Source organism: Lampetra fluviatilis, chromosome 14 (genome assembly GCF_964198595.1).
Source record: "Lampetra fluviatilis chromosome 14, kcLamFluv1.1, whole genome shotgun sequence".
Lineage (NCBI taxonomy): Eukaryota > Metazoa > Chordata > Hyperoartia > Petromyzontiformes > Petromyzontidae > Lampetra > Lampetra fluviatilis.
Genome location: NC_136288.1, coordinates 274,863 through 563,220, shown reverse-complemented (window position 1 = coordinate 563,220; position 288,358 = coordinate 274,863). Strand labels below are relative to the sequence as shown.

The 288,358-nt window shown below is 46.8% G+C and overlaps 2 protein-coding genes across 7 annotated transcripts; both read right to left on the bottom strand.

Moving 5' to 3' along the window:
- Nucleotides 1-88,079: 88,079 nt before the first annotated feature.
- LOC144935785 (uncharacterized) lies at nucleotides 88,080-217,903 on the bottom strand. 3 transcript variants are annotated; one of them, XM_078862531.1, is made up of 60 exons: nucleotides 217,158-217,903; nucleotides 212,853-212,946; nucleotides 194,939-195,093; nucleotides 190,592-191,216; nucleotides 189,602-189,730; nucleotides 187,760-187,837; nucleotides 186,068-186,229; nucleotides 183,527-183,631; nucleotides 181,972-182,067; nucleotides 181,067-181,192; nucleotides 179,263-179,415; nucleotides 178,664-178,818; nucleotides 177,680-177,806; nucleotides 177,115-177,201; nucleotides 175,399-175,600; nucleotides 171,710-171,858; nucleotides 168,573-168,715; nucleotides 167,380-167,518; nucleotides 166,140-166,333; nucleotides 159,856-160,018; nucleotides 158,605-158,688; nucleotides 154,748-154,855; nucleotides 153,697-153,795; nucleotides 152,880-153,005; nucleotides 152,276-152,367; nucleotides 150,471-150,597; nucleotides 149,527-149,710; nucleotides 147,992-148,149; nucleotides 145,948-146,126; nucleotides 145,355-145,493; nucleotides 144,468-144,661; nucleotides 143,377-143,539; nucleotides 140,209-140,292; nucleotides 139,802-139,915; nucleotides 138,996-139,094; nucleotides 138,662-138,787; nucleotides 129,653-129,744; nucleotides 128,943-129,069; nucleotides 127,112-127,295; nucleotides 125,406-125,563; nucleotides 124,703-124,869; nucleotides 122,514-122,652; nucleotides 120,713-120,906; nucleotides 119,993-120,155; nucleotides 112,088-112,171; nucleotides 108,400-108,507; nucleotides 107,765-107,863; nucleotides 106,768-106,893; nucleotides 106,015-106,106; nucleotides 105,153-105,279; nucleotides 103,768-103,954; nucleotides 101,894-102,051; nucleotides 100,326-100,486; nucleotides 99,180-99,318; nucleotides 98,328-98,521; nucleotides 97,344-97,506; nucleotides 96,204-96,287; nucleotides 95,846-95,947; nucleotides 91,875-91,907; nucleotides 88,080-89,792 (listed from the first exon to the last, which is right to left on the bottom strand). In XM_078862531.1, the coding sequence occupies exons 1-60, from the start codon at nucleotides 217,301-217,303 to the stop codon at nucleotides 89,523-89,525; spliced, it is 8,655 nt and encodes a 2,884-aa protein (XP_078718657.1). In that variant the 5' UTR covers nucleotides 217,304-217,903; the 3' UTR covers nucleotides 88,080-89,522. The 3 variants fall into 3 exon arrangements, with proteins under 3 accessions (XP_078718657.1, XP_078718658.1, XP_078718659.1); XM_078862532.1 differs by lacking the exon at nucleotides 91,875-91,907; XM_078862533.1 differs by lacking the exons at nucleotides 88,080-89,792; nucleotides 91,875-91,907; nucleotides 95,846-95,947; ... (2 more) ...; nucleotides 98,328-98,521; nucleotides 99,180-99,318 and adding an exon at nucleotides 99,383-99,741.
- A 30,541-nt stretch (nucleotides 217,904-248,444) lies between these two features.
- LOC144935784 (plectin-like) lies at nucleotides 248,445-287,425 on the bottom strand. 4 transcript variants are annotated; one of them, XM_078862529.1, is made up of 23 exons: nucleotides 287,301-287,425; nucleotides 286,854-287,064; nucleotides 285,893-285,998; nucleotides 283,275-283,426; nucleotides 281,153-281,519; nucleotides 279,591-279,719; nucleotides 277,991-278,068; nucleotides 275,533-275,694; nucleotides 274,647-274,748; nucleotides 274,130-274,225; nucleotides 273,422-273,547; nucleotides 272,094-272,246; nucleotides 271,334-271,488; nucleotides 269,623-269,749; nucleotides 263,280-263,532; nucleotides 261,489-261,649; nucleotides 257,373-257,476; nucleotides 256,721-256,859; nucleotides 255,626-255,819; nucleotides 253,954-254,116; nucleotides 253,036-253,119; nucleotides 252,720-252,824; nucleotides 248,446-251,107 (listed from the first exon to the last, which is right to left on the bottom strand). In XM_078862529.1, the coding sequence occupies exons 2-23, from the start codon at nucleotides 286,991-286,993 to the stop codon at nucleotides 250,898-250,900; spliced, it is 3,306 nt and encodes a 1,101-aa protein (XP_078718655.1). In that variant the 5' UTR covers nucleotides 286,994-287,064; nucleotides 287,301-287,425; the 3' UTR covers nucleotides 248,446-250,897. The 4 variants fall into 4 exon arrangements, with proteins under 4 accessions (XP_078718656.1, XP_078718655.1, XP_078718654.1 ...); XM_078862528.1 differs by having other exon boundaries at nucleotides 287,197-287,418; XM_078862527.1 differs by having other exon boundaries at nucleotides 286,854-287,418.
- Between the last annotated feature and the right edge of the window lie 933 nt (nucleotides 287,426-288,358).

Sequence of the window (288,358 nt, the reverse complement as noted above, 5' to 3'; positions counted from 1 at the left end):
AAAGACAAAATACAAAGGTCCCCCGAATAACCTGAACAGACTGTCGGGGGCAAGTGCTGTTAGCGAGCACCTATGACGGCAGGCACGGGACACGAGGGGGCGGGTGGCCAACACCACGCCCGACCGCCTTTAACTCCCTAGTGGCGATGTTTACACACCGCACCAGGTACTCATTTGAGGCTGAGTTGACCTAGGGGAGGCCCATGACCGGTTAAAATAAATATAATCGTCACTGGCGTTGGCCGTGAATGTGAATCGAACTCGGGTCGCCGGGTTCGTAGCGCAGCGCGCTAACCGCGACAACTACCGCTCCCATACATACATATGCATTCCTTTAATTACTTCTCTCCCTTGTTGCATCGGATGCTTTAACTGTCTAGAAGTCACGCGTAACAAAAAAAAGGCCTTCGTCAAATAAATAAATAAATCTCTGCACCTGAATTTCCCCCCCCCCCCCACCTTGAGAGATTTTGCGCGAGAAGAAGAGAAACCGACACATCTCTCAACTTGGGCCGTCGCGCACGCACCCGACCACGCACCCAGTCCACGCACCCGCGTGTCACGTGACGATCTCGTCGTCGTTGTCATGTGTCACGTGATGACGACGATCTCGTCGACGTCGTCCTGTGTCACGTGACAACGACGATAGTTGTCGCTGCTGCTGCTACTGCAGCGCGAGCCGGCATGGCGCGCATGCGGTCATTCTCCAGCGACAGAGGGCCACTTTTCTTCCCTCCCATTGGAAGCGTTTCCTACTTTGCTCCGTGACAGATTGGCTTAACGCCACCCACGGCCACAAAAGCAAAAAAACGAGCGCGGCGGAAAGCTAATCGTGCCCCACGCGAGGCGGCCTGCAAAGAAAAAAACCCTCCGCCAAAGTTTGAGCCAACAGAAGTGTGTCAAGATTTTTTTTGTGTTTTGTTGTCGTTTGTTACAAAGCTAATTCGCCTGGGCCTACCGCTGACCCTAAGCGTGCTGGAGACCTCTCGGGCCTGACCGCCAGACGACGGGGCCGAGTGGGCAACAAAGAGACGGGCAGACGCGTCCCACACAATGGCCTCCCGTTTACCCGGCCGGCCTTGGCCTCGGCACCTGGGTAGGATTACAGGCCTTTCATTTCAGGCGACGCGTTAAGCGTTAATCAGAGAGCTGGGGGGGGGGGAGCCAGATTGGCCACTCCTTCCCTCATTATTTTTTTTGTTTTAATCTGCACTGTCTCCTAAATTGACCGTGACAAGCCCCATTGAAATACCGTCCAGGGGCTCAGACTCACGTTCAAGTGTGAAGCCCGTGGAAATCTGACAAATCTCTGATGTGACCAGATCTGCTAAGCCGCTACATTTTAATCCCATTATTTCGCCTACTGCTGCAGGAGAGAGCTCCCATTCACTCTGCCCGCTCCTTCACTTTCTTCCGTTCGGCTTCTCCCGAGCCGCATTTATATGCGCATTCACGAGAGTGGACTTCAATAAAAAAAAAACCTGCGGTGTTCGCGGCCATCGCCGGCCAGACTGCGCGGGCGGTTTATGGCCAGCTTGTGGTGGAGTACAAAAGGTGTTTTATGTTCCACGGCCGCAAATCCCATTTTTTTTTTAAAGTTTATCACATTACAGCGCTGAGCAATGGCCAGAAGCGTTGGCGAATGACGTTACTTTCCACGGGTGCGTGTTATCCAGGCACTGGGTTTCGTACCAGCATGGGTTCGAGCGAACGGACCTGTTTATGTCACCTATATATATGGGCATGTGAATGAGTGCCAACTGAACAATGTTTGTGGAAGATCATTATTTTGGAAGCGAATAATATATTCTGCAGAGGCCCAGTTATGGATATATTATTTGGTTCTTTCGGTAAAGTCACGTACATGTAGATAGCATTTTTTTTAATTAAGTTAATAAAAAACACAATAAAATAAAATAAATATTAAAAACACTGTAGACTACAGCCTGGTTCTTAATCGGAGTGGGTGCACTGGCAATCTCTCATGTGGACTGTAGCCTGGTTATTAAGTTTGGTGAGTGTACTGGCAGTCTATAATGTAGACTGTAGCCTGTTTTTTAAGCTGGTGAGCGTATTGTCAGTCTATAATGTCGACTGTAGCCTGGTTCTTAACCTGAGTGAGCGCACTGGAAGTCTATAATGTAGACCTATTCTGGTTCTTTCAGTAATAAAAAGAAGAATAAAAGTAAGAAAAACCACGACGTTTCGATCGCAACACAAGCGGTCGTCATCAGGAAAAAGGGGGTTAGCCTCTAAAGGCAAACTGTTTATGAAGGTTTAGGGATGGGCGTAGCCTAAGTGTGTCAGCAGCATGGGCTTTATTATTAAATCCTTTATATTAAGTTCACTTGCTTGCTTGCTTGCACGCTTACGACCGTGCAAATCTTTCAGTCGTTTTTTAACCCACTTCCCGTGATCCAATCGAGCTGACATTTTGCACACAGACTCGTTGTGCGTGACAATTTCTTTTCGTGAAAAAAGAATTTCCAAAATTTTCAACATTTTAGGAAAAAATTTTTCTATTTAATTACCAATTGCTTAATGGTGGCAGGCAATCATCTGACCCATAGGTGGCAGCCATCTCAAGCCAGAGGACTAGAGGACTCTAGCCGCCCGTTTCAAAGACCAATGTGGGCTGGGTTGTGGCCCATTGAACACGTACTGTAATTTATTAAATCCTTTATATTAAGTTAACTTGCTTGCGCGCTTACGACCGTGCAAATCTTTCGGTCGTTTTTTAACCCACTTCCCGTGATCCAATCGAGCTGGCATTTTGCACACAGACTCGTTGTGCGTGGCAATTTATTTTCGTGAAAAAAAATTCCACTTTTAGGGAAAACGTTTTTTCATATTTAATTTAAAATACCAATGTGATAAAAATGAAACTCTTACTCAAGAAAAACAGAAGTGAATAATAAAATAAAACCGATGCACGCATATAAAGGATTTATAGTGAAAAACTTAGTTTTTACGGGTTAATTTTTTACAGTTTAAACCATAAAAGTGAGTTTCAACAAGCAGCTGGTTTAAGTTATTCATTCCTTGTGTATCTCAATTACAATATTACCATATCATATTATGCACTTTTTTATTATTATTCAGCCAAGTCAAATTGTATTTTTCGCTGTAAGCTTTAATTTCGTTACAAAAACGAAATGCAAAACATCGTCATCATCCACCATTGTTTATCCACTGCTAGATGTAAGTCTCCCTACACAATTGCCACCCCTCATGATCCTGTAATGCCATACTCCATCTCACTCCTCACATCCACCAATCTAATCTCTCCATCTCTGCAGCAGTCAAGATTTTGGACACATTCTTACCCCTTTCCCAAAGTTCAGATATTTATAATAATACGCCTTAAAAACATGAAACCGAAGTGAAATGTTTGTCAAATGCTATATAAAACAAGCAGGTGAACTATAGTGGTTCAGGCCCTACATACATGCAGTGGTGGCACAATGGTAAGTGCGCTGCACCTGTCAACTTGATTGTGGTGGCGTGGATTAAACTCCAGTGTTTTCCTACACATTTAAAAACACGCATTTAGAGTCTTTGGCTGCTAAAAATTTCCCCATGATAAACCACTTCGATGAGCTATCATTTGTGGCCATGTCGCTTCTGAAAATGAGCTACATAGCTCAGTGGGCCTTACCTATTAAATAAAAAAAACTTGAGTTTAATATCAGTCACGGCTAACATCAATGGTGGGTGATTTCTAAACCGGTCCTGGCTCCCAACTTAACATATGTGGTGCCACAGCGACGGGGCCGCTCTGCCGAGCCAGGGAGCCGCCCGGCTTCCACCACCGCACTGCCCCCCATCACCCCCTCCACATAAGCACGCACCCGCACCCACGTAGGGCCTCGTGGTCGGGTCACCTACCCTGAGTTTTCACCCGAGGGCCCCCTCGGGGGGTTACCCCACGGTTTCTCAGGGCCAGGGAATTGGACAGGACCCTTCCCAGGCCAAGTAACACTGCGGCGCCGTGGGCGGATTTGAGATCGCACGACCACGGCGAGCTCAGAGAGCCCCGCAGTTAGAAACGCATACAAACACAAACACGGGTCAGCAGGGCAGATAGCTGGGATCAGGACCCGGGGCGACTGATTGGTCGAAAGGTCAAAGGCCGGCGGGATCGCAAAAGAGCGGGAAATCCTAGGCTCAGGATTGGTCGAGAGACCAAGGCGGTCGGGACAGGGGCGCCTAGCCTTTGATGTGAATAGTTTAAAAGAAAACGCAGGGGCAGTAGGGAACTCTCTTCTTCTGGAGTTTTGACACAGAGTCAGCGACGAAGGAGTCATCGGGCGAGCCGCTAGATTGTCTGCAGGACGATCTGAGCGCCGCAAGGTCACCAAGGTCTACAGACGGTATCGTATTACGCGCCTTACAACACCTCAGAGCGGAGAGTAGGATCCGTAGGAGAGGGTTAGTTCGGGGTAAGGACGAGAGGAAAGCGGTTTAACAGAGAGCGCAGCATAGAATAGGGCTGCACGCCACCAGAGTGTGGGTTAGAAGCGCCTTCCTGGCCCGCACACACACACGGGTGGCTCGGTTGGTTAACAAGGGCTAATACAATCTCGAGCGTAGTAATAAAACCGTGTTGTTGGGTATTTTTGCACGTGGTATTAGCGTGCACTGCATTCGCGGGTGTGTGGTCGTTGTATGCGTAAAGGCCGTGGTCTCTGTACGATGGTGCGGGTACGGAGGTGTGTGTGTTAACGCCCGGGGAGCGCACAGTGTATTTGTATAAACGCGCGGCCGCGCAAGAGGGGGGTTTTACGTGCTCTCGCTCGAGCGTGGGCGTCGCTCGCGTGTGTGCACGCCGCGCTCGGTAAAACCCGCAAGCCGCACACGGTGAACCCGCGAGCCGCGGCGCCGGAGCACGCTGTGATCGCACGGCCGGGGGGAGCGAGAAGAGGAGGAGGGAGAGTACTTTTGTGTGTTTGCGTGCCTACGCAGCCGTGTGAGAGGAGAATCGTCCTTGTACGATACTTGTGTTGACGTACACGCGCGAGTGCGGGAGGGGACGAGTCGTTGTGTCGGCGTGTGCCCCGCTCGCGTGTGCGAAACCGCTGTGCGCATTGAAGCTGTTAGCTTTGTGCGATCGTGCGCGTGCTCGTTACCTGCGTAAAGTGCGGCGCGGTGGTGGGCCCCTGACCCCCAACCCCGCGGCTCGAGCGCGTAATCGGCTGCGCATTGTTGTACGGTATATCTCGCGCGCACGGCGGCGGCAACTTGAGTCGTTGTGTCGGCGTGTGCCCCGCTTGCGTGTGCTCGTTACTTGCGTAAGTGCGGCGCGGTGGTGAGCCCCTGACCCCCAACCCCGCGGCTCGAGCGCGTAATCGGCTGCGCATTGCTGTACTGTTTATCTCGCGCGCACGGCGGCGGCAACTTGCGCTCCGCGGCCAACCTCAGCGCAGGGGGAGCATGCACACACGATCCGCAGCACTCACGGGGGTACAGGATAGGGAGCAGATGGGGGACGAAAGTCCGGACCCCACCAGACAGCCAGGGGGTAATGATACGGAGGGGACGATGGAGACAGAGGCGAGCAGCCTCCACACATACACTGATCAATATGGTGAAGTATAGTCAACCCCCCCTCCTTCCTTCATGCCAGACATGGTGTGAGATGGCCTCCATTCAGATTGGCATGAATGTCCGACTCGAAGAATAGAGTAATATCTGTCGATATCCAGTGAACCTAGGTAACATTCTCAGCTATTCTCATGAATAAGATAAATCAACTTAAATAATTTTTGTGTTGCTCGTAAACTTCATGGTCAAGGTGTGGGAAAAATCATTCACAGAATGATCACGAAATATGGTGGGGGTATGCTCCCCGCCTCCTCCCCCAACACATTTCCAAGATTTCCCAAACTTAGTTGAAGTTCACGATATCCGTGACTACAGTGACCTCTGTGCCAAATTGGCAGCCTTACTCGAGAACAATATTTCGTGTTTTTTCCCCATAGGTTCCCTACGAGTACCCTTCCTGTGTTTTAGCACAGATTTAAACTCATGTATTTAGAACTGCGTTTTTATGCTTAGTTTGTTGTCCTTCTCTCGCCCCTCCGATTAGCATGGTTGGCTACGTACGGTGCGAAAGAAGTTCAGCATACATACAGTACACACAAGAAAGCCACTGCCGGCTATAGATACCCAGATAATTTCAAAGTGGCCCTCTTGTGAAATAATGTTATAACAGCGTCTGCCCCACAGTTCGCAGAGGAGAGTGTTTGAAGATTTTAGCACGCATATTGACATTAGTAGGAGACATTATTTTAGTGGGCTAGCCAGGGTTCGATTTCTCTGGTGGTGGTGGGTATGCACATGGCCTGTAATCCAGCACTGCGTAGAGGAGGCGGTGAGGCTTTGGTGGATCATCGCAGAAATGTTGTGAAGCTACCTTCCCATAGGCGTGGAGGAGGTGGTGCCATACCCTGGCTCGCCCAGCAGAAGGCAGTACAGCAAGTGGCCAAATCGCCTTCTTGTTTCCATCCGTACTGGAATAGAGTGTTGTTGCCCTCTTTGCGCAAGGCGTGGGTTTTTTCCCCACTTGCTCCGGTTTCCTCCCACTTGAATAATGAACACAACTCATCACTGATTGGCTGAAAACATCTCTCAAACATAAAACAAACACAACAAACGTAACAGGACCCTCCTCAAAAACTGCCAGCGTGGCTCTTCTGGATAAACAATAAAAAGTGAAGATCTCACTCGATATTTTCCGTAACGCCACTAGGCTGGCTTGGAGTAGAGATTATCAGTGTAAGGCACTTCCACGAAAGTACATGGTATGCCTATTCAATAATACGTTTACCCAATATTCCCATAAACCGATGGAACATGTTTTTTAAAATATATATTTAAAAGGACAAACTCGATGGATTGTCGCGTTCACTGAGTAAATGGATATACTGTAAATGTATATCAACTGTTCTCATGCCAGCAAGAGTTTCCCAATAGCTCTATAGTACTTCATTAAACATAAGCCATGCCTTTAAGTGCATTCACTTTGTCCTTTCTTTGAAGCGCTCAAAAGAGCAGCACACAAGTGCTTGAAAAAAGCAGGTGGTTTTTCATGTGCAACTCGTGCATTTTGCAACTGGGCGAAAACAAATGCACAAGTTGTGTGGTGCGTTATCCTGCGTACATAGTGGCTCATTGCCTTGTGGGCTTAAAAAAACATTCAAACTCGTTCAAAGTGGTTTCTGGTTCAACTGATCATGAAATAATGTTCCTCTCCACATTCCTACGACACGAATGAATCTAATATTAATAATAATCATCATCAGCCATCATCGGTCCACTGCTACGGATGAAGGCCTCCCCAAGCCACCGCCATCTGTCACGTACCCTGCGGTGTAACACTCCACCCGGCACCATCATATAGGCCAGGGGTCGGCAACCTGCGGCTCCGGAGCCGCATGCGGCTCTTTTGAACCTTGACCGCGGCTCCGGGGCGGATGCTAGCGAGGGGAGGAGGCGCACTGTGACACCTGCTCTGGCGTTGCCGCTGCTGACAGGTCGCCGCTCCGCTCCACACTGCCCGCCCGGTGACAGGCAATAACGTTGCCGTTGCTTTGTCACATGTTTGGAAGAAGTAAAAACCTTCCTGGGCAGCAAAGAGCTCACCTTTGCTGAGCTGGAACAGCCAGAGTGGCTGGGAAAATTACATTTTATGGTAGACATGACAGCACATCTAAACACGCTAAATACAACCCTTCAGGGGAAAGGAGGCACAGCCCTGCACATGCTGGAGGAGGTTTTGGCATTCGAGCGCAAGTTGACAGTGTTTGTCAAAGATTTACAGAGAGGTACACTGTCTCACTTTCCCTCTTTGAGAGAGTTCAAACAAAGTCATGATACGATAAATTTGGAATATTTCAAGTCTGCAATCACCACAATGCAAAGTTCGTTTGGGAAACGATTCTGTGAGTTCAGAGAGGAAAAAACGACATTATCCTTCCCTGTCACTCCCCTGGCGATCGATCCATCCCTATTGAATATGACTGCATTTGCAGGTGTAAGTCAACCTGATCTTGAGATGGAACTGGCCGATATAGCCGACAAAGATATATGGGTGTCCAAGTTCAAATGCTTGACCGCTACTCTTGAGGATGTTGCCCGTCAGAAGGCCATTCTGGCTCAGAATCATAAATGGAGTGATATTGAAAACCTTCCCAAACAGGACAAACTTGTATTCGAAACATGGAATGCCACCCCCAACACTTATATAAACATGAAAAAGTATGCATTTGGAGTCCTGTCGATCTTCGGCTCCACATATGTATGTGAGCAGGTCTTCTCCAACATGAACTATATTAAAAACAAACATCGATCACGCCTCACAGATGACAGCTTGCAAGCCTGTGTGAAAATGAAGGTGAAGTCTTACAGCCCTGATGTGCAGACACTGTGCACTGAGGTTCAGGAGCAAAAATCCCATTAACCAGGTAATTTAGCTATTAATTTGCAAAAATATATTTTACATTGTTAAGTGAAAAAGTCCTTTTTTTATTCAGATTGGCAGCTGACTGCACGATCCTGTATATAGCAATAAGGTAAGAAACAATATATGCAGTGTTATATTTGTTTTAAATGTTGCAATGGTTTTGCGGCTCCCAGTTTATTTTTTCCTTCGGAAACGGGTCCAAGTGGCTCTTTATGTCTTAAAGGTTGCAGACCCCTGATATAGGCTGATGGTGTGGCTCCATTTCCGCGGCAGTCACTCCTTTCAGGCGCGTTACCTCCCTCAGCTGCCACTTCCGTCATTAAGAGTCAGAATCTTTATTTAGGCTGTAAGAGGAATCCGATGAGATATGAATCTCTTTTTCACAGATGCCCAGTAGGGGCTGGTCAGTCTTGATCATCAGCCATTTAATTATCGTAGACCTTTCTATTGCTGTTAACACCATAACAATCATAATAATGTTGGATTTATAACCGACAGAAAATGTATGCAGCGAATCACTAACACAACTCAGAATCAAAAAGCAGTCACTCCATCCTTCGTGAGCTTCTCTGTGACTGTGTAGTCGTCTCCGACACAGTTTTTCTCTCATCCAGTTGCTTCCACATTGTCATACTAGGACTGTTGAACTTATTTCGCACTGTACGTAGTCAACCGCGCTAATCGGAGGTGCGGGGGAAGGACAACAAACTAAACACAAAAAATACTTCTAAAGAAACGAGTTTTCAATATAGATTTAAAAGTCATCCAGTGGCTTCCTAATATCGAAAGGAAGAGCCTTCCAGACGGCCACAGAAGCGCATCTGAAAGCGTGCGGTGACCGTCTTTGTTCGATGGCCAGCCGAAAACCGCTGCTAAAAAGATGACCGGAGTCGCCATCAGCTCAGAAACCCCTATGCTATGGTGTCATGCAAGACTTCATCATTACCCCCCCCCTTCCTGCTCTTCTCAACATATCTTCTCCTGGCAAGATAATTTGCAGTTTGAACGCCGAATCTCAGTTATATGTTGTTGATTGACATACCATCGACTCCAAGAACCCAACGTCACTGTCCACTCTCACATCCTGCCTTGATCTGGTCTCTTCTTACACTGGTTATGCCTTCCTCCGGCGAAATGTTGACAAAAACGGAAGTCCTCGTCAGCAAAAAAAAACCCTTACAGCATCCATAAAGCTCCAGTGCTTGTTTGCACCTCCTGAATGTTTGACATTGCGCTGGCAAAGAAAGGCATCTGTGCTGTCGACTACCTGCCCCTGCTCAGGTCCACGGCCAGAACCTTCCTCTTCTCCTCTGCCTGGTTTTTTTTATCAAATAAATATTCCAATTGTTTCGCATCAGCGTCTTAACGTGTTTACATTTAGACGCCTCATTAATCTAAATTACATTCTATTCTGATACGTTATTGTGTTTTACATAAATTAAAGCAGTTAATAAGGGATTATGCAATTCCCATGCTTATTTTTATTTCAAGATTTCTCCAAATTTGTACAGCATCGGAGCGTGAAGTCCTCTTGTTTTTATTTTATATTTTTCTTTTATATGTTTATACCAATCGGTACGACCAAGTTCATTTTCAAATTAGGCCTGGGAAGGCCATCACCTTGGGTTTTTATACATTCCCACGCCCAAAAAAGGGCCGTAATTTAATAAAAGTGGATTTTGACGAATACTTATTATTATTAACTAAAAAAAACAAAGGTCCACAAATGAAAACATGTACTCTCAAAACATATAAATGTGCGTACATTACCATCATTTAGCATTTTAATCGGAGTTGTCACACATATCCACAACAAACCAAATTCAGATGTTGTTGCCCCGAGGGTTTGAGCCAATTCATTGCCACTGCATGATGGGGGGGCCGGGGAGTCGACGCCAGGCCGCGCACGTCCCGTCGCAGCCACACGGGGGCACCCTAACCCGCTTTTACAGGAGCACACAGAGGCTGGCCGAACATCGTATCAAATAATGATCGCGTTTAAACGTGTTTTTTTGCCACGGGAGAAACTTCACATATTATATGCATCATGTCATCGTTTTATTCAGCAATGATACGCTGTAGCTGGAGGTTCTGGTGAAACAAAGGATGCTTGTCTCATTGGGCTAACACTAAAGTCTGTAAAAGGGTCAGTGATTGATCGGCTCATTGACTTGACACCAAGCCTTGCCTCCAGCGTGAATGTAGAGTTACAATGCGAAGGCTCTATGAGCTTGACGAACCTGAGTGTGATTTCCCGGCCACAGTTAACATCAGCGGTGAGTAGGCGGGTATCTGGATGAACCCGGGATTGAGCTCTCCTTCGCTCATCAACCTATACTGACCAGCCGGGTGAAGTATGGTCAAACGACATGGTGTCAGAAGGCTATCACCCAGCAGTGGATTGATAGAGGGCTCACAATGACAATGTCAATTATTACTGTGCACGATTCACTCGCTGCTGTTGCCAGGTTTCCCTAACATCACGATGCACAGAATTAAGGGTACCAACGAAATATGCAAGCAGTGGGAACGTGTCCAAGATTACGTCCGTGGAGGACATAGAGTAAATATATAATTCAGTGTGCAGGTGCAGGGTGCATTATTATTACATCGCAGAATCGTGAGAGGCGGTGACGGCTTGCGGAGGCCTTGATCCACCAGTGGATTGACCACGTCTGCTGCTTTTGCTGACTATGATGGTGTTCAAAAGACTAATCATAGGACCTCCTTTGCCAGTACCAAAATATGAGAATAGGTTTTCCCCTTTTTTCTGGCAACAAAACAGGTGTTAAGATGTTAAAACACTAAACTGAAATCTTTTACAAGGAATCATGTCTGCATTAACCACAATACTTGTGGTCAAAATGCAAAAAAACATACTCTGATAGCGTTTTAACATCTTAACACCTGTTTTGTTGCCAGAAAAGAGGGGGAAACCTATTCTCAAGTGGACTAATCGTCATCTGTTTCCCTCTGTATGGGTGGGGTTTATCCGGCTGTTCAGCTTTCCTCTCATGTGGTGTAAATGCTCATTAATTGGCTGAGAACATTTTAAAATATTTAAAAAAAATCGAATACATGACCCTGCTGGGCTCGGCGTGGCTATCCTGGATAAAGAAGTACTAAGTAAAGTTCTCGCTCGATATGTCCCGGAACGCGACTAAGTCAGCTTGGAGTATGGATTGTCAGCGTAAGGCACTGCCACCAGAGTACAAAGGTACGCCTACCAGTAATAATCAACACTATACAGTCTTACAACCCCATGAACATGTTTTAAACCGCAATGCAAGAGGAACCTGATGAAAAAGAGTCCGACAACTCAGTGTGTCTCCCTGCATAAATAAGTACACATTATTTGTTCAAAACGTATTGTTCCAAGTAAACACAGTGTTTGTGGTGACCGTTCATCAATGTCGCGGGCGCTGTGACGTCGCGGCAATGCGCCCGCAACCCGCGGGCTTCGCTAAGTAACCGTTGACAAGTGACGGGCAGTGTGAACGCAAGGAGGTTTCTTGGAAAAGCAACCCCGTACGTACCCAGAGGGGGGGGAGGACTGAGATCCTGTTTTAGCCGCCCTGCGTGACACGCAGCACACTAAATTAAATATCCCACACATGCGCCGCCGTGTGCTGCTTTATGCAGGCGGGTTGTTGCCAGTCTGCCACTTTCCACCGCTGGGCAAACGCCTCCCTAATTTTTTTCGGCTTCCTTCCTTCGCTGTAGTTTGCTCTCGGCCAGTGCTGCGCTGACCTCCGTTGATTTTTGTCTGTCGGAGTTAATTCCTTCTCTCATCTCTTTGTCAGTTGTTCTCGCGACGCGTCCTGCCCAGTCCCACTTAATTTATTTTGCTTTAACCACAGCATCGGTGACCCCTGTTCTCTGCCTTATTTCTGCAGGCGGGTAGGTACCGGTTATTTAATTTGCAGCGTCTCATATTGTACAGGATGACACGGAGAGCAGGACGATCCCTCTGGGCATCAGCTGCAAACGAACACCTTAGCACTGTGGCTTTTGTAGAATAAAAACCCAGCATTTAATCCCAGTTGGCATATGCACAGTTCTTCTCTGAATCAATATGTGTGTGTGGGGGGAGGGTATCTTTGCATATATTTTTTTGTTGAAATTGTCAATCAAAATCCAGCCGACCTACATAAAATAACCTGCACATTGTCAGAATAATGGTGTGAATTCGGCAGGTTTTGGGGGAATTAAGTGTGTGCAGATATCTGGCACATCTTTTGGGAAATCTCAAATTAGTTTGACCTTGCTCTTCACACTCGTGGAGAATGTCATCAGTTCAGGGCAGTCCCACGTGGCACATCGTAACGGTGGTGATCTTGTGGCTCTCCAGACAATGGGTACTGAGCCACCACGACCAAGATCTTGGGCCCTCGGTCTCAGGGTGGACAAGATAACAATACATGCTATTTTCCAAATCACTGCAGGGTTGAGACGATCTCATATTGTCTGTGACAAAAGGAAAGGCGTATGCTATGTCAGTTATTTATAATATGGAAATATGTACTCAGAAAACGTAACTTTTGTCTCAATACACTGAGGTCTGAGACCTCCAAGAAGCCACAATCAGGATACAGCCTATGGGTACTCTGCAGGACACCCCATCACTATCACTATTGGATGGCATCTCAAACAACGCAAAGACGATGATGTATTAATCACAATAATGGTGTATTATTGGGTCTTTCAGTAAATTCACGTAGATAGGTTCAAACAAAATAACAAAAAACTATGACGTTTCGATCACAGCACAAGCGGTCGTCATCAGAAAAAGGGGGGGTTAGTTTCTAAAGACAACTGCTTATAAATGTTTGAAATGGGCGTAGCCCAAATGTCAACAGCCAATGCCAATGCAAGTGGTGGGCAGCGACAGCAGCGGTGGTGGGCTTTCCACCAATCAAAGGGCTGGCAGGCAAAAAATAGCATATCAATGCAAGATCGCCGCGCAGAGTGCGCCAACGTGGCTATGTTAATGTGACAGATTAGCATGTTAATGGCAGATCGCCGACCATCCTCCGGGGCGAGCATGCCAAGGTGGCTATGTTAATGTAAGAGATCAGCATGTTAATGGGAGATCGTGAAACAGCAGCCTCGAGAATGGCGCGCGAGGTAGCTGTGTTAGTGAGAAATTTAATCTGTTAATGTAAAAAAATCAGAGAGCCGAAAATAACAACTAACATAGAAAGGTGTTAGGCTGGGAACATCACAGCCAGTTATGACTTAAACTGGTTAATAACATCCTTCCAATGATTGCTCAGTTTGTACCCATCTTCTCGGTTGAAATTGTGTCTGTGTCTATATATATGGATGGCTTCATGAACGAATATTTGTTGACAGCCAGTGGGTTTGCAAAGTACCTTCGTCATAGAGAAATCTATTTCGTGTGAGCGCACCGCATTGAAACAATGATCAGCCATGGCCGAGGTATTGGTCCTACCGTGTTTCAGATGTGCCTTATTTTCATGAACACGGTCCGAGACATGTAACTTCATTTTCCTGATGTAACTACTGCCACAGACACAGCTTAGTTTGTAGACGCCGGGGTATTGCATGTCAGGGATCACATCCTTCACAGATGGGATCAGATCACGAATGTTATGTACTGTATTAAATCGAACCTGGATCTTGTGCTTGTTCATGATTTTGGAAATCTTTTGGTGACCCCTGTTATGTATGGCAAGGTGATGGTTTTGATTGGGTCCTCAGATGGTTCTTTCTCACTGGTTGGGGTGATAGCTTTATGGAATGTGTAGTCTCAATATCCATTCATCTTGAGAGCTTGGCGTACGTGTTCCAGTTCACGGGCTAGGTGATGATGGTCAGACATAAATCGAGCTCTATATTGTAGAGTTTTGATGAAGGAATTCTTCTGGGATGGATGGTGGTGGGAGTCAGGTTTTAGGTAGACATCTGTATGGGTGGCTTTCCTGTAGACAGAGTGTCCCATTGTGCCATCTAGTCTCTTTTAGATTAAAACATCCAAGAATGGTAACTTGCCATCCTTTTCCACCTCCATGGTGAATTTGATGACTAGGTGTATGGAATTGATGTGGTTGAGGAATTGGTTCAGAGCTGGTCGGCCATGTGGCCAGATGACGAACGTGTCATCTACGTACCTCTTCCACAAGGAGGGACGTAGAGTGGATGCCTGGATGGCATCTGTCTAAAACATTTCCATGAAAACATTGGCTCCAACTGGAGATAAGGGAGAACCCATTGGGGTACCTTCAACTTGTTTGTAGAATGTTCCATTCCAGGTGAAGTAAGTGTTGGGGAGGCAGTGTCTCACCAGGGCCGGTACATTAGCATTCAGTCCTTGATTCTAGATTTGAAGTTTTCGTGACTGCAAGGATCCATACTCGTTGGTTCTTTTGGTAAAGTCATTTAGAAAGAAAATAAATGAAATAGAATACGACGTTTCGATTGCAACACAAGCAGTCGTCATCAGGTGTAACTAAATTTGAGAGAGAGACAAAACACAGACACACATACAGACACACAAGCAGAGAGAGACAACACAGAGACACACAGGGGGAGACACACAACATTGACACACAGAGATTTAATCTTTACCCTCGGGGCTCCTCCAGAAACAACAAAAAGCCACTGCGGATGGCCACATGGAATGTTCGAACGCTCACTGTGGATGAGAGGCTGCCACTCCTCTGTCAGGAGTTGGACCGGTACCGCCTGGATCTCTGTGGCATTCAGGAGGTCCGGTAGACCGGCTCTGGCTCCTGCCACCATGAGGAGTGGACAGTCCTCTACTCAGGGCAGGAGACTGCCAAACAACAGGGTGTGGCTCTTTTTCTGAACAAAAGAATGAAGGGGACGTGGAAGCATGGCGGTGAGGTGTGGTAAGCTGTAAGCCCCAGGCTACTTTGGGCTCGCCTTCCCATCAACCGGAGGCGAGGAGTAGTGGTCATGGTTACTTATGCCCCCACTGAAGACGAACATCTGTGGAAGGATGCAGGCAAGGCCGATGAGTCAGATGGATTCTATGACCTCCTGTCACAGGTGCTGGCTAAAGTGGCCCCTTGGAATCATGTCATCTTGTTGGGTGACTTCAATGCCCGAGTTGGTCATGATGCTGGCACCTGGTCTGGAGTGATTGGAAGGCATGGGCCAGATCAGCTAAATAACAACGGTAGGAGGCTGCTAGATTTTTGTGCAGCCCATGGGCTTGTAATTACCAACATGCTGTTCCGGCATCGGCACATTCACACAACATCATGGATGCATGCCGGGTCCAAGCAAGAACATCTACTGGACTACATAGTGACGGACCAGCGGATGCGAGCCAATGTCTTTGACACCAGGACCTACCGTGGAGCTGATCTGCCCTCTGACCATCGTCTTGTCATCTGTAAGATGCGCCTGCCATTCTTCCACTCCGGTGGTGGGTGTACACCCAGGACCCCATTCCAACCTCCGGTGGCCTGGTCTCAGCTAGCTGATGGAAGTTGCAAGTGAGAATTTCATCATCGCTTGCGGCTGGGATTGGCATCGTCCCCCACTCCTCCTGATGTCGAGTGTAAATGGGCGAGGTTTAGGACTGTGACTCATGCAGCTGCAATGGCTGCTTTGGGTACGCGGCCCAGACCTCACCAGAGACCCTGGCTGACAGAGGAGGTGTTCAGGATGGTTGAGAAAAGCGACAGGCCCACTCTAATCGTCTACAGCATCCCACATCAAAGAATGAGGAAGCTTACCGCAGCCTTCGCTCAGAGGTTTGGAGAGCTGTGAGGCGCTGCCAGGATGGGTGGTGGTAGCGGGTTGCTGAGGAGATGGAGTCTGCCTCAATGGCCCATGATCACAAATCCCTATTTAACTCCATCAAAAAAGTAACCTGCAGCGCCACACCTATTACCATCATTAGGGGAAAAAACGGTGATCCAATCTCCGACCCCCAGGAACAGGTTTACGGATTTACTGAGCATTTTTGTGAGGTCCTGGGGGAGGGGAAATCCCTCAGCCTGGAAAACATCATGGGACAAAGTGGGGATGACCCTGCTGGGGCTGCGGTGGCTCAAATATTGGAGGAGGAAGTCGCCCCCTGTGAGTGGCTGGCTGAGGTGCCATCTGTTGAGGAAGTACTGAAGGTGATCCAGAGTCTGAGACCAGGAAAGGCACAGCGCAGAGATGATCTCCCAAACAAAATGCTGAGGGTGGGTGGAGTTTGTGTGCAGACTGCCCTACATGACATCATAGCACCAGTCTGGGCCACTGGACGGGTTCCGCAGGATTGGAAGGATGCCCTGGTGGTCCCCCTCTTTAGGAAGGGGGACCGCACAAACTGTAACAACTACAAGGGCATCTCACTCCTCAGTGTGCTGGGAAAGGTCCTGGCAAGTATTATTCAACATCGCCTTGATAGGCACGCTGAGGAGAGGCTTGCGGAGCCCCAATGCGGTTTCAGGAAAGGGCGGTCCTGCACAGATGCCATATTTTCTATCCGTCTGCTACAGCACAGCTGTAGGGAATTCCAACAAGACCTACATCTCTGCTTTATTGACCTGGTCAAGGCCTATGATACCATCAGTAGGCCTGGGCTCTGGGTTGTTCTTCGTGCTTTCGGAGTCCCTGAACCTCTGCTCATGCTCTATAAGTACCTTCATGATGGTGAGCGAGCCCGGGTAAAACTACTTGGCCTGGAGTCAGAACCATTCCCTGTACACCTTGGGGTGCGACAGGGATGTCCTCTGGCTCCCACATTATTTAACATCTATTTTGACCACGTAGTTAGTGAAGCCTTCAATAGCTGTACTGGAGGAATTTCCATTTGGTACAGATATAATGGGAGGCTAATCGATGCCTGGATGTGGGCAAGGGATCGCTCCCTATTGCCCAACCACGTTATGTATGCCGATGATCTGGTAATCACTGCTCACACAGAGGAGAAGTTGGAGGCGCTGCTGCTGAACATGGAGCTTGCCACCAAGAGGTGGGGCCTTACCATCAGCCTCACCAAAACTAAGCACCAGCCTGGGTATTTTGCACCATCGGACACTCCACCCCCACAACTCCCAATTGGTGATAGGGCAGTTGTGGAGAGAATGGAGAGTTTCCCATACCTTGAAAGTGTGCTCATGACCAGCTCCGGTTTAACAGCAGAGGTCTCACTCCGAATCAGTCGAGCGGCATTATCTTTTCATCGGTTGCGTAACACTGTGTGGAAGCTACCTGGTCTGTCGCTCCGCACGAAGCTTCGGTTCTTCTCAGCCACAGTAATTCCCTCCCTTTTCTATGCTTGCGAAACGTGAACCCCCCTAATGGAACATCTTCGTCGGTTAGAAACATTTAGGCTGGCCTGCCTACAATGAATCCTGGGTTTAACCAGGCTGGATTGTGTGAAGAGCTCACAAATACTCGAAAGATCTAGACAAAGTCCCATCGGTGAGCTCCTCCAGCAGACAAGGCTGCGTTGGCTGGGCCATGTAGCTCGCATGCCCAATCACAGCATGCCCAAACAGCTTTTGTTTGGCCGGATCGAGGGGGCTAAACGGGCGCGGCATGGGCTAGAAAAGAGATGGAGTGATGTGGTACAGGAGGATGTGGAGCTGAGTGGACTTGCTGATGACTGGTGCCAGCGGTGTCAAAATCGGCCTCTGTGGAGGAGGCTTGTGAAGGATGCTACTGGGCAGTTGGAGGCAGTCGCCCTCAACCAACAACGGAGGGCGGAGGAGCGATGCTCACAACAACGATCAGAGCGCCGGGTGGCTAAAGCACAGCAAGTTGGCACAATAGGGGGCACAGGTGGTGCATCAGCCAGTCATCTCAGTCAGTCGACCCGTGGCATCTGGGTCTGTCCCGTGACCTCCTGCCAGCGGGCGTTCAACCCTTCACGTGGCCTCAAGGTGCGCATAGCCTGGCACAAGCGTCATGGTGACGTCACCGCCACTTAGTGGCGAATGACAGTTGTTGTTGTTGTGTCTCCGTGTCTGTGTTTTGTCTCTCTCTAAAATGTATTTCTATCTGATGACGACTGCTTGTGTTGCAATCGAAATGTCGTATCCTACTATTTAATTTATTTTCTTTCTACGTGACTTTAACGAAAGAACGAAAGAGTAATTCCTGCAGTTACGAAAGCTTCAAATCACTTGGTATCGTTAATTAAGGACATCTCACTATCTCCAGGTGATTTTCTCGTTAGTTTCGATGTGGTCTCTTTGTTTACCAAAGTTCCTGTGCCTGACACCATTGCAATTATTGAAGATTTGATCCAACAAGGACTGAATGCTGATGCACATACTTAACCTAGAATGCAACATTCTACAAAGAAGTTGAAGGTACCCCAATGGGTTCTCCCTTATCTCCAGTTGTAGTCAATGTTTAAATGGAAAATTTTGAGACAGATGCCATCCAGTCATCCACTCTACGTTCGTCCTTGTAGAAGAGGTACGTAGATGACACGTTCGTCATCTGGCCACATGGCCGACCAGCTCTGAACCAATTTCTCAACCACATTAATTCCATACACCCAGCAATCAAGTTCAACATGGAGGTGGAAAACGATGGCATGTTACCATTCTTGGATGTTTAATAGAAAAGAGACCAGATGGCTCAATGGGATACTGTCTACAGGAAAGCCACCCATACGGATGCCTACCTAAAATCTGACTCCCTCCACCATCCATCCCAGAACAATTCTCTCATCAATACTCTACACTATAGAGCTCAATGTATTTCTGACCATCATCACCTAGCCAGTGAATTGGAACGCATACACCAAGCTCTCAAGATGAATAGATATTCAGAATACACAATCCGTAAAGCTATCACCCCAACCAGTGGGAAAGAACCATCTGAGGACCCAATCAAAACCATCACCTTTCCATACATAGCTGGGGTCACCAAAATATTTCCAAAACCATGAATAAGCACAAGATCCAGGTTCGATTTAACACAGTACATAAAATTTGTGATCTGATTCCATCTGTGAAGGATGTGATCCCTGACATGCAATACCCCGGCGTCTACAAACTAAGCTGTGTCTGTGGCAGTCGTTACATTGGGGAAATGAAGTGACATGTCTCGGACCGTGTTTGTGAATATAAGGCACATCTGAAACACGGTAGGACCAATACCTCGGCCATGGCTGATCATTGTTTTAATGCGGTGGGCTCATACGAAATAAAAAAAAATTAAGACGAAGGTACTTTGCAAACCCACTGGCTATCAACAAAGATTCGTTCATGAAGCCATACATATATATAGACACAGACATAATTTCAACCGATAAGATGGGTACAAACTGAGCAATCATTGGAATGACATTATTAACCAGTTTAAATCATAACTGGCTGTGATGTTCCCAGCCTAACACATTCCGATGTTAGTTGTTATTTTTGGCTCTCTGATTTTTTACATTTACAGATTAAATTTCTCACTAACACAGCTACCTTGCACGCCATCCTCGAGGCTGCTACTTCACAATCTTGCATTAACATGCTAATCTCTTACATTAATATAGCCACCTTGGCACGCTCGCCATGAAGGATGCTCGGCGATCTTGCATTGACATGTTAATTGTTGCCTGGCAGCCCTTTGATTGGTGGAAAGCCCACCACCACTGCGGTCGCTGCCCACCACTTGCATTGGAATTGGCTACTAACATTTGGGCTAAGCCCATTTCAAACCTTTATAAGCAGTTGTCTTTAGAAGCTAACCCTCCCTTTTCCTGATGACGACCACTTGTGTTGCCATTGAAACGTCGTTGTTTTTTGTTATTTTCTTTCAACCTATCTACGTAACCGTTAATTTAAGCAAGCAACGAATACCGGCCTCCATATGTTATGTGAGTCACAGGGGATATTTGACCATATTTAACCACGCTGCTAGGTTGGGGGGGGGTAAATGTCTTACGAATTGCAGTCAATTAGCATAATTATGACTCTGTTTACATGGAGGTGCGTGTTGGGGCAGGGAAGTTGTCATGGAATGTAGAAAAACAGAGTTGGAGTCGTTCTCCAACGTTGTAGTGTATTTTTTCGAGCATCAGTAACAAAATGTATTCATATTTTTTCACGATTCCTTGTGTTCTCTGAATCTGCAATTCCTCTTTGAAGTTGTTTCTGCTTGGGGTTTACAGGTGCGCTGAGCATTAAACTTTAACCTGAGATTTTTTTTGTATCATTGGTGAAAGTTTTTATTTTGTTTTCGCTATGCATTTTCCAGACTTACATTTTGAAAGGGATATTGCACTGGTGATTATAATCGCACCCCGGCATTTATTCTTTTCCTTTCCAAGTGTAATAACAGCCACAGAGGGTTCACGTGGGGATTGGCTTGCCGGTCCTGCTTGTAGCCAATAAGGGTTGAGATAGGGACCATGGCCCATGCGTCATCATGACAGGCCGTCAGGGGGATGGGCTTAGCCATTCGGGGCCCCAGCTAATGGGGAGCCGGATGAGGGGCGTGGTCCCGGGATTGACAGGGAACCATCGAGAATGGTCGGAGCTGTCCATGGATGATTGGCTGGGGGAACCACGTGACGAAGGTGTTAAGAGCGAGGGGAGGAGAACGATCGGGAGCAGACTGGAGCAGGAGGAGAGCAGGGTCACGCGCGGACGGGGCCGGGGGTTGCCACGTGCGCGGCGGGGACTTAGTGGGTGGTCTGTCCTCTCTCCGTTGTCTGCCAGCAACGGAGAGTGAGTGAGCAAGGTGTATCGTGAAGTGAAAATAAAAAGGACCGATTCCAAAGCCGTCTCCTGAAGGATTATTACATTGGTGTCAGAAGTGATTCTGTGACTGTTTGGACGATCGTCAAGATGTCTAAACACCTCAGAAAAAAGAACCTGCCCGTGCCTCTGTCGGAGGAAGAGGCGGAGACGGACGAAGATGAGCTGTTGGGAGCTACAGCCCTGGTGCCGCCGGCCGACGATGCTCGCCTCGACGCCTCTCAGCGCCGACTGGGAGAAGATGCGGCTACTGCGGGATCGAGAGACGAATGGCGGCTGATGGCGGAGCAGATTGAGTCGCTGTGCGCAATTCTGCTCAGTTTGGTGACCGCGGTGGCGTCCTCACCAGCCGTTGGTCGCCAGATCGCCGATCAACTGGACGCCGCGGGAAAGGGTCCTACTAAGGAATCGGGCCCCGCCATTGCTCCTGCCACGCGGGAGGACACCGTCGTCTTGGGTGGGGCGGCTGCGTCGGAGTCGTCAGCCGCCATTTTAGGCGCGCCTGCTACCACGCGGCCGCCGGACGCCATTTTGCCTGCACCGAGCGGAGAGCGGGAACGGCGGCCGGAGACACCCGCGGCGCGCGCCTGCCACCGTGGACATCGCCTTCCACACATAAAAGAATTCACCGCCGGAGGTGATTGGAGGGCTTTTACGTGGTGCTTCGAGTCGGCATTTAGATCTGTCAACTGGACGGAGGAAGAAGCGCTGGCAGCGCTACCTACGCTGCTCGATGATGTGTCTCTGGGGGTCTTCCGCGCTATCCCGGCGTCCAAGAAGAAGACACTGCGGGATGCGTTCACAGAGATGGCAGAATTTTACGACCCGCCGACATCGGCCACCAGGAAATTCATGTCGCGTCGCCGGGCACCGGAGGAATCGCCGTTGGCCTATCGGGGGGCGTTGATGGCGATGGCCATGGCTGCCTACCCCGACGCAATGGCCGAGCATTTGGATCCACTCATTCTTTCCCGCATGCTGGAGTTGTCTCAGGAGCTCAACATCTCGCTACCAGTGTGCGGCCACGAACCGCTTTCATCGCGGTGGGTGGCGCGCTGCCTGGACGCTAAGTTTAATATCAAGCGATGGGACCAGATGGCGGCGTGGACGGGGAAACCCGAGATCGACGGGCCGCCGCTGGGGTGGTCTCCGCGACTGGTGGTCCACTGCTCCGACGACTCGGGCGACGACGACATGTTGGCAGCGGCTGTTCCGCGTAGGATTCCAGGCCGCCGGCTGCGCGACCAGCGGGGCGACTACACGGGCCGACCGCGTGCGAGGGCCGGGTCGTCCGCCGGCCGACGTCGGCCGCGTGTTTCAAGTGCGGTAGACGGGGCCACTTCGCCCGTGATTGCCGCTGCCGACCTCTGCTATCGCCTCCTCTGCCAAGGGGACCTCCATCTCCTCTACCTGCCGCGGAGCTGCAACAACCTCGGGCGAGTCGGCACAATACGGGCACCCGGCAGGTCGTGTCACATCATTCATCCACTTGCACTCATTCGTACACTCCTAGAGCCAATTTTACTTCTGCTCCATTGACACGCTCCACGACACAGTGGAAGAAATTGGCTCGCAGGATTGTGGCTGCGGCGTCGGGCTCGTCGACGGTACGTGGTACCATCGACGGCGTTGACGTCCGTATCTTGGTGGACACTGGCGCGTCGGCTACCATCATTTCGGATGTGATTTTCCATTTGTTGTCCATTCCTGCGTCGAGGATACGCAAGGTTAATGATGCGTGTGTTGCCGCCAATGGTGGGAGTATGGGTATCTGCGGACAGGTGGATGTGAGCATAGCTATTGGAAATATCACCGCCGCAGGACCTGTATTGATTTCTCGCTCGCTAGCTGTTCCATGCTTGTTGGGGACAGATTTCCTGCGCCGGATGCCGTTGCGAATACGGGTCGACCAGGACTGTTTGGAAATGCCGGGGGGTCGTAGGATGGCGTTCCTGCCTTCCCTGCTGGCCAAGGCGCCTACAGGTAACGCAGTTACTGCTGTAGTTGCGGCTACCGTGGAAGTTCCATCGGGAGCGCAAATGCTCATTCCGCTACGTTACCGAAAACCGCTTCAAATGGGAAGGGGTGCGAAAGGCGTGCTGCTATCCCCATCGAATTCCGTATCGAAATCTTTTTCTTTGGCGGCGGCACAAACGATTGTGCGCCTGGGTCAGGCACCTTTCATGCAAGTCTTGAATGGGGGACCTGATCGCGTTGTTTTTCCCGAGGGATCGGTGCTGGCTCACGCCACTACCGATTTCGCCTCTTGTGAGAAACCGCCGCGCATGCAGATGCCTGCTCATGGATCTTCGCATGATCGTTCACAAGAACGCTGGATCGCGGATTTATGCGGAGAGAATTCGTCCTTGTCTAATGAACAGAGGAACACCTTGCGTTCGCTGTTACTGCAGTACGCTGATGTGTTCAGCAGGAATGATTTGGACCTCGGACGCACATCGCTTTTGTCGCACCATATTGAAACCGGTGCATCGCCACCTGTCTGTATGCACCCTCACCGCATGAGCCCCGCGGAAAGGGAACACGTGCGTGGGGCGGTAGATGAATTACTGGCGGCGGATATTATCTCGCCATCCAATAGCCCTTGGGGCGCGCCTGTCGTCTTGGTTAAGAAGAAAGATGGTAGTACGAGGTTTTGCGTTGATTTCCGCCGGTTGAATAAAATCTCGGTGGCAGACGCATACCCCTTACCGAGGATGGATGACTCATTGGATGCGTTATCGGGTGCTAAATTCTTTTCCACCCTTGACCTGTCCTCGGGCTTTTGGCAGCTTCCCCTCGATGACGAGTCAAAACCCAAAACGGCATTCCGCACACCGCAAGGCCTCTTTGAATTTAATCGGCTGCCGATGGGCCTGAACGCGGCCCCGGCCACGTTTCAGCGGCTAATGGAACTGGTGTTGGCGGGACTGCAGTGGGAAACGTGCCTCATATATCTGGACGATATAATTGTCTTTAGCCGCACGTTCGAGGAACATCTCCAAAGACTTGAGACAGTTTTTCAAAGAATGCGTGCGGCTGACCTTAAGTTTAAACCGAGGAAGTGCCACCTCTTGCAACACTCCGTCCGTTACCTGGGTCATATTGTCAGCTCGGACGGTGTATCTACTGACCCTCTGAAAACAAAGTGTGTACGTGAGTGGCCCACACCCACTTCAGTGGGTGATGTTCGGCGGTTTATTGGATTCGCTTCCTATTATCGCCGCTTCGTTAAGAACTTTGCGACGTTGGCAAAACCATTACACGTTCTGACTGGTAAAAATCAAAGGTTTAAATGGGGGGCGGAGGAAGAAAATTCCTTTAAGGCACTTCGGGAACACCTCGCCACGGCACCTACGTTAGATTACCCTGATTTTTCACAGCCGTTCATCCTTGATACGGATGCTAGTGATATCGGCATAGGGGCCGTTTTGTCGCAGCGCAAAGACGGGGTTGAGAGGGTGGTGGCGTATGGCAGCAGGGTTCTGTCCCCTGCGGAAACGCGATATTGCGTGACAAGGCGGGAACTTTTGGCAATTGTTCATTTTGTTCGATTGTACCGACCGTACCTGTATGGACGGAAATTCTTAGTCCGCACTGATCATGCGGCTTTGCAATATTCCCTCAAATTGGATCAGCCGTCAGGCCAATTGGCCCGGTGGTTGGAATCGTTACAGGAATTCTCCTTCGATATAACGTACCGAAAGGGAGCCCGTCATGCGAATGCTGATGCGCTCTCAAGGCTGCCACCGGCTCCTCCTTGCACTTGCCTGACGGGCACGCACCGCTGCGCCATACCGCCCACATCGCCCTGCCCGGTTATGGGGGCGATAGCGAATGAGGACGACGCAGGGGCGAAAGCGAAAGAGAAGGACCAGCAGGTGTCGGTGGACACCGATGACACCTTACGGTTGCCGCACGCGGTCTGGTTGCGCGAGCAGGAGGCCGACGCCTCGCTGTCTCCACTACGTAAATTGGTTGGGAAACAGAAATCGCGATTGGGAGGCTGGAAGTGGCAGATGTTTCGGGGTAAGTCGGGATTGCTAATGTGCACCGACGGGGTGTCTGACCGACCACGCTTGGTGGTGCCTACTTCGCTTCGCTACGACCTGCTCCGTGCTCTGCACGCTGACAAATTGATGCACCTCGGTGTCCAAAAGACTGTGGCCGCGATGCAAAAGGATTTTTTCTGGGCCGGTATGACAGCGGACATCAATGATTTTGTCCGCTCGTGCCATGACTGTGCGAAAAGGAAACCGCCTCGGAACCACTATGTACCACCGTTGCGTTCCATTGAAGTGTCCCGTATTAACGAATTAGTGGCTCTCGACATTCTGGGGCCGTTTCCCCCGTCGGCTAGGGGCAATAAGTACCTTCTGGTCGGGGTGGAATATTTTTCTTGATGGCCGATGGCCTGGCCTCTGCCCGACCAAACGGCGGCGTCCATCACCGACGCTTTCTTGAACGGGTATGTCATGGACAAGGGGGCACCTGAAAGGCTGCTCACAGATCAAGGCCGGAACTTCTCCTCTAAATTGCTTAGGGAAGTTTGTGACGCGCTGGGTACAAAGAAGGTTCGCACTTCCCCATACCATCCACAAACAGATGGTATGGTGGAACGATTCAACCGTACCCTTTCCGCTATGCTTTGTCACACGGTCAGTGAAAAGCAAACTGATTGGGACTTGCACATACCAGGCGTCTTGGCGGCATACCGCATGGTTCTGCACACGTCCACGGGATACTCACCGTTTTTTTTGATGTATGGCCGTGAAAATGTTCCACCCATCGATGTGCAACTGGGTACGCCGGCTAAACAATCGTCCCGCTCCCTGCCTGACCACATGCGTGACTCGCTTGAACGAGTAACGGCGGCGCGAGAGGCCGCCCGGTGTGCGACGGGCCGTGCTCAGGCAAGGAACGAATGGTACGTGCGTCGATCGCACACTCGCATGCCTTGGTCGGTGGGAGACCTGGCGTGGCTCCACTGCCCCCAAGTACCGGCGGGCACGTCCCCTAAACTGCACAGGCCATGGCGGGGGCCTGTGACGCTCGTAGATATTCGGAACTCGCAAAGTATCCGTGTTCAATACGGCAAACGTCGGTGATACGTTCATTCCTCGCGACTTAAACCCTATGTTGATGCGCGCGTCGGTCCTTCATCCCCAATAGCTGACCTGCCGGGTTCTGCTGGGCCGACTACGCCGCGTGATACGCCCGTTGATCCCAGGGGGGATTGTGTTGTGCCTCCTGCAGATGAACAGGTTCTGAGGGCTGAGGAAGCCCCGCTGCCCCCCCTCCAACGGGGCCCGCCCTGGACGCGACCGAGCACCAACAACCGACTTCTTCTTTGAGCCTGCCACCTCCTGTCCATCCGGAGGCAAAGCGACCTTGCGCTGGGAGCGGAGAGGGTCCCGCGTCGCGTACGCGGTCGAGATCTCTTCCGTTTCGTTAACGTCTGATCGTTTTGCTAATTCCCTGTCGTTACCGCGCTGCAGGGGCGCCCTAATGTATGTTGTGATTTTTTTTTATTATTATGGGTGACTGTTGAATGTTGTTAGGCGCGGAAACGCTGGTTCACCCTCAAATTGTTAAATGCACCTTGGTGCCCTAATAAGATTTTACGGAATTGGTTCTTCACCCCTTTTCCAGCCGAGACGGCTAAATTTTTTTCACCGGGGGGAGGGTGATGTAATAACAGCCACAGAGGGTTCACGTGGGGATTGGCTTGCCGGTCCTGCTTGTAGCCAATAAGGGTTGAGATAGGGACCATGGCCCATGCGTCATCATGACAGGCCGTCAGGTGTATGGGCTTAGCCATTCGGGGCCCCAGCTAATGGGGAGCCGGATGAGGGGCGTGGTCCCGGGATTGACAGGGAACCATCGAGAATGGTCGGAGCTGTCCATGGATGATTGGCTGGGGGAACCACGTGACGAAGGTGTTAAGAGCGAGGGGAGGAGAACGATCGGGAGCAGACTGGAGCAGGAGGAGAGCAGGGTGACGCGCGGACGGGGCCGGGGGTTGCCACGTGCGCGGCGGGGACTTAGTGGGTGGTCTGTCCTCTCTCCGTTGTCTGCCAGCAACGGAGAGTGAGTGAGCAAGGTGTATCGTGAAGTGAAAATAAAAAGGACCGATTCCGAAGCCGTCTCCTGAAGGATTATTACACAAGCATGAAATGGCTATTCAAAATAATCATTAGAGGTTATAACCTTTTGCCAGGCCATCTGCGTCTTCGAGCAACGCTAAAATAAATAATAGGCAAATCTAACTATTAAAAAAATAAATTGCCTTCAAAGAGCCTTTCAAATGGGTTTTTGTTATCGTTGTTGAATATTTATCTTCACGTTGTAACATTTAGTTTAATTTTAAACGTATACATTTGTCTAATAAACACAGTTGTAGTACTGCATGCATACGTTTTTTAATCAATGTTCGATGGAACTCTCTCACTGATAACTGTTAGAGCGTGTCTACCTTGACTGTGGATGTGCGGTATAATCAGCAGCATATGTAAATGGTAAGCTACTTCCCGCTGTGTTATTTCTAAGTTCAAATATCAATCTTGCATGCCCATGGGAACATGGCAACAGCGTTACATTTCATCAAAACACACCTGCAGAACATGGGTTCCATGTTTATGTTTTGATGTATTGTATGTGTATGTTTTTTGTTTGTTTTATCCAAGTGGCTCAATGTTCGAGTGGTTAGTAGGTTGGAAGTTGAAATCCTCGCTGGCGGTTGACTAAGCCCCATCATTCCTGCAGGATTGACATAATGAATCACCACTTTTGTCGGCACGAGTGAACGGTAGTTTACGCATATATGGCTGGACTCGTCCTCAGCATAGTGATGTGGAATTTCCACCGAACGTCTCGGCGCTGCAAACAGATGAGCACCGCCCCCGATGCTCTGGCCACGATGCCGGACGAACAGCCACTGTGCACGACACGTCGCCGGCGACCGTTAAGCCCGGTTATCAGATTTACTATTTACGATCACTGTCATCCGCACGGCTCAAATGAGTCCCAATGAGTGTTCACGTTGGCCTCAAGTCATATAGCGATGAACAGCACAAGTCCTCTTGGCTGTCGTCTCTCTCTCTATCTGCCTACCATCTCGCACGCGCTCCTTCTCCTCCCACGCGCCAGAGCCTGCGCCGTTACCGCGAAACGTCGCCTCTCAACTTTTACAATTGCGGCCCGTTTCGCCGAGCGTGTGCGCAACATCTGGCTGTGAAAAAGAAGCAGGAGCCGGCTTTGAGGGGGGGGGTAGGGGGGCCTAAAACGCGTTGGGTAGGGACCAATAAGCCTTTGAAATCAATCCTCAAAATGACTGAGCGGAGATGCCGCGGCACCCCCGGCCCGCCGAGCCGGTGACAGCAAGACGTGACAGCACCCCCCTCCCCCCTCTCTCTTTCTCCATCCTTTCATGCCTCTCGTACCCTCCCCTGGCGTTGTCACATCCCATTTTCGGCGGCGTGGGCCGAACACAGGCCGGCAGGGTAGCTCGGCGCCTCGGGCTGTTTGCCTCCAGTATAAAAGCCTTGGCTCAGTTCAAGTAAATCCATTGGAGGCCCTATCGGTTGTGAAGGCTTGCCAAGGGGAAGGGCGCGGGGCTTTGCGGGTGGCGGTGAAGGATGCGAGCTGGCAAGGGCGGCCTGGGTTTGGAGGTACAGGCAGAGAAGGGCGTCCGACGCTCGGACCTGGTGGAGTTACCCAGAGAGTCGTGCACCATGGGCCCCAGTACCCACTGCTCGGATTCACTCAACTGAACTATTTTTTTCGTATTATTATTATTATTATTTGACGAGGTATAAGGCCCACTGAGCTATGCAAGAATTTGTTTTGTTTTGTTTAGAAGCGACCTGGCCACAGCCCAACGAAGTGGATTATCGTGTGGACATTTATAGCAGCCATATTTTCTAACCGCCTGATGTTGATTCTGAATGTGTAGGGAATAACAACTGGAGGATCCGGAGAAAAAAAATCTCACGCGACCACGGAGAGAGAGAGAACATGCAAACTCCAAATATACAGGCGTCGTCAGGGTCGGGGTCGGACCCACGACCTCCTGTATACCAGGCGAAGTAGTTAACATCTCGCCACCGCAGCGCCATTCACAGTCGATGAGCATGACCGCAGACGTTGACCAGCACAACAACAGCAAACTAAACACAGGAGAAAATAATGCTTACATGTTTTGGTATTTCCTTCATCCCAACCGAATGTGGATGTGATGCAGTTTGTTGTCCTTCCCCCGCACCTCCGATTAGCATGGTTGACTGCGTACGGTGCGAAAGAAGTTCAACATACATATATAAATGTACTTGTACCCACACATTTACGTAGGCGCGGGTACATTAGCCTGAGTAGGCTGTTGGGAAAAGTTCTGCTGCTGAGCAAAAAGTATATTATATATACCCCCCCCCCCCGTTGATTATGATTATTTATGAAGACATTGTATAATAAAAGTATGCACAAGCAAATAAATATTTAATATGCCCATAGTTAATATTGTGTAATTGGGTACGCACACCGGGACGAAAGACAAAGCCATGAGATTGGCGAGGACATGGGGGACTTTCATCATCACCACCTCCGATTAGCACGGTTGGTTACGTACGGTGCAAAGGAAGTTCAACATACATACATACTGCATTCATTTATATGCAACACGATGCATATGTAGTGAGTCCAACTGAGTCGCAGACGTTTTTCTTTAGAGGCAACACTTTTATTGTAACACGTATATACAAAGGGGTAACTGCCCCTTTACCAGATACAGCCTGGGATGGTGACCACCCAGCTAACTACACTATAGGTAGGAGTTACAGCTACGAAGGGTCGGACCCTCACTCGGGTCCCCAGCCACGTGTTGATGCCTCGTAGGACGTAGAGCTTCCAGCTTGTAGAACGAAGCAACACTGGTCCCTCTCAGGGATCCACTTTATATTCTCCCGGGTTGGGGCCGGCTCCGCCTTCGGCCCCACCCGCTTTCTCGAGCATTCTAGCTCCCTCTCGATCCCTCTCGAGAGCTCTCCCTGGACACGTGATCACCCCCTAGCCCCCCCACCTGGGGCCTTCTCTGTGGACACTCCAGATTACGTGTCTACGGGGTCAACCAGAGTGCCATGGCCCGGGGCAACCCTGTCCCCGTTCTGACACTTTCCCGCTCCCCCTTGTGGGAGCCTGCACTACACGCTATGCGTGGTACCCGTGCTATCCCAGCGCTCACCAAGCCCCGCTAGGGCTGGTACTACACCCCCCTATGGGGTGTACGCGATGACGGTGCATCGCACACCGTGCTGTGCCTCACACAGCAACCCACACGGTGCTCTCCGCGATGTAAGTACATTGCACGCCACGGCCCTCTCGGGCCGGCACCATACAGTGACATCCCCGATGTCACTACATCATCCCCCCCACCTCCTTTGTAGCATTCAGCCGTACTGGCTGTCAACTCCCCCTCCAAACGAACAAATTATTGAAATGCAAGAAAAAAACAGTGTGCCTCAACTATAACAAGAACAGCAATAAATACCCTAACCCACCTGTACAAAATTAACACTATCCACAAATGTAAAAAACCTCGATTTAAAGCTTTCGTGACTGCAGGGATTCATCTTCTTGGTTCTTTCGGTAAAGTCACGTATAAGGGAAATAATAAAATAAAAAAAATAAAACATAATACATTTATTCTCACGACGTTTCGGCCACAACGCAAGCAGGCGTCTTCAGGTGAAAAACAGGTCTGTCGGAAAGACAGCGTCTGAATGAACACCACCACGCTTGGCAGCATATATTTAAGCTGGGTTGGAGGGCAAAGAGCGCCTTGACAAAGGAATTTGCATATCAAGAGGAATTTAGCATATTTATGGGAAATGCAGATATGGGATTAGTCACTACTTGTGGAATGCGTAGGAGGTGGGCGGGGGGTTTCAAAGTCATATAATGCCCGTGCATTATGCAGTATGCAGGATTAGCAGAAACAAAGGGAGAGAGTAGGGTTAGCATTAATAAAGGGAAGGAATGTTAATAGTATGGAGCTGCAGCAGCTAAACCACCACGTAAAAAACTAAAATATAAACTACATCAGTATCATCAATATACTAAATATACTCTCCAATAAGCTGAGCTACTTACTGTTAGTAGCTATAGATATACATCATCTGGTCGAAAGCCTGCGTGAGGGTGGACCTCTCCAGCGGCGGGATAGTGAGGAACGCCACAAGGGTGTCGTCGTCGAGGGCGGCAGGCAACGCCCACAGTGCCTCCGCCTCAGTCCATCCAGCCAAGTCGGCATTCATGAAGAATCGCCGCTTGAAGGCAACCCCCCAGTCGCCACTGGTAGCCGCGAACTCTTTAATAAAGGAAGCCGACGTCACGTCTTTAAGTTTGGCCGGCTGCGCGCTCCATGCCAGCGACAAAATGGCGGCCGAATAAGAGGGCTGCGCCACCGAATTTCCATCCTGCTGCGAAGCAGCTGCAGAGTCGTCGTCCAGGAGCGGCATCGCCGCTCCCTCCTTCACTGGTGAAAGTGTGGGACTGAGGAGTGAAGCTGCAGCATGGAGGAACTCCACGAGGTGACCGTGTGCCTCCCGGAGGGTCGCCTCCACCGATGGCGAAGCGTCACACACCCAGATGGCGCCCTGCTCTGCTGGCAGCTGTAGGCGGCACGAGGTCCTCGTCCTCACTGTCCGACGTCCTGGTACGTGGTCTGCGACATGTAGACATAGTCTACTGCTAGCTGTATAGACTAGCGTGTTGGCCACTTCCGACACCAGTTGTAGTGAGTCCAACTGAGTCGCAGACATTATTCTTTAGAGGCCACACATTTATTGTAACACGTGTAGTGGCATGGTTGGCCACGATCGCCACTACTCATAGCCGGCAGTACTAGCTCAGGCCAGTAAAGGGCAGGAGGGAGGCCGGACCTGCTCAAGATTAATGATGGGCGGTTGGCCCTAGGCAATCCCTGGGAGGAGCATCGGGACCAACAGTTGGGACCCCAGGCCCCCAGAAAGGGGCTGGGGGATTAGGTCATTTTCCAGGGCCTTTCTCCCTTCTGTATATAAGCCAGGGCCCTGAACGGCTCAGCTCAGTATCGTCCGGCTGAAGACTGAAGATCAACCTAGAGTTTTAGATTTCAAGCTTTCGTGACTGCAAGGATTCATACTCTTAGGTTTTTTCGGTAAAGTCACGTAGGTAAAAAAATAAAATTAAAATTAATAAAAGTAAAATAAAAAATCACGACGTTTAGGAGGCAACACAAGTTTCCGTCTTCAGGTGGAACCGTCACAGCACGATTGCTGTATTTACTTGATACCGTCTTCAGGTGGAATCGTCACAGCACGATTGCTATATTTACTTGATACAGAAATCGTGCTGTGACGGTTCCACCTGAAGACGGAAGCTTGTGTTGCCTCCGAAACGTCGTGATTTTTTTTATTTTACTTTTATTAATTTTAATTTTATTTTTTAACTACGTGACTTTACCGAAAAAACCCAAGAGTATCAACCTAGAGCCCTGAAGATAGAAGAGCCCTTTGGGCAAAGCCGAACCCCTGGCTAGGATGAGGCTTGAGCTGTACCAGTGAAGCTCCGAGCTTATAACCAGTGAAGACTTCAGAAAAGACTCAAGCAGTGTAGGCATAGTGATAGCCGAAAGAGGCGAGCTCGCCGGCTACGTAGGACATCGGGTGGAAGGGGCTGTTACCCTTTTGTATTGTAGTTTGATAAGTTGTAATGAACGTGTTGCCTCAAGCAAGCTTCCTCCAGTTTATTACCCACTACACACGTATATACAAAGGGGTAACTATCTCTTTAACAGATACAGCCTGGGGTGGTGACCACCCAGCTAACTACACTATACGTAGGAGTTACAGCTACGAAAGGTCAGACCCTCACTCGAATTCCCAGCCACGTGTTGATGCCTCGTAGGACGTAGAGCTTCCAGCTTGTAGAACGAAGCGACCCCGGTCCCTCTCAGGGACCCACTTTATATCCTCCCGGGTCGGGGCCGGCTCCACCCTCGGCCCCGCCCGCCTTCTCGAGCATTCTAGCTCCCTCTCGATCCCTCTCGAGAGCTCTCCCTGGACACGTGATCACTCCCTAGCCCCCCCCCCCCACCTGAGGCCTTCTTTGTGAACACTCCAGATCACGTGTCTACGGGGTCAACCAGAGTGCCATGGCCTGGGGCAACCCTGTCCCTGGGCGGACACTCTCCCGCTCCCCCTTGTGGGAGCCCGCACTACACGCTATGCGTGGTGCCCATGCTATCCCAGCGCTCACCAAGCCCCGCTAGGGCTGGTACTACACCCCCCTAGGAGGTGTATGCGATGACGGTGCATCGCACGCCATGCTGTGCTGGAGCCGGCCTCACACAGGAACACACACGGTGCTGTCCGCGACGTAAGTACATCGCACGCCACGGCCCTCCCGGGCCGGCACCATACAGTGACATCCCTGATGTCACTACACATACATAGGTCACTATGTGTACACACGTACCACGTGCATGAGAGACCCATTATGAACCTAGCCCAGAAGATATATAGAACCAACTGCGTCCTCGTAACGAGCGTACTTGATTTTCTAATTTCTAACGGGTATAAACAATACACATAAATGTCGGAGAAAAAAGTACTCTCGGGAGGTGGAGCAATAGAATCAGCTGGCGTGAAGGTGCTGGGTGGAATAATTAATCGCAGGATCGCAATAAATTATGGTGGTGGCTTCTGGGAGGCCTTCACGCAGCAGTGGATTGATCATGGCTTATGATGATACTGGACGAATGCTGTGAATTTTTTCAAAATATGAATATTTATTTATACTGGAGGAATCCGACGAGCTATAAAGCTCTTTTTCACGTGTAATCTTTTTTAAACAATCATTCTATAGATACATGAAACATATAATGAATTTTCATCGTAAGTATAATATGAAGTTATAATACTAAATAAGGGTTATATTACGTTTGCTTTAAGTTATAAAATGTGTAGTGAGTCCAACTAAGTCGCAGACATTGTCTTGGGAGCAACACGTTTTATTAAACTCTTAGCACAACATACTCCAAGCTATTAACACAACATATTCTCGGGTGGTGACCACCCAACTAACCACGCTACGGCGGAACTAGACACGGTTCCGCTATCCCGGTCCGGACCACAACCTGGGTTCCCGGACCACATGGCTGGAGGCTTCTCTCAAGCTTGACGTGGATCTCCTGCCTCTCCAACAGTAAGAACCCCGAGCCCCTCTCAGGGCCCCCCTTTTTCGGGCCAGGCTGGGGCTGGCTCCACCTCTCACCCCGCCCACCTTCTCGATCTCTCTCGTCCTTGCCCAAAGACTCTCGAGAGTTATTCTTGGACCATGTGACCACCCATTGGCCCCCTCCACTGGTGGTCCCCCTCCAGTATCATTCGGTCACATGTCCATAGGTCAGCCAGATTATCATGCCCCCAACATAACCCTAGCTGGCTGACACTCTCTGGCTCTCTCAACGAGAGCTGTGCGTGGTGCCATCGCGCTTAACCAGTGCTCACCCAAGCCCCCACTAGGGCTGGTACTACACCCCATGTCCGGGGTGTACACACAGCAGTATACATCCCGCCGTGGCCTCGCAGGCCCGGCACCACACAGTGACATTCCCAGTCACTACAAATGTAATATTGTTGAAAGTAGATATCATGCAGACATATGTAGTAAGATAAAATAAGATAGGTCTGAGCCGATAGTAGCATTGTATGTAATGGTACATGAGGGGTCATTGTGTCCAGTACCACATCCAACTGCCTTTGTCTTCGCAATGTTTACACATCGTACCAGGCACTCATTGAAGGCTGAGTCAATCTACGCAAGGCCCTACTGATGTTAGTCATGGTCTGTAATCACGCACCTAGGGGGAGGGGCAGTAATTTGTGACGATGTGTGACGAGGGGGGCGGTTTGAGAAATGTGACGTCACATCAAAATGCGCAACTTTAAATAAATATAGACAACACGTTCTACTTAATTAAATATACTTTTTAATAAATGTTTCTCCTACAACATCAGAGTGCAGCGGCACATTACATGACAATAGTTTAAAGCGATTAGAAGCATATTTTATTTGGGGGGGGGGGGGGCAGAACTTTGTGACGTCATATTTGAGGGGGGGGGTCTGACTTCGTGACGCCGTGTGACGAGGGGGGGTCAAAAATCTTCCAAAATCGCGTGACGTCATTTATGGACGGCCCCTTAGTAGGACAAGTACGCTAAATAGTAAGTCACCGCTACACACACACACGTGCGCACTGCGCAAAGATCCCCCGTATGCCTTAAACAGAGTGTTGGGGCAAGTGCTGTGAGCGAGTAGCACCTGTGAAGGCCGGCACGGCACGCGAGGGGGTAGGTGACTAGTGCCACGCCCGGCCGCCTTTGTGTTCCGAGTCGCGATTTTATACACACCGTACCAGTGACTCATTTGAGGCTGAGTCGACCTTGGGGAGGCTCGTGACCGGTTCAGTTAATCGTCACTGCTGTTGGCCGTGAGCGGGAATCGAACTCGGGTCTGTAGCGCAGCGTAGCGCTTACCGCTACACCACCGCTCCCCACCACACACGCACGCACACACACAGACACACACACGTACACACACACAGACACACACGCAGACACATCAACAACACCTTGAATCATATTTGTGAAATCCCCGCACTCCCCTGCCCCCACCACCCCCCCATCAGAATCAACCAAGCACAGACCTATTAAATAATGGATTACACATTGCTGCAATTCATTTGTGTATATACTGTTAAATAAGCAAATAATCTGCAACACTATAGATATATTTGTGATTGTGTTGCTCTACAACGTCTCTCCCCTACTCTCCAAGCGCACACTTTCATCCCCGGATTCCGCGTGCCCAGCCCCAGTCCCGGGTCCCCCGATCCAAGTGCCCGCCGCAGCAACTGCCGCGGGTCTCATCCCGTGGCTTTAGGTGGTTGTGACCGCGGTGGCATCCTCCACGAGAGTGATGGGGGGGAGCTCATTGTCCCACCGGCCCTTCTCTCACCCAGCCCCCACAACTTCCACGGCTGTCTCAGCAGCGCGCTTCTTCTGACTGGCGCTGCGCTACGAACCCTAGCGACCCAGGTTCGATTCCCGCTCACGGCCAATAACAGTGACGATTATCTGAACCGGTCCAGGGCCTCCCCTAGGTCGACTCAGCCTCAAATTAGTACCTGGTGCGGTGTGTAAACATCGTCACTAGGGAGACAAAGGCGGCCGGCCGTGGTGTTGGCCACTTGTGTGCCATGTCGGCCTTTATATAGGTGCTCGCTAACAGCACTTTCCCCAACAGTCTGTTAAGGCTACACGGGGGATTTTTGTCTTTTTTGTAAAAAAATAAAATAAATTCTGATCATCTGTGGAACTCATGAAATTCTTATGGCCCCCACAGTCGTGCGGCGCCCTCTTAACATCCACGGTGCTGCAGCCCGAGCCACCTCCCCTCACACGCGGCTCCCTCATCCCCCAAACCATCCCTCCCCTACCCATGCACCCCCCGGCCCCTCGGGGTTTTGAGCTTAAGAAGGAGGGGGGGGGGGTATCTGCTGGGAGAAAGAGAGGGAGGGAGAGAGAGAGGAGATGAACCCTGAATTTATATTGCGAGAGTACCCTTTGTCTGCGCAGTGAAAGCAGCCTTCAGGAGCAATGCTTTGCAAATGATTTAACCCTTTATTCTTTTGCAAAATGAGAGCTTATCCGGGTCCCGCGAAGCTTGTTCAACTCTTGAGTGGCAAATTAACAGGTTTAGCGGAAGCCTTTGGGTGGCGGACGCTATACGAAGTGCTCACGAGGAGATATTCGAGAAGCCCTGTTTTGGGAGTCAAGGTGGCATTTAATTCAGTGCATACAGCGAAGCATTATTATAATTCAATGGGTGCAGCACATTATAGCGTAAATAAAGATAAAGTTTGAGATACGTCCAAACGTAAATTTGGCGTCTACATAAGCATGTATTTCACGACGCCGCTTCTCAATTTGGCATTGTATTAATAATTTGTACTTTCGTGCCCGCGAAAGATACAGACGCAACTACGGCTAGCGACTTGAATCACTCACTGCCCACGTTGTTATTATTGTTATGCAGCTCTCCCAGCATGTTGCCCACTGTTTAATAATGCACCACGAGAAACACACTGTTGGTGCTAATGCAGATAGAAAACAAGGAACGGTTTAGCGCCAGATGGGCAGGAATTGGTTAAAATCCCCTACTGCTCCCAGGCAGTATTTAGCTATGCAGCCAAGTCTCTCCCTCCCTCCCTCTCTGCACCCGCCCGGACGTGTGTGTGCAACTAACGAGAAAACAGTGTTTGGAATGCAAAATATGAGGATTCGCAGCAACAATGATATATTACCATCCCCGTAGACACCATGAAGCCAATACCATATGGCAGTATACCATTTCATAAGAGTAGTAGTAGTACTGATGTAGGTGTACAGGACAGTTGTATATCTACTGCTGAGTGAGGAACACCATTCCGTGCAGGTCTTGACGCTTAATTGACCAATCTTCACCACACCGGACAGTGTGAGTTTGGTATAGGCGTGGGAGCATAGAGTACAGGAAGCCACTGGAGCTGTATACTGTACTTATAAATCATCTATATTGCACACTAATTTCTAAAGAACAGCTTTTTGTGTTTAGTTGGTTCTCCTTCCCCCGCACTTCCAATTAGCACGGTTAGCTACGTACAGTGCGAAAGAAGTTCAACATACATATGCACGGCACAAAGATAGAGTACAGTTCACCTGCGGTGGATGGATTTCACCCATCCAAGAACTATCAATGAATGCAATTCGTATTTATTTATTCTTAGTGACTTACCTTTTCCTTATTTTCCACACCTACATTGAAGGAAAAAGTATTTGATCCCCTGCTGATTGTGTACGTTTGCCCACTGACAAAAAAATGATCAGTCTATAATTTTAATGGTAGGTTTATTTGAACAGTGAGAGACAGAATAGCAACAACAAAAAATCCAGAAAAACGCATGTCAAAAATGTTATAAGTTGATTTGCATTTTAATGAGGGAAATAAGTATTTGACCCGTCTGCAAAACATGACTTAGTATTTGGTGGCAAACCCCTTGTTGGCAATAACAGAGGTCAGACGTTTCTTGTAGTTGGCCACCAGGTTTGCACACATCTCAGGAGGAATTTTGTCCCACTCCTCTTTGCAGATCTTCTCTACGTCATTAAGGTTTCGAGGCTGACGTTTGGCAACTCGAACCTTCAGCTCCCTCCACAGATTTTCTATGGGATTAAGGTCTGGAGACTGGCTAGGCCACTCCAGGACCTTAATGTGATTCTTCTTGAGCCACTCCTCTGTTGCCTTGGCCGTGTGTTTTGGGTCATTGTCATGCTGGAATACCCATCCACGACCCATTTTCAATGCCCTGGCTGAGGGAAGGAGGTTCTCACCCAAGATTTGGCGGTACATCGCCCCGTCCATCGTCCCTTTGATGCGGTGAAGTTGTCCTGTCCCCTTAGCAGAAAAACACCCCCAAAGCATAATGTTTCCACCTCCATGTTTGACGGTGGGGATGGTGTTCTTGGGGTCATAGGCAGCATTCTTCCTCCTCCAAACACGGCGAGTTGAGTTGATGCCAAAGAGCTCCATTTTGGTCTCATCTGACCACAACACTTTCACCCAGTTGTCCTCTGAATCATTCAGATGTTCATTGGAAAACTTCAGACGGGCATGTATATGTGCTTTCTTGAGCAGTGGAACCTTGCGGGCGCTGCAGGATTTCAGTCCTTCACGGCGTAGTGTGTTACCAACTGTTTTCTTGGAGACTATGGTCCCAGCTGCCTTGAGATCATTGACAAGATCCTCCCGTGTAGTTCTGGGCTGATTCCTCACCGTTCTCATGATCATTGCAACTCTACGAGGTGAGATCTTGCATGGAGCCCCAGGCCGAGGGTGATTGACAGTTCTTTTGTGTTTCTTTCATTTTCGAATAATCGCACCAACTGTTGTCACCTTCTCACCAAGCTGCTTGGCGATGGTCTTGTAGCCCATTCAAGCCTTGTGAAGGTCTACAATCTTGTCTCTGACATCCTTGGAGAGCTCTTTGGTCTTGGCCATGGTGGAGAGTTTGTAATCTGATTGATTGATAGATTGCTTCTGTGAACAGGTGTCTTTTATACAGGTAGCAAGCTGAGATTAGGAACACTCCCTTTAAGAGGGTGCTCCTAATCTCAGCTCGTTACCTGTATAAAAGACACCTGGGAGCCAGAAATATTTCTGATTGAGTGGGGGTCAAATACTTATGTCCCTCATTAAAATGCAAATCAATTTTTTACATTTTTTACATGCGTTTTTCTGGATTTTGTTGTTGTTATTCTGTCTCTCACTGTTCAAATAAACCTACCATTAAAATTATAGACTGATAATTTTTTTGTCAGTGGGCAAACGTACAAAATCAGTAGGGGATCAAACACTTTTTTCCCTCACTGTATCGTTTGTTGTATTGTTGGTTGTTGTAACTTGCTGACCCACCCCTACTGGACATCTGTGCAAAAGAGCTTCAGATCTCATCGGATTCCTCCAGGCTAATTCAAGATTCTGATATCTGTGTAAACGTGATAATCCTGTCGGGTGGTGGAGGGTGCATGACATAAACGTTGGCATAAAACTACCACCACGTGGCCCAACGCAGAAACAAACACGGATTATTCCATTGGCCACGAATACCTCTATTTTAAATTAATATACAATATAACCTTTTAACTATTCATGGCCACCGTACTCTATATTAAATGTCCTAAATGTGTGACGTGCAGCTGCTAGACAATGGCTTATACCCTGACTAAACAGCAATGGGAATTGCCACTGAGACGCAACTAGGCTAATATCCACAAATTAAATCTTTAATGCTCTAAAATAAAAACAGTGGTTATTTTCTACAATGCATTTAAATCATGCACGATTAACATTTTGGAAAGCATCCGCAATAAATTTCACGTAAATTAAATGTGCGTCTTTTTTATTTATATTACACTGTTGCTGCTAATGGAGAAATGTATTTAAAAGACAACAGAAGTAGATTTAAGGATAAAACAAATTTAAATGTCAGGCCTTGCAGAAAATCATAATGCTCCGTAAACGGAACGGATTATGACGATTACGTAAGTAAAACCACGGCATGTAAATAAATAACCAAATGTGTATATGCTGGTTGTTGTGGTTTTGGAATAAAATCCATCGCATTTGTCTTCGGTTGGCTGATATCGATGTAGATCAACAACTATAATTTAACATTGAGGTGGTTGAGCCAGGTAATTGCGTCAGGAGTAGCGGGAGTGGTGCATCATCGCCGTGATGACGTCCCTACTACCTTCGTATTTGTGAATCGGGCATCGAGTCGCTCCATATTATATCCCATGGTTCTATTCTGGGTGATCACAGTCACCGCGACTCCGGCACGTTTTCTTTTGTTCCATTTGTGCACCCGGCCACGATTTGTGCAAGACGCGCTTCAAGGTTTGCACCATGGCATTAGTGTTGTGCCACATGCTCGACACCAAAAACACAAACGCATCGGTATTGAAGAACATGCCTCGGCATCCGTGCTGAATATAAACTACCAGGCCATCGGTGAGAAATAATTGAGGGCCTATGAGACCGCTCCGCTAAAACTGCATGCAGATGCAACAGAAGGAGTATCGCACAAAAATGAAATTCAGAGCAAACAAAAGCATCGTCAGAGCACGGCGAGAGAAGACACCTTCATTTTAATTGGCGCGTGTTTCTAACGTTAATGCGTCCGTCTTTGTTTTGTTGTTATTGTTGCTGCTCTTCGCACACTTTTCGGGGAGGGTCAGGATCTTGATATATTTTTTTTGTTAAAACCTCACGCAAAGACCACGCAATTAGAGCATTCAAATGCACACGGTGCCCGAGGCACGACACAAAGCTAACGTATAAGCCCCTCCATTTTGCCGAACGCCACACTTCACTTCAAAGATATTTATACCTGAAGTCGTAATTGTGCCCCCTGGTCAAATCTGATAATAAGAAAAAGGAATCGTTTTGCATGTTTCGGAGATTTTTTTAAGCGTTGCTGCACAAAGAACGTTGCAGCAAATGGTCGGGGTGGGGGTGGGTCAATGGGGGGGGGGGTTATTCAAGGTGTGCAGACGAGTGCAGTTGTTTAATTTAGACCGGCGCTCTCCTGGCAGGGCTGTCAAATTAGTGACAGGCGGCTTGATACTTGGGAATTAACGAGCATACGATGGAAGGCAAGAGGGATGGACATGGTTTGTTCGTCTGGTAGGGCAGTGTGAGCAATTGAATGGGGTTCTCCAGAGCGTCTGTCATTGAATTGCAAGCCACAGTTATGAGGATGACACTGGATAGATGAAGTGCTGAAAAAAAGAATAACTTTCGATTTAAAGCTTTCGTGACTGCAGGGATTAATCTTCTTGAAAATATTTATTTTATTATTATGTTGTATTTTTATAATTTTTTTATTTCCCTTCTATGTGACTTTATCGAAAGAACCAAGAAAAAGAATAACGTTATTTAATTCCGAGCTTCTGGGAATCTCTCACATGCATGTTTTTTTATACAAATGACGGTTTTAAAAAAGATTACAAGTCTGTTCACCCAACCTAATTTACCAAATCGACGAATCAATCTTGAATTTATAATGGTAGAAAACCCCGTTGGTGTACAATATTATAGCGATTTTGCATTGTTTGCATGAAAGCTTTAGTAATATGCGAGTTTTTTCAGCATTTTTACCCCCTCAATTAAGCCTCCGAGCGAGAAAAAATATTTGCATCAATGCAATAATCGATCAAAATATCCCTGACAAGTGGCAAACAATTCCCGATTTAATTGTGAAGTACAAATCAGGCTGGGATAATTCATAGATAATATTCCACTTGGGGCATTATCACCATCATCAGCCATGGTCAATGCACTGCTGGATTAAAGCATTTCCCCAAGCTGCTGTCATCTCTCACAATCCTGCAATGCTAATCGGTTGTCGGTTGGAGGACATTAAGCTTATATATAATCCATATATGTTGATCACTAAGTACACATTATTTTTGTCGAAACAATCAGATATTAATCAAATTTGCACAAATGTTGTCTGTCATATCCAGCCAATGTGGATTTTTTTTCCCGAAGAAAATAATGGTTACTTAAAACAAAATATCTTCTTAGCAGGCAGCAGGGGAATAGTCAAGTGCGTATGATATTACCACTGCCTTAAGCCAACGTACTGAAACCATGACATTATTTCAGAATTTTCAAGTAAAGCTCCCCATTAAATATTATCTCCCACTTTGGCCTCTCACTCTCTCTTTAACAAAGCAAAGCGACTGTTATCTTAATAGTGAACGCAGATTAATGGGTACATTTCCATCTTCCCGTGTGGCAGTGGAAACATTTTCTTGAGTCTCCTGTATCTCTTGTCCACCCAGCAGTATGCGTGGGTACGCCTGAGTTATTCCATCGGCAGTTTAGATTATTTAGATTATTTTGTTGCTATACATTTCCACGTAGTTGAGCGATAATTTGTGATAGCCAGGTCGCTTTTGGAAAAAGAAGCAGATAACTCAGTGGGTTTTAGCTGGTAAGATAAAACATCATTTAGTTCCATTTGTATATTTTTAAGTGATTTGTTTACCTTTGCTATACTTTCCACTCCTGTCGTGTTTTCTATTGTTTGCTGTTGTAACGTTCTGACTTTCCTCTGCTAGACATCTGTGAAAACAAGCTTATAAGATAATCGGATTTCTCCAGTATGAATACAATTTCTGATTCTGAAGTGTGATATCCTGCCAGCATGGAAGAGTAGGCCAAATTCCCCTCTGCAGGAGCCTCTCTTGAGATTCCTTGAGTGGAAACCATTCCTCCGGTAATGGAAACGCTTTTTTATTGCCAAATAAGATTTTGCACCAATATTTTATACCAATCTTAGTAATTGCCAGAGTAAAAAAACTGCCGTTCTCACACTTACTGTGAGCCGTTGCAGGTGTTTTATATTTTTCATCGTGTCTGTATAAAAATGAAAAGCATGTCCTATCTCTCACTTATGCATCTCGGCTATAGATTCTATGAAAATTAATTATTTAGCGACACAAATTACGAAGCAGGCATATGCGAATATTTATAAACATAAACAACTGGGTCGATTTCCTCGGCATTCTTAAACCGGATAAAATAAAGCACATAATGAAGGGTGTTAAAGGGTATTCTTGATGTGCTTTGTATACCATCGTTTTGGAAAATTAATGTCTATTTTAAGAAAAAAGAGGGATTTTCAACCCATGGGAGCAGTGCATGGGAGTGTAGGTTGCAGCCTTCCAGGTACAGGCTTTTTCTCTTCTCTCTTTCAAGGGAATTTCTTTGAAGCCAAATGTGTTTGATCATTCGCTTCATTATTCAGAGGATTCTGCAGAGTATACAATTCTAAATTTATGTTGCAGAAGCCGTTGTGTGTTATTATTGTCGCCGTAAATGTAACGGTTCCATGTGCCTTTCCTCGCTGCAAACGTTTGCAATTTAATGTGTTGCTTCTGCGTAATATAAACTCACAAGCAAACAACAGGACCAAAAAGCCAAAAAACCCTGCTTATATTATGGCTTCACAGCAGACTCAGGGTCAATGAAACCTCCAGACCTTCCACACAGTGGTTAAGAGGCCTGAAGGCTATGGCTCGGAACACCATCTCGCTCGTCTAAACTTTAAAAGCCGTAATGATAGCCTTAATTTTTTTAAAGAAGCAGCTTAAGTGGTAGACCATGGATAGTCAGCATGCGGAAGGATCAGCCTTGCCTTTTGCTCTATGGGGCTCCCAAAAGATGGAGGTACATTTAAAAAATCATCACATCTAAGCGGTTTGGCTAGAATGCCAGAGGCAGCCTGATGGGTAAAGCAATAATCGCTCACATCAAGACATTAACCTGCTTCTCTGGCAGAGGTACACGGGAAAACACTCCTCTTATCCAGTGCGAGTGGTGCCTCCCTGCGGCACTGGTCACCGGTTTTTCAGGGTTTCGCCAGTCACATCGCACGCACCCCATTTGGCCGAGCAATAGCCACAGACGCAGGTCAGACTCCAAAGTGGACATGAGCTCAAGTTGTGGGAGCACTAGCAGTCGATGTCTCTCTCCCTCGTCCAGCCACATCACGGAGGTTGCCGGGGTCCATTAACTTCTGTCAGCAGCAGCAGTAGTTATTCAATATCTACATGCTAAGCAGGGCACTTCGTTGAGCTATCATTAGTGGCCAGGTCGCGTCTGCAAAAACAATAAGCTAATAGCTCAGTGGACTTTACCTGGTAAGATAAAACATAGTTTAGGTGTATTTGTATATATATTTTAAGCGATTGGTTTACCTTTCCTATACTTTGCACTCCTATTGTGTTTTTTGGTACTGTTTGTTGTTGTAACTTGCTGACCTGTCCCTACTGGACATCTGTGGAAAAAAAGCTGTTTTGCTCATCGGATTCCTCCAGAATTGATACATATTCTGATCCTGATTAACTGTTGGAGGTCTTCACCATCATAATCCATCTGTTGCTGATGTTTCCATCGTCATTCCTCTCTGCTCCGGTGCCTCCTCCTAACGCAATCAAGTCTATCTTTTCCTCAGAATCAGAATCAGTATGAGAAACGGTTTTAATCGCCATGTAAGTTTGCACAAACAAGGAATTCACTATGGCGGGACGGTGCATACATTGAACAAGTAGGAATCTTAACTTATATAAAAGGTATACACTCTAACTATACTAACGTTACAAAGTATAAGTAATACTAAAGGGCTAAAATCTTTAAAATTATGAATAAGTAGACCTTATAAAATGCGAAATGTAAAATGTTAATTAGCCGTATTAAACAATCTTAAAATACAAAAATACAAATAAGATTACACGTTGTAAGTAGGGAAAGGTGTAATTATGTAGATAAAATGTTATAGTAAGTGTAACAGTCATTTTAAGTGTAAAAGTCATTTTAAGCCCTTGGCCTTGTTGAGGAGGCCAACAGCGGATGGGAAAAACTGTTTTTATGACGTGAGGTTTTGGTTTTGATGGACCGCAGCCTTCTGCCGGAGGGGAGTAGCTGGAACAGAGAGTATCCAGGGTGCGAGGAATCGTCCGCAATCTTCCTCGCTCGCCTCAGGGTCCTCAACGTGTGCAGGTCCATGTCCTCAAGGGTTGGTAGATTACAGCCAATCACCTTCTCAGCAGTGCGGATGATACGCTGCAGTCTGCTCTTGTCCTTGGCAGTGGCAGCAGCGTACCAGACGGTGATGGAGGAGGTGAGGATGGACTCAATGATGGCTGTATAGAAGCACACCATCATTGTCTTTGGCAGATTAAATTTCTTCAGCTGCCGTAGGAAGTACATTCTCTGTTGAGCTCTCTTGATAAGGGAGCTGATGTTCAGTTCCCACTTGAGGTCCTGGGAAAGAATAGTGCCCAGGAAGCGGAAGGACTCAACATTGGTGACTGGGGAGTCGCACAGGGTGATGGGGGTGAGTGAGGCTGTATTCTTCCTGAAGTCCACAACCATCTCCACGGTCTTAAGAGCATTAAGCTCCAGGTTGTTCTGGCTACACCAGGTCACCAGGCTGTCAGCTTCCCTCCTATAGTCAGACTCATCCCCATCAGAGATTAGCCCGATGAGGGTGGTGTCGTCCACAAACTTCAAGAGTTTGACGGACTGGTGACTGGAGGTGCAGCTGTTGGTGTACAGGGTGAATAGCAGGGGTGAAAGGACGCAGCCCTGAGGAGATCCGATGCTGATTGACCTGGCGGCAGAAACTTGTGATCCCAGTTTGACACACTGCTTCCTGTCAGACAGGAAGTCTGTGATCCATCTGCAGGTGGAGTCTGGCACGTTCAGCAGGGAGAGCTTGTCCTGAAGCAGGCTAGGAATGATGGTGTTAAAAGCCGAACTAAAGTCCACAAACAGGATCCTGGCGTAGGATGCTGTGGAGTCCAGATGCTGTAGGGTGAAGTGGAGGGCCATGTTAACTGCGTCATCCACAGACCTGTTGGCTCTGTAGGCAAACTGAAGGGGGTCCAGTAGAGGGTCTGTGATGGCTTTGAGGTGTGCCAGGACCAGGCGCTCAAAAGACTTCATTACCACAGAGGTAAGGGCGATGGGTCTGTAATCATTTAATCCTGTTGGCCTTCGCTTTTTGGGCACTGGAATGATGATGGAGGACTTGAGACAGGCTGGTACATGACATGTCTCCATGGAGGTGGTAAAGATGTTGGTGAACACTGGAGACAGCTGGTCCGCGCAGTGCCTGAGGGTGGCTGGAGAGACAGAGTCCGGCCCAGCTGCTTTGTGTGGGTTCTGCCTCTTGAAAAGTTTTTTAACTTCTCCCTCCTGAATGGAGATAGTTGTCTCTGTAGTGTGGGGTGGGATAGGGGCCTCTTGGGTGGGAAGGGGTAGTTCAGGACAGTCCAATTGTCTTTCAAATCTGCAGTAGAACTCGTTCAGGTCGTTGGCTAGGCGGGAGTCGTTAGTGGTGTGGGGGGCTCTGGGCTTGTAGTTGGTGATCTGCCTGAGCCCTCTCCAGACAGAAGCAGTCGTTAGCAGAGAACTGGTGTTTTAGTCTCTCTGAGTACAATCGTTTAGCCTCTCTCACCGCCTTGCTAAACCTGTTCTTCAACTCATTGAATCTGTCTTATCCCCACTCCTAAACGCTTCCTCATTTTCCAGCCTCAACCTTCTGAGTCGCCCTTTGCCTCTGTTTCCTTCCGCTTGCGTCGTGGTTGCAGTGGATGTACGTTGAGTTTTCCTCGTCCTACAATGGCATTATCGTAGGCCCCTGCATGCGTTTTGCAATAGGTTTCAAATCAGCGACTCGGAAGGTTGAAATTGGTGGATCACACAGAGATAGAGCTGGCGTCATACAAACTGGCCTGCCTGAATGGGCAATGAGATAACGGTGTCGGACGCATGAAAGTAGAGAGGTTTGTGACAGGTTGCCGGAATGTTTAGTATTTTTCTTTTGTTTCGGGGGGTGTGATTTCGTGTTGTGCCGTGAGTGACGTCTTGCCAAACAACACGCGGTGCAACCTGAAAATACATCAACGAGTTATCTGGCACTTCCACAAAACCTACAAAGTTGAACTCATAAAGCATTCCTGAGCAGGCCTCTGCTTAAAAATAAGTTCTCAGCAAAGGATGAGAAAAAAACATTATTCAGAGCGAGAAGAAAAAACCCCACAGATAGTAATACAGTATATGCAAGTGTTTGCATTATTTAGAAACAGCTTTTTATATTACTACTATAATGAGCCAAGAATTTATGTTTGTGTGTCCCGCGCGTGACGTCACTCCACATGCCGCACCGCCCCCCCGTCATTAATATTCATAAGCGGATGGATTTTTACGCTCACGCAGAAGGTCGAGCGGAAATATTTTTTTTCGCAAATTCGCTTTAAGTTTGACGTTTCTTTATTGAAAGTGAATCTAATACATAATTATACGCAGCAAAAAAGTGGATTTGGTGTCGTTATTTATTTCTTCAGCACTTGAGACAAAAGGTAAGTCTAATTTATGCTTCTACATTATGGTAAAATAGACATTTCTCGGTTCGATTTCCAATTTATTTCAACCCCAGCGACCGAAAGCAGAAGAGAAGAAAGTATCAAAGCAGTGAATTTGAACAAATTGAAGGTCAGTTATATAAAGTGCTACAGTGAACTGCAGTGAAGTGTTTTGTCACGTAGTTTTGTGCAAGAATCACTGCCATTAATGCAGTGCTACAGTCAACTGCAGTAAAGTGTTTAATGAATTAGTTTCGTGGAAGATTCACTGCCATGAATACAGTGCTACAGTGAACTGCAGTGAAGTGTTTGTTGACATACTTTCGTGCAAGATTCACTGCCATTAAATTTACACAAGATACAGTGACACTCTGCTCAGTTTTTTCGTAAATATTACAGCTTCCGTCCTAGGACGGGCAAAGAAGATAGTTTTAATATAATGATGTTTTGCATGACATTACTAAGCCCCAGACAACACATTTTTACTTTATTAAACATGCCTAAATTTCAATGCACACAATGCTTCTCCCAATAATGGATAAACCCTGACTTCCAGCTCACTGGAGGATGCGAGGGGGGGCGAAGAGTACCCTGGAGAATCTCGCAGCCGTCGTTCGTCTTTCAGATTGTCTCACCTATTGCGTTGGCCTGCAAATGTCTCAGCACTCTACCGCTCGCTCGGCACACTAATACCGCGTTTCCACTTGCCACAACCAAGTCGTGCCAGCACGGGGTCAAGTGGCACGGATGGTTTTTTTTTATTTCCAGAGCTGAGCCATAACCGAAACCACGTTACGCGAGCCTCACAGGATACCTGAATCTGGCTAATCATACGTGTAACAGAATCATCGGTATTATAGTGAAACAATCCTTTGAGCTCTAAAGTTATTTTTCACCGATGTCCAGTAGGGGCGGGTCATAAAGTTACAACTAACAAATAATACAAAACACGATATGAGAGCAACTTATAGGAAAGGTAAGAAAATAACGAACAAAATTAAACTAAACTATATTTTATTTCACCTGGTAGAGCCCACAGATTATGTTTCAGAAGCTACCCATTTGAGGATGTTCAATAGTTAAAATATTCGCCACTGGTATTGGTTCGCGAGCGAGGGATCGAACTCGGGTCGCCGGGTTCGAAGCGCAGTGCACTAACCGCCACACTACCTCTCCCCCACAATCGTGCATTCGATATGTAGACACAGACACACATTGTTTTGCATGGTAAAGCTGGACTACTCTGTAACACCAGAGCGTAACTTCTGTCCTGAGGGTAAATTGTCAGCGTCAGCGCACAGCAGCGTGCAGCAACGACGACTTTAAAGCCCCGGCCGTTTCAGTCGTGGCCCACGTAAAAAAAATTGGAACCGCCACCGCCGCGTATTCCGCTTGTCCCACATTGTAACCATGCGCTCGACAAAACACACACGTGACTTTTTGTGTGTGTCCCCCACCCCCCTTTGCCATCCTCCTACCCCTCAACCAACTCCAGCCCCCTTTCCATACCCGAACCCAAAAAGACAAAGATCCCCCGTATAGCCTTAACCCTTAACATACTGTTTGGGCAAGTGCTGTTAGCGAATATGACCTATGAAGGTCGGCACGGCACACGAGGCGGTGGGTGAGCAGTCAGTGCCACGCCCGCCTTTGTCTCTCCAGTGGCGATGTTTTTATTTTATTTTACACACTGCACCAATTATTCATTCGAGCCTGAGACGTCCGAGGGGAGGCGCCGGACCGGTTCAGATAATCGTCACTGGTGTTGGCCATGAGCGGGAATCGAATTCGGGTCGCCGGGGTTCGTAGCGCAGCGTAGCGCTAACCGCGACTACACTACCGCTCCCCCACACCCCTTTACCCGAACCCACACATCCACACACACACACCGGCTCACCCCACCGCCACCCTACTACTCTCAACTCGCGCTGCGCGTGCAGCATGAGTAACGGGGCGGAAAGTGGCAGGGGCTGACGCGGGATTGCGGGCGTGGGGCAGCGCCCGCAGATACGATGTGGCAGGCGTGCGCTGGTGACGGCGAGCCGAGCTGACACGGACGGGCCCTTACACTCCCAGCACCGCTCGCTCGCCCGCTCGCTCGTCCGCCCGCTCGCTCGTCCACCTTCCCGCTCGCCCGCTCACTCGCCCGCTGGCTCGTCTATCCACTCACCCGCTTGCTCATCCACCCACCCGCTTGCTCATCCAACCACCCGCTTGCTCATCCACGCACCCACTCGCCCACTCGTCCATCCGCCCGCTTTAACCCGGCGCGTGGCCCGCATCGTGGACGGCCACTTACGCGCATCCACGGCCCTAAGCGGTTTCCTCGAATAACCTTGCGCTATTGTTGTATCGTCATTTTTTCGTGTTCATTCTTGGCGTTTGCCAAACACAACGACGACACCAACTGCCGGTGCTGACTAGAGGAAGTTTAACGCGGAGGCTTTCGCGACCAGTATTATTCATAATAAAGGTTTTTCAGTTAGAACGCGATCTAACCAAAGCAACCTTTATTATGAATGACTGGAGACAGACCGCGCGTGCTCATTTTGGTACGTTTGTGAATGTTATATCAGAGAGTGGTTAGTTACATCTGAATCTTTATTTATACAGGAGGAATCCGATGAGCTATAAAGCTCTTTCCCCCCCACAGATGTCTGGGAGACGTTTCTTAGCGAACGGCGGCGCAGATACCTCTTTAAGCAGCACGCCACTCGCACCGCTCGAGGCAGAGCACATCCACAGAAGGGTTAAAGAGTATCTTTCACCAATATGTTTTTAATTGTAATTGGCAACAGAGCTTGTGCCTCTTTTTTTCGGTTACAATCTTTTTAGTTTTCCCCCTTCCCAGACGTAGAATTTGCCCGAAGGACGGCGAGCACGTGTTAGTCCATTAGACAGAGGAGAAACCCTGTGCACTGCAACAGCAGCTTCCACATCCCTCAGGCAAAGCCCCCCCCTCCTCCTTGCTCCCCTCTCATTCCACCGCCAAGCTGGTCAATAAGCATTTACTCGGGCCAATACGGCAATGGGTTAGGTGCGGGCCGATCCAAATTAAAACCAGCGTGAAGCAAGCTCCATTTGCCCAAACACAAAGAGAGAGAGTGGGAGAAATGAGCGCTTGAGGCAACGAGTGTGGGCTCTGCAATCGATGGCATTTGATAACGACTTTTTTCTGAGCGTGCAGTCTATTACGAGGAATGCAGACGACTTCGAATGTTGTCCACCGCTTTCTTTTTTGCTCGCCCTAACTGCGTACTTAACAAATTGACGGCGCTCATCCTGCCACGGCTTGGTGGCTTCATCAATGCTTTGTGCGAAACACGAGGGGGGTGGGGGGGTTTGCAGCTTTGTCTCACGCTCAAGTGAGCCATCTTATCTTAGCGGAATGTAGGTAGCGCCTGAACTAAGGCACGCTTTCCAAAGCATTAACGGTACAACGTATGCATGTAATGTGGGGAGATGAGGTGAATTAAATAGATGAGAGGAAGCAATGGGGACAAATGTGTGATGTGTGAATTCGGTGAATACGAAATTGATGACAATAAATGATGATTGGAATGAATTAATGAATGGGGAAGGAAGTGGGAACATCTAAGCTGTACCTTTCATTCGCAGTTCGCCACGCATCTCAACATTTCCCCTTCTCCATGAATTGATAGGATGCCTCTTTTGTCATTCCATTATTTTTAATATGTATAATTCTTCTTCTTTCGTATGGCGAAATGTGATGCAGAGAAACAACCACGATTTCACATTCAGGTGGTCAAGCCAGATCACCGTGTCAGGAGCAGCGGAGTGTATCATCGCTGTGATGTCTCCTTTGTATTTGTGGATCGGGAATTGCGTGGTTATATGTTGGTACGCTCTGTTCTGGATGAGCACAGTCGCACAATGGAGAGTTTTCCATTTTCCATGTGTACATCAGGTATTAAGCATCTACTGCCATGGTTTGTGCGGATGCGGCTTAGGATGGACCAGGCTCAGATCAGCTTAGCTTTTGACATCTGATGAGACGGGGAGGGGGGGCATTCCGGGTAATCTGATCATGGGCCTCTTTATGAAGGGTAACAAACCTAATCTTGACTTACTAGGTCAGCTGTTAGTAAAAAGCCATAATCACTGTTTAATAAACATAACCGTGTAAAATGCGTCTTGTTATGTATGTTACAGTACATGTAAAATAATGCGTTTAGTATTCAAGAGTTATGCATTTCATATTTGTGTAGCTAATGCAATGCCACGTCTGATGTAAGGAATTAAATACTGTGCACACGTGTTCCTGATGGACAAGTTGATCTAGAGGTCGCCGCCGGTTCGTTTCGACCTCGTGGCGTAGCAGTTGAAAAAATAGTGCAAGTTTAATCAATTCCGGCCCGCCTCCGTCCACCCAACAGTAAGTGGACACCACAGTTAGTCGATTGCCAGCTGGGCAGTCGGCCAGCCAGCCAGCCAACCTAACTTCAAAATGGTGTGAAGTTGTACGTATGTATGTTGAACTTCCTTCACAACGTACGTCGCTAACCACGCTAATCGGTGGTGCGGTGGAAGGACAAACTAAACATAGAGAGATATTCATATCTATTCAGAAAGTTTCGTTTTAATTTCAAAAGTCTCACTAACGTGCTCTAGTCCGTGTATTATGTCTGTGATATTACTTTCGTTGACCGAAATTAGATGAAATCCACAGCTTCATTTCCAGTAGCCAGCTATGTCCATCGCGCGATTGAGATGATGGCAACAATGATAATCATATCAGAGAAAACAGCAACGGCGACTATTTAATCACACGGTGCTCACACAGTTAAAACATTTTTTTTATGAAAATGGATGGTACGGAACAAGGTGGCAATAAAAATAACAATGTGCTGCTGAAGGGTTTTTAAAAGGAATAAAAAAAAACCTCCCATCTTTTTCAGGCTTCTCGATTAATGAGAGGAAAGCGAATTTGGGAAACTCCCATCTCTTATGGCAGAGGCTTATGCAAGAATATTGCCTGGAGCATGGCCCTGAAACTTCTGACAATAGCTGTCTAGCCGGCTTGCCTGCGCCTTAGATACACTTGCCCGGGGCTGTAATTAGAATAGAATTAACTAAATTAGTAAGAAGTCAAAAACCTAAAACGCTTGAAACAAGGGTAGGAAGGAGTTGGAACAGCGTTAGATGTATCGGCAGCCCCTGTGAACCTCTCTTCAGATGGACGTTTTCTATAACTGCAACTGCTCACTCTGGGAAGGAGACATGTTAACAGCTGAAGGAAGGGGAGGGAAACTAGAATGGATGCAAGCCTTGTAAGTAAATTTTGAATAGTTTTACATATTTCGAATTAAACAACGCGCGCGTGCGCGCGTGTCTGTGTGTGTGCTCGCGCGCGCGCAAAACCCTTCTTGACTATGCAGCTAATGCAGTGAAGCTACATTTTAATTGGTAGCGCAGTGGTTAGCATCCCGCGCGACGAACGTGTAGGCCTGAGTTCGTTTTTAAATATGGTTGATGATTGCATGGAATGCTGCTGTTTTGCTTTTATTGGAGTAAGATGATCTTCTTATGTCTTATAGTGAATTTAAATGTCAATTTACCCCCCCCCCACGCCCGTGGCCCTCTCAAAATATATATTACTCTGCAAAAGGCTTACGATGCCTGCATTCTCTCAAATAAAATAAATGAAAACATTTAATTGATTTGATTTTTTCACCTACGTGACTTTACCGAAAAAAACAAAGAGTATGAATCCTTGCAGTCACGAAAGCTTCAAATCTAGAATTGATGCCTGCATTGCCAATCAATCGCCCTTCTGCGGCGGTGATCAGACGTAGCGGCGGCGCCGCTTTCGCCGCTGGTGTTGCAGAGGCTCACGCTTCGAATCCAGCGGCCGCCCTGATTGTTAACCATGGCAAAGGTACGGTGCAAACACTACAAGTACAACATACGTACACAATGTGCAATGCCACGCTTCGCATTACGCGTTAAAGATCGCCTGGCGTCATTCGCAAGAGTTAGGCCATTGGGTGCCGGAGTCAGGTTCCACATTTTACAAATTCGAAAATGTCCCGCCAAGTTACTCAAGTGAGATCATGCACAGCGAGGCATCGCCCCCTACTCACAGAGGACTAATAATACCCCAGCCCTCTTTCGAATATGAGATTCATCCGGGCCTCTTGATGTCTCACCCGGTTACACAAATGACACTTTAAACCTGGTGACCTCGGTAATTTTTGTGTGGTGTTATTATAATATTCTTCTCATCCTCATTCATTGCCCAATCGTTTTACAGAGTTCTTTGTTCAGGATTATTCATGGCTGATTATAATTCACTATGTAACACGATTTTTGTTCTTGGGTAGTGTTATTTTCTCATTGCTTTTGCCTCAAAAGTATAGAAAATGGCTATTATTCCCAACAAACGTTGCTTTTATGACCAGGACTTTACGTGAAGGAATGACACAAATGCACACGTTTTTTCTCATTGAAATTAGGTAAATTTCAAAATATCACTGTCCTGGTCACAAAAGCAAAGTTTGTGAGGAATAATAGCCATGTTCTGTACTTTTGAGGCATAAGCAATTAGGAAATAACACTTACTAACCCAGAAACAAAGCATTTTTTTGTTACACAGTGTAACGTAACGGAATTTAAGTGTCGTCATTAGCTTCGGTAAGATTGGACAGTTGCAGTGTTGTTTTCGCAGACAGTTATCCAACAACAACTATGGCAATTTTAAATAGACTTGTCGTTTGAATTTGAATATCAGGATATATTGAGAGGAATCAAACTTTGATACATGAATCATACTCTTTGGTTATTTCGGTAAAGTCACGTAGGTGATAATTATAAAATAAAAATGAAAACAACTAAATTAAATCACAACGTTTTGGACACAACACAAGCGTCCTTCATCAGGTGGGGACCACCACAGCGAAAACAATCGCTGAAGTATGTCAAAGAGATGGCTGTAACAAGAGATTATATAGCTGAGGGGGCGGGGGGGAGCCAGGGTGAGTGTGGGAGCGGGGAGAGCGGCAAGGATGTTCGAACTAAAGCTGTGCTAGTACGTTGGGTGGGGGGGGGGGCGGCAAATCTGCACGATCGAAACACTGCACGTCAAATTTCCTATTGATGGTAGTGTGCAAGACTGGGAGAAAAAGACTGGAGATGTGGGGATGAATATAAACTATAAGGCAGCTAAGGTTGAACTTGTTTAATAACATGCTTCCAATGATTGCTCAATTTGAATCCATCTTCTCGGTTGAGGTTACGTCTATGTTTGTATATCTGGATGGCTTCATGGACAAATCTTTGGTGGTATCCAGACGGCTTGCAGAGCACTTTGGTATCGGAGAAAACAATATCATGAGAGCCCACCGCGTTGTAGCGGTGGTCAGCCACGGCAGAGGAGTTCGTCCTGCCGTGTTTCATATCTGACTTGTGCTCGCGAATGCGGTCAGATACATGTCGTTTCGTTTCCCCAATGTAACAATCACCACAAATGCAACTCAGTTTGTAGACTCCAGGGTACTGAAAGTCAGGAATGACATCCTTTACGGATGGGATCAGATCACGGATTTTGTGTACTGTACTGAATCGGACAAGGATCTTGTGTTTGATTAGGATTTTGGAAATCTTTTTGGTAACGCCTGCTATGTATGGTAACGTGATGGTTTTGATCGGAATCTCAAGGGTTTGTTTCTCCATGGTTGGAGAAACAGCAAAATCCTCGTCGAGGAGGCCACTCTACTTCTCCTTCTTTTCTACAGTTACATGCTTATTTCTCACTTTAACATCATGCTAATCCCTCACATTAACATATCCACTTTCGTGCCCTCGTTTAGGAGGCCGCTCTTCTTTCTTACAGTTACATGCTAATTTCTCACATTAACATCACTAGCCCCAGCCACTTCTTTATAACCCTTCAGCTACACCCATTTCATACCTTTTAAAACAGTCTGCCTCAGCACCAGACTATGCTTTCCCACCTGATGACGGACGCTTGTGTTGCACCCGAAACGTCGTAATTTATTTTATTTCATTTTATACCTACGTGACTTTACCGAAAGAACCAAAGAATATGGATTCCTACAGTCACGAAAGCTTCAAATAAAAAAATACATGTGTAGTAGTGTAGTGGTTCACACAAGGGAGACGAAGGCTTCTTTGGAGGCAGCACAAGTTTATTTAACAATTCCGCCCTAAACACAAAGAGGTATCTCCCCTTTAACAGATATGCTAGGGAGGTAGTCCCTCTGGGATAGCCAAACCCTAACACACACTGGGGAGGCTATATTAGACCGGACCCCGGTCCAGGTCTTGTAGTTAGGGCTCTTCTCCCGGGTGACGACTTGGAGTCTTCATTCGTACAACAGCAGGGCTCCGGCTTACATTGTCAGTGGCGGACTCGTTCTGCCACTAGCCACGCCCACCTTCTGGAAGCTCCCAGAAGGATCTCCCTCTTTGGAGGCCCCCCCAGTCGGTACCTCCGGTCACGTGTGCCGCGGGTTCACTCAGAGTGCCATGGCCCCTTGTGAACCCCGCACCGCCCCCTAACCTCTGTGAGCTGGCACTGCACGTGCAGTGCAGTGCCATCCATCCCTGACAGTTGATCTCAGCTGGGCCCCGCTAGGGCCGGTACTGCATCCACAGTGCAGGGCTGACGGTACTGTGCACGCTGTATATCTCGTACCTCACACAGGCCGGCTCACACCACATGCAGTGGCATCCCACGATGCCACTACAGTAGTTCTAATCAGGCGCACACCAAGACTGGGAGGCAACACATTTTATTCTTTAATACAACCAACACTATTCAACGTTTCAAGGTTAACTATGTACATTCCGAGCGAATATGTACATTACAGGTTAACTATGTAAGGTGGTGGCCACCGTTCCTAATCACTTGAACGAAATCCCGAAATGGTTGAGTTACAACAGCCGACACGCCGTCGTGTCGTCGTGTACGGAGACTGAAGAGCGAAGATCGAAGAAGATGACTTCTTACCCGGGTTGAACAGCCACACTCCCTCTCAGAGCTCGGCTTATATTTCCCTTCTCGATCCTTCGCGAAGAGTCTGGGTCCACATCACCTGGCCCGCTCACCCCCTTCTGGGGGTCCCCGTGCGTGCCCCCTCATCCGGTCACGTGATCTCACGGGTTCACCCAGATTGTCATATCCTGACCCGACCTCCATGACATCCGAAATCTGCCCTCTAGTGAGCCCTTGTGTATAGTACACCCACTGTCGCCATAGAAGGGCCCATTTATGCTGTTACCCATGTGTAGTTAGTCCAACTGAGTCGCAGACGTTATCTTGGGAGCAACACTATTTATGACATCAACTCAGCACAACATAACGTAACCTACACTCGGGTGTTGAACGCCCATCTAACCACGCTACAGCAAAACTAGACACGGTTCGCTATCCGGGTCCTGAGTCCTGGACCGCATGGCTAGAGGCTTCTTCAATCCGACGTGGATCTTCTTCAGCAACAACCCGAAGAACCATGAGCCCCCTCATGGGGCCCCCGTTATGACGGCCTGGGCTGGGACTGGCTCCGCCCCTCGCCCCGCCCACCTTCTAGATCTCTCGAGCTTTTTCCCGAAGGCTCCCGAGAGCTCCTCTATACCACGTGACCACCCAGTGGCCCCGGTCCACCGGTGACCCCCTTCCAATATCATCCAATCACGTGTCGGCAGGTCAACCAGTGTATCATGCTCCAACGTAACCCTGGCTTGCTGACACTCTCTCGCTCCTTCACCGGGAGCCCGCACCGCACACTATACGTGGTGCCTCTGCGCTAACCAGCGCTCACCCAAGCCCCGCTAGGGCTGGTACTACGGCCCAGTAACCCGGCTGCACACAATGACAACATATTATCTGCCGTGGCCTCGCAAGCCCGGTACCACACAGTGACATTCACAGTCACTACACATGTATCAATCCATCTAATGCTCACTTCTAAATTACTGCATGGACTTTGACGAGGAAAACTCACGTCAAACATTGCAACCCCATACGAAATAATATATGACACTTTTCACATACACTGAATATAAAAATAAAATGCTATTCAGATATCACTACAGACAAACATCATCCTCTGCCCTGATTATAATAATTATTAGACACGCTCTATGTGAGGTATATGGATGAACCAGACCCGTCCTTCACACGCCTCATCTCATCTAATTAGTACTGCGATTATTTTTGTTTGCAAATATCCTGGTCAGCTAGTAATTGACTATGTGTGTGCGGTGCGGTAGTGTCGCGGTTAGCGCGCTGCGCTATGAACCTGGCGAGCCGAGTTAGATTCCTGCTCACGGACGACACCATTGACAATTATCTGAACCGGTCCTGGGCCTCCCCTAAGTCGACTCAGCCTAAAATGAGTACCTAGTATGGTGTGTAAATATCGCCACTAGGGAGACAAAGGCGACTGCGCGTGGTGTCGGCCACTCACCCCCTCGTGTGTCGTGCCGGCCTTCATAGGTGCTCACGAACAGCAATTGCCCCAACATTCTTTCCAGGCTATACGGGGATCTTTCTATTTGATGTGCACGCACAAGTATGGTTTCCAGTGTGTACGTGGAGGGCGGTTGTGGATGTTCTGCCAATGTCTCCTGACATTGCTTGCACGTTAGAAAACATAAACCAACGGTGGGGTTTTGCCATTGTTAAACAGACAAAATTGTGCACTTAGTGCAAGGTCGTACTTCCCTGCTGACCTACGTGTAGTCTGGAATTCCCTTTCCCTTGCTACCCACTCACTGCCTCTGTTAGAGTCCCATACCTGTCCACCCATACGGTTTGCCTGTACAGTATTCTTGTACAGGGGAATTGAGTTTTCAGGTCTATACGGCGTACAGCCGTTTCAATACGGGCAAAACATTTTTTTTGTATATTTGTTTGTGTTTCTTCCTTGTGATGGGCCCATTGTGATGGTGGTTAATTTCAGACGCCTATTGAAATCCAACGTCGTTGTTGCGTTGCAAAGTGGATTCTGCCTCCGTTTAAGCATTTCTAGCCATTTGCTTTGCACTGTAATTAATTAGTTGCTTTGCCTCTAATATGTACGCAAATTTCAAGAGGCGCATTGTGTTGGTGTACCCAGTGGACTTGATGCCTAAAGTCAAATGGAGAGAATGTGGAAAGCCGACAGAGCTGATGCCTGACAAAGCCGAGGAGCAAAAGTGAATTTTTCCACATTATCGCCTGCACTTGCTAAGCTTCAAGCCGTGCCACTGGGCTCACGGAGTGATGCCCCCTTTTAGCTAAAGTCAGTCCGGGTGCCTTTATTTAACCAGAAGATGAGACGCGCGTAAACACGTGAAGCGTTTCACCCCCTTGTTGCAAGGGCGACCCCTGAGGTCACATCAAGACCTTATGAGTACAAGGGACATATTAACATGTGTGATTAATCTCGACTTACGTTTAACAATTATTGAATGCAAAGTTCGAGGAAGGCTAAGTGACAGAGGTAAATTTGCACCTTTGAGTGTTTAAATATACAATAAATATATACAACGTAATTTCTGGTAAGGGAATTGACTTAAGATGAGGCGAGTAGGAGGATGGAGAAAATTTGTACAAAATGGCTTTAGGCAACTGGAAAACAAAGTGTGGACATTCATGCGGTTTAAACCAGAAATTATTTCCAGGTTTCCCTTGCTCGCTCTATGTGGTGGTAGTAGTAGTAGATGTGGTAGTAGATGTGGTGATAGTAGTAGTAGATGTGGTAGTAGATGCGGTGGTAGTAGTAGATGCGGAAGTAGTAGTAGATGTAGGAGTAGATGTGTTACAAATAAATGGCACGTAAAGTGAAACCGAACGAATATCGCATACAGTACACACACGATGCATTCAGTATATACAGTGCATACAGTACACATAGTGCATACAGTACAAACAGTGCATATTGCATACTGCACACACGAAGTGCGTACAGTACACGCAGTGCACACGACGTATACAGTACACAGTGCGTATACAGTACACGCAATGTTATTCCACGTCCGACTGCATAGGGGCATGTAGAGTGAATTCAAACCGCGTAATATAGGGGGGGGGGGGTGTTTAGGAAGAGCTTAGCCGGGTAATACAGCACAAAATCGCACGAACGGAACCCGCATAGGCCGAGGGAAACTTCTACTAGGTTTTCGTCGATTGATTAAATTTACCTCAAAACTTTGCCGTGGACATACAAGATGCAAAGTAGTAGGCACGTAGCAATGAATCCATCGATTAAACTCGATTTGTATGTCCATGACAGTTGCATCAAATTGTGCATCAGTTATGCGAGTTGTGTGTAAATGCTGTTATAAACTAAGCTAAGCTATATACTGAGCTATATAGTTAATTTTCAGAAGAGACCTGGCCACAAATGATGGCTCAATGAAGCGGCTTATGGTGTTGAAATTTATAGCAACCAAATACTCCAAACGCATGTTTCTAAATGTGGAGGTAAAACACAATGGAGGACCCGGAGAAAGGTCCACGCGACCACGGGTAGAGAGACATACAAACTACAAATATACATCAGGTGTAAGGTGTCGTGATCAAAGCCACGACCACCTGTATACCCGGCGAGGCAGTTAACATCTCGCCACCGTGGCACTTAATATCACACATGGGCCAATAGAGCTAATGACGCTAAACAAATAAGACAAAAACAAACAAAAACAGCCCAAGAGGTAACAATACAAACGAGATGGAAAGGAAAAGCACACAAAAGAAATACTTATTGAATAGAATAACGGTTGTGAATGTGACAATTCATTGAATCGCTGGAGGGGAGAGGCATCGCATGTGTTCTAATTACTCTGTGACGCATATTAGCCATTAGGTTTTGTAAAGAGGTTCATTTCTGTGCGTTGCCCCCACTCTCTGCAGAATGAGTAAGCACCAAGTAAGCACAAACATAAATGACATTTCCATCGGAAAAGCTGTTCGCAAGAAAAAATCACATGTCCCACTGAGATGCATTAGGTCCATGCTTAAATCCAACAGCAACACTTAAAGACGGGTGTTTTCCATATATTTAGCTTTGGGCAAATATTATAAGTTTTCCGACAAACAAATCCCATTACGGTTCATTTCACTCCATCACAAATGGTAAGACAATTGTGCAACGTTCATTTGTCATCGGTTAAAGTTCTGCCTCGATTTAAATAAAACAAATTTGCAATAAAAACACCCCCATAATCCCTCCGTCTTGTGCTAAAGTTCGATGAAAGTTTTAGGCAATAAATGTATTCCGAACTATTTGATCCGTTTTTAAACTCCTTCCGAAAGGTCAGTAAACTATCCCAGACTTACCCCTTCTTTATTTATTTTTGTAAGATAATCCGACTCAGCCATTCCGCTTGGGATCTGACCTAGATTTTGAAATCTATTTCTATCTCTTTTGAGTGACAGCAGGAGAGTCATTATGAAGCAATTCTCAGGTAACTTATAATGCAGGTACCATGCCCAAGCTATCACTGACTGACAGCTTCATACCTTTATGAAAAAGACAATATATAAAATTAAAAACATCCCAATATATATTTTAAGATGACATAGGAAATGTAGTATTTATGTATATGGATGACCTATTGTACTCATAATGACAACAACGTGAAAATATTGTAAATATGTAAAAACTTTTACAATTAATAATTGCTTTTAATTCAATGGTTTTGTTTTACTAAAGCATGCATGATTACTTTCCGGATTTGCATGTTGGGTCATATATATTTATTGAAATTAAATATTCAATGAATCGTATTAAAAGTCTATTTGTATATTTAAATGTTTCAAATTCCGACTCTTTCCTATGTACCGTCTCTGGAGACACTGGATGTGACCTATAAACCCTGACCAAGACTGTGTATTAAGCAAGTGCCTGTAGCTTACTTTTTTTCCAAAGCAGCGTCAACCGAGCGATATTAGCTTGCAGCTACCGAGATAGAATAATGGGCGCCACTGTGGCGATATGTTAACTACCTCGCCTGGTATACAGGAGAGCGAGGGTTGGATACCGACTCCTGACGCCTCTTTATATTTTGAGTTTTTGCATGTTCTCCTCGTGGTCGCGTGGATATTTCTCCGGGACGTCCGGTTTTCCCTCCACATTTAGAAACCTACATTGAAAGTATTTGGCTGTTGGAAATTCCACGTGATAAACCACTTCGTTGAGCTATCATTTGTGGTCAGGTCGCTTCTGGAAAAGAGCTACATAGCTCAGTGGGCCTTACCTGGTAAAAAAAATAATAGTTACATTTTATTGTACTGCATGCACTTTAATACAGAAAAAGCACGTATGCTAAATCGTGAGCCCCGAGTGATTTTAATGCCGAATCTTGTAGGGTTTAACCACAGCACCGCTCAGAAACCAAACTGCTGCCTGGCACGCTTTTTACAGTGGCTTGGGCTTGGCGTTTCAACGCGAGTCACCAACTGTGTGCCTGTCTCTTCCTCTCGGGGTATTTTTTTTTTAAAGACGCACTAAGTGTTCACGCAGATCAGCTGTCATCAATGGGAAGCGGACTCCATGCAGCCCGAGGCAAAGGGAAACCAATACTTTCAACAGATCGGAACTGATGTAGCAGAAACGGCGGTGCGTTTTCATTGTGCTCGCCGCCTCGCAATTTGCCAATGTCTCTCTGCTGCCTTGCCTCGCTTTGCCACATACTTAAGGCATATCCATGAAGAAGAAGAAAACCCCAACCCATTCCGATGGCAGGAAGCGTTGCAATTAATGCTACACGACACACATTTTACCCGACTAAAAATGCAGTTATTCCCATTTCGTCTTCATGCAAACAAATAAATATAAGGCATGGTCACACAGCGTATCAGACGATCTCACATCGGACGCCTTTTTACAATTGCAAACGGTTACTTTGAATTGTAAGCAAGTCTGTGAACTTGTCTACGTACATATTTACGTCGGCCAGAAACCCAAGGGAAACGCTGGATAGGAAATCAGCTCGTGTCCAAGCGCTGGGTGGCTTTCTTCATCGCAACACCGTAAGAGACAGTGACGGCTTGGAGAGGCCTTCATCCAACGACGATGATGATGATGCAAGAATGAGGATGTATTGTGAAGGGAAGCTTGAGTACACTTTTATTTTTCTGAAATCTTAATCTTGCACAGAGGGTGGATAATTAAACAGCACGTTGCATTTCCAATTTCAAGAATGCATTCCAAGCGCTTCGGGGAAGAGAAATTGGACCGCTCTTAATCACGTACGTGTACTCGAACTGAGCCAGAAGCAATGTTGACTGGTAGGGGGGTAGTGGGAGCCAACGCAAGCAGTAATAACAAACGACTCCTGTGGAACACGGTCACATGGTTCCAATGGTTTGCCATATAGCTTTGCCTCTGAAGGACTGTCAACAACTTAGTTCGAATGCAATATTAATCAGACATTTTCTCCCGTTGTTTATCTTGCACACAATGCCGATATCGCGTTCGCCGGTATAACATTTCAAAAGCGATGTATGTTATTGTTGTTGCTTCACGTGAATAACATTGCCATCGCAATGTATATTTGTGATTCTGAATGTCAGTTGCTCAGCTCATGGATTGCTGACTGTTGAAAATTAAATAGTAACGTGTACGATTATCTTAACGAAATGCAGATGTATTTACAGTGTATGCATATTGAAGGATTATGCATGTATGTTGAACTTGATAATAGTTTTTTTACCCTTTTATCTGGCAACAAAACTGACACCTTTTTACAAGGAGTCATGTTTGCATAGACCACAATACCTGCAGTCATAATGCAAACAAAAAACATAACTCTGATAATGTATGCACTGTCCTTGAAGTTGATTGGTCCACACCCGAGACAGCTTTCCTTAGAGCCTAGTCTCACATGGTGTTGGACCAGATGACGCCAAAAGGCGCCCAACTCAAAGACAATGCACCATCACAGTATGAGAGCTCGGGGTAAGCATTTACACCATTGGAACCTAAAAAAAAATAAGGTGTCAGTTTTGTTGCCAGATAAAAGGGTACAAAACCAATTATCATGTTTTTTACTGGCAAATGAGGTTCCAATGGTATGTTGAACTTATTTTGCACCGTACTAATCAGAATGCGGGGAAGGACAGTGGTTGGGGCTTGGCGTTTTGCCATCGGAATGGAGAGTTTATTTATTCATTTTTCTTTTCTGGAGAGATCTTAATTTATAACTCGTTGTTTTGCCACTGGTGAAATAAGTACTCCCTATTCCGTATCAGTCGTGGGGGTTGTATTGTTTGACCATACTTCACAAGACTCGCCACCAAAGTTAGGAATCAAGACTCAGGTTGTCACATTCATCGCGCCGTGTGCTCATTCGTGAGTGAATTTAAATGCAAGATAATGAGGCTCGAAGAGTGACCAACGTAAGTAGTAAGAAAAACGGTTGTATATAGAAGACAATATGCAAAGCAGTGACCAGAAGGGAGGAACTGCCACTATTTGGACACAGGAATTTAAAAAGTGTGTTGTTCGGAAAAATGTAAGAAAGCGGAATGTAAAGATGACCAAACAGACAATGACTTGACGACATGAACTATTAGTGCCAGAATGGTGTGCATTACTTGAGCATATTAGCACAAGACACAGCAGATTGAAAACAAATGACGAAATGTGTAGTGGGCACCTACCGGTGATCTGCCCATGGATCGTGGTGATGATGATGATGAGGCTCTGTGGAGTTTGTGGGCATTGGACACGTTCTATTGTAATACAGTGCTGACAATAGTCACAATGGCGAAGATTTTAGATGTTAACTGAGATTTCATTCTGCTAAAATGTTGGGATGCATAAAGTCATATCTCATTGGGCTCTAATTAATCATTCGTTTCTCTCAGGTTAGATTGTGGAGATACGATTTAAATGTTGGAACTATCACCCTCCACCACCTGACGGAGCCAATCAAATGGAGTTCACGCAAACACTGCATCGTGCGCTTTCAGATGCGCTTCTGAAGGCCGTCTGGAACGCACTTCCTATTAGGAAGCTACTCGAGCTATGTACTTTTAAGTCTAGATTGGAAACTCATTCCTTTAAAACTGCTTTTTGTGTTTATTGTCCTTCCCCTGCACCTCCGATTAGCACGGTTGGCTACGTACAGCGTCTTTCCGACGGACCTGTTCTTCACCTGAAGACGGCTGTTTGCGTTGTGGCCGAAACGTCGTGAGAATTATTTTATTAGTTTTTATTTTTATTATTTTATTATTTCTCTTCTACGTGACTTTACCGAAAGAACCAAGAAGAGTTGGTGCGATTATTCGCAAATGGAAGAAACACAAAAGAACTGTCAATCGTCCTCGGCCTGGAACTCAATGCAAGATCTCACCTCGTGGAGTTGCAGTGATCATGAGAACGGTGAGGAATGAGCCCAGAACTACACGGGAGGATCTTGTCAATGATCTCAAAGCAGCTGGGACCATAGTCACCAAGAAAACAGTTGGTAACACACTACACCGTGAAGGATTGAAATCCTGCAGCGCCCGCAAGGTTCCCCTGCTCAATAAAGCACATATGCATGCCCGTCTGAAGTTTGCCAATGAACATCTGAATGATTCAAAGGACAACTGGGTGAAAGTTTTGTGGTCAGATGAGACCAAAATGGAGCTCTTTGGCATCAACTCAACTCGCCGTGTTTGGAGGAGGAGGAATGCTGCCTATGATCCCAAGAACACCATCCCCACCGTCAAACATGGAGGTGGAAAAATTATGCTTTGGGGGTGTTTTTTTGCTAAGGGGACAGGACAACTTCATCGCATCAAAGGGACGATGGACGGGGCCATGTACCGTCAAATTTTGGGTGAGAACCTCCTTCCTTCAGCCAGGGCATTGAAAATGGGTCGTGGATGGGTATTCCAGCATGACAATGACCCAAAACACACGGCCAAGGCAACAAAGGAGTGGCTCAAGAAGAAGCACATTAAGGTCCTGGAGTGGCCTATCCAGTCTCCAGACCTTAATCCCATAGAACATCTGTGGAGGGAGCTGAAGGTTCGAGTTGCCAAATGTCAGCCTCGAAACCTTAATGACTTTGAGAAGATCTGCTAAGAGGAGTGGGACAAAATCCCTCCTGAGATGTGTGCAAACCTGGTGGCCAACTACAAGAAACGTCTGACCTCTGTGATTGCCAACAAGGGTTTTGCCACCAAGTACTAAGTCATGTTTTGCAGAGGCGTCAAATACTTATTTCCCTCATTAAATGCAAATAAATTTATAACATTTTTGACATGCATTTTTCTAGATTTTTTTGTTGTTATTCTGTCTCTCACTGTTCAAATAAACCTACCATTAAAATTATAGACTGATCATTTCTTTGTCAGTGGGCAAACGTACAAAATCAGCAGGGGATCAAATACGTTTTTCCCTCTGTACGTGCGTACGAGATGCAAACAAAATTTTAACGATTTTATACGACTTTTTGCAGTAAATTACATGCCACCTCATGAGGTATGGACAAATACTCAGCTGTCTCCGAAGGTTCTCCTGCGCATAAAGCTCAGTCAATAAATGTTGCTGAAAAAATATATATATCATCCAATGTAATTGTATGTGCCATTTTGAATTGAACACGCAAAGGATGGCTCGCGACCAATTCAATTAAAACTAATTCTGTGCCATTCAAATCACACACTGACACATTTTATACCTATCATTGGTTATAATTAAAACAGTGGGGAAAAAATAAACAGAAATGCAGAAAAAATATATCCTTAAGGGTTGTTCCACATGATTGCAATTTGTTAATGTGCATTCTAAGGCCAAAATAAAATAAATAAAATAATGGGCCTCGATACAATGTCACAAATGATTATGCTAATTAATAGTAAATTATTCTCGTAATCTTGCTATGCCATTATGCATAATTAACTAATTAAGTCTCACATCGAAAAATAACAACTTGCTAAGTTTGCGATGTACCTGTGTCTGGCTGTACGAATAGAAAGGCAAAAAGGATTACGCTCGAACATGCAAATATATCGTGGGTGTTCTTTCTGCATGATTTTGCATCGAAAACTGAAAATGCAGTGTATTCTTTTGAGGATGAATTGTAGTTTGCAATAATGAACTGTACTCATATACGTAATATACAGGGCGCCGCGGTGGCGAGATGTTAACTACCTCGCCTGGTATACAGGAGGTCGTGGGTTTGATCCGACACCTGACACCTGTATATTTGGAGTTTGCGTGTCTCTCTCCCCGTGCTCACGTAGATTTTTCTCCGGGTCCTCCGGTTTTTCTTTTCACATTTAGAAACTTGCGTTTAGAGTATTTGGCTGCTATAAATGTACACATGATAAGCCACTTTGTTGAGCTATCATTTGTGGCCAAGTCTCTTCTGAAAAAAGTTATATAGCTCAGTGGACCTTACCTGGTCAAATCAAACGAAAAGTTGAGTTTTTAGTTTAGTAATCCTCATCCGTCTTTGCCAACCTGCACTGCCCACTGTGGTGAAGTATTGTCAGGTAATCCCCATGACCTGCACGGCATGGGGAGGCCAGCATCCAGCAGCGCATTGACACAAGGGCTGTGTGTTGCCAATTGGTGGTGGCTACGCACGGCTGTGATCCAGCAATTGGCACACCTTCTCACGCTTTGTACGTATGTAGGTTGAACTTCTTTCACACCGTAAGTAGCCAACCGAGCTAATCGGAGGTGCGGATGGAAGGACATGTAAGCACTCATTAATTGGCCGATAATATCTTAACATAAAGCGGTTCACAAAGCTTGGAGGGGAATTGGGTGGCAGCTCATCGCGTGGCTGCCTTCCTGCTCGTCTGTCGCTCCTTGTGCCTCTGAGTTGTGAGCGAATACTCTGTGGCATGTTATATTATAACGATTTAATTGTAACATTACATGCGGTATGAATGTATTTTCAAGGTCAAGAGGTCACCAGAGCCAGTGCCGCTGATTTCGCCAAACCACATCATCACTTCTTTCCTTCTGCTAGATCCTGAAGGTTGTTGTGTAGGTAACACCCATCCTTCAAGGTATGTAAACATGTTTTCCTTTACGTATTTTTTGTTCTAAGCAAAATTTTATTAACAGCCATTACAAGAGCTTTTGGGTAGCTGTTGTGTAAATACATTACATTTATTATTTCTTTGTACACAAATGAACATTCAAAAATCCAACCGAGAGGAAATGGAACAATGACATTAGCTGACACGCAGGTTCTAGATGGGAAGTTGTGTCGTAGGATCGTGGCTGACGACCACGATCATTGACACAGCATGTTGTGTACCAGCAAATGTTACATGTCGCAGAAAGTGTCCATGCTCGGGGTCAGTATGTGGCGTGCCAACCACTGAAGTGTTCGTAAATGAATAACACAATCTCGCGTGTAAATTCCTTGGTGCCATTAGCATATCGGAAAGGCACGCAGGTTTCAAATCCCCGATGTGCGCTCACACGCACACACCTCCCTGGCCTCGGCAGTGGGGCTCAGTTAAATGTCACATTCTGGCAGATGCTGCGAGCTGGCCAACCCTCCGACACATCACCCAAGTTCATTAGCTGTCAAGCCAAGCGGTGCGCGGTATTAGCCAAACTTGAGCAATTACTCTGGAGAGGCAACCTTTTTCCTTGGCCTTGCCTGGGTAATGTGGCGGCTTGGCTGTATGCTAATTAACCAACCGAGCCTTTTTGCATCAAAATCCCTTTGCCTTTTGATCGTCATCAGCGCAACACCGTTCCGGCATCACAGTGATGTACTCCACATGCGCTACGTGCTTCATCATCGTCCATCTGTCGATCCACTGCTGGATGACTGCCTCCCGAATGCGCCACCGTCGGCTCATTATCCTGTGATGTAATAATTATCCATATGGTTCACCTGCCCACTTGATTATTCCATCGCTGTATCTCCTTGGCCAATGACCCTCGGAAGCGTTCCGCGAAATTAATACGAACGGCACTTGACGGTGCTGCGCACTGAAACTATGGGATGCAGGGATGTCCAGTCGGTGGTCAAGAATGACGATGGAGTGGCAGCCGAGGGAAGCCCGGCAGCGCGTCCACCACAGAGACAGAGCGGTGAACTTACACCACAAACCACAGGATCGTGAGAGATGACGAGAGATTTGGGAGGCTTTCATCCAGCAGTGAATTTATCGTGGTTACTGATCGTGATGACGACGACGGCGACGGTGGTGCTTGTTTACTGCAATAAAAAATAATACTTTGTTATCATTCAATATTAAGCCCCGTAATATTTGTCTTATTGAATGTGTAAACCCGCAGGGGGGCGACAGAATTCGTTGTTAACGAGTGAATGGAGCAGTAAACTAGCTTTAGAAGTAGATGCGTAAAAGGTTGTACAAACCCATCATCCGATGGCTCAGTAGGCCAACTAACGGTACAAACTAATAATGCGTGCGCCTCCGTTAAAGTAGAATGATATCACACCACTCATGCCTGCGTGATGCAATTTAAATAAGACATCTCTGCTTTCGGGATAATCATGAGTATCCATCATGCACATCTCCAAGTGAGTGTCCATGCTGGCGTGTAGCTTGCACGTGGCGTTGCGCGATGTGTTCACGCTATGCCCGTGCCAGCTAAGCGCATGTGGATCCTCCCTGGCTGTCTTCTCTTCGTGTGTATTTGCATAATGACACGGCACATTGGCAGGCTCTTGAGAAGGAATGCTCACCATGCCATGTGTTCTTTCCGCAAATGCTGCTGCACTTGATTGGGCTAATCTGTAGCTCTGAGAGTTCAATGTTGGTTTCACTGTCGTGCGACAAGCATTGCTTCTCCTGCGGCAGAGCGGGTGAGAAAGAAAGCGCCAGCCTCGTATGCGTTGACTCGAGATCACTCGAAGCGATCTCAGAGGTAGCTCTGTGATATCCACTTCAGTGGGCCGCTGTCTAACAGGAAGGGTTTCAGTGCTCTGTGAGAGATCCGTGTGGACACTTTTTATCATGACACCATGCCAACAGCACAATCCAGATAAAATTGTGGGAAAATAACAGCAACATTTGATGTAAAAAGTGTTTATGGGATCAACTTATGTCGTGCTATAATAATAACAACAAGATTAAATCTGTATGCTAAACATGCATTATGAAAATCAATTAACAATTAATTAACACAGGCTGCACATAAATACTAATGTTTGAATTGTCAAGCTCACCATCACCGAACAGTGTGATACAATAGTATAATTGGAGTCATACTGAGAGATCGTAGCGTGTGTTTGCCAAAGTATATATTTATTTTACTCCCGCAATATATCAAGAATATATTAGAATAGTATTGGCTAAAACACTTTCAATACTTCTGACCAACTTAATATAATTTTTTTGGTGGGGGGGGGTGGTTTGTGCCGTGGTTGTCAGAAAAACACTAATCATGTTTATGAAAATATTCACATTCTTAAGAATTTGGATATTCTTGAATATTTAGAGCAATTAATTACAGCAGTACACAACATGTCGTGGGATTTTCAACTATGGTTAGGTTCATTTAAATGCCCTCTCTCAACTAATTTTGAAAGCAATCCATTAACAACCACCTACACAAATTAAAAACGATTGGTGCACAACCCAGTTTCAATCTACTGATGGATGAAGGCGTTCACTTAACAGGCTGGGCTTGTGGTGACCACACATCACCGTGCTGGTCAGTGCAAGTTGGTGAAGGGTGAGCGGGTGGATGAGCGGTTAATTGCAGATATCATTCCTCACTGATGTTAGCCGTCGGCAGGAATCAAACTCAGGTCGCCGGATGCAGAGTGCGTTGTGCTAAACGCTGCGACATCACTCAGCACATGTACAATGACACGCGAATTCAAAACGACTCCTAAATAAGTAATGAGGTTTACATGAAGGCTACAATCTGTACACATCATTGCACGCTCCTTTGAATGCCACAATCTCACAGATATAGTTTCTAACTTCAAACAATTAGCTTCCCCCACTGTATGGTCTCATTAGTATTCACAATAAGATGAGCTGCGAGATCTGATGTTTATAAATAGTCTTTTTAGGAAGCGTGCAGAAATATCCCGACTCCACAGCAATTAGTGCCCCCACCCCCAACACACGCACAAAAAGGCTCAGTTCAGTTTTTTTTGGTCTGTTGTTGACACAAACCTTAAATATTAACATTTATAAACGTATCAATATTTGAGATGCAATCAAAGCAATTTTCTCAAAGGAGGAGTAAAAAAAGTCAAGTTTCACAAACAACAACAACAAAAAGTTGCTGAATGTAAATAATATAAAAACCAACGTTTGTTTTCAATAATTATGATTTTTGGACAGATGGCTGGAGTAGAAATGGATGGGGAGGGGAGGTGCGCACAGCAACTCGCACTGTGCACACGTCTCAGGCAGCGAGAGTTGAAGACAACAGTCGCCCCCCCCCTTGCAAACCTAACGAGCGTCGCCTCTTACTCACCAGACATCGTAATTGGCGGTGCACAGCACCACAACACGCCCGATGAATGGATGCACGAACACGCATAGCACCACGCTATCTCCAGATTACAAGAAGCACTTTCCCCCATCCCACACAGTGTTATAAAGCAAGAGTTAATGGGGGGGGGGCTATAGAACTTGTATAACATCTGGCCAGACGGCCCCGGCGGTAGAGCGAGCGGTTCGCAAGAGGCAGGCTGCAAGTTGAAATCCTGGTTGGGGCTTCATTGAGCCCGTCATCCTCGTGGGGTCGCTAAAGTGGATACCACTTTGTGGGGAAGTCTACAGTGATTGTGCCGTGGATAGGCATTTCCACCGCTATCTCAGGGACTGTGAAGTGGAAATGAGCCGCGCTCATTTTGACGTTCAGGTGCCAGATTTATGTTTGCTTAGTAGGGTGAGAACTCAGCATTTCGGGGTAGAGTTGTCACCCACGAGATTGACATGGGTCACCAAAATCTCAAAACGCATCACAAATAAACAAAGTTACAGCAGCGATGCACGTACGTATGTTGAACTTATTACGCACCGTACGGACCCAACCGCGCTCATCGAGGTAAATAACAATCAGACTTGACTTGAATTCATTAACACCGGGCAAAGGTTTGGGGGCGCGGCGGGTGGGGGGTCTTACTTTTCCGAACATCATACAACCTTAGAGAATGCGGTGATGCATAATCCACATTTTCTCACTGAACCCGGTTCTTCTCACCTTGCCGTTATTGCAGCAGCAACACTTTATACAACAGGAGCACGCGACTCCCCGTATTACCTCCCCCTATCAATACCTCTTCTCCAACCACCAACACTCAACAGGGGTAAAAAAAAGTAGCGGGGGGGGGGGGCTGGAGAAGCCGATCGGCAGGCTGGCTTTTGGGACTCATTAATGGGGCCCGTGCAGGCAGGCGCAAGCAATGCCACTGGCAATGCGCCGCAGTGAGGCGTGCGCGTGTGTCTGCGGTGTGTCGGTGTGTGTATGTGCAGGGTCAGGAAAACATCAATAGGAGGGGTGCGGGTTGTGAAATGACTCGGAGGAGCTGGGACGGGGCTGTGTGTTGCTATAACAAGAGCTCAATCCCCACCGAGTGCTCTGCGGCCGGGGCTGCCGGTCCCGTCTGCTTGCTCAGCTGCGGGCGAACACTCTTCTGAAGGCTTTAATGGGATTTTGCCTCGGGCAATTTTATAAAGACGTCGGTTTCCACTCTCCGAGCAGCTGAAACCATCCCCATCAGCTGGGTCCCGACAATGAACTGAATTACATGCTTCAATTAGCAAGGAGCCCGGGCCGCACCGCCTCGCTGAGTTTAATGCCGCAGAAAGAGAGAGAGCGAGAAAAAACCCCAACCCCACCCCGGCCACATGCAAGGGAGGTAAAGTCGGGCACACGCGATATTGCACACGCTGCGGTACACGCTGCGCGCGCGCACGCAGCGCAAGGCACACAACGTGGACGCGCGCATGGGGTGCATGGGTAATACGTGAGCGTTGAGCTGTGTGAGTTCAAGGAGGCACGCCGAGTGAGAGAGCGAGTGAGTGTGTGTGTATGCTGGGGGGTGTGTGTCTGTGCTGGGGGTGTGTGTGTACAACTGCGCTGGCACCCACATACAAACAAACACGCCGCACTTTTAATGCGCACGGGGTTAAGCGTGTCTTTTAAGTCTTCACCGTCAGCAGTGCGTGATGCAGTAATGTGTGATGCAGTAATGTGTGATGCAGTAATGTGTGATGATCATGATAGTGGTGGTCGCGGGGGTTAATGATACTCTTTGGTTATTTCGATAAAGTCACGTAAGTAGAAAAATAAAAAATAAATTACGACGTTTCGATCGCAACACAAGCGGTCGTCCTCACCTGATGACGATTGCTTGCGATCGAAACGTCGTGATTTATTATTTATGTTTCTAACTACGTGACTTTACCGAAAGAACCAAAGAGTATGGATATCTGCAGTCACGAAAGCTTCAAATCAAGATTGGGATTAATGATGAAATATGATGTTGACAATAGTCATGAAAATGTATAATAATGAAAATTCTTGATGATAATTGACGATGTGATAAAGCATGATGATCAATAATTCAGGATAATAGTGATTTGTCGTAATGGTGATAATCGTTCGTGATGATAGTTGCGAAGAATGATTTCAGGGCAATGATAATACTTTGAAATTCATGATCATGATTTAGGTGGTTCATGATGATGATAATAATAGGTCATGATAATAATCATAATAGTAATTCATGACGATGCTACATGATGATGATTTTTCATGATTATCGCTCCTATATAATAATCCATGATGATAAAAAAACCACCGTGGCTATCAAAACAGAAACGCAGAGAAAAACGCTATAACAATAACAATTTCTTTGTTAAGGGCTTAAAATTAAACAGGAACTGCAAACAACAGCTGGTAAATCCAATTTAATCCATTAATTATTGATAGAGCGCCTTGCCTGCCTTGTGAATTACGAAGCCTCTTCTCATTACGACCGTGCCGTTAACTAGTGCGCTTGCAGACGCTGTTCTGATCTTCTCGATAAGGTATGAGGGAATTCTCATCCCCAACACTCGCCAGCCTAGGTGCACGCGTGGACGATTTACAGAGCAAAGTTGATCTTTGCGGCTTCGCGCTGGCGTTAAAGGTTTTCGGTCGACGGTCGGGGCCTGGACCGAGGGCTGCTTGCGACCGCTCTTTTTTCTCTCCCGCGCTTTGGAGCATTGCCAGCTGTCATTAGGCTCTTAGCAGTAATTAGCTTTGGATGGAGGGAAGCCACTACGTTCATAAGAGGCTAGCTTCCCAGTGCGTCCCGTGTTGGTGTGTTCGATGGCCCGTGAGCTGGTCCACCCCGGTTCGATTCACAGTCACACACGTGTGTGTGTCTATGTGTCTGTATGTATGTCGAGGTTGACTCAGCCTCAAATGAGTATATGATATATGTGGCGCGGTGTGTAAACATCGCCACTGGGGAGACAAAGGCGGCCGGGCGTGGTGTTGGCCACCCACCCCCTCGTGTGCCGTGCCGGCCTTTATAGGTGCTCGCTAACAGCACTTGCCCCAACAATCTGTGGTGGTTATACGGGGGATCTTTGTTTTGTCTGTATATGTATATATGCCTGCGTGTATCCCGAACCTTGTAAAGGTCTTACCCGGCAAAATAAAATAAGAGTTTAGTTTAAAACAGTCCTCCTCCATGTGCACTCATCCTTAAATGACTGCTGCGCCTGTTATACTGGCAGCCAGGAAGACAAAGACGGTCGTGCGCGGGTGTTGCGCTTCACGCGCCGCACTGAACTTAATAGGTCGTCGCTAGCAGCACTTGCCATACCAAATGTACAGAATATAAAGCAGGAGGATCATCACCAGTGGCGAGTGGTATTTGAACTTTGAACCTGTCCTGACCACCACTGCCCCCCCACCCCCGCATTGAAAAGCGTTGTGAAATATAACGCAAAAATAAATCATTTATCAATACATTATTTGCCCTACCTTCCCAGATATCCACAATCCATCACAAGTCGAAGCTGCGATGACGTATAGGACGTGTTCACGTGTGTGGGTGTGGAGAGCGGTAGCGCACCGGTTAGCGCTACGCTGCGCTACGAACCTCGGAGACCCGAGCTTGATTCCCGCTCACGGCCAACACCGGTGACGATTATCTGAGCCGGTCCTGGGCATCCCCTAGGTCGACTCAGCCTCGAAATGAGTACCTGGTGCGGTGTGTAGAATCATCGCCACAAGGGAGACAAAGGCGGTCGGCTGTGGTGCTGGCCACCCACCCCCTCGTACAGAGATGCTCGCTAACAGCACTTGTCCCAACAGTCTGTTAGGGCTATAGGGGAGACATTTGTTTTCCTGAGGTTGTGCAGTGGTTTGCAACTTCTTAAATTCACGGCCACCATCAGCGGCGAGTGCATAACTGAATTCCTCCTGGGTTTCCTATAGGTTGACTGAGCCTTAAATTATACCTCGTGCGATGTGTAAACAGCGGGAATTGGGAAGACAAAGGCGGCCGGGCGTGTGTCTGACCACCACATCATCACTCTCTTCCTACGCGTCGACATTAATAGCTGCTCAAAGCATTTGCCCTCACGGTCTGATAAATGCTCTGAAGGAAAACGTTGTATTTTTGAATGTGTGTGTGTGATATCTACCACTTTCTTCGAAAACAATATCACCTTTGATGATATAAACAAGCATTGTAATTTAGTTATGATCATGATATACAGTACTATTTCACCTTGCTATAGAGGAATATCGGGGCCGTGAGAGATGGCGATGGCTTGGGGAGGCCTACATCAAGCAGTGGATCGATCATGGCTCATGATGATTGTCGTGGTTAGTGATGATAAAGGATTCATCATCACGCGCCGCGTCGGACTTCGATAGGTGCTTGCGAACAGCACTTGCCCCAACAGTCTATAATGACTACATGTGAACAACAAGCCCATTCAATGGACCCTTTCTTCAATGTTTGAGTAAAAGGGCCGTTGTCCGAAACGTCGCCCTTATATGTTGTCCTTTTAAGGCAGCGATATTGAGGAACGCGTTGAGTTTCTGTGACTTGTCCATAATACAGATTTTTTTTGGGTTAGATCACGTAAATATAAATATGTCGTTAAACCCGCCACCACCCGATGCAGCCAATTAGCAAAGTTTGTCAGGCAAACAGAACATGACAATTCGTTACGATTATAGATTTGAAGCTTTCGTGATTGCAAAGATTTCTATTCTTAGGTTTTTTCGGTAAAGTCACGTAGGTAAAAAATTAAAATTAAAATTAATAAAAGTAAAATAAAATAAAAATCACGACGTTTCGGAGGCAACACAAGCTTCCGTCTTCAGGTGGAACCGTCACAGCCCGTAAGCTGTATCAAGTAAATGAGAGATTACAAGAGATACCACTCCGTATATATAATGGTTGAGGGGGGGGGGAAGGGCCAGGAACGGCACACTTTTTATTATTATGGTAAGGTGCGGCTTGAGACTATGAATAGACTGCATAACAAATGACTGAGCCTTTATTATGGAGAGGTGCGGTTTGTGACTACGCCTAGCCTACATAACAAAATGCTGCAAATGAGAACGAGCCTCTGCCATGTAGATGGTAATAGACTGCATAACAAATGACTGAGTCTTTATTATGGAGAGGTTCGGTTTGTGACTACGCTTAGCCTACATAACAAAAGTGTGAAAAAAGAAGCTAAACCTGGTAAAACAAAACTGTCTGTCTATCAGTAACCTGTAATAATTGTCTGTCAAATAAGATGGTCCAAATAAGTGTAGTTAAATCTTTTTTGCATGGTTAATCACATCTTTCCAATGATTACTCAGTTTGTAACCATCATCACGGTTGAAATTATGTCAACCGTGATGATGGTTACAAATTATGTGTGTGTTGTCTCCGAAACGTCGTGATTTTTATTTTATTTTACTTTTATTAATTTAAATTTTTTACCTACGTGACTTTAGCGAAAAAAACCTAAGAATATAATTCGTTACGAGTACAGCACACCGGTGTGTTGGAGAGTAAATCCACAACATTTACAATATCATGGATGATATTGGTCGCAATAACCTCCTACGCGTTCAACTAACTTATGTTGCTTGTGCATCAGCGTGCCAACGCGGCTATCACAGACACGTGCTGTTGTCGTATGCATCTCGAGATCGTTGTCTTTGTGACGTTGCTTGCTCAAACGATCGCTTAAATGGCGTGACCCCCCCCCCCATACCTAAAAGTAAGACGGTGTATTTGACTTGTTCGGGCGATGATACGCCCTAACAATCACCAACTGCTCGAAGCGTCTCTCAAGCCCCCTTAGCTTCATTCAATTCTGTGAGTGTGCTCATTTAACGTAAGAGGGTGTTTACCCACCGCCTCCTTCCCCCCTCCCCCCCAAAAAATGTAGAAAGCATAGCCTTGTACAAACCATGACCTGCAGGGAAAGGACCCTTTGGTATTTACGGTACCGTAAGGCCTCTTTGCATGAGGCTGTATCAATGTGAGGTTTTATACATATATGAAATATTTAACCTTGGGGCTTTAGCACATAGTCGACTACCGTTTGCATTGTTCCCCGCAGAGATGTATGCAGGTAAAACGATATCAATTATAATTTTTATAATGGGTCACATGGGCGCTGAGAGTGTGCGCTATTCGAATTTCGGTCCTCTTGCGATAAATGAAGCTGATCACAGCGAGTTATATTCTGGTGCAGACCCCGCAATTTCCTGCTCTTGCCACTGCTGTCAGAAGGGCCTCCACCAGGGAAAGGTCTGAAGAACCCCTCTAGAAGAGAGGATTTTTTTTTTATCCTAATCGTCAACTCTTGTGAGACATCTTGCAAGCGGTTGGTGGTAACCACTCTTTGACCCAATCACACGTGACTTGCCGATCGACTAACTCTGGCGTGTTCCCATTTAGTTCGGGACATTTAGTACGGGACATTTATTACGGGATATTTAGTACGGGACATTCAGTTCGGGACATTCAGTACGGGAAATTTAGTACGGGACATTTAGTTCGGGACATTTAGTACGGGACATTTAGTTCGGGACATTTAGTACGGGACATTTAGTACGGGACATTTAGTATGGGACATTTAGTACGGAACATTTAGTACGGGACATTTAGTATGGGACATTTAGTATGGGACATTCAGTACGGGACATTTAGTACGGGACATTTAGTATGGGACATTTAGTATGGGACATTCAGTACGGGATATTTAGTACGGGACATTTAGTATGGGACATTTAGTACGGGACATTTAGTACGGGACATTCAGTACGGGACATTTAGTATGGGACATTTAGTACAGGACATTTAGTACGGGACATTTATTACGGGATATTTAGTACGGGACATTCAGTTCGGGACATTCAGTACGGGAAATTTAGTACGGGACATTTAGTTCGGGACATTTAGTACGGGACATTTAGTTCGGGACATTTAGTACGGGACATTTAGTATGGGACATTTAGTATGGGACATTTAGTACGGGACATTTAGTACGGGACACTTAGTATGGGACATTTAGTATGGGACATTCAGTATGGGACATTTAGTACGGGACATTTAGTATGGGACATTTAGTATGGGACATTCAGTACGGGACATTTAGTACGGAACATTTAGTATGAGACATTTAGTACGGGACATTTAGTACGGGACATTCAGTACGGGACATTTAGTACGGGACATTTAGTACAGGACATTTAGTACGGGACATTTATTACGGGATATTTAGTACGGGACATTCAGTTCGGGACATTCAGTACGGGAAATTTAGTACGGGACATTTAGTTCGGGACATTTAGTACGGGACATTTAGTTCGGGACATTTAGTACGGGACATTTAGTATGGGACATTTAGTATGGGACATTTAGTACGGGACATTTAGTTCGGGACATTTAGTACGGGACATTTAGTATGGGACATTTAGTATGGGACATTTAGTACGGGACATTTAGTACGGGACACTTAGTATGGGACATTTAGTATGGGACATTCAGTACGGGACATTTAGTACGGGACATTTAGTATGGGACATTTAGTATGGGACATTCAGTACGGGACATTTAGTACGGAACATTTAGTATGAGACATTTAGTACGGGACATTTAGTACGGGACATTCAGTACGGGACATTTAGTACGGGACATTTAGTACGGGACATTTAGTATGGGACATTTAGTTCGGGACATTTAGTACGGGACATTTAGTACGGGACATTTAGTATGGGACATTTAGTACGGGGCATTTAGTATGGGACATTTAGTATGGGACATTTAGTATGGGACATTTAGTATGGGACATTCAGTTCGGGACATTTAGTATGGGACATTCAGTACGGGACATTCAGTTCGGGACATTTAGTATGGGACATTCAGTACGGGACATTTAGTACGGGACATTCAGTACGGGACATTTAGTATGGGACATTCAGTACGGGACATTCAGTTCGGGACATTTAGTATGGGACATTCAGTACGGGACATTTAGTACGGGACATTTAGTACGGGACATTTAGTACGGGACATTTAGTATGGGACATTTAGTATGGGATATTTAGTTCGGGACATTTAGTAAGGGACATTTAGTACGGGACATTTAGTATGGGACATTTAGTACGGGACATTTAGTTCGGGACATTTAGTACGGGACATTTAGTACGGGACATTTAGTACGGGACATTTAGTACGGGACATTTAGTATGGGACATTTAGTTCGGGACATTTAGTACGGGACATTTAGTACGGGACATTTAGTACGGGACATTTAGTTCGGGACATTTAGTATGGGACATTTAGTACGGGACATTTAGTACGGGACATTTAGTACGGGACATTTAGTACGGGACATTTAGTATGGGACATTTAGCTCGGGACATTTAGTACGGGACATTTAGTATGGGACATTTAGTACGGGACATTTAGTTCGGGACATTTAGTACGGGACATTTATTACAGGACTGCCGGGTGGACGGAGGTGGTGGGATCGATTTAAGAAACTTGTACCAATTGTTCCAACTGCCGTGCTGGGCAGAACTGACGGATGGATGGTGTTCATTTCAGCGGTAAGGGCCCAATGAGCTGCTATTGCTCTCTTTCATGAGCATCCTGCGACAGTACACAGTGGAGAGATGTTAACGAACTCGCCTGGTATGCAGGAGGTCCTGGGTTCGATCCCAACCCAGACGCCTGCTGTGATGTGGATTTTTCTTTGGGTCCTCCGGTTTTTCCCTATACTTTTAAGAAACAACACGCGTTTCGAATATTTGGATGCGATACCTTTCCACGCAATAAGCCTCTTTGTTGAGCTCTCATTTGGGCCAGGCCGCTCCTGAAAAAGAGATATATAGCTCAGTGGACCTCACCTGGTAAAATAACAATATATAGTTTAGTAGAGATGTTATACACAGTGCAGATATGTATCTTACCTATATATGCTAACTATTATACCGCGGCAGCATCCCGATAGTAATGACCAACCAACATTTTCTTAAAATACCAGACCAGCGCAAATTGGGTCTTCACACATAGCTACGGACGGCAGTTGTGGTGGTCACGTGTAAACACCAGGGATAGGAGGCAACATTACTCAGCTTTTAAATGAACACGATTCATTGTTGTTGTAATTGAATTTCAAACAGGCTTGATAATGGTTATGTGTGGACGTTTTTACAAGGCGAGCGAGATTAAACGAATTACCACATGGCTATCCACGGATACCAGTTTGTAGCGGATGCCTTGCGGGGTTTAAATACATGTTGAACACACTGTGTGCCCATCCCGTCACGGTTCTTATAACTTACACAAATACGTACCTTATTTATACATATGTGAGCAATGCTTTGAACTGGCGTTGTGACGATATGTGCAGTAGCTTGTCATACAGCGCATTATTGTATTGTAAAATATGGTGGGGAGTGGTGGTGCAGTGGTTAGGCGGAGGCACGAAGTTTGATGCCGTGAACCAGGCATCTTGAGTTTCATTCCCAGCAATGGCTCTGTCAGAGTGGACTGGTCGGCCCTCCCCCCACCTCGCAACTTAATCAACCCACGCTGATTGGCGTGGTGAAGTATGGTGAAGCAAACCCCCCACGAACTATCCACGTCTTGGGGAAGCATTCACATCCTGCAGTGGATGAACAAGGTCATTTGATATTCTTTGGGTCTTTCGCTAAAGTCACGTAGATAGGTTCAAATAAAATAACAAAAAACTACGACGTTTCGATCGCAACACAAGCGTTCGTCGTCCTCTTCCTGATGACGAACGTTTGTTTTGCGATCGAAACGTAGTTTTTTGTTATTTTCTTTGAACCTATCGACGTGACTTTACCGAAAGACCCATAGAATATGAATTACTGCAGTCCTGCAGTCAAGATTTAAGGACATTTGAATGACAGCATTCACGTCGTATGAATGTGTACACGTACACATATAGCCCTGTGTTAATTCACTTCTGCCCAAGGGTATCCCTACGCCTTGCGACAGTTGTTTTGTATCACACTTCACCAGTCTGGTCAGTGCACAATATGACATATAGTTTTTCAATACGCGGGTGTTCATTAATTTAATAGATTCGCCTACAGACTAGTTTCGCTTGCACTTCAAAAGTCGCCTTTTAATTCGACATCGGTTTGAGAGTGATGACGTGCAGTGGCATCGCCGTGATTGTGGATAATTACCCTTAATTCCCGTGTGGATTAGGCGAATCAATACGGCGGAGCTCCCCGAGCCAATCTCGTCTCCTTACGCTCATCAGGCCAGCCAAGGTCAGCGCAGCCCGGCAGGGTTCAATACCAGCTACAGCCCATGCCACCTAATCGCTTTTTCAGTCTCCTGCACGAACTCGCCTCTCCACTACAACGTGTAACAGATAAATGGACAGGCAGACAATGTCTCCTTCACATATATATATTTGTCCACGTAAAAACATAAAAGTATTTCTTACACAGCCCATCTTGTGTGTACAATCCATTTAACACTCCGGTTATTGTTTTAAGGCTGCTGAACAACAGCTATGATGATACAGAATCATATGTAGCTTTTTGTTAATCCATTGTTGTATTAAGGGCTTCCTACACACACCGTGTTGGTCATGGGCGTTGTTTGACCATACTTCACCGCTCTGGTTAGCGTGAGCTGATGAAGCGGAGGAGTGCGGGTGGTCAGATATCACGCGCACTGTTGCAGATATCACTTGCTCCTATGCTATTCTTGGATATGGCAATCTTTTCAAGAGCTAAATCCTTAAACTTGTTACAGACACTTTCCGTGGCCAGAAATCGAACTCGACGTCGCTGGGTTCATATGCTGTTTTAAGAAGAAGAATAAAAAGATAGCCCTTGTCAATTCGCCGCTGTATGTCTTGGTCATGGGGGTTGTGCGACCGTACTTTGGTGCACTCGACAGCATGGGGCGGTGAAGAAGGGGGGGCCTTATATTCAGATATGATGTTCGCCGCGGCCGAGAGTCAATCCCATGTGACTGGACTCATAGGACAGTGCCCGAAACCACTGTGCCACTGCTTATCGTAATACATAATATCGTCATGCTACGATATATAATAATAATCCATATCAGGGTGCATTTTAGCCGATATAATGTGTAATCCGCTAGCACAGCGGGGTCTATGCCTGCTGCATTATACTTGTTATAAAGCAGAAATATGTCTTGTAGGTCTATACATTGTAATAATTATCGACATCATCATCAAGCCATGATTTATCCACTGTTGGATGCAAGAGGCCTCCAAACGCTGTTACCATCCATCAGGGTCCTAGAATGCCATAATATATCTGACTCCTGCAGTGAGCTCACCATAGGTGTAAGTATACACGGGGGAAATATTAACGAAAAAATCCCCTTAACAATCAGAATGTACAAATCCAAATGCAATATTGAGGAAAGACTGCCGCTCAGAATTTGTTTTCGAGCCCACACTGCCGGTGAGAATCGAATAAAAAATTGTCAACATTTTTCTTGCTTTTCAAAATCCCAGTTTGCTGAAAAAAAACAAGTAAATGTAGCATATTTACCCACGTGACAACTTGATTTAATCGGCTCTGTCGGGTGGTGGAGGGTTATATATAGATTTTTAAAAAATTCCAGTCGATCGGCTAGTTGTTTGTGGTGGTTTGAAGTGTGGGTACTCCCACTCTTCCTCGAAGGCGTCAAAGAGTGGGCCACCAATACCCTACAGACGTGCTCTCTAGTCTATAGCACCCTCTAGTTGAGATCTTTCCACCAGCAATGGACAGAGCAAGCAATTTCAGGGCTGCACCTTCGCCTTTACTAAAGGAATGTGTGAAATAATGCAGGACATCAATTTGCTCATCATAACCGCAATTAAACATACTAAACACTATTTATAAGTTATTTATTACCAGGTAAGGCCCGCTGAACTATATAGCTTTTTTCAGAAGCAACCTTGCCACAAATGATAGCTCAACGAAGTGGCTTATCACGTGGACATTTATAGCAGTCAAATACCTTAAACGCATGTTGATTCTAAATGTGGAGGGAAAAGCCGGATGATCCGGAGAAAAATCCACGCGCGGAGAACACCCAAACTCCAAATATACTGGCATCGTCAGGGTGGAGATCAAACCCACAACCTCTTGTATACCAGGCGAGGTAGTCACCATCTCGTGCCACCATTAATAAAATTCATGGTGGCACATGCTGTCGCCGAGAGCTGACGCTCCAGATACAATCTGCGAAGCTTAATAGCCCCGCTCATTAGCTAAGAGTGATATTGTTCTTCTTGGGTTTTTCGGTAAAGTCACGTAGAAGGGAAGTAATAAAATAATACAAATAAAACATAAAACATGAGAATTATTTTATTATGTTTTATTTTTATTATTTTATTACGTTCCTTCTACGTGGCTTTACCGAAAAAACCAAGAAGATGAATCCCTGCAGTCACGAAAGCTTTAAAGTGATATTGTTCTCAGCCAGCTACAATGATGGGCTAAGATACTGCATTTGAAATACAATTTCTTGCAAGTGTATTGAATATATTGATTGGAATTCAGATTCTACGTGCTATTCATTTTTTCGCGTACATATTTGTGCGTATGTTAGAGCACAATGGAAACTCCCGATGATGCTTGGACAACCAAATGGAGTCCACAGGAAGTTACAAACTCCTCGCAAAAGACCCGACGGAGAAGATCTCTCCCGGACCTTGACGCAGTTTACTCACAGCATCCACACAAACCATGGCAGCAGATACGGATACTCTATGGTCAGTGTGGCGGAGTCTGTGGTCACCCAAAACAGACCATGGAAAGTATGTACTGTATGCTGAACTTCTTTCGCACCACTCGTAGCAAACCGTGCTAATGGGAGGTGCGAAATGAACGACTTTAACGACGCAATTATCTGGCTCAACCACCGCAACGTCAAAATCAGCAGCCATGCAAAGAAAAAGACGATGGAAACTCCTACGGAGGTGAAGAATTCTAGTAAACAGCTGTCGCAAAGCACCAAGAGCAGTCCTAGCAAGTAATAGCGTCTGTGGAATGAAAATGGTGGCTCGAATGACAACTCCACGGGTGTGCACACTCTGCCAGTGCAATGCCAGGATCTATTTTTTCTCTCCAATACTCGTATATATATATTTTTACGAATGATAGAAACCGCCAATAGTTTTAATAATTGAGATTGTAACTCTATAAAGTTCAGGAAGGCGTGCAATGCACACTAAATTCGATATTTGAAAACAATATTCCGAAGCGGTGATTTTTTTTTCTGATGCATTATATGGCTGAAGAATCAGTTCTTATCCATAGATATTACGTTAGCTTGATATGTAGATGGTTTAAACGAAACACCACGCGTAAAATGCGTACGATAAACAGTCCAAACTAGACAAATAATAATGTTATTTTCTGAGACGGGTGAGTGTTTTATCACGAGGTAGTATTTTGGAGTATCTGTCATAAACACCGTCATGTCTGTGACACGTAAACCATGGCCCCCAGTTCCCAGCAGCTTTCCCTTCGTCTGTGTTCAACTCCACGGGAGGCAAACGAAATTACTCACTGATCGTGCGACGCGTCTGCTGTATTCGCAAGTGTTTAGCATTGCATGGGGACTGAAGGCAGTTTGAAACTTTAGGTTTACCTTGAAACTAAATATTCCCATTGGCTGTAATTTTGGGAAAGCCGAATTTGAAATTGTTGATTTTTTTTATTTTTCTCGACGTTAGTGCACGGAGGCTATATTTGTCCCAAATGTTTACTTTCAAAGCCTTTCCAGTCGAATGTGAATGTTAATATAATTGCAACACATAGACCTCGTCCGTGTCATTAAAATCAGCTCTGAGATTATTAAGCCAATGCTGCCACCTTCTGCTAAATGTGGGTGCACAGGCTGGAAACGAATGCACACAATTATGGCCTTATTCCGTGTGCAATTCTAATGAATAAAGATCGGCATCAGCCACACTCAATCCACTGCCGAATGAACGATCGCCTTTGTGGCCGGCTGGAACGCTCTTCATTCCAATATTAGGAAGCCACTGGAGCTATGCACGTTTAAATCCAGATTGAAAACGAATTTCTTTAGCGCTGCTTTTTATGTTTAGTTTGTCTCCTCCCGCACCTCCGATTAGCACGGTTGGCTACGGACGGTGCGAACAAAGTTCAACATACATCTCCCATGGTTCTGCGATTTAACAATCACATATTGATACACTGCACTACAAATCTCATATTTTCTAAGCACCAGATTGAAGTGGTTTATTAACAAGTAAACAATGATTTTTTTTATAGCAAAGGAACGATATGCACAGCAGTATGGCTGGGTATCTATACTACATTTACGTTGGGAGTAAAATAATGTTTTATCGAACTGGTAGAATTGGTACATAACCACACTTTAGCTATATATGTCGGTTGCTATTGACATTAACAATTTTACAGACGCTACAGGCCTCCTTTTCTCAATCCACTGCTGGATGGTCTCCAGAGCCACTCCGTGTCGTGAATGGTGTATTTGACCATACTTCACCCTAGTGGTCAGTGCAGGTTGGTTAAGGGTATGTTGGCTCTGGACTGGTCCAGACATATCAATCGCCACTGGTGATAGCCGTGGTTGGGAATTGAACTCGCGTAACAGGAGCTTGTTGCGCAGTGTGTGAATCAGTCCACTACGCCACCCAACATCAACAATGCAGAGCAATAAACGTGATGGGGCTTACTTCGGGTCTCACCTAATGCGCCTATTCATTGCATATATTGTACAATTGGACCTGTATGTACATATTCTGGCTGTCAAAGGAAACCCTCAAATGAAATGGAGTGCTAAGCTTTTATCGAACTGGCAGAATAGGGAGATGTTTTTTTAGTTTTAAGGATTTACGTAAAACTACTTTTAGACGTCACCGCGACTCTCTCCGTTGAATACGGTGAACTCTTTATATATTCAAAAAACGCTGCCATCCGCGTCACAAATTACACCGCAACAACGTTACAGGGCACACAAAATTATACACAACGGATAGTTGTTATAATGACAGTGTCATCGGTAAATCTGAGATGGTTCCTCCACTCGTGTGTATGCTTTTTGTTTTACCAATGCAAAGTTCACAAATGGTCATCTCACGTCGCTGTGAATAACCTTGGCGACATGAGTCTCCTAGTCTCACTTGTCTTCTGATGCACTTCTCACTTACTCCTCTTCATCCCGCATGGGATTCATAATCGTCTTGTTTTTGTGCGTGTCGTAAACCCTCCACCACCCGACGCGGCAAATAAATAAAAGTGTCACGTGAATAAAACGTGGCCAATTGCATAACTGCTTGAGCAGCACACCACTGGTGTTGTTGTTGGAGAGGAATCTTAAAATACTTAAATGCGTAACGAAATTTCGCTGGAGATTACATCCAGCATCACCACGTTGCTAACAGGAGCTCAGACGCAGAGTAAAATAATTTCCCAGATCCGGGCCTTTAAGTAGTAGACATGACGTCATCGGTAGTCATGCGCGTGATCTAATTTAATAATTCGTCGATTCCGGGTTAATTGGCTGTGACTTGGCAGGTTCGGTTACATGGCCTGACCCAAAATAAACCAATTATGAGTCATAGTGGCCGTGAAAGCCCACGTATAGATTAACTTTTCAATGTATTAATGCAATTCCATTTTAGATATTCTATTTTTTGTTTTTCTTTTGTATATGCATGTGGTTCATCAAAGACGCGGCACAAGTTGGCACACTCTTAGCAAACCTACTTTCTAAGGTTTACACAGAGATGAAGTAATGTACCTCAATAACTGCTCAACGCGAAAGAGGTGATGCAACGGCATTGACGATTGACAGACCTCTTAATTGCACACATCTGGGAGCAGAATAAGGGGGCATTTACGGGGCCAACCAACGACATAAGCAAGCCAGTCGTCACACACAATAAGATTCTGATAGAAAAAAAAACCTCGTGAATATCAAATGCAATTGTGGCTAAGGTTTGCAAACTATGGAAGAGCAATTGACTTCAGACATTGATGCCGTCATCCCAAGTACGCGCAAACCAAAGTCTACATAAAATATATTGCCATTTATACTTTTGTGCTTTTAAAAAATGATCAGTCTGCAATGTTTAAATATTTTGTTCTTCTACCGTTTGCGAGATCTCGGTGGTTTTCTTCCGTCGCATAGACAAGGGTTCAAATGAAATGGCAAGAGGGGAGAGACATGGGGAAGAAATAAGTGGATTTATGAACGTGGATTGTATTATTCTTTTCTCACATGTCTCCCCCAAAAGCTCAGGAATCAAGAATACTGGAACAATGCTGTGATGGGTATGCCTTTCATTTCATTCTAAGCTGTAGCCTATACAAGCCCATGGGATTATATTCTACATTTGTACAAATTAAGCCGAGGGGAACTGCTGGTTAAAATGGTTACTGATCGAGTTAATTACTCTTTCCTGCATTGCAAATGTAATGGCTTACATATTAGCTTTTATATAAGAAAATCAGCATTCAAATAAAAATTTAGCTTTCTAATGCATTTTTTGGGAACAATCATTTTCGGAAGAATCTCCCAGCATACTCGGACATTGCGCCAGGATACCGGGGTACAACCTCAAACACATCAGAGACCTATACAACACAACTGCAAACGTCTACACAGTGGCTAAAATAAATATTATTATTCGCACTGAACGATCAGGCGACTGCTGTTGCGGACAGAGCCAACATGGGTCGGAGAGGCGAACAGCATAGATGCGACCGATATTTCTCAGAGCTACGATGTGGAATTTTCATTCGGTGCACAAAGTGGATTGAACAATCGTCCCTCTCAAGGATTGAAGTGCTCTTCGTTTCACCGACTTGTGCAAATGACACACTCGCTTGGAAAACTAGAATTCGCATAGAGAAATCGACAAACGAAAACCGACAGTAATTATCTGTTTATTTTGTTTAAGCATGCAGGAACACACCGCACTAACAAGAATGCAACATCAACTTTGGACGAGTTATTCAATTGCTTTTCGTACACTTACAGGCCTTTCAGTTCATGATATAAGATGTCGAACACGTGTGCTTTTACAAACCAAGGCAATGAGGCCAGTTCAGTAAGCTAAAATAACATCTAGTGCTGGATATCCAAAGTTGCTTGTGCTATGTCATTGTTAAGGGGAAGGAGATTATATGATTTAGTCTATAACACCTCTGCCAAGCCTTCCTAAAATCCCCTCTACCGTAAAAAGGCATCTATAAAAGCAGGCACATCTACTGATAAGGCACACACTACCATAATCCATGGAAAGTTCTCCCAAACAACTGTCATACGGTAACATTTTCATCATCATCATCATAATCTTCTTAATAACATACAAAGCCAATGCTGGTTGTGCATATACTTATCATAAGTACATTGGACATCGAATAAAATTAAAGGAATACAATAAATTTTATTGTGGCCAATGTAGAAGAATAAAAATGTTTCCATTGTCGATCACAAATGTTTTAAGATCGCCAAACGACATGCAATTATTAATCCTGGCAAAGTAAGCCTGAAAGGAATCGATGAGAATTTAACCCATTACACAGTTAATAGTTAGTAGATACAAATGGTAAAAAAATCCACACACACCCCTTTGTTTGAAATTGATATATGATTATCTCGGGACATCACAGATACCACGCATATGATGGTGATGTCAAATAAAAAAACGTGTGTATAGAAAACTGGGGCCAATCCTGATGAATGTTGTTATTATTTCTCGAACGTGACTGAGAAAAAAATGATGGATATTTAAATGATTTAAACTGTTGTTTACGGAGGAACTCTCATTCACTATAGTCAATATACCCCCCCCCCCCACACTTATAACAGTTAAACGGTTGAATGTATTATTTTACTTTACACACCGTCAATCCAAATTGTGCTGTCGAAATCTTGAAACTAATATGGCCATTCATACTCGCATTCGGCACAGCCTCATATCACGTCGGGGAAAGAATAAGAAAAAAAAATATCGGAAATTTTTAAATCGTGCCAGTGGAACGGTGGTTATTAAACTACAGTAAGTATGCAGAGGCCAATCTCCTCCCCCCCCACCTCTTAGCTGAGGAGTGCAGCGTTTGGGGACTTTTGTCCAGGGAGTATCTGTGTGACCCCCCCCCGCCACTACTTCGCGGTTGGTCATCTGTCCTGTACCGGGCTATTATAATAAAGACTTTTAAGAAAAGAAAACAATAGGGTATGCAACCGTCGCCCCATTTTCATAACGATCCTGGCTTCGCGAAAGCGCAGGCAGTCCTCCCGACGTGAGCAGCCACTTTCATTAATCTCAGCACCCCCCCCCCACCCCGCGGCCAATCCGTTAGGGACAAGCTAGTACGTCTCCTTCTCGCGCACCACCTGCTCGCGCTCGCCCTGCCAGTTGGCGAGCTCCACGAACTTCTCCTCGGAGATGAGGCCGTTCTTGAACGCGTCGACGAGCCCCATCTCCTCGCCATCGACCATGATGCGAACCTGCCGCTTGATCTTCTGCAGGCGGATCGTCTCGCGCTCGCGTAGACGGTTCTGCAGCTCAGCCACGAGCGTCACCTGCTGCGCCAGCATGGAGCTCAGCCCCGACATGCGGTTCTGGAGCTCCAGGAACTGGTGTGTGTGTGTAGAGGCGGAAGCAGAGATGGCGGGGGGGGGGGGGAGTTAAATACGAAGCAATAATAGAGAACTCGTTGGTGGGAGCATACCAACTGATTCATTATCGTTATAAATTAATGCTTTTGTTTGCATGGAACAGCGTCCCCTGTTATTCAGATGGAGTGCTCTCACCAATAATATATGGTTACGCAGCAGTATATATTTTTTTAATAAGCCTGACTTGGCTGATGAGACCCAAATGGTTGAAGCTGCCACAGATTAATGCAGCTGGACAAGATTGGGATGGACTGATATAATTTTTTAGTTTTTTCATAATATGTGCAGACACATAATTAAGTTCTGCTTACGTCTGCTTTATTATTGTGGTAAAAAGGGCAATTCCACACGTTAGCCAAAGGTTTGGCTGTATACAATACATGGATAATTTCTTTGACGAAATAAATATTCACGGACTTAATTTTGCTTGGGATTTTTTTTTATCAAACCCGTAAATAGTGTTGAAACAAGTTAGAAGTGGAGTGGGCCAGAATAAAAATAATCATATTTACAGTCTGATAAAATAAAATATATGATTCAAATAAAAATGGATAGCAATTGTATTTGTTTCTGAGATGTTTCCTTTGATAAAAATCAAATTTAGTTCACTGAAGTAAGCCATACTAGATGAGAAAATGTCATGCCTAAAACCGATCATCACCTGTGGGAAACATGTCTCCACTGAATAACATGTTACTAATAATTTTACTTGTATTTTGTGATGTCTATTTAATGAAATATATGCTCTAAAAAAATCAAGTTCCTGGTAAAGTTAATTGATGGTAAAAAATAAATAACAAATAAACAAATCAGTTGCAATCTATTGTCAATTATAAATACAACTGTTGCCAAGATAAAAAAAAAACACATTAATCAACAGAAAGGTACAAAAAGCAACATGTTAAATTACTTGCACTCTTGTTATTCGCAGTGCAGCTGCATTTAGTCACTATATGACCCAAAATGTGTTCTTGAATTATAATGCATTATATGAGTTTGTATATTTAAATTGCAAAATTTCTCAGTACGCGTAAATTTAATGTTATGAGTCCCTTGCAAAAAAATCTTACAGAAACGGTCACGTTAATCACGATATTCCATTGAAATAAAAAACAATACTAAAATATGAAAGAGAAGAGAATAAAAAAAATGGTCTTATCTCTCGGGAGATAATCAAAACCTTTAAAGGAACTTGTTGAATATTAGACATTCTGTAGGATTTCCTTGCAAAGGCTCAGAGAGTGTATAACTTATATTGTTATATTGACATGAAGTAGAAGAGACAATAAGTTTGGTTATTTATGAATGCATACACACACAGCCAAAGAAAATGTTAAGCCAATTATCAACAAATTAAAATATGAATTGTGATAACGCTTAACCTTGCTTTCTGTCAAGTAAATAACACAACCTATTTCACAAATCGCATATGACAAAGATGTGAATTTATCATGCAATATAAACAGCACACACATTATTGCATTGGTGTTGCTGTTGTTTGTAAATACACAACAGAAAGCAGGGTTAGAAACACAGGGGTTAAACTTGAATTGTAAGGGTGCGGCAGATGTGGAACCAGGATTTCAACGTGGGGGAAACAACTGTATATCTTACTTCGTATATGTTAGTCATAACAACACTTGAATATACATATTCTTTGGGTCTTTCGGTAAAGTCACGTAGATAGGTTCAAAGAAAATAACAAAAAACAAAAACTACGACGTTTTGATCGCAACACAAGCTGTCGTCTTTATAAAAAAAAAGACGACCTCTTGTCTTGCGATCGAAACGTCGTAGTTTTTGCTTTTTGCTATTTTCTTTGAACCTATCTACGTGACTTTACCGAAAGACCCAAAGAATATGAATTCCTGCAGTCTCGAAAGCTTTAAGTCAAGATTTGAATAGACATGTTATAGACTAACAATTATATCACGCATGGGTTTCCACTGGAGGCCACTGAGATAATCCTGGATCCACAACTGCCCTTTTACCGTGAGTAAAACATCACACGTTAATAAAATGTAATGAATAAATGCCCACCTGACACGACAAGGTTTGTCTCAATTGCTCTTGCTAATGAAGAATAAAACAAAACCAGAACATTCAGCATTCTGCCGCCAACTCGCGTTGCATCACCACTGTCAAGTCGAGCACTAAAAACAGGTCACGGCTCTCGTTGAAATTGATGCTGGGTGGATCAATCGGAATTTTACAACGGGGCCACACCTGCCTTCTGACTGACAACAGCGTTCAGTGTGGCCTGTTGTTGTTACCGGGGTTTCCATTTGCCGTTGCATCGAATAAGTGCTGTTTATTCGAATCAAAGTTTCTTTGGAAAAACATTTTTTATAAAGATGAATGAAAATGCATCTAAGTATCCTACCATAACACTTATCCAGAATATAAAAGAATATATATTGTGGAATAATTGGCATATTTTGGGGTGGTTGATGAGTTTTACATAGAAATAAGCTACCTGTGATGCTTTATAATCAGGACACATAATTCAATTGTATGGATGTATGTTTAACTTCCTTCACACCGTACACAGCCAACTGTGCTAATCGGAGGTGCGGGGAAGGGACAATAAACTAAACACAAAAAGTAGTTTTAAAGAAATTAGTTCATGTAGCGCTTGGGTCATTTGTTTATTTTTAATGAGGGCCTTTCTTGTGAGTTTTAAGTCAAAATGAGCAATGTGTTATGTTTTATAATCAGGGCACAGCTCTAAGTAAATGACTGAAAATGAGAGAGACAACTGCATGTAGGCAAATTTAAACAGATAATTTAGTGGTATTCCGTTGTGCACAAGCATGAATAACAAAAACTCACATTCATGAGTAATGCTGCTGGCTTAAAAGGAAAATAATATATAATAAGAAATATTCGTGCTTTGGGTTATTTATTTAATTTCAACACTGGCATTAAAACATTTAAATTGTTTATTCTTTATATAGAATGCTATTTTTAAATCCTTTATATTAAGTTCGCGTGCTTGCTTGCTTGCGTGCTTGCTTGCTTGCTTAGGACCGTGCAAATCTTTCGGTCGTTTTTTAACCCACTTCCCGTGATCCAATCGAGCTGACATTTTCCACACAGACTCGTTGTGCCAGACAATTATTGTTCGTGAAAAAAAATTCCCAAAATTTTACACTTTTTAGGCAAAAAAATTATTTTACATATATTCAAATAGAACGCATTCATGGCTTTGGCTGAACGTCAGAGTGTAAGAGCCCAGAGCGTAACCCCTCCACAGGCCGTGGCGGAGTAGCGCAGTTGGTAGCGCCCTCGCTTCCCATGCCAAAGGTCGCGGGATCGATCCCCGCGTCCTCCACAGGCGAATATATTTTAAAATCCTTTATATTAAGTTTGCTTGCTTGCTTAGGACCGTGCAAATCTTTTGGTCGTTTTTTAACCCACTTCCCGTGATCCAATCGAGCTGACATTTTCCACACAGACTCGTTGTGTGTGACAATTAATTTTCCTGAAAAAAAATCCAAAATTTTACACTGTTTATGGAAAACAAATTAAATATTTAATTACCAATTGCTTAATGGTGGCAGACAATCATCTGACCCATAAGTGGCAGCCATCTCAAGCCAGAGGACGAGAGGACTCTAGCCGCCACGCATATAAAGGATTTATAGTGAAAAACTTTGTTTTTACGGGTTTACTTGTTCATCTTCTTTTTTAGATGCCATTTAAAAATGGAATGAAAATTGACAAAAGACGAACAAATTCAATTCGTTTCTATGTACGCTAAACAAGGCAACTGTAATATTTAAAAAAAGTGCTAAATAAGTTTCAAAGGATAATTCGCGCATGCATTAATGTTAACGGACGTCAGTTTAGACATTTGGTAAAATAAATAAAATAACCATGTGTGATTTGTTAAATTAAACATAATAACCCTGTGCGCCCTGACTTTTGGGCCACTCTGTATATAGTTTCCATTTGAAGGTAGTTAATTTATTTTTGAGAAAAAAAACAACAGTGGGCTTTACCTGGTAAGATACAAATAGTTTAGTTTTCTCTGTTTATTTTTTTAAGTGACTTGTTTACCTTTCCTATACTTTTAACTCCTACCGTGTTTTTGTACTGTTTGTTGTTGTAACATTCTGACCCGCCCTCACTTGACGTCTGTGAAAAAGAGCTTTATAGCTCATCGGATTCCTCCAGTAAAAATAAAGATTCTGATTCTGTCTTGCACGAATATATTTTTAATAAAACAAGCCGAGCTAATACTCCAACATTGCATGGGAGATGTTTGACCACCCTTTACCGACTGTAACGAGAGCAACAGTTATCGCCACTGAGTTTCAATTTCAAAGCGGTGGAGACATGAAATAGCCAATGGAGAACCACTTGCATTTCAAACCGGGTACGCACGCTCGACAGCAAATGATTTACAACCGACCGTTAATGCATTGCGGACGGAAAAAAAATCATCGCACTTCACATTCTGTTCGTATATCATTTCATCATAACAAATAATACACATCATATATCACAAGTTCGATATGAGCACATCCCTTAGGAGCAGGTGCAGCTGTACTTATATCCGAAGTCGTGTGCTTATATCAGAAGTTGTCATTTGCTTCCCACACAACCAGTGTGTTTCTTATATCAGAGCTGTTCCTACATTAGGAGTGCTTATAAGCAGATTCTACTGTATATACCAGCAGGTAACAAAAACACGTGCTCTGATCTAGTACCATTTTAAAAGTGTGTGTTTTTGTGCAGTATATGGACGGAAAATATCAAATGAAATCTATGAACCTGTAATTCATGCAGTTCTATTCTTCTGTTGATTGATTACAAAAATGGAAATCATTACGTTTGATTTCAATAACAAAATGTCTAAGAAAGTTACCCCCTTTCACGAAAATTCACCTTTAGATTGTGCAAGCCGCAACGGAACCGAAAGCGGCCCTGCCCTGCGTCTGAAGAGCGAGCGCCTTGCCAAATCCTTCCTGGCAGCTTTAGCCAAATAAGGCGAAGGTGCAGCCCTGAAATGTCTTTGCTCACGCCACTGCTGGTGGAAAAGGCCTCGCACCGGAGCAGGGGTCTGCAACCTGCGACTCCGGAGCCCCTCACACGCGGCTCTATAAGGACCGCGTCTCGTGACGTTATTTATTAAGGACCACCGTCTCGTGCTCACACTCCACTGCGGCTCTTGAAATGTTGCGTTTTGTACAGACTTCGAAAAAAATGGCCCTCCTCGTTATTTTGGTTGCCGACCCCGTGCACTAGGGGGAGGACTAGAGGGTATTTGGCCTACTCTTCCATGCTGACCAGATGTGTTGGAAGTGGTGGGAGCACCTAAACTTTACCCCACCATACCACGACCTGCCATTCAACTTAACTGCGGTGTACTCATTTACACTGCTGGGCAGGCAGTCGCACGCATGCACGTATGCATGTTGAACTTCTTTCGCACCGTACGTAGCCAACTGTGCTAATCAGTCAACTGCTGGGACAACACGTGGAACGAAACTGGGGAACAGAACCTTGACCTCTGAAATTGCAAGGCCAATGCGCTGACCATTACTCCATGGCAGCTCCCCCACTCCATCTCCCCAGCGGACGAAGTCCTCTCGGACACGTCCCACTCCTTTGCTGCCACTCTTGACCATCGTCCATCATTGTTTTGATCAACGTGTCCTGCCCAAGCCCCACTCACTTTCCTCAATCGTTCGGATGATGACATTCACCTGGGACAAATTCTCCAATGCGTGCGTGTTTCTCTTTCTGTCCCTTGGTGTATATCCAAGCGTGTGTGTGTATGCTTTGTTGAACTTCTTTCGCACCGTACATAGCCAACCGTGCTAAGCCCATGTGCATCTCTCCGCGTTTCTCTGAACACGTTTCAGTGTTTGTTCACAACAGACACTTAGCTTTCAAATACAGCTGCACGGACGTGCGTCCACAATATAAATAGGTGCCTTCACTAACGCGGCATAATTCGCAGGGTGATTTGAATGTAGTTCAGTGTCGGAGGTATCACTCACGTCCTGTTTGAAGCTTTCCATGGATGCTGTTTGCTGAGGAGGGAGGTATGTATAGCTGGTCTCAATCTGGCTTCTGTACTTAAGCAGCAGTGAATCATAGTTCTGTGTTTTTACAAAAGGGACAAAAACACATCTTAAATTTCAAAACAACAAGACAATGTAAAACTATACAACAGACGTTTTCTTGCACATGCACATCGTTAGCAAACGTAACATTCAACCGCAACTGACGTAATACATAAATGATTGCATTTTAACCAGAGCTGAAATTCCATATTTAATGTTGTGTATTTTTAGCACAAAGGTGAGGTCACATTTATAAATAATTTCCACGTTTTTTTAATTATAAAGAATTTACCTTCATTGCCCCCGTCAACTCTTCTGAGTTCCTCTGGTAATCGCCGAGCTTCTGGGCGTTATTGGTTATTTCCATCCGGATTTTCTGTATCAATCACAATCACAAAAAAACAGTTTTCAATCGTCATGTGTGTATGCTTCGTAACGTATGTTTGTATGTATGTACGTTGATCTTCTTTCAGACCGCACTTAGCCACCCGTATTAATCGGAGGTGTTAGAACAAAAGCAATGTCAAGTTGTCACAGTACACAGACACAGATGCATTCCATTCACGTGGAAGGTGTGAGCAGTGTTTGGGTCACGCATTGGGGACATTCGGCCAATTCCTTATCAACGTGCGAACCATTGTGCGGCTGCGGATGAAGGCCTCCCCGTAGCATGTCGCTCATTCAGGGTGCGTGACCAAACTTCACAAGGAGGGGTCAGTGCCGGTTGGTGAAACAAGCACCCACGACCGGTTTGGGGTGCCACGGTGGCAAGATGTTCACTCCCTCGCCTGGTATGCAGGAGGACATGGGTTCGATCCCGATCCCGATCCTGAAGCCTATATTATTGGAGTTTGCGTGTCTCTCTCTCCCCGTGGTCGCGTGGATTTTTCTCCGGGTCCTCCGGTCTTTCCCTCCACATTTAGATTCAACGTGCGTTTAAGAGCATTTTCCTGCTATAAAATTCCAAGTGATAACCCACTTTGTTGAGCTACCAATTGTGGCCAGGTTGCTTCTGAAAATAACTATATAGCTCAGAGGGCCTTCTCCGGTAAAAAAAAATAGTTTAGTTTGTAGTTGAGTTCAGATATCACTCGCCACTGATATCTGCCGTGTTCAGGAATACAATTCAGGTTGCTCTTTTATAAGTCCAGTAAAGGCTAAAATCTGAGTAACGTGACTTTTTTGTATTGTTGGTCATTACTTCGTTCAACATTCTCCACTAATGGGTCACACCAGTTTGGGTCCTCAAGAAGCTCATCGACACATGGAGCAAAGCGCGTGTCGGACATCACGCCAGACAGCTCACGGTGCAATCCGCGAAAAAAAACACATTGGAGAGTTCTCCTGGACATCTGTGAAAAGAGCTTTATAGCTCATCAGATTCCTCCAGTGTAAATAAAAGAAATATTACTTTGATGTGGATTGCACCCACCTCCAGCTGGCTGAGCAGCAGAGCGATTTCCTCATTGCTCTCCCCCTTGGCCTCTTGCAGCTTCTGCAGTTGTGAGGTGGCCTGGTCGAACCAGCTCATGAAGAATGTGCGCAGGTCAAAGTACTGCTGCATCAGCTGCCGTAGATTCTCCAGTTGCTGGACCCTTCGTCGGCAACACAAATCGTCGGGAAAATACAGAAACATCAATGCGCATCGAATAGACTCAGCCGTATCGTGCCACTCATTGGTGTGGCAGAGGGGCAGTACAATGAACTGCATTGTTGAACTGTGCTATGACACGCCCTCGTCTATGCTGCTCACCTTCACCAAAGCGCATGTCCAGCCTGGTTGAAGTATGGCCAAATAATGCCCCCCACGATCTGATATCCGAGTTTATTCCCGTAAATTTCCCCTGTTATCCGTCCGTGGAAAAATGGATAATAGGATTAATTTTCAGCCACTTCTGGGCGACTGATCTTGTCTATGAGCAAGCGCTGATAATGAGATGAATTATAGCGCCTCCGGGAGACTGTTTCCATGGTGACTCATTTACAGATAAAGTGCGGATAACAGGAAGAATCGACACGCGGATGATAACACTTTACGTGGATCAATTCAGATAACAGGGACGCAGATAAGAGGAATGTTACTGAATATGGATAAACAGGGTGGGTTCCTACTTCGCAGGTTTTCACGGTTGTTTGTACAGCTCTCTGCGACATATTGCGTGCATGCACGTATGTTGAACTTCTTTTGCACCGTACGTAGCCAACCATGCTAATCGGGTCCGTACCGTACATAGATTGTTACACGTATGTCCGACGTTTCACTCCAGCGGTTCCAAACAAACTCCCGGCCACTTTGGGGGTAAAAACGTCAGACACCGCGCCGAACAACCACGCGGCAACGACCCGAAATCGCAATCGGGCGAGGGCGGCTTCGCGTGCGTCGACATTTTGGACCCGGGCGACACCAAAGTTTTACCGCATCTTGCTGTGACTGCCCACTCTGCCCCAGCGATCCAGCAGCTGCTGCACCCGCGCCTGGTGGGCGTCCAGGTTGGCGTCGCGCTCCCGGTGGGCGCTCGCCAGCCGATCGTTGGCGGCGCGCGTCGCCTGCAGCTGCTGTTCCAGCGCGGAAAACGCATGCTTCTTCTGCTGCAACTCGGCCTGCCAGCGCTGGTGGGTGAGGCAAGAGGAGAGCCATAAATGTATGCGACGTTACGCTCTTTGTCCGGCTATGGCTCAAGGTGGGGGGGGGGGGGCGGTTTAAATACAGCATAAAGCACAGAACCTGATAATTACCTAAATGTTCTTCTGCAGCAGGCTGATGCAATATACAGAAGTGTAAATTTCATCAATGCCTCCTATATTCCTGCATTGCCCTTGTAATTCTATTGCAATGGAATTACCCAGTTATTTTTTAAATATATGTCCTGAATTTTTTCCTACAAAAACACATTCAGGGAGTATGAAATAGGACGAACGAAAAATCTTAAATTTTGTACCTTTCTTTTTTCACATGACGTATTTTTCCCTACTCATAATCATAAATGCAGTTGGTGAGTGAGCAAGTGTGGGGTGTCAAACAAAGATGATCACTACATTGCGCGCAAGTGCGCTTATGCAGCCGTGTGGAGCTATGCACTTTTAAATCTAGATGGAAAACAAATTTATTTTGAACTGCATTTTGTATTTAGTTTGTTGTCCTTCCCACGCACGTCCGATTAGCACGGTTGGCTATGTGCGGTGCGAAATAAGTTCAACATACTTACAAAAACATAGACCGCTAGTGGCAGTTAGATTAGGATGAGTGCAGCTTTGCCCGGGATGTTACCTTGAGGTTGCTTATGAGGTTATCGATGCCCTTGATGTCCCCAGGCACAGAGGCTCCATCGCACAGCTTCGTCTCATACTCCCGCACAATGTCTTCGGCTTGCTTGGCACTCCTCACCAGCCCGTCCATGCTCTTCAGCCTAATCCACAGCAAGAGGCACAGGATCCACACCACAGGGTCAAAGCGACGTACAGAAAACCTCTGTTATCCGTCATCCGTGGGGAACGGAGGTTGCAGCTTAATCAGATGTGCCGGTTATCCGAGAGTCATATTTATGGTTCACCAATTTTTTTTCAAGTACATAAAACTTTACAAGAAGGAAACTAAGCCCACATTTTCACGATGATGGAAGAAATAATATACTCCTTTACAGAGGTGCCCACCGGTCAGTTGTAGAGCATTCTAAGAAGCCGTGGGGCTGTTTAGAGTACAGTATACAAAAGTACAGTACTGCATACAGTAGTACAGTGATGTACACAGTAGTACAGTGATGTATACAGTAGTACAGTATTGTTTGTACGGACTTCCCTGAGCGCCACCACTCGGCAGCATCCAGAAGCTCCTGTAAACAAAGATCTATGATAAGTGCACGGTAAGAAGGAAGATTTGTATTGCAATCTAGGACAGATACCGGTGAATAGAGCAATCGGGATGGTAAAGTGATGAACAAACAGAGCTCTTTGTTATAATATTATTTAGTAAAGGTGATGTTAACAAGTACAGCCCTGCCATCGTTTGCTGATGCCACTTCTGGCAGAGAGGCCTCGGCTCAAGGAAGCTCAAAGAAAACCCCTCTGGAGGGTACGGGAAATACTCTTCCACACCGGTCAGATGTCTTAAAATAGGTGGGAGTACCCACACTTTACCCAACCACACACGACCTGCCTATTGGTGATAACTTTGGTGCAGCGAGTCGGCAGCACGGACAGCCGTGGGAAGGAAATTACAGACATTTAGCACAACGGCAGAGAATAAGCGACTTCCCACTGAATAGATAGAGGTTGATCGGGGCATTCACCAGAAGGCCTTTGTTGAACGTGCACGCTTAATACAACACGACCTTCTGATTTGTATCGTTGCTTGCTTGTCCATGCGGCGGATATTCGCCTACCGTGCGTGCTGCGCATATGCAGGTGTGTATCATACTCATCCAATGCCATGGAGGAGTAGTTGTTGAGGAGTCCCATCCTCTGGTTGGCTCCCTGGAAGCCGGCTTGGAGGGTCGGTTGGGAGGCCACGATGCTGGCGCTCTGCTGGTTGATGCGGCCCAGGTCACCCTGCAGCTTCACCACCTCTCCGTGCAATTTCTGTGTGGACAACACATGTGGCCGAAGGGACATTGAGTGGGGCCTACTTATCATCAACAACAACACCCGCCAATCGCCACTAAGTGGCGGTGACGTCGCCACGGGGCCTGTGCCAGGACAAGTGCATTTTGAGGCCACGTGAAGTGTAGCAGTGACGGGACAGACCCAGGAGCCATGGGTTGACTGCCAGAGATGACTGGCAGTTGCACTACCTGTGCACCCTACTGTGCCAACCTGCTGTATTTTAGCTGCCCGGTGCTCCGCCCGTTGCTGTGCCCAGTAGCTTCCTTCACGAGCCTTCTCTATATCATCAAGCAGGGCCATACCTGCTTTCTTCTAGGTATCAATCAATGGATTTAACATTTGGTGTTATCCTTATGTGACCTGTGTCACACTGTGCGTTTACAAATCCAATTGTTTACAATTTGCATGTGTGCACGTGCACAAATTTGTCAATCCACTGATGGACAATGGCCTCACGAAGCACAGTGAGTCGTGGGGGATAAATAATTCGACAAGATTTCACTGCTCCGAGCGAGTAGGTGTTGGGTGTCGTGGTAATTGGTTCATGTCACGACTGCAGCCCACTGGAAATGCTACATTCTCTATAGTATGAACAAAAGTGTTTTTTTGTATCGACTCATGATATTGAATTTTGGCGATTTGTTGAATCGTGAGTGCAACGCAGCTCTGCGTGAGAATTCTGCTATCGGGCAAATTAACCCATTCCCATTCCGAGACATCTAAAGGTTGCAGGGTGTGGGGTCCCGGTCACTGCTGAATCGCGGAACGCTTAAGCGGTTCACGTTAATTATATTTAGAGAGGCATAGCGCCGTTGTTTGTACTCAATGCAGAGAACTGTAGTGACTTGACCGCACTCAATAATAGCTGGCGCCAAACTGTGCCACACGTCCTCCTGCATGGCTTTGTGGGAGCCTTTGTACCAAATATGTTATTTTATTTTAGTTTTTCTTCCGATTCCGTATATGTACGTCATCGGAATGTAATCAGAAGAAAAAACTATGACGTACGAGTACATCATTGGACGTGCATCATCCTACAAGTACGTCATCGGAATGGGAAAGGTTTAAGGATATACATTTCTAAGGGCTGAAAAGTTAGATGAGGATCTACCACGCATCGCCCGATTGATCGTCGCATCGCTCCAGCGTGAGAGATAACGGCAGCTTTGGGGAGACCTTCATCCAGCAGGCGGATGTTTCATTGCTGATGACGGCCACAGTCATAATCATCATGATGATGACGACAATTTATCTAATTCCAAATAGAAATTAATTCAGGCCTTCTTCTCTCACGTACAAAAATAAAGCTGTGACCATCGGAGGGACGGTCGACGGACACCGAGATTGTGCATCGTGCAGGGGAGGGGTTGGTGGAGGGGTGACCTGCTGCTGTCCAATGCGTTTGCTGTTGTCCTGCACGTGGTCACGCTCCAGCAGCGTGCGCAGAATGAGGGTGATCTCCCGCTCCAGATCTTCGACGCGCGGAGTGAACGTCTGCAGCTGGGAATGCAGTCCGGCCATCGCGTTCTCCTGCTGGCTCTCTGAAGTGCGGGGGTGGGTGGGTAGGTTGGGTGGGGATCGGGCAGCATAGAAAGAGATGCACGGAAAATGTTACGGAGTAGCACTGCATATTCTGGCTCGTGCCACTTCTGGCAGAAGGACCTCCACTAAGGGCGCTCTAGAGGGTAATGCTAGGAATGGAATATATATATAGGGTGGGAAGGGGGCGCTACTACAGTTAACAAACCATCTCAGCTGTAACAGCTATGAATCTCAAGGCTTTTATAAAAGTAACCTCATGAAACCCTCTGTTATCCAGAATGTTAATGTTTCTTGATCATTCGTTTGATATTTTGGAGCATTTTGCATGCACCGCTGATGCTTTCGCACCTCTGATTAGTGCGGTATGCACGGTGTGAAATAAGTTGAATATACGTACATACGCACGTACAGAGCCATAATATGACTGAAAATAAATATTATAGGATTTCACAACCCTCCCGCGTGGTCGCATGAACCGCACGGTCATCCCCACACACGCAACCACCCCAGCTACACATGCAATGTCTCGCTTCCATCTCTGTTCGCGGCGGAGAGCTCGTCATGTTTAACACCGTTGGCCCTCTCCGTGTCTATTCATCACAAAAACAATCCCCCCCCCACCATCATCCCCCCCCCCCCCGCTGCCCCCCGTCTCTCTGTCAGAGGCGCTCGTAATGCCGCCCGGCGTGACTCTTGGCGAATACATTTCCACACTCGGCGCGTCTCAACGAGGCGCGGAGAAGCTCCAACGTGAGAGAAGCCTTTGTTCTTCCATCCATCGATTTCCCATCACACCAAGCACCCATGCAGTCCAGTGGCAGCAGGGCTCACCTCTAACACTAAAAGTTCACCGGTTTAAGCAAGAATCCCTCCCTCCCTCCTTAGGTGCAAAAGTGCATTATTAAAAGGCTCACGGCCCTTCAGGAGATGATGGCGTCCAGCGCATGACGTTCTGAGTTCTTGCTCACGGGGACGCAAAGGGGCTACGTGACACCCTTCAAGATAAAGGGCGAATAAAGCGTCGGAATTCCACAAGCGGGGCGGAACGAACGCTCACCCTAGCCGAGCGAGTCGTGTACATTATCCCCATTCGGGTCAATCGCTCGGAGGCTAATATGGCTTTCTCGAGAAAAAAAATTCACCAGCGAGAACTCGGTCCGGGCCAGCGATTGGTCCGTCATCACAGTGACAAAATAGGAGATGTGAACGTTAACAGGCGAGTCGTCCCAAGATACTTGACACACGTCCCTAAGTCCACAACAGCAGCCGAGGAGTCGTGGTGGAACACTTGGCGGGCACAGTCGGCAGCCCAGACAGTGCCAACAATGAAAGCCAACAACCGACAGAAACGAAACTAAAAACTCAACTATTTTTTATTTTACTAGGTAAGGCCCACTGAGCTATATAGCTGTTTTTCAGAAGCGACCTGGGCCACAAATGATAACTCAACAAAGTGGCTTATCGTCACGTGGGAATTTATTGCAGCCAAATATTCTAAACGCATGCCGATTATAAATGTGGAGGGAAAAACCGAAGGACCCAGAGAAAAATCCACACGCCCATAGGGAGAACATGCAAACTCCAATTATACAGCAGGCGTCAGGGCCGTGATCAAACTCACACCCTCCTGTGTACCAGACGAGGTAATTAACATCTCGCCCCCGTGGCGCCGAACACTCGCGAGCACACGGCGCTTCATGATACCCCCCCGGTACCTTTGGAGATTCTCTCCAGCAGCTCCTTGTAATACTTGCGGCAGGCCATGACGTCTCTCTCGCTCTGCGCGTGGTCGGCCGCGTTGATGGAAGACCCGGCCTGTGCCTTGAAGCGGGTCAGCTCCCTGTAATGAGTCTCCATGCGCTCCAGGCCACATTCCGTCTCCGTGCGTGGCGCCAATTTCACCTTACAGAGGGCACGCATCGCACACGCGTTGGCGAGGTCGGCCGTGAGCGAGTGGCAGAAGGATGACTGCCCAGTCAATAGAACCTGTCGGTGTGAAGATTCGTGGCCTACAGCTCTCCGATGTGTTTTCCACTTGGACCGCGTTGTTGTTCAGGCTTTCGCAATCAATATTATCCGTAATAGTTTTTTTTTAAGTTAGATTACGTATGTATAAATGTGTCGTTAAACCCGCCGCCACCCGACACAGCCAATAAGTAAGATTTGTCGCGTAAACAAAAGGTGCCAATTAATTACTGCTTCAGCACACCGGTGTGTTGGAGAGTAAACCCACAACTGATTGGCTGTGTCTTGTGGTGGCGGGTTTAACGGCACGTTGATATTTATGCGACCTAAACAAAAAAACACATTATTCTGGTTGTTCAGAATGCCTGACATTTGGCTCAAATTGCCGGGAGCTTCAGCTCGAGCTGACGAAAGTTTCAGCTCAGTTCCTAAAGGATTCACCCATCAAGTGAAGCGAAGCAACGGACATCGTGCCGAACAGCCTGGAAACACAACGGAGAGCTAAACAGCACTAAACAGCAAGCCCGCGAACACCTAGGCAGTGGCAATCTCTTTCTAATTCCACTGGGGTTCGCATAGCTGGAGGTCACTCATTCTCCTATGCTGGCCCCAAAGTCTAGAACTCCCCCCAGTCATGCATGCTGTCGACTCCCTTTCCCTCTTCAAGTCCTGTATTCTTTTGCCTATGAACGGCTACTATATATACATGAGAGTGCACAGTGAGCAAGACGTGTAATATTGGCATGAATCCATCAAGGAAAGCCTCGCTGAGATGGTCTTACACAGGTATGTTTGCCAAATTATGTTGTATGTATGTACGTTGAACTTCTTTCGCACCGTACATAGCCAACCAACCGTGCTAATCAGAGGTGCGAAGAACTGCCTTTAAGGATTGCCTTTAGGAAAGGCAAATAAATTAAATTGAGAGCTCTTATTCGGTCGTAATATTTGAGGTTCACATGGCCAAACTTCGGTACCTGTAGGATTTTTATGGTTAAGAATGTATGCACGAGGGCGTATGGAGCCAGATTAAGACTCCATTAGGCAAATTTTCCAAGTTTTACTTTTTTCACTTTTACATAAAGCAGTAGTTGCGAACGAGAGCATAGAAACAGAGCGTGACATTGAGCCTCACCGAATCCGCCGTCCAAGACTTGATGGTGTCCGTGTCTTGGCGCAGGCGCTGCCAGGCCGTCACGCTCTGCAGGTTGCCTTGCAGCGAGTTCCACAGTGTCCACACCTCCGCATAGAGCTGCTCCAGCCTGCGCGCACGGCCATGCAAAAACCGGGTGCCAGCAAACACGCACAAGCCAAAATGGGGGGGGGGGGGGGGGCGGGGGGTTAAATGCAAAGCCCTTCCCCACGGCCTGTCACTCAGTCGTCGAAAGCCAACTTTTTAAAAACCGGCGCAAAGAAATCCCGTGGGGAGTTTACCGCTGGGTATTTACGTTTCGGTCAAATCACCCTGCAAGGCACCCGGTCTCGTCAGATCTCGTGAAGCTAAGCAGCGTTGAGCCGGGACAGTGTTCTGATGGGTGATCGCCGTTTACGACAGATTGCTATAGGCTGCTGCGGGATAATATGGTCGGTAGCAAAAGCCAGTGCAGCAAAGTTAATTGTTTATGTGTATGTATACGCTCCCATGCCTATGCTCAATGCTTCTGCCAACCCACACTCATCAGCGTGGTGAGGTATGGTCACATAACCCAGCAAGATCCGCATAATGTGTGTGGTCCATACATATTTATTTTTTATTTAGTGTGCATTGTGAAGAAAACATTTCGGTTTTAAACATAGACAATAATTGATTAACATCAGTATGCATGAATAACCGATTACTACAATGTTAACATGACGCTGATCAATGTTTGTTTGACGAATTACTCCCAGTGCCAATCAGGTACAAGGAACCATAACTTCACTGGAGGGTCTCCGTTCTAACACACATTTTCATTACAGCGCTTTGCAATGTAGAGGAGAGAAAGCAACATCCTTGCCTCTTAGCAGTTTCAGCATCAGATTGAGTTTTAGCCTTTCCAGACAGGTTGGAGACTTTCGCCTTGTACTCCGTAAACTTTGCCTTCTCCGACTGAGAAACAACAAGATTCAGAGTGAGGTTAATGCAGCACACAGGTAACAAGAATACAAGTTAAAGACTACACATCAAAGAACATTCAGCACTGGTGAGACACAAGTTACCAAAGTTGATGTTGCACGTAGTCTTGGCCATCATAGTTTGTTACTAACAGCACACAACCTGGAAGCCTATACGGCTTTGCATCTCTATCCGTGTGCATGTTAATGTGAGCGATGCATATTAGTGGTGGCTATGGATGTGGCCTGTAATCCAGGACCGTAGTAGCGAGGGTTGGAGGATCGTACTGTGTTATGCAACTCCCTACCGCTGGGAATCGAGGTGCAATACCCTGGCTCGCCAGGAGACGGCGGTACAGCAAAAAGGTGGATTCCACCTTTTCCGTCTGTATGGGATAGAGTATTCCCCCTTCGCACGTGTGGATTTTCTCTGGGTAATCTAGTTCCATCCCACATTAATTGACCAATAACACCTTAATACACGGAGGAGCGCAGAACTTGGGTAATTGTTGACACCAGCTCATCATGTGGCTGCCTTCCCCACTCGTCTGAGGTTCCTTGCTCCTCTTGGGGGTTCTCTCTCTGCGAGTTTGAACTGTGTGGAACGCTACAGGTTTAAATAATAATACTAATTGTTATCATTCATGCTAGGATACCTCAGCATCCTCAGTGATAGTCTCTACGCGAGAGAAACTGGTCGACTTGTCCACGGAATACTTCTCCTTGATGGACTCCTGCAGGATCTTCAAAGTAATCTCAAGCTTGCCAGCCTCCTTAGCGAACTGAAATGACAATGGAACACACCCCCAACCAGCATACTCGTACAGTGACCAACCGATTCACACGATATCCGGCATTTAAAGCACAGGCAAGAGGCCACTGAGCTAACACGTGTGTCTTTTTCAAGTCTACATTGGGGGAAAATACAGGCAAAGAAGGTGGCGCTTAGAAAATAAAACCCATAAAATAGATTCATCGTGTTTAGCACCAACAACATCCAACTTACTGAACGTGGAAAGCAGTGATATGTAGCTTAAAATACAGTACGGTTAGAATGGCAAACTTTAAAAGGTATCTGTTCAAAATTGTGGATCGTATTTAGAAACAAAGGTAATTAATGTAAAGCGTCTAACCCAACCCCCCCCCCCCTATAGAGACACGGAGAGAGACAGTCGACCATAGGCAGAGAAGAAGAGGAGGATCTTGAGAATAATGGACTTGAGTAGCAGTTGAAGGGGAGGGGCGTGAGAATAATCTCATTTAAGGAAAAATACACTGAGAGACTCATACCCGTTAACCCCTTATCAGTGCCTACCTTATTACAGACCAATTTAGACCTCATTGATCACCGCGTGCCCTTATACATCTCAACGTTCATCCTATAAAGTCCCATCACAAGGGAGAAACACAAACAAAGAGACAAAACAATGTTTGCCCGTATTGAAACGGCTGTACACCGTATGGACTTGAAAACTCAATTTCCCCTGTACAAGAATACGGGGTAAACCGTGCGGGTTGACGGGCATTGAGGATCGAATTTCCCCTCTAGAGCTCCGTGGTTTGTGAGATCGCGTCGCTCAAGAGGCAGCGGCGCGCCCGCGTACGGAACGGCGGCACGGCTGTGGCACAGCCACCGCCGCTCGCCACGCTCACCTCGTCGTCCTTCTGGCGGCTCATGTTGGTGGTGATGAAGCGCAGGAAGTGACGCATCATGGTGAGCAGCGTGGAGTAGCGCGTGCGCAGATCCACGTACTACGCGCCCAATGGGGTTGACAACGTCGACGGGGGGGAGTGGGGGGGGTGTGGGGGGTGGGGAGGGTCACGTGATAAGCCACTTCGTTAAGCTATCGTTTGTGGCCAGGCTGCTTCTGATAAGGAACTAATAGCTCAGTGGGCCTTACTTGGTGATTACAACCAGCTTCATCAGGCGATTTTCCATAATTGTGCAAAAGTCTTCCTGTTTCGGTCTTATAAATACAAACGTCATACTCAAATTGTAAATGTTGTGGATTTACTCTCCAACACACCGGTGTGCTGAAATAGTAATTGGCATGTATTGTTTACTTGACAAACCTTACTAATTGGCTGTTTCGGGTGGTGGCGAATTTAACGACATAATTATTGTTACGCGATCTAACCCTTGAAAAAACCTTCATTATGACTATACTCAGGTTGCCACCTCTGAGGTATTTAATGAGAAAAAACGGGGATCTTCATGGGAAGATAAACATGTCACAGCTCCAGAGGAGGGGTAAAACTCTTCATGTAAATGCACGGGACCAGCTCACCTCGTTGGTGACGATGTCCGACGCAGAGTGGTGAATGCCCTTTCTCTGCGGAAGCCTGTGGTACTTCTCCACCTGACCTCGGAAAGTCATGAGCAGCACCTCGTAGTCCTGCAGAGAAACGAATGTGTTCGCGCCGCTCGGTCATGATACGTTGAGGGACGTTATTTTGAACATGTGCGCGTACGGCTGTTTCATCAATCTACTGCTGGATGAGGGACTCCGTGACGTTGTGCGGGTCATAGGGGTAACTTGAGTTCATCACACTGGTCGGTGTGAGTTAGTGAAGGCTGAGGGCACAGACATGTGAGCATAAAAATTGCGGGACCATGAATCTTGCTGTGCCCCCTCTGTTGATGACAATGGAGCCTGCCTAGCTGCAGCCTATAACACCTGTGTTAATAATACTACTGTACTTTCATTTAATATAGCGCCATTCGTGCTAAAAGTTTATTTGAACAGTGAAAGACAGATTGACAACAACAAAATCCAGAAAAACACATGTCAAAAATGTTATATATTGCTTTGCATTTTAATGAGGGAAATAAATATTTGAACCCCTCTCAATCAGAAAGATTTCTGGCTCCCAGGTGTCTTTTATACAGGTAACGAGCTGAGATGAGGAGCACACTATTAAAGGAAGTTCTCCTAATCTCAGTTTGTTACCTGTATAAAAGACACCTGTTCATAGAAGAAATCAATCAGATTCCAAACTCTCCACCATGGCCAAGACCAAAGAGCTCTCCAAGGATGTCAGGGACAAGATTGTAGACCTACACAAGGCTGGAATGGGCTACAAGACCATCGCTAAGCAGCTTGGTGAGAAGGTGACAACAGTTGGTGCGATTATTCGCAAATGGAAGAAACACAAAAGAACTGTCAATCTCCCTTGGCCTGGGGCTCCATGCAAGATCTCACCTCGTGGAGTTGCAATGATCATGAGAACGGTGAGGAATCAGCCCAGAACTACACGGGAGGATCTTGTCAATGATCTCAAGACAGCTGGGACCATAGTCACCAAGAAAACAGTTGGTAACACACTACGCCGTGAAGGACTGAAATCCTGCAGCGCCCGCAAGGTCCCCCTGCTCAAGAAAGCACATATACATGCCCGTCTGAAGTTTGCCAATGACCATCTGAATGATTCAGAGGACAACTGGGTGAACGTGTTGTGGTCAGATGAGACCAAAATGGAGCTCTTTGGCATCAACTCAACTCGCCGTGTTTGGAGGAGAAGGAATGCTGCCTATGACCCCAAGAACACCATCCCCACCGTAAAACATGGAGGTGGAAACATTATGCTTTGAGGGTGTTTATATGCTAAGGGGACAGGACAACTTCACCGCATCAAAGGGACAATGGACGGGGCCATGTACCGTCAAATCTTCGGTGAGAACCTCCTTCCCTCAGCCAGGGCATTGAAAATGGGTCGTGGAAGGGTATTCCAGCATGACAATGACTCAAAACACACAGCCAAGGCAACACAGGAGTGGCTCAAGTAGAAGCACATTAAGGTCCTGGAGTGGCCTAGCCATTCTCCAGACCTTAATCCCATAGCAAATCTGTGGATGGAGCTGAAGGTTCGAGTTGCCAAACGTCAGCCTCGAAACCTTAATGACTTGGAGAAAATCTGCAAAAAAGAGTGGGACAAAATCCCTCCTGAGATGTGTGCAAACCTGGTGGCCAACTACAAGAAACGTCTGACCTCTGTGATTGCCAACAAGGGTTTTGCCACCAAGAACTAAGTCATGTTTTGCAGAGGGGTCAAATACTTATCTCCCTCATTCAAATGCAAATCAATTTATAACATTTTTGACATGCGTTTTTCTGGATTTTGTTGTTGTTATTCTGTCTCTCACTGTTCAAATAAACCTACCATTAAAATTATAGACTGATAATTTCTTTGTCAGTGGGCAAACGTACAAAATCAGCAGGGGATCAAATACTTTTTTCCCTCACTACATATAAGGGACCAAATCCCATATACAGCCACTACAAGCAAAATCTAAAATGAATAAACAAATGAAGAATTGGCACCAAAACAAAAAAGTGCATTCTTTACACAGACAAATTCACAGCTGAACTACATTTTGCATTAAATACTTTAAATTGTGTTTCGAGTTTTGACGGCAAGTCCGACTTTTTTAGGGTTATGAATGTAAACGCTGTTGAACTATGCCTTGTACTTGCATTTTAAAATGAATACAACCTGTATTTTAGTCAAATCTAAAGGACTCTTTAAAAGTGTATTTCTTTTCAATGCTTAACATTCTCATATCATACAGGATTATGTATTATTGATCCTTTATCACGTTTGATATATCGCTATGTGGTCCTCTCTTGAAAATTATGTGGCTACTCTCAATGGGCTCTCGTATGGTTATAAATCATTTATACGAATAAAATGAATCACACATTATGGACTGAATATTTGTACAGCTCAGTGTAAGTCATACATTCAAATTGCCCAGTAACATGTGCTTCTGCTAAATTGAATGTCAGTCCACACTTCATACTGTCTGTGTGTATTACCTGAATAAAAAAAAACTAAATCGCATTGCGTATTAATAAACAGGTCATTAAAATTGTGAATTGTAAAATTGCACACGTCATAAAGTGAGCAACATTTCCAATTGCAAAGTTGTTTAATGATCTATTCCAGCAATTACGGAACTTTTGCACGTTAACTCTGCATGAATATTTCACGATGTAATTTCATTTCAGTTCCTCTCCACGTGTGTCCTGGGGGAAACGTTAGTCAACAAAGGCAGCCGGACATCACATATTTTTATTCTAAAGTTAGATTTAGGATTCTTTTTTTCTTCCCCAGACTAAACAAATAATCTCTCGCACTGCGACAAAAGCAGAATGACCCAAGTGTGAGATGTGTAAATGTTTAGATAAAACAAAACAATTGTCTTAATCGTTCAACTTAATTGCTTTACATTGGTATGCATGACAATGACCCACGCCTCATTAGGTATGTAAAGGAAGTGCTGAGTCCCAGTGCTGTAAATGGTGCAGCCCTGCAATTGCTTGCTTACGCCACTGCTGGCAAAAGGGCCTCTGCCAGATAGAGCTCGAGAGAGTTCCCACAGAGATATTGTTTAGCCGGCTCTTCCACACCGGCCAGACGTATTGGAAAAAGAGGTGGCAGCACTCACACTTTAGCCCCGCCGTACACGACATGCCGGTCGCCACAGTGTGGCGCAACACTAGCGAGATGTTAACTACTTCATCTGGTATACAGGAGGTCATCGGTTCTATCCCGACCCTGGCGCTTGTATATTTGGAGTTTGCATGTTCTCTCTGTGGTCGCGTGGATTTGTATCCGAGCCCTCTGGTTTCCCCTCCATATTTAGAAATATGCACTATTTGCCTGCTACCAATTCCAAGTCGTAAGCCACCTCGTTGAAATATCATTTGTAGCCAGGTCGCTTCGGAAAAAATAACTAATAGCTCAGTGGGCCTTACCTGATGAAATAAAAAAAATTGGTTGTAATAAGTTTTAACAGTGTGGTATACTTCTGGGTGGACAGAGGTGGAGGGTATTTAAGAAACGTACACCACTGTTTGAACAGACGCACCAGGAGATGGGAACCGGTTGACCTCGGCCTCGCAAGTCGAGGGTGCTGACCATTACTCCAAGGACGGCATCCGTCCCCAGTGCTGCACTTGTTAATGTGTTTACCTTTACTCCGGATGCGAACTCTTCCGAGTACCTCTGGCACTCGTTGACTTTGCAGTCGTTCAGCTCAACCTCCTCCGCAAGTTTCTGCCGACATAAATGGAATAAGACAGGGAGAAAAATGGCATCATATTCCCGTTAAAATACAGATATGTTAAGGGCAGAAATCCGAGAATGATTCTGAGAGAGCGAGCGCTGCTTGGTGCACGTGATTCGCTGCAGTGAGGTTTGCTATACTGTGACCCGTGACGGAAGATCATGAGGTGGTTTCCACCACCAACAAGGAAAGTTGACCGCAAAAGGCATTGTGGAGAGGGGGGTGGTGTGGGGGGTAAGAAAGTGGGGAGGGGGTGGTGTGGGGGGATGAATTTGGGGAGAGGGTGGTGTGGGGGGATGAATGTGGGGAGAGGGGTAGTGTGGGGGGTACGAATGTGGGGAGGAGGTGGTGTGGAGGGTAAGAAAGTGGGGAGGGGGTGGTGTGGGGGGATGAATGTGGGGAGAGGGTGGTGTGGGGGGGTATGAATTTGGGGAGGGGGGTGGTGTGGGGGGGGTACGAATGTGGGGAGGGGGTGGTGTGGGGGGTAAGAATGTGGGGAGGGGGTGGGGGGTAAGAATGTGGGGAGGGGGTGGTGTGGGGGGTAAGAATGTGGGGAGGGGGGTGGTGTGGGGGTTACGAATGTGGGGAGGGGGTGGTGTGGGGGGTAAGAATGTGGGGAGGGGGTGGTGTGGGGGGTAAGAATGTGGGGAGGGGGTGGTGTGGGGGGTAAGAATGTGGGGAGGGGGTGGTGTGGGGGGTAAGAAAGTGGAAAGGGGGTGGTGTGGGGGGTACGAATGTGGGGAGGGGGTGGTGTGGGGGATAAGAAAGTGGGGAGGGGGTGGTGTGGGGGGTAAGAAAGTGGGGAGGGGGTGGTGTGGGGGGTAATAAAGTGGGGAGAGGGTGGTGTGGGGGGATGAATTTGGGGAGAGGGTGGTGTGGGGGGATGAATGTGGGGAGGGGGGTGGTGTGCAGGGTACGAATGTGGGGAGGGGGTGGTGTGGGGGGTAAGAATGTGGGGAGGGGGTGGTGTGGGGGGTAAGAATGTGGGGAGAGGGTGGTGTGGTGGGATGAATGTGGGGAGGGGGTGGTGTGGAGGGTACGAATGTGGGGAGGGGGTGGTGTGGGGGGTAATAAAGTGGGGAGAGGGTGGTGTGGGGGGATGAATGTGGGGAGGGGGTGGTGTGGAGGGTACGAATGTGGGGAGGGGGTGGTGTGGGGGGTAAGAAAGTGGGGAGGGGGTGGTGTGGGGGGTACGAAAGTGGGGAGGGGGTGGTGTGGGGGGTAAGAATGTGGGGAGGGGGTGGTGTGGGGGGTAAGAATGTGGGGAGGGGGTGGTGTGGAGGGTACGAATGTAGGGAGGGGGTGGTGTGGAGGGTACGAATGTGGGGAGGGGGTGGTGTGGGGGGTAAGAAAGTGGGGAGGGGGTGGTGTGGAGGGTACGAATGTGGGGAGGGGGTGGTGTGGGGGGTAAGAATGTGGGGAGGGGGTGGTGTGGGGGGTACGAATGTGGGGAGGGGGTGGTGTGCAGGGTACGAATGTGGGGAGGGGGTGGTGTGGGGTGTAAGAATGTGGGGAGGGGGTGGTGTGGGGGGTAAGAATGTGGGGAGAGGGTGGTGTGGGGGGATGAATGTGGGGAGGGGGTGGTGTGCAGGGTACGAATGTGGGGAGGGGGTGGTGTGGGGGGTAAGAATGTAGGGAGGGGGTGGTGTGCAGGGTACGAATGTGGGGAGGGGGTGGTGTGGGGGGTAAGAATGTGGGGAGGGGGTGGTGTGTAGGGTACGAATGTGGGGAGGGGGTGGTGTGGGGGGTAAGAATGTGGGGAGGGGGTGGTGTGTAGGGTACGAAAGTGAAGAGGGGGTGGTGTGCAGGGTACGAATGTGGGGAGGGGGTGGTGTGGAGGGTACGAATGTGGGGAGGGGGTGGTGTGGGGGGTACGAATGTGGGGAGGGGGTGGTGTGGAGGGTACGAATGTGGGGAGGGGGTGGTGTGGAGGGTACGAATGTGGGGAGGGGGTGGTGTGGGGGGTAATAATGTGGGGAGGGGGTGGTGTGGGAGGTACGAATGTGGGGAGGGGGTGGTGTGGAGGGTACGAATGTGGGGAGGGGGTGGTGTGGGGGGTAAGAATGTGGGGAGGGGGTGGTGTGGGGGGTACGAATGTGGGGAGGGGGTGGTGTGGGGGGTACGAATGTGGGGAGGGGGTGGTGTGCAGGGTACGAATGTGGGGAGGGGGTGGTGTGGGGGGTACGAATGTGGGGAGGGGGTGGTGTGGGGGGTACGAATGTGGGGAGGGGGTGGTGTGCAGGGTACGAATGTGGGGAGGGGGTGGTGTGGGGGGTAAGAATGTGGGGAGAGGGTGGTGTGGGGGGATGAATGTGGGGAGGGGGTGTTGTGCTGGGTACGAATGTGGGGAGGGGGTGGTGTGGAGGGTACGAATGTGGGGAGGGGGTGGTGTGGGGGGTACGAATGTGGGGAGGGGGTGGTGTGGAGGGTACGAATGTGGGGAGGGGGTGGTGTGGAGGGTACGAATGTGGGGAGGGGGTGGTGTGGGGGGTAATAATGTGGGGAGGGGGTGGTGTGGGAGGTACGAATGTGGGGAGGGGGTGGTGTGGAGGGTACGAATGTGGGGAGGGGGTGGTGTGGGGGGTAAGAATGTGGGGAGGGGGTGGTGTGGGGGGTACGAATGTGGGGAGGGGGTGGTGTGGGGGGTACGAATGTGGGGAGGGGGTGGTGTGCAGGGTACGAATGTGGGGAGGGGGTGGTGTGGGGGGTAAGAATGTGGGGAGAGGGTGGTGTGGGGGGATGAATGTGGGGAGGGGGTGTTGTGCTGGGTACGAATGTGGGGAGGGGGTGGTGTGGGGGGTAAGAATGTGGGGAGGGGGTGGTGTGGGGGGTAAGAATGTGGGGAGAGGGTGGTGTGGGGGGATGAATGTGGGGAGGGGGTGGTGTGGGGGGTAAGAATGTGGGGAGGGGGTGGTGTGGGGGGTACGAATGTGGGGAGGGGGTGGTGTGGGGGGTAAGAAAGTGGGGAGGGGGTGGTGTGGAGGGTACGAATGTGGGGAGGGGGTGGTGTGGGGGGTAAGAATGTGGGGAGGGGGTGGTGTGGGGGGTACGAATGTGGGGAGGGGGTGGTGTGCAGGGTACGAATGTGGGGAGGGGGTGGTGTGGGGGGTAAGAATGTGGGGAGGGGGTGGTGTGCAGGGTACGAATGTGGGGAGGGGGTGGTGTGGGGGGTAAGAAAGTGGGGAGGGGGTGGTGTGGGGGGTAAGAATGTGGGGAGAGGGTGGTGTGGGGGGATGAATGTGGGGAGGGGGTGGTGTGGAGGGTACGAATGTGGGGAGGGGGTGGTGAGGGGGGTAAGAAAGTGGGGAGGGGGTGGTGTGGGGGGTACGAAAGTGGGGAGGGGGTGGTGTGGGGGTTAAGAATGTGGGGAGGGGGTGGTGTGGGGGGTAAGAATGTGGGGAGGGGGTGGTGTGGAGGGTACGAATGTGGGGAGGGGGTGGTGTGGAGGGTACGAATGTGGGGAGGGGGTGGTGTGGGGGGTAAGAAAGTGGGGAGGGGGTGGTGTGGAGGGTACGAATGTGGGGAGGGGGTGGTGTGGGGGGTAAGAATGTGGGGAGGGGGTGGTGTGGGGGGTACGAATGTGGGGAGGGGGTGGTGTGCAGGGTACGAATGTGGGGAGGGGGTGGTGTGGGGTGTAAGAATGTGGGGAGGGGGTGGTGTGGGGGGTAAGAATGTGGGGAGAGGGTGGTGTGGAGGGTACGAATGTGGGGAGGGGGTGGTGTGGGGGGTAAGAATGTGGGGAGGGGGTGGTGTGGGGGGTACGAATGTGGGGAGGGGGTGGTGTGGGGGGTAAGAATGTGGGGAGGGGATGGTGTGGAGGGTACGAATGTGGGGAGGGGGTGGTGTGGGGGGTACGAATGTGGGGAGGGGGTGGTGTGGAGGGTACGAATGTGGGGAGGGGGTGGTGTGGAGGGTACGAATGTGGGGAGGGGGTGGTGTGGGGGGTAAGAATGTGGGGAGGGGGTGGTGTGGGAGGTACGAATGTGGGGAGGGGGTGGTGTGCAGGGTACGAATGTGGGGAGGGGGTGGTGTGGGGGGTAAGAATGTGGGGAGGGGGTGGTGTGGGGGGTACGAATGTGGGGAGGGGGTGGTGTGGGGGGTACGAATGTGGGGAGGGGGTGGTGTGCAGGGTACGAATGTGGGGAGGGGGTGGTGTGGGGGGTAAGAATGTAGGGAGAGGGTGGTGTGGGGGGATGAATGTGGGGAGGGGGTGGTGTGCAGGGTACGAATGTGGGGAGGGGGTGGTGTGGGGGGTAAGAATGTGGGGAGGGGGTGGTGTGGGGGGTAAGAATGTGGGGAGAGGGTGGTGTGGGGGGATGAATGTGGGGAGGGGGTGGTGTGGAGGGTACGAATGTGGGGAGGGGGTGGTGTGGGGGGTAAGAAAGTGGGGAGGGGGTGGTGTGGGGGGTACGAAAGTGGGGAGGGGGTGGTGTGGGAGGTAAGAATGTGGGGAGGGGGTGGTGTGGGGGGTAAGAATGTGGGGAGAGGGTGGTGTGGGGGGATGAATGTGGGGAGGGGGTGGTGTGGAGGGTACGAATGTGGGGAGGGGGTGGTGTGGGGGGTACGAAAGTGGGGAGGGGGTGGTGTGGGGGGTAAGAATGTGGGGAGGGGGTGGTGTGGAGGGTACGAATGTGGGGAGGGGGTGGTGTGGGGGGTAAGAATGTGGGGAGGGGGTGGTGTGGGGGGTACGAATGTGGGGAGGGGGTGGTGTGGGGGGTAAGAAAGTGGGGAGGGGGTGGTGTGGAGGGTACGAATGTGGGGAGGGGGTGGTGTGGGGGGTAAGAATGTGGGGAGGGGGTGGTGTGGGGGGTACGAATGTGGGGAGGGGGTGGTGTGCAGGGTACGAATGTGGGGAGGGGGTGGTGTGGGGGGTAAGAATGTGGGGAGAGGGTGGTGTGGGGGGATAAATGTGGAGAGGGGGTGGTGTGGAGGGTACGAATGTGGGGAGGGGGTGGTGTGGGGGGTAAGAAAGTGGGGAGGGGGTGGTGTGGGGGGTACGAAAGTGGGGAGGGGGTGGTGTGGGGGGTAAGAATGTGGGGAGGGGGTGGTGTGGGGGGTAAGAATGTGGAGAGGGGGTGGTGTGGAGGGTACGAATGTGGGGAGGGGGTGGTGTGGGGGGTACGAATGTGGGGAGGGGGTGGTGTGGGGGGTAAGAATGTGGGGAGGGGGTGGTGTGGGGGGTACGAATGTGGGGAGGGGGTGGTGTGCAGGGTACGAATGTGGGGAGGGGGTGGTGTGGGGTGTAAGAATGTGGGGAGGGGGTGGTTTGGGGGGTCAGAATGTGGGGAGAGGGTGGTGTGGGGGGATGAATGTGGGGAGGGGGTGGTGTGCAGGGTACGAATGTGGGGAGGGGGTGGTGTGGGGGGTAAGAATGTGGGGAGGGGGTGGTGTGCAGGGTACGAATGTGGGGAGGGGGTGGTGTGGGGGGTAAGAATGTGGGGAGGGGGTGGTGTGCAGGGTACGAATGTGGGGAGGGGGTGGTGTGGGGGGTAAGAATGTGGGGAGGGGGTGGTGTGGGGGGTACGAAAGTGGGGAGGGGGTGGTGTGCAGGGTACGAATGTGGGGAGGGGGTGGAGTGGAGGGTACGAATGTGGGGAGGGGGTGGTGTGCAGGGTACGAATGTGGGGAGGGGGTGGTGTGCAGGGTACGAATGTGAGGAGGGGGTGGTGTGGGGGGTACGAAAGTGGGGAGGGGGTGGTTTGCAGGGTACGAATGTGGGGAGGGGGTGGTGTGGAGGGTACGAATGTGGGGAGGGGGTGGTGTGGAGGGTAGGAATGTGGGTTGGGGGTGGTGTGGGGGGTAAGAATGTGGGGAGGGGGTGGTGTGGGGGGTACGAATGTGGGGAGGGGGTGGTGTGGAGGGTACGAATGTGGGGAGGGGGTGGTGTGGGGGGTAAGAATGTGGGGAGGGGGTGGTGTGGGGTGTATGAATGTGGGGAGGGGGTGGTGTGGGGGGTACGAATGTGGGGAGGGGGTGGTGTGGGGGGTAAGAATGTGGGGAGGGGGTGGTGTGCAGGGTACGAATGTGGGGAGGGGGTGGTGTGGGGGGTAAGAATGTGGGGAGGGGGTGGTGTGCAGGGTACGAATGTGGGGAGGGGGTGGTGTGGGGGGTAAGAATGTGGGGAGGGGGTGGTGTGGGGGGTACGAAAGTGGGGAGGGGGTGGTGTGCAGGGTACGAATGTGGGGAGGGGGTGGTGTGGAGGGTACGAATGTGGGGAGGGGGTGGTGTGCAGGGTACGAATGTGGGGAGGGGGTGGTGTGCAGGGTACGAATGTGGGGAGGGGGTGGTGTGGGGGGTACGAAAGTGGGGAGGGGGTGGTGTGCAGGGTACGAATGTGGGGAGGGGGTGGTGTGGAGGGTACGAATGTGGGGAGGGGGTGGTGTGGAGGGTACGAATGTGGGTTGGGGGTGGTGTGGAGGGTAAGAATGTGGGGAGGGGGTGGTGTGGGGGGTACGAATGTGGGGAGGGGGTGGTGTGGAGGGTACGAATGTGGGGAGGGGGTGGTGTGGGGGGTAAGAATGTGGGGAGGGGGTGGTGTGGGGGGTATGAATGTGGGGAGGGGGTGGTGTGGGGGGTACGAATGTGGGGAGGGGGTGGTGTGCAGGGTACGAATGTGGGGAGGGGGTGGTGTGGGGGGTAAGAATGTGTTTAGAGGGTGGTGTGGGGGGATGAATGTGGGGAGGGGGTGGTGTGCAGGGTACGAATGTGGGGAGGGGGTGTGTGGGGGGTAAGAATGTGGGGAGGGGGTGGTGTGGGGGGTAAGAATGTGGGGAGAGGGTGGTGTGGGGGGATGAATGTGGGGAGAGGGTGGTGTGGGGGGATGAATGTGGGGAGAGGGTGGTGTGCAGGGTACGAATGTGGGGAGGGGGTGGTGTGGGGGGTAAGAATGTGGGGAGGGGGTGGTGTGCAGGGTACGAATGTGGGGAGGGGGTGGTGTGGGGGGTAAGAATGTGGGGAGGGGGTGGTGTGGGGGGTACGAAAGTGGGGAGGGGGTGGTGTGCAGGGTACGAATGTGGGGAGGGGGTGGTGTGGAGGGTACGAATGTGGGGAGGGGGTGGTGTGGGGGGTACGAATGTGGGGAGGGGGTGGTGTGGAGGGTACGAATGTGGGGAGGGGGTGGTGTGGAGGGTACGAATGTGGGTTGGGGGTGGTGTGGGGGGCAAGAATGTGGGGAGGGGGTGGTGTGGGGGGTACGAATGTGGGGAGGGGGTGGTGTGGAGGGTTCGAATGTGGGGAGGGGGTGGTGTGGGGGGTAAGAATGTGGGGAGGGGGTGGTGTGGGGGGTACGAATGTGGGGAGGGGGTGGTGTGGGGGGTACGAATGTGGGGAGGGGGTGGTGTGCAGGGTACGAATGTGGGGAGGGGGTGGTGTGGGGGGTAAGAATGTGTTTAGAGGGTGGTGTGGGGGGATGAATGTGGGGAGGGGGTGGTGTGCAGGGTACGAATGTGGGGAGGGGGTGTGTGGGGGGTAAGAATGTGGGGAGGGGGTGGTGTGGGGGGTAAGAATGTGGGGAGAGGGTGGTGTGGGGGGATGAATGTGGGGAGGGGGTGGTGTGGGGGGTAAGAAAGTGGGGAGGGGGTGGTGTGGGGGGTACGAAAGTGAGGAGGGGGTGGTGTGGGGGGTAAGAATGTGGGGAGGGGGTGGTGTGGAGGGTACGAATGTGGGGAGGGGGTGGTGTGGGGGGTAAGAAAGTGGGGAGGGGGTGGTGTGGAGGGTACGAATGTGGGGAGGGGGTGGTGTGGGGGGAGTATGAATTTGGGGAGGGGGTTGGTGTGGGTGATACAAATTTGCTGCTTCGAGCTCTCACTCACCCTCTGCAGGCCGATCTGCTCGGTGATGGCACGCGCGTCCTGCTGGGGCATGCTCTCTATCTGCTCCTGCCTCTCCATCGCCTGCCCCAGCCATGGGTTGAGCGCCGCGTGGGAGTCCTTGTAGGACTTCAGCATCCGGCCGAGGCTGTCAAGGTTCTGGTTCCTGTGAGAGCGCACGAGTACAGCGCACAGTGCCGAGCGGATCAGACGCGGTACTTGTAGCGCCACGATTGCCATGTGCTGTTGGGCATGGTGATGCCCGACGTTTCATCCCAAGCGTTGGCAGCTTCTTCAGGAAGTGAACTGAACTACATTTAAAACAAGGAGGCTGTCACGACTAATTTTACGATTATTAATTGAAAAAAAAACATATCTATTGTGAAATATACGTAAGTATGTTGAACTTCTTTCGCACTGTACGTAGCTAACCGTGCTAATCGAAGGTGTATGGGGGGGGGACAACAAACTAAACATAATAAATTAGTTCAATAGAAATTAGTCCCACCAAGTTTTCACAGTGATCATTGCTCCGATGGCCACACACAGTGGCCTGCTCTTGCAAATGCCACCAGGGGCTTTTTTTATACACCCACTTTGTGCAGCAGATGGCAGCCCTCCCCCGTGGATCCCCCGGATTTGAACCATGACCCTCTGTGAAAAAAATAAATTATCCAGCGCGGGAGAAATGTGCTGACGGGGCATGCGGTCGGGGAATGTCACCTGGCGTCGATCTGCTCGCGGACGGCGCGCCAACGCTCGGCCAGGTCCGAGGCCCGCGAGCGCCAGCCCTCCAGGTTGGGGTCCCTGCGACTGTGCGTCTTGGTCAGCTGATCGTTGGCTGCCCGGGCCTGGACCAGCTGCCTGTCAAGGTCAGAGAACACCTCCTGCTTCTGGTTGACCTCAGCTCGCAGTTTCTGCCCAGTGGGGGAAACAACAAAAAAAGGCAACCTCAGGCACCGGTGTGACCGCGTTTTGAAAATATTCACAATTCGTCGGCTAGAGATGTTGTCCTTCCCCCGCACCTCCGTTTAGCACGGTTGGCTATGTACATTGTCAAAGAAGTTAAACATACAGTGATACCTCGGTTCACGAACTTAATTCGTGAACTGACTCTGGTCGCGAACCGAATTGGTCGTGAACCGAGGCACATTTTACCATAGGGTTCAATGTAAATCCGGTTAATCCGTTCTGACCTTTTTTTTTGGTTTTTGAAGCACAAAAATATTAAACAAATTACAATACACATTAGTACTGTACAGTATAGTAATGTATAAAGAGAGAACACTAACCTTGCTTGAGATGACTTCAGTAAGCACTCAAACGGGTGAACTGTACAATACAGTAAGTACAGTATTGTACAGTACAGTAGTACAGTACAGTACTGTATGTGCTAAAAAGCACACCAAAAAGCAAAAAGTCACTGAAAGTGTCTTCACAGTACTCACAGTACTTCTTTCTGTCTCTTCTTCTCCACGATCTTCCTACAGGAAGTCACGACCATGTGACAGCCTGGAAATAGCATTAAAATGGCCGCGGCTCCTGTTCATGAACCGAAGCGAAGTTCGTGAACCGGAGCATATTTTTATGAACTTTTCTGTTCGTGAACCGAGTTGTTCGTGAACAGAAGCGTTCGTATCACTGTACATGCGTATCTATGAGCGACAACGACCATTTGTGTGGCCAGCCGCGATCAGCCCGTCCCTGTGGACAAAGGTTCATCTTTATAAACTAGTCTACAATAAAAAGGCAAAGCACAGGTGGCTCGAAGCCTCGTTAGGATTCGTCACCTTTATGTTTGTATATATCTCCATCATTGTACGTTAATGGCACGTTCAATGGCAAGGTGCCTTTATTTGTACAATTGAAATCCCATCATTTAACACGAGACGAAAAAAAGTATTTGATGGAATTAGCTAAGATATACTCTTAGGTTTTTTAGGTAAAGTCACGTAGGTAAAAAATAAATAATAATAATAATAGAAATAATAATAGAAATTAAATAATACATCACGACGTTTCGGAGGCAACACCGTCACAGCTAGATTTACTGTGACTTTACCGAAAAAACCTAAGAGTATGAATCCTTGCAGTCACGAAAGCTTCAAATCTAGCTAAGATACAACATCTGTGAACTACTGGACTAGATCTTCTGGACATATGTGAAAAAAATAGCTGCATAGCTCATCGGATTCCTCAACTACAAATATAGATGTTGCTTCAGATTCTGGTAACATGTCATAAAATATAACACTTGGGTGGCATTAGCCAAAATATAAGTGGACCTATCAACAAGTGGTGTCTAGCGATTGAGCGTGCAGGTAGTGCAACTACACCATGGCCCACTGGACCAGAGGTGGAAAGGCCCCCCGGGCTACGAAGAGTGGGAGTGGGAGGTGGTGGGGGGGAAGGTGGACAGGAGTTCCCATTTCATCCCTTGTACTCGGGGGTGGGGGGCCCGGAACAACCGTCCCGCGACACTAATTAACGCGCACAAAGTTGACGCAAATGCCCAGCGCCTCACCTTGAGCATATTCCTGTAATCTTCAATGCCGCGCACGTCCGCCGGAGAGGTTTCTTCCTCCACCAACTTGGCCTCGATTCCACGCACCACTGGCTCGGCCGCGATGGCGCTCTGCACCAGGCCATCCATGGCCTTCAGTCTAAGTGGACAAGACCAGAGGCAATGTGAGTCCCCAAAGAAGCCACTTTCGTTCAACACTCCACGCAAAAATTGTAAACGATGACGTCAATTCTCTTTCACGCTTTCCATTTGTTTAACACGTAGGTTTTCGCGACCAATATCATCCATAATATAGGTATTTTTGGGTTAGATCGCGCAAATATAAATGTGTCTTTATATTTACACGAGCTTTCCATGAGCTTTTAACAAAGTGTTGACGAATTAGCCTCGTCCATCCATCTATAAATATGATATTCCATATGACGTTTGGGAATCACCCGACTGGGAAATGGCCAAATTGATTTGGATTGTGAAAAGAGCTTCATAGCCCCATGGGATTCCTCCAGTATAAATACAGATTCTGATTATGGTCGAAGAGTTGCCCAAAAATTTAAGACAAAATAGCAGAGCAGAAAGTACTGTTAACATATGTGTAAAGTTTTTGCCCTGACAGCTTCCCATCAATATCTATACTGGTAAAGAAATACTTCTTAGGACAAACTAATGTTGGAAAATGTCAGTCAAACCATGTACATGTAATGTGAGGATATATCCGGGTGGTTGATGGATCACACCTCGTTATGATGATTAGCTCTACCGGTCCTGGCCCACAGCCAATGGGGGGAAGTCTAGGGGCGTGGCCCTGACGTAATGGCAAGGTGACATCTGTAGGTAGAGGATTGGATCTGCTGGCTTTTGCCACAGCCAATGGGGGGACGAGTCAGGGGCGCGGTCCTGGGATCGTACGATGGAGTCTAGAAGATTCCATGGAGGTTAACCAGGATTAGTGGAAAGGTATCACGTGACCCGGATATTAAAAAGGGTGGAGATGGCCAACACGTGGTCAGATCTGGAACGAACGGAGGGTGAGGCCACGCTGGAGCGGGGTCCAGGCTGCCATGTGGCCGCGCGTGTCTCTCTCTCTCTCCCTTTCACGCTGTCTGTTAGCAGCGTGAAGGAGTAAGACAGGAGTGTTGTGAACGAAAGACAAATAAAGACCGGATTCCAGAAGTCGCTTCCACGACCTTTATTACATACACGTAAAATGTTTTATCATCAACTGTATCTCAGTTTTGTGGTTGGGAGTCATATGGCTAAGAAAGATCCTCATGGGAAATGTCTTCAATCATCAGTGAGTCACAAAGAAAATGCCATTGTAGATGGCTGCTCTTCTTCATTCTCTGTACAGGGCAAGCAAATTCTCAGATCTATTTTAATGTTTATCCATCACAGACGCACCGGGCCAAAAAAAAGGAACAAATGGAAGAAATTTGCATCGTGTTTTTCTTTTGTGCCGTTCTCGGTGGCTGGGCTGGGATCGTGAAATTGCTACACTTCGCAAGAGATTTAACCCATTGTGAAATATAAATTACAACCAAAGCACCATCTTAAAAAAGATTGTAAGAAAAAAAAAACGGTGGAATCATGGCCGAGAGAGGAGCTCGAAGCGGACCGCTCCTCCTACCACACATGTTAAGTAAACGACGCCTTTCACAACAAAATGTTGGTTAACTTACTTCTTCCCCGTCCCCTCTAACCACCCCCTGATATACAGGGTGCTTCAAAATGTTTTAACAATACCACAAGAAATGTGCCTCCGGGCTCTGGAGACCTCCTGGAGAAGATTCCAGGCATGCGTTGGCAATGATGGCGAACAAATGGAGACTGACTTTTTAAAGCTAATAATATACATTTCTTATCATGTTACAGTGTATTATCCGTTCTTTTTCCATTAAAACGATAGTCCCATATAAGTGTTAACATTTTTTTGAAGCACCCTGTATATAAAAGCCCTCACCCCCATCCAGCAGAAGATCCCCACAAGTTAGGGTGTCGAGCCTTCCACCCCGCCACCTACATATGATTCTGAAGCGCCGTAAGTCCTCCCCACCCTGCGTTTTTTTGTCTCTCTCCCTACCCTGAAACCACCGGCGCACGGTACCGGGCTTGCGCGCTTACCAAACACACACACAAAAAAACGTAAGCAAAGGGAAAGTGCCGCGCTGGCTCGCATTACCACAATTACTCACTCTTGTATGGCCATGGTGGAGAGGCTGTAGACTTGGTCCAGACGCTGGCCCGTGCGCTGCAAGTGAGCGGTGATCGCCGGCGGGGCCGATGGAATCAGCATGAGGGTGACCTTCTCCTTCACCCTCTGGAAGTCATCGCGAGCGCCGTCCACCTCCTGGTGCACTTTCTGGACACAGCCCCACCAACGCACCCAGGTCAGTGTCGTCGTGATCGCCTCTGCTGGCAGTACATGTCCATGCTCCCCGCCTTCACCAACCGGTGCTGACCAGCGTGGTGAAGTGGGACAGGCAAACCAATCCCTACCCCCCCGCCCCTTACTGTGACCTGCATGGCATGAGCAGGCCCTCATTCAGCAATGGATTAACAAAGGACTGTACGTGTGGCGAGCTGTTAACTACCTCGCCTGGTATACAGGAGGTCGTGGGTTCGATCCTGATCCTGGTGCCTCTCTATTTGGAGTTTACATGTTCTCCTCGTGATCACGTGGATTTTTCTCCAGGTTGTGTGCTTTAATATGACAACATAGCCTACGTGTGTTTAGAGTATTTGGCAGCAATACATTTCCACACAATGAGCCATTTCGTTGAGCTATCATTTGTGGCCAGGCCGCTACTGGAAAAAGAACTACGAGGCTCGGTGGGCCTCACGAGGAAATAGTTCAGTTCATAAGTTGTGTTTGGTTCCACCTCTGAAATTGCTCACCTGCAGTTCGGAAATGCGCTTGGCACTCTCCTGCGGGGGGTTCTGCTCCAGCATGGTGTTCACCTTCTCCACGATGCGCTCCTCATAGCTGTCGAGGCGCTGCGAGACGCTCTGGCACTCGTTGATGCACGTCTGGCTCAGGGTCTCCATCTGGGAGGCTGCAGCCGCAGGGCGATGGAGACACAGAGGACAGGATGGGTCAAAGTGTCGTTTTGCTTTCCTTCCTCCTCCAACGCACGCGGGTTAGGACGACGGGAGGTATGTATTTATGTATGTTGAACTTCTTTCGCACCATAAGTAGCCAACCGTGATAATTGGAGGTGTGGGGAAATGACAACAAACTAAACACAAAAAGCAGTTTAAAAGAAATTCGTGTTCAATATAGATTTAAAAGTTCCAAGGCTCGAGTGGCTTGCTAATATCGATGGGTAATAGTGTAATTTTGCTACTCTTCCTCGTCCACCGCGCGGGGTTAAGGTAATGGGAGTTGGCGGCCGGGGGGAGAGGTGGGCAGGGGGGAGGGAGGGCAGTGCAGTCCCAGTGGCAGAGTTTCAACGGGAGGAGGGGGAGGAGGGGGAGGAGGAGCGCGACGACGCTTCGATGACTCGTCGGTTGAAATCGATCCTCGACAGTCACGACAGGCGCGTCGCCGCGAGTCAGAATGAATGACAATTCGCGCAACTTATGCGACGCTTAGCATTGCTCCTCGCCCTCGACCGACCCATACTGACCAACGCGGTGACGGGTGGACAACCCCCTCACGATTTGCCTCGGTAAGGAGAGGCTCTAATCCGGCTGGGCATTGACAAAAGGCTGTTGTAACAGGTGCAATTCTAATGGGGATTTATTTCCGAGTTGGTGCATGGCTCACGGTGTCGCTGCCGCTCGTGATTAAGGCAACATGATAAAACGCTCGAACAAAATGAATAAAGCTTTATTGAAATGACAGTGGAATGTTGGCTGTGAGAAAAATCTGCAGGTGTCTAAAAGCACCGAATCCACCTGTAGATTACAACCCATAAGCGCGGAGAGCACCCCCTTGTGCAGTGCTTTACCCGTGAAGTATCGACAGTTCAATGTTAATGTGCGGTTTTATTGAGGGACTGTGTGTTACCTTGGTGTGGTCTGGGACTAATTTTGTTGTTGTTATTTTTGCTGCCACGCTTGCGTTTAGTGTTGAACAATCGGCAGGAATTAATGTACTCATATGCATTATTTTTTTTGGTGACTTGGTTACGTTGCACTGCTATCGTTTTTTTTCTTCCTATTGTTTGTTGTAACTTGCTGACCCGCCCCTACTGGACATCTGTATAAAGAAAGAGTTTCACAGCTCATTGGATTCCTCCTCCTGCAGTCTAAATACGGATCCTGAGCTCAGCGCTGTCGAGTGCCATTCGTATGGACAAGAGCAGAGCGGATTGGAGCGGCGCATGTGGAGGGGGGGCTTGTGGGGGGGGGGGCTTGTGGGGGGGGGCTTGTGGGGGGGTGGAGCTTGTGGAGGGGGGCTTGTGGGGGGGGCTTGTGGGGGGGGGGGGCTTGTGGGGAGGTGGGACTTGTGGAGAGGGGAGTGGGGGGCATGTGGGGGGGCATATGGAGGGGGGCATATGGGGGGGGGGGGCTTGTGGGGGGTGGGGCTTGTGAAGAGGGGCGGAGGGCTTGTGGAGAAGGCGGGACGAGGGAGGGGCGAGGGGGGAGGGGACGCCCACCCTTGTCGACGCTCTCCAGCAGGCTGCGGTAGTGCTTGCGGCACTCCTCCACCTCGGACTCGGCGCGGCCTCGCTCGGTGCGGCCCAGTGCCGGGCAGCCCTGCGCCACCTTGAGGAAGTCGCGGTAGTGCTCCTCAAGGCCCTCGACCGTCGCCTTGCTCTCCGCTCGCGGAATCGCTTTGAACTGCACGCGGGTGAACGCGACGCACACGGCGGTCGGCATGCTTCCACCTCCTCCTTACCCTTCCCCATCACGTTCTTGCTCTCTCTCCTCGCCCCCATTCACCGGAACAAGCTTCCCCCTCCGCCATTAGCTCACTAGTTTCCGCTTCTCTCTCAAAACTCACTTTTTCTCCCTTCTAAACACGCCCACTTCTAACCACTACTAACCACTTCTAACCACTCATCTCTGGCCAAACATCCATTGAGATTATTTAGATTATTCTGGTGCTGTAAATGTCCAAATGATGGGCTGCTTTGTTGAGCTATTATTTGTGGCCCAGTCGCTTCTGAAAAAAGAAGTTAATACCTCAGTGGCCTTTGCCTGGTAGGATGAGGGATGGTTTTGTTGTATTTGTGTGTGCTTGGGTGATTTGTTTACCTTTCTTGTACTTTGCACTACTGTCATTTTTTTGTACTGTTTGTTGTTGTAACGTTCTTACCTGCTCCTGCTTTGTAGCTAATCAGACTCCTCCAGTATTCATAAATATTCTCATTCTGATCTCCCCCTTCCGACCACGACCGTTCCTGCTCCCTCTTCATAATATCTCCCCCCATGGCTACCACTCATTTCCCATCCACCCATTTCATTCATCATCATCATTTACTCTTGCCAATGTTTCTTTTACATAATTCACGCATCACATGTTCTTCTCGTCTATTTGATTCACCTCATCTTCACCGTTACATTAATCTGTACCGTTGTTAATTCTCTGTAAAGCGCCTTGGTCAGGGCATCGGCCAAGGCGCGATATAAATTACAATAAGATCAGATACTGGACACGGTGAAGGTGCAGCCCTGAATTGTCTTGTTCATGCCAATGCTGGTGGAAGGGCCTCCACTAGATGGGAGGCTTTAGAGAGAGCCCTTTTCAGACAGTATTTGGCCTACTCTTCCAAGCTGGCCAAACATCTCGGAAGCACCCACATTATATGCCACCATGAGTGGCCCGCCAATTGACTAATCGCGGTGAACCCAATCGTACTGCCGGTTGACACAATTTGTCAGAATTACAAAACTTGCCCATTGTTTCAACTGCGGCGCTGGGAGATTCAACCTGCAACCTCTGGGTTGCGAGTCCAGTGTGCCAACCATCACACCACACAAGCAGAGTCCCATTGACAGACTCCGTCGTGACGTTGCACAATGCCACACTTGCAGCAGCGCGTTATGAGCGCCGGGGCAGGGGGTGCCTTGCCCCCCCCTGGTGGCCAAAGCTACGGGCTGGGTGCCCCCTTGACAACCACCGTGAGATTTGTTTTCAACAACAGTGTCAAAAAAGGAAAGAAAAATTTAAATTGGAGCATCCCGACAGTGTTAAATCTTGGAGGTCGTGAGCGTAACGATGTGATTAGGCAAGAGGAGGCACAATATATAATAGCCGAGGTGCGACCGTGCGAGACCAATCAACTATTGGGGCCCCACCTGACCGATTGCCGCACCCCTTGAGCCGACAATGAAGTTACTAAGTCACTACGCCACGAGACCACTGCGCCCATTTGTACTCGTAATTGCTTTCCGACGGAACCGGCTCAGTCTGGGACCATTCACAGCGTTGCCTCTTCCCTCCCCCCACCCCCCGGCACCTGGCTCCAAGCTCGCTCGACGTACCGACTCGGTGGTCCACGAGCGAATGTTCTTGGTGTTTGCCAAGAGCTGGTGCCAGGCGAGGAGGCCCTGCAGTGCTGCCAAGCGCTTCTCGTAAGCCGCCGCAACTCTGTCGTACAGCTGCTGAATCCTGCAGCCAACGGGGGCAAAATTAGGGAAGGGGGGGGGACATGAGATCGGTGGATGCCTTAGCTGCGATCTTATCTGATCGCCGCCACAACTGCCTCGCAAATATCACAGGCACGGGAGATTCCACGGTTACGGAGTTACGGAACCAACATAGGCGTACGATACGTGCAGTCCTTTTCTCAATAGACTTCAGGATGAAGACTTGGTTGATCAAGGGGGTTGTTTAGCTATGCATCATTCTGCTGGTTAGTGTGGGTTGGTGTCGAGGAACAGGCTGGTACCGGTTCAATTTTTTGTGTTTAATTTGTTGTCCTTCCTCCGCACCTCCGATTACATACAGTGCGAAAGAAGTTCAACGTACATACGTGCAGATATTACTTGTTACCGCTGTCAGCCATGACTGTGAATCGAACTCAGGTAGCCACATTGATAGTGCAGTGCGTGAACCACTGAAACGGTAGTTAACATCTCGCCACCATGGCACAAGAGCAATCGACCGTGGAGGCAATGCTTACGCAACCGCCAGCGGGATTGCGCATGTGTGCGTGCGCGTGTGTGTGTGCGCGTGCGTTCTATGCACTCACCCCCGTGCCATCTCAGACTGCTCCGGTGTCTTGGTGCGTGCGCTCAGCTGTCCGATGCGGATATTGTATTCCATCATCTTATGCTGTACGTCCTGCGATCACACATTTCAAACTGACGCCTTCAGTAGATGCCGAGCGCAGCCGGCGCGGGCGCCCACGCGTTTGTTTTCATATATCACCCATGGGCGAGTGGCGGATCGAGTGGACGCCCATCAATCACGGCCCCGATCAGGCGTCGTTGATTGGCGGGTGGACCGATCCCTGATGTCCTGCTGCTGGACAAGAGTTTCTAATCTTTAATGCATGTTTTTAGTTTATTTTTTTATTTTTCCTCAAAAACCACATATATATATTCTAGTCGGTGGTCTTTTTTATTTTTTAAAGATGATACGTGTATCCCTTGTAGCCCCAAAAGAGAAGAAAAAACAGAAGAGCTACGCGCTATTGGGCACAATATGTAACTTTGTCAAGAAATAAATTGAAATATACATTTCCTAAAATCCTAAAAGAAAACAAAGCTGCGAACCAATGTATTTCAAGATAAGCCCGGATTTTTTGTGAATTGCATGGAAAATTGTCCATAGCTCGTAATAAAATTGTATTTTATTAAATTATTTGGAAACAGCCAAAATCTGTCCCATAACAAGCAGCGATTTGTAGCGCAGAACACCGTAGGGTTGCCATCTGTCCCGGTGCTCCCAGAATCATTCTCTCTCTTGGTGGAAGCTCTTCTGATAAAGCAGTACGTCTTCACGTTGTTTTGTCAGTTGCGTCATAATGCGCCACTCAAGACAGTTACAAGCAGTTCTGCTCTCCTCCGATGCTGCTATATATTCTTCTTCCCATGATATTTCCCGTTTTATACATATGTAGTGGTGATACGCGCTGGGTGTATATGTCGTGTGCCAGCGCGTATGTACGGGTGTGTGTGCGGTGACGCGCGCTGACGGGGAGGAGCAGGCGTCAGTGCGCGGGTGGGGGTAGTGCTGCTGATTGGCTGTGTGCCGGTGACGCGCCCAGAGGGAGTGATCGGGTAGCAGCGCGGTGTGATTGGTCGGAGAGTGGAAACACGCGCTGAGCGGAACCGGATCGTGGGGATAGCGCGTGGGGATTGGGTAACGGAGGAGCGGTGCCGACGTTGAGGTCCGCATCCGCTCCGTCTCCCGGGAAGAAGGGGTATATAAGGTGATGCACAGAGGAGCAAGGGCAGAAGTGGAACCATCTAAGAATGAAGACGAAGGTGTAGAGATAGAGCCCGGAGAGGAGAGAAATGGAGAGTAGAAGTGAGTAAGGTATAGTGTGTAGCCAGCGAGATAGAAAGGTCTACACGAGCTGAGTAATGTATAGTGTGTAGCCAGCGAGATAGAAAGGTCTACACGAGCTGAGTAATGTATAGTGTGTAGCCAGCGAGATAGAACGGTCTGCACGAGCCGAGTATGCATACGGTGTAGCCAGCGAGAGAGAACGGTCTGCACGAGCCGAGTATGCATACGGTGTAGCCAGCGAGAGAGAACGGTCTGCACGAGCCGAGTATGCATACGGTGTAGCCAGCGAGAGAGAACGGTCTGCACGAGCCGAGTATGCCTACGGTGTAGCCAGCGAGAGAGAGCGGTCTGCACGAGCCGAGTATGCATACGGTGTAGCCAGCGAGAGAGAACGGTCTGCACGAGCCGAGTATGCATACGGTGTAGCCAGCGAGAGAGAGAGGAGAGTGTAGCAGAGGCGCAGAGTCTACACGAGGCGAGAGAGGAGTGTAGCCGAGGCGCGGAGTCTACACGAGGCACAGAGAGCCGGCAGCACAGAATCCTGAGTCAAGAGAAGTGCGGTGTGAAGAAGAGAGGCCACGCGTTGTATTGTTACAAGTCAAGATTTAATAAAAGAAGTGTGTTCCCGTCAAGGAGTTTCCTGCCGTCATTTTCCAATACTTCATCTGGCGTCAGAAGTGAAACGGGCTTCCAAGTATGGAGACGAGGAAGACCCGTAGGACCCACGGGATTGACCGCGAGGAAGACCTGGACGACTCGGAGCCGCTGGTGGCGGGGGGTGAGGAAGAGGACTTGCCCACGCTGCAGGGTCCGTCGACGGCGCCGGCCGAGCGACCGGGGACAGACGCCGGGCTTCGTGAGGCGCACTCCCGACTGGCGGAGCTGCTGCTCGCCGCCGCGTCCATCTTGGCGGAGATCAGCTCGTCGGGAGGAGCGGGGACGGTGGGGGACATTTTACAAGGTCGCCCCGCAGATTCCCGCCAAAACGAATGGGGGATTCCCGCCATTGCGCCTGGGCCTACTTTTGGCGGGAACGGCGAGCGCCACGTGGTGGTGGGTTCCCAAGCGCGCGCATCGACTTCATCAGCGCGCGAGGGGGTCCGCCATCTTACGTCTGCTGCGGGAGCCGCCATCTTAGACACCGACGGACAGGCGGAGAGGAACCACGAGGCGGATGACTTCATTTTTCAGCAGCGCCTGCCCACGTTGTCAGCCTTCAAGGCGGAAGGCGGAGACTGGGGCCAATTTCAGCGAAGGTTTTTGGCGCATCAAGAGATGTCAGCGTGGTCCGATGCTACGGCGCTGCGGGCATTGCCCGCCATGCTGGACGACGATGCGCTCGCGGCCTTCAGGGCTGCACGGAAGTCGGACCGCTCCACGCTGAAGGATGCGCTGGGTTTGTTGGCCAGGGTCTACGGGCCTCCCTCTACATGCCGCCATCAGTTCTACGCAAGACGGAAAGCGGCCACGGAGACCGCGCTGGCCTATCGCACGGCGTTGCTGGCTCTTGCTGATGCTGCGTTCCCTCGGATGGACGAGGAGGGCCAAGACGCGATGGTTTTGGAGCAGCTGCTCAAGTTGGCGCAGGACCTGGGGGTCCCTATCAACACAGCTGACGACATTGATATTTCTTCTTTGAGAGTCGCCACGAGTATTCAAGCGCACGAGGCCCTACAACGGAAGCAAGGCGTTGGTTGCAACGCTGCTGTCGTCGCAGCCCCGGGGTTGGTGGTCGCCGAACCCCAAGTCGTCAGCCCACGAGAGGAGGCGTTCGCCACGGGACGACCAGGGGACTGGAGGCCGGGGGCCCGGTCGCCTCTGCGATCGGGCCGAAAGTCGGAGCAACCAAGATCTACTCCGACCCTCGTCACGTGCTATAACTGCGGCCTCCGGGGCCACGTGGCGTCCGGGTGCCGCGCTCCGCGGCAGCGCGCCATGGGAGCTCGGCTGGACGACGACCGAGAGCCCAAGTCATCTCTACAATCCCCGGCAAGTCGCGGCACCTCACACGCTCGGCCTGTTTATTCGGCACACATGGGACGCCGCGTTGCGGCGGAGGAGGGCCGGTTAAGGTTCGGGGATTCGGTTCGGCGAGGGGGGTTCGGCCGGGACCAGGGAGACATTGAATGGGCGGAATTGGGGCATAGAATTGTGGCTGCTTCGGCGGGTTCGTCCGTTGTTACGGGATCTATTGATGGGGTTGAGATTAGGGTGTTAGTGGACACGGGGGCATCGGCAACTATTATATCGGACCTCATTTATAATATTCTTCCAGTCCAATGTCGTCCGCTGCTTCCAGTGGATGTGCCATTTTACGCCGCTAATGGGGGATCGTTGGGCATTATCGGTCAGGTTAGGGCGTCCATTTGCATTGGAGATATCAAATTATCGGGACCCGTTTTCGTTTCGTCTTCCTTGGCAGTTCCGTGTCTTTTGGGCACTGACTTTTTGGCTAAAATGCCCATTAAAATTCTTATCGATCAACGATGCATTGAACTGCCATCGGGTCGCCGGATTTCATTTTTGACGGGCCCTACTGACATTCGGACGGCGTGCGCTACGATACAAGCGGTGGCGACGCAGACAGTGCAAGTGCCCCCGGGTTCACAGATGTTGATTCCCCTCCGGTTGCGAAAACCATGGGTGAGGGAGGCTTCGGGACAGAGTATGCTTTTGGGTCCTTCTAACAAGGCTGTCGGGGGTCTTGATTTATCGGTGGCTCACACTTTGGTGCGGGCTGACAGGGATCCGTTTGTGATGGTTTTGAACGCGGGGTCGCGACCAGCTGTCATCCCGCAGGGCACCGTGCTGGCTCACGCGGCGCAGGTTCCTGGGGATGATGGGTTGGTTGCGCAGGTGGGCTCGAGCCCCGCGCGGAACGTTGAGCCAAGGGAAGACCTTGAGTGGGTCCATTCGTTATGTGCCGCCTCGGACGATTTGTCGGCGGCGCAGTTGGGTGCGCTGCGCGAGTTGCTCATTGAATTCTCTGATGTATTCAGTAAACATAAGTATGACATTGGGTGCACGGATTTGTTGCACCATCACATTGAAACGGGCGATGCGGCGCCGGTCAGGCTAAATCCCTTCCGACTGAGTCCCGTGGAGAAGGAACATGTTCAGTCGGCTGTTAACGATATGCTAGAAGCCGATATTATTTCACCCTCCTCTAGCCCGTGGGGAGCGCCTATTGTGCTGGTTAAGAAGCAGGACGGGTCCCTGCGATTCTGCGTTGATTTCCGTCGCCTGAATAAGATCTCTGTGGCTGACGCGTATCCGCTCCCCAGGAGCGCGATATTTTTCGACTCTTGATTTGTTATCGGGGTTTTGGCAGTTGCCGCTCGACGAAGAGTCGAAACCTAAGACAGCATTTCGGACTCCAGGGGGGCTGTTCCAGTTTAACCGGTTACCCATGGGACTTCACTCCTCTCCAGCGACGTTTCAGCGACTTATGGAGCTGGTTTTGTCGGGCTTGCAATGGGATACATGCTTGATTTATATGGACGATGTCATTGTTTTCAGTAAAACGTTTGAGGAACACCTCCGGCGATTGAGAGGGGTGTTCTTGCGAATGCGATCGGCTAAGTTGAAATTTAAACCGGCCAAATGTCACCTCCTTCGTAGGTCCGTTAGATACTTGGGTCACATTGTCGATTCTTCGGGGATCTCCACCGATCCCGCGAAGACGGATTGTGTCGGTTCGTGGCCGACACCTACGTCCGTTTCCGACGTGCGTAGTTTCATCGGGTTTGCTTCTTATTATCGGCGGTTCGTTGAGCACTTCGCCACTATTGCAAAACCCTTGCACGCTCTAACGGCGAAGGGAGTGAAGTTCAAATGGGGACCGGAGGAGGAGGCCGCGTTTCGCTCCCTCCGGGACGCCTTGGTGGGTGCCCCACCCTTGTGTTATCCCGATTTTGCCAGTCCCTTTTTGCTGGACACGGATGCTAGCAACACGGGCATTGGGGGGGTGCTATCCCAAGTCGTTGGGGGTGTCGAAAGAGTTGTCGCCTACGGTAGTAGGGTGTTGTCTCCGGCGGAGCAGCGCTACTGTGTCACCCGGCGCGAGCTGCTTGCCATTGTTTTTTTTGTGCAGCAGTTTAGGCCATATCTGTATGGTCGTCACTTTACAGTCCGAACGGACCACGCGGCGCTACAGTATTCATTGAGGGTCGCCCAGCCCTCGGGCCAGTTGTCGCGTTGGTTGGAAGTCCTCCAGGACTATCAGTTTACGACTACGTACCGTAAGGGGTTGCGACACACGAATGCCGATTGCTTGTCGCGGTTGTTGCCTTGTGATGAATGCGCGTGTTTGTCGGGATCGGCGCGCTGTAAACCGACGCTTGCGGGGGAGATGGGGGCACTGGCTGCGACAGCGGGCGCACCGAGTGGGGATGATTCCACTGCCTCTCAGGGTCGGGACTCGCTGCTCTCGCTGTCGCTCAGCGAATGGGGCCGCCTCCAGATGGCGGACAGCTCGCTGCTAGCATTGCGCCGCAAGGTTGGGGGTCCCGAGGGGGACCAGGAGCGTACCGGCTCCTATGTACTTGAGCGGGGCGTGTTATTGAAATGGGACAGTTTGTCCCGGCGGAACGCACTCGTGGTGCCTTCCGCTGTGAGGGGGAGGGTTGTCTTGGCGGCACACGAACGCCTCTTGCACTTGGGAGTTAACAAGACGCTTGCCCTGCTTCAGCGTGACTATTACTGGCCGGGAATGGGACGTGATGTGGTGCATATTCTGAAGGGGTGCGTTGAGTGCGCCAGGCGTAAACCACCGGCCGTGGCAGCTAATCCACCGCTGCAATCTATTCAGGTCTCGCGTACCAACGAGCTCGTTGCACTCGATATTTTGGGGCCCTTCCCAGTCACGCCGAGAGGGAATAAATATTTGTTAGTGGGGGTCGAATACTTTACCCGATGGCCTATGGCGTGGCCTCTCGCTAACCAGTCGGCAGCGGCTGTGACGGATGCCTTCGTCCAGGGCTATGTCCTGGACAAGGGGGCTCCCGAACGCCTGCTGACCGACCAAGGTAAAAATTTTTCGAGTAAATTGTTGCAAGAGGTGTGCGATCTGTTGGGTACCAAGAAGGTGCGTACCTCCCCGTACCACCCGCAGACTGACGGGATGGTGGAGAGACTCCACAAAACCTTGACTTCCATGCTGTGCCAGCAGGTGTGCGAGGCACATGTAGATTGGGACCTGCAGGTCCCGGGAGTCCTTGCCGCGTATAGAATGGCCCCCCATGCAGCTACGGGGTTTTCCCCATTCTATTTGATGTACGGTCGGGAAGCTGACCCGCCAATAGAAACGCAACTTGGCCTGTCCGCTCCACGAACTAATTCTAATTTGGCAAAACATATTAAGTTTAATATTCATAAGCTGACAGAGGCGAGGGAGGCCGCACGGCTTAATTCGCGGGCTCGCCAAATTGCTAATGAACGGTTGCGGGCACGGAAGGTGTCCATGCACGAATGGAAACCAGGTGACAGGGCCTGGCTGCATTGCCCTCAGGCACCCTTGGCTACGTCGCCTAAATTGTTGAGACCGTGGAGGGGACCCGTGGAGGTCGTGCGCGTTGCACGGCCCCAGTGCGTTCAGATAAAGTGGGGAAAGCGCCGGTGGTACGTTCACCCCTCCCGACTGAAACCGTTCTCGCCTCCATATGGCCTCCCCTTGTGTCGTGATGGCCGGGCGTGTGACGTGACCGGCGACCCAGAGGGGGAAATGTCTCTGCCTGATCCACACGTATTGTCGCCTGATCTGCTCCCAGGTGTCTCGGAACTGACAGCTGCCGATCACCGGCGGCCGGATCTCCGCGGCGGGGCCGGCCCTTTCAGGCCCGTTCCGCGCCGTCTGGAGCGGCCGGAACCGCCGGACGGTCGTCAGTGTCCCGCCCCATACGATGGACCAGCCAGACGGACTCGCGCCAGGTCGTGCTACTTTGCATGACCTGCCTCGTGAGGAGTCGGGGCAGCTGGAGCGCCTCGTCACTGCGTGTAGTCGCAGGGACGTGGGGCGCGTTCGTTTCGTATTTGCTCGTATCGTGTTATTGTTGACTTTTCGCGTTCATTGTCAATCTGTACATAGTTATTCTTGTTGTTGTTGTTGTTGTGTTATGTTACGGGGCACACTCGGGGGGTTATGGGGTTTTTTTTGTTGGTTGTCGTTTTATCGTCGTGGTTGGTTGTTGTTAGCAGCCGGGCCGGCTGCGAGCTATGTGGGAGGGGGTGATGTAGTGGTGATACGCGCTGGGTGTATATGTCGTGTGCCAGCGCGTATGTACGGGTGTGTGTGCGGTGACGCGCGCTGACGGGGAGGAGCAGGCGTCAGTGCGCGGGTGGGGGTAGTGCTGCTGATTGGCTGTGTGCCGGTGACGCGCCCAGAGGGAGTGATCGGGTAGCAGCGCGGTGTGATTGGTCGGAGAGTGGAAACACGCGCTGAGCGGAACCGGATCGTGGGGATAGCGCGTGGGGATTGGGTAACGGAGGAGCGGTGCCGACGTTGAGGTCCGCATCCGCTCCGTCTCCCGGGAAGAAGGGGTATATAAGGTGATGCACAGAGGAGCAAGGGCAGAAGTGGAACCATCTAAGAATGAAGACGAAGGTGTAGAGATAGAGCCCGGAGAGGAGAGAAATGGAGAGTAGAAGTGAGTAAGGTATAGTGTGTAGCCAGCGAGATAGAAAGGTCTACACGAGCTGAGTAATGTATAGTGTGTAGCCAGCGAGATAGAAAGGTCTACACGAGCTGAGTAATGTATAGTGTGTAGCCAGCGAGATAGAACGGTCTGCACGAGCCGAGTATGCATACGGTGTAGCCAGCGAGAGAGAACGGTCTGCACGAGCCGAGTATGCATACGGTGTAGCCAGCGAGAGAGAACGGTCTGCACGAGCCGAGTATGCATACGGTGTAGCCAGCGAGAGAGAACGGTCTGCACGAGCCGAGTATGCCTACGGTGTAGCCAGCGAGAGAGAGCGGTCTGCACGAGCCGAGTATGCATACGGTGTAGCCAGCGAGAGAGAACGGTCTGCACGAGCCGAGTATGCATACGGTGTAGCCAGCGAGAGAGAGAGGAGAGTGTAGCAGAGGCGCAGAGTCTACACGAGGCGAGAGAGGAGTGTAGCCGAGGCGCGGAGTCTACACGAGGCACAGAGAGCCGGCAGCACAGAATCCTGAGTCAAGAGAAGTGCGGTGTGAAGAAGAGAGGCCACGCGTTGTATTGTTACAAGTCAAGATTTAATAAAAGAAGTGTGTTCCCGTCAAGGAGTTTCCTGCCGTCATTTTCCAATACTTCACATATATACAGTACCACTGACATAGCAACGATCGTATGAGCATTAATACGGACTTGCTTGCCCACTTCCAGCGAGCGAAGGAGAGCAATAACAGCACGCAAAGGTGTGCTCACAGGCAACAGGAAGGCACGACTACCACTGTGCCTCGGACGCACGTCATGTGACCACCACATTGCATGTGCAGAGCTTTTTGCAGTTGCATAACAGCTGGCAGCAGCAGCAGCACCCTCAATAGCCATAGCCGTTTGCTTGTGGAACTCCTTTTGCATCACACGTGGCTAACTTTGCGAATTGGAGGTGCGGTGATTGCGAGCACACACGTGCGTGCCGTTATTCTTTACCGGTTTCCAATACGCATGCATTTCCCCCGCTTTTGATGGGCTTTTCCCCATCGTTTGCAAGGAGCGTCGGATGGATTCATCGCCATGGGGGGGGGGGGGGTGGTGGCCCTTACGTCCAGGCCTTGCAGGAGGGCCTCCACGCGGTTCTGGCCGGCGGAGGAGTCGCTGCCGTACTTGCGGGTGAGCGTCTCATCGGTGGACTGCAGGGCCTGCTCGATCTCCCTTGCCTCTCGCACGAACTGCACGTCACGGCAGACAACGCGGACGCAGGCGGCTCGGCGTTAGCGGATGATCGATGGGCTTCGCCGAACCCACCACCGCTTGCCGCCTGCCCACAACAACGCGATGGTGATCGCGCGGGGAAGGTGTTTCGCGAGTCGCAGTGAATGCGTTTCAAATCGACACCGTCGACAGATGCCTCCCGTGCGTTGGTGGGGAGGTCCTCACCTCGTCGCCCTTGCTCCTCTTCTGAGAGTCGGTGAGGAGCCGCAGAAGCTGGTTCCCGGTGGCGGTCAGGGCGTTGTATCGTGACCGCAGGTCCATGTACTGCAGACAGCATTGAAACATCGCCGGTGTGTTCTTACGGACAGAAATAAGTGCTGCAGACCTGCGGTACGTTTTGACGCGATACGGACAGGCCGTCGACTGACCATAGCAGTGAGGTTATGCGAATATGTATACATTGCTTAATAAACAGACGTTTCTTACAAGTCAACAATCTCAACGAGCATATTTGCGAAGAGATGTATGGAATGCATGTGAAAAGGTGGTATTTTGATATACATGGTGAAACGTAATGGGCAATTTCCAATATCACTTTAGAAGAAAAGTACAACACTTGTAAACCATTCATGAATCGTAAACCATTCATAAATTATTTATAAGATTTAAAAAAATGTGATGCTGCATTTCCAGTGATGAAATAACACAAATAGCACATTCAAACGTTCGCCAATAACACTACCCGACAAGGAAAACACATTATTGCCAACATTTTGGTGCAACGGCTCTTCTCCATAAGCAATAGAGAACTCCTTTCACCTCTCAGAATATCTCTCTTATACAGAAGGGCCATTGCCTGAAACATATATTTTCCTTTTGGGCATTTTGTTGTTACTTTTATTTTAAATTCACGTGTAGTGAAACTTGGCACCATGCCCCTTCAAGATACGCCACTGTCAGGAGATGAGGGAGGATGAGGGAGGATGAGGGAGGATGCTTCAAGTCACGCTTGAACGACCGTGGAGAAGTACCTCCTGCAAGATGGCATCGGACTTCTGGGCACTGTGAGGTGGCACCTTCTTCATCCCAGCTGGGTGATGTTGCCCAACCAAGGCTTTGTAGGTCTTCAGTGCAACCTCAAAATCCTGTAGTTACAGCGGACATTTGAAGGTTATTCATCTCTCTCCGATGCGACTGCAGGGTCGGTACCGCGTGCCGTTCGGCACGGTGTCCGACGTTTCGCTCCGCATGCTGGGAGCTTCTTCTTAGCAATGAATCGACATTCCAGAGGTCAGTTCATTGTGCCGAACAACACGCGACACGATCCGAAAGCACATCAGAGAGCTGTAACAGCATGGGCACAAAAAAACCAACGCAGCGGAGCTTTAAATAACGACGTAGTCACATGGAGACGGTGGAGACAGGAGTGCAGTCTCACTTTGACCGACGAGCAGCACTGATCGCAGTACTTCTGGCACTCATCCATCGACGCTTGTTTACGCTGAACTTCATTGGCCAGACTCTGCAACCCACACAAATCACGTACACACGTCACACGTATATGTCAAAAAGAAATTCCCTTAATTTTTGCATCTGTGCACAAGTTATATATTAGCTGTGTTTTACAAGTGATACAGACCTCCGTGCTGGATATAGACGTAAAAATAATTTTGTTTTAGTCAATCAGCTTATTGCCATTATATTCTTCTTTTTTTGTAAAGCATTTAAAAAAAAACAACAGGCAAAATGTTATTTTAAAATGTGCGAGACATTCCATGACATCAGGGATAGCTGAGTGGATTCCGTGTGTTCTACCAGAATACATTGGAGTTGTAGTTTTAGATGACCCTGCAGTATTGCTGTAAGCAAGCCTCATCAGCAGTCAAGCTTGCTAAATTGATTGTTTATCAGATGTAATTGGTAAGAGCTCTCTCACTAGATGATGGGGGATGTTGTCACTGGCAAAACAGTATTGTATAAAAACGAATGTATTATATTTGCAGTGTCGCACATTTTAACTTTATGAAGCCTCTATAAAACAGTACCAAACTAAACATAAATGCATAACTGTGTAGAGCTAGACAAACCGCATCACTGTTAGGTTCATATACAGTATGGTGTACCCCTTATAGGAACACATTTGTTTACAGAACACGTGATGTCTCCGTAGCATTAGACAACAGTGGGTAATAGAGCAAGGTTAAAATAACTTGGGGAAAAGCGACGATGATGGGAGGACATTTTAAAGTGGAGCAGTGCGAGGAAAGAAGCAGAGACAGAAGCGAGGTGACCTGCAGTGTGGTGGGTGAGTGGGTGAGTAGGTGACTGAGTGTGTGGGTGAGTGAGTGTGTTGGTGACTGAGTGTGTGGGTGATTGGGTGAGTGGGTGTGTTTGGTGACTGAGCGACAGAGTGGGTGATTGCGTGAGTTTTTGTGTTGGTGACTGAGTGTGTGGGTGAGTGACAGAGTGAGTGGGTTGATTGGGTGAGTAGGTGTGTTGGTGAGTGTGTGGGTGAGTGACGGAGTGAGTGGGTTGATTGGGTGATTGGGTGTGTTGGTGACTGAGTGTGTGGGTGAGTGACGGAGTGAGTGCGTGATTGGGTGAGTGGGTGTGTTGGTGAGTGAGTGTGTGGGTGAGTGACGGAGTGAGTGCATGATTGGGTGAGTGGGTGTTTTGGTGACTGAGTGTGTGGGTGAGTGACGGAGTGAGTGCGTGATTGGGTGAGTGGGTGTTTTGGTGACTGAGTGTGTGAGTGATTGGGTGTGTTGGTGAGTGAGTGTGTGGGTGAGTGATGGAGTGAGTGTGTGATTGGGTGAGTGGGTGTGTTGGTGAGTGAGTGTGTGGGTGAGTGACGGAGTGAGTGCGTGATTGGGTGAGTGGGTGTTTTGGTGACTGAGTGTGTGGGTGAGTGACGGAGTGAGTGGGTGTGTTGGTGAGTGAGTGTGTGGGTGAGTGATGGAGTGAGTGGGTGTGTTGGTGAGTGAGTGTGTGGGTGAGTGATGGAGTGAGTGCGTGATTGGGTGAGTGGGTGTGTTGGTGACTGAGTGTGTGGGTGAGTGATGGAGTGAGTGGGTGTGTTGGTGAGTGAGTGTGTGGGTGAGTGACGGAGTGAGTGCGTGATTGAGTGAATAGGTGTGTTGGTGACTGAGTGTGTGGGTGAGTGCCGGAGTGAGTGCGTGTGTTGGTGAGTGAGTGTGTGGGTGAGTGACGGAGTGAGTGGGTGTGTTGGTGAGTGAGTGTGTGGGTGAGTGACGGAGTGAGTGGGTGTGTTGGTGAGTGAGTGTGTGGGTGAGTGACGGAGTGAGTGCGTGATTGGGTGAGTGGGTGTGTTGGTGACTGAGTGTGTGGGTGAGTGCCGGAGTGAGTGCGTGTGTAATGGGTTCGAATTAGGTGCACACACACGCAGCTTGGAGGCAACACTATTTATTAAACGGTAAGTAATATAACACTGTATATAAGGTGGTGACCACCTTCCTCAACTCACTAACACTCTGGAACACGACACAGACTGGACCAGGCAGGCAACGGCCTGCCTGGCCCAGGACGACGACTTGGGACTTGACGACCGATGATATCTTCTCTTTGGAGTACAGTACAACAGCCTTGCTCTGCGTTCACACCACGCTTATATCTGCTTTGGCGTGGCCGGCTCCGCCCAGGCGTGGCTGGCTCTCTCCAGGCCACGCCTCCCTTCCCAGGACACGCCTCACTTCCCCCACCTCTGGGAAGGTCCGGATCCCTCCAGCACGTGACCCCCCAGGCACCCCCTTGGGGCCCCCAGCCCTCGTACGGGCCAACACAGTAGTGACCGTTCTATGTCACTACACGTGTGTTGGTGAGTGAGTGTGTGGGTGAGTGACGAAGTGAGTGGGTGTGTTGGTGACTGAGTGTGTGGGTGAGTGGGTGTGTTGGTGATCGAGTGTGTGGGTGAGTGACGGAGTGAGTGGGTGTGTTGGTGAGTGAGTGTGTGGGTGAGTGAGTGATGGAGTGAGTGGGTGTGTTGGTGAGTGAGTGTGTGGGTGAGTAACGGAGTGAGTAGGTGTGTTGGTGAGTGAGTGTGTGGATCAGCAACCATGACCCCCTGCCCCCCCCCCCCCCACTACAAAAACTTGGCAGCACCCTCCTGAAAAGTAGTAATGGGACTCAAGACAGAGATACCCGGGCAAATCAGCAGAATGGTAATAAAAACATGAAAATAATAACGTGCGTCTCTGCTTGGTGCAAGGGGCGCAATTGGGATCAACAGATAAAATGTGCCTTACACAACTACAACGAATGATGAAATTGCCGCTAGGGAGACGGTAGCAAAACGTTACCTGCCTCACCTGGATATCAGGAGGCAGTGGGTTTGATCCCGACCCTGACGCCTGTATATTTGTAGCTTGCATGTTCTCCCCGTGAGTGCGTGGATTTTTATCCGGGTTTTCACATTTAGAATCAACAAGCGTTCATAGTATTTGGCTACGATAGAGTTCCACACTATAAGCCACTTTTGTAGAGCTATCACCTGGGGCCTGGTTGCTTCTGCAAAATATCTATATAGCTTAGTGGCCCTTAGCTGGACAAAACCAAAATTATTTCTGTTTAAAATATAATTCACAATTACCTTGATTTGGGAGATCTGCTCACTGAGCCCGGCCTCCCCGTCGGGCTGCATGGACTGCACCTTCTCGTGCCGCTGCGTGGCCTCCTCCACCCACGGCTGCAGTGTCCCGTACGACTGCTTGTAGTTCTTCAAGGAGCGGCCAAGGTTCTCCAGCTCCAGCAGCCTGCGCAGCAGCGGCCACCATAAGACACGTATCCGTAAAAAGGTGGGGGGGAGAACCTAAACGGCACGCAGCCGTGCGGCGATTTCCCACCCACGCACCACCGCTGGTGGGAGGGCCTCCAATTGGGAGGGAGCTCTTTTAGGGACGCCTTCTGAAAAAGAAGGTACTTTGGCCTACTCTTTTACGCTCACCAGACGTGACGGGCACCCGCGCTTTACCCTACTGCCGGTAGCGACCTGCCAGTGGACCAACTGTGGTGCAACCGTCAATACCACTGGCTGGACAGAAGTGGGGCGGGGGTTTGGGGGGGGTATTTAATAAATCTGCTGATTGTTTTAATTGCCATGCCAGGAGACTGAACCGGCGACCTCTCTGGACCGTGCCAACCGTTACGCCACGGCAGCGGCCCTTTTTCTCGTGATGTAAAGCAGCATCATTGTTGAACGAGGTGACGTGGTAATTGGCGCTGAATAAGAACAACGGTATCGTCATCGGTCCAAGGACACGCAGGCACCTCAACAGCACACGTGTGCGATCCCCACGAGGTCTGCTTACGTCTGTATTAAATCGACCAAAAAAAGAATCGTACTTATCCATGAAAGTGCCTCCTCTCACCAATTAATCGAGCGTCTAGTGCGCCATTAATATCAGCCGAGGGATGTGGCGGTGAGGCGGTGACGAGGCAAAACGGCGAGACGGTGAGGCGGTGAGGCAGCGAGTTGGTGAGATAGTGACAAGGTGAGATGGTGAGGCGGTGAGGCAGTGAAATGGTGAGGCAGTGAGATGGTGAGATGGTGAGGCGGGGCGGCAGCGAGTTGGCGAGGCGGTGAGCCAGCAAGGCGGTCAGGCAGAGAGGCAGAGAGTTCGTGAGTCGGTGAGTCGGTGAGACAGTGAAGCGGTGAGACGGCGAGGCGTCGGCAGCGCTCACCGGTTGTCGATCTGGTTCTGGACGTTGTCCCAGCGCGTGGCCGCGTCCTCCACGCGCTCGCGGTAGAGCTCAACGTTGATGTCGCGCTCGCTGTGGCCGCGCTGCAGACGCTCGCTGGCCAGCTTCGCGCGCTGCACCTGTCCCTCAAGCGCCGTCTGCGTGGCCTTCTGCTGGGACATCTCGCTCTGCCATTGCTGCGGGGGGCACAGTGGGAGGGTGGTTGGTTGGTTAGCCATGGCAAGTCACACCGTCGTCGATGTTGACATGACATCACAAACTTTGGTTGACGCTTCTTCGCAAGTAGAATGCCATTGAAATGTGACAGCTTAAGTCCTCCCCCGCCGAAGGCTCAAGGTGTGTTTGCACCACCATGGTTGGCTACGTACGGTGCGAAAGATGTACAAAATACATACATACGTACGTGTCCCGTATGTTAACTAGAGATTTCTTTTTGTACGTGTGCATTTATGTAAGTTGGAATTTCTTTTGCACCGTATGTAGTCAACCGTGTTAATCGGAGGAGTGGGAACGTTACAAAAATATTCCCAACTCAGAAAATATGAAGATTTGCCGTAATATTAGAAGTTGTGTATATTGATATAACCCACCCCCATAAGATTATCTGCAACATTATTTGACTTATATTTTCATATAAATATATAAAACAAATGACGTATCGACCTCCTGAGCTGGTTGTTTTTTTTTGTTCTGTATTAAAATAAGATTCACGTCCTGACATGTTTCTTACATATTTGCCATACATCTCCTCTGGCCGGAACGATCAACAATTCACAGTACCTCAATGAGACGTATCAAAAAAAGTGTGACAAAACGCAAGAGGGCAAAAAACCTCACAGCTGAACGGGTGATTATTTTCTGACGGATACCTTGAGGAGCTTTGTGAAGGACTCCACCTCATCCACGCTGTTGGGGACATTGTCTGCCTCGAGAAGGCGAGTTTCCATAGCCCCCACCATGGTCTCGGCCTTCTTGCAATTCTGCACCACTGGCTGTAGAGCTTTGAGACTGACAAACACATCACAAGGTAAAGCTTTGAGACTTGACTAAAGGCTCACAGAGTGCTTACCACAAATGAACCGAAATAACTTTGCTGATCTCATCGAGGAGCACAAACCATCAACGCGCCAACTCTTGTCATTCTCGCGGCGGCGGCTTTTGGCTGGCCATCTGGAATGCTCTTCCCTCCAATAATTAGGAAGCCACCGTAGCTATGCACTTTCAAATCTAGATTGAAAACTAATTTATTTTAGAACTGCATTTGCGTTTAGTTTGTTGTCCTTTTCCTGCACCTCCGATGAGCACAGTTGGCTACATGCGGTGCGAAAGAAGTTCAACATTCTTACAAAATGACAGACTGCAGAGGCAGTAACATTAGAACACGATGGCCAGGTGGCTCAGCGGTCAGAGCACCGAACTGGGTGGGTACGTGATACGTGTCTCATCGCTTTTCGCCACTCACTCTTCAAGGCAGGTAGTGGAGAGGTCACCCACAGAGTCCAGCCTCTGCTTGACGTTGGTGAGGGTGGTTCGAAGTTCCGCCTGTTTAGGGCCCAAGTTGGCCTGGTTCAGAATGGGGCCACAGTTCTGGCCAATTCGTTCCAACTCATCCTTCAGGTTCTTGATCTCGAGTTGGATTCTCTGCAGGATGGAACAAAAATCCCTTTTCAAACAAAACAAAGGTTCATAACACGATTATGACCAAAAATTGCCTCTACATGTTAAAATAAAGATGTATGCATATATATTTTTTTCACTGTTCACTCAGCCTGCAGCTTAGCCTTAGGGCTTTATGTAAACCCAAAGTGCCAGTAGGCTGACCCCAGCTCAGCCTACGGGCACTTTGCCTTCAGCTTCGATGAAGAGTAAGAACCACCTCGGAGTGGGCCCAGGGTGGTTCAGAGGTCAGAGTGCAGAGCTGGCACCGTTCATCGAACTGGGTTCTTAAGCGTTGTGAGGCGATGGCCTCAGCCCGGTCACCGAGAACAGCACAAATAAAGTCCATCACATTGAATTTGGTTTTGCATTTAATTTGGTTTGAGCACAGATTTGAGAATTTTAATAAATATATGTTTAACTGTCATGCAATACATTTTCATATTTAAAGGAGGGCAGGTGGAAAGGTGCTTCCTCACTCCTTTGTGGACCAGAGGTCGCTTGAAGCTATGTTAGAAGTAGTTCTTTGATATCGACTTCCATGGGGCAATACTCTGACATGGAGGACTGCATTGCTCTGCGAAAGATCTGAATTAATTTTTTATCACATGACAGAAATAGCAGAATTGGGTTTAATTTGGGGGAAAAGACAAAAAAGACAAAAAACCACCCAGCTCAACAGCTACCAAATTAATTATCCGGGTTGTGAGACACTCCGGAAAGAGGGACGCTCCCTAAACTTATGCCAAATGTCAATAAAGTTATACAAATATGGTCACACACGAACACATAAACACCTAACAAATTATAATACGAAATAATGATTTACAACCCACCACACAAAAAATAAAAGTATATTATACATCCCATCAGCCACATGGATTTCGGAAGTGCGTATATTCAGCAACATCGGTTCAACACGAGCACACTCTGGACCACTCTCAACATTCGCAGTCTCATCAGCAGATTCAGGCTTGTTTGAACCAATGCTGGTGAACTGCCAGATGTTTCGATTATAAAGAGCCACAACCAATTTTTGTTTCTTATTATCCAGAGAATACGGGATTGCTGCACGTGCAAATTCAAGTTAAGGCATTTAACCAAGGCGAGAACTCAGGAAACCAGGATGAGTCTCATAAGCGAGATTAACCTAGCTCACCAAATATTACCAAAAAGCAAAAATACTAATAAAAAGTTACAGCAATGAAGCAAAAAAATTAAAATCAGAGCAAACAAACCCAACTGCGTGTCATATGAGAAATCACAAAAATATCCCGTAAACACCAATCAACATTCCGTAACAAATTCCCTGAAGCACAAGTCGGCTGGGGCAAATTATTTTTCGACTGATCGTGGTACAATTGCAATTGATTTCCAAAAAACATGAAACAGAAAGAGGGCGACTCTTGTGCCAATGCGGAAACAGATGCGGATATACGTATATATATACGCTCAAGAGCTTAGTTCGAGGGAGACAGCCGTCACTCTGTGGACACGTCGCCCGTCTTGACGTGCAAACTCCAGTAAATTACGCAATTCAGTTGGCGATCGACGTTCAAAGCGGACAACGACGCACAGAGGGATGGCGCCACCCCCGTGGTCGCCCTCCGTGATCCGTGGATCAAACAAATCGCTCGCTACACCGGTGTACGGCAGCGAGAACAGTTTACGCGAACACCGTCGCAAGAGGTCACGCCTTCGGCGCGACGGCCCTCCGCCGACTGAGCGCGATGAACGAGTGGCGTAGACACGTCCGGACTGCGACCGCGAGGGAGTCGCCGGCGAAGAATCGACAGCCGGGCGTTGCGCTGCGATCGGTGTGGGAGTGCGAGGGGGTGCCCCTCCCCTACCTCCTGGTCTCCGGTGCGCTGGCGGAGGTCTCCCTCTGGGTCGTGACCGAGCGGCGTGCGGACCTTGGGCAGCGTCTGCTCCGCGTAATTCTCCAGCAGCTGCAGAATACGCTGCAGGCTGCCCATATTGCCCTGGCAGGCCGAGTCGTCTTGTTTCCCTTGGGTAGAAAATGAGGTCGGTAGCAGGATTGTTTAACATGCTATAACAAGCATTTCACGACCAGTATTATTCACAGTAAAGGTTTTTCTTTTGTTGGTTTTTTCTTTTATTTTCCATAGCAAGAGTTGTTTTGGGGTTAAATCACGTAAATGTTAATGTGCCGTTAAACCCGCCACCACCTGACACAGCCAGTTAGTAAAGTTGGTCACACCAGTGTGCTGAACTAGTGACGAATTGGCATATTTTGTTGACATAATTGGCTGTCGGGTGGTTGCGGGTTTCACGACACATTAATATATGTGGGACCTAACCTAAAACACCTCGATAATGTATAAATGTGTCGTTAACCCACGGTCCGCCAACGCAACCAATGAGTAAAGTATTGTCGCGTAAACAGAACGTGCAATCAGTTACTGCTTCAGCATACAATTTGAGTCCGACGTTTTCCCTCATTGTGATGAAGCTGGCCGTTGTAATCAGAGGTGAAACGACGTGCTCAAATTGTAAACGTTGTGGGTTTACTCTCCAATGCACAACAGGTGTAGGAGAGTAAACCCTCTGTCCGGCTTGCGTTGTTAATGGGTACTGTGCATTGTTGCCTTGCTGTCTTCTAGGACTGTTGTTGCTTTTGTTCTTTTTGCTGCCTTGCCCAAGCTTCCACTTACTGTTTGATTTACCAAATTGGCCGGAATTGATATACTTTTGCAATTTGCACTTATATCCTTTATTTATTTTCTTTGTGTGTAACTTGTTTACCCTTCCTATACTCTGCACTCCTATCGGTCTTTGTATTGTTGCAACTTTCTGACCCGCCCCTACTGGACATCTGTGAAGAAGAGCTTGATAGCTCATCAGATTCTTCCAGTATAAATAAAAGATTCTGAATTATTCTGAAAACAAATGTGGAAGAGTAGGCCAAATACCCTCCATAGAAGGGGCTCTCTAGAGCCTCTCTCCTGTGGAGGTCGTTCCGCCATCAGTGGCATGAGAAAAGCAAGCAATTGCAGGGCTGCACGATTACTCGTAACCTTCCCCGCTTTAATCTCCCGACCGGCGATCCGGAGGTTGCCGGTTCAATCTCCCTGCGCAGCAGTTGAAAGTTTCCCAAATTTCCATGCCTCTGTTTAGCTTGCAGTGTTAATGGGTACACCTCGGTCAGTCTATGAACTAGTCTATCGACTAACTGTGGAACTGTGTGTTGTCTTACTGTGGTCTAGGACTGTTGTTGTTGTTGTTGTCATTTTTGCTGCCTTTCCCAATCTTGCGTTTGAATGTAAAAAAATCGTCAGGAATCGATATATACCCATACACTTTATTCATTTGCATCCGTTTATTATATTTTTTGCGTGCGCACACGGAGGGGGAGGAGTGGCACCTTTTTCGATCTGGCCCAGCAGCATCTGGTAGTGCTGCTTGCAGGAGCGCATGTCGCTATCGGCCCTCGAGCGGTCGTCGGCTCCCAGCACCTTGGAGCCATGCAGGTGTTTCTGGAAGCCCTCGTGATGCACGTCCAGGTTGCGCATGGTGCCCCGGTGCTCCTCTAGGCCGAGCTGTTCGAACTGGCGGCACGACAGCGTCGCGGCCCGTGAATACGCGCAAAAAAAAAGGCGAAAGAATTAAGATCTTTCGGGGCGATTGCCATTCGCGTGCACCTATGAAGGCCAGCACTTGGGACACGGGGTGGTGGTGTGGTCAAGCACCACGCCTAGCCGCCTTAATCTCGCCAGTGGTGATGTTTACACATCGTACCCGGTTCTCATTTGAGGCTGAGTCCACCTAGGGAAGGCCCCAGGACCGGTGCAGATATCCTTCACTGGTGTTGGTGGCCATGAGCAGGAATCAAACTTATGTTGTCGGGTTTGTAGTGAAGCACGCTAACCGCTGCATTATCGCTCCTCACACGCATGCATAAATGTTGCAAGTGACATGGCCCAGCAGTAGCGCATTGACCGCAGCTGCCGGCAGTCCAGAAATATACATTGTTGTACTGTACTGCACTCTCAAGTCTAAGTATTTCACCTTAATCAACCGGTGCTGGCAGCTGATTGGTGAATTATGGCCCTCCTCCAGCAGAGGATTGACAAAGAGGGCAATACATGTTAAGATCCAAGTCAATTGAACAAACTATAATCCGAGATGAAAAAAGGATTTCATTCCTGAATCGAATAACGACCGCAAATCGAGTCGATTCACCGCACTTCCTGTGAGTGTGAAACCCGAATACATGCCTCGTGCATGCAAGCAAATGCGACCACACGCGAGACAGGCTGACCACTCGATGAACGGACACGGGCAAAGTGCCACCCAGCGTTCGCTCACCGAGGATGGGTTCCAGGCTTGAACGGTTTTGATGTCCTCCTGCAGTCGGAGCCAGCCCAGCAGGCTCTGCATGTCGATCTGCTGCTGGTGCCACAGGTTGAGCAGGGTCTGGTAGAGCTGCTCAGTTCTGAACAAAAAGGAAACGGCGATTGGGGAGACAAAACCGGAAAACAGAACAGCGTGGTGGTGAGATGTAAACTCCCTCGCCTGGCATGCAGGAAGTGGGTTCAATCCAAACCCTGATGCCTGTATATTTGGAGTTTGCGTGTTCTCCCCGTGGTCACGTATATTTTTCTCCGGGTCCTCCAGTTTGTCCCCTCCACATTTAGGAACATGTGTTGAGAGTATTTGGCTGCTATAAATGTCTACATAATAAGCCACTGGGCAGGTCGCTTCTGAATAAGCAATATTTAAAAATACTTTTTTTTAAACACGCTTTAATGAAATGTACCGTACGAGTAATGGCAGAACTCCACGACTCCAGGAAGTGGCCCCGAAGCTTGCCATAATGGGACCGTGGTGATTTACAGCCAACGTGAGTTGAGCGTGGACAATTAGACCCAAGCCGAAACATAAGATATAAAAAAGATTGCTTAAAATATATATATATTATTTTTAATGATAGAATATAGTACTGTCATCAGTATGACATACGTATACCAAGTTTGCAGTTGATACGACATTGGGAAGTGGGTTAAAATTGAGTTACAAGATTTGAGGATACGACAACAGACAGAGTTGAGGATACAACAGACATAGCTCAGTAGGCCTAACCTGGTAATATAAAAACAATAGTTTATAGTTTAAATATCTAAATGACTATGAAAACGGTAATGTTCTTCTTCTCGGTTCTTTCGGTAAAGTCACGTAGAAGGGAAGTAATAAAATAATAAAAATAAAACACAATAAAATTATATAATAATATAATATTTTTATTTTTATTATTTTATTACTTCCCTTCTACGTGACTTTACCGAAAGAACCAAGAAGATGAATCCCTGCAGTCAAGAAAGCTTTAAATCGAAAGGTAATGTTCTTCTTTGTATGGTTGCTGATGACTCAAATTTTACATTGAGTCGTTCAATGTTCCATGTTTTGTTCTGGGTGACCACAGTCACCGAACAACAGAGGATTTAACATTTTCTATTTGGCATCAAGTATCTGCATCTGCCATGGTTTGCATGACAATAGTGTCAGTGCATAATAATAGCATCAGGCAGGAGAACCATATACGTTTCAATCATCAGCACTTCCTGAAGAAGTGCAATGCAATATTTTCAATTCATCAGGAAATGTAGATGTTTTTTTTGGATAGCGCACAAAAGGCTGTGTGTGCATTCTTCACATATTCCTGTGTGTTGTTTGAAACACCAGTGTATGCACATCTAAGACAATTATTGAAAGCAGACCGGGATCACATTGATGAAAGAGGCGAGCGAGAACACAATTGAGTATTTTTGGAAGACTAAAAAAATGCTTGCAATGTTTTTTTTTGTTTTAGTAATAATTACAGTATTTGAATGTGTTGAGTTAAAACACTGACATGATATTTAAGCTCACACCCAATATGATTTTGACAGTGTGGCTATGTTGCCTGACAGAACCTGTGGCGATGACAAGCATTATAATTTCACAACTGAACACTAAAAAAAAAACGAAAATTACAGTTGGCATTAAAATGCACACACACACACAAGCTCCCTTAAAGTCCACAAATCCTCAGGTATTTGTATTTACATTTTCTTACGTAGCGGTGAATATTTTTTTGCAAATATTGTAAAAAATCAATGCACGTGTTTTTTTACCTGTCTGCAGAATCCTTCTGATCTGCAGTGGTGGCCTTGGATGATATGTCGTACACAGGCTGCTTATACTTTGCAATCTCTTCCTTTACGATCTACAACAAGGAGCGCGCAAACACACATGCAATGCTCTCATCGGGCACAGAGAGGGCTAAAACCTAATTATAAAAAGTCACAAGTGACGAAGCTAATAACAACAATCACCAGCAGAATCAGAATTTGTATTTCGACTGGATGAATCCCATGAGCTATGAAGCTCTTTCTCACAGATGTCAAGTATGGACGGATCAGCAAGTTACAACAGAATTTTCTTTTTTTAACTATCGGAGTACAAACATAGAGAAAATGGTAAGCGAGATATGAAATATGATTAAATAGTACATTCATTATTTATCAAGATTGGGCAAGGCAGCAAAACCAACAATTAATCAGTTCCAGACCACACAAAGATAACACAGTCCCTCAATAAAAGCATCAGCCAGCAATGCTGTGTAATCGACGGAAAGAATGAGTTGCTCCAGTCAGTTGCTGAAGAAGCTCCCAGGTATTGGGAGTGAAACGTCGGGCATTGTGCCAAACACCCACACACTCTTGAGAAAACGCTCACCACTGAATCCTGAATGAGAGCTTCAAGCCGGGGAATGGTGGTGAATTTGTCCACAGAGTACTTCTGCCTCAACGAGTCCAGCAGCCTCTTGAGAGCCATCTCCAGGTCACTGGCTCCCCGAGAAAACTGACAAACACAGCACAGTCAAGTTTTGCTGATCGAGAGGGAGCCTACCTAGCCCGCAATCATCTTGCGCAAGCGAATTATACGAGGTTGTCAATTGGGATGCCGCCACGGTGTAATCGTGAGCGCGCCGCCTCACAGCGTTCGGTCTCCCGGCGCGACAGCTGAAACGATGGTTTTGAGTTCCTTAAACCCTGCCGCCTCTTTCCACCCTGCAGTATAAAATTGGTACATCGCAGATATTCGATCGGCAGGTCACGTATGGTGGGGTAAAGTGTGGGTATACTTACACCCTATTTCCAAGACGTCTGCTCAAATTGGCAGTGTAGCCCCAAACACTCTTTAAACGGTCTCTCTGGAGCTCTCTTTGGTGGAGGCCCCACTGCCAGTAGTGGCATAAGCATGATATTGCAGGGCTGCACCCATACCTTTTGGAGCATGCGGTTGCTATAAATTTCCACGTGATAAGGCCAGGTCGCTTCTGAAAAACAGCTATATAGCTTGGTGGGCCTTACCTGGTAAAATAAAAAAAAGTTTATAGTTTAGTTTAGTAACACAGTTTCTAAACTCCCATTGTCACTTGTCTTCCTCTTTTTGCATGCATGTCGAACTTCCTTTGCACCGTAACATAGCCAAGCGTGCTAATCGGAGGTGAGAATGGAACGTGCGTGTGTTTGTGTGACGTCAGCGTTACCTCTTTGTCCTTGAACTGGCCAGACTTGCTGTTGATGAGGCGGATGTAGTTGCTCGTCTTGTTGAGAAGCTCCGTGTAGCGCGTGTAAATGTCCATGTACTGGGTACGCGGAGGTGACGGCAAACGGATTTAGAGTCACAACACAGCTCTCGAGAGGGAGCAAAAGTTACGTGAGCGCCTCTTGGAAAAAGAACATTTGAATGACATCCAAATTAGTAATTGCGTAATACAAAATTCCTTTTAAAAACTTTGCAATTTAAGTGGATAACGTTGATATAGTTTTGTTTTGTTTTTGACACATTAACTTTTCATCGAGTCACCACACGTCCCTTCCGATTTCAAAATACATTTTCAAAAAGTATCACCCGAACACGCCTGCTATCATCAAACCTTGGAAACTAGGCATACGTGAGCCTGGATATTGCTTGTAATGGAAATAACCATGCATAAAACAGGTACTATATAGGCTGCTGTGGGACTAAAGTGTATGGAGTGCATAACAATATAACGTTGTACTGTACCATGCTCTCACATCTATGCTCCCCACCTTCATCAACCCACACTGACCAGCAAACCCTAAAGCCTGCAACATCTGGCATTTCCAATCATGATCCTATTGATGTGTTAACCAGGCTCAGACCTGCTTAGAAATCGAGCAGGTGAATTCACTGTGATTTGGCCCTCAGTACCATCGAGGTGCATGTGTGCAAAGACAGAGATCCCCTGTACAGCCTCTAACACTGTTGGGGCAAGTGGCCTTAGTGAGCACCCGTGAAGGCCGGCACGGCACACGAGGGGGTGGTGTGGCAATCACCACGCCCGGCTTCCTTTGTCTCCCCAGCGCTAATGTTTTACACACTGCACCAGGAACTCATTTGAATGCTGAATCGACCTCAACTGAATGCCCAGGGATCGATTCAGACAACCGTCACCGATGTTGGCCGTGAGCGAATGCCGTTTCGCTGGGTAGCGCAGCGCAGAGCGCGAACCAGCCGCATTGGCGCCCCCACCACCACGTGTGCACGGTTTGCGCACGCGCGCACGCACGCACCTCCTTGGTGACGGTGTCGGAGAGGGAGGTCTGTTCTCGGGGCGTAATGGTAGAAGAGTGGAACTTCTCCACCCACAGTCGGTAGTTCTGAAGGTGGTCTTCGTAATCCTGCATGCAATGCGGGGCAACGGGGGAAGGGACTCGCCTGAGCACTTGAGAGTGACAAAAATCCATTTGACGATTCACACCGGCGCACGAAACTAACTGGGGATAAGACACGCAGCAACATTAGCACCATCCTGTAGCACTACAAATACAGGCAGCAACATTAGCACCATCCTGTAGCACTACAAATACAGGCAGCAACATTAACACCATCCTGTAGCACTACAAATACAGGCAGCAACATTAGCACCATCCTGTAACACTAAAGAGACCCAGCAACATTACCACCATCCTGTAACACTAATGCCCATCTGTGGTCATCCTTACAGCAGCGGCTTTTGGCTAGCCATCAAACAAAACGGTCCCTGCATCGTGCGCTTTCAGATGCGCTTCTGCGGCCGTCTGGAACGCTCTTCCTTCCGATATTAGGAAGCCACTGAAGCTTCTTCTTCTTTAGTGCTGCCTAACGGCGTGTGCGACTTCACGATGATATTGGTCCCGGTCTAGCACGGCGTGTAGAGTTTGTGCTGTTGTTAATTGTAGCCATGTTTTGATGTTACTGAGCCATGTCGTTTTTGGCTGTCCTGGTCGTTTTTTCCCTTCGATTTTTCCTTCCAGGATTTGCTTTAATAGCTGGTATTTGTGGTCGTTTCGGGCAATGTGGCCTAGGTAGTAACACTTCCTGCTAATGATGGTCTTCAGCAGTTGCCTGTCAGTGCCCATATCTTGCAGAACTTGTGTATTGGTGGTTTTGGCTGTCCATGGGATTTTCAGCATTCTTCGATACAGCCACATTTCGAAAAAGCTTCGAGCCTTTTTGTTGCTGTTGATGTCAGTGTCCACGTCTCTACTCCGTACAGCAAAATTGACCAGATGTAGCATTTCAGTGTGCGAAGTTTCAGTGATGTACTCAAGTTGTGGTCTGCAAGGAGTGTTTTCCATTTAATAAATGCTTGCCTTGCTTGTTCGATTCTGCTCTTGATTTCGACTTCATGGTTCAACTGATCGTCAATGATTACACCAAGATATTTAAATCGGTGTACTTGTTCCAACTTTTTTGCTGCCCAGCTTGATTGTTATTTCGCTTGTAGTTCGGTTGACCTTCATAACCTTTGTTTTCTTTTTGTTAATTCGTAAGCCCCATATTTGACTCTCTGCGGCAACCACGTCCAAGATTTGTTGTAGATCTTGTTCCGAATCGGCCAGCAGTGCAGTGTCGTCGGCATACCTGATGTTGTTGATGTATTGTCCATTGACTTTAATACCAATGTTTTTATCTGCTAGTGTTCGATCAAAAATCTGCTCCGAGTAGATGTTGAAAAGACTCGGTGACAGTGGGCAGCCTTGTCGTACACCTTTTTGTATTGGTGTTGGGTCTGTCAATTCGTTGTCATATCGGAGTTGGGCCGTTTGCTTACAATAAATAGCAATGATGAAGTTGATGTCGTTTTTATCTACAGTAATCCCTCGCCACTTCGCGGTTCAAGTTTCGCAGCCTCAGTGCATCGCGGATTTTTCAAACTGATTTAAAGGCCTCATTATACCTGTGCAGTAACACTATCATCATCATTCATCATCACATTCATCGAACTGCACAGGTCTGTCATCGTCGTCATTGTCATCGTCGTCGTCGTCATTACTGGAGTCAAGTCTCAAGATACTACTGTCATTGGTGAGTGTAGAACACCATAATACGTATCGTATGAGAGAGAGAGAGAGAGTAAATGTATAATATTAAGGTTTTATAATTAAATATATTTAAGTAAAATATATATATAAAGTATAAATATACATATTTTAAACATTTTGGTACCCACACACATATACGGAAATTCCTAGGGGGCCAATCCTACTTCGCGGATTTTCACCTATCGCAAGGGGTTCCGGTCCCCATTAACCGCGATAAACGAGGGATCACTGTAGTCCCAGTTGTTTTAATAGAGCTGTTAGTCGGTCGTGGTCTACTGAGTCAAAGGCTTTCTCGTAATCTATGAAGCAGATGTACACTTCTTTCTGATGTTCGTAGAATCGCTGTAGTAGTATCTGTAGACAGAAGATTGCTTCTCTTGTGCCTAGTCCTTTGCAGAAGCCAAACTGTGTGTTCTTCAATGCATTTTCGCATGTGGAGCATATGCGCTGTTGGATCACCTTCAGGAAGACTTTCAGCATGTGGCTCATCAAGCTTATCAGTCTGTAGTCTTCGCATTTCCGGCTTGTTGCTTTCTTTGGTATGGCCACAAAGATGGATTGTAGCCAGTCGGATGGAATTTCATTGCCATTGTATATTTGATTGTACCAATTAGTCAGTTGTCGTATGTTGTTGCTGTCTAATAGTTTGAGCAATTCTACATGGATTGTGTCGGGCCCACACGCTTTGCCTGGCTTAGCTGTTTTGATTGCATGTTCTACTTCTGATGTTAAAATGTGTAGAGCGTCTTTCGACATCTGTTGGTCTTTTTCTGCAGGTGTTCTCACTGAAGCTATGCAAGTTTAAATATAGATTGAAAACTCGTTTCTTTAGAACAAATTGTTGTGTTTTGTTTGTTGTCCTTGCTCCGCACCTCCGATTATCAAGGTTGGCTGCGTACAATATGAAAGAAGTTCAACATACATACACCTGCAGACTCGTTCTGCAATCGCCTTGCATGACACAGGGACAGCTGCCACCCGGGGTCCCCCTTGGTTGGACTACAGCCAGGGCATAGGAATTGTTGAAATGAGAAGTGACGTAATGCACGTTGACTTCGTGAGCTATTTAGGCAGCCTATACATTCCCGATCCTTAGATTTCACTGCTCCGAGACAACCTCATACTGACACACACACTGCCAACCAGTACAGACATGATAAAGCAAACCCACGTAATCCAAGACTCCAAAGTTAACATCGCAAATGATCATATTGCATGACTGAATGGGATGATGCCGTTAAGTAGCAAGTAGTAATGTGACCGATGTGTTCCCAATTAAAGATAAAGCATGCTTCTAACGTTCATGCCCTATATTACAGGCCACAGGTCTACAATTGTTTGTTCTTTAAGACATGTGAACGCACTTGAGTATGGAACGTTTGATGTGAAAACTACATTCCGAGCTGGTGACAGTTATACAATTTTTTTTACTTTTAAACAATACGTTTTATTTTATTTTACCAGGTATGGCCTACTGAGCTATATACTATTTTTCAGAAGCGACCTGGCCACAAATTATAGCTCAACAAAGTGGCTTATCACGTGGAAACTTATCGCAGACAAGTAATATAAACGCATGCTGATTCTAAATGGAGGAAAAAACCGGAAAACCCAAAGCAAAATCCACACAACCACGGGGAGAGAGAGAGAGACAAGCAAGCTCCAAATATCCATAGTAGAGGTTTTTTTAGGGTTAGATCATGTAAATATAGATGTGTCGTTAAACCCGCCACCACCCGACACAGCCAATTAGTTAAGTTTGTCACGTAAACAAAACATGCCAATTCGTTACTAGCACAGCACTCACCGGTGTGTTCGAGAGTAAACCCACAACATTTACAATTTTAGTACTACGTTTCACCCGTAATTACAACCAGCATCATCAAGCGACAGCCAGATTAATGGAGAAATCCTCCTGTTTCATTCTTAAATAATATACAGCCGTCAGGGTCGGGATCGAACCCATGACCTCCTGCATACCAGGCGAGGTAGTTAACATCTCGACACCGCGGCGCCCCAGACACAAGCAATAGCCTTGACAGACAAGGTCGTGGCAGACATACCTTCACCATGTCCACGCAGCGCTCTGAGAATTCACGACAATCGTCGACTTTGGGCTTGTTGACTTCAATTTCACTCACCAATATCTGCATCGATGCCATAACAAAAAACAGCCATGTGAAAATCCTTCAAAGAATAAGCGGGGACATTTTACATCACTGCAGTGTTATTGTGATGATTCAATAATATATATAGGGATCTATAGATAAAATACTTATCATTGTTGCAGATAGTTCATTGGAACTTATACTTAAATTCTTGTGAATATTTTTTATCTAAGTGATATAGGATTTATATCATGAGCAGGACAACCAGTATTTTCCAGGTAATCCAATCCTAGATTTGAGAATAGTACAAAAAATAATATCTGTCCCTACACATAAAACATAATCTGTAGAGGGACATATGTGAAGAAGGAATATTGTCTGCTTATGTATTGCATGACTCATATCCTCCACCACAATGCTAACAATTAATTTGTGTAATGTATTATGTCGAACTAGGACACATGTTGTAGTAGTAAAAGTGTTTGCCAATAATGTATCTGGCAGTTCACCAGCACTGGATCAAGAAGGCCAAAGTCTGCTAATGAGACAACGAATGTCAAAACCAGTGCTGAGTTTTGTCACTGCTGAGGTTAGGCAGGTAAACATTATAATTTGTCCACCTTTTTCTTGATGTGGGAGAAATGCTAATAACATGCCATGGTTTCGGTTACACTCAGACATACTAACTTTTTCATCCACGCTGGGATGATGAAGGTAAATGATTCAGTTGCATTCACGTGTCATACGGCCAGTTAATTCCATGAATGAGCTCTATAGAATTATTGTACCTTCAAAATTACACGCAAGATGTATAATTTAGATGATTTTGACATTTTAACTTGGAGGTTAATTTGTGATTGCTACTGGGCGGGACTGGGACGACATCTACTGCCGCCGAGGTATTTAACTTTCAGAATGAGAACATTGCACTTGTACGGGAGGAATCCGATGAGCTACAATGCTCTTTTTCCACAGATGTCCAGTCGGGGCACGGGGTAAGAACGTGACGACAACAAAACAACACAACGACATTTAGCAATGCGAAGACCGCCGTCTCTTCCGCTCGGAAAGTTGCCGAGCACACGGAGAGAACCGTCGGACGTCGTGGCAAACGCACCGGCCCGGCGTAACCCGAGAACGCTTCGGGCAGCCCGTAGAGGCCATTCGCGCGGGGGGGGGGGAACCCCCACATGCGGCCGCTCACACCTTCTGCTGCGTGAGCTGCTCCGTGAGCTCTTGGCTGTTGGACGGCTGAAAGGCCTCCAGCTGCTGCTGCTTGACCAACGCGCCGTCCAGCCAGCCGTCCAGCCAGTTTCTGCTGTCGCGGTACGGCCGAATGAGGACGGTCAACTTCTCCATCTCCTTCAGCCTGTCAAGAGAGCAAGGGTTGTGCGGGCGCACAGCACGCAAGCCAGGGTTCGGTTTGTCTCCCAGAATACTGCCGGACTGGCGTGGAGTATGGGTTATGGGTTTAAGGCATTGCCGATCCATAGTAATCCTACACTATTGCGCCCTAAATATTCCTAGAATTCAAAGAACAGGTTCATATTACCCTTTGGTTCTTTCGGTAAAATCACGTAGGTATAAAATAAAAGAAATCACGACGTTTCGATTGCAACACAAGCAACCATCATCAGGTGGGAAAACCACAGCAATAATTTTTTTTGCTGAAGTTGGAGAGAGTTGCCGTGGTAAGAGGTTATATAGGTAAAAAAGGGGGAGGGGCAAGGGGTTCATATTAATTTGACGCATGAGCTCGCACATTCTTGTCAGTGTGATTTTCGTTTGAATAAGGAAAGAGGGATCTTATTTTTATGATTACTATTTTTGTGATTTTTTATCCAGGAACACATCACTGAGCATCAAGTCCTGTTATGTGTTCGGTGTAGGTCGTGACGATTGCTATGTAGATTCCAATTGAGTAATTTGTGGTTTAATTTGCTCAAGTGTGGCAAATGTAGAAAATAACACTGGCACACAATGGACTATTCTTGCGAATTAAATCAGACGATCTTTAACATTCACTGTGAAGCTGACATCGTGCATTTTAGGGTGAATACGCACGCTGCAGCATTAATCGTGTCGGCCACTGAATTTGAACCGCACGAACCTCTGCAATGAGTGAGCCGTGTCGCGATGTGATGGTGCCAAAATAACTCCTGCAACAGCCTCCGTGGACAATGTTGTGGCGTGAAATTAAGCACTCGACTCCAGTTACGCGAGTGTACAAACGACACCGCACGAAGTCTTTACTTAAGATTTTGTTGTTGTTGTAAACCGCTTTGCTTTTGACCCACAGCATATGACACAAACATCCAGGCACTATTGAAGCAGGTTATGAAAGCCAGCTAGGCTGCATTTCTTTTTTAAAGATTAACTGTTTTTGAAATACGCAATGCATCTGTGGCACGTGACCGTACTGTTTCATGGATAACATAGGTGACCCAGCCGTCTACACCATTTACACCGTCTGCTGCAGTCACACATTGTTGGCTGTTGCACAAGTTGAATAATAAAAACTATGCACATTTATTGGTGGGCATGTCTATGCGTAACTTATAATCAGATACAATTATAAGCACCAGGTGTGTGTGGAGATTTAAAGATTATAACTTATTGTTGATGCACAGTTTTGTAATGTACCTACTAAAGTGAGCTATATAGCAGAAGGGACCTAGCCACAGATGATCGCCCAACAAAGAGGGTTATCGCGTGGAAATTTATAGCAGCCAATTACTCGAAACACATGTTTCTAAATGTGGAGGGAAAAATCGGAGGACCCGGAGAAAAATCCACACGGCCATGGGGAGAGAGACACGCAAACTCCAAATATACAGCAGCAGGCGTCAGGATGGGGATCGAACTCTTAACCTCCTGTATACCAGGCAAATTATGTATGTATGTTGAACTTTTTTCCCACCGTACGCAGCCAAGTGTGCTAATCGGAGGTGCGGGGGAAGGAGGTAGTTACATCTTACACCCTAAACTATGCCCCTTAGATCATTCTGTTCACCCCGCCCACATAAATGAACATTCCCTATTAGTCATCAGTGGTTGGTTTGTATGTGTGCGTTTACTTAATAAAATTTTCTCCAAATAATTTTAATCCAATTGCGTAATGAGTTAGATTCGCCCTGCATGGCAGAAAATATCACGCAGAAGGAAATGGCAGAGAAATGTCCGCCACATGGCAGTAAAATCAATGGTTTTTAGCTGTAATTTACCCAAGTTAAATTCAAACTTAATGTCCAGGGCTTCACCTAGGTCGATTCATCCTCAAAATAAGATACCCGGTGTAATGTGTAAACATTGCCACTGGGGGGAGACAAAGGCGGCCGAGTGCGGTGCTGGCCACCCACCCCCTCGTGTGCCGTGCCAGCCTTCATAGGTGCTATTCGCGAATAGCACTTGCCCCAACAGTCTGTTAAGGCTATACGGAGGAATCTTTGTCTTTTCTTGCAGTCATTGGTGATTGGGCTGTGACCATGCATGCACTGGACTCGAGTGCTGGGATAAATCAGAATGGACGACTGCAACCCAGAGTCAAAGCCAAGTTCTCAACGAGCCTTGTGGACAGGGCTTGTGTGCACTGCTAAATGAACAAAGATTTACATCATGGGACCTCCTTGCCAGTACCAAAATATGAGAAGAGGTTTTCCCCTTTTTTCTGGCAACAAAACAGGTGTTAAGATGTTCAAACACCAAAATAAAACCTTTTACAAGGAATCATGTCTGCATTAACCACAATACTTGTGGTCAGAATGAAAACAAAAAATATACTCTGCTAACATATGGATTGTCTTTGAAACTGATTGGTCCACACCAGAGACAGCTTTCTTTCGAGCCTCGTCTCAAACGGTGTTTGACCAGAGGACGCCAAATGAGCCTAGTCTAACACCGTTTGAGATGAGGCTCGAAAGAAAGCTGTCTCTAGTGTGGACCAATCAGTTTCAAAGACAATGCATATATTATCAGAGTATGATGAACCCAGCGAGTTTAATTACCGGAACACGGCCAACATCAGTGGCAACTCACATCCGAACAAAATCTGTAAATGATGATAAAACCATCACGACAGAAACACGCTCAAGCGGTTGACATCTGTGACCAGCCTTGGGGTAGACCACCCTTCGCAGATCCACACCGCCCACGTGTGGTGAAGTATGGTCAAACAACCCCCCCTCCCCACGAGCAAAAGGCACGGTGAAGCCTTCGCCCAGCAGTTTATTGACAAAGAGCTATAAATGATTATTGTTATTGTGTATATATTTAAATGTCTGAATATTTTATCCATGTACACGTGTATAAACTATGTAACTCTACAATAATGTTACTGCACAACATTCAAAAAATAAATTTCTAACACAGGTCGAACAATGCACCCACATTTTGCAATGAAAATGTTATCAGTGTATACGTTAACTCCACAAGCACTACGATGCTTGTGTTAACTCTATACTTCAAATAAACTCTGCAGGGATGCTACTGTTCACCTTCGAACGCGGATCTCCACTGCAAAACACATTATGCAATTAAAACAGGCAGGCATTTGAAGCAGCGTGCTAATTTGACTTAACCCGACAGAGTGCGCACATAGGAACCGGAGCTCTGAATGCCCCCCCTCACCTCCACACCCCCCCCCAACCCCCTACCCACCCCCCTCCCTCAACTGTCTGACACATATGCCAACGTATTCATTTGGAAAGGAAAAGCGCTCTGGGACACTGAGTACACAGCATTAAACATGTCAGGAGGAGCAGTCGCATGTTCATCGTTGAAGCGTCAAGCCAAACGACCGCACACTCACTCACAGGTTGCACTCCCAGCCCCCTGGCAAGGGAACAAGCGCAGACAAGACAGACCATCTCGCTCAACCGCTACCCTTTCAAAATTAAAAATATTTTACTCTTCTTATAACATTGGAGTCGCGTTTGGTGAAGGTGCCATTCAATACTTGGGCGCCACGGTGGAGAGATGGAAACTACCTCGCCTGATATACAGGACGTCGTGGGTTCGATCCCGACCCTGACACCTGTAAATTTGGAGATGGCATGTTCTCTCTCCCCGTGGTCGTGTGGATTTCTCTCCGGGTCCTCCGGTTTTTCCCTCCACATTTAGAAACATGCGTTTAGAGTATTTGGCTGTTATAAATGTCCACGTGATAAGCCACTTCGTTGAGCGATAATTTGTGGCCAGGTCACTTCTGAAAAATAGCCACATTGCTCAGTGGGCCTTACCTGGTAAAATATAAATAATGTTCATGGGTTATAGGGTTTTATTCAAGACGGGAGAATAAACGTCATCAGGTAAAATTGTAACACGAAGGTAAAAATGGCATCATTTGATTTGAATGAAGATCGGTCTCGTTTGAAATGCTCCCGGCAGACGTGTTAATTCAGAAGGTCCTTAAGAACATTTGCTGGGTTAACAATTGCATAGATTTTTTTTGGAATTGAACGGAAGACAATTAATTAAGTGAATTATTAAATTTACTAAATCAGTCAATAAATCTTTTAACCGTGAGCATTGTATACACACGCTGTATGTACACACTGTACAAAGAAAAAAATGCACCTGTTGGTCGGTTAATTACGAAGTCGTATCTTTAAATGCAAAAAAATACAAAAAATAACAGAACATGTCCGTTGAGTTATTCGTGAAATATAAAAACAGCAACCTATTATGAGATTAATTGCAAGAGCAAGTTACAGTCACGTCAGAACGAGTCAAGTCTAGTCCAGCAAGAAGAAGATACTCGTGCTAAAACAAGCACAAATTCAGCAATGGCATCACAGCCTTTCCCCCCAAAAAGACAAAGATCCCCCGTATAGCCTGAACAGACTGTTGGGGCAAGTGCTATTAAATACCACCCATGAAGGCCAGAACGGCACACGAGGGGGTGGGTGGCCAGTACCATGCCCAGCCGCCTTTGTCTCCCCAGTAGCGATGTTTACACACCACACCAGGCACTAATTTCAGGCTGAGTCGACCTAGGGGAGGCCCAGGACTGGTTTAGACAATCGTCACTGATTATGGCCGTGAATCGAACATGAGTCGCCAGGTTCGTAGCACAGCGCGCTAACCGCTCCACTACCACTCTCCACAGCTTTACCCCACACACACACACTCGGGAGTGTGGGAACTCGAGGAGAATGCACGACAGACAAAAAGCGCGTCCTATTACTCATTTTCTTTTAGCGTTTCGGACTTGCTTCAAATTAATCTAACATTCCTTATGTCAGTGTGCCCCCCCCTACTCTGAGCTTTCCAAGACCCCACTCCCCCCCTCCCTTTAAACAAGGTCACGAAACAGGCCTGGTTTACGTCTCTTCATCTCCGTCTCTTCCCAATCTGCGTCAGAGCCGCCACGGCGACAACCGCCGAGCGGTGCCACAATTGTGCCGCTCGTTGCGGACGTTTGCAAATTCGAGCCACCCCCACCCTGGACCACCCTGGTTAATACTGCGGGTGCTTGCATCGCAAATACATTGCCTTCCGTATCGCAGCGAGACAATGAAGATCCCAAGCGGCGTAATTCGCGCGAAGCAGTAGGCCCCCACGTGCCGGCGTCACGGTCAAAAGATTTGGCAAATTACTCACAAATTACTTGATTGGAAAATATCCAATACAAATATCACCCGCCCCCTTGCTGACTGACTAATTGCCCACTCGCAGACTGGTGCTGTGTTAGCTTGTGCCACACAGGGACAGCTGCCATAAGGGGGGTCCTCCCCATCAAACTACAATTAAAATAATCTGTGCCTTAAGTTTCATGGTTGACTCCTGGCTGGGTTCCTCTCCACCCCAACAATAACTCTGCTGCTGTTCGTGGCCGTGGGGCCGGGTAACTGGCTACACGGGATTTTCCATGTAAAAAAAATTTATCATTGAATCGAATTGAAATGACGGAATAAGTTCAGAAGACGAACAATAGATAGCGACACCGAAGAGGAGGGGGTGTAAACACAGTTCACTTAAAATTGTTCGAACGTTTTAATTAGTGCTCCTATTGATGTAATTATTTCGCCAGAATATTAGTTAAATCCTAAAAGAATATGAAAAAAAACACGTTACCTTTAGCGCTCCGAGTCCAGCATTGTGAGACAAGTATGAAAATGGCAACAGTCTCTTATTTTACGTCGCAGAGCAACGGTTCTCTGCGAGTACGTGTGGAGGAGAGGGGAGTGAAGAACGAAAACCACCTAAAGCTGGGCACTGGAACGATTCAGACAAGGGGCGACGACCGGCGCTTTGCGAGGCTGGGGCATTTAATCGCCGAGCACAGGGGCTGGCAACCAAAATAACCATAAGAGCAAAATTTTTTCGAATTCGGTACAAAACTCAAACTATACCGCAATGCACGTGAATACATAAATACATGCGTACAGAAAGTCACGAAGCAGTCCGTAAAGAGCCCACATGCCGCTCCGGAGCCGCGGATTGGCGACCCCCTGGCCCAATGGGACACAAAAAAGCTCCAACCCATTTACCTGAGGCCAATCTGAGCTTGCAGGCGCTGGCCGCGCTCGTGCAGGGAGTGGGCGCGCTCCCCATACGGGCTCACATCTGGGTACTGCAGACTGTGCTGCTGGTTCAGCTTTACGTTCACGGCCTCGGCACGTGGGAGCTCCTCCTGCATGCGGCGAAACAGCCGCTGCTTCTGCTCCAGCTCCGACTGCCATTGCTGTGGTAAAGAGACGAGGGGGGGGGCGATTACAAATGCCAGAGTCGAGAATTCTGGACGAATTTGCCCGGACTGTCCCCTATGCGCGTGTGTGTGTAGCTGTCGAGGCGCTGCGACACGCTTTGGGGCTCAGTCTCCACCTGGGAGGCTGCAGCCGCAGGGCGACGGACGCATAGAGAGGGACGTTAGAGATTGTGAGCGTAGAGGGTGGGATGGGTCACAGTGTAGTTTTGCTCCTCTTCCTCCTCCACCACCCTGGGTTAAGATGACGGGAGGTATGTGCGCATGTTGAATTTATTTCGCAAGTACGTAGCCTACTGTGCTAATCGGAGGTGCGGCCTACAGCACTGGGCGGAGGCCACATTAAAGAATGAGCGGTGAATAAGAGATGAAATGGATGTCGTAGGTGTCCGGATACCCCAATACACGTTTAGACATGGCGAAGAGACACCAAGTTGTTTAATTTTAATTTACCAAAAATTATGGTAATGTGGAGTGTGTTTTTATTTCATCAACAAGGTGACTTAAACACTCATTATGCTAACAACGGGACATTTAAATACACAGCTCAGTGTTGAGTAAGCAGCCATTAGTTGCTTAAATGTAATTTAAATATAGTGAAACACCTCTTATCTGTGACAAAGTTGGTGGTGGGGGGAGGGGGAACTTCACGGATTCTATCTGCAATCATACGCAGTTACCCAGTTACCGCCACGAACCCCTCCGCTAGGAGGTGACCCTCCTCCCCGCCCCCTCCCCCTCGACTGTAAGGTGACAGGAGCCACCGTGGCATTTAGATTTTGTTTATTTTGCTGCTATAAATGTCCACATGCTAAACCACTTTGTTGAGCTATTATTTGTGGCCAGGTCGCTTCTGTAAAAGAAGTTGATAGCACGGTGGGCTTTACCTGGTAAGATAAAAAAAAAAGTTTTATTTGTATAGACTTTTTTCTTGAAGTGACTTGTCTACCTCTCCTATACTTTGCACTCTTGTCGTGCTTTTGCATCGTTTACCTGCCCTATTACTAGCGAGCGCGCGCCCCCACCTTGAGGAGCACGATGTAGGCCTGGATGCCCTGAGGGCTGCTCGCGGCCATGTCCTCCTCCGCCAGCTTCACCTCGTACAGCTTCACGACGCTCTCCACGTCCTCCACACTGCGCACGGTCGAGTCCACCACCTTGAGGCTAGGGGTCACAGGGCAACGGACAAGTGGGCATTAAGCAGCTGCCACTCTACCGTGGTTCGCCAAGAGCTGTCTGTATCGTTTATCACTTCCGAATAAGAGATATATAGCTCAGTGGGCCTTACATGGTAAAATAAAAAGTTTAGTTTAATGTTTTGTTGGCCCATGTGTGCTTAACCACGACGGTCAGTTCAGTTGGTGAAGGCGGGCCGCATAGATATGGTTTAAAAATGGACAATAGAACAATGGACATTTCTGCACCACCTTCTGCTACCCATAACATAGCTCTGCAGCCTGTGGCATCTATTATGTATGAATGTATGTCGGTGCTTCTTTCGCACCATACGTAGCCAAGCACGCGCTGAGAGGCAACGGTTCGTGGCCTGCTCCTCGTAAGTGACGCTGACCCGCATTACAGTTAGGCTCCGTAAACAATGCAACGATTCATTGACGCGTCGTCAGGCACGTAACGACGCGTTCGTCCGTCAATCGAACGTATCCCTGTGCTCACGATGCGTGCATCCAACTGTGCCGATAAAAATATTTTAGAATTTTAATTTGTATCCAACTGAAGTGATCAGTGGGGCGAATGGATTGAATAGAACTGCACAAACAAGACAGTAGAAATGTGTTTCGCTTTGTCCGACACAACTCAACAGGGCCCGCACACAAAGAGCAGTGGAAAAAGTGACGCCAAACAACCAGGTCTTTGGCCTGCTGTATAATGACCGGTGTTAGACTATCATGAACAGTGGCAGTCCTATGAACAGACTTGTCCCCACCAAAATCTGATTTCAGTTGCAAAGAAAAAAAATCGTTTGAACATCAATACACTCTGATGGGAGCAGTAAAGAGTATTAATATTTTTTGCTTGCTAAAGAATATCAACATACGCGTACACAGGCATCATTACATGGCTATTAAAAGTATTTGCACATGGTCTTCTTGACGGCACGTGAAGTACTTGTGTCATCATCCTGTAGAAATGCATCAGCTTGGCTGTGTGAGCACTGGAATCACGCGCATGTGCGTGCGTGACAACAAGACATCCTTACTCCTCCATGCATTGAGCTGACAGCTCATGCAGCGGCTTGTACTTCTGCACCAGGTTGATGAAGTCATTGTGCTGAGCGATTGCCGGATTCTGGTTCAGAGCCTCCAGCTGTCCTCCCATGCCATCCAGGGACTGCATCAGGGCCTGTATAAAAAGTTTGTGGGCATCGGACATTCAATGTAAAAAAAAATATTTGCTGGTAATGAACTAAAATTAAAAAAATTAAAAAATACAAAAAATTTCACCAGGTAAGGCCCACTGAGCTATATAGCTTTCTTTCAGTAGTGACCTAACCACAAAAGATAGCTCAAAAAAGTTGCTTATCACATGCAAATTTAAAGCAGCCAATCAAAAAGAGACCAGATGACTCAATTAGCCACTCTGTCTGCAGGAAAGTAACCCATACCTACGCCTATCTAAAACCTGATTCCCACCACCATCCATCCCAGAAGAATTCCCTCATCAAAACGCTACACCATAGAGCTTAATGTATCTCCGTCCATGAACACCTAACCAGTGAACTCAAACATGCACACCAGGCTCTCAAGGCAAATGGATATTCTGACTACACAATCCGCAAAGCCATCATTCCAACCGTGAGGAAGGAGCCATCTGAAGATCCAATCAAAACCATCACCTTACCTTACATAGCAGGGATAACCAAAAAGATTTCCAAAATCTTGAATAAAAACAAGATCCAGGTCCGATTTAACACAGTGCATAACATTCGTGACCTGATCCCATCTGTAAAGGACAAGATTCCTGACTTGCAATATCCCAGCGTCTACATCTAAGCTGTATCTGCGGCAGCAGTTACATTGGGGAAACCAAACAACATGTCTCGGACCGTGTTCGTGAACATAAGGCAGATCTGAAACACGGCAGGACCAATACTTCTGCCGTGGCTGATCATTACTTTAATGCGGCTGGCTCACATGAAATTTATTTCTCTAAGACGATGGTACTTTGCAAGCCAACTGGCTATCAACAAAGATTTGTTCCCGAAGCCATCCATATATACAGACACAGACACAATTTCAACCGAGACGACGTTTTGTAACTCAACAATCATTGGAAAGATTTCATCAACCACTTTGGGTCATGACTTGATTTGTGTTTTCTTGTCCACCTCCACCGTCAGCAGTGTGGGTGTGTGGAGCGAGGTGCATGCTTTGATTGGTGTAGACCTACTGGCGGTGTCGGAGCCTTCTCCTATATTAACATTAGCTGCCCCGCCCATATCTAAACCTTTATAAACAGCTTGCCCTCAGAGGCTAACTTCCCTGTTCCTGATGACGACTGCTTGTGATGCGATCGAAACGTCGTGATATTTTTATTATTTTTATTCACTTTATTTTATTTTTGATTTTTATTATTGTATTGTTATTTTTTTTTCTATTTATGCAAGTTTACCCAAATAACCATAGAATACAGCCAAATACTCCTAACGCATGTTTCTAAATGCGGAGGGCAAAACCAGAGGATCCGGAGAAAATCCACACGACCACGGAGATAACATGCAAACTCCAAATAAACAGGCGTCAGGGTAGGGATTGAACCCACAACCTCCTGTATACCAGGCGAGTCTTTAACATCTCGACACCATGGTGCTACTTGACTCGCGTGCCATGCTTCTTTAAAATAACAATAAGTACATTTGGTATCCATGCCATCCTTATAGCATGCAGGCAATCGTGAAGCTGGTACGTTTAGCAGACAGATATAGTCTGAGCTGTCGCGGTTTCACGGTTACATCGCTCAATATGCATTCCAGAGTTCACCGGTCGAATTCGATCTCCTGGCACGGGAATTGAAACAACGAGGCAAGCGTTTTGTTAATCTTTGTAATGCATTATAATGTATTTATTAACGAAAGTAATAACTGCGTATAATTAAATGCATGCTCACGAGATCTGGCAATGGGAAGCAGTTTGGTTGCCGGCTCCAGACTGAGGCGGGGCTTCACATCAAGCATGAAACCACAAGACTCTGCCCATGAATACCCAAATGCCACTGCCAGCTCTGAGTAATGGTGTCCAAAGTAACGTAAATCACAGTCTGTCACCACGTCTTTCATGGTTAATAATTAATAGCATTCGTTATAAATTAAAATGAAATCTTGTGGGATTAATAAATGTCTCTCGTACAAAGATGAAGTCGTGAAAGAGAACGAAGCTCACACATATTGAGGGCATCATTGTATATCGGTTTCATCTCAAGTTACGTACAGGGACTCCTCTACTTACAAACGAGTTAAGTTCCAGAGATCATTTTTGTAAGACAATTTGTCCCTAAGTCCAACTTTACCCCTGTCGATTCCAAAAATGTTGTACTGCATTTACATTAAACATGGAGAATTGTTTAAGAAGTTGTATAATCGCCTGTAGATGTAGATGCCACTTTTTTAATGTCCTGCAAATGTAGATGCCACCACCGCCACTTATTGCGTAGCGGTTGAACTTACAACTCTCGGTCCAAACAGGCAACTGGACATATTAACCAGGTTTGTTTGTATCTCTGAAAGTTTGTACGTCGAATGTTCATAAGTAAAGGAGTCCCTGTACTCAAATGGGACGCTGCCTCGGTGTAAGGGTTCACACACTGGACTTACGATCCAGAGGTCACCGGTTCGATTCCATCTCCTGGCGTGGCGGTTAAAACAAATGGGCGAGGTCCTTAATTGTCCCCCTCAACCACTGTCCACCGACCAGTCGGTAGATTGTGTGTGGTTGGGTAAAGTGTGGGTACTCCCAACTCTTCCGACACGTCTGGCCAGCGTGGAAGAGCAGCCTATTTATTTTTGTTTTAGTTTGTTGTCCTTCCCCGCACCTCCGATTAGCAAGGTTGGCTACGTAGGGCGCGAAAGAAGTTGAACATGCATACAAAATATCCTTCAGAGAAGCACGCTGGAGCTCCCATTCGTGAAAACACTTCCACCAACAGTGGTACGTGCGAAGCAATTCCCACGCTTCACCTGTGCCCATGTATTCCTTTTTCATTTGTACCCTTTAAACAACTGTGAATTACCTGGTTCATACAGGACTCAAAAGAGTTGCTGATACATCGCCTTCAGCAATCGAGGCGTTGGCAAAAGGTAACGAGCAGCTTTTGTTTTTTGCGCGCGAAATTACGTCTCACCTGCAGGCTATTCAGCCGATCCTCGCTGTCGTGGATCGGGTTCTGAACCTTGAGCGGTGTCTGTATGATGTTCCACAGGGAGTCCTCCCAGTTGCCAATGAGCAGCACCAACTTGCGCAGTCTGGCCTCATCCGCCTCACTGCTCCCGTCTTAACAAGAACACAAACGACAGTTGGATGCCACTGGAGCTATGCACTTTTAAATCTAGATTGAAAACTAATTTCTTTAGAACTGCTTTTTGTGTTTAGTTTGTCCTTTCTGGCACCTCCGAGTAGCACGGTTGGCTACGCATGGTGCAAAAGAAGTTCAACATACAACCAACCAACCATGCACCAATGCAATTGATTGTTTTTATTTTACTCTATGAAATGTTTTTTTTACAACTAAGGATGAGAATGTGTGTTCATATGGCGCTTACATTACTCCAAAAAAATCAAAGCACCTTACATAACACAACATATCAATAATTTCAATGCCCAAATGTAGATTTTAAGCCTAGGGGAATCTGTGATGACAGCTAACCCTGAATGACACAATGTTAATGAAGCACTGACCCTGCATAATTGAGTTTTAAGCTAATTTTTTTCCCTAGGATCTGGTTGATAAGCATGAATGTGGGGGCATTGGTATAATAACCATTCCAGATCCTATAAAAAGACAAAGTAGTATCAAATACAATTACTCCTGGCTTAAATTGACCGGAATAATCTATTTGATTGGGTGGGAAATGAAATCATCCGAGCTCTAACAAGCAAAAGGTCTTCATATAAATATATAGAAATTATAAAAAGCATTTACAAAAAAGGAACCACAACATTGCCAATCCATGAAGTGAGAAGCAACATCCTAATCAGAACAAGAATTAAGCAAGGAGAACTACTCTAATCACGACTATTCAAAGCAACGTTAACATATATTTCCTGAAAACTGGATTGGAGACATGAATGTACAAATGTAGTGTCGTTGGTATGAGTACCGTTGTGTAGAGACAGTATCATGTGGGTGGCTACTGTAGGGGCGGAGCCTCTCCCCGGACACCGGATGGGCATACCAGGGGAGGCTGGGTAAACAGGGAGAGGCACGTGACTGGAGGTGGTGTGGGCAGGGGGGTGCCAGGGTTGAGGAACACGTGAGGTGGACCCTGAACTCTCACGAAGGATCGGAAAAAGAGGCATGGCCAAAGGCGGGGCCTGGCCATGACGTAAGGATAAAAGCCAAACCCCGGGGGGGAAGCGGGGTCGATGCTGCTGGAAGAAACCTTCGTCGTCGGCGGGTCTTCGGGTCTCCGGGCGTCGCGCACGTGAACCAGGCAGCACGTTGGCTAACCTGGTCTGGTTTGTAGTTGCCCATCCAGAATGTAAATAGCCATCTACTCCAAGTGTATATAGCTAAGTGTAGGAACGGTGGGTTACCACCTTATGTTGTTATTCCGTTAAGGGTTATGTGATGTTAGTTAATAAACTGTGTTTCCTCCAAGTTCTAGTGTGCGCCTAATTGGACCCACTACACAAATATAAATATCGATCACTAGCCTTTTGCCCATCCAAGGACGGATGTATTGCAGTAAATCTGAAACTTGCAACCGAAAAGCAGACTGCGACGTGATATTCATTGCATCAATTCACGTGCAATATGTAAGGCCGCGGTGAGACAGACTTACTTAATTTAAAGGTTATAATCCCTTGTTCATCATGACGTACTTTTTACTTCGATGTCTCAATAGCGTTACGGAGATCACGTGACGTGAGGGTTCTACCTTTGTAGTGAGGGTTGTGAGTTGACACTGAGGAGGGGGGAGGAGGCGCCTCGCCACCCATGTGGAGTGACGTCACCCGCTAATTATTATTTATGGGGGGGGGTGTCCATTTGGAGGACATCACATGTTCATGAGTATTAATGAGGGGGACTGTTCGATGTGGAGTGACGTCACCCACTCATGATTATTAATGAGGGGGGGGTTCCATGCAGAGGACATCATCTGTTCATGATTATTAATGAGGGGGGCTGGCCGACGTGGAGTGACGTCACGTGCAGGACACAGACATTCTTGGCTCATATATATAGATAATAACAGCCATATTCATATTTGCTTATGGCTGTCGTTATAACCAATGAAAATGAAACCTTTTAAGGACTTTGCAGAGCGGTGGGCACGCTCCACTATTTAATGCTGCAACGTGAGTTCAATTCCTGGCCGTGGATGACATCAGCAGCAATCGCTATCCAAACCGGTCCTGCGCAGCCACACCCTTCCCACCCACTTGCGCCAACCTGCTCTCACCAGCGTCGTTAAAGCATAGTCGAACAACACCGTGACTGACATGGGAGAGGGAGGCCTTCATCCAGCAATGCATTTACAAATAGCTGCAAATTATTATTAAATTGATGATGAAAATGACAACGACAGTGTGTCAAACTGGGATCACAAGTTTCTGCCTCCAGGTCAATCAGCACCGGATCTCCTCAGGGCTGCGTCCTTTCCCCTCTGCTATTCACCCTGTACACCAACAGCTGCACCTCCAGTCACCAGTCCGTCAAACTCTTGAAGTTTGCGGACGACACCACCCTCATTGGGCTAATCTCTGATGGGGATGAGTCTGACTATAGGAGGGAAGCTGACAACCTGGTGACCAGGTGTAACCAGAACAACCTGGAGCTTAATGCTCTTAAGACCGTGGAGATGGTTGTGGACTTCAGGAAGAATTCAGCCCCACTCACCCCCATCACCCTGTGCGACTCCCCAGTCACCAATGTTGAGTCCTTCTGCTTCCTGGGCACTATTCTTTCCCAGGACCTCAAGTGGGAACTGAACATCAGCTCCCTTATCAAGAGAGCTCAACAGAGAATGTACTTCCTACGGCAGCTGAAGAAATTTAATCTGCCAAAGACAATGATGGTGTGCTTCTATACAGCCATCATTGAGTCCATCCTCACCTCCTCCATCACCGTCTGGTACGCTGCTGCCACTGCCAAGGACTAGAGCAGACTGCAGCGTATCATCCGCACTGATGAGAAGGTGATTGGCTGTAATCTACCAACCCTTGAGGACCTGCACACTTTGAGGACCCTGAGGCGAGCGAGGAAGATTGCGGACGATTCCTCGCACCCTGGATACTCTCTGTTCCAGCTACTCCCCTCCGGCAGAAGGCTGCGGTCCATCAAGACCAAAACCTCACGTCATAAAAATAGTTTTTTCCCATCCGCTGGTGGCCTCCTCAACAAGGCCAAGGGCTTAAAATGACTTTTACACTTAAAATGACTGTTACGCTTACTATAACATTTTATCTACATAATTACACCTTTCCATACTTACAACGTGTAATCTTATTTGTATTTTTGTATTTTAAGATTGTTTAATACGGCTAATTAACATTTTACATTTCGCATTTTATAAGGTCTACTTATTCATAATTTTAAAGATTTTAGCCCTTTAGTATTACTTATACTTTGTAACGTTAGTATAGTTAGAGTGTATACCTTTTATATAAGTTAAGATTCCTACTTGTTCAATGTATGCACCGTCCCGCCATAGTGAATTCCTTGTCTGTGCAAACTTACATGGCGATTAAAACCGTTTCTGTTTCTGATTTCTGATTCTGATTCTGATGATATCACAGAGAGATATCGCGAAAGACGCGGGCAAGTAAGCAATGAACAATCAATACGGGGGGGGGGGGGTCCTCTCTCACCAAATTCCATGGAGGTGTGGAGGGATATGTTGTGATCCACCACCACCTCGCAATCCACATTTCTGCCCCCCATGTCCGGCAGCTGCGTTTGTGTCATCGGCGCCTTGCCGGCTCCCTCCCAGAGCTCCACGACGTCGTTGAAGTACTGCACGGTGCTTGTGTAGTCGCGGCGCAGCTGCGTCAAGTCGTTGGGACCGAACAGCTGTAAGGGATAGAGTGAAAGTGTCGCTCAAAAGTGCAAGTGTGTACATTTGTAACACGCGCACGGTTTTTCCGTCGGCTCTCGGACAGGCGAGACGATTCTGAGGCGCGGTTAACCGCAGGCAAGCGGGGAAGGTAGCTAAAGAACCGGTGCCAACAATTGTCCAAGCTCTGTGGCCCTATATGGGGATATTTAACCAATTCCATTCACGAGCAGCAGGACACAGGAGCACCCAAAGAAAAAATGCTCATGTGAGGGGGCTACACTCAATCGCCCGTACCGATGGAATAACCGATGGAGATTAAATCCCCTTGCTGTACTGCCGTACCCAGGCAAGCCAGGAGATGGCGACCCTGATGCCCCAGCGGGTTTGGGAGTTTCACAAATCTGCGTGATCCACTAACCCTCACTGCCTCCACAGCACTGGAGTAGAGGTGTGCGCCACAAGTGCGCACGCACACACACACACGTCCTGAGCCAGCACATTTCTGGCAATATTGAAACCATGACGATCGTGGGATATGACAAACATTCCAACACAGGCTCCTGAAAAATGTCTTAAGACTCGTAATGGATTTCATGGAATCCAGACATCTGTTATATTTACCGTAAGGAAACGTCTCCCAGAATACATTAAAAATTATTTCAATAATTTCACGTCACCTTGGTTTCTCGTTCACATTCACGTTTAACAAGTGAACTGTGTAAAAGATGACCCTTAAAGAAAGGGACCTTGCCTATTACATGTAGCAGTTCACCAGGGTTAATACAAGCAAGGCTGACTGCTGATGACACTGAATCACGGCTGATGACGTTATGCACTCCCAGAAGGACATGGGGGCAGAAAGGCAGTGTACAAAACACCTTTATTTTTTACGTGTACACAGATGTGTGAAGGAAAGATAACTGTCCATTTATCCATTTTGCTATTTATTCCATATAAGATGCTACAGATGAAAATATACTCTTGATTACACCGCATATGTCAATAATCGACAATTCGGGCATTCACAGTGACGGTGATTTCACCGTCGCACTTGAGCCAGCCGAGGTGGAATCTGAGGCCACGTTAAGCGCGTAAGGCTCACTGGCAGGTCACGGAACAGACCCACATGTTACGAGTTAAATGAATGAAACGACTGGCAGATGCTACACCTGTGCTCCCCACCATGTCAACAAAGATAACGACAAACATCTCCCGTGTAGCCTTAACAGACTGTTGGGGCAAGTGATGTTAGCGAACACTGATGAAGGCCGGGAGGGCACACAAGGGGGTGGGTGGCCAGCACCACGCCCGGCCACCTTTGTCTCCCCAGTGGAAATGTTTACACACCGCACCAGGTACTCATTTGAGACCGAGTCGACCTAGGGGAGGCCCAGGACCGGTTCAGATAATCGTCACTAGTGTTAGCCGTGAGTGGGAATCAAACTCTGGTCGCCGGGTTCATAGCGCAGCGTGCTAACCGCCACACTACCGCTCGCCTCACTATGTCATCACACACACATACACACACCTGTGAATCCTGGCTCATTCGAAGGAACTCTTCATAGTTAGACTCCAAGTCTTGCATGACCCGCGTGTACTCTTCAGGAGAAGGCTTCTGTAAAGCACAAGAGATGCATTTGAAGAATTTGCTTTTATAGTGTGAAGTTTATGGGACTGCATGTGATATTATAGCCACACTCTGAAAATGTTCCTCACTCTGGCAGTGAGCAGTGTTTCCGAGAACGGCCCAGAAAGATGCCACCTTAAAACTACTTCCAAAGCCATTTCAACTGGCCTCTCTTTCTCAATACCTGATTTTGGCAATTCGTTTTAACGTTATAATCCAGTGAATAAAACTGCAGATCTCCAGGTATAGATGCTAAAACCGGGGCTTAATTTAAGCCAGGTCTGACCAGGTGAGCAACTGGGAATATATTTCCAGAACCTGGCACACCACATCCAGTATACCTCTTGTTAGCCACTATTAATCGCGTGCCTCTTCCAGTCGAGCTGGAAAATATTCAGTGAGAAAAGAAATCCCTGGACACCCGTGATGGCGCGTCAAGATGAGAGGCGGTGTTTTGTTCACACACGTGTTCGAGGCTCCACGAACGGACGGTCTCCATATCCCGCAGCAGGTACTTCCAGAAGATGAGGCACCGGAGATTGATGGTCACCTGCTGCCACATGGTCATGTTCCCTTGGTTGAGGTTGTCAATTCTGCACACAGCGGTTCCCAATGAAGTAAAGATGAGCAGAAACACGAAGGGGACAGCTCCAGGATTAATCACCCACGCAATAATACAATTTTTTTTTACAGCCGCTTGAGCACAGTGCCAAAAAAAGGCCAACGAACACATCAAGAGCACAACCCAAAGATACGACAGATAAAAAGTGAAAACGTTGCTGGAATTCAGCGAGGTTATTATTGTGTGAGCTTGGGGAAAAGAGACGACTGGAAGGGAATTCCATAGTAAGGCAGCTCGAGGGAAGCAGTGGTAAGAGCAGTGTTGTGACCTCCAGTGTGGTGGTTGAACCCAGTGTGGTGGATGAGACGGACCGGTTAGTCTGGTAGACCGAGTCCTCAACATCGGTGCAGGAATCATAAAGTGAGCTCACAGGAGTGGTAACTTTGGCAGTAACTCACAATTTTTATTTTACCAGGTAAGGCCCACTGAGCTATATAAATATTTTTCAGAAGCGAACTGGCCACAAATGGCAGCTCAACGAAGTGGCTTATCACGTGGACATTTATAGCAGCCAAATACTCTAAATGCATGTTTGTAAATGTGGAGGGAAAAATCGGAGGACCCAGAGAGAAATCCACACGACCACGGGGAGAGAGACATGCAAACTCCAAATATACAGACATCAGGGTCGGAATCGAACCCATGACCTCCTCCATACTAGGTGACAGAGTTAACATCTCGCCAACCACAGCGCCCTATAATGATGAAGAGGCGACGGACAGCCGGTGAGCAAGCGAGCGACCAGAGCAAATCAGCATGCGGATCAGCTAATGCGCAATCTGGGAATCACTTTGGTGACGCTAAGCAAACACTAAAAACACGGCTCACCGATTGGCGACCTCCATTGCGTCCTGGTTGGGAGGGGGCACTTGGAAGCAGAGAGAGAGCAGATCGATGTCGCGACCTCCAGGCCCGATTCCCCTCCACTTGATGCGGTTGGAGTTGTTCCTCAGGATGCACTGATCGTTGGGTTTTATCAACACCTGCACGCGTGAAGGAGCGTGGACAACGATCACAACCCGCTCGACTCTAAAGGCATAGGCCTTTGTTCAATCCAATGCTGCATGATGGAACTCCCCGCGACGTGCGGGTCGTCGGGGTTATTGGACCATACTTCACTGTGCTCATCAGTGTGGGTTAGTGAAGGTGGGGAGCATAGACATGGAGGCATAGAAAATTCGGAACAGTTCAAATATTTTTCCCACAAAGCCCTCTGCTGTTCGAACCCACAACCTCCTCCACACCAGGCGAGAGAGTTAACATCTCGGCACCGTGGCGCCATTCTGTACGCATATATGTCCGTCGACGCTTCTTTCTCCAAGTACATAGCCGACCGCGCTGATCTGGGAGTTTGGCGATCCACTGGGATAAGAGTTCGGTGGCAAGAAACGAGGCCCTGCGCGGCCAAGTTGGGGAGTCGAGCTCACCTCCTCCGTCTTGTACTCGCACAGCGCCTTGAGGGGGATCTGGTTTTGCACGGGGTTGGCGGGGTTCCTGGGCTTCAGCTGCACGACGGCCTTGGCGCGGCCGGCAAGGTTGGCAACCGTCCGGTTGTAGTTGAACAACGATTCCTTCTCGGCCTGTCATCGTTGTTGTTTCGTTTGAATGCGTGTAATGAGAGACAACAGGAGACAAGAGACGGCTTAAGTGTCACTTAAGTGTGATAAACCAGTCAATTGATGATGAAGAGAACTGTGGGTAGAGAATTTAGTTTAAATCGTCTATTGAATATTTTTTTTTACTTACCAGGTAAGGCCCACTGAGCTATATAGCTATTTTTCAGAAGCGACCTGGCCACAAATGATAGCTCAATTAAGTGGCTTATCACGTGGAAACTTACAACAGCCAAATAATCTCAACGCATGTCTAAATGTGGAGGCAAAAACAGGAGAACCCGGATAAAAATCCACACGACCCCTGGGAGAACATGCAAACTCCAAATATACAGGTGTCATGGCTGGGATCGAACCCACGGACCTTCTGTACACCAGGCGAGGTAGTTCACATCTCGCCACATGTTTCATTAAATCTTCGTCGTAGCAACGCACAGCAGGTGCGGGATATCTTCTCGAGCGACGGATAGTTTCTGGAATAGCCCAGAAGTGCAACTGTGGTCGCCAATCTCAAACCATGGGCCGCATAATGAGCTATTACCCGATTCAATCATTCACCGATAGCATTTTAGATATTCAGCTTGACTCACCAAACTAAATGTGATCCTATCTTATCAACTCCCCACCCACTCGACATGAGTTTGAAATATATTTTTTTTTACCTTTCTTAAGTTTGTATTAAACAAATTATCCTTGCGTTATACAAGTTGTTTTAATTTACAGACATATTTTTACTGAAACATTAAAATGATGCTCTGTATAAAGAATATCCTGGAAATTCAGTACACAGCTCAACAAACGAATCCCTTAAAACGGAGGTTTCTGTCAGATAATAATTTTCTTGGCGAGGACACGCAATCATCTGGCCAAATGTGTCTTTAAGACCCTCCACCACCCGACAAAAACTAAATTGTCACGTGTTCAAGCGTTTAACATTCTCATTTGATTCCGACTTCCGAGACTTTCATTCACACTTCCTGAACATTATCCTGAAGATGCTTGGCGTAGCTTGAATACAAACCGTTGCATCCAATTGCTGAATTTGGTTGTAAGGAATTGTTCTTCAACTTACCGGCGAGCTGAAACAATAATAATTAGCGTGTTCAACGGCTTGCACGCAGAGTGACAATTTAACCAGTATGGTTGTGTCAAGTGGCGGAGGATCTTAACCCTTTCCGTTATGATAACGTACAAGTACGTGTGCGTCATTGGAACATAACCGGAAGAAAAACTAAAATAAAATAATTTTATCAATACTGAGGCTCCCACAAGGCCATGCAGGAGGGCGTATGGCACAGTTTTGTGCCAGCTATCATAGAGAGCGGTCGCTACGCTTCTCTGCCGTGAGTACGATGTCTTTAAAAACGGTGCTACGCCGCTCTAAATAAAATTAACGCTCAGCCGCTTCCATGCTCCGCCATTCAGCGGTGAAGGGGACACCCACCCTGAAACTTGCAGTCGCCTCAGAACGGGAATGGGCGAATGACACCAATGTGGCAAGATAATTTAGTGGCCTAGCCCCATTAACTTACAAAACCAACCCCAACGAAGCGTGTGTATTTGTGCAGAGGCAATGATACTGTGTGGGGGCGCGTCGGTGTGGGGGGGAGGAACGAACCATGATGCCGTCTAGCAGCTCCTCCAGGTGAGCCACACTGCTCGTCTTGTCGGCCGTGTACTTGCTCCTCATTTTCTCCTGCCGCGCCTTCAGCGTCTGCTCCGTCTGCTTGGCGTCCTCGAAAAACTAGGCGCATTGGAAAACGGATACGGGACGCTCAAGCTCTCAGCAGACCGTACGTGGCCTTCTATTGGAAACACAATGCTTTGTATAGAGAGTGTGCGTTGGGTAGACGCTAGAAAAATGTTTTGAGCTTGCAACGTGCACTTCGTATCGCTCGCTCTCAAGGAGCGTGCATAACAGGTGATTTGGTCACAATGTCTCTTTAACAAATGTAGGAAGAACACTTAATAAGATTTCCGTTAAAATAAAATGTATACAATAGGCGACATTTGGATAGACTCACCTCCACCATGAGGATGGAGTTGAGCGCAACAAAAATATTAATTTGAGTAGGAAATTACTTTTAATTTGTTGTAACAGGCAATATCAAACAACCTTTAAAAAATGGAAATAAATACGTGTACACATTTATCAAGTGAAGTTTGTTTTTCCATTCGTGCACAAACAATATAAATCAACACATGTGTATGTACGGTAACAACTCCACCGTGGGAAGAACAAATTATTGGTCACATTGGTCATTATACCTAACAGAAAATGGCTTAAAAACATAAAAGATTGGTGCCAAAAAGATGTGCATATTGGCACAAGACAGAGGAAAGTGGATACAAATTATGAAATGTGCACTGTGACACCTACGACTGCCCATGGATTGTGATGATGATAGCAATTTTGAATGAGCCGTTTTCCAGATGAAGACATATGTGAGTGTAGATAATGAGCATGTGAAGCCTCAACGAACTCCTGAGACATTACAGCATTGGCAGATAGGTGAGACCTACCTGAAAATATGCCATGTTGTTTTGCAGGTGAGAGTCGATGCTCTGGGTGAGTTGCAGCATCCAGCTCCACTGAGTCTGAAGGACATCCATGAAGGCCTGGCCAAAGCAGAGGTTCAGGAAGAAGGGCAGGAAGATCATTAGAGTAATTACTATTGAACGTGAATGAGCCATGAGGCAACAGCAAACAAATGGGACTTGAATAGTAGACAATTTAAATAACAAAGATCTTATTAGCTTGTGAAATTTACTTTTGTACCGTACTTTCCCTTCAACTTAAAATGTCATTGTAGTCCATCAGTCCACTTATTGACTTTCAAAAGATCATTATCTGGTAGCATTTATTGAAACAAGCAACATCTCGACCAGTTTCTCAACTTTTTTGGGTTAGTCAGCAGAGGCAGGTTTGCTAAACAAATACCAATGTCGTTTCCAGTTGTTATCGGCCAGAGCACTTCCATCTATATAAGGGGGTTCTGGTCAATGCAAACAAATCAATAATCCCATCATGATTTACATCAGTACATAATGAGTTTAACGCAGAGGCTTTCGCGACCAATATCCATAATACAAGTTTTTTTGGGTTAGATCGCATAAATATAAATGTGTCATTAAACCCGCCACCACCCAACACATCCAGTTAGTAAGGTTTGTCACGTAAACAGAACGTGCCAATTCGTTACGAGTACAGCACACCGGTTGTGTGTTGGAGAGCAAATCCACAACATTTACAATCTGAGTATGACGTTTTGCCATACTCAGATGTAGGCTGCCACCTGATGATGCCAGTTGTAATTACTGCCGAAACATCATACTCAGATTGTAAATATACGAGTAACGAATTGGCATGTTCTGTTTTTGTGACAAACCTTACGAATTGTATGTGGTTGTGGATTTAACGACACATTAATACTTACGCGATCAAACCCAAAAAAAACTGTATTATAGAGTACATAACGATAATAGGTTTTTCCCCTTTTTTCTGGCAACAAAACAGGTCTAACAACATACTCTTTGGTTCTTTCGGTAAAGTCACGTAGGTAGAAAAAATAATAGATCACGACGTTTCGATCGCAACACAAGCAACCGTCTTCAGGTGAAAAGAACCAAAGAGTATGGATTCCTGCAGTCACGAAAGCTTCAAATCAAGATAGGTCTCCACCGTTTGAGACGATGCTCAAAAGAAAGCTGTCTCTGGTGTGGACCAATCAGTTTCAAGGACAATGCATATATTATCAGAGTATGTTTTTTGTTTGCATTCTGACCACAAGCATTGTGGTTAATGCAGACATGATTCTTTGTAAAAGGTTTCAGTTTGGTGTTTTAACATCTTAACACCTGTTTTGTTGCCAGAAAAAAGTGGAAAAACCTATTATCATATTTTGGTACTGGTAAAGGAGATCCCATGAAGTACATAAGGAGTTGATCTCATTAGATTAATATTTTATGTTTGAAAAAAAACTTGTCTGTTGTTTCTAATTGCTAAACTGCTTATACCACTTACCAGCACGATGCACCGCTAACTGCAATGTAATACAAACAAAAGTTAAATTGGCACCTCAATTGTGTCTTGTCCAGGGTGGTCATCATTCACTAGGTTTTCTCCAAATTTCTGTACACGGTTTATCTCAGTCTCCCTCTTCTCCAGGTCCTTCAAAAACTCCTGCAAAAAAAACCCAACATAACAGTTCCAGATGTACCTTTGCTTCTTAAGCGGAGAGAGCGAGGGAGGACTGGGGTGGGGTGATAGTTAATAGGAAAGCAACATAATAGCGCTCGGGTACATTTTCATTATCCGTGGAAAGAAAAATACGGTACATTCATGTCAATATTATGGCCAAAATAATTAATATTCCCTATTTTATCTCATTCCAAAGTCAACACAGGACCAATGCTTTCGTATGCCTTTCATGAGTCTGCCAGCATCTGGACAGCATTTTCATCCAGGCCAGGGATCTGCAGGTGGCTAGATGCAGCTGCTGCTGAATATTTTGTGTTTACAAAAGCATGTGTAGCAGCTTTCTTGATTTTATTCCACACCAGTGTGGGCACCCGTGTAGCCTTTTAGCTCAAACAATGTTATCAAATTCCTCCTGGTACCACACGCTGATCTGGAGAGGGGTGAGAGACCCACCAAATCCACAGACGCTCTCACTCCTCTGAATTTGAGGAACCCTCCTCTTAGCCATGACAATTTTCCCCCGCAGCCCTTATTAAAATTTTAGAGAGTAATGTCATTAGATGTATTACTGCAGTGACGTTAATTAAAATCCATGTTAGAATTTCCATAAGAATACACAATTCACAGGAATTGACAATTTTTGCACACAAATTTGCTTGTTAAAGTGCATGGTGCAGTGCTCATGTAACATGGGATAATCCCAATATCATGTTTACAAAGCAGTTCATCTACAAGCCTATTTTAAGACACTGGATCTATTCCTGGTGAGACAAATGTGGTTAGGTACTTTTTATTATAACATTTCATTACCCTGGGAACTATTTCTGCGTGCCAAGCTGTTCTATGGCTTTGACATTTGCTTTCTTTGTTAAGTCAGTGGGTAGCCAATGATTGTGACAATCACTCAAGACAATGACATTCAATACCAGCCCACAGGCCCTAATATACAGTGAAGGGTTGAGACGGCTTAAGAAATGCTGAAGACCACTCTGGAGAATAAGCAGAAATGCGCCACTATCACTCATATTTGAGAGGAGTAGCCAAACATAGTCCCAGACAGTGGTTAATAACAGCTGCAACACTTCTCTGCAAGCCATCTGGCTATCATGAGAGATTCGTACATGAGGCGATCCACATTTACAAACACAGAGACAATTTTAACCGAGAAGATGGATTCTGGCTTAGCAATCACTGGAAGGACGTAATAAACCATTTTGATACACATTAGGGTGGGTAGAATAATACATAGTGTTATATTAAAAATGTATAAGGTATAGGGTGGTTTATAGCAATACAGTATGTAATTTAATGTTGGTTTTGCCTATGGAAGTATATAGTACGGTATAGACGCGTGTGATGTAAGAGAATAAAGTTTAGATGGAAGCATATTATATAATTTTTTACAACGTAGAATTTTTCATGTATTACTTACTGTTAGTAACTCAGCTTATTGTAGAGTATAGTAAGTTTACTGATGATGCTATGTAGTTTATACTTTAGTTTGTCATGCAGTTTATACTGTAGTTTTTTACGTGGTTGTTTAGTAACTACAGCTACATACTATTAACATTCCTTTCCTTTGTTAATGCTCCCCCCCTTCCCCCCCCCTTTGATGCTGCTAATCCTGCATAATGCACGGGCATAGTATTGATTTGGAACCCCCCCCGCCCACCTCCTACGCATTTTCCATATGCTGAATTCCTCTTGATATGCAAATTATTTTGTTTAGGCGTTCTTCTTCCCACCTCCCCCCCCTCTAACCCAGCTTAAATATACGCTCCAAGCTTGGGGTGTTTCATTCTTCGCCTGAGGATGGCTGCTTGCGTTGTGGCCGAAACGTCGTGAGAATTGTTTTATTATGTTTTATTTTTATTATTTTATTACTTCCCTTCTACGTGACTTTACCGAAAGAACCAAGAAGCTGCAACACTGTTCAAAGAATTATTTCGGCATAACCACACAACCATCTCGCCTTATTTGATCCGACACTCATTCAAAGAAGAATCGGAATATAGGGCATAAACATGGAAGTATTATTATGGATAAGTGTACTTTGTAGTCTAGTGGTAGTGCCTTACACCAATAATCTCTGCTCAAAGTCAGGCCTATCTGTATTCCAGAAAATATTGAGTGAGAAATTAAGCTCTGATCCCAGCAGTAGAAATAAAAATATGGCTGATGCTCGTGAAAAGCTGCAACGTTCAGAGTATTTGTTGCCTGCTATAAATTTCCACGCAATAAGCCACCTCGTTGAGCTATCATTTGTGATGGCCAGGCCGCTTCTGAAAAAGAGCTGTACATAGCTCAGTGGGGGCCTTACCTGATAAAATAATAATAATAAAACAGTTTAAAGCTTAAGGAGAATGAGCACTGAAAAATAACTTCCGGTATGGAGAGCGACGGTGGAGACGGACGTACGGAGTGAGAATCCTTCTTGGAAGAGAGGTCGGTGTTCTGGTCGCTCCAGTCAAAGGCGAGCTCCTCCTCCTCTCGCTGGTTGAGCCACACAAGCTGCTCGGTGGCATTGCCAATGAAGCGCTGCAAGTCCTCCAGGTTCTGGATGTAGCTCTGTGACTCCGACTGTAAAGCACACAATTGCGTTGGCGCTTTCCGACCGAGGATGGGAAATGTACATGCACGAACACCCTGGAAACTATTGTTTAAGGGCGCTTTATGAATTTAAATTATTATTATTATTGGCTCTCTCTGTCGATTCGTCCATCATGGACAGAGGGTGGTGCGGGGGGTTGAGGGGACGCTATAACAATAAGAACAAAACTGTGGTAAGTTGCTATCCGGGACTTATCCGATTGAGAAGTGGCAAAATTCATCAAACGGGTGCCCAAACCTGGGAGACATGAAGCAGAGCAGAGAACAATTGTTTGGTAATGTGCAAACGCATTTAATCTAAACAGTTTCCATCCTTTACACCATTGGAACCTCATTTGCCAGTAGCAAAATATGATAATTGTTTTTTTACCCTTTTATCTGGCAACAAAACTGACACCTTTTTTTACAAGGAGTCATGTTTGCATTGTAGTCGGAATTCAAACAAAAAACATAACTCTGATAATGTATGCACTGTCCTTGAAGTTGATTGGTCCACACCCGAGACAGCTCGGGTGTGGACCTACTGGCAAATGAGGTTCCAATGGTGTAAATGCTTACCCCGAGCTCTCATACTCTGATGGTGCACTGTCTTTGAGTTGTGCGCCTTTTGGCGTCATCTAGCCCAACACTATGTGAGACTGGGCTCTAAGGAAAGCTGTCTCGGGTGTGGACCAATCAACTTCAAGGACAGTGCATACATTATCAGAGTTCTGTTTTTTGTTTGCATTCCGACTGCAGATATTGTGGTCAATGCAAACATGACTCCTTGTAAAAAAGGTGTCAGTTTTGTTGCCAGATAAAAGGGTAAAAAAAACAATTATCATATTTTGCTACTGACAAATGAGGTTCCAATGGTGTAAATATTTACCCCGAGCTCTCATACTCTGATGGTGCACTGTCTTCGAGTTGTGCGCCTTTTGGCGTCATCTGGTCATACACTATGTGAGACTAGGCTCTAAGGAAAGCTGTCTCGGGTGTGGACCAATCAACTTCAAGGACAGTGCATACATTATCAGAGTTATGTTTTTTGTTTGCATTCCGACTGCAGGTATTGTGGTCAATGCAAACATGACTCCTTGTAAAAAAAGGTGTCAGTTTTGTTGCCAGATAAAAGGGTAAAAAAACAATTATCAGTTTCCATCCTGATGAATAAATACAGGAAAACTGCATGTTGGAGAGTGTTACTTAATCCATTAACTTTTATCCATTATCCTCACTTGTTTTCAATAGAAATTGGATGGAGATACAAATTGAGGGAATGTCAGTACCATATCTTGGATCACGGTTCAGAAATTTGTATCACTTAACTTTACGAGCCACGGTTAAGTCTTGTAGACTTTACTCGAGTTGAATAGATTAGCGGACATGAGGGTCCTGCAATATGCCTGTGTTTTAGACCGTCATTGCTACGTGCATGGAGCGGATTAAAATGTGCGACCACAAGCATATGTTCTTTTGTTACGATTCACATACTACATGACTGCATGATGAAAGTCTCACCAGCAGGTCGCCATACTTGGTGTTCAGCTTGTCCAGAGCATCCGCATACTTCTCCTTCATTTGGGGCGGGATGTTGCTCTGGGGCGAAGGCAACAGCAAAGGCATTCTTTAAATTCCACAACGACATCTTGAAGTTATTGTAAAAACAAAACAAACCTCACATTTGTCAATAAGACTGTGGCCTTAAAATGAAAAAATATATCTATAATGTGTGGCATTTGAGGGCAATTGCCCCTTCTTCATAGCATGTAACATATCACTTATGTGCTATGCAGAAGGGCCATTGCCTGAAACGTTGCCGATGATTTCCTTTTCCTTTTGAGGCTACGTAATTATTGACGGATCCATCGAGGTTTTTGTCAGTGTTCGTGCACCGCAGTCAATGCAGCACCGCCAATTAATATGTTGAACTTATTTCGCACTCTCCACATTGCCAAGCCTTTGGGGCTCACACCGAGCTCGAGCGAAGTGCGGACACAGCGCAGTTAAACCTTTCCAGCACACCCAACGCATTCATTGTCCACACTGTCAGTAGGAAAAATATGTGAAATGAAAAATTGCTTCATTGGTTTTGAACATGTTTTCCTTCTGTATCTTTAACGCCTACTTGCTCGATTTAACTCCTCCGCACATGACACAATGACTCGCGCATGCGCCACGAGCTTGCTAATCTCTGTGTTATATCAAGAATTTGCTTTAGTGGCTGTGCAGAGCAGCATTGTTGCACTGCTGTTAAAGGTTCTTCGGCAGTGTTAGTGCTATTAATAAATGCGGGTAGGATTGAACCACACTATATTTTGTCTTTAGGATAACAATATATTTGAGGACACTTTGAGAAGAACGTTCACATTCACACGTAGAAACAAACATAACGCAAGCGCATTTTCTAGCTGTTGACACCAAACGTATAACTTGGGGCGCCGCAGTGGCGAGATGTTAACTCCCTTGCCTAGTATACACAAGCTCGAGGGTTCGATCCCGACCCAGCTAAACTGTCTAAGGTATAGGGTGGTGTATAGTAATACAGTATATAATTTAATGTTGGGTTTGTCTATGGCAGTATATAGTACGGGGTAGACCCGTGTGATGTAAGAGAAAAAAGTTTAGCTGGAAGCATATTATATTTTTTGCGACATAGAATTGTAATGTATTACTTACTGTTAGTAGCTCAGCTTATTGGAGAGTATATTTAGTATACTGATGATACTGATGTAGTTTATATTTTAGTTTTTTTTTTACGTGGCGGTTTGGTTTCTGCAGCTTCATACTATTAACATTCCTTCCCTTTATTAATGCTAACCCTACTCCCTCCCTTTGAGGCTGCTAATCCTGCATAATGCACGGGCATATTATGACTTTGAAACCCCCCGCCCACCTCCTACGCATTCCACAAGTAATGACACATCCCATATCTGCATTTCCCATAAATATGCTAAATTCCCCTTGATATGCAAATTATTTTGTCAAGGCGCTCTTCCCCCTCCAACCCAGCTTAAATATACGCTCCAAGCCTGGTGGTGTTTCATTCAGACGCTGTCTTTCCGACAGACCTGTTCTTCACCTGAGGACGGCTGCTTGCGTTGTGGCCGAAACGTCGTGAGAATTATTTTATTATGTTTTATTTTTATTATTTTATTATTTCCCATCTACGTGACTTTACCGAAAGAACCAAGAAGATGAATCCCTGCAGTCACGAAAGCTTTAAATCGAAATTTAAAAAGAGGTTGTTGGGCCTGTCTCGTTGCTCAGTGGTAGGCAATAGCAGGATGCTAGCCATGGAAGACAACTGCAGTCAGGGCCCTAACAAAAGTGGGGAAGCTTCAAAGCTGCGTCCGCCATCACCTCTTGCCGGTTTGCCTCGTCCACCTTCTCCCTAAAGTCAGCGATTGCTCTGTGAGCCATCTTGTGGTTGTGCAGCTGAGACTCCACCGCCTCCGTGTCTGTGCCCCATTGCATCTTGTTGAGACGATCCTGGCGAAGCGGACGGACCACAAAAATAAACAACCTGCCACGCGGTGTTTGATGATCCATCACCAGACATTCATAAATAATAAAAGAGCTGATCCGTTAGGAGAGTAAATTGAGCTTGACTCTAGTTTGCAGTCATTAGGGGCCAGGCACTTTAAGACATTTTTGGAGAATGTAAAAAAATACATAAACAGTTGGAAAAAAACATCTCTCGTATCAAGCACAATCATCAAGTTAAAAGGTAGCAAACATAACATGTTATTATACGTTTGCTCTATTATAATAATTCAAAGTTCTATCTCGTTTAAGCACCATTTATGTCTAATAACATTAAACTAATGTATAGCAAGAAGGGCTCATCAGAGGAATGCACTGTACATTTCCATTCCACTCCCCCACCCCTTCTGACCTCTGACCTCACAACTCCCCTGGCTTCACTCCAACTCCACAGGGACAAGACCATTACTTTAACAGTGACGTAACGCAGTGAAAATGACGTTTTGCTACTCATTTCAGAGTTTTGCGGGTCTAGTCCTGCGGACATCCTGGCCAACACCGCTTGTGTATTCATCACGAATGTGTACGTATGTACAGTGAGGGAAACAAGTATTTGATCCCCTGCTGATTTTGTACGTTTGCCCACTGACAAAGAAATGATCAGTCTATAATTTTAATGGTAGGTTTATTTGAACAGTGAGAGACAGAATAACAACAACAAAATCCAGAAAAACGCATGTCAAAAATGTTATAAATTGATTTGCATTTTAATGAGGGAAATAAGTATTTGACCCCCTCTCAATCAGAAAGATTTTTGGCTCCCAGGTGTCTTTTATACAGGTAACAACAACAACAGAGGGCACTTGCCTCATTCCTGTCCACCCAGGAGATGAGATCCAGCACCGACCGCAGGTGGTTCTCGGCGTCGTACGAAGCGGACGCCATGCTCTGCCGTGCACCCGCTCGCTGTCCCGTCATCACCAGGTTCTCCACCGACTTGGACAGCATTCGCTGCTGCAGGGTTCCGCCGCCGCCGCCGATGCGGATGCTCCGCTGCCCCGTGCTCTGCATCGTCCCGCCGCGCATCTGCTGCAGCAGCCGCTGTGCGCCCGAATTGCTCTGCATCGTGGCGCCCTGCTGCATAGGTTGCTGGTGCACCTGCTGGTATTGGCTCTGATACACCTGCTGAGTGGGGGCTTGGGTCACCGGGCTTATCTGCTGCTGTTGATAAGAGCTCTGGTAGCCGAAGGACTGCTGGGCAGGCGGTGGCGGCTGCATGGCTGACGCCTGGTGGTGCCGGACGCTGGACGTGTGGAAGGACATGGTCTGCTGCACGGGCAATTGCACTTGCTGAACGGAGGACTGGTACGCCGAATTCTGCTGCTGCATTTGGGCCATACCTCCTTGGGCACCGCCCCTCAATATCATGGTACGGGACAAGGATTCCTTGTAACCCTGGAGGGTGCGCAATTCCGATTCCAGCTGCAGGACCCTGGGTGGACGCAAACACAAACCGTGTAAATACAGACTTTGAAATCCAACCAGGGTGGACAGTGTAAGTCTCACACTCACATTGTAGTGGTGCAGATTGTCACACACGATAAAGCCGTTAATGAAAGTCAATATTAATTTTCCAGTGAACGTCGTGTGATTCTCCCCAGCCTGGATCCACACCTCTACTCGTCAAGCTCAAGCTACACGCGGACCACTCTCATGTACAGTGTCCCCTGTCTTCCAACCTCAGAGATTCTAAACACTCGATGAGTAGGCCTGACAAAATACCAAAATACAAGTTGTCCATTGCACTCAATGTATTGAACAAGAGCCCCCTTCTTCCTTGAAAGATTGGCTGCCAAACTTGCATCATCTTCATGAAAGCTGTGAAAATTTGCAATATTAAAACCAATTGCGTGCGTTTGATTCCCAGCCAATAGCCAACATCAGTGGAGAATGTCATCTGAACCAGTCCCAGGCTTCCCCATTCCCCAACCCATGATGACCAGCAGGGTGAAGTATGATTAAACAAAACCTCTATGACCGATATGGCACGAGAAAGCCTTCATCCAGCAAAGGATTGAACAATTACTGGGAATTATTATAAAGCTGTCATATTTTAACACCAGGTTAGGACAATACCGTGTTTCTGAAAAGGATATCTTTCCAACGCTGTTGGTGTCACATCGCTAATGCGCTCCAACTGGGTTAACTCTGCAGCACCACAGGTGTCATGGCATTAATTATGGAGTGCGTCTACATCGACAACGGCATCATACCTATGAGGAGATTAACACTTGAGCTGTGAGTGCTAAATTACTCACCACGGTGGCTATACTCCGGTAAATAGGACCCCACATAATTATTCATACAAATAGCCTTTCCCATTATAGCACTGTATTAAGGTTTGTGAAAAAGCAATGTTCACCGCTGTTCTGAAGCACTGCAGCTTTATTTTGCAAATGTATAATTTCCACTGGATACATTTAATAATATATGTACAGCTACATGCACAGCTATTGTGTCAATTCACTCCTGCATAACGCTATCCCCATGCTATGTGGGGATCATTGGGGTGACATTACCATACTTCACCACTGATATCTATTTGCTTAATTGTTGTGCTTGTTTTAATATTATTTCTTTTGTGATTCAGATCACGCTTCCAAAGGAAACAATCCATTCCCAGCCAATCTAGATTGAAACAATCCTCGTCTCTTTGAGTTCTCATGTGGTTACATAAAATAAACTTAGGAGGGGAACCATAGACATTGGAGCATAGTACAGCACAACGACAATGTAGCCCTGCAAGCAGCCTCTACTAACACCTGCTTAATGCACGTTGATATCCCAATTAATCAATGTTCATGCTCAAACCTGCCTAGCTTGGTTTAACACGTAGGCTTTCGTGACCAATATTATCCATAATAGAGATTTGGGTTAAATATAAATGTGTCGTTAAACCCACCACCACCCGACACAACCAATTAGTAAGGTTTGTCGCGTAAACAAAACATGCCAATTCGTTACTAGTACAGCACATCGGTGTGTTGGAGAGTAAATTGTAAATGGTAATTTGTAGAGTAAATTGTAAACGTTGTGGGTCCACTCCATGTTCCTGTGGCAGTGGCGAATCAATCCATAGGACAACCACGATTGGCTTCAACATAATGTATGCATTTTATAACCGTATAGGACATCTGCGATGCAACTGCAACAGTCGCAATGCCCATTTGTATCACCTCGACGGCGAATTTGTAACTGCAGGTGGTTCAAAATCCACGCTGATGCGGGGCGCTTTGATTACCTTGTAGAACGTTGCTTTATAAATACCACTTATTGTTATTATTCAATTTCAAACGTAACTTTAGGCTGTGCTCAAGTGCTCTTCTCTTTGTGCAGCAGCTGCTGTAAGCCCAGGGCAGATGTTGTATTGAGCAGACGCGCCTGTCATGTCCATACACAGCCTCTGGAACTTAACTGTAGCCCCAGGTAGAGTTTCTTAATGATTAACCTGACACATCCACTCGTACGTTTACTTACTACAGTATTGTCCTGCACATTTAATTAATTTATTTAGAGTGGGTGTTTTGGTATTTTTGTGGAGCAGTAGAGGAGTGGTAGTTATTGGTGGTTTGGTGCACTGCACTCTAAACCCCTCGATAGGATTGAAGCCTGTTTGACCTGGGCAGCCTGGGGAATGGAATCTGTGTTTGGGTGGCCGCAGTTGATTTGTCCCAAAGAAATATGCCGCCTGTATTGCTGCATTGAACTTTATTACAGTAAACTGCACAGCTGTTTTTATTTTTTTATAGACGCAGCTGACTAAGAAATGTGTCCCGAGTTCGATCTATAGAATAGGTGGCAACCATTATCCAGTGATGGGTAGTTTGATTCCCCAGCCAACGGCTAACATCAGTGGTGAACCATGGGCCATATAGTAAACCACTGTAGCCTGCACCCCTTCAGTCAAAGAATGGAAGCACGACACAAACTCTTTCCTGTAAGCCTTCTCGTCGCGGCTGGCAGACCTCAACATTGGCATTTAGCTCCTGAACACATTGCATTATGCCAGAATATAAAAGTAGGTACGGACGTACGAATGAGCTTCTTTGGTAGCCAACCGTGCTAATCGGAGGTGTGATATATGACTCGATACTGGTACACAACCCTGCACCAACTCAGACTGACTGGCATGGCGAAGTATGGTCAAACCACCCCTCCGAGGGAACGGTGTGGTGAGGGGCCTTCATCCAACGGTGGATTGAAAAATGGCTGCACACATTAAAACCGAACTTAAAACCGGTAAGCCAAGAATGTAGATATGACAGCAAATAATGGTAGCGGAGAGACAACAACAAAAATTGTAACGTTAAATGCACCATCACAGATAACTGCAGACACAGAAGGTCGCAGCAGGGGGACTGATGAAGGGCGGCACACAGTACTGTTATTGCATTCAACAGGGGGGGAAGTGCTACGAATGAATGAATATCCCTTTTGTCCAACTGCTGCTGGACGTAGGCTCCCAGACTGTCGGTCGTGTGGATCGTTTGACCATAATTCACCACTCTGGTGCAGGTTAGTGAAGGGGGAAACCCAGGCCCCAGGGCCGGATTAAGGTTCCTGTAGGCCCTAGACACTTGTGTTTCGTAGGCCTTCATTGATAGCTTTCTATAGTTTGTACTACTGCCCATGTTACTACCGCCGCTGCCACTTGCTTGATTGTGCGAAAAACACCATTTGAAGACGTTATTTGCTCATTTTGCAATGAATTTTTTTTCCTAAAAGTTTACCTCCGGTGTTAATTTCTCTCACCTTATGGAAAAAAAAGATTGACATTGACATGCATAAACACTGTGCCTATCCTTGCCTTATAAACATATTTATTCAAGATAACTTGGTAAAAAAATGTTTATCATACAATAAAAAACGGGGCCATTTTTTTTCCGTAAGCCCTTAGTTTCCATAGGCGATAGGCATGGTGCCTACCATACTTATTGGATAATCCGGCCCTGCCAGGCCCGGTTCGGATATCTCTCGCAACTGACGTTAGCCGTGGCCAGTAATCAAAAAGGTAATGTGGCAATGATTATTTATATGTTATACAAAAAAAGCGGCATGTAAATGTAAATTATTGTGATTTGTCTCCTGATCAAATCTTTGCTGATGGATACCTGGGGCTACAGCAGCTGTGGCACAGCACTGTACACGATTTACCTGGCATAGTAGAGCTCAGCCTGGGGGTTGTTGCCTTCCCTGAGCACCTGCACGTCGTCGAAGAGGCACTGGATGAGATGCTCTGCCTCGCCCAGGCAATGGTCTGCCTCGGAGACGTGCCACGGAGGGTGACCTGTACTCACTCGCCGCAGGTCCTACATGCCAACAGACACGGCAGGCAGGCAGGAAGAGCGCATCGAAAACGTGCAGACACTCGCGCACACGCGCACAGGCACACCACGTCTGGGATTCCAAATAGAGTAGAACTCATCTTCCATAAGAGGTTTGGGGTTAGATCGCATAAATATAAATGTGCCATTAAACCCGCCACTTAGTTAGCTTTGTCACGTGAACAATTAGGTTTATTCTCCAACACGCCGGTGTGCTGTACGAGTAACGAATTGCCATATTTTGTTTACGTGACAATCCTTACTAATTGGCTGTGTTTGGTGGTGGCGGGTTTAATGACACATTTATATTAATATCTATCTAACCCAAAAACCTCTGTTATGGAAAATATTGGTGACGAAAGCCTACGTGTTAGAACTCATCTCATCCGCGACTCCTGATGTCAATGAGATTTGTAGGGTCGGCATTTTTAAAATGATTCCTATTATCCGTGATTTTTTTATGTCGCTGCTGATAAGAGGAGTTGCGTGTACAAATACATTCTATTGTCCGAGATATTTTCTTTTCACGGGGATGAATGGACAAAATTTGCAGATAACATTACAGATAATAGGACCCCACAACGTTTGTCTCATACGTGGCTACAGGATAAAATGAGCTCGACTTGTGGGTGTGTTTGCACGGCTTATTTGAATAAAATACAATTATTTTCAGCAGAGCAGCTCATCGGCTCTCCAAAATGGAATTGCAGTGTCATGTACTGGACATGCACCATTACTATTTGCGGAGTTTATTTTAGAAGAACCGTAATTGGATACGTTACGTCACATGTAGCATACTTTGAGTTTAAATGTACCATATATAAATTACTTTATTCAAGAAAGTATGAGGGATGCACAGTTTAAATCTTGAACCTGTTTAGAAAGATACATATTTTTGAAAGGACACTTTTATTTGTCTCATTGTTTTTACAAAATAGGTTTTAATTAGATACATGTCACTTATTAGTCCATGGCAACCCAGTAATACAGACTACGATGTCCAGGTTATCCTTCAAAGATTTTCAGAGCATGTCTTCTTCTGTCATATGGCAAGGTGAAATTACGCAACATTATACGTGTATATCAAGGACATCAAGCCATTGAATAGCCTGTGTGGAGGCTGCGTTGATCAGAGCAAGTACTATAATGTTACTTACAATGTATTAAGGCTGTGATAGCACAAAAAGGGTGATATATCTCAATTGTCAACACTCCCTACATAACTCTAACTATTAAATGTATCCTACATACTGTGGAGACCGATGGGGGTATTTTTTGTTAAGATTTACTGAACACGATAAATGAAAAATGAAACAAAGCACAGCTGCTCTTAATAATAATTAATGTTATTTATATCACGCTTTTCCCACGCTCAAATCACTGAACAGTTAAACATTTTAAATATTATTCAGACTAAAAAACATTTTAAGTGAAAAAAAAACAATGGCATAGGTATACTCTTTGGTTCTTTCGGTAAAGGCACGTAGATAGAAAGAAAAATAGATCACGACGTTTCGATCGCAACACTAGCAATCGTCATCAGGTGAGACAAACACAGAAGAATAACTGCTGAGGCTGGAGAAAGAGCTGCTGCAACAAGAGATTATATAGGCTTGAGGTGGGCTCAACCCAAGGGTAAGTGGGCGGAGCTAGAGATGGAATTTGCATGTAAATGTAAGAGGTTAGCATGTCCATGTGAGGCGGCTCCAGCAACAGCGGCTGTCCCAATGAGAAGATGAACATGTCAATGTCAGAGAACCGGGCAACAAGAACAAAAAAACGGGAAAAGCAACTACGAGGCAAATAAGATCTGCGGTGTTGGCCGCTCCACTGTGAGAGACCAGCATGTCAACGAGAGAGACACACAGGGAGAGAGAGAGAGATACACAGAGAGAGAGAGACACAAACACAGAGACACAACACAGAGAGACACAGAGAGAGAGAGAGACACACACAGGGAGACAACCGCTACACAGAGAGAGACACACACACAGAGACACACAGAGAGAGAGACACAGGGAGAGACACAAAGAGAGACACACACATAGAGACACATACAGAGAGAGAGACACACAGAGAGACACACAAACAGAGAGACACACACACAGAAACATCACAGCCAGTTAGTCTGTTTAAAAAAACGAGAGCTCCCTCCACATCGAGGGAAAGGGACAAAGGTATCTTTGTTAGTGAGACACTTAGCCCGTTAATGTAAATACATTTAACCTGGTAATGTACTCGGAGTCGGAAATAACTGCTGACATCAGCAGGTAGGATGGAAACATCACAGTCATAAGACTTTACCTGGTTAATAACGTCATTCCCATGATTGCTGTGTCTGTGTTTATATATCTGGATGGCTTCATGAACAAATCTCTGATGATCGCTGGTGGGTTTGCAGAGTACCTTCGTCTTGGAAATATCAATTTCGTGAGCCCACAGCATTAAAACAATGATCAGCAACGGCAGAGGTATTGGTCCTACAAGTCTTTCAGATAAGCCTTTTTGTTTGCGAACACGGTCTGAGACATGTCGTTTCGTTTCCCCAATGTAACTGCTACCGCAGACACAACTTAGTTTGTAGACACCAGGGTATTGCATGTCAGGAATGACATCCTTCACAGATTGGATCAAATCACGGATTTTGTGTACTGTGTTGAAACGAACCTGGATCTTGTGTTTGTTCAAGACTTTTGAAATATTTTTGGTAACCCCTATGTATGGCAAGGTGATGGTTCCGCAAAGCTGTCTCCCCATGGCTGGGGAGACAGCTTTGCAGATTGTGTGGTCAGGATATGCATTCATCCTTTGGGATTGGTGTATGTGCTCCAGCTCGCTGGCTAGGTGGTGCTGGTCGGAAATGCAACGGGCTCTATGGTGTAGTGTTTTGATGAGGGAATTCTTCTGTGCTGGATGGTGGTGGGAGTCGGGCTTTAGATAGGCAGAGCGTCCCAACGAGCCATCAGGTCTCTTCTCGATCAAACATCTAGGAATGGCAACTTGCCATCATTTTCCACTTCCATGGTGAATTTGATGACTGGGTAGATGGAATTGATGTGGTTAAAGAATTGGTTTAGTGCTGGCTGGCCATGTGGCCAGATGACGAACGTGTCATCTACGTATCTCTTCCACAAGGACATATGGTGGATGTCTGGATGGCATCTGTCTCAAATTTCTCCATGAAAACATTCACTACCACTGACGAGGGATAACCCATTGGAGTGACCTTCATCTTGTTTGTAGAATGTACCATTCCAGGTGAAGTAAGTGTTGGTAAGGCAGTGCCTCACCAAAGTTGGCACATCAGAATTCAGTCCCCTTTGGACCAAGTATTCAATGATTGCAATGGTGTGGATGAGGAAAGACAAAATCCCAAGAACATATAACAAGACCCTTGTTTGTAACAATACAGCACAAGGCGTATACAGTGTCTTACTCTGTGAAAATTGTAACTTATCTATACTGAAAAAATTATAAAACCTACATTAAAAATTTGCTACCAGCTGCACTAATATTCGGAATACTTTATTTAAGAATTAAATAAGCGAAGAAGATGATGGTACAGCCCTGCAATTACTTGCTCGTTGTCATTGCTCGCATAAGGGGCTTCACTGGAGAAAGCTCTGCTGGAGAGAGCCCCCTCTGGAGGATAACTCGGCCTTCTCTTCCACACTGACGAGACCTTTACCCTACCACACACGGCCCTTCCCATCGACCAACTGTGTGCCCATGAAAAAAAACTTGCCCATTGTTTTCAACTGCCGTGTAGAGAGATTGAACCGGCCACCTCTGGGTTGCAAGTCCAGTGTGCTAACCATTCCATTTCGGCAGCATCTATAATTTAATACAATTGTTTCTTAGTTTGATGGAGTTTTGTTTTTATACTGACGCAGTGTGTTTCCTTTGTGTGACAGGAAGCATATGCCTCGGTTGGCTTTAGGTGTCCGTACAGCGGCATCAGATAATGTACTATATTGCTTTTCGCACCAGTTATTGAGTCACGAGCAAGTGAAATTACTGAAATGTTTTACATCTCTTTTTTATTGAACTGTTGAACGAAGCCCCCCCCCCAACCCGTGTTAGTAACGGAGGGGGGGGGGGGTAGCATGGTGAGGGGGCACACTAACGGAGGGGAGAGCAGGGCTTGGGTTTGTAATAAAGGATTCTGCCACTGGGTCTGTCTCCGTTGTCCTTTATTGTGGTTCGTACAACTTTGCCCGCACGGCGTCTCGCTCAGAGTCTCCTCCGTCTCCCGCTCGGCAGCCCCACTGCTGCCGTCGCTCCCACAGACTTGCTGCTGGCTCCCGATGCAGCCCCGCTGCTGGCTTTCCACTCAGCCTCTCTGCCCCCGACCTGCAGCCCCACGGCTGCTCTCTATGCAGCCCCGCTGCTGCTCTCCGTCTCCTCCGTGCCCGGACACCGCTGGCCAATGGTGCCGAGTCCCGACCTGTGGCGATCACGCCACTTTCCACCTCCTGCCCTGCGTGGCCTCCTCCTGTATTCTCACACTCTCTCCCAGCCCTTCCGGTTCCTGCCCTTAAAAGCTCTCCCTTCTCCCCACGTGACCCAACTCCTCCCCCCTGTTACGTCATATCCGCGAGGCCGTTTACGCTCGCATTACAGGTTTTACACCACTTGAGGCACACAACACCAGGACATATTACAAAGAGGAAGAATACTTCGTAGTACTGGAAGATAGAGGAGAGTGCTGTCCCCTATACAGCCACCTCGTAAACAGGATGATCCTGGGAAGAAAATAAAAACACCAGGACAGGTGGCAACCCTTATGAGGACCACATCAGATTCCACAAGCTACTGATGGCTAAACATCAAACCAAGGTGGCCCAGGTTCAGAGCAAGTAAACTCTATGGCCGAATACATCGTACGTCTGAAAACCAATTTGAAGGCACCTCATTGATTTTTTCTTCGTGGGTGTCTCGAACCGAGCCCACTGTGTCACGAGGCAGACAGCAATATCACCAATCAAAATAGAGCCAACACGGGTTATTACAAAAGGGCTTTGCACTGTACTATATATATAGCAGGGGCGACACTGTGCCATTGTGTAAAATGGGCAGTACCCCAGTCAACGTGCAACGTTAAGCCAACATTGGGCTGTGGCTGGAACCGTTGGGGCAACGTTTGCCCAACGTTCCTTGTCGACTGGGACTCAGGTACATGTAAAACCTGCCGGCTTTGGTCGTTTACTTCTGAAAAATATATGCGAGAGGAATTTTTAGAGTACTCCATCATCTTTCCATGACTGTGACGGCCAATGCTGCTGTGTGCTCAGTTTCAGCGTTCCTTGTAGTTTTTCAGGGTTTGTAAATATTTTCTCAGATCGCAAAACGGCTCTAAAATATGCGACGTGATGCAACACGAAATGGGATTTCACATAGGGTCAGTGAAGAGGAGCAGCTGGATTGAGGGCAGTTGTGGCAATGCATTGCCTGGAATCCAGCACTGGAGGCTGAGGCGTTTGGGAGACCAAGTATGAAAAATAAGAATAGGTTTACCCTTCATGGCAATAAAACAGGTGTCAACGTGTTCAAACACCAAATAGATAACTTTTGCAAGGAATAGTCAAAAAGAGTAAACACTTCTTATTTTCATACCATGATATAGCCGCTTACCCCAAGCTACAAATGCTCTGATAGTGGCATTGTCTTTGTACTGTTCGCCTTTTGGCGTTCTCTGGTCTGACACTGATAGTGAGACTAGGCCATAAAGAAGGCTGTCTCTGGTGTAGGCTAATCCTTTTCAAAGACAATCTATATATATAAAATCGCAAATCTGTCTGTCTGTCTGTGTGTGTGTCTGTGTGTCGCCGGACCATACGCAGTTTCATTGGACGGCGGTTGCCCCTGGCAACGGGTAGCGACGCATTCGCTGCGGGGTGGATGCCATTTTTAATTCCCGTTAAAAATATGCGCACGCATTAACACGCGACTCTGAGGTAAATTCATCAAAGTTTCATGTCCTCTTCACTCCCCTCCCACCCCAATGTGTGCAATTACTATTATAGGGTCGGTAGATAATAAAATTATAGCGATTACACAGTATTATTGTAGCGCGGGGGGGGGGGGGGAACGGCACCCGTACCCAGCCTCAGCCGGATGGGCAATTTAGGCGCCGGAGGCTCTGCACGGTACTAGGCCTCGACACCCACCACGCGACTCTGAGGTAAATTCATCAAAGTTTCACGTCCTCTTCACTCCCCCCCCACCACAATGTGTGCAATTACTATTATAGGGTCGGTAGATAATAAAATTATAGCGATTACACAGCATTATTGTAGCGCGGGGGGGGGGGGGGTAACGGCCCCGGTACCCAGCCTCAGCCGGTTGGGCAATCTAGGCGAGGCCGGAGGCTCTGCACGGTACTAGGCCTCGACACCCCACCCGTGTCAAGCGACGACTTTGTGGTATAAACTCGATATACCCAGCGTTGCCCGGGGGGAAAATACATTTAAAATGTTATGAAAACTTTCAAACATTACATACCAATGAAAAAACAACTGTTTAATTACTTTTCAACCCGACGCGCCAAGAATCGATTCTTTAAATGTTGACTGTACAAATAGTCATTAAGCTGGGTGAGCATACTGCCAGTCTATATGTAGACTGTAGCCTGCTTATTACATTGGGTGAGTGTACTGCCAGACTATAATGTAGACCAGGGGTCCTCAAACTTTTTAAACAGGGGGCCAGTTCACTGTCCCTCAGACCGTTGGAGGGCCGGACTATAGTTTAAAAAAACTATGAACAAATTCCTATGCACACTGCATATATCTTATTTTGAAGTGAAGAAACAAAACGGGAACAAATACAATATTTAAAATGAAGAACAAGTAAAGTTAAATCAACAAACTTGCCAGTATTTCAATGGGAACTATGGGACTGCTTTTGGCTAATGAGATGGTCAATGTACGGTTCCATATTTGTCACTGCTAGTCGTAACAAGTGATGCAAGTGTGCATCCGTTAGTCTAGATCTGGTTGGAGATTTCAAATGTTTCATTCTGGAAAAAGTCTGTTCACAGACATAAGTGCTGCCAAAGATGGTTGTCATTTTGAGTGCATGGTTCCTGAGATGAGGATATGTCTCAGAGGGGAGAGATGCATAGAAATTATGAAGGCTGCTTGACTTGAATGCGTCTTTCAGAGAGTCACAATTCTGCAGTTCAGCCAGTTCCATTTGGTAAATTGTATCCACATTTTCAATGTCAATAGAAAATGGGTTACGGAAAAGCTGTATGTCCTGTTCATGGAGATGAAGCTCTTTAAATCTAAATTGGAACTCCTTTTGCAATTTTTCCAGTGAATCCACAACTGTTTTGTTTGGGAATTGCAACCAATGGTTTTTCCGCTAACAGATTTTGAGTTGTGGGGACATGGCAGAAGTTTTCCTCCTTAACTTGTTTGATGAGGAGGCCTAATTCGCCTAATTTTACTTCAAATGCTTTGACATGTGATTGCATATCACAGAGGAGCTTCCCCTTTCCTTGAAGTTGCACATTGAAACTGTTGAGTAGCTCTGTTACATCTGTCAGAAAGGCAAGGTGCCATTTCCATTCTGCATCATTGAGCTCTGGTACTTCTTTGTTTTTTGAAAGCAGAAAAGCTGTAATCTGTGGAAGTAAGTCATAGAAACGTTTCAAAACTCTCCCTCGACTCAGCCAACGGACTTCTTTGTGGTACAGAACATCTTCATAGTCAACATTTAGTTCAGACAGAAATTCCTGAAATTGTCTGTGGTTTAGTGCATGAGCTCTAATGAAGTTAACACAAGATACCACAATTTTCATAACAGAGTTCCACTTCAGTGATTTACTACACAGCGCTTGTTGGTGGATGAGGCAGTGTATGGCTATTGGATGAGAATGGTTATGTTTGTCCATCTCTTGGTTAATGCGAGCAATTACTCCTTTCTTAGACCCCACCATGCTAGGAGCACCATCAGTTGTCACACTGGCTAGTTTAGCCCAATTCAGCTCCAAACCATTCACAGTTTGGCAAACCTTTTCATAGATATCCTCTCCTGTAGTTGTTCCTTTGATGCTTTGCAGTGCAGCAAGCTCTTCTGTGACTTCGAAATAGCCATTCATCCCACGAATAAAAATTAGAAGTTGTGCAGAATCACGAACATCATTGATTTCGTCGAGTGCCAAGGAAAAATAGTAAAGTTTTTTTGTGGAGTTTTGCAAATGCTGATGCATATTGTCTCCCATTTCTTCAATCCTCCGTGTAATTGTAGGTCCTGAAAGACTCACTGTACTAAATAAATCGGCCTTCTCTGGACACATCTCTTTGGCAACAGAAATAAGGCATTCTTTAACAAATTCTCCCTCCACGAATGGTCTGCCATTGCACGCTATTAGCTTGGCAACTTGAAAACTTGCTCGCAGTGATGAAAAATTAGCTGCTTCTGCTTCACAAAAGTATTTTGCTGAGTTGTTAATGTATTTTTCAGTTTTAATATTTTATCTTTTCTCACTTCTCCGACCAAACAATCATATTTATCTTTATGTTGAGTTTCATAGTGTCGACGTAAATTGTATTCTTTGAACACATACACTATATTCTGGCATATCAGACACACAGCTCTTTCCTTGTACTGCATGAAAAAGTAATCATAAGTCCACTGTTCTTTGAATATCCTACACTCCGAGTAAATTTTTCTCTTTCTTGACATCAGTTTCCTAGGGAGTCAAAATTGCTATTAGTAAAATACCAATATATATACAGCGCTACAAAAACAATATACCAGCAATAACTTTGCCCACACAGAGACATACAGACTGCACTGCCCATCAATGCAGTCTGATTGGGGGAACTCCGCTTTTACCCCAGGCTCACACTGGTGCGGGTGCCATTAAAAAGTTAATTACACCTGCAGTTTTGTTCACAGATCGCAGTACATCCCCAGCACACAGGAATATCACTGGGAGTGGAGCCGAGGGGCAAGTGAGGGAGCTGAGGGAGGGAGAGCCAGTCAAGCGCAGCCAGGGGAGGGCTGGCAGCCTTAGACCTGGGGGGCAAGTCCAGTCAATTGGCCCATTGAACCATTCACCAGCGCAGCCCAATGAGTGCCCACCGCCGCAGCTCAATCAGTGCTCACCAGCGCAGCCAAATCAGTGCTCGCCACCGCAGCCCAATCAGTGCCCACCACCGCAGCCCAATGAGTGCTCACCAGCGCAGCCCAATTAGTGCTCACCAGCGCAGCCCAATTAGTGCTCACAAGCGCAGCCCAATTAGTGACCATGGGCCGGATAAATGTCCTCGGCGGGCCGCATGTGGCCCGCGGGCCGTAGTTTGAGGACCCCTGATGTAAACTGTAGCCTGGTTATTAAGCTGGGTGAGCGTACTGCCAGTCTATAATGTAGACTGTAGCCTGGTTATTAAGCTGGGTGGGTGTACTGGCAGTTTATAATGTCGACTGTAGCCTGGTTATTAAGTAAAGTTAGTCAATTTGTAACACGTAGGCTTTCGCGACCATTATTCATAAACAACGTTATTGGGTTTAGATCGCCTTATTTATTAATGTGTTGTAACCCTCCACCACCCGACACGGACAATCAGTAAAAAATTAACCCGTAAAAACAAAGTTTTTCACTATAAATCCTTTATATGCGTGGCGGCTAGAGTCCTCTCATCCTCTGGCTTGAGATGGCTGCCACCTATGGGTCAGATGATTGTCTGCTAGCATTAAGCAATTGGTAATTAAATATTTAAAAAAAATTCCCTAAACAGTGTAAAATTTTGGAAATGTTTTTTCACGAAAATTAATTGTCACGCACAACGAGTCTGTGTGCAAAATGTCAGCTCGATTGGATCACGGGAAGTGGGTTAAAACACGACTAAAAGATTTGCACGGTTGTAAGCAAGCAAGCAAGCACGCAAGCACGCAAGCAAGCAAGCAAGTGAACTTAATATAAAGGATTTTAAAATATATTCGCCTGTGGAGGACGCGGGGATCGATCCCGCGACCTTTGGCATGGGAAGCGAGGGCGCTACCAACTGCGCTACTCCGCCACGGCCTGTGGAGGGGTTACGCTCTGGGCTCTTACACGCTGACGTTCAGCCAAAGCCATGAATGCGTTCTATTTGAATATATGTCAAATATTTTTTTTTTGCCTAAAAAGTGTAAAATTTTGCGAATTTTTTTTCACGAACAATAATTGTCTGGCACAACAAGTCTGTGTGGAAAATGTCAGCTCGATTGGATCACGGGAAGTGGGTTAAAAAACGACCGAAAGATTTGCACGGTCCTAAGCAAGCAAGCAAGCACGCAAGCAAGCAAGCAAGCACGCGAACTTAATATAAAGGATTTAAAAAAGTGTCCCGTTGATAAAAGACTAATAGTTCACTGCTTTAGCCCACCGGTGTGTTCAAGCGTAAAACCACAACAATTACCATTTCTGATGAAAAAACAACTGTGTAATTACTTTTAAACCCGACGCGCCAAAAATCGATTCTTTAAATGTTGACTGTACAAATAGTCATTAAGCTGGGTGAGCGTACTGCCAGTCTATAATGTAGACTGTAGCCTGGTTATTAAGCTGGGTGGGTGTACTGGCAGTCTATAATGTAGACTGTAGCCTGGTTATTAAGTAAAGTTAGTCAATTTGTAACACGTAGGCTTTCGCGACCATTATTCATAAACAACGTTATTGGCTTTAGATCGCCTTATTTATTAATGTGTTCTAACCCTCCACCACCCGACACGGCCAATCATATAAAAGTGTCACGTTCATAAAAGACTAATAGTTCACTGCTTTAGCCCACCGGTGTGTTCAAGCGTTAAACCACAAGAATTACCATTTCTGATGAAAAAACAACTGTGTAATTAACAAATATATTTTTCACCCGGGCAACGCCGGATACTTCTGCTAGTGTAAATATAATCAAGAGCATGTTTGTTTGCATGTGGTTAGTGTAGACTTAATTCATTGCAAAAGGTGTATATTTGGCATCTGAACATGCCATACCTTGGCACGCCAGGAGTAGGCAGCACAGCGAGTGGACTAACCGCTAATCACCATCCGCTTCCACTTGTACGGGGATAGAGCGTTGCCCCCTCACTCGCGTGAGTTTTTATCTGGGTGCTCCGGTTAACTGATTGACCCACACATAATAGACATTTGTGAAAAAGAGCTTCAGAGCTCGTCGAATTCCTCCAGTCTAAGTAAAGATTCTGATTCTGGTACTCCCACACGTATAAACACTATTTAATTGGCTTAAAACATATTTTAGGAAGAAAAAAAATCAATGCACGGCCTTCCTGAAAGAGAGTCATATGACTCGGTGTGGCTCTCCTGGATAAATAAGTATGCATGCATTATTATATTAATGATAGAGAAAATATGAAAGTTAGAGACAATGTATTGACTGCTAAGAAGAGGGCAAGGCTAATGATGGAGGGAGGAACACGCCCAAGACTGACAAATGACGACAGCTTTGGTAGCCCTTCATCCAGCAGCGGATAGGTCGCAGTTGAGGAGGATGATGGGAGTCTAAATGCACCTGCATTATGGAAACGACCGAAAAAAGATAAACCACAGTAGAGTACATATGGATGCATTGATAGATATTAATAAACTGAAACTAAACAATATTTGATTTTACCAGGTAAAGTCCACTGAGCTATATCGATCTTGTTCAGAAGCGACTTGACCACAAATGATAGCTCAACAAAGAGGCTTATCACGTGGAAATGTATAGCAGCTAAACGCATGTTTCTAAATATGGAGGGAAAAACAGGACCTGGAGAAAAATCCACGTTTCCACGGCGAGAACATGGAAACTCCAAATATACAGGCGTCAGGGTCGAGATCGAACCTACGACCTCCTGTATACCAAGTGAAGTCATTGGGAGACATTTCAAACAGATTAGACAGTCAGATGAAAGAAAAAGTCTGAGCCTGGACATGAACAGTAGCAGGGAGCGGCCATCATAGACAGCCGGAGGGAAAGAATACACTTTTTTATATTTAAACTGCACATGCATTTATACAGTACATGCTTGCATAAAATATATAATTGCATATGCACACAAAGTAATTAACTGGCTTCGACAGACCAACAATATTAATACACACTATTTCCAGTAGTTGGATGATTTCAAAATTATTTCACATCCATATAGTGCAGTGCTGTGCATACAGGAAACATGACGTGGCAACGTGGTGATATTTTGACACTCGACTGGTAGGCGCACTGCGATGTGAATTGTACGCAGCGAGAGAAATGTCTCTGATATTTTCAGGATTATTTGATTTATGTTTTCATATTAAGCTGATTGTTTTTCTTCTTCTATAGAGCACACACAAACCATGGAAATTTTCATCTTAAGTTTGCCCATTGTGTCAAATACAATATACGAGAACTGTTGAACTGTATCACGTAAGACTCCATTTTAGATTCGCATAGCATTTACATGGACGGCCACACCTCAGGACGAGGTGCAAAAACAGCGAGGATATTTACTTTATAGAGAAGAAGTGTCACAGTTAGAGAGAAAAAAGTATGTCTTGAACCTGCACTTGAATGAACGTGGGGCATGACATAGTCTACAAGACATTCTTGCCGAAACACTAAAGTTTGCTTTGTGGGAAACGATTGGTCTCAGCTCGTCAAAAACGGAGCTGAACACTGGCGTGTATGCACACACACAAGATATCATGTGCAGTAATTTTCACAACGACCATTCCTCACGGACATTTATAACTCAGAAAAATGTAGAGCCTTCAAATGCGATGTGTGCTTGTAAGCGATAAAAAAATTAGATGGATATACACGTGCGTATTTTGTAAAAAAAAAAGGCTCTGCTAAGCATGAAGTTTTTTTGTCATGTGCAGAATTTGACAACTGCGTTGTGCTACCATGCCAGAAATGTGTTGGGGGCAGGCGAGTTAACACGCAGTGGCTGAATTTGTATGGTCACTGTGAATGGAATGTACATGGACCCCACTAATACTCTGCAACTGAATAGCATTCATAATTATCGTCTAGTGCCTCGACATAACACGCCTTAAGTGAAACGACTCATCCCACAGATATGCATCGGGTAGCTGCAGATATCACAACAAATCACATCAAAGACATACAAATAAACAAACAATAAAAAAAAATCCCACGGATTCTTACGCACACGATTCATTGAATATATTTCGAGCTTAAGAGTCGAAGGAGAATGTGAAAGTGTCAGCCCCGTGTTTGCTTACTCACGCCACTGATTTGGGGAAGGGACCTCCAAAACGCTCTACAAAGCCCCTCTAGGTTGGTATTAAGCCTATTCCTACACACTCTGACTACGTAATTATATAATACATACTAATTAATAAATGCATCAATACACCTCTAATGTACACAGGCTCCCCTCGCTTTTTGCGGGTTCCGTTTGTACGATTTCGCGTATATGTGGTTAACCGATTTCAACCCAAAATTCGATGTTGCGCCCTTTGAATTCGCTCACACGCGGCTATGGGGCGGTCCATAAATGACGTCACGCACCTAGGGGGGGGGGCAGACATTTGTGACGATGTGTGATGAGGGGTGATTTGAGAAATGTGACGTCACATCAAAATGCGCAACTTTAAATAAATATAGACAACACGTTCTACTTAATTAAATAGACTTTTTGATAAATGTTTTCTCCTACAACATCAGAGTGCAGCGGCACATTAAATACGCACTGCAATGACAATAGTTTAAAGCGATTTGAAGCATGTTTTTTTTTTGGGGGGGGGCAGAGCTTTGTGACGTCATATTTGAGGGGGCCTGACTTTTTGTGACGTCGTGTAACGAGGGGGGGGGTCAAAAATCGTCCAAAATCGCGTGACGTCATTTATGGACGGCCCCTATGCAGTGGGACGTGGGACAAAGTTGTTTGTGTCACCACCGTGCCGCGTTACTCAACGGGCAGCTGTCGCATGCGGTTTCGATTCGTGTTCCACTTTTTTTTGGAACGCTTCTACGCCCGCATATACAGCGAAGGGAGAAACCCCTACACGGGGTTACTCGTAGCAATGTGCGAAATGTGGACACATTTTGAAACGGGAGATCCGTGCGTGAATACGGCGTGGTTACTCGACTGCAATGATAGCATTTAGTCGCAGTCTCAAGGTGCACGCGCTGCAGGGCCGCACCCGCCAGTCGGCTTGCTAGTGTTATACGACTGTTTTGCTCGCCTAAGTGTACAACCAACACGTTAAATAGAGTCGTGACAGCGAGTGAATCTGGAAAAGAGATAAGGAATCGAAGCGATGTGCCGTGTGCTCGGTACAACAACAAAAACCCGGAGTTTTTACATTCTCGCAAAGTATTTTTTTGTCTCATTTGAGCCACCTGCTTTGACTGCCCCTTTGCAATGTCCACGCAGTTCTAATTCAGTAACTCGTGTGTCAACGAATGGCCATGTGAGAAGTTTTAATTAAAGTTACGGCACTGCTCCCTTTTTTTCAACGCTTTTACTGAACTTGATTTCTCTGTCAAATCTTGCAATCAAAATTTCGTCCACGTCCCATTGTCCAATCAATTCCACATTTTGCACACGTACTCAGATCCGGTGACAATGCATTCCTGTATTAAAATCGGCATCAAATTATCAATTAAATCGCTACTTTAAAGCAACTGACATTGTGTATGGATGCCTTATTATTTATATATCTTAGTGTGTAGGTCAAAAACGCCGCGGTCCCGAAACCCTCGAATCACCTCGCCCAGGAACCAGGCGCCACGTGTCTCAGGCGCGCCAGTTGTGAATAACCGCGTTGTTGTTTAAAACCTTTTTTAAGGAATTTATTACCTGGACATTCCCATCATATGGCACGCAAAACAAACACCACTCTCGCCTTGACTCAAGATGAGTAACATAAATACTGTATCTGCTTGAACTTCACAATCAATACACCCACATTGTAAAGTACTGTACTGCATGTCATATATTATGATAAGCAGGGGGCGACATGAGTCACCGGTGGCGATGAGATGAAATGTCGTAATTTGATTCAAGAGCGATTCTATGCGGCGTCTGTAAAGCTCACAGTGGTCCCATTTACATACAGCACACTGGATACGAAGCAAAGTAATACAACAATAAATACTCAAACAACCTTTACACGTGCGATCCTATGCATTCATTTTCATTTCTACGCATTCATTTAATCTCCTAGTTAAATAAAGGATATCGCCTAATCTTTAGCTTAAGAAACACTATTAACCGGTGAATCGATGCATTGTTACAGCACGCACATTAACCGACCTTCAGCACTAGCGAAGAGTAAGGGCCCATTGAGTAAGTCCGCAAACTCTGTCAAAACTTAACCCCTCCCCCCTCCCTGTACGCACGCGGACGTTTTAACCCCCCCCCCACCTGCATACATAGCTTGACGCACTCCCCCCCCCCCCCGCGAATCCTATAGAACAGCCGATATTACTGGTAGGAACCTCCTGGTTACTCCAGCCCACAGGGGATTATTGTGTCCGTCGTGCAGGGAGGGGCTAGGTGGGGGTGGGGCTGGGTGGGGAGGGTGGGAGGAGTGGGGCTGGGTGGGGAGGGGAAGGCGCTGGGTGGGGAGGGTGGGGCTGGGTGGGGGATGGGAGGGGTGGGGCTGGGTGGGGAGGGGCTGGTCACCCCGTGGTGCCCTTATAAAACTCAACGTTTAACCTACTCACGCCGGCTTGTGCCCGCCCTCACAGTCGGCCATATTTGCGGAATACACCACGCCGCCGTTGACCCTGGCCATTGACCGAGCAACCCAACGTTCCTACCAGCTCCCTCCGCAGGAATGTGTTTAATCCACGCAGAAACGATCAAGGATTTACTACTATAAGCCAAGAATGTGTGTCCCGCGTGGACGTCACTCCACATGAGGCCCACCCACCCCTTCATTAATATTCATGAGTGGGTGGATTTTTACACTAACACAGAGGAAGGTCGAGCAGAACTAAATAACGTATTACGCAAGTCGCTTCAAATATGGCGTTTCTTTACAGAAAGTGACGGTAAAAAATAAATATACGCAGCAGTGCTACATCCCTACGTGGCGTCACTGCAAAAGATCCCCCCCCCCGTCATTAATAATCATGAGCGGGTGAATCACAAGAACACGTAAATGTACATCATTAAATTTCGATTTAAAGCTTTCGTGACTGCAGGGATTCATCTTCTTGGTTCTTTCGGTAAAGTCACGTAGAAGGGAAGTAATAAAATAATAAAAATAAAACATAATAAAGTAATTCTCACGACGTTTCGGCCACAACGCAAGCAGCCGTCCTCAGGTGAAAACCAGGTCCGTCGAGGCGAGATTCATTCAGACTGTCGCCTCGACGGACCTGGTTTTCACCTGAGGACGGCTGCTTGCGTTGTGGCCGAAACGTCGTGAGAATAATTGTATTATGTTTTATTTTTATTATTTTATTACTTCCCTTCTACGTGGCTTTACCGAAAGAACCAAGAAGATGTACATCATTAATGTCAGCTTCCGTCCTAGGATGGGCAAACAAGCTAGTTTATAATATTAACGTGTTTAAGCCAACAGACTATCTAACTCATTTGAAGGCCAACGTAGACAAATTATTATCGAGGCTTCACCACCCCCCCACCCCGTTTCCTATGCGTAAATTGTCAGTAGACCCCCCCCCCCCATACTCAAGCGAACGCATTTGGGTTACCCCCCCTTGCTCCCTCCATGCGTACTAACTAAATGGATGCCCCCTATGGGCTTAAAAGCAAATGAGGTCAATGTCTCTCATTAATGTCATTGTTTAACTGGAAAAAATACCGTGTAATAAAATACAAACCTAAGCAACACCATCATTATTATCAACCTTATTGTCTTGACTCGCACTGCCTTGCTGATCATCGTGCCAGTCTTTCATAAAAGTAATGCATTGACAACAGAAATTGTGCTTGCAATGTGCTATCATATGGCAGAAAACAACACCATAAGTTATATTGCATATATACTGTACTTGATATTGTTAGGTCACGTGCAGTGGGGTAAAGTGTGGGTACTCCCACCTCTTCCAATACATCTGGAAGAATAGGCCAATTACCCTCTAGGGCAGTGGTTCTTAACCTTTAACTGCAGCCTGCACCTTTTTGGCAGAGGTGGGACAAAGTCATTGTTATGCAAGTCCAAGTCGAGTCGCAAGTCATCAAATTCATGACTCGAGTCTGACTCGAGTCCAAGTCACATGACTCGAGTCCACATCTCATAGGTGGGACAAAGTCATTGTTATGCAAGTCCAAGTCGAGTCGCAAGTCATCAAATTCATGACTCGAGTCTGACTCGAGTCCAAGTCACATGACTCGAGTCCACACCTCTGCTTTTTGGTTCTTAGAAAGGGTATCTCAAACCCCAGGGAGTGCATGCACACCAGGTGAAGAACCACTGCTTTAGAGGGACTCGATGGAGCTCCCTCGAGGAGAGGTTATTTCCCCGGCAGTGGCTTTGAGCGAGCAATTGCAGGCTGCACCTTTACCTTGTTCACATGCCTAATTGGTGAGATGTAAAACACCGTGCAGTTTAAATGTACTTCTCGCATTGAGAGAGAAGGAATAAACACAACTCAACACACTCGTCATCACCAAATACTTTCTCATATTGAGGCTCAACAAAACGCTGCCTTTGGTGGGAACCTCACACACATTCTAGGGTTTATGGATCACGTCGGTAACGCATTCTTGTTTTTTTGTTTTGCCAAGCAGCAGTGTTGGGGATCGGGGTGGTGACTCACGGCTTGGAGGAAGGTGTCTGCTTTTCGCAGACAGTCTTCACATTTTGCCAGCTCCTGCTGCATCGAGTTGCTGGCATCTTGCACAACACTGCCCCTGCACAGATAGTTGGTACATTTTAGTGTGTACGGACAGCGGTGCAGCCACTGTACTTTCATTCACTCAGAGGAAAGGTAAACCGAACGAAACAACAAAATATTGACGTACGGTGCGGTGCACACCAGTAAGGGTGCCGCTGAGTGTAAGGCACGGGTCTACCGAGTCCCTGACATCCCTCCCCCGACCACTGACAAATCTATAAACTGTCAAGTCAGATTATCACGTAGGCTTTAGGTTTACAGATTGTAAATGTTGTGGATTTTCTCTCCAACACACCGGTGTGCTGTACTACTAACGAATTGGCATGTTCTGTTCATATGACAACCCTTACTAATTTGGCTGTCGGGTGGTGGCGGGTTTAAAGACACATTTATATTTACGCGATCTAACCCCAAAAAAAACTATATTATGGATGTCAAAAGTCAGTTGCCTGCCCTTTCATTCAAGCATTAGATGTATGAATTTTTACAATCTTTTTTAATGTATCGGGTTGACATTTTCACGAGTGTAAAAAACATACATTCCTACAAACGTGATTGGATGTGTATAACGCAATCCTCTAGAATCGATGTTTGATGATGATGAATAATTAATGAAGTGATGCATCATGGGACTTCTGGTATGTTTCTGGTTGCTTCAAAAGCCACATGATTCAGTTATTTATTTTGTCAATTGTAGGGATGATAAAGAAACATTTGAATTTCATGCAGCAACATTTTTGCGGCTTTTGTAATCAAATCGTACAGTACAGTATGATAAAAAAAAGATTTGCTGGCTGGTTTCCTGGCTGGATTTCTGGCTGGCGTGCAAGTGCTCGGTGGTGAAATCACCACGCACATATGCGTGCTGAAGTCACACCCCCACTTCACCCACCGCGTATCCCGTGCAAATGTGCGGCCAATGCTATGATGTATATAATACAATTATGCGTAAATGTTACATTCATGTTTGTTAAAAGCATAATAAATAAGCAAGAACGTTTCATACCATACTAGAAAAAAAAGTTTTGCTGGCTGGCAGGACGTCACATCCCGATGGAGGAATGGACAGATGGACATGTCCAAAGGTCGCATAGGTTGTTTGTTTAGGAAATATATATATTTTTGTACGCACATGAAATACCTAGCAGTACTGCATCCGGTACACTGGAGAGACGTGTCCATGCTCATGCTGATTTTATCTGTCCAACTTGGCCGATTGTGTCTTCTCATGAAGAGCAATGGTCACAACCTCTGACCTATGACATTTGCTTGGAAACTTTGCAGAACTTGGGCATGTATTTTCAAGCAACTGTACCGTATATACTTGTCCTGTATAACGTGACATTAAATGTAAACAAATCAAATTTGTACCCCATGTAAAATCTAATGAAGGCACCTACAAAATTCATTTGTGATTTTTTGTTTGCATAAATTACATGTTTACAGTCATAAGATACTCAGTTTATCATTCCAAGTTGTGTGTTGGTGTATGGAATATGTGACTACAGTGATGTAATTATAATTTGTGATGGCATCAAAAGTCTAAATATTAGGTTATTGTAATAATTATTAAGTTTATTAATAGTAGTTTTACACTGTTGAGAAATGTTTGAATTTCAGAAACATCTGATTGCCTTAGCGTCTCCGAGTTCCTTTGCTGTTAGGAATTTGTCAAGATTCTGACATTATAATTGAGGTCAATGTGTGGAACACCCAATAGCCGTCCTATATTAGATCAATATAACTGTTACCTCATAACCATACTTATTTTCAAACTATTATCAGCGAGCAGTCTCAAGAACAGCCTTCACAGTATATGAGACAAAATAGTGTGATTTGATGCATTAAACGGGGATTTAATTTATAAATTTAAATTTGGGAGTTAAAAAAACCCACCATCATACTCCACAAAAAAGCCAACATCATTACTGAGTTGATATTACATTTTTTAAGTGACTGCAGCCTGCAGAAGTGATAAACACCCCTCCGTTAAATTTAATTAGCTCACCATAGCAATGCAACATGGCAGCAGAGTGGCAATCATCTTACAATCACCCAAACAGCCACATGCAAAGGGAAGACAGGAATTCCAGCCGATTAGTTGTAGGGCCATTGGTTACTATAAACACTCAAAAGGCGCACGGGCTCAGCAAAATGTGTTTATTTCAGTGACGCTTGGAAATGAATACGAGTTGAAGGCGCGCCCTACAATGTCTTGATTACGCCACTGTTGACGGACGGTCTCTCTAGGGCTAGAGAGACCGTTTAGGGCGGGGCTCTGCAACCTACGGCTCCGGAGCCGCATGTGGCTCTTTAAGGACTGCAGTGGGGCCTCTTCTTGTTATTTTGGTTGCTGACCCCTGACCACGGAAGTCCAGTTTACCATAGAAGTCCAGTTCACTATAGAAGTCAAGTTTACCATGGAAGTCCAGTTCACCATGGAAGTCCAGTTTACCATAGAAGTCCAGTTTACCATGGAAGTCCAGTTCACCATGGAAGTCCAGTTCACCATGGAAGTCCAGTTCACATAGAAGTCCAGTTCACCATGGACAGGGGTCGGCAAATTGCGGCTTCGGAGCCGTATGCGGCTCATTAAGGACCCTTTCGTGGCCTTATTAATTTCGAACCATCTCGTATTCACAAGCTCTTAATATATTGTGTTTTACCGAATTCGAAAAAAATGCTATTCGTGTTTGTTTGGTTGCTGACCCCTGGTTTTAGAGGGTATTTTGGTAGACTTTTACCATGCTGGTCTACAGGCGGGGGATATCCACACGACCCCATCAAACCATTAAGCCTGACAGCCTCAAACGGGTGCGTCGGGGGCCCGCGGGCCTCGCAATGGAGAACACTGGACCATGGTGTACAGTTCTCATTTACCTCTGGATTGCAAGTCCAGTGGCGCTAACCCTTCCACCGTGGCAGCATAACACGAGAATAATCAGCGCAGCCAATAATACAAGGCTATGGAAGATAATGGCCTTCTGATCTAAATGCAGTGAAAGCCAAAGGATTAGACATGTGCATGCATAAGACCACCGGCGGTTAGCCACAGCAGCAGTTGCCACATTCATCAAGTCTCCAACCATGATTACATTAAGTCCCCTTAAGCGATTTAATTAACCACATTAACCATGCATTAATCAATGCAAATGTGTGGTTACAATGTATATGCTGCAGAATTGCATAGTGCATACACCGCATGCTAAACTGATCTAAGGATGGGTTGTTTATGTTAATGTATGTATGTTGGATACATTCGTTATAAACATGAGGGCATTTTAACAAGTAGCTACAGTTGGCACTTAATAGAGACGCACCAACAATGCAATCATGTCAACTCCCCCATGTACATTGAAGAAACATAAAAGCTAAAAAAATAATGTACACAAGTGTATTGTTTATATCATACGCGTTTGTTTGTTTTTCACTCACATTACGGGCCAATGCGTCCATAATTCTTATCCAGCAGTGGATCGACCATGGCTGATGAAGACGATGTTTAATTAATGTATACAATATACTTCGCCGGATATACTTAAAATCAAGTGGTTGACTTAAAACCAAGTGGTTTTGTATAAACATATGCAATGCCAACAATCGTGACAAACTGCTTTGCATGAGCATCGGACATCATACATATACGGTGCTGTGTGTGTGTTGCTGCCCTATGTAACTGCAACTCTACGGTCCCAACTTGGCACGATAATCAGAATCTGTAGACTGCATGAATCCGATGAGCTATGAAGCTCTTCTTCACAGACGTTCAGTACAAACAGTACACAAACAACGATAGAAGTACAAACGAGAGAAAGGGTAAGCACGTCACTAAAATAAATATAAGTACAGGGTGGTTCGGATGTCTTGTGACCCCCATTTAATTATCTAGAACGTATTTTTTAAAGGTATATTTAATACAGAAATTACTATGCAATGACACAATAAATGCAGGGTGTCAATTAATTGCGGGTCACAAGACATCTGGACCACCGTGTACAAACTGCATTCAGCGCGTTAACGCGTGCCGATGTTTTTATCAACGTAAATCCGGCAAAGGCAGCAAACTCCACTCTGCCTCCCCTCTCTGTTCGGGGTCGCCCGCCCTTCAGACAGCACGAGACCTCGCACCGACAGCAGCACGATGCCCGCACGAGCAAACAGAGCAAAATAGTTCTCTAGCCGGAGCGCTCACAGCAGCGGAGGGTGGGAATGAGTGCTCGAAGTTACCTGTCAGTGACCCCGTTTGCGGGGTGCGAGAGCTGGTAGGTGTAGCCAGCCGTGGGTGGAATGATTCGTCCGCCCGTAGTTCCAAAACCCTTTTGGGGCAGCGAGTTCGCCTGTCGCTGCTGCTGCTGGCCTGCTGCCTTCCTCATGGCTCAGCTTTGGTTCCCCCCCTCCTCTCTTCTTCCCAAGCGACGTTTAGATCCACCAGAGACCAGGGCTTGTCCTTTTGTCTGGGGGCGAGTGGGTGTGGGTGGGTGGCGGACGAAACCTCCACCCTCCGACTTGGTTTGTTTTTGGTTTACGGAGAAGAAACACGAATGGTAAAAACGCAATGAAGTTTTCTTGTTTTTTTGTTTACACAACGAGCGATCGACGAATCCGGAAGAGCCGAGGCTCGGTGAAAACGCACGCAACTGCGTCTAATTTATGTCGGCAAAGGAAGAAGCCGCAAGTCGAGAGAGACGGAGGTGGGGGCGTGGAGAGACGCCCTCACTTTGGCTGCAACGACCAGTTGAGAGTAAGGAAGGAGTGGCGTTGTCGTCACACAGCACACACAGCGCTCGCTATCTCTGCCTTGCTCGCGTAAGCAAGGTCGGGGAGGGATGGGGGTGTGGCGGTGGAGAGGGGGCGGTGGGGTTCGGACTCCAGGCAACCGCATACCGGGGCAGGTAATGTAACGTGAGCCGGAGTCTGCCTGCGGCGGTGACTCTGGGGCTGGGGGACCCCGCCTACCGGAGCTGCTCCAACAAGCCCCGCGTGCGTGCACGCCGAGTGGCCGGGTTGGGCGTTGGGGTTTTTTTTGAAGATGTGTTCCCTCCCTTCACAGCCTCACCCCCGTCTCTCTCTCCCATGTACTAACCCCCACCCACCACTCACCCATCCACGCTCCCACCACCCCCTTCAAACCACCACCTCTCCCCATCCCCACCCGTGACCTCGCCCCTGAGCCACCGCCTCTGCCGCCCACAATCTCGCCCCCCCCCCACCAAACTCCCAGCCATCTCGCCAGTGAGTCACGAATGTCCACTCCACTTCTACGCACACCACTCACGCCCATCCTGCCCCCCCCCCCCTTTGCCGCCCCTCCCTTGCTACGCCACCGTCTCAGACCCCAGCGCCCAACCTACTCACCACCCACATTCCAAGCTTCTTCCCTTTACCTGTCCCTACCTACCTCACCTTTTTCGCCAAACCACCACACTATGATGGTGGTCCAGATGTCTTGTGACCCGCACCCCCCCCCCCCCCCCATTTAGTTCTCTAAAACTTTATATTTTAAAAGTAAGATTTATTTATTTTTAAATATGCAAAGGTGAAAAACATTGTTGGGTTCAATTAATTGGGGGTCAGGAGACATCTGGACCACCCTGTACAGCAAAGACAAAGATTCCACGCATAGCTTTAGCAGACTGTTGGGGAAAGTGCTGTTAGCGAGCACCTATTAAGGCTGACAAGGCACACGAGGGGGTGAGTGGTCAGCACCACGCCCGGCCGTATTTGTCTCACCCACCCATGCGCTACATTACATTGGCACGCAACCCTCCATCCCTCCTCAAAACCACCGTCTCATAACCTTGGCTCAATATCAATTCACTCACCCTCCCATCTTCCCACACCAGGCCACCATTTCCCCCTCCCTGCTTCAACCGCCCAGCTGTTGCCCCCCCCCGAACCATCTGCTCCCACGCCACCCTTTGCACACAAATCATCCGTCGTCTTCATAACTGATTTTTTTTTCTTTCCCGAAGCCCGTTCGAACCCAAAAGGGTGGAATCGTCCACCTCCAAGTTGCCTCGGTGTGGCGCCGACGTGAAGGATGTATTAGCCTTGCAGCTAGCTCCCTCTGCTTGTGTCGCCACGTTCTGCAGATTATAAACACTCCTTCGGGATTGCTCGGGATCTGAGTGGCACGACGCCAGATATAATCATTATATGCATCCAGTGGCATTGTTAATGACAAGACTGTGAATGTACGTGATATAATTGATTGTGACTGTACTCACTAGCTTCGGTGTTAGTTTATCAATGAACGTGTGCTGATGAGTCATTAGGAGTTGCCGTCAGTACTGAACTATTTAAAAATGATTTCACCAGTTAAAGCTCACTGAGCTGTATAACTCTTTTTCAGAAGAGACTTGGCCACAAACGATAGCTCAACGATGCGACTTAACATGTGGAACTGTATATCAGGCAAAATACTCGAAAAGCATGTTTTATAAATGTGTAGGGGGGGAAACGGAGAAAATCCATGGGGTGAGAGAACATGCATACTTCAAATATACAACAGCCGTCAAGGTCGGGATCGAACCCACGAACTTCTTGTATACCAGGCGAGGTCGTCAACATCTTGCACCGGTGGTTGTGGCAAGAGAGCAACGTCAGGCAGCAGCAGCAGCAGCAAATGCTTATGACATGACAAGTTTAAACAGACAATCGCGATTTTAAACATAGCATTATAATGGAATGAAATAGAAGATCAGTGAAATCACTTGTGCGAGGAAATGAATGAACACATTAGACGATGAGTCTGAAATGAATGCACTCAAACATTTGAAATCAAGTGAAAACACATTAATCTTCTGAAGTGAGAAAACCCACAGAAGTGGTGGGTTACGTTGAAACCTGTTAGCTTGTAATGCGGCTATGCAAAGTCTATTCTTTATAGCAATCGCATGTGTAGTTAGAATTGTTTAATCATTTATACATCTCACGTTAACACGTAAACATTGTCCTCTCGTGCCAGATTTTGAGGGACTTAGTTGACCCTCCAAAGTATGTCCCCGCGACTTAGCTTTCTGATTTGACCATTCTATTACATTTCAAATACTGATGAAGGGAGACACCTGATGATTGATAAGCACGACCCAAGTGAGTACAGGGTGGTCCAGATGTCGTGTGACCACTAATTAATTGACCCCTAACATTTGTGTTTCCCGGCATATTAATTTACGTATTAAATAAACCTTACTTTAAAAGACAGAATGAATCGGGGGTCACGAGACACCTGGACCAACCTGGAGAGAGCGCTGAACCAAATAAAGTTAGACTCGGATTCAATTCATTATCTCACGATCTCAACATAACGTGGAACATTTCACAATCATGAGGCGTATGCAGTATGAAGCAACTTAAGTTGTATTAATATGTACAATGCTAGGTGACGTGGAATTGGAGTTTGGAAAAAATTGGATCAGAGCTTGTTATGCCATTCACCAGGCCTGCTTACAGAAGACGCGTTGTTACATTTGATGCAGACTGCAAGCAACTGCAAAGCTGCTTTGGAATAAAACATCCAGTCCTTGCTGAAAAACCTCTAGCTTATGTAGACGTTTGCATGTCTACATATTATTCATACATATGTAGTGAGTTCCAGGGAGACTGACGACGGAGTGGAGGCACACTCTTTTATTAAACTCAAGGGCAGTAACAATACTTGAAGGGGTAACGGCCCCTTCACCCGTACTAGATGGGAAAACACCCCTAGAACTATTTCCCCTGTCCTATTCCCAGTCCTCCTCTAATAGTGCTATGGGAGGCTATCTGATCTGGCCCTGGTAAAGCACGGATCCCGGCACCCAGCTAACCCGGCCTTGCTCTTACAAAAGCAGAGGTCCAGAAGCTCTTGGGGCCGCGCCACTGGCTTGCCCTGCTCGGCCCTGACAAGGGCAGCGAGACAGGGGAGTCCCAGGGCCTATTCTGCCGGTCTTCAGACTTCACTGGTAAGCTTCTTCCACTCTGGCCCCGAGCTCTCTGGCTCCCCGCCTTTTATAGGAATCCCCTCCGAGGGGTGGAGTTATGGGGGATCACAGCGCCCCCATGGCCCCCCAGGGTTAACGGATGCGGACGTGGATGTAGACATCCGTGTGTGGGTGCAGACACCCTTGTGTTTTCTGTCCGCTCTTCTCCCCGTAATAACCCCTACATCACCCCCCCCCCCCCTGTACAGCCCGCAGCCGTCCCGGCTGCAACAAAACCCCTCAAAAGCCAACAACAATAAAAACTTAACACAGTCAACATGTGTGTGCCCCATAACAATAACAAGGGTAACAAACAACCGACGGTCCCCTATAAATACCCCAGCCCAACATGCAAACATATGTACAGAGTGTGATTCCCCACCCCCTCCCAAATTTTTTTTTTTTTAAAAGGTGAGCGAGCCCCACGGCAGCGGAACACGCGCGGGAAGCAACTCACAACAACCGGCGCGTCTTGGCGCGTGTCCGTGCAGCGGGCCCGTCACAAGGGCCCGACCCGGTCGGGCCGGCGGCGGGTGTTGACAGTTCAGGCGCACGGCCCTCCGGCTTCTCGGACGAGCCTGCGCTGACCCCCTCAGGGGAGGCTGGCGGCCGAGAGGGCATTAATCCTTGGACCCCTGAAGGCGGAACAGTTAGCAGCGGATCAGAGGCTGGTGGTGAACCCGTCCTCCAGGAGTCAGTGGACCCCCCACATGTTCGGCCATAGTTGTGAGAGGAAGCATGTGGCGCAAAGAACGGCTTCAACCATGAAGGGTGGACGAACCACCGACGCTTCCCCCATTTAATGCGAACACATTGGGGTCGCACAACCTACACAATTTCCACGGGGCCCCTCCATGGTCGCAACAGCTTAGACGAGGTAGCCAATGGCACCTGGGGACAGTGTAGCCATGCTCTGTCGCCCGGGTGCCATTCGTGCGTGTGTGACCGGCGCAATCGCAACCTTTCATTCGCCTTCTGGCGAGAGTCAGAGTTTTGAATAGCCGCCTCCCGTGCCTCAGCCAACTTGAGGATATTAAATTTAACATGGTCAGCCAATTTGGACTTAGCGTGTGGTGTGGAAATTCTCAGCTGGGTCGCGACAGGCGGGTCAACTTCGCGGCCATACATTAAAAAAAATGGCGAGAATCCGGTCGTCACGTGAGGAGCCATCCTGTAAGCTGCCAGAACTCCCAGGATCTGAAGGTCCCAATCGGTTTGGGACTCAGATACCTGGTGGCACAGCATGGATGTAATAGTCCTATGCAGGCGTTCTACCATCCCATCCGTTTGTGGGTGGTAAGGAGAAGTACGAATTTTCTTCGTACCGAGAAGCTCACACACCTCGTGCAAAAGGGAACTAGTGAAGTTCTTTCCCTGATCGGTCAACAATCGTTCCGGAGCGCCCTTGTCGAGGACATAGCCCTGGACAAAAGCCTCCGCAATGGCTCCTGCCGACTGGTTGGCGAGGGGCCAAGCCATAGGCCATCGCATGAAATATTCCACGCCAACCAGTAGGTACTTATTACCCCTAGGCGTGGAAGGAAACGGCTCCAAAATATCAAGAGCGACAAGCTCATTAACCCGGGTGACCGAAATAGACTGGAGCGGTGGGCTGGCTCCCCTTGCTGGCCGCTTCTGTTGAGCACACTGGGTACAAGACTGCAAGAGATCGTCCACATCCCTTGCCATGCCCGGCCAAAAGAAATTAAGCTGGAGAATGGCAAGGGTTTTGTGGGTGCCCAGGTGCAGGAGCCGCTCATGAGCAGCCCATACAGCCCTACCCCTCAACGTGGAAGGCACCACCAGCCTGTGGCGGCGGATCGTCCCGTCCCAATGCATGAGGAGGCCCTGGCACAACCCCCATGAGTCAACGCCCGACCTCCCCTGACCGGATCCTCCCGCGCGACGCCGTAGTGCCAGGAGGGAAGTATCCTCCATTTGGAGGCGCCCCCACTCCGCACCTGACAACCCCAGTAGGGAATCCTTCCCTCCCATTTCAATAGGGCCAACGCTCGAAGGAGCCTCAACGGCGGCCGCAAGGACCCGATCCTGGCCGTCACTCACAGATTTGCAAAGCCCCGAGCCTAAGAAACAAGTGCAATCCGAAGTGGCCGGAAGGCGCGACAGGGCATCAGCATTCGTGTGGCGAATCCCCTTGCGATATGTTGTTTCGAAATCGAAATCCTGAATGATCTCCAGCCATTGGGATAATTGCCCCGATGGCTGGTGAATACGCAGGGCATACTGCAATCGCGCATGATCTGTACGGACGGTGAAATGCCGGCCGTACAGATATGGCCGGTATTGTTGAATAAAGAAAACAATAGCCAACAGTTCACGGCGAGTGACGCAGTATCTTTGCTCGGCAGGAGACAATACTCTACTACCGTAAGCCACTACGCGCTCCACGCCACCAACAACTTGGGAGAGCACGCCCCCAATCCCCGTATTGCTCGCGTCCGTGTCGAGCACGAAAGGTACAAAAAAATCGGGGTAACTCAACGGCGAGGCCCCCACCAAGGCGTCACGAAGAGAGTTAAAGGCGGCCTCCTCTTTCGGCCCCCAATGAAACTTCACCCCCTTTGCCATGAAGGCATGTAACGGCTTAGCAATGAAAGCGAACTCCGCGACAAACCACCGGTAAACCGATGAAGCTCCTAACCTCCCCCACCGAGGTGGGAGTTGGCCAGGAGCTGACACAACGCGTTTTGGCGGGATCGGTTGAGATACCTGATTGTCCGACGATGTGACCCAAATATCTCACAGATTCGCGGAGCAATTGGCACTTTTGTGGTTTAAACTTCAAATTAGCTGCGCGTATTTTGAGAAAGACGGCCCGAAGCCTATCAAGATGTTCCTCGAATGTCCTACTAAATACGATCACGTCGTCTAGGTAAATCAAACAGACCTCCCATTGCAAGCCAGCGAGAACCAATTCCATTAGGCGCTGGAACGTTGCGGGAGCTGAGTGGAGCCCCATAGGCAAACGATTAAATTGGAAGAGGCCGTGCAGTGTTCGAAAAGCCGTTTTGGGCTTCGATTCGTCATCCAAAGGAAGTTGCCAAAAACCTGACAGCAAATCCAAGGTGGAGAAGAATCGTGATCCAGCCAGGGCATCCAGAGATTCGTCCATTCGAGGAAGCGGGTAAGCATCGGCCACCGAGATTTTATTCAAACGCCGAAAATCAACGCAGAACCTTAGGGACCCATCCTGCTTTTTAACCAACACTATGGGTGCACCCCAAGGGCTGGTTGAGGGAGAAATAATGTCAGAAGCCAGCATGTCATCTACAGCCGATTTGACATGATCCTTTTCGGCGGGACTTAACCGAAAAGAATTTTGGCGGATAGGAGCGTTGTCACCGGTGTCAATATGGTGGCGCAGCAATTTTGTACATCTGATATCATATTTGTGCTTACTAAAGACGTCAGAAAATTCTCGCAAAAGGGTACGCAATTTAGCACGTTGTGAGTCAGATAGGTCAGGTGTCTCAGCACAAAGTGCCTCCAGCCAACCCTCGTCATGGTCTGACTGCAGTTGTGGCTGAGAAGCGGTGACCACCTGGCCAATGATCAGCGTTTCCGCAGGTACCGGAATCGCGTGTGCGAACACGGTTCCTTGGGAAACCACAGCCGTCGGTGTCCCGACATTGAGGACCGCGATGAACGGGTCCTCATCCCCTTTAACAATTGTCTGGGCTGTCACCAAATCTGGCCCATTCACCCCGGCCCTAGACGGCCCCAGCAAAATGCTCTGGTCCAAGACCCCTTTAGCGAACGGTCGACGCAACCGCAGGGGCACGAGCATCTGTGCCCCCGGGGGTACGCGCACCGTTCGAGCAACGAGTGCCTGTACCATTGCACAGGCTGTACGCAAGGCAGGGGTGGAGGGCAAGAACGTTATACATCGGCCCGATGGAAGTTCGATGCATCCCTGGTCAATAAAAATTTTGACAGGCATTTTGGCCAATAAGTCTGTCCCTGACAGGCACGGAATTGCCAGAGAGGAGGAGACCAACACCGGCCCAGATAATTTAATATCCCCGATAGAAATTTGCGCTCGAGTTTGGCCGATAATACCTAACGAGCCCCCGTTTGCAGTGTAACACGGTATGTCAACGGGGAGCAACGGGCGACTCTGAACTGGCAGGATATTTTAAATTAAATCAGAAACGATAGTCGCCGATGCTCCCGTGTCGATCAATCCCCGTACTTCCACCCCATCAATGTGCCCCGTGACAACGGACGACCCCGCCGACGCAGCCACAACACGGTGAGCCAACTCGGACCATTGGCCCGGTTGGAGCGCCCTCCCCATCAAGCCGCGACCCGACGCACCAGCACCCGAACCCCGAGAATCGTGTGTCGGGGCATGTGAGAAAGAAGTGGGTGTGCGTGCAGGCCGAACATGTGGGGTGCCACGACTTGCCGGAGGATGTTGTGGAGGCTTTTGAAGAGGGCCATCCTCAGCCCCAGTTCTTGCCCCGCGCTGTCGAGGAGCCCGGCATCCCGAAGCCACGTGGCCCAGGAGGCCACAGTTGTAGCACACGACGAGTGCTCCAGAAGACTTGGGCTGCTCTCGGTGGCTCGGTGCGTCCCGAGCCGGTCGCCCGCCAGACCGCCATCCCACAGAACGGCCCGCAGCGAAGACCCCCTCGGATTCGGAGGTGGTTGCCGCCACGGTGTGTCCCGCAGCTGCCTTGTTTGCCTTCCTCCGTTGGGAAATCAGGTTGGCATGGATGTGCCTTGCAGCCTGCAATGAAGACATGTCCGCATCATCCTGCGCCAGGATGACGAAGTTCAAGCCGTCGGCCAAAAGCAGAATTTTTTCGGCCACCATCGCGTCCACCCCTTCCTCGTCCATGCGCGGGAAGGCCGCCTACGCCAACGCCAACAGGGCCGTTCGGTACGCGAGTGGTGACTCCTTGTCGCCCATCTGACGCTCGTAGAAAAGCTGGCAACAGTCGGAAGGCAGCCCATAAACCGTGGCCAGCACTTGAAGCACCGACCGCAGTGTGGAGCGTGCCGACCTGGGTACAGCAGTGAGGGTGCCAAGGGCGTCGCTATCCAGCATCGCCGGAAGAGCACGCAGCGCCTCGTGGTCCGTCCACCCAGCCATCTCTTGGTGGGCGAGGAAACGGCGCTGAAACCCACCCCAATCGCCACCGCTTGATACGAACTCCTGCAGGGCCGGCAGGCATTGCTGAAATGTCGGCTCCGTCTCCGACGATCGCCCAGCACCCGTACCGTCTCCATGGACAGTATGGAGAGCAATGGCGGACCCCAATGGAGGTCGCGCCATCGGTGACGCGCTGGTTTCAGCTTGGTCGGTGCTGTTGTCCGCTGTTGATGACCTGGCGACCGCTGATAGGTAGCCACTGCGACCCGCCGATGACGTGGTGCTTGCTGGTTGGGCCCCGTCGCCCGCGTGATGTGCTGGGGCCCCTCCCTCGGCTCCTACTGTACCCGTGGCGGGAAGTTCAAGCCTCTGGCCCATCGCAAAGGCGGGAGTTTCGGGCGGGCGCTGTCCGTATTCACGCTGCGCCGCTCTCCCCGGCCCCAGGCGGGTTATCTGCTCCAGCGTGGCGGCCGCTGCATATAGGAGCTCCGCCAATCGAGAGTGGGCCAATGCCAACTCATCAGCCAACGTCCCGGCTCTTTCCGACTGCCCTGCTGGTGGTGGAGCTGGCAGCGGTTGGCCAGGTACGTCGGCGGCGATATCTTGCACCGCCTCTCCCAAGCTGTCGTCCTCTCCGGGGTCTTGGGTACGAGTTGTCCGTCTCGTATCCATTCTTTCGACCACTTCTGACGCCAGATGTAGTGAGTTCCAGGGAGACTGACGACAGAGTCGAGGCACACTCTTTTATTCAACTCAAGGGCAGTGACAATACTTGAAGGGGTAACGGCCCTTCACCCGTACTAGATGGGAAAACACCCCTAGCACTATTTCCCCTGTCCTATTCCCAGTCCTCCTCTAATAGTGCTATGGGAGGCTATCTGATCCGGCCCTGGTAAAGCACGGATCCCGGCACCCAGCTAACCCGGCCTTGCTCTTACAAGAGCAGAGGTCCAGAAGCTCTTGGGGCCGCGCTACTGGCTTGCCCTGCTCGGCCCTGACAAGGGCAGCGAGACAGGGGAGTCCCAGGGCCTATTCTGCCGGTCTTCAGACTTCACTGGTAAGCTTCTTCCACTCTGGCCCCGAACTCTCTGGCTCCCCGCCTTTTATAGGAATCCCCTCCGAGGGGTGGAGTTATGGGGGATCACAGCGCCCCCATGGCCCCCCAGGGTTAACGAATGCAGACATGGATGTAGACACCCGTGTGTGGGTGCAGACACCTTTGTGTTTTCTGTCCGCCCTTCTCCCCGTAATAACCCCTACACATACAAATAGGTATGTTCTTTGTCTTGCAGAGGTGTACATTATTCGGTAATGTTTCATTGCTTGAACATGTTTTGACTTTGGTTTTTATACGAATTAATATTTAGAAATGTAATATTGACTTCCCCATTAAATAAACTGCAATCCCAGAGTCGAGTCAACATTGCATTTAATTTAGGCAAATCTACACAGTTAAACAAAATATGGAACAATTGTACAATTGCACTGCGTCCCAGTCGTTGCAGTGTGCCCTTGCCTATAGTATCAGGCAGAATATGTTCAACAGGCTATGCTCTCCCGATGAGACTCAGAAACGTCGAAACCAGCCCATAGTTTTGAACTTCAGTAATAGTTGCTGAAAAACGTTGGTCTAGAAGGCCCATGGGATAATAATTTAATCGAGCAAGATCAATTAAATGTAACCTTCTGTAAGACCGAATGGAATGGTTAATTTTAAAGAAGGAATTATTAACGTTCACCCTCGGCCCAACTCCCATAACCGTATTTGACTTGATAATTGTTTTTTTATCCTTCTATCTGGCAACAAAACTGACACCTTTTTACAAGGAGTCATGTTTGCATAGACCACAATACCTGCAGTCATAATGCAAACAAAAAACATAACTCTGATAATGTGCACTATACTTGAAGTTGATTGGTCCACACCCGAGACAGCTTTCCTTAGAGCCTGGTCTCACATGGGTTGGACCAGATGACGCCAAAAGGCGCACAACTCAAAGACAATGCACCATCAGATTATGAGAGCTCGGGGTAAGCATTTTCACCATTGGAACCTCATTTGCCAGTAAAAATATGATAATTGATTTTTACCCTTCTATCTGGCAACAAAACTGACACCTTTTTACAAGGAGTCATGTTTGCATAGACCACAATACCTGCAGTCATAATGCAAACAAAAAACATAACTCTGATAATGTGCACTGTCCTTGAAGTTGATTGGTCCACACCCGAGACAGCTTTCCTTAGAGCCTAGTCTCACATGGGTTGGACCACATGACGCCAAAAGGCGCACAACTCAAAGACAATGCAATGGTGTAAATGCTTACCCCGAGCTCTCATACTCTGATCGTGCATTGTCTTTGAGTTGTGCGCCTTTTGGCGTCATCTGGTCCAACCCATGGGAGACTAGGCTCTAAGGAAAGCTGTCTCGGGTGTGGACCAATCAACTTCAAGGACAGTGCACATTATCAGAGTTATGTTTTTTGTTTGCATTATGACTGCAGGTATTGTGGTCTATGCAAACATGACTCCTTGTAAAAGGTGTCAGTTTTGTTGCCAGATAGAAGGGTAAAAAACCAATTATCATATTTTTACTGGCAAATGAGGTTCCAATGGTGTAAATGCTTACCCCGAGCTCTCATACTCTGATGGTGCATTGTCTTTGAGTTGTGCGCCTTTTGGCGTCATCTGGTCCAACCCATGTGAGACTAGGCTCTAAGGAAAGCTGTCTCGGGTGTGGACCAATCATCTTCAAGGACAGTGCACATTATCAGAGTTATGTTTTTTGTTTGCATTATGACTGCAGGTATTGTGGTCTATGCAAACATGACTCCTTGTAAAAAGGTGTCAGTTTTGTTGCCAGATAGAAGGGTAAAAAAACAATTATCATATTTTACTGGCAAATGAGGTTCCAATGGTGTAAACGTATTTGACTTATTTGCACAGTTACTAAAAACAAAATTATTGCATTGTCAATCAATATTTACACACACCAATAGATGCGCGTATTGTTATTGTAAATATATATAGTTGAATAAAGACATTGTTTTGTGTCTTGTATATACTGTAAATGTATATCATCCAAAGAAACTAACTCTTTAGTTTGACGAGCTAAATTTAAACCACTCTAAATCAACTTTGAAATGCCTGACAACAGCCCTATACTGCCTCGGATGGCCTGTCAAGAAGAAGACTGAGCGCCGATCTTCAAGAGCTGACAAGCCTGACATAGTTTCGTGACACATAAGCAAACATACTTGTTATCTCCCACAAAATATGCAACGAAGTATAAAGTAAACGCAATACCGTACAGGCGTGCGTGTGAACGAAACTAGTGCTGCAGAGTGCTTTTATTTTGAGGCAATATATCCTGCACAGAATAATGTTTCACAAAACAAAGTCACTGGTGCGCAAGGCTGCAAGATACCAGAGAAGTATGTTAACCGTGGAGATGTTGAGTTGAATTCGGCTCGTGTGCAGGTGTTGGGTGGATCGTTGCATCGTGAAACCGATGGCAATGGTTTTGGAAGACCCTTGACCCGGCAGTGGATTTATCATGGTTGATGATGATGATGCTGAAATGTGTTAGAGAGGACTGGTTATAAAGGGTGCCACGGTGGTGAGATGTTAACTACCTCACCTGGTTTATTGGCGGTCATCATGGGTTCGATCCCGACCGTGACTTCCTGCTATATATTTAAATGTTGCGTGTCTCACTCCCCGTGATCGTGTGGATTTTTCTCCGGGTCCTCTAGTTTTTACCTCCACATTTAGGATCAACGTGCGTATTTGGCTGCTATACATTTTCACATGATAAGCCACTTCGTTGAGTTGTCATTTTTGGCCAAGTCGATTCTGAAAAATAGCGATATAGCTCAGTGGGTCTTACCTGGTAAATAAAAAAATAGTTTTATCATGTGAGCAAAAAAAGCATTCATCATTTTTTTAAAGAAAGGGAACATTCTTAACCGACTGTATATAACATATAATTAGTTCAATGAGTTGTAAACAAAACATTTCATAAATAGCATGAGTATGATATTTATAGAATAGCATGTATTTTAAAACTGAAACATTTCTTTTCTCAAGCCTTACACTCAGCCAGTAAATATGAAAAAATATATTTACAGGTGGACATGATAATGTGAAGAATTCGCACTGAAAAAATTGATAGCGTCACTGAGGTAACTTTGGATGATATTTCAGCGTAAAAATAGTACATGCAATTATACGCTTCAATGATAAACACGCCTAAATTGCCGTAATGCTAATATTAAAACTAAAAGCTACCTTGACACAGGAGCTAATCACTGTTCTCTAAAGAGATGGTCACCGTGTGTGAGTGAGGAAAAAGCTGCAGTAGACAGACGCAGGTGTTGTCTCAAGGCAGCCAACCAGATCCTTGCAGGCATGAGTCTGGCAGCCGTGGCAATAATCTCTTCAGACGGTGGATCTTGTAGCGCAACCGGAAAATCAGGTTCACGGCACAATTATGCTTCGAGCGAAGATCAGTATGCGCCACTCCAAACAATCAAGGACACGGGTTGCTGAAGTCAATAAAGACACACGAGGCGCCCGAGTGACATCTTTAAAAAATGAAAACATTTATTGCAAAAGGGGGCTTTTTTTTACTCGTTTGAATCCACGACTCTATATTTTAAAAAAGTGACACGAACATACCCTTTGATGTTGGCTGTAAATCAATATAAATGTGTGCCCATTTTTACAATAACAATTTTGAGAGAAAATACGATTGTATTGATAATAGGTTTTCCCACTTTTTTGGCAATAAAACAGGTGTTAAGATGTTAAAACACCAAACTGAAACCTTTCACAAGGAATGATGTCTGCATTAACCACAATGCTTATGTTCAGAATGCAAACAAAAAACATACTCTTATAATATATGCATTGTCCTTAAGACTGAATGGTCCATACCAGAGACAGCTTTCTTTTTGCCTCGTCTCAAACGGTGTTAGACCAGAAGACGCCAAAAGGCGTACTGTAAGATACGATTGTATTGCCAATGCAAAGGCCATGACCAAGTCACACGGAATGCTCCCGATCTCGCCAGATCTCGGAAGGTAAGCAACATCTTAGTCTGGGAAATGCTTTGATGGCCAACCACTGTGCAGGTGTTGAAGGCTCCACGTGGAGCCACGTTATGGGCAAGTGCAGAAAATGCCACTGTTGCACTCCGCAGTTTTGCACTATATATATACCGTGCTCCTCGCCTTCACAAACCCGCGACTGAGCAGTGCGGTGCATTTGTCGTCGAACCGTTCCCATGACTGGGAGCGGCTCTCAATCCAGAAGTCAATTGACATGAAGGCTTGTACAATACATAATATACACATGTTTAAAAATTACACGAACATTGTACTACATTCCTACCAACGACCTTCATGTTATTTTTGCCGCTATTGCTATTACGGTGTTAGGGTGCAAGAATTGTATAATGAATGTGTCGCTTTCAGATTATATATTTTCCCCCCACAAACAACATTCAACGAATTGTACCCCCTTTTGTCACTGGTGGAATGTGTTGGATCTGGAGGCCGTAAAAACACGTGCCGTAATTCGTTTCTTTCTGACAGCAAAGGTATTAATGAAGACTGAAAGTGTTCCGCGACATTCAGAAGTAAAACAGTGAATTGTTACAAATGACGCGGCCCAGCTGTACACAGTTTCCAACAACCCTCGCCCACAGGATGAGTCAAGCCCATGCGAGGACCTGTCAACAAGTCTGTGGTCGTACCAAGCTTGTTGTTCTTCCCCTCTTTGGGGTTTACCGTTTGTCCGGGGGCTCCCCACACGGCCCTCTGTAGACAACCACGCCCCATTACATACAGTTGTGTATATATATACGTCTACAGTTATCCCTTTCTGAACTATTTGGGACGCTGCCACGACTGTAAATGGTTTGCACAATCGACTTGCAATGCACCGGTCCACTCTCCCGATGCGTCCGTGGATTCAATGGTTCATGTTTATTAAAGTCCCCACCCGGTAGTATGAGCAATGGGTTGGTGTGGGTACTCCAACCTCTTCCGAGACGTCTGGCCAGTGTGGATGAGTTATTTTGTATTACATTAGTATAAATACATGTTAATTTTGATTCATATGTTGTTTTTTCTGACTTTATGTGAACGAAAAGACACAAATTCGCCCGTTTTCTCATTGAAAATAGGTACATTTCAAAATATCACTGTCCTGGTCACAAAAACAAAGTTGTGGGGAATAATAGCCATTTTCTACACTTTTTAGGCATACGCAATTATGAAATAATACTTTTTACCCATAAACTGTGTTACATAGTGCAATCAAGGCGAATACAAAAAAATGTAAAGCCCTTTTTCATCAATACTCTGCTGGATGAAGGCGGTCGTGGAGGTTGTTTGACCATACTTCACTATGCCAGTCAATGCGGGCGGGTTGACGAGAGGGTTGCGATGAAGGGGCTGAGCAAAAGGCAGCAGAAGTGGCCACTGACCTTAGCCGTGGCCGGGAATCAAACACAGCTCTGCCGGATTCACGGTGCATTGCGCGCTGCCAAACTGCGCCACCATCATCTGGACGCAGTAGTTATATTTACGGTAACTATAGAGAGAAACTGAGAAGCCGATGCTACAAACCTGACGAATTGACAACGGCACGTGTTGAATTCACGCTAACATGCTATATATATACAGTACAGTGTGCAAGCACTGGGCAGTGTCCGTGTTCAATGCAGCACTTAGCATGGCCACACTTCAATGCCATTCGGCCAGTCTACTTCTTCCGTGCAGCTGATGTAGATGCAGAGCAACAACTACAATTTCACATTCAGGTGGTCCAGCCAGAGCCAGATAACCGCGTCAGGAGCAGCGTAATGTATCATTGCTGTGATGTCTCCTTCGTATTTGTGGATCGGGGCATTGCGTCGTCATACGTTGTACGGCCCTGTTCTGAATGACCACAGTCGCATACTAATGGCGAGTTTTACATTTTCCATCTGTGCATCAGGTATCTGCCATGGTTTGTGCAGTGGATGCGGTTTAGGGTGGCCCATAAGTGGAAGATCACACCTAGGGAACTTCTGCATTGGATCTTTCACGGGGTGTTTGTGAGTTCTTTTGAAATCAATTCAGCTCTCCAAACTTCATCGGGGTTGCACTCAAATGCAACCAGTGACAGTGGTACACGCCCTGTATAAATATTTGGTGTCAGGATGAGGCTGTCTTCCAACATATATCGATTAAAAGGCTACTGGTAGCTCAAAATTACATGTTTTTTTAAATAGATTGTATTGTGAATGTTGGGGGAGCGGTGGCGCATTGGTTGGCGCCACCTCTCTATGAACCTGGCGATCACGGTTCAATTCCTGATCACGGCTAACATCAGTGGCGAGTGATATCTGAACCCGTTCTGTGTTCTCTTCTTTCACGAAGCAGCACCGACCAGCAAGGTCGAAGTGAGATCAAACAAACTGACGTCACCAACATCGTCGTGGGACGAAGTCTTCATCCGGCAATAAAAGTAGGTTGTGAACAAAAATGGGGGTGGTAAAGCAGTCAATAATTATCGTTCATTACAAAAACAATCGTCTTGCGTGTGGTCTAGAACACATTGCAGATGCCTGGGTTGTAACCAGTGGCCACTGAGGCTACTCGAGATGGCCAGTGCCGGATTAAGCTAGTGCGGGGCCTGTAGCATATGTTACAAAGGGGCCCGAAGTAAATAAATAAATAAAGTTAAACGTTCATATTGAAACACAAATGTTTAACTTGCATAGTAAAGTAATTGCATTTTTTCATTTGCTATACAGCCAGATAATACAACAAATCACTAACCTTAAACACCCAGTCGTTCATAAAAGTTGAAGGCGGTTTAGTACTATAGTAATAGAGCAAGTGCAGAATCACTGAACGGAATTGATAGCTTGAAAGCGTTTAGCGCGGGGCCCTTGAAAGTGCTACGAGGATAATTAATCCGGCCTTGGAGATGGCGAAAGCGGGGATTTTGCCAACGTTGGCTCACGCGATGATGGTGGCAAAAATAATGAACAACTTTCCTCCGTGGGTTTAGAAGTGTTCGCTCGTGTTGCATTGTGTCGTCAGCCCAGCCTTTGTGGACACGAGGGAAAGCACGTGTTTTATGACTTGCTGTCACGATGTCATCGGTTTGGCAAAGAGCCAATAACCAAAAAATAATGTGCATGATATGCGTGAAGCAATGTTGCCGTGGCTTAGTCGCCCATCCATAGAGTAGGTATAACTTACTTGATATCGATAAACTTGCTAATTATTCAGTGGGGGGGGGGGGTAAGTGGAGCATACTCGGCATCTTTGAAAGAATTGGCTAAGAATCCTCGTGGTGTCATACGTACACAATGAGCATACTTCTGTTTTTATCTGTTTATTCGCGTATTATATGCTAGATTGTTTGTGCAACATTACTTGTTGTGTGGAGACGCAGACGGGAACAGGAGTGTTCATTTACTTTTTAAAAAATGCCTGACTTGCGTGAATGGCTCACGACTTACTATTATTACTACAGTCTTGATGTATTATATTATCAGTATCCACCGTTGTACTCGCTGTATATGTAGTATAGTAAACTACGGCGGGAGACCACTTGACGGGTAGCACACTTTATTCACACTTGGGTTGTCACCATAACACGTGTTGTCACTACAGCTCACGCTACACGTTCCACCTGACACGTGTGGTATCTACAGCTCACGCTACACGTTCCACCTGACACGGGTGGTTACTACAGCTCACGCCAGAGGTGGGACAAAGTCATAGTTATGCAAGTCCAAGTCGAGTCGCAAGTCATCAAATTCATGACTCGAGTCTGACTCGAGTCCAAGTCACATGACTCGAGTCCACATCTCATAGGTGGGACAAAGTCATTGTTATGCAAGTCCAAGTCGAGTCGCAAGTCATCAAATTCATGACTCGAGTCTGACTCGAGTCCAAGTCACATGACTCGAGTCCACACCTCTGGCTCACGCTACCCGTTCCACCCGGCTACACACACACGGGCATTCCAGCCCCGTAGCATCCGGGGGAACCTCTAGACCCACCCCAGCTTGGGTACGGATCACGACCACTGGGTCCCGCGGCCCGGTCCTCACACGGACGTCCGGCCCCCGGGTCCCAAGGTCCCGCCTCTGAGCCACACAGGGCCCCGGTCCTTACAAGGACAGCGGGACTAGGTGTCTCAGGGCCCTATCTCTTCCTCCTCCGTCTTCCGTCTTCACTGGTCACCAACTTCTTCCCGAGCGCCCGCGCGCACCGCCTTATATAGCCCTCCGCTCCAAGGAGACGGAGCCTATGCGGACCGCGATGTGAGCACCCACCCTAGCCGACCAATCATCACGCGCTGCCACACGATCCCTTCTTGTGTCAGCGCACATAACCAATCACCACGCGCTGCCACACGATCCATCACTGTCAGCGCGCGTCACCAACACACAGCCAATTACCATCACATAACCCATGACCCCGCGCTGACCTACGATCCCTCACCGTCAGCGCGCGTCACCAACACACAGCCAATCACCACGCGCTACCCCACGATCCCTACCACCAGCGCGTATCACCACTACATATACACTGGTGGTGGCGTAATGTACTGAGCTATGCATCCAAACAAATATCTGTTTCGTGTTGCATGAACATTAGATACATTTTATTTAAAGTCCCTTCATGTTCGGATCATTTTGTTATCCAAAAATGTGACCTCGCTAAGGGTCACTGAGCAGCAGTAGCAGCAGCAAAGCGTTGTGGGTGTGTGCGTGTTGAGGTGCATACCCTTTGGCTTGTGCCCTTGGCCACGAAAGCCATCCTGTGGTGGCAGTGCATTTATTTGCTTTGTCATTCTTTGCTTTGAAGCGCAGACATTAAAAAAATAATTTCTTGATGTGGGTGGAGCACATACGGCGGGTAGGATGAGAATGAAATGTGTGTACGTGTGTGTGCCGTTTGCCAACATAGTGTTCGCGCACCGGTTCTAGTTTAGCCACTCGTTTGTTACTTTCGCTTGGGAATATCTTGGGCCGATTATTTTCAACCTTCCACGGCAACCTAGAACTAAAATACATGTATAATAAAACGTTTTATGTCCACTCTACTATCTACTCTTTATATTCACCACAGGCGCAGACGGATCCACAAATAATCGTATTATGTGTGGAGCTTGTCCTGTATACATATTCGGTATATGTTTATAATTGACACGAACGTAAAGTTATATTTAGGAGTCTATGAATTTCCCACTCCAATCTTATGCAAAATTTGTTTCATTGAAACTGTACCACGAAATACCACAGTTATATATATAAACACATTTGTTTTTCTATAACAATCTAGGCGTCTCCTGTGGAACATGTGGTTTTTGGGTGTGGAATCTCTGCCTCTCCCTTAATGTTGCACCTGGTTTTTAGGCGACTTCAAAATGCCAGTGCCGTCAAAGTATGCCAGAATAAGATGAACCTTTCACTGTGAGAAGATGTTTGTCCACACGAATAAGTATACGTGGGAATATACTCTCCACATTGTAAGACAACATTAAACGTCTTTTTTAATATATAAAATGTGCATGGTGATGAATTAGCATTTTACAAACTCTTATCTCTGCAATGTCGTTTTTGACTTTCACCAGTCATAATAATCCAAGTGTATTAAAGGCAGCACTCATTTCTCACAGAACCTGAGCCGTCTGAATTTCACATTCCCATGTAGATATTAAATGACCTGATTTTCGTCCTTCAGATGTTTTGTTCTTGTAAAGATTGCCATCTCTCATGCAATCAATGACGGCATGCTTTTCGTAAATGTCCAGTTATGCAAACACCGTAGTTTGGAATGGCAGAGTTTCTAAAACAAACTTGTTAACATGAATTGACCAGCTTTTCCCAACTAATTATTTACTTGGTTAGATATTTTAGTTGCATATACATGATTTAAAATCAATTCCATAAATAGAGCCTTCATTACAATTTTAGAATAAAAACAAAATTCTCAAACTAGCAAGAGTAACACATGTTACAAACTTATGTTTTCATAACTGTTAAACATCCATGCTCAAAATATATCTGATTGTTAGCCTGACAGTGTAATTGTACAATTAATATAAATGTATCGTCTGTAAAGTGGTACTCAACAATCTATAACTGACAAAAGCATCATAATATCAGGGGCCCGTATTGACATGGAGACACCCACTTCTGACTTCCCACAAAGTGGTACTCATTTAATCGACCCTAAATGGATGCAGGGCTGAGTGAATCGACACCCCGGGTGGGATTTGAACTTACCGATGGTCCAACTCGTAAGCCACGCGTTCTCCACCACAGCGCCACCTATCGTGTCACATTGGCTTGTCACATTGGCTTGCTGCATTGGGTAGCCCACAAGTCAAGGACGCATACGGTTGGTTATTTCATGCATTTTAACACTAGCATAAAAAATAGTTTACAGTGTCATCTTTGAGTTAACATTTTATTTATTATCATTATTAACATCTATTTTTCATCCTCCTTTACAGATTACTTTGAAAAATGGAAATAACATTTACTGGAGACGAACAAGTGCCATTTGTTTATATGTACGCTAGACAAGACAGCTGTAATCTTACCAAAAAAGTCCTAAATTAATTTCAAAAGATAATGTATGCACGTATTAATGTTAATGGTAGTCGCTTTGTAAATGTGTTATATAAGTGAAATAATCCCATGTTATTATTTAAAATATATATAATAACCCTATGTGTCCTGACTTTTGGGCCACCCTGTATTCCGTATTCCTGTGAGCAGTGAACAACCAGCAGGGGGCAGCAAACCCATAGAGAACGGAGCTGGCAATCCCCACTTGGAACTCACGAGACTTGACTTTAAACAACTTTTATTGCCGCCAACAGCAACAGCACTGGAGGCGATTTCGATTCGAAATACACAAAGTCACCTTGAAAACAAATGAAAATAAACGCTACAAATCCACACGCTGTGGCGCTACAAGCACCGCGCACAACACGAAAGAAAAGTCACGTGGCTGTGGTGGTCATCGCGCACGCCACGGTGACGAGCGAGCGCTTCAGAAAGTGAACATGAGGGTGCCCTACACGCTGGTACAGAGGGCTTTTCCGGCTCCCCAGCGTTCGAAGAAGACGTGAACATCACCGACGTGTGTGTGGTACGCGTGCTCCAGCCGGAGCCGCGCCTTAAGCAGGCCTCTGAACACTGGAAGCACAGAGCAGCCATCAGTGTCACCTTCCAGCATCTTTTTTCTCGTTCTGTACACTGCCATCTTCGCCTGAGCACAGGTGAAGTTGGTGAGGTCATAACGCTTGTCAGCCAGGTAAGGCACCCCATATACAAAGCTGATGTTGTAGAAGGGCACCCCGTTTCCTGAAGATGTCCCCCAAACGGCGGGACATTGGTTTGAGCCGCTGGCAGTGTAAGTACTGGTGGGGCAGATCCTCCCTGGCACCGCAGGAAATGCACAAGTCTGTTACCCCTGGCGAGATTCGGCTGAGCCACACAGCCGATGGCAACGTGCAGTGTGCCAACCTCCACTGGAGGTCACCGCAGCGTTTGGCTACGGGAGACTTGTACATTTGTTTCCACTGAGGGGCGGCCGCAATGAGGGGAGAGAAATGGTCTCTCCATTTTGTGTCCAGTAGGTCGGCCAGCTCCCGGGAATGCAGCGCCTTTACGCAGCACGTGTAGAGCGCTGTGTTTGGGGCACTCTTAAGGGCACGTTCCTGCAGCCTCGGAGCCTAAGTAGCTTGCCGGAGTCGCTGTGACCGGGGGGCTGCGCGCAGGAGAAGCACAACTCCGGGAAAGAGGAGGGGGGGGAGGGCCGCCACCATCCCCCGGTGCCTCCAGCTTCAGGCGCCTCCAGCTTCAGGCATAGCTCCTTCATGGCGCGGAGCATGTCCTGCAGTAGCTTCTCCCCAGCGAGCATGAAGCGGAGCCCTGCGGTGTTGGCGATCTCAGCTGCGGTTTTCCACTTGGGCTCGTGGGCCTGCACGAGGTGGAAGACTGTCCGCAGCCCTGCTGATGTGAGGCGTAGAGCCAGGGTCCTCTCTCCTCTGATTCCCCGGAAAAGGCCGTTGTAAAACAAGGGCTCGTTCAGGAACTGCGCTTGGTCATAGGGCGCGCGGGTTCTGCTCCACTTGAGGCTCCGCCATGCGTCCAAGAGGCTCTGGTGATAACCTGGCAGCCTCGTGTAGTCGACCAGGCTCAGGTCCATCAGGAAGAGCTCCTTTCCATACCCCAGGCACCCCCCTGCATTCCTCAGCAGGGCGATGGCCGGCGACTTCCAGGGTAGCTCCTCCCAGTCGTACAGCAGCCGCCTGACTGCCATGAGCCTGAAACTCATGACCCTTGCGGTGACGTCCACCAGACCCTGGCCGCCCTTGCCCACCGGCAGGCAGAGAACGCCCGGCCTGAGCCAGTGCTTTCCATGCCAGACGAAGTGCACGAGTGAGCGGTTGACTCTGGTGAGTAGCCAAGCAGGAGGCTGGAGGGCCTTGGTCTTGTGCCACAGCACGGATGCAGCAAGGGTGTTAGCGACGAGCACTCGGCCCCTGAATGACATCTGCGGAACGAGGCGTGCCCATGTCAGTAATTTAGCCTCGATTGTGTCGGCCAGTTCGGTCCAGTTGTTCAGAGCGACGTGTGATTTCCCCAGGTAAACCCACAGGTACTTTGCAATCATTGGTAAGGGGCATGATGATTCGTGCTAGGGGTGTTAAAATCGCCCTAACAAATCGATTTGATGCAACGATTATCAGTGTGCCGCACCTATTAAAATAGCAGCACACCAAGGGCTACAAAGTTATATAAGGAAGCCACGAGCTATGCATTTCTTAATCGAGATTGAAAACTCATTTCTTTAGAACTGCTTTTGGTGTTAAGTATGTGATCCTTCCCCAGCACCTCTGATTAGCACAGTTGGCTACATACGGTGCGAAAGAAGTTCAACATACATTCACAGGCTAAATACTGTTGAGTTAAACAAATGTCACATACAACAAGCTCGCTAAGCAATTGGGGATACGTGTCAGAGGGATGCAACTGGAAAACACAGAAATGATGTGTCGTTAACACCAAGGGGAAATGAGAGGGTGCCCGTGTGTGCTTTTGTAAAACCGAACTTGATAATCTAATCTAGATTTGAAGTTTCGTGACTGCAGGGATCCATACCCTTTGGTTCTTTCGGTAAAGTCGGTGATAGCGAATGTTTTCATGGAGAAATTTGAAACAGATGCCATCCAGATTTCCACCCTACGTCCTTCCTTGTGGAAGAGATATGTGAATGGCCACATGGCATGCCAGCATTGAACCAATTTCTCAACCACATTCATTCTATACACCCATCCATCAAATTCACCATGGAAGTAGATAAGTATGATAAGCTACCATTCCTGGATGTTTTGTTTGAGAAGAAACCTGATGGCTCTTTGGGACAGGAAAGCCACCCACACAGATTCCTATCTGAAACCTGATTCCCACCACCATCTTGCACAGAAGAATTCCCTCATCAAAAACTACACCATAGGGCCCACTGCATTCCTGACCAACACCACCTAGCCAGTGAACTGGAACACGTACATCAGGCCCTTAAGATGAATGGATATTCGGACCGCATTATCCGCAAAACGGTTTCTCCAACCATGGAGAAACTACCCCCTGAGACGCCGATCAAAACCATCACGTTACCATACATTGCAGGCGTTACCAAAAAGATTTCCAAAATCGTAAACAAACACATTATCCAGGTCCGACTCAGTACAGTATACAAAATCCGTGATCTAATCCCATCTGTGAAGGATGTCATTCCTGACATGCAATATCCAATGCCTTGCTGAAGTGGGTAAGAGGAGAAGTAGGTAAGAGGAGGCTACAAGCAGCCTCCTCTTACCCACTTCAGCAATTGTTTATTGCTGTGGTTGTTCCACCTGATGACGGGCACTTGTGTTGCGCCCGAAACGTCGTGATTTATTTTATTTTATACCTACGTGACTTTACCGAAAGAACCAAAGAGTATTGATAATCTAAAGCAAGATTCCAAGTGCATATATTGCCCGCTGGCATGTATGGCTAGCGACATGAAATCGTAATGGCAAAAAACAACGAAAACTTAAAAGTGCGCAAGGGAGCACGGCGCAATGCGTACTTGTAATTACGCAGAGAGGCGGAACGGAACACGTGGATTAAGAGAACACACGCAGATTAAAGGTTCAAATCAAACTGTTAAAGAACATCAAGTGGGCTTGGTCAGGGCTCTACGCGAGATGGGATGATGTGGTGCCACAGCGACGGGGCCGCTCTGCCGAGCCAGGGAGCTGCCCGGCTTCCCCCACCGCACTGCCCCCCATCACCCCCCCCCACATAAGCACACACCCGCACGCATTCCCCCCCCCCATAGAGCTGGAAGGGAAGGTCACCTGATCGACCGGTTTTTATCCGAGAAACCCTTATCGGGAATAACTCTCACGGTTTCCGGCGATCAGGGAATTGGATGACCTCCCCCGTGCTACGTGGCACCGCGGCGCTGCAGCCAGCCTTAATATGGTGTGGTCGCGGCGTGGGGCATTCGGCCACCGCGGTTGAGGCGCATTTCCCCCCACACACGCGAGTATCGACGGGGCAGGCAGAGGGAATAAGTATTGTGATAGAGGAGCATCGTTAGAAAACACGCAGCGCATCTGAACGCATAATCAGGCACCCCCGCACAGGCAGCGGAGGGACGACGTAATTACGCTCGGGCACGCAGGCACCATTATTAGGGGAGTTAAAGAATAAGGCTATTAGTATGAATAACCTGGAGAGCGGGGGCACGCGGGCAGCCGTGCACAAATTCCCACGGCGCACCTTTGTAATGGACGCCGCCGCATGAACCTCGATGATGGGGGCCTGCGTGAGAAAGGGATTAATTAGGATTTACGAGCCCATTGTTCAGCGCAGCACCCCTTTGAGGTAGGGAGAATAAATAGGGGGGCGCAAGGGGGAAGGGGGCTCTTCTCGCCAGGCCAGCGGACCAGCAGCAGTTCCAGCCAGCGACCCGGACGTCCGTGCGACGTATCGAGGTATGCTGTTAGCGCAGAGAGCAGCGAACCTCCGCGGGCGCCAAACAGTGAGTGGGGAGGTGAGGTAGGATAATAGCCGATAAATAGGGAATAGGTACCGGTTTAGTGGAATAGGCCAGCCTCGTCGACTCACTGATTCAACATTAGTTACCAGGTAATAAATCATTAATAGCGAAGCGTGGTCTCGCGTGATCTTGTCGTGCAGTGTGAGCGTGTGGGTGCGCGTGTGTACGCAGTGATTCTGTAGCGCTGCGGCTCGCCTCGGGGGAGCGCTGCGCAGAGCGGTGCGAGAGTGGGTGTCGCGTGTGTTCACTCCGTGTGTGATACAGGTGCGCGATCATAACGTGAGTGGAGTTGGAGTGCGCGGAGCGGCGTGTGTGTGGGAGTGCGCATACGTTCGTTACGTGTCGGATACGGATGCGCATTGGTAACGTGCCGCACAGGGCTATACTGCGAGCACGGCGTTTGATTGATGATGATGTGCGCACGTATGCTCGCAGCGTGGGAGCGCGGCGTGAGGCTGTAACAGTAGGGGCGTCGCGTTCGAATGCCGGCGAAACCGTAGCGGGTAATAGGGAGGTGGGGTAACGTAAACGAAATAGGGGATGGAGGCGGGAGGGACCTCGGGGGCTAGCGACCTCCACAATGACAACCGGCCGGGAGTACGTCCGTGAGAGTACGACCATCTCGAGTGCACCAGCTAGATATAGATCGTTGATTGTTGCAGCTTCAGGCATGTGTGCGTCTGTATGTTAAACCTCTTTCGCACCGCACGTAGCCAACGGTGCAAACGGTGACAGCTTTGGGAGGCATTAATCTATTGATCATCATCGTGGCTGATGATGATCAATGGTGAACCTTTCCTTGCATGAAGAGTAATGTTAATCTATAGTATAGGGTTTTTTTGGATACCCATTGTAATTTATATGTGAAGTATTCTGAATGATGGCGGGAAACCACTTGACGGGTAGCACACTTTATTGACACTTGTCTTTCCACAATAACACGTGTGGTCACTATTTCTCACGCTACACGTTCCACTCGACACGTGTGGTCACTACAGCTCACGCTACACGTTCCACTCGACACGTGTGGTCACTACAGCTCACGCTACACGTTCCACTCGACACGTGTGGTCACTACAGCTCACGCTACACGTTCCACTCGACACGTGTGGTCACTACAACTCACGCTACACGTTCCACTCGACACGTGTGGTCACTACAGCTCACGCTACACGTTCCCGCTACACGCTCACGGGCACTCCAGCCCCGTAGCATCCGTGGAACCTACAGACCCACCCCAGCTTGGGCGTGGGTCACGACCTCTGGGTCCCGCGGCCCGGCCCTCACACGGACGTCCGGCCCCGGGTCCCAAGGTCCCGCCTCTGAGCCACACAGGGCCCTGGTCCTCACAAGGACAGTGGGACTAGGTGTCTCAGAGCCCTATCTCTTCCTCCTCCGTCTTCTGTCTTCACTGGTCACCAACTCCCCGCGCGCCTGCGCGCACCGCCTTATATAGCCTCCGCTCCCAGGAGACGGAGCCTATGCGGACCGCGACGTGAGCACCCACCTTAGTTGACCAATCACCACGCGCTGCCACACGATCCCTTCGCTGTCAGCGCGCGTCACCGATACACAGCCAATCACCGCCTCATAACCCATGACCCCGCGCTGACCTATGATCCTTCACTGTCAGCGCGCGTCACCAACACACACAGCCAATCACCACGCGCTACCACACGATCCTTACCCCCAGCGCGTATCACCACTACATATGCATTAATTAATCCCCACCTTCGCACGTGCAGGGCTCACAAGTGATGCCATCACATCTATCCCTCTATTTAAGGAACGAAACAGGAGGATTTCTACACAAATCTGGCTGTCGCCTGATGAAGCTAGTTGTAATTACTGGCGACAGGTCGTACTCCGATTGTAAAAGTTGTGGATTTGCTCTCCAACACACCGGTGTGCTGTACTAGTAACGAATTGGCACGTTCTGTTTACGTGACAACCCTTACTAATTGGCTGTGTCGGGTGGTGGCGGGTTTAACGACACTTTTTATTTAGGCGATCTAAGCCAAAAAAAACTATTATGGATGACATTGGTCGCGATAGCCTACGTGTTAAACCAAGTAATATGAATGCTTATAGAAGGTGGACGAAGCTCACTGCTGGCTGTTATTACTCCCTACATATCTAAATGCCAATGACTTAAAATGCACATTGAAAAAATAGAATATTCTTTACCAATTGTGGATATGCAACCAAGAATAAATAATACTGGATTACAAAAATGTCACGCGGGAATTAAGCTGTGCTTAAGAAATAAGTTGCCAACGTAATGGCCACAGAGTTGGACAGCCGTATTATTTATCAAACACCTCCGTGTGTTTTGAGAAGACAAGAGTTTCCACGCTCAAACGCTCCAGCACAGATTTCTAAACTCCGGAAATTGAGCTCAAATCTGCGTAAAGCCCCCTTCTTTTAAACCGTCATAAAGTAGTCTCAATCTGCTGCCACAATCGACGTTTCATTGTGACACCAGTTACAAATCCGCAATTACTTGTCAGACACGCGGTCTGTCTGGCCTCTCTTCGCTCGCAGACTCAATAACGACGGTGACCTAGGGTGGGAGGATGTGAAATCTTTTTTTTTCGCAACCTTCTGCAACACTTTTGCGTGCCAGGCATGCTGAATCGAAGCAGTTTGTTTTCTCTTTACTCAGTCAGGATGGGTGGTGGGCAGTGCCGGATGAAGCTAGTGCGGAACGTGTAGCATATGTTATAAAGGGGCATTAAAATAAAAGCACGTAAATATTAAAACACATTAAAAAAATAACTTGCACAGTAAAGTAATTGTATTTTTTTCATTTGCTGTGCAGCCAGATAATACGACAAATCGCTAACCTTAAACACCCAGTCGTTCATAAAAGTTGGTTATTTACCGAAAGAACCAAAAAGTATGGATTCCTGCAGTCACGAAAGCTTCAAATCTGGTTCGGAGTTGATAGCTTGAAAGCATTTAGCGCGGGGCCCTTGAAAGTCCGGGGCCCGTAGCATATGCAGCTACTTTTGCTGCTAGGATAATCCGGCACTGTTGGTGGGTGTCAGAGATGTGCTGGCAACGAGTCGAGGTGTGCGTGTCGTGTACACGAGCGGTGAACCCTTGCATGGAATTTGGCGAGAACACAAGGTCACGAGGTCACGGTGTTTTTAGGCGTCGTTTGTCAGCGGCACAAATTTGGATTTGCTTTACGTGGACGAGTGGCAATTGGCAGCGACGGGGGGGGGGTCACGGCGAACCTTTTATAATTCCGTCATTTCCAGACGCTTGTGTGCCTTTAAAAACGATCTCCCTTCATCCAGCCAGGCAATATGCAAGTGCGCCCTGCGAGATCATCACCATCATTGTAGTTGTGAATCATGCGGCGTCAATACGGGAGTGAGGCTGTTAATCGCTCAAAGTGGGTTTTGAAGATTCCCCCCCCCCTTTGAGAAAGGCGCCGAATTACATTTCAAATTGGTACACTTTCTCACGCTTCGTATGCATTATGTAATTAACTTCTTTCGCACCGTACGTAGCCAACCGTGCTAATCCGAGGTGCGGGAGGCGGGGTGTGGCGGACCAATACCACCTGGCCTGGCACGAAGCCAGGCCAGGTGCCAGGCCAGGTGCACTTTGAGGCCACGTGAAGTGTCGAAGGCTCGCTGTGCGTCGTTGACACGAATGGGGAGGGTGGGTGGACAAACGAAACACAGACAACATGCGTCCCGAGGAGCAGATTCACAACACGGGCTGAGGGAGGCAGATACACACTTTGACACGAGGGATTGTGATTAGTATGGATCGGACGTGCAATTGTAGCTCGATTAAATTAATACGAGTTATGTTTTCTCCAAAACCCGCCGTTAAATATGCGTAATTCGCTGCCCCTTCGCCAATACACTAAATAATGACTGCCCCTCCTCACTCCGTGCCAGTCACCGGATGTTCTTCATACTTCGCCATGCTGGCCACGAACCTGGTGACCCCGGGTTCGATTCCTGCTCACGGCCTACACCAGTGACGATTATCTGAACCGGTCCTGGGGCTCCCCTAGGTCGACTCAGCCTCAAATGAGTAGCTGGTGCGGTGGTTCAGTTTCATTTATTTGGTATAGCCCTGTGAGCCATTCGGCTCTTGAATCGGGTGCAACCGCAACAAACAAAAAACAAAAATATGAACAAGAAAACATCTTAAAGTGACTATGCGCAAACAGAAAAATCCAGGAAAAAACTGGAGTCTTCCAGAAAAAAAAGGACCGTACACCAATGCTGTGCAAAAATCCCAGTGGGATGCAAATCAAACAACAACAACCACAAGCCAACTTAGATTAAAGCCATCATTCTAACTCCGTACTACAACAAACAAACATGGCCAAACTAAAAAACGTTTTCGAAATCACCAAAATAAAGCAATAAGCAACGTAACAGTGGTCATAGGGAACTGTGACCGAAATATCACAATAAACGACATAAACAACATGTACCACCAAACCCTGTAGCCATAGCTGGTTGCATGAGTCACTCCACAACAGCAGGAGCATCAGTAGGAGTATCAATATTTTTAAAATGCACCTTTAAAGATCAGCACACTAAATCAAAACACAAGATCATACGTTGCAGCGGTCATCCGGAACGAAAACATTTGATTTTAGGCCACTGAATAGCAGCGGCAGCTAGGGATGTACAACTCCTCTAGAGCAGTTTTGAGTGAAGATCTCATAGGTAGTGATTCAAGTTGCAGTTTATTTCCAATTGCATTCCAGACCCTGGGGGCCTCAATATCAAAGGCCCTTCCTCCAGTATTTGTACGGCAATAAGGAATGTGAATCTGGTAAATGAGCGAAGACCTTAGGTCACATTTGTTCTTCGAAACAGAGAGGAGATCCAGCAGGTAGTCTACGGATTTTTTTGTAAGTACATCGTGAATAAATAAGATCTGGTGCACAAGCCGTCGAACATTAAGAGATGTTAAGTTTGACCCAATGTAGAGATCACAGTGGTGAGTCCTATATGGGAAGTTCAATGCAAATCTTAAGGCCGAGTGATAAATTGAGTCAAGCTTCTTCAGTACAGTGCTTGGGGCTGATTTATATACGATGTCACAGTAATCAAGTAGAGGCAGTATGGTAGCTTTTATCAATTCCAAACGGAACATAGGGGGGAAGCTGTGCGTGTGTCGATACAGAAAACAAATTTTTATTTTTGTCTTTTAACCAATATAATCAATGTGATCTTCAAATTTCAGTTTTGAATCCAGGATGACCCCAAGATACTTATAGATCTTGACTTGCTCTGTTTGATAATTATTTAAGGAATGTAATCGGGGAAAAATAACTTCCTGCTTTAGTCCTGGTGAGAAGCATAGCACCTTGGTTTTGGAGGTATTCAGGACTAGTTTAAGAGCAACTAGCTGATGGTGTAGTTTGTTGAAATCACCCTGGAGCTTAGCAATCACGTCATCCGGAGAGCGGCCAGCAGTAATCAGTATTGTGTCATCTGCAAAAAGATATACCCCGGAATTATCCAGGTCAGTGCCCAAGTCATTGCTGGTCACCCACCCCCTCGTGTGCCGTGCTGGCGTCCATAGGTGCTATTCGCTAATAGCACTTGCCCTAACAATCTGTTTAGGCTATACGGGGGGACCTTTGTCTTTGGGAGGGAAGGGGAGGCAAGACTGGTTCAGATATCACTCACCGCTGCCATTCGCCATGGACGGGAATTTAACTTTGAGTAACATAAACATTATATCGTATATATATATTTTAAAACTCGTTTAAACAAAGCCAGTACAAATGAGGATCACGGTGCAAATGTTTTTCTCAGCCCTACCCCCCCAGTTTGTGTCTGCTCGTTCCTTGCCTAGGTTGCCCTTGTGCTGCAGTCGCCTCTGTACACTTTGGTTTAATCTCACTACGATTCTTCCGATGTCGTCTTCCCTCTGCTAATTGTGCATCGCTCTCAACCCATACGGTGTACCCGTATTCTTGTACAGGGAACATTCGTTTTCAGGTCCATACGGCGTACAGCCGTTTTCATTGGGCACATTGATGTTTGTCTATTTGTTTGTGTTTCTCCCTTGTGATGGGACTTTGTAGGGTGAAAGTTGATATTTATGAGGGTTTTAATTGGTCCGTGAAGAGGTAGGGCACTCACTGGTAAGGAGCTGACAGGTATGATTTTGGGTTCATAAATTCTGTAATTAGAAATTATACTAAATTTATTCGCGAATAATGTTGCCGATTGTACTCTCCGCATGTAATAAAACGACGTTGTTTTTATTGTTGCATGACTTTATTCAAAAATGTAACAATACACCATATTTATCAAAACTGCATGCACTATTTCAAAGCTGCTCCCAATTCATGTGCCCGATACAAAAAACAAGTTGAATTTCATGCATTACTAAAGATTACAAAATGATTTCTATAAGCAGATTGTGATAATAAAACAAACTTGTTCTAGAGTAAATGTATATAAAACATTTTGACATGTTGATAATTATACATAAGTCCATGCAGTTTATATTGGGGATTAAAGCAATGAAAAGCCTACAGTACATATATTTATCTTGGAAACAAATCTCTTTCGGGCAGTGCTATAGGATAATTGCTTTCGGAAACATTGTTAAAGTTCAATCTGCCTGAAAATAAAATAAAGTCTCGTATTTAACCATGACTTGAAATGAGTCAGTATTTTTTATCTTTCCCTTAGAGAGACGATAATATTGCTCATCATTACGAAATTATTTGTTGTCGTTAATAAAACATGTGCATTTATCACCAACACCCATAACTTTTGGTATACACCACACAACAATACAAATTCCACCAGGTCACGTGCTGTGTACTTTATGTTGAATTCTACAGCACTGTGTCAGTCCACTGCTGGATTAAGCACATTTCAGCAAAGCTAGTCGGTGCAGGTTAGTGAAAGGAGGGGCCCAGGAAAACTTCAGATATCACTGGCTGGTGATGTAAGCTGTGGCCTCGATTCACACTCAGGTGTCTGTGTTCAAATAGCATGGTAAACGAACCACTATATCCAGCACGTTCTGAAATATATTTCGAATATAATTCCTTATTTTGTCAAGAAAAGGATCACTGGATACTAAGTGAAGGTCCTACTTGGACCCAAGTATCTGCCCTCTATTTTAGTTGAGAATTTTACAATGTTGGCTGCCAGCAGAAAATACATGCACAAAGGGATAAAACAGCGTATTTTTTAAAACATAGGCAATTTCTTGCTCATACCACTGCTGACAGAAAGATCTCCACTAGACAGAGCTCTAGAGACCCCTATATAGAGTATCTGACCTACTCTATCACGCTGGCCAGATGTATTTCAAGTAGGGAGTACCAACACTTTACCCCACCATACGCGACCGGCCGATCGTCACACTGGTGTACCCATTTATGTTGCTGGGTGCACAGAGGCAAAACTTGCAAATCATTTCAGCTGCCACGTCTGGTGATATAATCAAGCCGGTGACCTCTGGATTACAAATCCAGTGTGCTAACCATGACACCATGGTAGCATTCAACACGTAGAGCAACAACGTATTTAATATACTCCCCCCATATGTTCTATAGATGGCAAAATGTCAATAGAATAAACGCTCTCCGAGTCTGTTGCTAGAATGTAAATGAGCTCTGATAAAGCACCTTAGCTCTGTGAAAAATGTCTGCAAAACCTGTTTACCTCATATAGCAAAAGATACAAAGTCACAACGAGCCACACCGACAAACTGTTGCCCCCTTAAGTAGACAGCAGATCGACTGACGTCAGCATTTGTCACCACTAACCTAGTTGTCGTTGCCTTCAAAATAATAATAATGAATGATACCATCCCATTTCCTCGTAAGTTGCTGTTTAAATTAGAAATTTAACTACATAGTGAGTACGTCTAAAATTTCTGGTCTCTAAAAGAAAATGTATCATTAAAAAAATGCTGATATAAAACACAAATGTAAAAAAAATGTACTCACATCCTTCCAGTGAGAATTCTGACAACTTAAATCTCCCTGACCAATTTTTCCCCGGTATTTAAGGTGCCCATCCAGTATTTCTAAAAAGCATAATCAGAAAAGCTATTTTTTTTTTATTCATGTAATGCATGATGGCTCATTACAAAAATATTAGTCAGAGTAAAAAGTATATATTATTTTTTTTTATTTAAAGCTTTCGTGACTGCAGGGATTCATATTCTTGGTTCTTTCGGTAAAGTCACGTAGAAGGGAAATAATAAAATAATATAAATATAAAACAATAAAAATTCTCACGACGTATCGACTGCAACACAAGCAATCATCATCAGGTGTGAAATCCAAGATTTTTATTGTTTTATATTTATATTATTTTATTATTTCCCTTCTACATGACTTTACCGAAAGAACCAATAATATATATTAGTTGTTATTGATTTCAGTCAGGAAAATTACCCCAAGAGATTTCACAAGTCTACACTTTGATATAACAAAAAAAACGTGATACTGTAATTCATTAGCAGTTGTGCATAAGCACAAATAACAACCCAACGCATTCATCAATAACACCACCCTAAAGATACAACTTTCTATAATAGGTGATATCTCGGGCAATAGCCATTTCCCGATATGTCACCTATTACATATATTTTTCCTTTTATGGTAGCATTCTTGACAAGTGTGTTGAGTTTTGTCACTTACACTTTGATAGGTCATTGCCCCTGCCTCTATTGAGTTTATAAATTGTGGCTTTTCTCTCTCTCTCCCTCTCTCTAATTGTTGGACTTCGACTGCCAGTTCATGAGCTGGTCGTATTTCTCGCGCGTGATGAAGCCCTTGGCGTAGGCCTGGAATAGGGGCATCTCCTCGCCGTCCACCAGGATGCGCACGCGCCGCTCCGTGCGGTGCCACGACTCGATGCAGGCGATGTACTCGGTGATACGGCGCATCAGGTTGTGCAGGCACGTCTGCATGTCGATTTGCTGCAGGCACAAAAGAGCGCGGGGAATTAGCTATTCGGGGAGGGGGCTCAATGGGTGGCATACGACAGCAGCGCATGGCATGTATGTGTGTATGCATGTGGGGAGCGGTAGTGTTTCAGCTAGCGCGCCGCGTTACGAATCTGGCGACAGAGTTCGATTCCCGCTCACGGGCCAACACCATTGAGAATTATCTGAACCGGTCCTGGGCCACTCCTAGGTCAACTCAGCTTGAAATGAGTACCTGGTGCGGTGTGTAAACATCGTCACTGGGGAGACAAAGGCGGTCGGGCATGGTGCTGGCCACTAGCCGCCCACCCCTCGTGTGCCGTGTTGGCCTTCATAGGTGCTACTCGCTAACAGCACTTGCCCCAACAGTCTGTTAAGGCGCCGAGACGCATCAATCGAAAGGTTATGAGCCTGTGAATGATAACGCGAATACTAATACCAATTAGTAAAAAATATATATATAAGGAAATCAATGCCTTCACAATCCACTGTATTTAAGAACTGTGGTTTGCGTGATTTTCCAAAATCATGCTGGACTATATTTATGATCCTTACGATTCAGTGTAAAATGCAAAAGGCTCCCACAGCCAAACTAAAGTGAGATGAGTGGCATAAATATCCCAAGCCTTCCTGCATTGTCACCTTTTTGTTAATAACATCTATTGAAGCATGTCAAATATACGCATTGAGAACTGCACTGACACCTGAGATGGACTCACTGACACTATACCGAAGGTTTTTATCTCAATAAGAAAAAAAAGAGTATGATGAATGAAAAAGAAGATACATTTCGATTTAAAGCTTTCGTGACTGCAGGGATTCATCTTCTTGGTTCTTTCGGTAAAGTCACGTAGAAGGGAAGTAATAAAATAATAAAAATAAAACATAATAAAATAATTCTCACGACGTTTCGGCTACAACGCAAGCAGCCGTCTGCTTGCGTTGGCACCGCTCTCCCATTGACATGTTTCATTGCTTCTACATACTATTAACATTCCCTCCCTTTGTTAATGCTACCCCCTACCCCTCCCTTTGATGCTGCTAATCCTGCATAATGCATGGGCATAATATGACTTTGAAACCCCCCCGCCCACCTCCTACGCATTTCCCATGAATATGCTAAATTCCTCTTGATATGCACATTCTTTTGTTAAGGCGCTCTTCTTCCACCTCCAACCCAGCTTATATATAAGCTCCAAGCTTGGCAGTGTCTCATTCTTCACCTGAAGACGGCTGCTTGCGTTGTAGCCGAAACGTCGTGAGAATTATTTTATGTTTTATTTTTATTATTTTATTACTTCCCTTCTACGTGACTTTACCGAAAGAACCAAGAAAAAAGAAGATACAGTTCTACTCAGGGCCAAGATTTGGCTTTTGATTTTGTTTTACGAAGAACAAATCACGCAGCTGATATTTAATAGAATAACGGTACAGAAATTTAATCTTCATAAGGTTTAGTATTCTATGGTCTTGACACCTCCGCAGTGGCAAACGCTAGCATCTTTTCTTGTCTCCGGCCGGCGTTTCCACCCTGTGGAGGCATCTTGCAGTGCTACTGTCGCCAAGTTCTCTGCTGCATCTTAAAAGTGTTTTCTCGAATACCCACCTCTTGACAGAAGTCGTCCAAGGCACCACGAATTTCATAGTCGGGGAGAACCGCGTGGAACTTCCTGATGAGATCTCTGTACTGCAGCAACAGCGGCTCGTAGTGCTGAAGCACAGATAGAGAAGAGCGTGTGACGTTACCCCGCGGAGATGCAGTATATTTTTAACAGGCATTTCCAATTAGCGGTGGCGATTAAAACTGTTGCTTGTGTACATATCAACAGCGAGCGAGAAAGTATTTATTTTCACTCGTTACACGCATTGTCGATGATGTGGTTTCACTAACGTACATGGTCAATAATCGTGAAGTGTTTTACCTTCATTGCATCGGTGAAATTGTCGCAGCACAACTTATAGTCCTTCACTTTCTGTTCATCTTTTCCGAGTTTATCTTGGAGTTTCTGCAAAAGTAATTAACAATTCCTATGCACACCTGTTTCCAAAACCTTTAAACAACACAAATACAAAGATGCCTTCCAATGCATACCTTCACATTAGTCATCAACATCATTCGCAGCAGCAGCTGATGATGATGAGACATTTATGTAACTTACAGATGTTTGGATATTCTTCCCATTGATCATCTTCTTCTAACCATGGTTATTACTAAACTTTGTTTCATATTTTGTAACAGTCTCAGACGTTTGTCTGTGAAGTTGTGAATTAACAATATTGGTAGACTGTATAAATTAATCCTATGTATTGCTTAGTTTAGCTCCCTCATGTAGGAAATAACTGGTTAATCACAAACGAGAATAATGATGTTTGTACATATTGTTGGGTAAGTCTCCATGCCAATACAGCCAGCGCATCTCAGGAATGTGAAGGATGCCACAAATGAGGGTGAGCCCTTCACCCAGCAATGGCTGCTGCTGATCATGATGTTTATTAACTCTCTCCCATTCCGATGTAACATCATCGGAACGGAAGCGGAATAAAAATAAAAAAGAATAAGTTTATCGGGACGGAGGCTCCCGCAAAGCCATGCGGGGAGGGCATGTGGCACAGTTTGGCTGCAGCTACCATACAGTGCGGTCGCGTCGCTAGAGTTCTCTACGGTGAATACAATGTCTTTCAAAAAAACAACTGCGCCACGCCTCTCTAAATCAAATGTAAGGCTCAACAGCTTAAGCGTTCTGAGACTCAGCGGTGAACGGGACACCCACCCTGCAAACTTGCAGACGTCTCGGAACGGGAGAGGGTTAAACAGCCAGAGTTACAAAGTGCTCCCTGACCTTGAGCTGTGCGATGATGGACTTTATCTCCTCGTGGTCGTCGCCCTTGATGGCCTGGGCCCTCTGCAGCTGGCGAGTAGCGTCTCCGTACCACTCGGTGAGAAAGCGATGCTGCACCTTGTAGTCCTCCAGAATTTTCTGCACATTTCCCAGACTCTGCAGCCTGCCCATTGACATCAGCACATCATCAGCATTACATCGTTTTGCTGCACCACCGTATGTACCCACTTGGGGAAAATCCACCGTGTCAAAATGTAAAATTCAGCAGCAGAGCTCAGAGCTGAGTGCTGCACACAAGTGGTTTAAGACTACAGTTTTGGGAAGAAAAATAATCAGCAGTTTAAGAAAAGGTTTTGCTTCGGATAAATTACAGCAGTGTCAAATTAGTTGGTGGGAGTGGTTCGCGCAGTGGCAATCCGAGTTTGAGTCCCGTACACAGCTAATTGATATTTATAGAGCGCCTTCACTCAAGGCGTTCGATATTGCTTACAAAACTGTGACAGAATCGAATGATGTCGTTGACAGGAGCGTACGAAAAGTATTAATGAATAGGTGACAGCAACAGAGGGTACTTAGGGATCACGAAAGGATATGGGTGGGACGGGAAGGAGTGGAGGGGTGAGGAGAGAGGGAAGAGGAAGACCGTGGACATGAGAGATGAGGTGAGGCTTTAAGAGAGGAACGGAAGGAGGTTAAGGAGGGGGACTGCTTAATGTACAGGGGACGAATGTATGTTGAACTTCTTTCGCACAGTATGTAGCCAACCGTGCTAATCGAAGGTGTGGAGAAAGAACACGTCATTTTAAAACGTAGGCTTTCGCGACCAATGTTATCTATAAGAGGTTTTTGAGTTAGATCACGTCAACATAAATGTGGATATCCATTGTAATTACTCTGGTTTGTATCCATTGTAATGTATATGGATACATTAACTCCCCCCCCCACTGGCCTTCACACCTGCTTGGCTCACAAGTTACGTCACATTTATCCCTATTATTAAGACCGAAACAGGAGGATTTCTCCACAACTCTGCCTGTCGCCTGATGATGCTAGTTGGAATTCCTGGCGAAACGTCGTACATGTTTTGTTTACATGACAAAACCATCGCTGTCAATCCATGCGGTTCACACGTATTCTTGTATCGGGAAATTGAGTTTTCAAGTCCTTACGGGCTACAGCCATTCTAGATTTGAAGCTTTCGTGACTGCAATGATTCATATTCTTAGGTTTTTTCGGTAAAGTCACGTAGGTAAAACATTAAAATTAATGAAAGTAAAATAAAACAAAACAAAAAAAATTAAAATTCACGACGTTTCGGAGGCAACACAAGTCTCCGTCATCAGGTGGGACCGTCACAGCCGAATTAGCTGCATCAAGAGAGGGCTACAGCCATTTCAATAGACAATTTTTTTTAAATATTTGTTTGTGTTTCTCCCTTGTGATGTGTAAGGGCACGGGGTGACCAATAATTCTTAATTGGTCTGTAATAAGGTAGGCACTGATAAGGGGTGACAGGTATGCAAACCTTACTAAATAGTTGTGTCAGGTGGTGACGGGTTTAACGACACATTTATGTTTACGTGATCCAACCCCCAAAAAAACCTTTATTATGGACAACAAATGTGTCGGAAAAAAATCTGGACCTGTTCTCGATCGTCGCGGGCCACGTTACCGAGTGTTGATGTGGGTCTGCATGTTCTTCCAGCGCTCGATGAGCCCCGTCCCTTTGTCGGTGTAGATGTCCACGTCAGGGTACTGCAGGTTGTATATCTTGTACAGCTCCGCGTTGGCCACCTGGGCTTTTTGGACCTCGTCCTGCATCCTGAGCACCAGCCGCTGCTTCTGCTGGATCTCCAACAGCCATTGCTGGTCACAGCAGAGGACAGGCTCTGGCGTTAGGTTGCATCATCGAAACTACGCACAGTCAGGACCTACGTGAATTAAAGGATTAGTGTTAATCGGGGCTAGAGGATATAGCAGCAGCGCTACTATTTTGTGACCTACATTGCAGGGAGCTGGCCTTCTTTCACACCTGTGTTTATGTTCATCGCCCGTTGTCTACTCACTGCTGGGTGAATGTTGGGGTTTAAGTGTGTCTGTTATGGCAGTTGATTTGACTTATAATTCACTGCACGGCTTATTGTGGGTTGATGAGGGGAACAAATGTTATCTTACGGAGTATCTGACTGATATGGGTACCCCTATCCCATAGTGTTCCTCAGTTGTTAATGGTTCTCACGTTTCATGATTTACAACGTTTAAAAAAAAATCAAAACAGCACTTGGGGCTATGGGTGGGACCTTGTATTTACTACATTTAAGGTAGGAAAATCGTTTAAATTTGCTTGAATATGTTATTTAAAATCATAAACGCGAAGGAATGTCATGAAAATGTGACCTGAACTTTGATTATGTACAATGGGAATGGTGGACCTGTCATTCTGAATAGGTGGCATTCACAGAATAAATCACTCAGGAAGAGTACTTGTACTCTCAACAAACGATACAAATGTTTTTTTTCCTGCTGAACTGAGCATGGGGTAGCACTCGCCCTGAGCCAATGGAGGAAATTCCACATTACTATGGCGAGTATTTACACAGGGCAACCACTGTAGTAGGGATGAAGGGGCTGCATCAACCCTGACCTGGAATCGCAAGCAGCACACTCTACCTCTGGTACTATTTATTCCGTATTCGGTCAGTTCCTCAAAACTTCAAAGCGTGCGGTGCGTGGTCATACGAATGGTTAAGAGCAGTGGATCCCTTACCTTGAGCTGCATGATGTGAGCATTGACTCCCTCTGGGCTGCTAAGCACCAGGTCTCCCTTGGCCAGGTTCTGTTCATACACCTTAATGTTGGACTCAACCTCCAGGACCCCCCGCACCATCATGTCGATGACCTTGTAGCTGTGCGGGACAACACGCTGGGTTATGCGATGACAATATAGGAAAGAGTTCACTGCCGACAATGTAGTTCAACCCGTAGACCCTGCAGGTATTGCAGGAGGTGGAAGGTAGGTGGGGGAGGATATAACCAAATCACCATGAATTTGCCCGATCTCGTCAAACAGCTCGGAAGCGAAACAAAGTTGAGCCCGTACAATATTCGTTTGGAAGACTGCCTGGAAATGCAAGGTGCTTGGGCTGTTAGGTTGGCCAGTAGATGCCGGCACAGTACTTAAATTCTTGAATCTACCTGTGTGAAGCCTCGATAGCAATCCAAGTGTATACTCCAGTTTCCTCGCACAAACCAAATGCTAATTTAATGGGATTAGCCAAACGTCACTTTACGGGACCCTCTTGAAGACGTGCCCTGGGACTCGGTTAAGGCAGGTAAATAAGGACAGCGCGAAGGAATTCAGGATGTCCAGTACAGATGCACGTTTCTGGGAAATTGACCCGTACAATGGCAACACTTACTGGTCCAGGCACTTGACAGAAAGACCCTGGAGAGTCTTGAGTTTCCCTGCAGTGTTCGGGGACAGTCCTTGGCTCGAGACTGATTCCAGCTTGTGTCTGACATTCTGCAGAGGCGTGTGGACGCAAAAAAAAGAGCACATTTGTAAACGGTGAGTTTTTCTGTGGCTACCACAAAACTCAAGATGACAATCAGATTGTACACATTCAATATATAACACTACGAATGGTTTAATGCCATATAATAAATGATACAGATATACACATTATTATATTTTCCACTTGTGTCCCTCTTTACTGTTATTTGCATTTGGTTAGCTTAATTGTGCACGCATTTTCGTTTATCGATTTTTATCTTACATTTTTGTATCCACCTTTTCTACCTTCAGTCAATCGTTCCTGTAGTTCATTCCCCTTGGTTGTATTAATGACTATGCTGCCAGCAAATGTAACACTTCATCTCCAATCTCATTTTAGAAAGAAAAAAAATATTTCAATGTGGCTGTAATTAGCCTTGGTCAGAGTATACCTCCTTGGCTGACTCCTGTTCTGATTTCCTTTCTGCATGCAATCTCAGCGCAGCCATTCCATCCTCATGTACGTACGTTGAACTTCTTTAGCAACTTACGTAGCCAACCGTGCTAATCGGAGGCGCGGGGGAAGGACAAAAAACTAAACATAAAAAGCAGTTCTCGATAAATTAGATTTAAAACATGTATTTAAAAGTGCATAGCTCCTGTGGCTTTCTAATAATGATACTCATCCTTTCTATTCAGTTTTTATTATTATCAAACACATTTTATCAGGATCTTGGTATGTGAGAGCCTGGATGACTTCATCAGTTTAAATAGGATATATATGACTACAAAAAAGATGATATCATGTTGCGACTTATGAATGAAGCACTGGATGTATTATTTCCCGATGCTAAATTTAGGAGAGCTCTGTGATACGTCTTATTTTAACATTTGCGAGAAAAGCTCAAAGCATAATCCCCGCGCATGCCCATTTTTCCATCGCGTGCGGTGGCCGTGCCTGCACACCTCGAGATACTGACAACACCCTGCTATTTTGTTTCAAGTGATCTCAGCAAGGTGAGCGTTCACATACTAACCACACGTCCGTGCCAACCAATACCCATATAAGGACAATTCAAGGGCAGTTGCTCACGGCTGTTGTCCTTGTTAATTGATCCTGTAGTCGGAAAATGGATTGTCGGCTTATAAACGTAAACGTGTTGATATTTTCAGGCGAACAAACACTACTGCTGTCGGGTGCTGTACAGTATAAATTGTGTCCTGTATGTCGTGATGTAAGTGTCCAAGGCTACAAAGAGTTAACCCAAGAGCAACACTTAATAACCGTGTGTTTTTATCTATTTATTATTGGTTGTAATATTGTATTCGTTATTGATACATTGAAGGAAACGTGGTGGTAAAAAAAACTGCATTTGGTAAAAGCGGAAAGATGCTGCCATTGTGTAACAGTTATCAAGCTGGACTTTCAGTCCCGATCCAGAGGTCACTTGCTTCAATCTCCCAGTGCGGCAGCTGAAACAACGTCTCAAGTTTCTCAGATACCCCACCCCTGCCCACACAGCAGTATAACTGGGTTCACCGCAGTAAGTCAATCGTAAGGTTGTGTTGTGATAAAATATTGGGAACTCCCACAGCTTCCTAGACATTCGGTGAGCATGGAAGAGTAGGCCAAACATACCCTCTCGTGGGGCTCTCTAAAGCCCTTCCACCAGCAGTGGTGTGAAGAAATAATTTTATGACTGTACCTTTATATCTTTTCACTTTTCTTTTAATGATCGAAATGTGTCCTTTAAAGCACTGTAAAGTTGAAGTGATAGTCATAGGCAAGGCGGCCTGGTGACTCATACTTTCAATTAATTACACGTTTGCCTCAGCACTGCAATGGCGTTATATGTTTTGCGACACTTCAACCAGTGGATATTGGCGGTGGTGAAAGTGGTGGATGCTGGTTGCTGATGGTAGTGATTGCTTCATCCGGTGACGGTATGTCTGATACATATCCTAGCCTGTGTACCTGAATTTTTACCCGAATGCTGCGTCAAATTTTCTCGAAATGAAATTTTGCTTCGAATATGTTACAGGAAATGTTTTATTTTATTTTGGCTTCCTCTGCAGCACTTTTTTTAAATTTAAATTAACTCTTGCCATTTTGGTGACCGAAGTCACCCTTGCAAATGAGACCCATCTCGGTCTCTTAAGTTCTAACCCTGGTTCAACAAAATAAACTAAACTACTGCGCTCATGATGAAGACTGACTGATACACTGATGACGATTCGATTTTCGACAAACTTGAGATCGCAAAGTGAGACACCACACAATATAGAAGCGTGAAAAGATGGGCGACGCGGTGTGCCTTTCACTTGGCGTGTGTGTTAGTACTGCCATAAAGACGCGCGTCATTCCTCCATGGGTGTTGAGTTGCAAGTAACAAGGCTGACTCACTGGGTGACTGGTCGTTCTAGACGAGGCAGGTGAGTGACATTATACAGTTGCCTGGCGGTTGTAAAGGCACACCCATGCACACGCCACCGCCCTTTGAAATATGGCCTGCTTCCAAATCAAGTGAATTTCAAAGAGGCTCATAATGTATCAGCTGCACGCGTCACTTTGTAAACAAGAAGAAAAACGCTTAAGTTTCGATCATCTGAATCAGCCTTCACAGATGTTTCACTTCAGGGAGCTCAATAGGCTCCGCATGACTAATTAAACAAAGAAAAAAAAGCCATACCCAGTCAGACTTTGTCCACGACACATTATGTATGTGACACATTAGCATATGCGCAGTTGTCGAGAACAGGTAAAAATCGCTTAGGTGAAAAGACTAAGCCTGATGGTCGTGACTTTTCACTATGGTTACAATTATACTTTTACTAATGTGGCTGCAGTTTAAAAAAACTACTTTTGCTCTTTCCTCTCCAACTTCAACAACCCCCCCTCCAATGCCTGCACGAACATATTGAATGCAATGATTTACTTCGTCGTGAAATACCAATGCAGGCAAGGGTGAGACGGCATCCATCTGTGAAATAAAACCCGTTGGCACCACGAGGAGACATCGAGCAGTGGACAGAGAGCTGCTGCTGTCGCTGCAGGTGAAGGTAACGTTGACCATGACGATGTCACATGCAGGCCAACATTTGGTAACGATGAAGATGATGTATTACTCTGCAGAAAAACGCATACTATTGCACCAAGATGCTTTATAATTTAGCCAAATGCCCGAAGAGAACCCATGAAGAAGTTTAGCTTATTATGGCTCCCCTTAAGAAGTGTAAGGGTAATGCTCATCAAGGGGTGCACAACATGTGACTGTGGTCATTCAGAACAGACCATACAACATATAATGACGCAATTCCCGATCCAAAAACACGAAGGAGACATCACTGCGATACACTCCGCTGCTCCCGACGCAGTTATCTGGCTTGACCACCTGAGTGTGAAATTGTAGTTGTTGCTCTGCATCTGCATCAGCCGTATGGAAGAAGGGTTCCCTGAATAACCATTTCTCTTAAGAAACCTTTTTGCATCGCTGTTGTAGTGGCCCACCGGTGACTTATGCAGCACTTGGCCTAGGGATGGCCACGGTGGCTAGATCTCGTGGGTTCAATCCCAACCCTGTACTTCAGGTGCTAGCGTGGATTTGTCTCCGGGTCCTCCGGTTTTTCCCTTCCACATTTAGAAACGTGCGCTTAGAGTATTTGGCTGCTGTAAATTTCCACATGATAAAGCCGCTTCAATGATCTATCATTTGAGGCCAGGTCGCTTATGAAAAATAGCTATACAGCTCAGTGGGCCTTACCTGGTAAAACAGAAATAAACTAGGAAAATTTAGATAGAAATAGGACGTTTTACAACAAATGCAAGACGGTTAACACAACACATAGCCTGGTTGCATTCATTTACCTGATGATGGTTGCTTGTGTTGCAATCGAAATGTGGTATTTTTTTTACTTTTTATTTTTTTCTACGTGACTTTACCGAAAGAACCAAAGAGAAAAACAGAAATAGTTTAAGTTTAGTTAATTTCCTTGTGAAAGGCACGCTGCCGAGCAGCAGCTGTGGGGTGCTGCGTGGCCGCACCTTGACCCGGTCCAGCCGATCCTCGCTGTCCTCCAGAGGCTCGGGCTGCTTGAGCGGCGTGCGGATGATACGGACCAGGATGCTCTCAATCCCGTCCAGTTGCGAGGTGATGCTCTGCTGCCCGTCGTTGCTGTCCAGGGTGCTGTTGGAGCCACTCCGACCTGTTTACGTAAAGCATTAGCAAGCTGCAGCGTGTACACAATTCTCTGGCATGTGTCGTGACAGTTACTGCAAGTTTCAACCATGTCTGTCCAGTGCTCGCCGAGCTGCGTTGACTTCCGGTTGCCGAAGAAATACATTATCAGGTCACACTCATTACACACAAAATGCTTGCCACAAATGAACCACAATATCTCACTGATCTCGTCAAGAAGCATAAACCATCACGTGAACTCTGGTCATCCTCACAGCGGCTTTTGGCTAACCATCGAACAAACACGGTCACTGCATCATGCGCATTCAGATGCGCTGTCTGGAATGCTCTTCCTTCCGATATTAGGAAGCCACCGGAGCTATGTATTTTAATATCTAGATTGAAAACTCATTTCGCAAGAAATGTTTTACGTCCTTAGTTTGTTATCCTTCCCCCACACCTTCGATTAGCATGGTTGGCTACGTACAGCACGAAATAAGTTCAACGTACATACAGGGGACAGCACCCAAGGGGGTGGAAACATGGCCGCATGATGGAAACATGGAAAAAATGGAAGACGATCCAGAAGAAAATAAAAAAAACCTCTTGCATGCAGCAGCAGCAAGACCACAAAGCGGAAAGACACCAAATACAACACTCATATCGCCACACCGTGCATCGCTCATTCAAAATCACACGTCCCATCACATAGCTTGCTCGTCCCTTAAGGCAAGCGACCTCTGTGTTTTAAGAGGCGTTAAGCTTAATTCTAGAGCGCTGCACACAGTTTTCTGAAAGGTGTTACAGTCGCCACACTATGCCCCTGCAATAAGTGAACTGCCTGTTGACTTACGAGCTGTGTACTCAATTTATTACATGGTGGTCAAAGTCAATATTCGTAAGTAAACCTGCCTGAGGTGGTAAATGCCTTGACCAGAGATTAAATGCAGTGTCTTTGAATTATACATCTAATATGCTAGCGTGTATATATTTTTTGTAGTAGTCTGAACAAGTGTACATTCTAACGTAATTCGAGACGTAAATGGTACGTATACCTCCTTTTAACGTAGAGGAGAGAAGTCTGATAGGAACAATTTTATAGGATGTGAATTGGCATATTGTCAGAGAGTAAGGCATGCTGAAGATACTCTATAAGGAGAGAGACCAAGAGGGATAATAAACTAAACAATTTTTTTTATTTTACCAGGTAAGACCCACCGAGCAATATAACTCTTTTCAGAAGAAACCGGGCCACCAATGATAGCTCAACGAAGTGGCTTATCATCACGTGGACATGTTTTACAGCCAAATTCTCTAAACGAACATGCAAACCCTACGTGTAAAGGCCTCAGGGTTGGGATCGAACCCACGACCTCCTGCATACCAGGCGAAGTAGTTACCATCTCGCCACCGTGGCGCTCTGATCACTTTGCCTCGACAACTGAGACACAACGATTAGAGAGGGTGAAAGGAAAACTTGAATCCAAGAGCCAGCCCTCAGGCAGAGAACGTTCATGGGACAATGAACGCCGATTAACGTTCCACTGCATTTGACCAAGTGGTGAGCACGTGTGGAGAAGGAACGGACGGACGTTCGATATCAAAACCGATCTGGTGTCGAGCCTCGCCAAGGGAGTGAGAGATTTGCTGGGGCGCACCTGGCTGCTTGTTGGTCATGTTTGTCTCGGTCCTCTTGATGGTTCCGTCCACCACCGCTTCCTGACCGCTGCCTCCGCCGGCGCCGCCACCAGCGCCTCCCTGCTGCACGATCTTGGCACAGTTCGAGTACTCGCGCTTGAGCCTCGCCAGGTCGTCCACGCTGAACTGCTGCGAGTCCTCGCTCAGCTTGAGGAACTCGTCGTAGTTGATCTCGAGCATGTGCAGCAGGCGTATGTACTCCTCGCGGGAGCCCTGCACGCGTGGTGCAAAGCGACGCGGCCGTGTGAGTTCCGCCACCCACGGGTTCGATCGTTCCTCGGTATGCATACCTGTCAACCCACACGATTTACCCCGTATTCTTGTACAGGGGAATTGAGTTTTCAGGTCCATATGGCGTACAGCCGTTTCAATACGGACTAAAGAAAATGTCTATCTTTGTGTTTTGCCCTTATGATGGGACTTTGTAGGATGAACGTTGAGCTCTATAAGGGCACGGGGACCAATAAGGTCTGAATTGGTCTGTTATAAGGTAGGCACTGAAAAGGGGTTGACAGGTATGGTATGCATCTGCTCAAGTGGTTTGTTCTGACTGGATGCAACGCACTGGTGGGTGTTCGCTTATAAAGATTAATTCCAGATGTTGGCAATCCACAAGTTCAACGTACGCACATACATACACACGTACGTACACAATTCCAGATTATTCGTAATCCAGAATGGATTCGCAATCCATAATGGATTACGAAGTGGCTTATTGTCACGTGGAAATGTATTACAGCCAAATATTCTGAACGCACGTTGATTCTAAATACAGAGGGAAAAGCCGAAGGACCCGGAGAAAAATCCACACGACCACGGGGAGAACATGCAAATTCCACATATCCAGGAGTCAGGGTCGGTATCGAACCCACAAACTCCTACATATCAGGTGAGGAAGTTAACATCTCGCCACCGTGGCACTCTGATCGCTTTGTCTCAGTTGTCGAGACAAAACGATGAGAGGGTTGAAAGAAAACTGGAACTCACGATCCGTAATGGATTGCGAATATCATGCTGTCAGTCATGGGGTTTTTTGACCATACCGCTCCACACCCTTCACGTCCCTTCTTTATGTCCCTATTCATCCAAAACACAGAGCATACTTGTGCCTGTACCTAACCTTGTATGGCACCTCTTGCTCCCACATGTTTCCACTGTATTTATCGATATGTGTGTGTATTTACGTTACTGTTAAGACTAAACATAGAGCTTACTTTCACCTGTACTTAATCTTTTCACATTACATTTGCACCGTGTGTTTAATTTCCAACCTGTTAAATACCTAATTTTGTCAAGTTGTGCAATATTTCTGAAGCAGCCTCTACGCATTCTCTGCAATATTTTTTTGCATTTTGTTGTTGTTGCTGTGCTCACAGAGCATGGATAGCTTTGCAAAAGAGCCGGACCGGTTTGAGATATCACTCACCACTGATGTTAGCTATCGACCTCAGGTGGCTGGGTTCACAGTGCAATGCGCTAATCCACTGCGCCACCGCTCCACCCGCGTGATTAAGACTGTTTTTCATAAGAGCAGATAATATAATATGTCCCATCACGCCCGCTCCGGTCAAACGCTGCCCATCTTCTTGCTACCCCTCCTCCACCCTGTGCCATATCTTTATTTCGCTCCTTCTCTCTGCTTGCCACCTTACACTGGAACAAACTCCCTCTACACATCCGACTCTCCCCCCTCGATTTCCTCCTTTCGCACTGCCCTCAGGTCGTCCCATCTCTTTTCTCTACTCGCCTTTTCCCTTCCTCTTCTGCCACGCCGACCAGGCCGACCAGCACCATCTATTGCCCCAAATGGCTCCCGAGCCGCAGCCTCCACCCCGCTCCCTCCACTCTAGTCACTACCCCATCCCCTTATCTTTCCATTTTGTACCATAGTCGATAAGCATTGTCAAGCACCTTGGTGAAAGGCGCTTTATAAATAAAAAAAATAGAATAGAATAGAATCAGGTTATTCGGAATAATGTATGAGCGTGTGGTAGAATGTGATATGATCTGCTATCGGCTGCTTTTCCCAGTTGTATCACGGTAAAAATAGGTCTCTGCAATCCATATAACTTAAACAACAATTATTGCCAAACTGAAAAAAATTACAACACATTTTAATCCTTTAACCCAGAGTAAGGTAACAAAACAAAGTGTCAGCAAGTGGAACGGTCAGTGGCTGGAAGGGAAGTAAATAAAAGCGTTCACATTTTGAGGTGTAATTTCACAGCCCATGGAAAATCATCCCATCGCTCAACAGTGGACAATGTTCAGATCATCCACGCACAATTTATTATCAATGAAGGCCAGGCATCTGTGCAGCACAATAGTTCACCTGATTGCCATGGCCATAATGACACCAATTATTTCATGTCTGCCCTATTGTTTAATTGTTACTTGCAGCCCGGGGGATTAGGGATTTTTTTGCAAAATCCCCAATAATATGCCGACCCTAATCCATAAGTCCTACCTGTCATTTACAACACCATAGTCCACATTCCATAACAACTCGCCTTGAATTTAGAAATATACCACTTGGTGTATACCATTAATATCTGGGTATCTGTTAAATATATTTCCTTTTCAGACTTTAAACCTAAAATGACATGAATTAAACTGCACATGACAAAGTGCCACGTCTCATATTAGCTTTGTCTCGTTTCAATGTCCGCACAATGCATGAAAGCATTGAACGTCATGACCTGACTTACGTTTTTAGGCATATCGTTGCGTTGGCACTAAAAAGGACGTGATTAATTTGTCAAAAGGTGTAATAAATTATTCCATCATTGCAATTATCCTACATTTAACTGCAAGTAACTTTCTGGAGAATATATCAGAATAATTGACACTTTTGTCAAAACCACCACTGGGACAAAGGACTCCCCCCCCCCCCCCCCATGTCGTTTTCGGTCACGCAAGTCGTTTTTACCATACTTCACCGCACTGGTCATTGCGGGTTGGCGAATGAATGGAGTGGGACAGGGCAAGCACCGTTTCAGATACATCTCCCCACTGACGTTAGCCATAGCCAGGAATATAACTCAGGTCACTTGGTTTTGTAGCGCAGTGTGCCAAAACCTCAGCTGTAATATCAATCAATCAATATATTAATACATATTTATGACTAAAGGTAGTTGTTGGAGGGTTCATGTGCAACTTAAAAATATACGCTCGCAGGACTGCTTTACACACGCTCCTTTTCCACTCTCACTTCAATAGTTTAATGCCAGCCCCGAGCAGTGACATGTTCCCGTGATGTGACTGCTGGTGGTGGAAGTTAAAAACAAAAGAACGATGATAACACAACATGAAGCACGAGACACGCTGATCGAAGGCATTTCGAAAACCGCGCAATCACCGTCGAAGTTTGCCTAAACCCAAAAACAACGGATCTTGGAAAGGCTTATGCTGCATGTGCGTATGTATGAACTTCTTTCGCACCATACATAGCCAACCATGCTAATCGGAGGTGTGCGGGGAAGGACAACGGGATCGCCTTCCTCCTAGTGTTACTGCAGGACTGCTTATTAATCTCACGGCCGGATGTGGACCGCCGCGATGAGATTTAATTTTCGGGTAATTACATGTATTATTATCGCAGAGAACCCGTTGCTCTGTAATGGAAAATAAAGAGACAGCTGTAATTTTCATACTCTTCTCACAGTCCAGTACTCGAAGGGCTAAAAGTAATCCGATTTTCTTATGTTTTAATAAAATGCTAGGATAATGTATTGTGAGATTTTCTTATACTCCCTAGGATTTAAGGAATATTCCGGTGAAAAGAATTACATTAATCGGAGCACAAACTCAAAAGTTAGAGCAAATTAAATGAACAGCGTCAGTCTTCTGTGTTCGTTACTCCCTCCTCTATCTATGTTGTGCCTTGCAAACTTATTCCGCCATTTCAATTAAATTCAATGTTTAATTGTTACACGAAAAATGCCGTGTGTGTAGCCAGTTACCCAGTTAGTTTTGGTGGCAGCGGCCCACAGCGGCCACTAACAACAGAGTTACTGTCGGAGTGGAGAGGAGCCCAGCCAGCAGCCAGCCAGGAAACTCGAGGCCATATATTTGATTTTAATAGCAGTATGCTGTAAGAATACGGTCCTGTTGAGTGATCAACAAATGACTGGGCCAGATGGACCGAGGAGTGTTTTCTGCTCAGATAAATTATGTGGTTATCATATGTGCAGGTGCTAGAGATATATATATAGAGGTCCTATTGCATTTCCTTTAGACTGCAATGCACCGCTGATCATTCACTGTTTGCCCTGTGCAGCTCTCACTATGCCCTTCACACATGTGTAGGACTTGAAATATCACGCGCCACGCGTTCTGTTGCTAGGCAAGCGAGCAGAGTACAGTGGGAGCATCTGAGGACACAGTTGTTGTTGTCGTGGCATCAAAGGGGGGGTCGTTAAGAGACGCGACAGGTGTTAGGGGTGACGGAGGACGCAGGCCGGTGATTGGTCAGGAGGGTGAGTGGCTAATGACCGGCGCCGGCCTGGCGGCAATAACATGGTCACGTGAGGCTGGGGGCCTGGGGGCGAGTAGCAAAGCGGGGGATGAGATAATTGATTGGGACTGATTGGTGCGGGGATAAAGGGCACAGCGTAATGGAGAGACGGGAGTCTTGGTTGGGATTGGAGCTGGAGTGGTTGGTGCCCGGGACAGAGACGGAGCAGTAGTGAGCAGGGATAGATATGATAAGGATAGAGAGAACACAGTGTACGGTAGAGTGGATAGAGAGAACACAGTGTACGGTTAGCAGTGGATAGAGAGAACACAGTGTACGGTAGCAGTGGATAGAGAGAACACAGTGTACGGTAGTAGTGGATAGAGAGAATACAGTGTACGGTAGAAACGGGGAGACATGGAGTGTTGTTAATGGCGGGTTGTGCATCGGAGCGAACGGAGAGACACGGAGCGATGATGAGGAGGAGGTGTGAACTCTATGCGTGAATAAACGAGACGAGAAAGACAACGAGAGTACGAATCCTACACATGGAACGACAAACACGTATGGCCCATTTGTTTATCCACTGCTGGATGAGGGTCTCTTCATGCCGTGCAAATCACGGGGTTTGTTAGATCATACTTCACCCGCGCTGGTCAGTGCTGGTTGATGAAGGTGGGGAGCCTGGATGTGGATGCATGGATGTACAGTACAACAATGGATTGATGCACTGCCGTCTGCCTCCCACAACATTATCTGTTCATCACATCTCTGGTATGTTTAATAGCCATTCTCTCTGTTTTTATTATGTACCGGGCAATGTAAATAGCAGTGCTTTTCATTATTACCTCCTATCTCACTTGTGTTGATATTTTTGCTCGTATTTTAAGTTTGGTTTTAAACTTTGCATTATTGCATAATGCTAGGTGCAATGCAAGGTTTCTCTGTCTGGCAAATCCTCATTTCTGTAGGTTAATGTGTTCTTGAAATGTGTTCTGTAAATACTTGCTTTTATGAAAATAAGACATTTATACTTCAGAGGCAGCTCCCACCCACTGGCGGAGCCAGTGGGGGGGGGTTGGCACGTGCCCCCCCCCCCCCCAATGATCCGATCGAAATTAGGGATTTCGATCAATGGGGTTTATTAGTAATAAATTGGCATTTTGCAACCCCCACTGCCACTGTGTAGCATATTATTACGTGCCAGAGATGATAGGACAATAGTCTGAGTCCATAATTGGCAATAAGTAATGGCAAAGCAGTTATAAGTGACTCAGAATTGTGCGCAGTTGCGTATACAGTACACGACTTCCCTGAAGGCATTCACCTTCAGCGAGCGTGTGCCGATCACACACGGTTCGAATTCGACCCTCGATCGATGGCTGCGCCATCGCCGCACACGCGTTGAATGAAAAGAAAGGGACAAGTCTTTACTTTCGAACAAATCGTATCATTTTTCATTACTGGAGGGATTGCCCCCCCTACCCGAAAATCCTGGCTCCGCCATTGCTCTCACCTGCTTATAAATAATGCACTACTATTGCTGGAAGGCACTGACTGTTAAGAAAATTATTGCGGGCTTGGGCAGGGAAAAAAAAACTTCACCCCAAGGGATGATGCCTGGTGGTCAAGACTAACAATGGAGCGGCAGTCATAGGAGAGAAACACACCCAAGAGGACGCCCACCATGGAGCGGGAGTGATGAAATCAGCCCATTGTATAATTGCTTAGTGGATTTCTGCATGGCGAGACCGTGAGAGATAGTGATGGCCTGGGGAGGACATTCATCCGGCAGTGGATTGAGCATCCATGACGACAATTGTGATAACTCGAAACCACATGTGTACCTTGCTTGCAGACCAAGTCCTCACTCGCTCCATGTCCCGAAGCAGGCACTGCCAGATGATCAAGCATTTCATGTTGGTGATGACGTGCTGCCACAGGGAGAAGTTGTCTTGATACACCTGGTCAATGCTGCATGGACGGAGAGACAAGATACCAATTTAATTTAAGATAAACCTTTTCTTAACTGGTCTGTAAAACAGAATCACAATTTAGATTTTTTTTATGCCTTTATATTACATGTACATTTCTAATATGTACATACATTAAACTTATTTCGCACCCTACATAGCCAACCGTGCTAATCGGAAGTGTCATCATATTAAAATACCTCCATTATACATTTACTACTTAAACTTAATATCATCTTTTTAATACATTTGATTGTTAGCAAGTAGGTAAGAAAACAAAAACCAGCACGTTGAGTTTCAGTTTATTTCATTTGTTACACAGATCATCCCGTTTAGCCAGTTGCCCGGCTAAATTTCAAGCGAGATCCGTGGTGGTGCTGGTGCGCGAGCACAGCAACAACAAAAAGACTATAAACGTCGACATCGCAGAGAAAGGGTACAGAAGGGTTCTGAAGGAATATTGTACCACTAACGAGGTATATTTTCGTGGCATCCTTATCAAAGTGAGCTGTGGGTGGTGTGGATGAAGCAGGTCCCACCAGTCCCACAGAAGAAAGCTGCTCAACGCTGTGCGAGACGGAGCGATGGCACCAGCCGTGTGCAGGCGCTTGATCGATTGGCCTAGCGGTATAGCACGACCGCCGCTTGTTGCAGAGGGTCGGGGGATCAAATCCAGCGGCCGCACTGGTCAATGCCGCTGCAGCAACCGTAAGACCTTCTACTTCTCATTGGACGTAAAAAATCCCGCAACGTCCTTCGCAAGAGCAGGCTATTGTATGCCAGCCTCACTTGTCCAAATTCAAAAATATACCGCAAGTTTCTCAATGAAGATTATACATAAAAAGTAACACCCCACCCCCAACACCTACTGGCAATTCACAGCAGGCGATCATTGGCACCAGTTTCTGGCTGTCTCTCAGCTTGTCTGTGGTTTTCATCCTAAAGGGCTAGACTGACTGAATGGACCCCACTCTCCAAAAACAACCCTTCTAAGGTTCTGATGTTATTTCGCACAACCGTGAGAGATGCAACGATGGACTGGGGAAGGCCTTGATCAAGCAGTGGATGGGTAATGGTTGACGAGGAAGATGATGATCCATAATAAAGGTTTTTTTTGTTCGTGTAATATAAATGTGTCATTAAACTTGCGACCATCCAACACAGCAAGGTTTGTCACGTAAACAAAAATTGCCCAGTTAGTTACTGCTTCAGCACATTGGTGTGTTGGAGAGTAAACCCGCAGCATTTACAATTCCAGTACTGTTATGTTTCGCCAGTGATTACAACCAGCTTCATCAGGCGATTAGCCAGAATTGTGAATAAGTTCTCCTGTTTCGGTGTTAAATATCGCAATGGTGATGTTATCACTGTGATCCTATCACTAATTGGTACGTTTTCTTTTACTGACAAACGTTACTAATTATCTGCGTCTGGTGGTGACGAATTTAACGACACATTTATATTTATGTGAATCTAATCCAAGAAACCTTTATTGTAGATAATATTGGTCACAAAATCCTATGTGTTAAACTCAAGATGACGATAGTGCTGTGTCAAATAGCGTGCAGGCTGTGCTCATGCTTACCAGCCAGCGATGTCCATGGCCTCCTTGTTGAGCGGTGACACAAGCAGGCACACAGACGGAGCGGTGATCTCTCCACCACCCGGAGCCACGACCCTCCAGCGCGTACGGTGGGAGTTGTTCTTCAAGAGGCACTGGTCGTTGGGATAGACCGTCACCTGTCCCAGGGGGAGGACAAACCAAGTCACACCCTGCTGCTACTGCGAAGTGCGGTAAGTTGGCAATCATAGCGCCATACCTTGCCATTCCAGAGCCGGGATATTTAGTCAATGAAATTGATTAATTGACGATGAATTGCAGTCAACTACTTTTCCTATGGTCGATTAAATGAGTGCCTTTGAAAAGCGTGGCCGCATCCACATCCTGCCTCCCGTACGCAGGAAACCCCTAACAAGACACGCCCAGTGTGACATGGCTGACGTTGATGCCAATGACATCACCATGCCTCGCAAATCACCTCCCGTCAAGCAGACTAAGCAAGCAACGAGTTGTGAATTTTTTTTTACAAAAAGGAAAGGTAAGCAAAATCACTCAAAGTAAGTAAATAAATGCAAATGAAGTATATAAGTTCAAATTGCATTAGTACATCAATTTCCAAGCTTGGGGAAAGGCAGCAAAACAACAGCAAAAACAGTCCCAGGCCATACCAAGAGAACACACAGACCCTTTCTGGCTACGCGATACGCGTCCGGTGCGTGCTCGCACCCCAACGCTCTTAACAATCCGACCGTGCACGAGACCCACCCCCCCCCCCCCCACTTGCCTGCTCGGTTTTATACTCGCACAGGGCAGTGAGTGGAATGAGCGTTTGGACCGGATTCTGCGGATCCCTGGGCTTCAACTGCACCACCGTCTTGGCTCGGTTCATCAGGTTCAACACGGTCCTGTTGTAATCTGCCAAAGCGTCTCTCTCGGCCTGTCGTAGGGGCACAACACACGAAGAAAGCCAAGTTCCACGGAGGCATGCCTGGCAGCGGGAGTTAAAGGCGGAGGTGACATGCAATTTTTGGATCCTGTGTGGCTTTGGCACGGAGACAAAGGGACAGGCAGTTTTTCTTTTTTTTTTCCAGTAGCACATTGCATCCAATTATAAAGACCAAGTGAGATCATAATAAGTATGGGTGTTCATACCATAACGAATGAACATCGTGTCCATGGGTTCTACTTTGCATGCCAGCATTCCAAGCGAATGATAAAGGCAGCATTATGCAATAAAATCAAGTTTTGTTGTTGAAATGTTTTATTTGATATGCAACTTAAAATCCTCATCTCAGCATTTAAGTTCGGTGCACAAGCTATGTTTTCTGTGGTGCTATGGAAATTGTATAATAAGATTGTATATTCCAAGTCTCTATCACTGGGATTCCAATAATAATATAGTGACAAATACTTGGATTATTCAAATAAAAGTGTTCATATAAGTTGAGTAAATTGCTTTGTTTTTAATAGGGAATTATTTACACTATGAGATCTCTTTTACCAGTGGCAAAATATAATGGTAGGTTTTTACCCTTTTAACTGGTACAAAACTGACACCTTTATTCAAGGCATCATGTTTGCAATGACCACAACACAAGTAGTCAATAAAGCAAACAAAAAGAAGCAACTCTGATAAGGATAATAATATGCACTGTCCTTGAAGTTGATTGGCCCACACCCGAGACGGCTTTCTTTAGAGCCTAGTCCCCATTGGTGTAGGGCCAGATGACACCAGAAGGCGTACAACATTTACCAGCCACTCCTGCCATCATGTGATACTAGTTTAAACGTCATTAACAATTTGTTTATGATTATAGCTCTCTATGATTGGACAGGATCTGTCACGTATAACTTATTTCAAATTAAAACGTATCCACTGCATAAAAAATGTATTTATATAGATAAATATATAGGGCTTAGAGATAACTTGATCCTGTTTGCGAGTAGGCTCGGTGTTTTTTGGACCAACGAATACATTTCAATTCATCCTATTGACTTACCAAATTACTTGACTTGAATAAAAAGTGAATGAGAAGCCACGTCTCTGAAGTAAACAAATAGGTAATTAATGTCTGCAAAGGGACATTACAATCTCTGTACAGAAATACTCACCATAGCAGACTTCAGAAGAATATCAAGTTTGTCCAGGTTTGTAGACTTGTCACACACATATTTCATTTTTATTGCTTCTTGCTGGCTCATCAGGTATTTATCAACCTCCTGGGCATCTTTAAAAAACTAAACAATAAAACACAAACACGCCACTTGAATTCCAAAAACACATACTTTGGCGTTTTGTATTCTGAAATGTTAAGCACATTGTCTACACTCGTGATGCATTGTTGTTGTTGTCGAAGCATTATGGATAAAAGCATATATAACTAGAATTCTGATCTGTGTCTTGTCTTATAAATAAAGGTATGTTTAGTCCATCGGCCTCTTGGCTTGCAAGGATAGGGCACCATAGTTAAAATGCAGTGCTCTTACCATTAACAATTGGTAAGCCGGCAGCATTTGTTTAACAAGCCTGACTGCTGACGAGACCCAGGCGGTTGCAACTGGTCCACAGTGTTTTTCCTTAATAAAACGCTTCTAGATAATATTGATCTGTAAATCAAATAGGCAATCGACTAAATATATATTTACATGTATGTGAAGACACAGAACAGAGGCCTGGTACAAGTTGCTTAAATAAACATGGTGTAGGCCAGTGTAAGATGAGAGCAATTTAAATTTGTGGAATTTGTAGGAGTGGTTGCTTAAAGCTGTTTGTGACCATAAACAAACGCAAGTAAAGGTGTGGCCGACGTGGAAACATACCTGAAAGTAGTTTGTGTTTTCTCTCAGGTGTATATCAATGCAGCGGACAAGTTGTAACATCCAGCTCCACTGTGTCTGCAGCGTTTGCATGTACGCCTTTCACATAGACAAAATCAGCATGTTAGCATCGTTCCGCCAGGCAGTACGGACTGTCAATTAACGTGAGCGTGGTGTCACAACAAAATACAGGAGAACTCTTCTCATCCGCGACCCTATGACCCATGTCTCCCATTCAGCGTGGAAACTGCCGGGTCTGCGAAAGATCCTGTTACCCGTGATGATATTCTTTCTATTATCCGCAATTGGCTTTCAATTTAACTGCAAATCTTTTATGACATAAGGAGTTCATCGGTAAATGTATCCTATCACCTACGATTGTACGCAATTTTTGACCACGGATGAACGGAGTTCATTTTTGCGCAGTAACACTGTGGATAATAAGATCCATTATGTTCCTTCCCACAAATCACCATGGATAAGAGGATGATTTTTGTTGTTATCAATCCCCAGGGGTCACCTCGATAGTCTCGGCTGCTGGGTGGTCTTTCAGGAGTTGCTCGCCAAGTTTCTGGATGCGGTCAATATCGGCCTCCTTTCTCTCCAAGTCCTTTTGCAGCTCCTACAGGAGGAACACAACATCCTCATCAGCCAGCTTCATCCCACTGCTGGATGAGGGTCTCCCAATGGTGTGCATCAGATGACCTGTTCCAAAATAATTGTGATGTCCACCAGTGATCCAGCACTTTTGAGCACAGATTATTGGATTGTGCTGAGATTATCGTGTGTGTGTGGGCGTGCGCGCATGTCACCGCCACTTAGTGGCAAATGGTGGCTGTTGTTGTTGTGTTGCATACCCACCTGCAGGGCTATGAGGTGACCTACGCAGAGTGAGTCGCTGAGCTACAGTGCGTGTGTGAATGTGTGTGCCTTTCCCTTGCGGGGTGCAGTGTGATGCAGTGGTCAACGCACTGCGCTACAAACTCGATGACCAGAGCTCGACTTCCGCTTACGTCAGTTGTGCTTATCTGAACAAGTCCTGGGCCTCCCCTTGGCCGGCTCAGCCCTAAGTACCCGGTGCAGTGCGTAAACATCACCACTGGGGGGAAGAGGCGGCTGGGCGTCGTTCTGGCAGCACCACTCCCTCATGCACCGTGCTGGCCTTCATAGATTGCTTGAAAATCGTGCTTGCCCCGACAGTCTGTGGCTATACCAGGCTATACGGTGATCTTTTCTTTGTCTTTTGATCCCATTGCAAGCGCCAGCTCTCTTTGGACGCTCCAGTCATGTGTAAAACTATTCAATAACAGAGTTGGCCAAACATCTCAAATGCGAAAACGCCCCTGGAAAAAAAAGTCCCGAGAATCTCCACTCTTTGCATGAACTGCGACCCCAGGTTTGCTCACCGCGTGCGCGTCCCGTTTGGCCGACATGTTGGTGTTGCGGTCGCTCCAGTCGAAGACGAGCTCCTTCTCCTCGCGCAGGTTCAGCCACTTGAGCTCCTCGGTAGCCTGCATCATGAAGCTGCGTAGATCCTTCATGTGCTGGATGTGTCTTCCAGAGGATTCCTGTTTCACACAATCATCATCATCCTCAAAGGCCCACTGAGCTATGTAGCTCTTTTTCTGAAGCGACCTCCCATCATAAATGATAGCTCAAAGAAGCGGCTTTATCAGACGGAAATTTATAGCAGCCAAATACTCTGAGTCACGTTGACTCCAAATGTGGAGGGGAAAACCGGAGGACCCTGACAAAAATCCACAAAAAAACTCAAAATATACAGCAGACGTCAGGGTAGGGATCGAACCCACAACCTCCTGCATAGCAGGTGAGGGAGTTAACATCTCGCCACCGCTGCGCCCCCCATCATGGGAAGTCCTTCATCCAGCAGCAGATTGACAAATGGTAACACCTAATTTAATGATTATAAGATAATCCACTTTATATATACAGTATATGCAATGACCTGTGCACCACAGATATGCGCTATGCAAAATGTCAAATCAAATAACATGTCCCCGTACACTTATTCGCTGTGCAGTACTAGGCTTTAATCATTGTGATCAACAGCCATGATCAATCCACTGCTAGGTGAAGGCTAACCCCCAAGCTATCGTCATCCATTGCGATCCTGCGACAGAACAATTTGCCGAGCAACCCTGCACGATCTGGAGTCAACACTCCATCTCCGTGGTTTTACATCCCCTTGGATGCGTTACCTCCCGAGAGGAAGGGGAGAGTAAAGTATAGCCAGCTGTCCTTTGCCAATGATGAGAAACTTTTGACGGTAGAGAAGGCTTGTTGTGTTATTTGTGGAATGTGTTCATGGTTAAGGATTTAACGTACTTCACAAACGCAACAACAGAACTGTAGAGAAATAATGTACGTATGTATGCATTTTTAACAGCTATTTTACCTGTAGTATTTAAAATTAGGACCAGATTGTAGTGTATTATTTTAATGTTTTTTTATTTACTTTCCATAAAATAAACAAAAAATTGTAAGCTGCATACCTATGAAAGCTGAATAACACTCTATGGTTCTTTCGGTAAAGTCACATAGAAATAAAATAAATTAAATAACAGAATACGACGTTTCGATTGCAACACAAGCAGTCGTCATCAGGTAGAACTTAGCTAAATTTGAGAGAGAGCCAAAACACAGACACGGGGACACAAACAGACACACAAGCAGAAAGAGACAACACAGAGACACACAGAGAGAGACACACAACATAGACACACAGAGACCCAACGTCTCTGTGCCGAGGCCTTAAATAGAGATAGAGGGGGGGGGGGGGCAAAGAGAGAGGTGGGTCTGCTGGAGCAGAGAAATTAGCATCTCAATGAGAGAGCTGTGTGGACGGCCGTGTGGACGGCCAGGGGACAGAAAGACCCAGCATTTAATCTATTTTCTTTCTACGTGACTTTACCGAAAGAACCAAAGAGTAATTCCTGCAGTCACGAAAGCTTCAAATAAAGTCTGAATAACACTATTAACACTCATTATGTCTTATTATTGCTATCCCGTTATAATAAGGGTTATTATACGCTAAAAATGGCATTCATTGGCTTTGTCAGACACTTAGACACAATTTTTTTTAAATGTCCACTAAACTAAAACTTAACACGAGCAGTTATAAATTACATCACTCTTTTAAGCTGGCAATTACCAATAGTTTCCCACAATTATTGATCAACACATCATCATCGGCCTTGGTCAACCCACTGCCGGATGAGGGCATCGCTAAGCCACCGCCATCTCTCAGGATCCTAGAATGTAATCATCCACCCGATACCTAACATACACACGAGGTGACTCCGTCACTCCATCTCCTCGGAGGATGTCTTCTGAATGCATTCCATTTCATAGTTTACTGAACTTTCTTACCCACCCCTACTAAACATCTGTGAAAAAAGCTTTATAGCCCATTGGATTTATCCATGATAAATAAAGATTCCGATTCTGGCTGACATTCTGTCATTACTTTTGACCGTCTCACATCATCGCTTGCAGCGACTTTTCCTGACCAAGCCCACTTGCCTTCTTAATAGTTTGAACGTTCTCTAATCCACTCGTTCCTCTTTCTGCCTCTCAATGTAATTTCAATCACGATCTGCATCTCCCCATTGCTTGTTCATGCACTCTTCAGTTTTTGTTCCCATTGTCCATGTATTTTTGTTCGGCACATACATCATACCTGTCATTAAAATACTAACCTCCTGTTGTGTTATTTTAGGCATTGACAATGACTCAAAAGTAGCAGTTGCTTTAAATTACATAACAACCACACAAAATCAGCCCATTAGCTCGCGAAACAATAAGTAACTCGAGTACAAAGGGCAAGGTATAAATGTGACTTACCAGTAAGTTATGGTATTTTGAGTTGAGCTTCAGCAAAAGGTCACAATATTCATCCCTCATTTCTGGTGGCATGTTAGACTGAAATAATAAATCAGACACAGAAATTAAAGGTTGTAAATCATTCCAGCAGAGGACTTCAAAGGGGGTGTTTGTTAATTTGAAAATGACCATTGTAAGGTTGTAGGCTGATGTTATTTATTATCTAGTTTGTAAAAACCGCAATAAAGTATTGATGTTACATAAGGAGTGATTTAATTTTAGATGATTCTTATTAATTGTATTAATGTAACAGCCGTTACATAGTGGAGGATGCCAGTCACATTTCTAGCACATGCTATAAACAACAATGTGTTCATTCTCTGCGGTTGCAATGTTCTCTTTCAGACGCAATGCGTGCCAGCCCTAACAAAGTGGCGCTCGTGCATGCCCTGTGTTAGAATGCCTCTTGTTCTTGTTGCAATCCATAAATAATACCACGGACTAAAATGCACGCCAAAAAGAAGGAATGCATTGGGACGGGTGATTGAGGCGCATTCGAGCTATTGTAGTGAAGAGGAGTCTGAGACTGGTTACGCACTTGTTTCTTCAACCCACAGCCACACTCGTTCCTAAAACCAACCCCGAACACGCGTCTCACAGCCCCTTTTAAACCCTCCATCTCCACCCTCGTTCCCAATACACAGCTCCGTCTGGCACACCGAGTCCGTGTGACCCCCGTCTCGTCTATTACCTGTGCGTGTGATTGGTGTGCTATGCTGAGTGCGAGTGCGTGAGGATGGCTCGCAGATCCCCTACATCAGTACTAAATACAAATGTAACCATGGACATAGATGAAGGGTTTATAGTTTTATGTACATAATTATGTACGCCAAAAAAAGAATTATACTGCTTTGCAGTTTATTGTTAAAATATTTGGACTTTGGAGCATAAAGACCGCTGAGATGCAAACGCTGCAGACACAAGCATTTATTTTCTGAATGCGTTTTTCAAAGTGTGCATTTCTGTCCACATCGGTAATGACTTTGCACTGCGAGGTCACCTCTGTGAATGGGCATGGAACTACAGTACATTTACAATGATGTGCATTACAAGAGTGGCATAAAAAAAAGCCTTAATGTGAAGTATATGTCAAGATGCTAGTTTAAACCCTTGCCTCAGATGGCAGCTCATAAGATTAAAATGAATTAAGGATGTTAACTATTTAACTATGATGTTACATATTTACATTATGGATTAAGGTGAATATAAAAGCCGTAGTTCTAGCAATTTCTTGATTGTGCCTTTGCTGGCAGAAGGGCCTCCACTTGAGGGATCTATTGAGAGCACCTCTTGATGGTAAGTTGGCGTAATTTGACATGCAACATTCGGGTCACTTGTAATACTGAACCAATTGATCGGAATACGTTTTTCAAGCATTTTCTTTTGGTTCAGGACCATCCTAAGAGTAGTGAGAGAAACACCTCTAGCCATCCCATGCGGCTCATTTTTTTCTGTTTCAGGCAATCTACTTAATGATTAACCCCGTTTTTTGCAAAGTGTGTATGACAACAACAAAAACTCATGAGCCATTACTTCCTTAGATAATGATTTAGGAAATTACCTCCAGCTCGTTTGCCCTGTCCACCTGGCTTCCCAAGCCAGCAATAGCAGTCTGCATGGTCTGAAAGTTTTTTTGCTGCGACTCAACGCTGTTCATATCGCTAGCGCACACCATGCGGCTCAAGTGGTCCTGAAAGCATCGCACAGCATTCAATGTCAACGACAACGCATTGTACAGACTGTCAGATGTATGTACATATGATGAACTTCTTCCGCACCGTACATAGCCAACCATGCTAATCGGAGGTGTGGGGGGGGACAAAATGCTAAACACAAAAGGAAGTTCTAAAGAAATTAGTTTTAAACCTAGATTTAAAAGTGCATAGCTCCAGTGGCTTCCAAATATCGGAGACAGCCGCAGAAGCGCATCTGAAAACGCACGATGCTGTGGCCGTCTTTGTTTGACGGATGGCTAAAAGCTGCCGCTGCTGTGATAATGACCGGAGTTCGCGTGATGGTTTATGCTCCTTGACGAGAAAATCAAATCCCCAATTGCCTGCACTTATAATTTTAGTGCACAAGCTGCTCGTTGATGGCGGCTGTGATTGCAACACTCTCAACAGTAAAAAGCCCTTGGCTTCTATTCCCGCCCGCGCTGCAAATGACACCAAAAGAAAAATGCGACACATTTGACGCTCGGCACGTTCAGGCGGACACGTGTGCGCTAGCTGCACCCCCCCAGCCCCCACATTGCGATCGCATATAGGGTGTAGAGAGCGAGCTGGGTCTGGACATGCAGGTATTACAACGCTTGGCATTTATCTTATGCAAAGCACTCTGCAAACAAAAGTTAATTGTCTCTTATTCTTGGTTCTTTCGGAACGTCGTGATCATTTTTTTGTTTAATTTTTATAATTTTATTATTTCCCTTCTACGTGACTTTACCGAAAGAACCAAGAATATGAATCCCTGCAGTCACGAAAGCTTTAAATCGAAATTTAATTGTCTCTGTTGACATTGTTGAAAGCGCCTATAAAGTACACACATTATGCACACAGCAATGCATTCCAAGGCAATGTACAGTGCTTCTGCGACAAGCAAATATATAGTGAGTAATGTACAAAAGCATATTTGTGTGTTAGTAACGTACTGCCCTTGGGTCACCTCCACCCCCATTACATTGGTCAAAGGGGCTGTTTGACTATACTTCACCAGAATGGTCAGTACAAGTTGGTAAAGGGGGTGCCCGGGTCCTGCTACATCAAGATGTTTGGCTAATTTCATTAATGAGCATTTGGCATGTGGTAGGAAACCGGAGTATTCGGAGAAAATCCACACATAGGATGGACCGATGCTCAGCTCCACACAAATAGATTCAATCTCTTGCTATACTGACATCTCCTGGGCCCCTCCTTGGCCTAAACCAATACCTGGTATTCCCGGGCGACCCTCACATCCAAACACTCACCAGGATCAACTGTGAATAATTCTCAAAAAAATCCGCCAAGATCTGGCTCATTTCCGAGTGCTCCGATTGGTGTGCGATGTTGATGACGGCGGGTGGGTTGTGTGGGTTGTGTGGATTCTTTTGTGTTTTTTTCAGTCTGTTTAAATGGAACCAACCTCCTTGCTGTTCACCCAGCTGAGGAGGTCCTTAATGGAGCGGAGGTGACCCGCAGCCTCCTGGCTGGAGACCGCGCTCACGCCGTTGTAATGCTTGCCCTTGCCCGACGCTTGGCTCAGACCCAGATTCTGAAATTGCTCCTGCACGACTTGGCTGTTGCGCACGACCACGTGCTCCTCGCAGCCAGAAAACTGAAGCTGCTGCCCGCCCAGCCCTGGCTGCACATTGCACTGGGGGCACGTGAAGGACTGCTGGCCTGAGAAATTCTGCTGAAACTTGCTCGTTTGCACCCCGCCGTCAGGGAGCTGATTGAGCGAGGCCCGGTACTGCCCCATCACCTGGAGCTCGTCTTGCAGCTGTACGAGCCTGGAATTCCAAAAGAGAGAGGAGCGATGCGAGTCAAGCAGCAGCAGCAGTAGGAGCAAATCCTCGTACAACTGCAGTGCAAAGGTATTGTCGGTTGTGCTCAGAATCAAAATATGCATTCATACTGCAAGAATCCATAAGCTATGAAGATATTTGATCACAGATGTCCAGTAGGTCAGAACGTTACAACACGATCGGAATGCAAAGTATAGAAAAGGTAAACAAATCACTTTGCTTTTCTGTCTTGCCCAAGTTTGTTATTTAGGGTTGAAAATCGTCAGGACTTGATATACTTTTGCAATTTGCACTTAGATACTCTTATCTATTTTACGTATTTATATTTAATTATTTGATTACCTTTTCTATACTTTGCACTCCAATCGTGTTTTCGTATTGTTTGTTGTAACTTTCTGACCCACCCCCACTGGACAGCTGTGAAAAAGAGCTTAATAGCTCATCGGATTTATCCAGGATAAATCATGATTCCGATTCTGTTTGCGGGGTGCACCCTGTGTTGTTTGGAGCGATATCTGAGCGAAATGTCAGACATCGTGGCGGCGAACAAAACGTGACATATTTGCCAAATAATTTCCCCAACTTTATTTCCCAAATGGGCTCCCGGCACGTTGAGCGAAACGTCGGACATCATTCCGAGCAGCACGCAGTGCGACCAATAAACACATCGGAGAGCTATATCCACGCACCGTTGCTCTGGGCGAATGCACGAATAAACAGGAGGCAGTTGAGGGGTGAAGTATAACAATCGTGAAGCGTAAAATGCACATGCAGCAATCACGAATTTTTTTTTACGATATCAATTATTTACATCACCTAATCATTTGCTGTTGGCAGGGCAATAAAATATGCACTGTATGGAAGTGAAATTAGTGGACATCAATTACAGTTTGCTTGTGTTCTCACTGTTATGAAACGGATTATAATTTACAGCCCTTTGTCAATCCACTGCTGGATGAAGACCTACCGACACCACCTCGATCATGGAAGTTGTTTGATCATATTCTACCACGCTAGTTTAATTGGTAGTTTATCTTATCTGGCTTGCAAGTACAATATTTAAAACACACAGCGCATAGCTGAACATAATTTATAGTTCCAGACCACTTAGCAAATTTATTCAACACAAGTGCCTAGGGAAATTGATTTTGATTCCGTATACATGCGTGCAGTGAATAGTTGTGGTGCACAAACCATTCCATACATTCAGATAATCGTGAAACAATTCACGGTTTATTTGTCAATCCACTGCTGGATGAAGGGCTCCGCAGTTTTTTGACCTCCGCATTCTTTGAGGCAGTGATGGTTGGTCAAGAGCCTCAGAGACCATTGTAGATAAATACGCCAGCCACGACTGAGAATCAATCTTATGTCACCAGGTTCACGGCACAAGTGTGCTGACCACTGCGCCCCCTGCTCTACCCCCAACAGAACCATACAAACCGAGAGTAATCCATCATCACAGGAGCGAACTGCACGTTATATAAAGGCAGGCATCATCTTACACGTACAGTACACTAAATTGCCTGCGCAATAATAATCCAAGCTGTCGCGCAGGCCGTTATATAATTGGTCGTCCAATTATATATAGAAATGGTAATTTCCTTTCTATTTAGTTCACCCCAGAGCCTTGCCCTCGAGCAGACACTGTCGTTAAAAATTTAAAATAATAATAACGCCACCGAGTTGGCAGTGTCTCAGGGATGCCAGGCTGGTGGCGTAAGGCCGCGCTGCATGTACCTGTTGTACAGGGCGTTGGAGTCAGGGTTCCGCGTATCGTAGAGCTGGATCTTTTCCGAGAGCCACTTGAGCTGGCGCTGTGCCTGCATCAGGTATTCGTCAGTCTCGGTGATGTGCCATGGCTGGTGACCTGTGTCCATGCGTCGCAGATCCTGTCGGGGGAAAATGAACATTTTTGTGAGACCACAGTATCCTGATCCCTTGAGTTCTCACCCGATTAAACCGTAAAAATTACAAGTCAAGGTGAAATAAATGAATGAGAAGTGTATGTATGTTGAACTTCTTTCGCACCGTACGTAGCCAACCGCACGTTGGTTTTACGTTAGCTTTTTTTTTTATCACAGTTGTCGAGCGCAGGGCCCAAATGCCCTAAAATGCCAAGTGGCACAGAAACGAAGAGCGCTATGAAGGTTGCAATAGATAAAGAGTTCATGCGTTTCTTAAAGCGAGCAAGGTTATTACAGGGCCTTGGGGGAACACCTGAGACGACGGGAGGGAATTCAAAGTTGAGCAGTGCGAGGGAAGAAGCGGAGAGAAGTGTTTTAATCTGCAGTGTGGCGACTGTGAACAACAACCGTGAATGAGAGGAACAAAGTCAGTCTGGTAGATCGTGCCCTTCACAGGCATAGCAGCCATGGTCAGAGTGAAAGAAGAGTAATAAGGGCGGTGACTGACCACTGATGAGTAAGTGACTGGAGTGACTCGGCAAATGCTGGTTCATCAGTCAACCCAATAACAAACGTTAACAAATTAGGTATACAGATAGTTCCCGAGTTACGATGGTCCGACTTACGATATTTCGATTTTACGATGGTGATAGCGATACGACAAAATTGTAAAATATTTTTAATTTGCGCAGCAGGCAAACGCAGCAGCGTACGAGGTACGATACTGTACGTTGGGACACTGCCGGGATGTACGCATCTCCCGCCTTGTGTGGTGATGCCTCACTCTCAATGCATGTTAAAAGTTTTTATAGCAGATAGGATTGTTTCCTGAAAAAACTTTCTATTAAATTGCAGTTCTTATAGGTCGGTTAAGAATTTACCTTGTTTTTTTACTTTACATTTTAATGTGCAATACAATATTGTAATGAATAAATACATACAGTATATAGTTTATACAGTACGGTACGGTAAATTGCTGTTTTGCTAAATTATCACCATTCTTTAAGACTCCTGGGTAGGCTAAGCTATCTTCGACTTATGATATTTTTGACTTACGATGGGGTCGTTGTAACGCATCTCCATCGTAAGTAGAGGACTACCTGTATAAGATGAATGCAATACTCTGCCTATGACTCACTGTCTCTATCTCTATAAAATAAATGGCCGTTTCTCCACAGCGTCTTGAGATGGGATCACATTTAGACATTATATAAATCCAATTTGCATTGGATTGTTTAAAAAATACAATTACTAACGGTTAACACATTATTAATCATTACAAACTATGATCGCAATGTGTGCTAAAGCCACACGAATGTGTTACGTCATATATTGCAACAGAGATGTTTCCCATGCACAAAAACACCCAATATCAACAGTTCGTCTATTTTGAGTCAATCCCATGTTAAGAATGGAAAAAAAGGATTCACAAAGAGTGACGACCTTGTTTTCACACCCACAATGTGGGCGAGGAAGTACTGTACTATGAAAGGGCATCAAAACCACAGGTACTGCATCACGTACGTACGTCCGTACGTTGAACTTCTTTCGCACCGAACGTAGCCAACCGTGCTAATCGGAGGTGCTCGGGGAAGGACATCAAACTAAACGCAGTTCCTTTATTCAAAACCAGGTGAGAGCCCTTGAAGACTAGCTCTTCGTGTATAATAAATACAACACGGTTGTGACAGGAAATCAAGACACAGGTGTGTAGGGCCGAAATATTAGACGCCAACATCCGCGTTATCAAAAGGGTAAAGGCCAGTGCCGGATGAAGCTAATGCAGGGCCTGTAGCATATGTTATAAAGGGGCCCTAAATAAAAAAAACACGTAAATATTAAAACACATACATTTTTTACTTGCACAGTAAATTGTAATTTTTCATTTGCTATACAGCCAGATAATACGACAAATCGCTAACCTTCATTCATAAAAGTTGAAGGCAGTATAGTACTATAGTACTATAGTAATAGAGCAAGTGCAGAATCACTGAACTGGAATTGATAGCTTGAAAGCATTTAGCGCGGGGCCCTTGAAAGTGCGGGCCCGTAGCATATGTATCTGGATAAAACATAGCGTGGTACGAGGATAATCCGACTTCTGGTAAAGGTCACGTTTACGATTATCTCTGTTCTGATGAGGCCCAACAGTCATACATATTAAGGTGTATGCATGATCACAGAGATAAAAAAAAAATCAACACATTAATCCGTATCGGGATAAAACATAGCGTGGACACAGGCCCATGCTGCTGCATGACGCGATTCGTCCATGTGCACTGTTCACCCCCCCCCCCCCCCCAATGTTTTGATTTATGATGGCACTGTACACAGCCCGCACTACTACTACAATATCGACGTGAGTCGTGACAGGTGTGCGTTAGCACAGGGCGACTCGGGAAGGGCAGGTGCAGACTTGAAATATGTCAATCGTCCCGTGCGGGAGCTTACAGCCTGCAGGTTGGTGTCAAGCCTCTTCAGCAGCTCCTCAAACTTGGAGAATTCCATTTGAAAGTTGACGGGGAGACCGGAACCCTTGGGTAGGCTTCCTTTGGACCTGCGCAGAAATGGCCACACCGCACGCTCGCTGCATCATCCATCACGCGGCTACGGTTACATTCGTCCGTGCCGAGGGCTCGCTAAATGCATAATGAACTTCTTTCGCGCCGTACGTAGCCAACCGTGCTGATCGGAGATGTGGGGGGGGGGGGTACGCTCTCTAGAAAAATATAGCAGCCAAAAATATGTCAAACTTCCTTCGACTTAAGTTTTGGTAACTGAGGAAGTAGTTTACTAAAAGTGGTTGCACGGATACTGTACAAGTGTAATGTTTCAAATAAACATGTACAGGATGAAGAATGTATGAGCAAAACTATTCTTGAGAGCATATGTTCTAGCTTGGCTTCTTAACTAATTAATTATATCAAGCGGCACAATTAAACGTCGCATTAATCGCAACCTCAAAAACACAGCACCACGCGCACTCACTGCGATTCTCGGCGTAATGCAAATCCGCGAAGGCTTTTTGCGCAAACCACAAACACGCACAAGTCAAGCCACTGCCGCCAACATCAACTCAATACTGCCATGGACACCATCGCCAACATCAACTCAATACTGCCATGAACACCATCGCCAACATCAACTCAATACTGCCATGAACACCATCGCCAACATCAACTCAATCCTGCCATGACCACCATCGCCAACATCAACTCAATACTGCCATGACCACCATCGCCAACATCAACTCAATACTGCCATGAACACCATCGCCAACATCAACTCAATACTGCCATGAACACCATCGCCAACATCAACTCAATACTGCCATGAACACCATCGCCAACATCAACTCAATACTGCCATGAACGCCATCGCCAATCCGCCCGGCAGCCGTCACCACCCTCACCTGGCGGTGTTCGTGCTGCTGCTGTAGTTGGCCAAGTGGAGGCTGCCGCCCTTGCCGGCGTAGCGGGGGAAGTCTCCGTCGTAGGCGCCGAACTGGTTCCCTTGAGGCGGGAGCCCCATCTCCACAGGGTGCTGTTGCATGAGGGCGGTCGTTCGAAGCACTCTGGCCGAGCAGGACGGATCGGAGCGCAGCGGTAGGACCTACCGGGTGACTGAACAGGGCACGGAAGGTGGGTGGGGGTGACGTCACAAACGCTGATGATCTGTGGTGGTGATGGTGGTGGTGATGATGATGATGATTAACAACAGAAATGTCCGGTCAAAAAACGGCAGAGTTGGCCTACTGCTGCTGCGGGTGCAGGAAGAGGCTCGCGTCGTCAAGCCCGAGACACAGGGAAGGGGTAGGGCGAGGTGGCCCCTGAAAGTTCGCAGACAACCTGACACCCACCGGCGATAGCCTTTCACGCGTCAAACTCCACCCCAGCCACGGGTGGTGGTTCACAAAGCCACCTCCCCTCCCCCCGCCCGCCACGGCGGACGGGTGAGTGAGTGGGTGGGTGGCTCGAACCGTCCCGACAAGTTCTCTCTTGCCGCCTCGAGGCACCCCACGTCTCCCTCCTTGCACCCTCCTCCTTGACCCCCCCCCCACACAGAGAGAGACAGGGCGGCAACCGGGCTCGTTATTTGAAGACACTTTCAACAATGTTTTGAATTGCAGTCGGACATGTTTATCGCGACTGTACACGATACGAGGAGAGGTGGTGGCTGCGAAGGAACATTGATGTTGGTGTAGGTTTGAGGTTCACTTTGTCGGTGCTAAAAAAAATTGCCAACAACATTTTGTCTTGGCTGCTGCTAAGTCAACCACAGATTCCTTTGCTTTCACGTCATGGTTCACTCGCCTCTCGCCACCACCCCCTCGGGCGAGGCGCGGATCATGGGCGAATGAAATAATATTCTGCGAATGGCATAATGAGACCTTAAAAACACAGCCCCGTAAATTGCACCTAGTCATGCACTTACATGCAATTAGGTGATGGCGCATAGCAAAGGTAATTATATTGTGGCGGAGTTAGCGCAGCGGTCCGCGCACTCTATGATCAACCCGACCACCTGAGTTGAATTCCTGACCATGGCTAAAATCGGTGGCGTGTAACACGTAAACCATGGGTCCCTCACCAACCCGCACTGACCAACGTGGTGAACTATGGCTAAGCAAAGCCCATGACCTACATACTGTGGAGCAGTCTTTAATCCAAGAGTGGATGTGTCATAAACCTTCTTTGCCTAAATGAGAACACTTAAAAGCCTCTACCTAAACAAGTACGCTCACACTCTTTGTATTGACTACAGTACATGTGTGTATGTTTTAGTGGGGAGCGGTAGTGGATTGGTTAGCGCGCCGGTGTAAAAGGCTAAAATAACCCCTGCCCCGATTAAACCCGGGTATAGTTTGGCCCAGGCCAGAGTATACCCGGGGGGATAAAGTGTCCTAGGCTAAACTAT

What these genes read in the sequence shown, in the direction of transcription:
- LOC144935784 (XM_078862529.1), bottom strand. Translation starts at nt 286,993, where the DNA reads ATGCAACAGCACCCTGTGGAGATGGGGCTCCCGCCTCAAGGGAACCAG. An exon ending in ACAGGGCAAACGAGCTGGAG is followed by an intron (nt 278,069 to 279,590) that starts GTAATTTCCTAA and finishes TTATTATTTCAG; the next exon opens with TCTAACATGCCACCAGAAAT. An exon ending in CAGACCCACATCAACACTCG is followed by an intron (nt 254,117 to 255,625) that starts GTAACGTGGCCC and finishes GTCAATGGGCAG; the next exon opens with GCTGCAGAGTCTGGGAAATG.
- LOC144935785 (XM_078862531.1), bottom strand. Translation starts at nt 217,303, where the DNA reads ATGAGGAAGGCAGCAGGCCAGCAGCAGCAGCGACAGGCGAACTCGCTG. An exon ending in TCCACCATGGCCATACAAGA is followed by an intron (nt 122,653 to 124,702) that starts GTGAGTAATTGT and finishes TTGTCCACTTAG; the next exon opens with ACTGAAGGCCATGGATGGCC. An exon ending in CGCGAGCAGATCGACGCCAG is followed by an intron (nt 120,156 to 120,712) that starts GTGACATTCCCC and finishes GCGCTCTCACAG; the next exon opens with GAACCAGAACCTTGACAGCC.